Source organism: Kogia breviceps, chromosome 10 (genome assembly GCF_026419965.1).
Source record: "Kogia breviceps isolate mKogBre1 chromosome 10, mKogBre1 haplotype 1, whole genome shotgun sequence".
NCBI lineage: Eukaryota > Metazoa > Chordata > Mammalia > Artiodactyla > Physeteridae > Kogia > Kogia breviceps.
Genome location: NC_081319.1, coordinates 42,055,277 through 42,299,069, shown reverse-complemented (window position 1 = coordinate 42,299,069; position 243,793 = coordinate 42,055,277). Strand labels below are relative to the sequence as shown.

At 43.6% G+C, this 243,793-nt stretch overlaps 4 protein-coding genes, 1 non-coding gene and 2 pseudogenes across 10 annotated transcripts; 2 read left to right on the top strand and 5 right to left on the bottom strand.

The window, feature by feature from the left end:
- Positions 1-1,555: 1,555 nt before the first annotated feature.
- On the bottom strand, positions 1,556-1,628 carry TRNAR-ACG (transfer RNA arginine (anticodon ACG)). The gene has a single exon. It is a non-coding gene; the product is annotated as a tRNA-Arg (tRNA).
- Positions 1,629-1,820: 192 nt separating this feature from the next.
- Positions 1,821-62,367, top strand: SACM1L (SAC1 like phosphatidylinositide phosphatase). Of its 2 annotated transcripts, XM_067044514.1 has the most exons (20): positions 1,821-2,062; positions 20,009-20,106; positions 22,648-22,722; positions 24,491-24,618; positions 31,400-31,549; positions 34,693-34,752; positions 35,660-35,693; positions 40,010-40,111; positions 42,242-42,327; positions 43,103-43,189; positions 43,684-43,752; positions 47,365-47,444; positions 49,901-49,999; positions 52,933-53,071; positions 54,920-54,989; positions 55,119-55,191; positions 56,161-56,254; positions 56,374-56,466; positions 57,112-57,169; positions 60,518-62,367. In XM_067044514.1, exons 1-20 carry the CDS (start codon positions 2,031-2,033, stop codon positions 60,652-60,654), a joined length of 1,764 nt encoding a protein of 587 aa, XP_066900615.1. In that variant the 5' UTR covers positions 1,821-2,030; the 3' UTR covers positions 60,655-62,367. The 2 variants fall into 2 exon arrangements, with proteins under 2 accessions (XP_066900615.1, XP_058932657.1); XM_059076674.2 differs by lacking the exon at positions 24,491-24,618 and having other exon boundaries at positions 1,902-2,062; positions 60,518-62,366.
- Positions 62,368-74,578: 12,211 nt separating this feature from the next.
- SLC6A20 (solute carrier family 6 member 20) lies at positions 74,579-122,552 on the bottom strand. 4 transcript variants are annotated; one of them, XM_059076670.2, is made up of 12 exons: positions 122,366-122,453; positions 122,203-122,313; positions 105,144-105,284; positions 103,296-103,387; positions 99,158-99,385; positions 94,719-94,829; positions 93,514-93,755; positions 92,091-92,253; positions 82,946-83,150; positions 81,289-81,448; positions 79,939-80,104; positions 78,081-78,303 (listed from the first exon to the last, which is right to left on the bottom strand). In XM_059076670.2, exons 1-12 carry the CDS (start codon positions 122,451-122,453, stop codon positions 78,154-78,156), a joined length of 1,857 nt encoding a protein of 618 aa, XP_058932653.1. In that variant the 3' UTR covers positions 78,081-78,153. The 4 variants fall into 4 exon arrangements, with proteins under 4 accessions (XP_058932652.1, XP_066900614.1, XP_058932653.1 ...); XM_059076669.2 differs by having other exon boundaries at positions 74,579-78,303; positions 122,203-122,387; XM_067044513.1 differs by having other exon boundaries at positions 74,623-78,303; positions 82,946-83,141; positions 122,203-122,437.
- Positions 108,992-114,698, bottom strand: LOC136794897 (protein ripply3 pseudogene; annotated as a pseudogene).
- Positions 122,553-161,667: 39,115 nt separating the features above from the next.
- LZTFL1 (leucine zipper transcription factor like 1) lies at positions 161,668-179,976 on the bottom strand. The gene is made up of 10 exons (XM_059076675.2): positions 179,798-179,976; positions 173,888-174,012; positions 171,072-171,266; positions 169,497-169,557; positions 168,329-168,400; positions 166,984-167,049; positions 166,819-166,896; positions 164,384-164,560; positions 163,500-163,603; positions 161,668-162,402 (listed from the first exon to the last, which is right to left on the bottom strand). The coding sequence occupies exons 1-10, from the start codon at positions 179,798-179,800 to the stop codon at positions 162,384-162,386; spliced, it is 900 nt and encodes a 299-aa protein (XP_058932658.1). The 5' UTR covers positions 179,801-179,976; the 3' UTR covers positions 161,668-162,383.
- A 6,024-nt stretch (positions 179,977-186,000) lies between these two features.
- LOC131763918 (telomeric repeat-binding factor 1 pseudogene) lies at positions 186,001-187,037 on the bottom strand (annotated as a pseudogene).
- Positions 187,038-216,617: 29,580 nt separating this feature from the next.
- CCR9 (C-C motif chemokine receptor 9) lies at positions 216,618-233,082 on the top strand. 2 transcript variants are annotated; one of them, XM_059076687.2, is made up of 3 exons: positions 216,618-216,852; positions 223,088-223,132; positions 230,670-233,082. In XM_059076687.2, the coding sequence occupies exons 2-3, from the start codon at positions 223,112-223,114 to the stop codon at positions 231,756-231,758; spliced, it is 1,110 nt and encodes a 369-aa protein (XP_058932670.2). In that variant the 5' UTR covers positions 216,618-216,852; positions 223,088-223,111; the 3' UTR covers positions 231,759-233,082. The 2 variants fall into 2 exon arrangements, with proteins under 2 accessions (XP_058932670.2, XP_066900611.1); XM_067044510.1 differs by lacking the exons at positions 216,618-216,852; positions 223,088-223,132 and adding an exon at positions 224,620-224,700 and having other exon boundaries at positions 230,670-232,799.
- The last annotated feature ends 10,711 nt before the right edge of the window (positions 233,083-243,793 follow it).

The window sequence follows — 243,793 nt, the reverse complement described above, 5'->3', positions numbered from 1 at the left end:
ACGGGAGAGGCCACAACAGTGAGGGGCCCGCGTACCGCAAAAAAAAAAAAAAAAAAAAAAAAAAAAAAAAAAATTAATATCCTTAATATATTTAAAAGTTTAACATCTATAAGAAGAAAATGAGTACATATATCAAGAGAAAATATATACATCAAGTAGTATAAGTGAAAGGAAGTTCCGTTTTTCTGTTAAGAAAAGTGCAAGAAAATCATAATGAAATTTATAATACTCAGTGTTAGCATGCAAGGAAACTGATGCTATTGATGGAAATGTGTATTTGTTTAAATTTTTTGGCAGGCAACTTGAAAATATGTACCAAAGTCTTAAAAAGTCATGAAATGGACCTTAAAAATGTCTCTCTGATCATTCAACATCTAAAAATTTATAAGAATCAGAAATAATTCAACATAGCATTATTTTAAAAAAAATGTTAAACTGACAACAACCCAGATTCCCAACAAAGAGGGTAATGTTTAAAATACCTAGTTTTTTGATGGGTTATCTTCAAAGAATATTTAATGACCATAAATCTCAGACAAAAAGCTAAGGGGACAAAATGAGAACACAAAGACATTTGTGACAAAACCCCAAATTTGGGAAAAATACGTGTGTAGGTTTATATTAAAAAGTGTGGAAGAAAAATAAAGTCCATAAGGAAAAAAAATTATGACGTTTATAGTAATGACGGTGGGGGGGCGGGGATTATGACGTTAATAATAATTATCTCGGGATGGGAATTTGCGATTTTTTGATTCCCAGTACTTTTAGGTATTTTACAAGTTTCCTGTAATTTGTGCAGGAGGAAAAACCGTTATATTGGAGAGATTAATTGATCGATTGGATGATTAGTTATGGACAGTGTCGGATGTTTCAGCCACTCTTCAGGTTTGACTCTCCTTTCCGCCACAGACCTTTCAGTCCTTCTCAGTTCTTCCACCCAGGCGCCAATAAAATGAGGGGTAATATATAATACTAGATTACCTGGGGTCTTCGTACTGCAAAAACACCCATGTGCTAAGGTTTCCCGATTTATTGGGGACCAGGAGCTCTCAAGGGACAGGGATGCAGACTCCGATCACTTTGCGGACCCCCTATAACACGCGCAGCCGCACTGCAGCGTTCGCGTCTCCGGGTCAGGTTAGAGCCAGAGCTCACCAGATCCTGGTAAAACTGGGACTGTGCCGCTTTTTACGTCACCGTAGGGGTTCCGCTCCACGGGGAAAAGGGCCAGAACTGCTACCTTAAATGCGCTTTTGTGTCATCCGCTAGCTAACCTCGGGCCACAGCACGCCCCCCTACTGCAAACTACCACCATTCTAGGTGTATTTTCCCACATGTACTCCATTTACAGAGTCTCCTCATGTGCATCATTAATTAGGACGCTTTGCAGTTTACAAACCACCTCACACAACTCCGGCTTCCAAACACAGCTTAAAAGATGACATTTCGGGCACATTAGCGTTAAAATTGAAGATATTTAACCTTTACACCAGAGTCCTTTCTAAGGACATCCTTTACCATCAAACTCAAAAAATTGTGGCTAAAATGTACGCTTCGAGCCAGCCAGGAGTCGAACCTAGAATCTTCTGATCCGTAGTCAGACGCGTTATCCATTGCGCCACTGGCCCCGTACTAGTGAATTTTGCACTGTAGCATAGATCACGCCTTACGCATCTACAACAGGCTCCCCGACACTAGCGTTGCGCTTCCGCCCCTGCGCAGGGCGTCGCGGTGCTAGTCCACAGCTTCCAAGGCTCCGCCTTTCCTCAACCATGCGCTCCGCCAATCCTCAGCGGTGACGTCACGGCGCTCTTTGGCGCACTCCCATCCGCCGCGTCGGACTGCACCTTTAGCGTTCTCTAGAGCGCGCGCTAAGTTTGTCCACGGCCGTCTCCCGTTCGGGAGCAGCCCGGCCGGGTAGGAGGTGGGGCGAGGCGAGGCGTTGCGGCCGCCGTGCCAGGGTGACCGGTAGCGCCGTATTCGAGGTGGCGGGGCGGGCGGAAAGAGCAGGGAGGAGGCTGTGGTGCAGGATGGCGGCAACAACCTACGAGCGGCTGAAGCTGTGAGTTCCGCGGGCCGGAAGCCGTTGCCCGAAGGGGTCTGTGGGGCGGCGGGTGGGGCGGCAGGTGTGGGCCGCCGGCAGCTGGGAGGCTTCCTGAGTCCCGGGGCGGCGGGCCGGGTGTGGGAACCCCGCGCGCTCCCCGACTTATTCGGGGCGGCCGCGCCCAAGTCGCCACAGGCCCGGGAGCGGCAGTCCCGCCTGCTTTTCGCCGCTCAACTCGGCCTCAGAGCCCACGGCGGGGGACCGAAGCTGCACACCGTCTTCTGGCGAGCCGAGCTTGGCGTTTGGATGCAGCCTTTTGGGGCACACTCCTCCCCACTTTATTTTATTTTTTATTGTTTGGAGAGGTGGCGGCTAAATTTATCCTTATTGTTTAGGAGAGAAAACGAGAAGTTTTTTTCTTATTTCATGGACCCATAGCAGCATGTTAGAGGCCACACACAAATGGATAAACCTTTATCTGGGCATTGAAGCCTTACTGACCGGCCTTTAGGATGCAGGAAAAATTTAAAGTACAGTCAATACTCTTAAGATCCTAAAAGGTTTATTTGCCTTTAAATATTATACCGCCCAAGCATAAAGCAGATTAAGTCCACGTGGACAGCCAGGGGCTACTGTCGAGAATTTTGGCACTGCAAATTGACTTTTCGGTAAAGCCAAGCTCTTGAGGCTCTGAGAAATAGGCTCTGGTTGTTAGAGTTGTAAATTAGGTATTTGTAGGGTTTGGGCTTCGTCCTGGGTTTAAAACAAAAGCAAAAACATGTATTTCCCTTAGCATTACTGTCACCCCCTATGCTTTTCTTGTCTGTGAATAACTTTGTTCTACTTACTTTGTGTTTAATGCTTTACCTCTAGACTGAAAATCCAGTGACCACATCTCAGAAAGTCTTTGGCAGCAGAAGCAGATGTGGTTTTTGAGAAAGCTTATCTATTCCTCAATAAGTTAAAATATCTTGGGACTTAGGCACAGGTATCGCATTTCCTATACAAGGATATGAGGACATCAAGATGTGGTTTGGGCACTTCCTATGCTCCCCAAAACCTCAAGCTAACTTAACTTTCTGGAAGTTTCATTTAAAAGTTAGGGCTGCAGAATTGGAAGTAAGGACATCTCGACATCAGATGTTTTGCATAAAAGAAGATTACTTTTTCCTCAGTCAACCCCCCCTTGCCACTTCTCTTCACTGTAATTGCCTTGAAAAACCCCAGCTGCACACTTCCCTCCACATTTTCTTTGCTAGGTTTCCTTATTCTCTCCCAGTTCCCCTTCACCAGGTGATCACCTTGTTGGTAAATGAGTCTAGGAAAGTGTTTTTGACTGAGGTACTGGTGAGGCCAGTGTCACGTGTGCTGTGTTGGCTAATTAGGTTATTGTTGTCTACCTGATAGTCACTAAAGGGTTTTAATGTGATCCTACACCAGGTCTCAGTTGTGTTTGAGAAATATGGAGCCTTGGCTTGATTGCAGCTCAGCGTTAGGTTACGAAATGCAATCGAATTTTCCTGTGGCAAAGATTGAATGGGATGGAGAACTTGAGAGTTATGATTATAACTGCCAAGGAGGCAATAAATGCACCAGTCCAGACCTTAAAAAAAAAAAGAGCTCTATATCCATAAAAGAGAAAGGAAATTTGGCACTGAAGTGGTGACACTGATGCTTTTGTATTGACTTTTGTGAGAAGTGGAAACTATAAATTTGTTTGGGGGAAAAAGTAAATCTGGGGTTATATGAAAGTCATTCTCTAATTTTTCAGTGCTTAACTTTTTTTCCCTAAAAAAAAAAAAATAGTTCTAAGTGCTCCTGTAAATGAAGATACAACTTTTTTACAACTTTGTTTTTCTTTGCCAAGGAGTTTGTGAGTTGGAGTCTCTGCTGTTATTTCTTTTGTTTGGCCCTTGCTGCTCTGCGGCGTGGTTTTAAAATGTGGCCTCCTGGGCTTCCCTGGTGGCGCAGTGGTTGAGAATCCGCCTGCCGATGCAGGAGACACGGGTTCGTGCCCCGGTCCAGGAAGATCCCACATGCCGCGGAGCAACTAAGCCCGTGAGCCATGGCCGCCAGGCCTGTGCGTCCGGAGCCTGTGCTCCGCAACGGGAGAGGCCACAACAGTGAGAGGCCCGCATACCGCAAAAAAAAAAAAAAAAAAAAAAAAAAAAAAAGGATTAAAATGTGGCCTCTGACCTAAGGTGTATTCTTTTTTAGATGCATTGGAGGTGGAAGTGGTTTCTGACCCATGTAATAATTAGTAGGACATAATGGCCATTTTTAAAAGTGCCCAGACATGTTTTAAGGAGGATCCATACAAGAGATAGTTTGATTATTTTATTATGAAAGTATTGTTACTGGGTTTATTTAAATATCGGAGTGCTTGGGATTTTAAAAATTTGTTCTGTGTTATGCCATACATTTTTTCCAGTCCACCTCTGTCCTGTGGTGTTCACCTTCCTAATGCCCTAAGTTTCATCCTCTACTCTCCTGCTTACAATCTCGTTTCATTTTATTGACTTACAGGAATAAGCCCACATTTCTTAGCCACCTGTATTCTAGCCTCTTCACAGTCTATCCTCTAACCTTATTTCCCATAACTGCCCAGTGCCTTTTTTTTTTTTTTTTTTTTCCTTTTTTTCCCTTTCACCAGACTTGGCCACCCTCTTTTTGCTTCAAGCTTGGGCTTATTTTGATCTTTCTATCCAGAATGTTTTCTTCCCCTCTCCCCTCTACATGCTGATCACATCTATGGTAGAGCTGAGACAACTCAGGCTTTTTAAGTCAGAACAGACTTAGATTTATTTAGACTTAGATTCACCTGCTATTTGCTTTGTGTCCTGACCACGTTACTTAATCTCTCTGAATCGGGTTTTCATCTATAAAATGGGAACGTTTCTACTTCACAGTATTACAAGGACTGAAAGAGCGTAGATGAAACCATCATACTTAACAGATACTCCTCGTCTCTGCGAAGCCTTTTTTCCAATGTCTTTTCCTTCACTGAGCTCCCATAACGGTCTACTATCACAGGAACTAGACACCAAACGTCTGTATGAGTTTTCACATTCTGTCTCTTATGATTCATTAGCAGTGTACTTACTGTCTGATGGACACGAGAACTGAAAGAATGATCGAGCCGTAGCACTGTTTGAACCACTCACTTTGCCGCCTAGAAATGATGAAGTCATTAATAAATACTTTGTTTCTCCAACTAGGTTATAAGTATGTAGAACATATCAGAAACACCTTAACATTGATTTCTTCGCTAGTCCTCAGTTCCTAACGTAAAGCCTGGTGCATTACAGGTCTTCAGTGGATCACCTAAGTAAATGAAAAGAACTTTCCAGTATAGAACACCTACCAGTACTTGAAAAAAACAAAATAAACCCCAAAACACAGTCTGGGGTAATTTGGAATGTATTGTTTTGAAGTAGCAGCAACTTAAGTCATTTTATGTATGATATTATCTTTCCAGTGCCTCTGTGAAGTCTAGGTTGATATATATCATCTGTCATTGTTGAAGACAGGGAGATAATTGCCCTTGGCCCCCACAGTTAGGTTACACAGCCAAACCATGGCAGAACTGGCCGTGGAACACAGCAGGCCCAGAGTCCAATGATCTTTTCATTATATTGCATTATTCAAATTACCTTTTTTCTTATCAGATTGCTCTCACCTTAGTCCTTGGACATGTCTGGTATAGAAATGAGTTACTTAACAACTGAAAATAATTGACATGTTCATTATGGATTTTTGATGTAGAAAACAATATTGATTTGTTCAGAATTTAAAATTTATACTATTTAAACATCTAGGCAGTTCTTAATATTCCTATTTTGCAACTCCTTTTTTCATTTAAAATCATTTGTGTAAGCCTTTGTAATGTCAAACACTGATAAGTTTGAAATTGCAAGACAATTAACAGAAATCCATGATTGGAAACCTTTAAAGCATTTTTTTTTTCCTTTTAAAGGTCAGGGGTAAAAAGTGTAAGGCAGGAAATGTTTCAGAAAGTGAATCAGGTTGCAGCTTCTATCTGAAGAAACATTGTTTCCTCAGTTAAGAAGTGGACTTTCTTTTTAAAAGATTGTTATAGCTGTGAGGTCAGCCAGGGGAGAGGTGATAGAATCCTGAGAACAGATGTAAACTAAGCAATTCTGTGATGAAGATATATGTAGTTTATACAGTACAGTGAACATTCAGATTACTCACACTCTCTCTTCTTGACTGCCTTCATCCAATCCCCACCTCTCCCTTCTACCCCCCACTCCCGCCCATCTTTGATAACCAGGAATCTTATCTCGTTTCTATGAGTTTGTTTTTGAAGTGTAATTGACCTACAATGCTATGTTAATTCTTGGTACACAACATAGTGACTTGGTATTTTTGTACATTTAAAAATGGTCACCATGATAAGTCTCGTTATGATATGTCATCGTACAAAGATATTACATAGTTATTGACTATATCTCCCACAGTGTACATTTCATACCCTTGACTCATTTACAGTGTTTTATAACTGGAAGTTTGAACCTTTTAATCTCCCTCACCTATTCCTTTCCTTCCCCTACCTACCTCCACTCTGGCAACCCTCTGTTCTCTGTAACTCTAACTCTGCTTCTGTTTTGTTTGTTCATTTGTTTTTTAGATTCCATGTATAGGTAAAATCATATACTGTCTTTCTCTTTCTGACTTATTTTACTTAACATAATACCCTGTCGGTCCATTGGTTGTTGCAAATGGCAAGATTTCATTTTGTTATGGCTGAGTGATATTCCATTGTGTGTGTGTATATATATTTATATATATATCACACATGTTTTTTATCCATTCATCTATTGATGGGCACTTGGGTTGCTTCCATATCTTGGCTTTTGTAAACAGTGTTGCATTGAACATAAGGGTGCGTATATCTTTTCTAATTAGTGTTTTGTTTTCTATAGATAATTACTCAGGAATGGAATTGCTGGATCATATGAGTTCTATTTTTAATTTTTTGAGGAAACTCCATACTCTTTTCCATAGTGGTTGCCCTAATTTGCCAACAGTGCAGTGTTCCCTTTTCTTGACATTGTTGCCAACACTTATTGAATTTGTTGTCTTTTTGATAATAGCCATTCTGACAGGTGAGAGCTGGTATCTCGTGGTTTTGATTTGCATTTCCTTCATGATTAGTGGTGTTGAGCATCTTTTCATGTGCCTATTGGCCATCTGAATATATTCTTTGGAAAAATGTCTGTTCAGGTCCTCTGCCCATGTTTTACTCAGGTTGTTCATTTTTTTTAAACTTTATGTTTTAAATTTATTTTTGGTTGCTTTGGGTCTTCGCTGCTGCGCACGGGCTTTCTCTAGTTGCAGCATGTGTACTTCTCATTGCAGTGGCTTCTTTTGTTGTGGAGCACAGGCTCCAGGCGAGCGGGCTGCAGTAGTTGTGGCACGAGGGCTCAGTAGTTGTGGCTCGCAGGCTCTAGAGCTCAGGCTCAGTAGTGTGGTGCACGGCTTAGTTGCTCTGCAGCATGTGGGACCAGGGCTCAAACCCGTGTCCCCTCCATTGGCAGGCAGATTCTTAACCACTGCACCACCAGGGAAGTCCCTGTTCATTTTTTTTTTTTTTTGATCTTGAGTTGTTTGAGTTCTTTAAGTATTTTGGATATTAACCCCTTATCAGATGTATCATTTGCAAATACCTTCTCCCAGTCAGTAGGCTGCCTTTTTGTTTTATTGATAGTTTCCTTCACCGTGCAAAAGCTTTTTAATTTGATGTAATTACATTTGTTTATTTTTGCTTTTGTTTCCCTTACCTGAGGAGACATATCCAAAAAAAATATTAATAAGACTGATGTCAGAAAGCATCCTGCCTCTGTCTTCTTCTAGAGGTTTTATGGTTTCAGGTCTTACGTTTAAGTCTTTAATCCATTTTGAATTTACTTTTGTGCATGGTGTGAGAGAGTAGTCCATTTTGATTCTTTTGCATCTAGCAGTCTCGTTTTCCAAGCATGCTGTCCTGGAGAATGTTCCATGTGCACTTGAAAGAAGTTCTTTCTTTTTGTTTATGTGTATATCTGTTATAGACTTTTGGTTTGTGGTTACAGTGAGGTTTATGTATAGCTGTCTGTCTGTCATTATTTTAAGCTGTTGATCTCTTAAGTCAAACACATTTTAACAACCCTGCATTTTTGCTCCTCTCCTCCTCCTTACCCCACATTTACTCTTTTGATATCATCTTTTATATCTTTTTGTTTCGTGTATCCCTTAACTACTTATTGTGGATGTAGGTGATTTTACTGGCTTATATCCACTGGCTGCAGAGCTCATGGTGTCCCAGAGCTCGCGTTGGCCTGCTGGTGGGCAGAGCCCGTGCCCAGGGGGCTGGGCTGGGTCCTGATATGGCAGGCTGTGGGGCTGCAGTGGTCCTGGGGCTGTTGTCTGCCCACTGGTGTGTGGGGTGGGGACCTAGGGCATCCCAGGGGTGGTGCCTACACATTAGTGGGTGAGGCTGGTCCTAGGGCTAGTGCCAGCCCACTGGTGGGCTGAGCTGGGTCCCAGGGTCTCTGGTGGCAGGGTCCTGGGGATCCTGGGGCTAGTACTGGGACCCTGGTGTCTAGGGGTGGTCCTGTGCCCTTTGGTGGACAGGGCTGGGTCTTGGGGCAGCTGTGGGCTCAGAGAGGTCTTAAGAGAGAGCATGTCTGCTGGTGGGTAGGTAGGGCTGTTTCTCTGCCTGGCTAGTTGCTTGGCCTTAGGTGTCCCGTTACTGATGCTGATGGAGCCAGTTTAGGCAGTGGGTGAGGCCAGGTCCTTGTGCTAGTAAGCTAGAAGGAGGACTCCAAAATGGCACTTGCCACCCCCAGTGTCCTCGTGGTAGAGTGAGCTTCTAAAGATGGCTGCCACCAACTGTGTCTCCAGGGTGAGCCAGTTGCCTCCTGCCTCTCCAGGATCAGCAGGTGAATCTGACCCAGGCTCCTTTCAGATTTTTGCTTCTGTCCTGAGTCCTGGAGCCTGTGAGATTTTGTGTGTGTCCTTTAAGAGTGGAGTCCCTTATTTCCCACAGCTCTCTGGCTCTTCTGAAAGTAGGTCCCACTGGCCTTCAAAGCCAGACGTTCTAGGGGCTAATCTTTCTGACGTAGGAACCCTGAGCTGGAGAGCCTGATGTGAGGCTGGACCTCTCGCCCCTTGGGGAGAGCCTCTGCAGTTGTAATTATCCTCCCATTTGTGGGTCGCCCCCGCTGTGGTATGGGTCTTAGTTACACTGGCTCTCCTCCCCTCCTACCCATTTTGTTGTGGTTCCTTTTTTATATCTTTAGTTGTAGAAGATCTCTACTGCTAGGCTTCCAGTTTTTCTCATCAGTAGTTGCTCTGTAAAGAGTTGTAATTTGGTGTGCCTGTGGGAAGAGGTGAACTCAAGGTCTTCCCACTCTGCCATCTTGGCCACACATCTCCATGGGCCTTTATTTTCAAAGCTTAATAGGCTTTGAAGTCCATGGTCTCTGGGATCAAGAAGAGAGAGTACAAGCTCATGCCTATTTTGATATATCTTCCAAAATATGTGTCATCTTAACAGAAACTAGGACTCTGGGTTGATATCAAATCCCTTGTCTTGAAAGAAACAAGGTAGTATTCCTGTTCTGTTAGTTAATAGTTGATACCTATTGGATTCTGGTAACCTCACCAGTTTATTTTAGTATACAGTATTACTTTGAACTTTAGAGATTTGATATCAACAGCATAGTTAATGACCAGATAATCTTCTTGGAGGGAATTTCTTTAACTTCTAAGATCTGTTTCGTAAATAAGTAATGTGAGAGAGTTTTACTGAAATGAGAAACATCACACCAGTTGAGGGCCATTCTTTTTGCAACAGGGAGAGGATTTTGCCTAGATATTTGTTCATCTGTCTTGGTTTCTTGGTTTCATCTGTCTTGGTTTCCACGTACTTATTACATTGAGAACTTAGCAGAGCCTGTTGACTGGTTAATTTTGGAAGAACTCCAGGCAGAACTTGGTGTTAGTGATACTTTGTAGACTTTCTATTTAGAGAACACCCTGCTTCCTCTTTCTCTTCTTGTGTTACAGTATAACTTCAAATCCAGTTAAAATTTGACCTCTCATGATATTTCCTCAGCTAAGAGAAAAGAAACAAGTTTTTTTCTTGTTTGTTTGTTTTTTTGTGGTAGGCGGGCCTCTCCCATTGTGGAGCACAGGCTCAGGATGTGCAAGCTCAGTGGCCATGGCTCACGGGCCCAGCCGCTCCGTGGCATGTGGGATCTTACCTGACCGGGGCACGAACGGGGCACGAACCCGTGTCCCCTGCATCAGCAGGTGGACTCTCAACCACTGCGCCACCAGGGAAGCCCCAAAGAAACAATTTTTAAAATTCCGTTTATTCTGTCACTGAGCCAAAGAAAACATTAGTTAAGGGCCATATAGAAAAAACAACTTAATGTATGTGTTTTCTGACTGTGTTCTATTTTCTAAGAAAATTGATTGAGCTTTTACTATCTTGTGTGAGAATACCAGTGGGAATGGATAAGCTTAGAGTCCTTGTCTGCAGAGGCTTGTAGCCTGTTTGGTGAAGATTTTTTTTTTAAATAAATAAATTTATTTATTTGTTTATTTATTAATGGCTGCATTGGGTCTTTGTTGTTGGGTCTTCATTGCTGCGTGCACGCTTTCTCTAGTTGAGGCGAGTGGGGTCTACTCTTTGTTGTGGTGCGCGGACTTCTCATTGTGGTGGCTTCTCTTGTTGCAGAGCTCGGGCTGTAGGTGCACGGGCTTCATTAGTTGTGGCACGCAGGCTCAGTAGTTGTGGCATATGGGCTTAGTTGCTCTGTGGCATGTGGAATCTTCCCAGACCAGGGGTCGAACCCATGTCCCCTGAATTGGCAGGCGGATTCTTAACCACTGCGCCACCAGGGAAGTCCCTGGTGAAGATTTAAAAACAAAAATAACAATAAAACCATAACCCCAGCAAAAATTATCCCCTGAATGTTTACTCAAGTGTTTCTGACTGTAAGTGCTAGAGAGTTAGTTAATTTCATGAGCTTTTGAAATGAAACCTCGGAGCATAAAACTTACAGAATAAAATGTATTACATAAAACATACTTTAGATCAGTATTAAGGCCAATTAAACAGTGGTGGGAAATGGAAGGAGGGAAAGGAGAAGAGGAAGGCAGCAAAGGCATATGTAGATAGCTGAGTTCGGATGACACTTGCTTTTATTAGTTGGATTAATTAGAGCGATTACTTGTAATTACTCTTCTTAGAAATGTTGATTAGCTGGCAGTCACTGTTCGTATCTCCAGTTCTTAAGCCATTTTCAATAACATTTAATCAGAGCAGCCTGGTGGCAGCACCAGCAGCTTAGATTCTAGCAACATCTCTCTGAGAGGTAAGATTCAGCAAAGGTCCCAGAGCCTTTAGGCTAGATAGAACTCTTTACCTTGATCCACAATTACTCTTTTTTTTTTTGGCCGTTCGAGGGCCTCTCTTTGTGGCCTCTCCCGTTGCAGAGCACAGGCTCCGGATGCGCAGGCTCAGCGGCCATGGCTCACCGGCCCAGCTGCTCTGCGGCATGTGGTATCTTCCCGGACCGGGGCACAAACCCGCATCCCCTGCATCGGCAGGCGGACTCTCAACCACTGCGCCACCAGGGAAGCCCAATACTTTCATTTTTAAAAAAATGTTTATTTATTTAGGTTGTGCTGGGTCTTAGTTGCGGCATGCAAACTCTTAGTTGTGGCATGTGAACTCTTAGTTGCAGCATGCGGGATCTAGTTCCCTGACAAGTGGTTGAACCTGTGCCCCCTGCATTGGGAGCGTGGAGTCTTACCCACTGGACCATCAGGAAAGTCCCAGTATTTTCATGTTTTTAAGGAGTTTCTTCTGGTATTTTGCTTCACACTTCTAAACAACATGCTTATACTGCTATTTCCTGATTTGTTTTTCAGTTTCAGTCATATGATGGCTTTTTACTTCAGAAGATGAGAATTTAGCTTTTATACCTCTCTTCCTTTCCTCTCCTCTCAGTGTGGTTATATTAAGATATTCAGTGTTCACATTATTATGGTTGTGTAAGTATGACTCGAAGTCAGTAATGTATTATAATTACATTTCCTTTTTATAAAAATGCTTTGTTTTTCCTTGAATTAAAAAGTTTGCTTGACTTTTCTTTTTCCTTTTTTTTTTTTTTTAATGTGTGTGTGTGTTACGCGGGCCTGTCACTGTTGTGACCTCTCCCGTTGCGGAGCACAGGCTCCGGACGCGCAGGCTCAGCGGCCATGGCTCACTGGCCTAGGCGCTCCGCGGCATGTGGGATCTTCCTGGACCGGGGCACGAACCTGTGTTCCCTGCATCGGCAGGCGGACTCTCAACCACTGCGCCACCAGGGAAGCCCTTGACTTTGCTTTAATGTACCTGTTGCTAATTAATCTGTAGTCTCTGGGACAGCAGTAAAACTCCTCTGCTGACAGTAACTGTCAATTCATCTTCTTCTGTGAGGCTAACCTCCAGGAGCCCTATCGCCTCTGCTTTAATCTGGGCTGGCTGTTCTTTAGGCCTGTTGCATTGTGTTGGAACCTCCCTTTACCATCATCAGGAGAATTTCTTTTACCTCTCTCCTGTTTTGGATTCTAAGTCTAACTCTTGATTTTTTTTTTTTAATTTATTTTTTTATTTTTTTAACATCTTTATTGGAGTATAATTGTTTTACAATAGTGTGTTAGTTTTTCCTTTACAACAAACTGAATCAGTTATACATATACACATGCTCCCACATCTCCTCCCTCTTGCATCACCCTCTCTCCCACCCTCCCTATCCCACCCCCCCAGGCGGTCACAAAGCACAGAGGTGATCTCCCTGTGCTATGCAGCAGCTTCCCACCAGCTATCTAATTTACATTTGATAGTCTAACTCTTGATTTACTCCATGTCTATGAAACAACTTTTCCTTCTTTCCAAGAAAGAGTGAAAGAGAAGTATCTTTTGAGATATTGCACATCTGAAAATGCTTTCATTCTATCCTCACATCTATTTGTTAGTGTGGTTAAGTGTAGAATTCTCAGAAATTATTATCCTTCAGAATTTTAAAGACCTTGCTGTTGAATAGTCCAATGTGTTGCTGTTGAGTAATCCAGTAGTGTGGCTGTTGAATATTTCAGCGCTTCTTTCTCTTAGTTTTTTTTTTTTTCTGGAAACTTTAGGATTGTATCTGTATGATGTTTTGAGTTTTACGCTTAATGTGCCTCTGTGTGTGTGTGTGTGTGTGTGTGTGTGTGTGTGTGTGTGTGTGTGTTTCATATATTTGGTGGGCCTTTTACATCTGGAAACTTGTCCTTTGGCTTGAGGTTTCTTCTTTGTTTTTGCACTATTTCTTTGATAAATTTTTTTCTTGTGTACTCTCCTGGAATTCCTGTTAAGTGGATGTTGAACATCCTGGATTGTGCCCCTCTCTTTCTTCCTGTCTTTTATCCCCCTCCTGTCTCTTTCCCTCTCCCCCTTTCTTCCTTCCTATGCTTTTCTGTTTTATAGCTCTTATCTTTTATTCTGTTCTCAAGGAGAGTTCTTCAGTTTTATTTTCCAGTCCTTCTACTGAATATTCAAATTATTATTTCTGCTGTCAGTCCAAAAACATGTTCTTGCTTGCTGAATCTCCTTCTCCTCCCCCTCCTCCTCCTTCTTTTTGGTATTCTTGCTTCATGAGTGCAGTGTCTTCTCTCTGAGGCTGCCAGTTATAAATGTGTTTTGAAGTTTTATTCTGTTCTCAGCATAGTTTGTTTACCCAAAGTTATTTTTCTCCTTGTTTTGTTCTGTGTCTTCTGTGATGGAAGCTTATCTCAAATATCTGGTGATCCTTGGTTGTCATTTCATGTTTAAGAATGAGGCACTAAAAAATTGATTGGAAGGGTTTGTTTGTGGGTCAGGATTCGTCAATTGGTGGCCTTCACTGTAGAGTGATTGTGCAGGAACTCATCTGTTTCTTTGGGGGAGGTGCCCTAAATGTCAGCATTTGCAGATCTTTTCTTTTGAGCCAGTAAGTTTCTTCAGAGACAGTATTCATGGCTCCTTGGGGGAGTGGGATGCTTGGCTGCTAGCATTCTGGGAACCTGGCAGAGGAAGAGGGTGGATGATTTTCCCAATCTGTAAGCAGACCTTCTCTGTGTCTCCAGACTTTACTTGACTCACTGTGGTCCTCAGCTGTGCCTGGTTTCTGGAGTTGAGGGCCTCTCTTGTTGAACTGCTCTAAGCATTAAATCATACGGTTAGGGAGGTACCTGGACTCTAGGTTTGGGTAGGGATCTGATTGTTCCTTACACAGACTTTGAACCACCTTATTCTTACCCCAACTCTGCAGTTAATCTCACTGCCCCACCTCATCCCCTACCCAAGTCCTTAGTTCTTGAGGTTTTTCAGCATTCTACAGCTGGAATCTGCTTACTTTGTTGGCTCTCACCCCATAGGCAGTTAGATTCTGTAGTAACTTAATTAGCCCATTTCCAAGCACTTTTCTTCTTCCAGACCTGCATTTGAATGACTAGTATCTGCCCTACAGCCTGCACCCACCTCTTGGTACTACTCAGATTCCATCTTCTGAAAGAATATCAAGGCTTTTTCTCTGGAGACTTTTCACTCTTGGAAATTCATTTCATTTTACTTCGATTAAAAAGCTAATTTGTTGATCTTCTCATTTCAAGTGTACCTAGCCAGACTGGAAGTGTTATATGTAGTATATTTCACCTTCATATAAAAGAAATTTCCATTTCTAACTTTGTAATTTTAAGGATTTTAAACACATAGTGAGGTTATTAACTTTGCGATTATTAGGAATGTAACAATTAGTAAAGGCCTATTTCTGTGGCTGTATATTTTTTGTATATGATGTAAAGTCTTCATTCAAGATGTATAATATGTTTTTTTTTTTTTTTTTTTTTTTTGTGGTACGCGGGCCTCTCACTGCTGTGGCCTCTCCCGTTGCGGAGCACAGGCTCCGGACGCGCAGGCTCAGCGGCCACGGCTCACGGGCCCAGCCGCTCCGCGGCATGTGGGATCCTCCCGGACCAGGGCACGAACCCGTGTCCCCTGCATCGGCAGGCGGACTCTCAACCACTGCGCCACCAGGGAAGCCCTATAATATGTATATTTTAAAAAAATAAGTTTATTTATTTGCAGCTGCATTGGGTCTTCATTGCAGCGTGTGGGCTTTGTCTATTTGTGGCGGGCAGGGGCTACTCTTCATTGTGGTGCGTGGGCTTCTCATTGCTGTGGCTTCTCGTTGTGGAGCACAGGCTCTAGGCGTACGGGCTCAGTAGTTGTGGCTCACGGGCTTAGTTGCTCCACGGCATGTGGGACCTTCCCAGACCAGGGCTCAAACCCGTGTCCCCTGCATTGGCAGGGGTATGCTTAACCACTGCACCACCAGGGAAGTCCCCAAGATGTATATATTTTTTCAGTGTTCCACACCCTTCCAGATCAGTTTTAAATTTAAATGTCAAGTTGAGAAAAAATTTTTAATTGCTTATATTAGGGATACTTTTTGTTGCATTTATATTAATATATTTATTTATAGATTTATATATATTTTTTACATAATTATACATATTAAAATTTTAAAAGGAGATTTTTCTGCTCTTATAAACATTTGATTTTATAATAAATATCACTGACTAAAAGGTAAACTTGTTTATGAAAACAAGTATGATTTTAAAAAATTCATTGAGTTCATTCACATAATTTATTTTTATGGTAGAAGTTTTGCAGGTGAGAAGCTTAAATACATTGGTTCTAGGGCCCCCATCATTTACCAAAATTCAAAGATGCTCAAGTTCCATATATAAATGGCATAGTATTTACATATAACCTATGTACATCCTCCTGTATACTTGAAATCATCTCTATATTATAATACCTAATACAATGTAAATACTATGTAAATAGTTGTAAATGCTATGTATATAGTTGTAAATACAATGTAAATGTTATGCAAATAGTTGCTGGTGTTCAGCAAATTCTAGCTTTGCTTTTTTGGAACTTTCTGGAATTATTTTTTCTTGAATATTTTCAATCCATTGTTGGTTGAATCCACCCTTGTGGAACCAATGGATAAGGAGGGCCTACTGTATATAGATAAAAGAATTCAAGGTATAAGAGGGTGGTGCTATTGAGGGAACACAGTATGCATTTCTCTACTGGCTGTTTATTTAGATGCAAGCTTTGTGTTTTTGTCCACTGTATTGAGAAAGTGGAGGAATTTGATTTCTGAGATTGTATGTTGATAATCATCTCTTATATTAAGAATAACATTAGTTATTAAAGAAGTTAACACCATTTGTGTGAAGTAAACTGTGCTAGCTCCCCCTCCCCCCCCCAAATACAGCTGTGAATTTAGAAGAGCTTAGGGCCCTGAGCAATATGAAGAAAATGGATATAATAAAACCCAGGGACTTCACTCGTGGTCAGAACTGTGTAGCATTCATCAGTCTTTGTCTCAAATGTAAAACTAAAGCGGCTGAGTAGGAGCAGTGGTGATGGCTTTGTCAAGAGACTGAGAAGAGCAGAAGAGAAATGAAACTAAAACTCAGTGGTCTGAGGTCATTTAGTAAAAAAAAAAATAATGCCACCGTTTCGTGGAGTCTCTTCTTAGTGCCAGGCATGTCACGCATATTCTCTCATTTACCCTCACCGATCACTTACCACTTTTTAATAGAGAGAAAGCTGAGCTGGGAACTTCATTCATTTATTTGTTAGGGACTCATGACAGTAAGCATGGAGTTGGAATTCAAACCAGGTTTGTAAGAGCTTAAAACCTGTAATTTTTTCACCATACTATTGTTACTAGAACTTGAAATCATCTTTTGGTAGAATGGCCCAGAAATCGATGTGTTCAAGATCCTAGTCAGTCAAGAAAACATTGTTACTTATACTTAGGTTAAGGCATAAGGAAAAAACCTTGGTTTAATAAAATATAAATTAAAGACATTCCATTAAAAATGGTTTTTAAGATGTTTTATCACTTAGAAACTCACACACCAGGTATCAAACTCAATTGAAGGAAACATCTCTTTGCTTTGTTCCAGGAAGATAAAGTGTTTTTGTGTTTTGGCCAGGGGTTAATGTGGAGATTATTTCATTCCAGGAGGGATTTGATCACTGTAGTAGTTTTCTATTGCTGCTGTACCAAATTACCATAAGCTTAGAAACTTTAAACAATACAAATGTATTATCTCTTGGTTACTGTCGGTTAGAAGTCCATTATGAGTCTCACTGGGCCAAAATCAGATGTTTCATAGTGGAGGGTCTGAGGAAGAATCCATCTCATTCAGAGTGTTGACCAAATTCATTTTCTTGTGGTTGTTGGACCGATGTCCCTGTTTTCTTGCTGGCTGTCAGCCTGAGGCCATTCTCCTGTCCCTGCACATGACCTCAACATCTCAGGAACTACCAACAACTTGTCACATCCTTCTCATGATTGAAATCCTCATTGTAGGAAAGCATTTTCCATTGTAGGAAAGCATCTCACATGACTCTTTCAGATCCTGAGCCTGTTTAAGACCTGGAAATGCAGTGGGACATCTGATACACAGGCATTTAAACAGCATTTAAAAGATTGGGGGTTGTTAAGAGTATGGAAGGATTCTAAAGAGTGAGGCTTATAAAATGCCCTCTGATTTAGAGACAGAATTTTTTCCAAAGGCTTTTATAAAGAAGTCTTGTTTTTCAGGTCTACTTTTTGTTTAAAATTTTTGTTTCTATTTGTTACTTATTTTTTTATTTATCACCTACCTCCTTGTCACTAATGTTTGTGTAATGCTTAGCACATGGTAGCTTTTCAATAAATTTATTGACTTACTCCTGGAGTGCAACTTACCCTTGCACAAAACATCTTCTGCAGATATGGACTGATGTGTTGGATTTTTTTTTTTTTTTAATGATTCGAGACTAGAGGTAACTATCCTATGACTAGATTGTCTGGAAGTTTTTTTTATACCCTTTAGTTTGTTTCAGGACCTCTCACTTTGCTTTCTTTTTATAGGTTTATTGAAGCATAGTTGACATACAATAAACTGCACATATTTAAAGCATGCACTTTGATACATTTTGATATATTTTACACCTTGAAACCATCACCAGTATCAAGTGAATACAGTCATTACCCCTAAAAGTTTCCTTGTGTCTGTAATCACTCCCATTTACCCTTCTCTGTGCAAGTTAAACATACAATTACCATATGACCCAGCCATTCCACTTCTAGGTAGTCATCCAAGAGAAATGATTCATATGTCTGCCTTAAGACTTGTACTAGAATGTTCATAGAAGCTTTATTCATAATATCCTAAACTGGAAACGGCACAAATGTCCATCAGCAAGTGAATGAATAAACAAATTGTGATATATCCATACAGTGGACTACTATTCAGGAATAAAAAGGAACATTTATTTAGTTTGAATTGAAGTCTGCCATATTTGAAGCAGATTTGTTTCCTTTGTTGCATTTCTTATTTTGTATTAAAATTGACTTTCATTTCCTTGGCATACCTGACTCCCACCCCATGGAGGAAATATTAAGAAGTTAGTTATAGATGAACCATAAAAGGATGTAAGTTATATTTGGATAATTAAGGGTTGATTATTCCTCAAAAACTTACAGTCAAAAATGGTCAGTACAGTTTGTTCTGCTACAGGACTTGTTTCTATAACACCAAATAGCTTATACATGGTCACTAAGTAAGAAATGATGTCAGTGATGGTGTGTGGGTTTATATAAGATTTTTCATTGGCAAGAGGAGTAGAATAGAGGGAGTAGAATTTAAAAGGAAAGGAAAAAGCCCTCAGATTGGCTGCTGCACAGACAGATGTTCTTTCAAGTGTGGTTTAAGAACAGCAGAGATTAGTCCCTGGAAAAGCAAACAAGCTAGTTCTCGCTGCAACTCTGGTCAGCTCCTGGAGGCTCTCCATACCTGTGGGTTCCATACCTGCAGGTTCCAAGTTGGTTGAATCCACGGTTGCAGAGGGCTGACTGTACTGCACCATTTAGTATGAGGGACTTGAGCATCCACAGATTTTGGTATCTGGAACCAATCCCAGGCAGATACCTGTATTTACTCCTGTGCCCACCTTAACAACAGCCTCAGTCTCCATTGTTTCAGTGCCTGCAAATCTTTATTTTCACTTTATTTAGTTATTGTTGATTGTTATTTCCTGAGGCAGTCCCCAGCCACGCTGAATTGCTTGCCTGGAGTTATCTATCCATGTTACCTCCTGAGGAGCCAACTGTTAATTTTTGTTGGACTCAGGTTACAAAGTTGCATAAATTCTGAGTACTCTGTCCCGGCCCTAATTTTACCCCCTTTATTTTTTACTTTGCAGGATGAGGGTTTTTTTTTCCAAGAACACATCAGTGGCATTCAAACAAAATACAAAAATGTTAAAGTAGTTTATTTTAAACAATTTCCTGGAAATGTGTTTCTTAGTGTTTTTAGCTAATACTTAAATCTTGGTTACTATGTGTCATGTGTTCTAAGTGCTTATCAGAGATTATCTATCTCCTCCTCACAACAATGCCGTTTAATGAGTCTGGTATTATCCTTATTTTATGGATAAGGGAACTGAGGAACAGAGGGGAGGAGTAACATGCCCAACTTCACACAGCACAGTCAGTCTGGTTCCGTAGGCTGTGCTCCTGACTACTGTGCTACATTTCATTGCCTTCTGCACCATGTTGAGTATAAATTAGATTTTAGTATGATTTTCTTATGTAAGTCAGAGTGGTAGTTTTACAGCAAATTAAAACCTTATCCGCATTAAATTAGGTGAAAAGAGTTGCAGTGAACACATAAGGACAGCATAATAGCTTTATCTATGCAGAAGCTGGGAAAATGATGTCAAATTTAAACACTGTTAAATTGTTATAATAGTTTTTTTTGGAAGTCTTCATTTCACTTCGTTATTTATGGTTTTAAATTTCTTCTTAGGCATATCACACCTGAAAAATTTTATGTGGAAGCTTGTGATGATGGAGCAGATGATGTACTTATCATCGACCGTGTGTCCACAGAAGTTACGCTCTCAGGTATTTCATGGCCAGATTTAGAAGTGTCTAGAAAGATTTTACACTTAAGTTGCAATAGTTAAATTAATGAGATCCATGTGAGTGTGTGGATTTCTGAGTGTCTTCTTAGAAAATTTTAATTCTTGCTACCTCATTTGATTTTTATGCATTAATTTTATACTTTTTCCTTTTCATGAAATGGAGAAATGATCTTGAAAATTTTAGGTAGCATTTTACTATTCATAAGGATTTAAAAGCTTTATTTGTTCCCTTATCAATACCGTAACAGGATTGGTTTTGTTGATGTGTTAGGTTCCTTTATAGCTATAAGATTTGAATTATTTGAGTGTGAGAAAGTTGTTTTAGCATTAAGTGTGTGGAATGTTAACAGCTGATTTGTTTTTGAAAATATTCATTGCTATGAGGATAATTTAATAAATGAAAAATAATATATATACATCACTGGGTAAAACTTGTGTTTTAGGCAGAATGATTTTCCTAAGCCTTATCTATCTATCTTATCTATCAATCCAGTTATAATTTAGCTTTGCTTCTCTGGGGTGTGAAAAGCAACTTGTTTTTCAGTTGTGTGGAGGGCAGTATTTGAGTAACCATAGAGTTGGCACTCGGTAAATGGTAAATATCCTTTGAATGGATTAAGTGAAACATGAAAATATTTTGCATAGGATACTAAGGTGTAAGAAAGGTAGGACTATAAATCTCCATTTCCTTGGTTGTCTGCTTTTTCTGGTAAGCTTTTCCTTTGACCAAATAAAGTAAGAGCTGTTTTAGTTTGATAATTTGGCATTTCCTGTGACTGTTGCTTGGTGACTGCTCTCTCAGAATAGCTGACTGATTTTAACTACCCTTAGTGTACTTCTGAAGTTTAGTCCCACTACTTCTTTATAACATATTGCTACAACCCAGTGTCTTTTTTATTTTTTGTTGCGGGGGGGCCTGGGGGTGGTGGGCCTTCCCACGAGGATCTTAGTTCCCCAACCAGGGATCCATACCGTGCCTCCGGCAGTGGAAGCTCGGAGTCCTAACCACTGGACCACCAGAGAATTCCCTACCACCTAGTGTCTTATAAAAGCTTTAGTATGGATGTATTTTCAATTATTTTTTTTCCTTTCAGTGACATTTTATTTGTAAGTAGAGAATGCAGACCCATTTGAGTGGACAAAGCTAAAGGTTTTGAATAGTTTGGATGTAAAAATGATAACCAAACAGTCACACATGAAGATACATGAAGAGATAACTTTGACCTGAAGCTAGTGATGATGAGGGGCTATTGATCACAGTTTCTCTGGCAGTTTCCTTTTACCGTTGGGAATACAAACCATTGCCACCGAAAGAGGAAGTTTTTTTCTTTCCTGAAAAACCAGCATAGTCTTAGGAATTATCATAGTGTTATTGCTATTACGCTTCAGTTAATGTAACTTACAGCTGTATCAGTAGTACATTTATGTTTATCAATGATCTCAATATATTCAGAATTTTCTCTGAGCTTTTAACTGCACTGGTATTTCCATTTTTCATGGTAATTAATTATGGCATAGCATTGCTAAGTAAATTGAATTATTGAGAGAAGTGATTTTTAGACCTTATTCAGAATTAGTTTATTCAGAAAAACAGGACTGCCTTTAATAAACAGGACTGGAGTTTACAGCAGTGTTTCAAAATGGGTCCCAGGCTGATAATTAAACTGTGACTGAAAGAAAAATTTTATAGCCACATAGGTTTGGAAAACTTTGAATTAAACAGTGGAACAGCTTTCGTTTACTGTAGGCCTTCTCAGAGCCTTTAATTTCCTGCTGTGCATTGTGACTCTGGGAGAAGGAGTAGAGTTAGTATGGATGTATCAAAATAAGTTTCTTTGACTGGGAGACCCTACCTCCCCCCTTTTGGGACATTATTCCCTAAACTAGAGTTGTCCAAAATATGTTTTGTGAAACACATTGGCTTCAAGTTTAACAGTTTTGAAGTGAACCTTGTAATGTAAGGTAGTCTTTATTAATAACGGCATTATTGATAAAATCGCAGCTCATGATATTGCCTCCCTGGATACCTGTATCAGTTTCTTTTAGACATGAATAGGAAGCTTTTCCTTCTCCCCTCTTGGATCTTGGCCTCCATGTCTCACATTCTTATTAGGGAATTAGGCGAGTCCTTTTTTTGCATTCCATTTGTTGCATGTTGAGATTTAAATCTTGTTTCAACTTCCATTTACTTTCTAATTAAAGAGGTAAAGATTTGGCTTCTGACAAGAGGTTGAATAAATTTGGTTGAAAATTGGCATTGGAAATAACCCTTAATTTACGTAGTGAGGTTGCTGAAGCATGTTACTTTTGGCACCATATTCTAGACAGGCGGAGACCTTTATATGTAACATGGACATCTTTATTTTATATTCTGCCAAAGTGGAGGTCTAACAATAATGAAGGAATATTGCTTTCTTAGAACAAAGCGTGCATATTGAAGTAACCATTGAAATGAAACTACATTTCTCTTTCAGTTGGTGAGCTTTTTCTAAGTGATTTTTCTTTACTTTCTTCTTTAAAGTCAAGAAAGATATTCCTCCTTCAGCTGTCACAAGACCAATATTTGGTATACTGGGCACAATTCATCTGGTGGCAGGTAAGAAAAATGAGCTAAGATGGACAAGGAGGTAATTAAATCGACTCTATTAGAGTATAAGATGAAGGCACACTTTATATCTTGCTTTAGGCAATAAATCTGTAGGTGTTTGTCATTAATTTCTAAACTCATATACCCCAAATAGCAAGTGGTTAAATTTGTAAGCCTGAGGTTCTATTTTAAAAAAAAAAAATAAATTTATTTATTTATTTTTGGCTGCTTTGGGTCATCGTTGCTATGTGCGTGCTTTCTCTAGTTGCGACGAGTGGGGGTTACTCTTCATTGTGGTGCACAGGCTTCTCATTGTGGTGGCTTCTCTTGTTGCAGAGCACAGGCTCTAGGCGCACAAGCTTCAGTAGCTGGAGCTCGTGGGCTCCAGCGCATGGGCTCAGTAGTTGTGGCACATGGGCCTAGTTGCTCCGCAGCATGTGGGATCTTCCCAGACCAGGGCTCGAACCCGTGTCCTCTGCATTGGCAGGCGGACTCTTCACCACTGTGCCACCAGGGAAGTCCTGGACCAGAGTATTCTAAACTTTCAACTCCATGGTTCTGAGTTATTAGGAAAGTGATGGGTTGTTGTTTTTTTTTTTTGTGGTACGCGGGCCTCTCACTGCTGTGGTCTCTCCCGCTGTGGAGCACAGGCTCCGGAAGCGCAGGCCCAGTGGCCATAGCCCACGGGCCCAGCCGCTCCACAGCACCTGGGATCTTCCTGGACTGGGGCACGAACCCGCAACCCCTGCATCGGCAGGCAGACTCCCAGCCACTGCGCCACCAGGAAAGCCCCTAAAGTGATGGTTTTTAATCTAAATTTTATTTCATTGAACTTTTGAAAAGTTCCTATTGTATCAGGCACTGTGCTGGATGTTATTTATAAAAGATGCAAGTCCCTTTTGTCCTGTAGCTTACAGTTGAGTGAGAGAGGTATTTAAATAGTAAATTACTACAGGACAGTGTGACAAGTTCTAGGAGAGAGATGTACATAGGAAAACTTTCAGAGAGGGCACTTGTGGTTAGAGCCTTGAACAGATGTGAAGAATTAATCTAGTGGTAAAGGCTTACCCTGGTTTATTTGTGGGAGGAGGAGGTGGCCAGGATCAGGGTTGGTGTATTAATGCATGGTGCTGGGATCACTTCTTGATTCCTGACCACTCATCTTTGGAATGTTGCAGTAACCAGTTAGTTATACTGCCCCAGCACATTTCTCTACCATTTAGAATGACATGAAGGACCTGGGAGGTGTAGATACCTGCAGTGGCCAGATATTATGACCAATGATGCTTTAAGCTACGTTGGGAAATGCATTAGAGGCCCATATGCTTTGGGGATGACAGGAGAGTGAGAGAGAAGCGTTTTCTGTCTGTACTTCCCATCTGCTGGGATCACTGCTCTGGTTACCAAAAGCTTTTACTTTTATCTTTCTAAGAAAAAAATCTGATCTTTCAATAAAAATTTGTCTAAATAATATGCTGGTCTTTCTATTCATAAATTATAAGATTGCTTTTCAAAAAGTATGGGTCCTTTACCTATTTAGCACAGCTCTCGCCTTTATTTATTTTTATTTATTTTAGCTGCGGCTCAAGGCTCGCAGGACCTTAGTTCCCTGACCCGAGATCAAACTTGCACCCTTGGCAGTGAAAGCACGGAGTCCTAACCACTGGACTGCCAGGGAATTCCTGCAACTCTCGCCTTTAAAGAAAAAGGACTGCTATTTCTGGCTTTACAGTTGCCTTATTTCTATTTATGTGTACTTGGCTTTGCTTTTTTGCAGGTAATTATCTAATTGTCATTACCAAAAAGAAAAAAATCGGTGAATTTTTCAATCATGTAATCTGGAAAGCAATAGATTTTGATGTCCTTTCTTATAAGAAGACAATGTTGCACTTAACTGATATTCAGGTAAGAACTGGAAGCACTTACTAATTGCAAAATCCAAAGAAGTCCCATGGGGTGGATGGGGAAGGGAGGTGGAACACAAAGAATGTTTGATGGATTTATTTTAAACCTAATTATTGAAACAATGCATAGAGCATGGTCACTCTAGCCCTAAAATGTATTTTTTTTAAAACTGTTCATATATTTTATTGTACTTGGTTTTTTTTTTTAACTGACTCAATTCTTAGATATGAAATTTCATACGAGAGAAGAGGACAGACTGAAAATGCACATGTAGTCAACACGTAGATTTAACTTCATATCCTTTTTTTTTTTTTTTTTTTTTTTGCGGTACGCGGGCCTCTCACTGCTGTGGCCTCTCCCGTTGCGGAGCACAGGCTCTGGACGCGCAGGCACAGCGGCCATGGCTCATGGGCCCAGCCGCTCTGCGGCATGTGGGATCCCCCCAGACCGGGGCACGAACCCGCGTCCCCTGCATCGGCAAGTGGACTCTCAACCACTGCGCCACCAGGGAAGCCCTAACTTCATATCCTTTTTGTGAAGAAATAAAATATTAAATATCTTTCCACCATTGTAAAGCAGTTATACTCCAATAAAGATGTTAAAAGAAATAAAAATAAAAGGGATGCTCCTATATATTACTAAAAAAAAAAAATTATCTTTGAAGTTCCACTCATCCCATTTCATTCCCTCTTTCCCTAGGGAGAAAGCTTTCTTCAGTTTTGCCACATGGGAATATAAGTATGTGTGCATGTGTACATGTTCAAACAGTCCTTATTTTGCACAGTTCCTCTGTGCATGGATTTCAGTTACCAGAGTTTAGTTAACACCAGTTCCCAACAACACAGTTTAAATTTCAGTTACCATGATATATTGACTAAAGAATTAGCTCACCAAAGATGAAAGTGCAATGAAACAAAAAATGACAACTCTAGAAGTGAAATTCAAATTGAACATGAATAGAGTAGAGAAGAAATAGCTGATTGTGGGAATAAGAGACTCTGGATACACAGCCAAAGGTCTCAGTGAAGGTGACGTTATCGACATTAATGGTCAAGTGATTGTGATGAAAAGGTTGAACGTGTCCCAGAGCAAGTGATGCCTGTAACAAACTTCACATTAAAGGAACTCACAGAAGTATTTCATGATATTAATAGTATGAAGGATTAAGTATTAGAAGCTAGTTTATGCTTAGATGTATGACATTTCATCAGGGTGTAGAAAAGATGGTATCATAAGTTACATGATGAGAAGAATGCAAGCACTGTTCAGGCTACTCTTTATAAATTTTGACCAGAAGTAAAATATTTTTAATTATCAGTGTTTCAAATTACAGTATACTAAATAACGTTTTACTATTTTTTCATTTCCCTATACATTTATAACTTACAATAGGAGAGATTTTAATGTGTTGATTAAAAAAATTTTAAGTCACGGAATGATCTTAACTTTCCTATCGATTATTAAGATAGTTTAAGGTTATTAAGATTAAGATAACATGGGCATTTTTATAGTCCCACCCTATTGTGCAAAGTGAAGACTGCCTGTTTTCATATTCAAACAATATCTTTTTGCTTCCAGCATTTTTTAAAACTTACATGAATGACATTAACCCTGTTCTAGTTTTTGAAAATTACTTTTTTTTTTTTTTTTTTTGGCGGTACACGGGCCTCTCACTGTTGTGGCCTCTTCCGTTGTGGAGCGCAGTCTCCGGACGTGCAGGCTCAGTGGCCATGGCTCACGGGCCCAGCCGCTCCGCGCATGTGGGATCTTCCCGGACCGGGGCATGAACCCGTGTCCCCTGCATCGGCAGGTGGACTCTCAACCACTGCACCACCAGGGACGCCCTGAAAATTACTTTTTTTAAGTCAACATTATGTTTAGAGATTTACATCTATTGAGTACTTGTTTTCTAAATGTACTTTATTTATAGTATTTGCTTTTTAAAAATTTTAAGTTTTATTTTTATTCCCAAGATTACAAAAAGTTTGTTTTTAAAAGAAAGCTAATTATTCTAAAACATGTATCTTACCTATGATAAACATTAAAAAAAATCAGTCCTAGCACTATTGTCTTATTGACTAAGTAAAGCTGTAGAATATGGTTTTTATACTTTAAACTTAAAATTTCTTTCTTACTGTATACATATCAATCAGTATATTAATAAGTTCATTCTCTATGAGACATGTTAATTTAAGGCAATAAAAATGGTTGTTTTCATTTAATAGCCTAGTAATATTTACTTGAACAGTTTCTTTTTTATTGCTATAGTTTGTTTTCAGGCTATGTAACTAATTTTAGCATTCCTCGCTGTATATGCTTTGCTTATTTATACCTTTTGTTTTTTAGAAAAATGTTGAGGCCAAATTAAAAATTTTGTATGTAGATTCGTAACATGAATTAACATGTTAATCATTTGCTTAAACATTAAACAGTAACAAACATTAAAAATTATTTTTTAAAACAAGGATAAAAACAAATGTCAATCTTGGTATTCATTGGGAAAGCCAGCTAAAATGATTATCAGAAAATAAATAGGGCTTCCCTGGTGGCACAGTGGTTGAGAGTCTGCCTGCCAATGCAGGGGACGCGGGTTCGTGTCCCGGTCCAGGAGGATCCCACGTTCCGCGGAGTGGCTGGGCCCGTGGGCCATGGCCGCAGGGCCTGCACATCCGGAGCCTGTGCTCCGCAGAGGGAGATGCCACAGCAGTGAGAGGCCCGCGTACCTCAAAAAAAAAAAAAGAAAAGAAATAGATATACTGCTTTTACTGGATCTTCCTTTATTGCTTATTGAAGTATATTTGACTTACAATATTATATTAGTTTCAGGTGTACAACATGGTAATTCAATATTTTTATGCATTATAAAAATATCACCATGAGAAGTCTACTTACCATCTGTCACCATACAAACTTACTAAAATATTAGTGATTGTATTCTGTATGCTGTATATTATATCCCCATGATTTACTTATTTTATAAATGGAAGTTTGTATCTCTTAATCTCCCTTACCTATTTCACTCATCCTTCCTATCCCTCCCTCCCCACTGACAACCACCGGTTTGTTCTCTGTCTATGGGTCTGTTTGTATCTTTTTTTTTCCTCTTTTTAAATTTTTTTAATTCGAGTAAAATTACTTTACAGTGTTGTATAGTTTCTGCTGTACAATGAAGTGAGTCAGCTATACCTATATCCCCTCCCTCTTGGACCTCACTCCCACTGCCTGCCCCTATCCCACCCATGTAGGTTGTCACAGAGCACTGAGCTGAGCTCCCTGTGCTATACAGCAGGTTCCCACTAGCTAGCTATTTTACACATGGTAGTGTATTTATGTCAAACCTAATCTTCCAGTTCATCCCACCCTCCTCTCCCCACTGCTGCCCGTGTCCACATGTCTGTTCTCTATGTTTACATCTCTAATCCTGCCCTACAAATAGGTTTATCTGTACCATTTTTCTAGATTCCACATATATGCGTTAATATATGGTATTTGTTTTTCTCTATGGCTTACTTCACTCTGTATGACAGACTCTAGGTCCATCCACATGTCTACAAATGACCCAATTTCATTCCTTTTTATGGCTGACTAATATTCCATTGTATATATGTACCACATCTTCTTTATCCATTCATCTATCATTGGACATTTAGGTTGTTTCCATGTCCTGGCTATTGTAAATAGTGCTGCAGTGAACATTGGGGTGCATGTATCCTTTTGAATTATGGTTTTCTTGTCAGTATCTTACAGTTTTCTAATGATGGGTCTTTTTACCACCTTGGTTATATTTATTCCTAGGTATTTTATTCTTTTTCATGCAGTTGTAAATGGGATTGTCTTCTCAGTTTCTCTTCCTGTTAGTTCATTGTTACTGTATAGAAATGCAACAGACTTCTGTATGTATTAATTTTATATTCTGCCATTTAATTTTTATTTTTAAAATTTATTTTTGGCTGCATTGGGTCTTCGTTGCTGCATGTGGGTTTTCTCTAGTTGCGGCGAGTGGGGGCTACTCTCTGTTGTGGTGCGCAGGCTTCTCATTGGAGTGGCTTCTCTTGTGTGTAACGTGGGCTTTAGGCACACGAGCTTCAGTAGTTGTGGCACGTGGGCTCAGTAGTTGTGGCTCGCGGGCTCTAGAGTGCAGGCTTTAGTTGTGGCATGTGGGCTTAGTTGCTCCGCAGCACGTGGGATCTTCTCGGACCAGGACTTGAACCCATGTCCCCTGTATTGGCAGGCAGATTCCTAACCACTGCACCAGCAGGGAAGTCCTATTCTACTACTTTTTTGGTGGCATCTTTACTTTGGGGTTTTCTAAATATAGTATGTCAATCTGCAAACAGTGACAGTTTTACTTCTTTTCAGTTTGGGTTCCTTTGATTTCTTTTTCTTGTCTAATTGCTGTAGCCAAGACATCTAATAATATGTTGAGTAAAAGTGGTAAGAATGGGCATCCTTGTTTTATTCCTGATCTTAGAGGAAATGCTTTTAGCTTTTCACTTTTGAGCTTGATATTGGCTGTAGGTTTGTCATATATGGTCTTTTTTTTTTTTTTTGCCCTGTCACGTGGTTGGTGGGATTTTAGTTCTTTGACCAGGGATTGAACCTGGGCCCTCAGCAGGGAGAGCACGGAGTCCTAACCACTTGACTGCCAGGGAATTCCTTGGTCTTTATTAATAATGTTAAGGTATGTTCCTTGTATACCCACTTTGTTGAGAGGTTTTATCATAAATGGATATTGGATTTTGTAAAAAGCTTTTTCTGCATCTATTGAGATGATCATAGGATTTTTACTCTTCAGTTTGTTAATGTGGTGTATCATATTGATTGATTGGTGGATATTAAACTGTCCTTCCGTTCTTGGGATCAGTACCACTTTATCATGGCGTGTGATCTTTTAAATGTACTGTTGAATTTGGTTTGCTAATGTTTTGCTGAGGATTTTTGCATTTGTGTTCATCAGTAATGTTGGCCTGTAATTTTTTGTGTGTGTGCGGTGTCTTTATCTGGTTTTGGTATCAGGGTAATGCTAGCCTCATGGAATGAGTTTGGAAGCATTCCTTCCTCCTCAATTACTTGGAATAGTTTGAGAAGGATAGGCATTAACTCTTCTGTAAATGTTTGGTAGATTCACCTGAGAAGCCATCTCATCCTGGACTTTGTTGGTAGTTTTTTGATTACTGATTCAATTTCGTTACTGGTAATAAAGCTGTTCATATTTTCTGTTTCTCCCTGATTCAGTCTTGGGAGGTTGTACATTTCTAGAAATTTATCCATTTCTTCTTGGTTGTCCATTTTATTGGTGTATAATTATTTGTAATAATCTCTTATGATCCTTTGTATTTCTGTGGTGTTGGTTGTAATTTGTCCTCTTTCATTTCTGATTTTAGTTAGGCCCTACCTCCTTTTTTCTTGATGAGTCTGGCTAAAGGTTTATCAATTTCTATTTATCTTTTCAGAAAAACAGGTCTTAGTTTCATTGTTCTTTTCTTTTGTTTGCCCTGGGGTGTCCCGGCACTGGTGCTGGCCTGCTGGTGGGCAGGTAAGCCCCTGCACTAATAGGCCAGAAGGACGACTCCAAAATGGCACTTGCTAGCACCAGTGTCCTCGTGGTAGAACAAACTCCCTGAGACAGCTGCTGCCAACATCTGCATCCCCAGTAGCAGTCCCAGTTGCCTTCTGCCTCTACAGGAGGCTCACAAAGATGACTAAGTGGGTCTGACTTAGGCTCCTTTCAAATGCCTCCATGCTAGGACTTGGAGCATGTAGAGATTTTGTATGGGTCCTTTAAGAGTGGAGTCTCTGTTTCCTACAGTTGTCCTGCTCTCCTGCACACAAACCCTGCTGGCCTTCTGGCCTTCAAAGCCAGACATTCTGGGGGCTTGTCTTCCTGGTGCAAGATTCTTGGCCTCAGTAGCTGACGTGGGGCTCAGACCCCTTGCTCACTGGGGAGAACCTCAGCAGTCGTGATTATTCTCCCCATTTGTGGGTCACCTACCTGAGTGTGGGTCTTGACTATACCAGGTCTCCACCCCTCCTACCCATATCATGGTTTCTTCTTTATATCTTTAGCTGTGAAAAATCTGTTCTACTAGTCTTCAGGTTTCTCTCATAGATAGTTGTTCTGTGAATAGTTGTAGTTTTGGTGCGCCTGTGGGAGGAGGTGAGCTCAGGGTCTTCCTATGCTACCATCTTGTCCACTTCTCTCTCTCCTGGACTTTTCTTTTCAGTCTTTGCTGTTTGTTTTTTTTTTTTTTTTTTGGTAAAGAATTCCATTTTACTTCCCAACTAGCCCAAACCAGTGAAGTTTCTTAGGAATGAGGATGGTATTGTTCTCTCGTTATTGACTATTACTGGGCCCCTCATGAATTTATGTTTTTCTTCTGTCAAATGAGGATAGTTAATGCTAAACTAGCAAGGGGTTGCTGTGAAGATAAAGGAGAATCTCTGTAAAGTGTCTGAGACACAGTAGGTCATAACCTAAGGTGGTGATGTTTCGTTAAAGTAACTCTTCTGCCCTTTAAAGTAAAAATTGTGAAGGATACCAATGGGAAAGGGGGTCTACCTAATCAGTTAATATAATACCCTATGGTGTTGAGCATTGTCCATGTATCAGGAACTGTCCCACGTCCTGGGGAAATGTTGAGCGTCCTCCTCGCCCAGTCTTTGTGCCAGTGGCATTTAACAGGGCTGAACTTGCAGGTTTTTATTTTCACTCTTTTGTCACGTTGATAGATTCCTTTTCAAGTACAAGATAGACTGATTATTTGCTCTCCTTTGTTTACAGTTACAAGATAACAAAACTTTCCTAGCAATGATAAACCATGTCTTGAGTGTGGATGGGTTTTACTTTTCAACGACATATGATTTGACCCATACTTTGCAGCGGCTGTCTAACACTAGTCCAGAATTCCAGGAAATGAGTCTCTTGGAAAGGGTAAGCTTAATCTTCAATTATTATTACTTTTTTTTTAAATTTTAAGGAGCTTCTCTCTATTTCATCCATAAAATATATATTGATTTTTCTCAGTCCTGGCTATATCAGGATCATGTATGGGGCTTTGAAAGTATACCATGTTTCAAATAGACCTCTCATTTCCAAATTCAGGACCCCAGAATCTGTGTATGTTGCACAGACAGGATTGAGAACCACAGGGTCCATTTTCAGAAATCTAGCTTAAACATGAACGTTGGGGGCTTCCCTGGTGGCTCAGTGGTTGAGAGTCCGCCTAACAACTTGTGAAGAACTTGAAAAACATGCTTTTTTTAGGGTGGAGTTTTTGGTTATTTTATTGATTTAAGTGTATCTTTAAAACTGGACCTCAGGTGATTTCAACATAAAATTTCTGCTGTTCAGGAACCTAGATAATTGCTGCCTTGATTTTTTGTTAGCAAAAGTAGATATGTTTAGGGGGCAGGCAGCATTTAAAAGGTTGCTGTCAAAACAAAAAAAAAAGTTGTCTGGGCTTCCCTGGTGGCGCAGTGGTTGAGAATCCGCCTGCCGATGCAGGGGACACAGGTTCGTGCCCTAGTCCGGGAAGATCCCACATGCCGCGGAGCGGCTAGGCCTGTGAGCCATGGCCTCTGAGCCTGTGCGTCGGGAGCCTGTGCTCCGCAACGGGAGAGGCCACAACAGTGAGAGGCCCGCGTACCACAAAAAAAAAAAAAAAGTTGTCAGTTATCTGTTAGGTTGGACCATACGAAATTGCCACTAATTGACCATATTTGACCAATAAAAATGATCATTTTATATAGCTCAACCTAAATTTTTTTTTCTGCATTGGGTCTTTGTTGCTGTGCGCGGGCTTTCTCTAGTTGCGGCGAGCAGGGGCTACTCTTCGTAGCAGTGCACAGGCTTCTCATTGCGGTGGCTTCTCCTGTTGCGGAGCATGGGCTCTAGGCGCGCAGGCTTCAGTAGTTGTGGTTCGTGGGGTCTAGAGCACAGGCTCAGTAGTCGTGGTGCACGGGCTTAGTTGCTCCGTGGCATGTGGGATCTTCCCGGACCAGGGATCAAACCTGTGTCCCCTGCATTGGCAGGTGGATTCTTAACCACTGCAGCACCAGGGAAGTCCTAAATCGATATTTTAGTTGACTGGCTTTTTTAAGACTTTATAGTCTAATTTTTTTTTTTTTTTTTTTTTGTGGTATGTGGGCCTCACTGTTGTGGCCTCTCCTGTTGTGGAGCACAGGCTCCGGACGCTCAGGCTCAGCGGCCATGGCTCACGGGCCCAGCCGCTCCGCGGCATGTGGGATCTTCCCAGACCGGGGCACGAACCCGTGTCCCCTGCATCGGCAGGCGGATTCTCAACCACTGCGCCACCAGGGAAGCCCTATAGTCTAATTTTGTAAGATTATATGTAGGCTTCAGTGTAAGTTTAGATGTAAGCTAAGCAATGAAGAAATTTGGCTTTTAACTGCAAAGAGACTCTTGCTTTTTTGCTGCAGTCTCCATTCGCTATGAAATGTCTCTCAGATGCCTGCTATGTACCAGGCACTGTACTAGCCATCGGCCACACAGGATGAAAAGACATGCCCCTGCCTCTCGGGAGCCTGCAGTCTACTGGGAAAGTGGATGTCCAGGCAATCACAGAACAAGGGACAATTGCTGTCACAGAGATAGGTACCCAAGTGTGGTGGGATCCTGAAGGAAGGCGGGACTCACTCCGTCTGGGGGAGTCAGGGACGACTGTACAGAGGAAGGTGATTTTTGAGCCGAGACTTAATGATGAATAGGCCTTATTGATCAGGCAGCAGTGGGAGAAGGAGGGTTCCAGTCAGAGGCAGTGGCAATTTCAGGCTAAACTGAAGAAGAAGCCATCTCATCTGTTGGGATGGGAGGGAATTTTTTGTCAGCTAATCAGAAGAGTCAAAGTCACCATAACTTTGGGAATCACAAAAGTGATAAGTGAACCATATGTACTATAAACACTTTATCTCAACTTAAAACATAAAATTTTACATTGGTCAATTTTTTGATGTAGGATCATAAGCTTTTCTTTGTTTTTGGTTCCTTGATTCCTAATTGTCTTTCCTGTATAAATTATATCCATAATGCTTTCCAGTTTGAGTCTCTTTAAAGATTTTGACACAGAGCAGTCTGTTTGCAGAATAGTATATATTTTTACTGTGTTTCTCCAATCTTTTATGGTTGCCATTTTTACTCCTAATTCAACAGTTTTGTTTTAGCAACTTGCCTTTTATCAAGTTCTGTTGTAAATCATTCAACTTTATAGAAAGAGCAGTTTATTTTTAAGTCATATTTCATTGATTTATAAAATAGTTAAATTATGTTATGAATAATAAGAAAAACTGGCACAAACTGTTTGGGAACACACAGTCTGAATCTCAGCAAGTGTACCATTCAACTGGTTACGCCTGAGTGCAAGAGCCACTCCTCGTGACTTTCTGCTGGGGACGGGGGACAGGGGAGTGTCCGTTGCTGTGTTTTATAAAGAGAATGAAGAGAATTGGTTAGTCTACTGAGTTGTTCAGTTCCTTCTGTATAGTTTGAAAGTCAGAGTGGCCAGAGATGAGAGCAGAGAGTTAAGTAGGGGTTGCCGGATTCCAGGACTGGTTAGGCTATGTGAAGATTTGGTTCTTTAGATGACAGTGAGCCAGTGAAGAATTTCCAGCAGACAGGAGACGTTTCATGTTAGACGACAACTGCTGGCAGCATGTGGAGGAAGGGTGTGAAGGGCCAGGCTAAGGCTTGAGGCTAGGGAGGCTGTTTTAGTAGTTGGGCTGCAGTCAGGTGTTAACCAGGGGTGGTGAGAATAGATATGTAGAAGAGGAAATGGATCTGGAAGGGGATTTAGGACTGGATGATTGATTAAATATAAGAGAAAGAGTCTGCGAGGACTGCCAGGTTTCTGTATGGGCCAGCAGCACTGGCTTGAGGCAATGAGACAGGGATACCCGGAGGAGGGGCAAGTTGGTGGGGAAGTGGGGTTCTTTTTGCAGCAAGTCAAAGAAACCTGCTCCTAGCCACCGGGTGGAGACATTGATTGTTGTACTTTTCTTTCTGTAGAAACTCAAATTGACAGGAGATACTGAATATTAATTTTAAAACTTCTCTCTTAGGCAGACCAGCGGTTTGTATGGAATGGTCATCTTCTAAGAGAACTTTCTGCTCAGCCAGAGGTAATGTACACTAAATAAAACCAGCTTATTTGTTACAGTTCAAGTTTTAATTGAATACATGTTATAAAATGGCTACCTAATTGCCAAGGATTTTGATAAAGAATTCTAATTTAACTCTGTTTATAACTTATGGACTTTGATCCGATCTATCCTCCCACATCATTGTAGGTTGAAGGAGCCTAATTATTTTACTCCGATCTTCTAGAGAAGCCTTAAATAAAGAAAAAAATACCTCAGTATAAATACGTTTCTTTCTATAAGTGAGAGAGAGAGAATGGGTTTTGGTAGATGAATATTGTTAGAAATCAGGCCAGAGCTAATTCCCCAGGCAGTGGAGAGCTCTGCATTTGTCTTCCTATGGGAACCTGACTCCCTTCAGTCACCCAGGATAGACATGCATACGTCTCACCTTCCTCTTTTCTTGGTTTATATAAATGAGATGTAAACAAGGAGGCCACCTAGGAAGCATAATGTATTGAATCTAGGTAAACAGATTTGCCTAATGGCGTTATCTCTTGGCATTTGCTTTGCTTTTTTGGGAAAAGTAGTTTAAACTGCAAACCATTAACTTGGGGATATCTTTTCCCTGGAGCAGTGAACTTGTTGCAGGCAAAGACTGAAAAGGAGGGAGATAAATATTCTGCAACTTCATGTAGTTTTATTAGTGTTCCAAAATCTGCAGATGTTCAAGCCCAGATGATTGTAGCACATACTTAAATTTTTTTAATTAAAAAGACAATGTTACATTAGAGAAATGTCTTTAAAATTAAGTTACCCATAAGCTTCCTACTTTGTTTTATTTGTATATTACCTCCCCATCTGTAAATATTTTTTATATAGTGCTTCTTTTTGTTTATTATTTTTGAAGTATATTTATTCCTAAATGTAACATACATCTTCATTTCAGGTCCATCGGTTTGCTCTTCCGGTATTATATGGCTGTATCCTTACATATTACTCTTTAGTTTTCTAGTAGCCTTTATTTAAATATTATGAGAAGTTAGATTTAAAGACAGTCTCAAATATTACATGAGGAGAGTATTTTAGAATTAGTAGAAATCTCTTTTGATAATAATATCAAACCATTAACATAAAATCTTAGAATATTGGTTGTAGATGACCATTGTTTTTTTAATAGAATGAACTCTTTAGACTGACTAATGCTCTCTGGGGCTGGTGTTTTAAAAGAAGAAATATGTCTACTGTGTTTTGGCTTTATTAGACTTTGTATTAATAAACAAGAATAGTTTTAGCCTATTGAAAATTTTCCTTAGCAATTAAAAAAGTTAGACTCAGGAACTAGGGTAACCAGCAAGTTGGAGAGGAGAATTACAATTAAAAATTATATTTGTCATTTGAAATAGCCACAGAAAAATGAAAATACATGGTGTACAAAGAATGATGCTTGGGGTGAGGTGTAGTACACATGCAAAATGAGTAATGGTTATCTAATTGTAAGTTCATTTTTAAAGCTTATCTTTATCATAGACATCATCATAAAAATAGGGAAGCAAAGTGAGCTGGCTGTTAAAGGGTAAGCACAGTGTGCTGATGAGCACCGATAGTCAGCACTCTGCCCTGCAGAAACTGGGGGGTCTTTCTATCACATACCTCCAAAGAAGCTTATTAACTAACACAACAGTCTGTGATTTATTTGTTCATTATGTTAGTGTGATTTCCTTAAATTATTATGCTTGTTATACTTAAAAACAAAAGTAATGCAGGAAATAATTTCCACAGTTGTGGGGGAATAAAAATCAGAAAATGTCAGGATAAAAGCTCTTGTCTATTCTGGTTTTTGTTTTTCCCTGGAGCTCTCTAAGTTCTCCGAAGGATAAAATAATAACAAGCGTACTATTTAGGTAGTGCTTTAAGAGTTTGGGCCAATTGTGTGTATGTGTTTTTTTAATTCCAAAATGAGATTGTGAATGGGCAAATAATAACATGAGATTACAGAGCACTTTTTCTAGGTGATTTTAGAAACAGTTTATCTATTTAGCTTTAAATCTGAAGCTTTACATTGGCTTTTGTATTTTTTTTTTTTTTTTGCGGTACGCGGGCCTCTCACTGTTGTGGCCTCTCCCGTTGTGGAGCACAGCCTCCGGACGCGCAGGCTCAGCAGCCATGGCTCACGGGCCCAGCCGCTCCGCGGCATGTGGGATCTTCCTGGACCAGGGCACAAACCCGTGTCCCTTGCATTGGCAGGCGGATTCTCAACCACTGCACCACCAGGGAAGCCCTTGGCTTTTGTTTAGTATAGCTTTTTGACTAGACCTGCCCTCAGATGTTTCGTGTACTTAGAGAGAGATCAGCAAGAAAACAGGGCCCAGGGCGGAAGCGTGACTGGAGCAGAGAATGGACAGGGAGTGGGAGATGTGTTCAGAGAGGCTGTTGGACCCACATTATGCAGGGCCTTAGAGGCTTTGTCTTTTACTTTAACTGTTAAGGGAAACTGTTGGGATTTGAGTAGAGGATTGCCATGGTAAGACAGGATCACTCTGACAGTGATGTAGAGAATATGCCAAAGGTGAGCAGGGGAGGATGCAAGGAATAGCTAGGAGCGGTTGTAGTAATATGGATGGGAGGTGATGTTGCCTGGGACCAGGGTGGTAGCTGATGGTGATGAAAAATTGTCAGGTTCTAGATATGTTTTGAAAGTGGAGCTAAAAGGATTTTCTGACAAATTGTACATGGGGAATGAAGGAGGGTTGAGTATGAGTCTTAAGATTTTTGGCCAGAATAAGTGGAAGGAAGCCATGCATTGTGGTGGGGAAGAGCCGAGGTGGAAGGCAGGCCAGAGTATCTGGACTTTTATTTGGACATGTTAAGCTTGAGATTTCTGTAAATATCCAAGTGGAGATTGTCAAGAAGACATAGATTAATGGAACTGGCGTTTAGGAGAGAAGTCCATGTCGGAGACATACATTTTTTTTTTTTTTGGAGACATAAATTTGAAAGTCCACAGGGTATAGATGGCATTTAAAGCCGTGAAGTGGGATGAGATCATCAAAGGAAGAAATGTATATAGAGAAGAAAAAGGTGTGTAGAAAGAAGACAACCTGAAGGGGGTTCTAGATAGTGAATAAATGCTAGAGCCATGGACTACAGGCCTCAGGACAAAGGACTTCTGAAGTGGGGGAACCAAAGTAAGTGAACTGAAAGGACGAGTCATATAGAGTTACTGTAAGATTTGAAGTTGGAAAAATGAACCAGCAAAGGCAAGTGAGGAAGAGAAGAACTAACCAAGTGAGAGTAGTGTCCCAGAAGCAAATGAAAATAAGGTTTCCAAGCAGAGGGTCTCATCAGCTTATATGCTGCTGGTTGTTTAAAAATGACCATTAGAGAGGGAGGTTATGTTCCTGTTTCCCCCACTCCTCCCCAAATGGGGGCCGTTACCAAATGCTGGGAAGAAAGATTTTGGAGAAGGTGGGAGCAGTCACATGCTGGAGCAATGTCCTTGAGTGTGTGAGGGGGTGGGGTCAAGTACACAGGTCGAAGGCCTGGCACAGACAGCTTATCCACCATCCAGCTCATCCGCCATAGTAGAAAGGAAGCAGCTATGGTGGACTTGGAGGCTAGTAGGTAGATAGATGTGGGGGGAGCATGTGGATGGCTTTTATTTTCACAGTGAATTTGGAAGCAGTGCCATGAGCTGTGAGTAGTAGCTGGAGGTTGAGGAGAAAGTGTGAAATGGGCATCCCAAGTGGGAGTGCATGGCCCTGAGAGTCATTAATTGATAAAAGATTAGAAGTAAATACATCGACATTTTAAAAGTTGTGTCATGATGGTGGGGTTCTGCATGGTTTTTCTTTTTCTTTTGTTCCTTCCATGCTTTTGGATGGATATTCATCTTGTAATCAGAAGAAAATGATTCATAAAACAGACATATTCCATGCTATACTCAGTTCTCTCAGAGGCAGACTCCATGTCTGATTCATCTTTGTGCCCTACTGCAAATAGATAATTTGGGGGAATGAATGAGTAAATACGGCTTTGGAGTCTTCTGTAGTACTGTGGTTTTAAAGGATTGTGAATTGGGAGCTCAAGATGACTTATTAAGTCTGATGATACCAGGTGATAGAGAGGGATGAATCATAAGGCATTCATATTGCTAGTATCATTTGGTACCACTATTGTGAAAATTATTTGGCATTTCCTTATGGATTTACCAGGTCTTCCCCTCTACATACCCAATAGGTTTATACCAGGAGTTTTTTCAAAAATGTTCACGGCACCACTGTTACAGCAAACTCTGAGCACCACGAGTTCCATCAGCAGAAGAATTAGGGCTGTTGTGATATGGTCCTTATAGATTGCACACAACACTGAAGAGGACCAAACTACTGCTTCATGCAGTGCAAGGATGACTCGTAGGTACTTACTGGGGCCATAAACAAGGACTTGAAGTTTATTAAGAGTGTTGTGCCATTTTTATAAAACTCAAAAGCAAGCTGTGTGTTTTCAAGTCATGGTTGCATATAATGAAACTAAGAAGGCAGGGGAATCGTCTCCACAGGGCTTCTGGGCAAGAAGGCAGTTGAATGGGATGAAGAAGGAACAGATATTAGATTCAGGGCTTTGATACTGTTTGCAAATTGGAGGTAGGTTTATAGATATTTATTTTATTATGCCCTTATGCTTTATAATGGATGAATCAAATTATATTAAGCAAAATGTTATGTATAGGAAATAACCATAGGGCAAACCCAAACCTATGAGGGAGAGATACATTCTGTTTCTGAATAATCTTTAATTTACAGTTTGATCTGTAAGTCTTTATATACTTAGCAACTGTTATTTGTAACTGTAATTACGCATATAATATAAACTTCAGTAGCTTAGTCTTTTTCCCCCCTTTTTTTCCATTTCTTATTGGAAGGTTAATCTATTTGAAATGTGTAAGTCTTTCATTCAAAGATTTTTTTGTGATGTGGTTAATATTTAATTCTTTACTTTCAGAAAGTGGTTGAGACTATCTGGGAAAGGAAATCATATTATTTAAATAGAAACACTGTAATGAAACACTTAAACACACTGACTGACGGTATGTCATTATAGGGTTACTGACTTGACAAAACTACACAATCAGTATAAAGGCTTATGAATGTTCATGAGGAACCAGAAATTTTGCATATTCTCTATCCTTTTTATTTTCTAAAGGCAGAGTCATTCTTACTAGGGTAGATAGATTCAAATTTCATCTGAAAATAATACATATGATTTCGCAATATGTTATATTTTTCTTAATGTAGTTAAGTTATTACTATGCACTCATGTTCTATTAATGGAAAATACTTTGATTGGATTCTCATCTCGAGGAGGAGTTGTTTCAGAGCTGGTGTCCGCTATTATGTAAGAGGTGAGATTAATTTTGTCAGCACGATTTGGTACTGGGTTATATCTATCTCTAATTAATGTTTGGCTCATGGTAACATGAATGTAACCTTTTGTATTTTATTTGTTTCATTATCATTTGATAGCCTCACTAAATATTTATCTCCTGCTTCATTATGATAATTAGGTAGGTCTTCTGTACTTTACTCCAGCTACTGTAGTTACATTGCAGATGTTAATGAGACACTGTAGGCTGCTTCTTACTGCTTTAAGAGGAATTGATCGTTTTATTTGCTGGATGTCTGAAAGCATAGCTGAACTCACTATAGTTTTCAATAACCTAAACTCATATCAGAAAGTATTTTCTTTTATTGCTCTTGGTTTCTTTGCATGTATAAAGCTAGACATTTGACCTTATGCCTTCAACTTTGAGGATTTACATTTGAGCATTTATTCTTTAGGCTTTGTGCTAGCAACACGCTAATTTGCTTAAACCAAGCTTTTAAAATCTGTATTAGAAGTTACTGTCATTATGAAAATGAGTCTCCCGAACTCTTTTTTTTTTTTTTTTTTTAAGCCAGGGTATATCAGAATAAAATCCTATGGACCCTTAGGTAAATCATAGAAGTTTTGGGCCAGGAAGTTGTAAAAGTCATTTGGTTAATCTCCTTTAGTATAGGTGATATAGCAGAGAAAGAAAGACATTTAGTGAGTGACCTGGCTAAGATCACATAACCAGGATTAGAGTTAGCAATGCCTTTGTATCTGGATTTTCTTGGATGGAGTCATATTTTTTAATTAAAAGTTTTGAATTGTTAATGCAGTCACATAGATCAGGTATCAAAGGTATAAAAAGATATGCAGTTAAAAAATAATTCTCATTTCTGACTTCATCTGCTGCATCTGACCTCCCGACCAGCTGATCTGTTGTTAGTTTTACCCTTCAGATAATTTTTATGCTATTCCTAGTATGTTCTCCTTCTTTTGCAGACAGTGGTTGTATACTGTGTACATTTTTCTTACACCTTGGGTTTTTTTAACTTAATATATATTGGAAATCGCTTCATAAAGATGTACGCTCACTCGCTCTCACACACACACACACACACACACACACACACACACATACACACACACACACACACAATCTCACTCTTATTCTCAATCTCACTTATTAAAATAACTACATATTATTCCTTAATGGGAATTCTGGACAGAACCAAGTATAGCCCATGCTTCTGACAAGTAATTTTAGAATGTACTGAGAAGGGAATTTATTGCTGATTTGACTCATAATTTTTTCCCCTTCTGTTAATATGTTAACAGAAACACTGATGTTATGTGTTAACACTTAAAAATGTTATATGTTTTAGAAGTATGTCAGATAGAAAGGATGTTAAGAAATATTTGAGATCATTAAAAATCTGTTGATTTTTTTTTTTCTTTCTTTCCTAATAATTTGAGTCAGGGACTCCGCTTGAAAGTTGGCCTTTGCTTATTAGCAAGCTTTTCTTAGTAAAGATAATGTAAACAAGATAGTAAGGTAATGCTTCAAACATTTGAAAGAACTAACCAAATCAAGGCTAAATATTTAAGAGCAGTGCTTTTCAAATTAGTTTTTTTGGGTGTTTTCATGGAGTTGTAGAAATTGTAGGATCATATACAGTTTTTGCTTTCATTTTGATAATTAAAATTATAAGCATCTGCTGGACCATTTGCATCGTTATAACAAAATACTGTTAACATAATGGCCCACATTTGCATTTAATGTTGTGTTTAATGGTTTTAACTTCCAAAATTGGGATCTATGGGTATACTGCCAGAGGTTTTTGAGAACTTGTTTTTTCTTTAAAATATGTCCAAAATTTGAGAAACACTGTTTTAGAGGAATTGTGTAAATATAAACAATTGATATATTCAATAGCAGCCAACATTATTTGTGTGTTAATAGGTCGTTAATACTCCCTTTAAGCCTGTTTAAGTGAGTGAGCTTTGTTAGCTTTCTGATGGTGGACTAGGCATTTGTTTGAAATTTAGTTTTATAGTACTTTTCCACTAATTTGAACTGACTTAATTCTCTTCAAGTTAGAGTGAATTAGTGAATTTCTGATGTTTTTCTTATGTAATAAATATAGTTAATTTTTTTCCAATTCAGGAATTGATTCTGAAGGCCATGCAGCTAACTTTGTAGAAACAGAACAGATTGTGCACTACAATGGGAGCAGAGCTTCATTTGTACAGGCAAGTTAATGTGTCTGTTAGGCAGGCAGCCAGTTGGTCTCTTCTACTTGGATTGTAATTTCCTGACATACTGTTGAAATTTCTCTCCTTTTTAAAGTAATATCATTGTCTACAATATGGAAAGAGTTCACCCAAAACAAGGATATTCCATTAACCTGGCACTCAGCTGCTGACATTTCCTGCCCTTGAATTAAATCGCTAAAGGAGAGGGTAGGGTAGGAGGTGCAAGGGTTATGGAAATGGAGCCACTGGTCTGCTTAACCCCTTAGATTTCTTCAGGGCAGTGATGACAGGACAAGTAGCTGGCTTATGCCTGACTTTACCTGCCTTGCCTTCATTGTGACATAATATCTGAGTTGTGGATCACTTACTGTTCCAGAGTATTAATGGCTAAAAATATTTTTAAGTTCATAAACATATTCTTTTGAGAATGAATAAAGCAATTTCTAGTTTTATTATAGTGCCAAATTATATACCAGGCGTAACTTGGTAATTTTTACTTGTAGATAAAAATTGATTTATTTTAGAATTTAGGAGAAACACAACTGTCTACTACACAAGTGCATGTATATAAAATCAGAAAAAGTCTTTCCAAATGCATGCCCCCAAATCCGAATTTTAGGAGCTGGTATGCATGGATTTCTTTCATAGTTAGTAGATTGCATTTTTATTTTTTCTTTTGCAGTCATTGATATTGTATATACCCCTGACAATAAGCTGAGAAAAACAAGTTTATGTGTGTGTTTCTTTTTACATATCTTTTCTTTTCTTTTAGACTCGAGGATCAATACCACTTTACTGGTCTCAAAGACCAAATCTCAAGTACAAACCACTGCCACTGATCAACAAAGTAGCAAATCATGTGTGTATCTTCCATGCTTTTTTCATTGGCTATAAATAGCTTAGTGGCATTATAGTTTGCATATAGAGCATGTGTTTATTTCTCATAAGTCAGACTTCAACATATTTGAGGCCTTTCTCCTTGGTTCTGGCACTTAATGAGCTTCTAAACCAAAGGGCTGTGTATACGGCATGTTAGAAATGTGGAAAAACAAACTGAATGACATGGTAAATTTTGATTTTAGAGATCTCAGTAAGATTTGCAGTCTTACACTGTTTAGAATATTTAGTGTATTCTATTTGACATGCTCAGAAATAAAATAGTAATATTGTAGGTCAGAGTACAATGGCTTATAATTACTACTCACTACATTTAGAATATCTAGAAGACATAGTCTTCTTAACGTCATTCTCTTGAATATAGAGATAGGACATTTAAGGAGATACTTTATAACATAAATATTCTTATAATGTAATCTGGTAAAGTATATAACTCTTTTTTTTCCCCCTCTCTAGATGGATGGTTTCCAAAGGCATTTTGATTCACAAATAATTATTTATGGAAAACAAGTCATAATCAATCTGGTATGTTTCTTACATTTTGGGGGGAATAAAACCTTAGCATCTTTCTTTTTTAAAAAAAAATTTATCATTTTAACATTTTTAAGTGTGCAACTCAGTGGCATTAAATATTTTACAGTGTTGTGCAACCGTCACCACTGACCATTTCCAGAACTTTTCATCATACCAGACAGAAACTCAGTATCCATTAAACAGTAACTTCCTATTATCCCTCTTACCTCAGCCCCTGGTAACTCTATTCTACTTTCTGTCTCTATAAATTTGTCTATTCTAGGTATCCCATATAAATTGTATTGTGTAATATTTGTTCCTTTGCCTCTTATTTCCCTTAGCAGAATGTTTTTGTTTTTGTGGCTCCAAGTTACTTTGTAGTGTCCTTTCATTTTAACTTGAAGGACTCTCTGTAGCATTTCTGGTAGGGCAGGTCTAGGAATAATGAACTCCCTCAGCTTTTGTTTATCCAAGAATGTCTTAATTTCTGTCTCATTTTTGAAGGACAGTTTTGCCAGGTATAGAATTCTTGGTTGACAGTTCTTTTCTTTCAGTACTTTAAATATATCATCCCATTGCCTTCTAGCCTCCAAGGTTTCTGAAGAGAAATTGGCATATAATACTATTCAGAATCCCTCGTATGTGATGAGTCCTTTTCTCTTGCTGCTTTCAAGATCCTCTCTTTGTCATTAAGTAGTTTGATTATAATGTGTTTGGTGTGTTTCCTTGGGTTCGTCATATCTGGGGATTGGGCACTTCTTGGATTTGAAGATGTATATCGTTCATCAAATTTGGGAAGGTTTTTTGCCATTTTCTCTTTAAATAATCTCTCTGCCCCTTTCTCTCTCGCTTCTCTTTCTGGGACTCCCAAATGAATATGTTGTCTGCTTGATGGTGTCCCAGAAGTCCCCCAGGCTCTGTTCAATTTTCCGATTCTTTTTTCTTTCTGCTGCTTCAACTTGATTATTTCTTTTGTCCTATACAAGTTTGCTGATTCTTCTTTCTTCCTGCTCAAATGTGCTGTTGAACTCCTCTAGTGAATTTTTTTTTTTTTTTTTTTTTTTTTTTTTTTGCGGTATGCGGGCCTCTCACTGTTGTGGCCTCTCCCGTTGCGGAGCACAGGCTCCGGACGCGCAGGCCTAGCGGCCATGGCTCACAGGCCTAGTTGCTCCGTGGCATGTGGAATCTTCCCGGACCAGGGCACGAACCCGTGTTTCCTGCATCAGCAGGCAGACTCTCAACCACTGCGCCACCAGGGAAGCCCCTCTAGTGAATTTTTAATTTCCACTTTGTACTTCTCAGCTCCAGACTTACTGTGTGGTTCCTTTGAATACTTTGTCTCTTTGTTGATATTCTCATTTTTTTCACATATGGTTTTCCTGATTTCCTTTAGTTCTTCGTCCATGCTTTCTTTTAGCTCTGAGCATATTTAAGACAGTTATTGTGAAAGTTTTTTTATATTTATTTTTAAATTTTAAAAAATTATTTATTTATTTATTTTTGGCTGCATCGGGACTTTGTTGCTGGGAGCCAGCTTTCTTTAGTTGCGGCGAGTGGGAGCTGCTCTTCGTTGTGGTGCATGGGCTTCTCATTGTAGTGGCTTTTCTTGTTGTGGAGCGTGGGCTCTAGGCACGCAGGCTCAGTAGTTGTGACTTGAGGGCTCTATAGCACAGGCTCAGTAGTTGTGGCACACGGGCTTAGTTGCTCTGAGGCATGTGGGATCTTCTTGGACCAGGGCTCTAACCCGTGTCCCCTACATTGGCAGGAGGATTCTTAACCACTGCGTCACCAGGGAAGTCCTATTTATTTATTTTTAAATTTGGCCACACCACACAGCTTTCAGGATCTTAGTTCCCCAATGAGGGATGGAACCCAGGCTGCGCCAAGTCCTAACCACTGGACCACCAGGGAATTCCCTGAAAGCTTTTTATAAATAAGGCTTCTGCAGGGATGGTTTCTATCAATTTATCCTTTTCCATAGAAAAAGCCTTGTCTTCCTGTGTTTTTTTGTATGCCTTATGATTTTGTTGTTGTTCTTGAAAACTGGGCATTGGATGTTTATAATGTAGTAACTCTGGAAGTCAGATTCTTCTTTCCCAGGGGTTCACTGCTGTTTTGTTTTGTTTTTGTTTTGATTATTGAATGCTGTAGTAATCTATTTGTTTTGAGACTTTTCCAAACTATTTTTGCAAAGACTGTTCCTTGTTGTGTATGCTCATTGAAGTCTCCGTTCTTTTAGCTTGTGTTCAGCTAATGTTTTGACAGAAATTTCCTTGAATACAAGGAACTGAAATAGACAAAGGAAAAAACAAAAAAGAGAACAACCCCATCTCCTAATCTCTGCAGACTTCTGTGTTAGAGCAGTCCTGCACTTATTTAGTTAGGCTTGCTCTGAATGTAGGGATTAGCCTGAGGTGAAGGCTTAAGGTCTTTTCAGGACTTTTGTGAGCATGCATCTTGCTTGGGTATGCATACAGCTGTCTGAAACCCTCCATATACGTGGCTGCTTTTGAGTATCCTAATTTCTCAAAGAGTGTCACCCCAGCTGCTTCTGCAAGCTTTAGATGGTCTATTTTATGTCTCCACCTGAAAATCTTGCCCTAGGTGTCTTGGTTTATAGTCCTCTTGTAGCTTATATGAGCAGTGTGCAAATAAGGTCTGGTCTGCTCCTCCGATTTGTGGAGGGGGGCTGAGAATTGTGTTGCCACTGCTTAAGCTAAGATCGTCATTGCACTGGGGAAAGGATGAGATAAGGGCAAGAAAAATGCTACAGAATTGTCCTACAATTTTGAGGATGGCTTTATCTTGATTGGACATTTGTCTGGTTGCTATAAACCTTTGCCTGTTTTCTAGAGCTCCTACAAAGTTGGTTTAGACAGCTTCTCTTTTTTTTTTTTTTTTTTTTTTTTTTTTGCGGTACGCGGGCCTCTCACTGTTGTGGCCTCTCCCGTTGTGGAGCACAGGCTCCGGACACTCAGGCTCAGCAGCCATGGTTCACGGGCCCAGCCTCTCCGCGGCATGTGGGATCCTCCCGGACCGGGGCACGAACCCGTGTCCCCTGCATTGGCAGGTGGACTCTCAACCACTGCACCACCAGGGAAGCCCCTAGATAGCTTCTCTTTTTACTGATGTTTTTGTGAGGGTATAAGAGCTTAAAGCTTCCTAGTCTGCCATTTTGCTGATATCACTCTGTCCTTTTAATTAAACTTAAAAGACAGCTATGGTGGGGCTTCCCTGGTGGCGCGGTGGTTAAGAATCTGCCTGCCAATGCAGGGGACACGGGTTTGAGCCCTGGTCCGGGAAGATACCATATGCCGCGGAGCAACTAAGCCCATGTGCCACAACTACTGAGCCTGTGCTCTAGAGCCCGCGAGCCACAACTACTGAGCCCACGTGCCACAGCTACTGAAGCCCGGGTGCCTAGAGCCTGTGCTCCACAGCAAGAGAAGCCACCGCAACGAGAAGCCCGCGCACCGTAATGAAGAGTAGCCCCTGCTCGCTGCAGCTAGAGAAAGCCTGCGTGCAGCAATGAAGACCCAACGCAGCCATAAATAAATAAACAAACAAACAAACAAATATTTTTTAAAAAAGAAAGCAGGCTGTGGTGTTTTTAATTTTTTACAGGTTAATCAGAAGGGCTCAGAGAAGCCACTTGAACAGGCGTTTGCAACAATGGTGTCTTCCTTGGCAAATGGAATGATCAGGTACCTCACTAGAAATCTGTTGTAGGTATTTTCAGAGTAGATGTGCAATGCAAATATACGTAAGTACATAGATCTCTCTAGATGTATTTCAGTTTGTTGTTTTCAAAGCATGATTTTGTTAGCTTGAAATTTTCTCTGGCATAATTCATGTTGCAGAATAACTTCTTAACAGTTGAATTTTAATTTTAATTTTGTAAAAGTTTAGTCCTTGATTAAAATCCTCTCCTTGAGGCTTTGCGTCGCTCTGCCCATTGGGTCTTGGATTTCAGTGAGTCATGATTGTTTGGTGTGGTCTGCCTGGTCCTGACCACCACATGAGCTGGAGCAATTTACTGTTGCGTGGCGGCCTTGTCTGGAGCAGCAGCTTGCCCCTCTTGTAAGGCAGTAGGCAACAGTTACAAATTCTGTGTAGCCTTGTCAAAAGAGGGGGGATCCTAAAACATAAACAGTTGCCCTGTGAAAATGTGCAGGGTAATGAGTCAGCCCATTTGGAGCTTATGCATCAGGAAACCAGGGTAGGAGGTGGGGGTATACTGTGTTAGGAAGTGGTCACAGGCATTGGGGGAAGACTTTAAAAGAAATGTTACTCGGTTATTTGGGGAGAATTTTTTTTAACCTGTGGAAAATTTTAAACATACACAAAAATAGAATGATATAATGAACCTTTGGGGAAGAATTTAAGCCTATTGTCCAACTCAAAAACTCTAGCAAATTTATCAGACCCTTACTGCATGCCCATTTCTGCCTTCTCATAGTGGAACCTGCGCAAACACACTTGGATGAGTCAGAGAAGTGATTCCTATCCAGGATGTGCCTCAAAATCCTCAGAGGAATTACTCAGAATATACCTAAGACTTGAAAAATCAGCATCACTGGGTTTAGAGTCCAACATGTCTATTCTGGAAAAAGTTTATCTGCTGCCTCCTTTTGTACACCCCTGGTTAAGCCCCTGTGTGCTTCAGAGGGTTTCTGTAGGTATACTCACCTCCAGAGTTGCCTCTAGTGTTTGTAGCAACAGCTAACTTTGAGAACTTGAGGCATAAGTCAGAGTCTAAAGTTATGCCCTTGGTGTTCCAGGGCACTTGGAGGATACATACTGCTAAGGAATAAACACCCTAAAGCTATTGTTACCAAAATATAATGATGTAAGATATTCTTAGAAGATACAAATGTAATTTTAGAAGGATACAAGCTTAAGAATCCAAGTGCATTTATGTGCTAGTGAGCCACTTAAATTCTTCAGGCAAGTCTAGGGCTATGGTCAGAGCACTCCAAAAATAACTATCACACCACCACTTCTAATGGAGCTGCCTTTGAAAATGCTTCCCCCCACTCCCAGTCTTCCCAAAGTCTGGCCTCACAGTTGGCTAACTTCTGTTTTTATACTGATTTCTAAGTACCCCATTCTCCCCTGAGATAACCATTGAGGTGATAGAAGCCCCTCTCTTGACCTGCTGGAAGCCCACCCTACATTGATGTCCCTTCAGCCATTGGAGCCAAGGCTCCATGAGAGCAGACACGTAATCTGAATTTTACTCTGTAGATGAGAGTGTAATGTTCTTCTAGTCCTCCTCCTTTATGACTTGACTTGATCCCTGAATAGGAAGTTGGGTAGAAGTGGAATGTGTGAGACTCTTCATGTACCCTGGTGCCCAGATTCTCTTCATTCTTTCTTCCTCTCTTGACTTTCAGGAGTTGGTTAATCATTTTTCCCCCTCTCAAGGGGCAACATTTTCCAGTTCATAGTAGGGCATCTTCACTGTTAGATGTGTTCTAACTTTGAAATTTATACCTCTTAAATATTAGATAACTGAAAACAGCCCATTACAGATGGATGGACAAGAAAATTCTCTCTACCACATGTATGTGTGATGTATGGATAGTGATAATGAATATATTGATAGGATGAACAGTAACTAACCAGAGTGGGGACCATCCTGCTTCTGTTCTTCTCACAGCCCCTAATACACAACAGACAGTCCAGTCCTCCTTGGATTGAATTGCATTTGACCATTTTGAACATCTTAATTGATCTGAAAATCAAAAAGAGACCCTATTCTTTGCACATGGGGGTAGAGAATAAATATACAGTAGATATTCAGTTGGACAAGACTACTTTATATTAACATGCCTGATTGCTGTACCTGAGCTCACTTCTGTAGTATTTCGCTGGGCTTCTTTACTCCTATCTGAGGGCCTCTAGAAAAACATGTGAAGATAGAAGAGAGTGTGTGTGTATTTTTTTCCTTCAGTAGATATGAGCATGAGAAGGTGGCTGTGTCTGTGCATGCCTGTATGCATGTGTATATGTATAGTGGTAAACCCAGAGTGAAGGAGGCTCTACTGTTCCCAGGCAATATGTATGTAGAGAGGAGGATCTGCTTATGAAGGTATTATTAACAGAAGGAAAATGAATAATCTTTAGTCACTTTCTGAGTATCTTTTCTTTTGGTTAGATATATTGCCTTTGACTTCCATAAAGAATGTAAAAATATGAGATGGGATCGACTAAGTATTTTATTGGATCAAGTAGCAGAAATGCAAGATGAATTAAGGTAAGCTATGTTATTTCCCTACAGAGGTTGAGGGATGAGGTAGGTGCATATGTTAATCATGTATATTATGCATTATCTAGCAGACTTACAGATATAGTTCACTAGGTTGATAGCACTTGTCTATACTCTCATTCATAGTTGTTTTTTCCCCTGAAAGATGAGACTTGGTGATTTTTAAATATTTAAAAATTCTTAAAAATGACCCAAGTCCAGGTATTTTCATGTTTTTATGTATTCTACACATTTACAGATTTTTATATAATTGAAGTTAGTTTGCTACTGTTGTATGTTCAGTTGTTTTCACTAAACGTTTTATCACATTTTGTCATTAGCCTACCAGGTCTTTGTAATGATAGCATTTAATGGCTTTTCTGTGTTCCATTTTGTCATAGTACAGTTTCAGTGAAATGCTTTTCTTTGCATTGGGCATCTGGTTTGTTTCCTTTTCTCTTCCTGCCATGAAAGATTGTGCTGCAGTGAATCATTCTGGGTATAAATATATTTTTACTTCCGTTAAACTGTTGCTTGAAATAAATTCTTGAGGGTAGAATAATGGATCAAAGGGTCTGAATATCTTCATGGTACTTCTCGTGTGTGTTTACAGTGTTACTTACTGTGTGGGTTCATATATTCACTGTACTCTATGCACATGTCAGTCTTTACCTATTTTAAAGCCAGAAGTAGGAATCTGGAAACCAGTCTCATTTTGTTCTGCCTGTGTAGTTCTAATGCACTGTGTAATTTCAGGTACACAGTAACATAGTAAAACTTCTGTAGACATTTGCTCAGCTTTTAAAAAAAAATTTTTTTATACATATTAAGTCATCAGCTATAGTTAGTTAAATCTTTTTTTTTTCTTCTATGAGGTTTTGTTTTGAGCATAGCTAGTGAAGGGGAGTTGACCTGTATCATTATTGGGGCAGAGAAACCTTGTCAGAAGGGTTACTTCCTCTGAAGTAACCACTGGGTTCATCTGTTACTTGTTGCCCCACAGAGTATAAGAAAGAAGGGAGGATTGACACCAGAATCTTTGTCCATTGCTCTCACTCTGTTCCACAGGGACAGTAGACGTTTCACCTGTGACTTTCAGATGACCTCTCTGCACATTTGTTTCCAGGGATTTGGGGGGAAGTAGAAAGAATCTGGGCTTTGGGGTCCTACACAATAAGTTTGAAATCTCAGTTTGCCTCCTCTTAGCCATGTGACCAAGGAGCAAATTAGTTATCTTCACATCTTGATTTCTCCATCTGTAAAGTGGAGATAATAATACTTATCTCTTAGACTTGTATAGTTTAAGAAATAATATTTATAAAACATGTAGTATTTAGTTTATAAGTGTTGGGGTGCCAACACCACATGCACTCTATATATACATACTCTAATCGAACTTCACCAGTCTGGCATGAACCTCACATAGAGTTTTACTCTAAACGCATTCTTTTAAGCCTTTTTTTTTTCTGCCACGCCTCAAGGCATGTGGGAACTTAGTTCCCTGACCAGGGATCAAACCCATGCCCCCTGTATTGGAAGCACGGAGTCTTAACCACTGGACTGCCAGGGAAGTCCCTTAAGCCCTTAATTTTAAGGTCATGATTTTTAGCCCTTGGTGAATCTATTGTGTTTCTCCCTCACTTTTTGATTTTGGGGAGTAATTGCAATAAAATTAATATTATCTAGTATTCATTGTAGTCTCTGTCCCATACACTCTGGCTAAGCACTTTATATGCATTTTACATTATCTCATTTAAACCTAAGAGCGACCTAATGGTGGTGCTGTCATCCCCATTTCGTGGGTGAAAAATATTTAGGCTCTGAGAGATTAGGTTAATTACTTAAAGTTACACAGCTAGTAACTTACCTAAGGAGCTAAGGGTAGCAAACCAGTTGTTTGCTGCCAAAGTCCATGCTCTTTACTGCCACACTGTGTCAGCATTGTCAACTTTTTGAGTTCATAGAATAATCTGAACAGATTGTTAAAAATGACAGAAACACAGGAACTGGTAACCATGGTTGGCTCCAGTGCAGACATCTGGGTGGTTCAGGGGAGAAAGGAAAATGGATTTTTCAAATAATACCCTATTATACCTTATAAATTTATGACTATTTGCATATATTACCCTTCTTTTTAAAATTAATTCATTTATTTATTTTATTTTTGGCTGTGTTGAGTCTTTGTTGCTGTACATGGGCTTTTCCAGTTGCAGCGAGCCGGGGCTACTCTTCGTTGCAGTGCATGGTCTCATCACAGTGGCTTCTCTTATTGTGGAGCACGAGCACTAGGCACGCGGGCTTCAGTAGTTGTGGCTCACGGGCTTAGTTGCTCCGCGGCATGTGGGATCTTCCCGGACCAAGGCACGAACCTGTGTCCCCTGCATTGGCATTCTTAACCACTGCACCACCAGGGAAGCCCTATTACCCACTTTAAGAAGGGATTTTAAAATGTTTTTAATGCACAGTATCCAGCCCTTGCTTCAGAGAGTCTTAGTTTATTTCAAGGCCAAGCATCTTCATTTTTAACAAACATCTCAGGGAATTCTGATATAGACAGCACAGGGGACTGTGCTTTAAGAAATCCTGACGTAGGGGGCATAGGTGCAATAATTATGTCAAAGGAAGACCTCTTCTGGCCTTAGGGAAACACGGTGATGTCCTCAGCCATCTTTACAATACTCCCAACTGTCCCTTTTCACATCTCTTGCGTGAAGTGACCTTGATGCTACAGTTGTTTTGAGATAGGGGTGGTCTTGCCTCTTCTGTTTAAACTTCCTTTTGGTCTTTGGTAATCAAATATACCTGAAATGTACATTTCCCATCTGACCTTTTAATTTACCAGTTTTAATAATGTCTCTGACATGGACCTGTGTTATAAGAGGTCTGTCCTTAGTAGGCTTGGCTGACTTTGGTATGAGAGTGTTTATACAAATATGTTTTAGTTATTTTCTAGTGGACTCTGACGGCAAGGTGGTGACTAACCAGGAAGGCGTGTTCCGCAGCAATTGCATGGATTGTCTGGACAGAACTAATGTGATCCAGAGTCTGTTAGCTCGTCGTTCGCTTCAGGCCCAGCTTCAGGTACAAATGCATTTTTTCTTTTATCAGATAAACAATATAGCAAAAAAGAAACTTCATCTTTAAAAACCATTAACAAGAAACATTCACATGCCCCCGTCCTAACCAAATTCTTTTTGGTTTTGTGTCTTGCCATCCATGGATGTACACTTTGTCCATAACCGTGGTCAGTGTATGTACACAGTTTTAAATTTTGCATTTTTGCTCTAGCATTATATGTGATCATAGTTTTTAAGAGGTGCATTGTTGTGCTATAATTTACTAAGCCATTTAGGTTGCTACATTTTTGGCTTATAAATAAGACTATAGAGAATATACCTATGTATATTATTATTAGCTTGAATTATTTCCTTTGGGTTAACTCCTACTGGGTTAAAGAGAATATATAATTTCCAAGAGGGTTATACCAATTACCCCTAAGACTAGCCAGCAGTGAAAAGTGAATCTTGCCAGCATTAAATATTTTTATTTGGAAAGGTTTTTTTTCTTCTTTAATAGTACAGAGTAGTACCTCAAAGTTGTTTTCGTTTGCACCTTTTATTGTTTGGCAAGGGGTATTAACTCCCAGGTATAAAGTTTCTGACACAGCTCTGCTTTACCAGCAAGACTGTGTTGTTGAGAAAGAATAGGTATGAATATTTTCTTCTCTTTATATTTGGAATTAAAAATATGTATATCCCAGATTTCCAGATCATATTGGCATTTGTTGTAGGGAGCAAACAAAATGCATCCCAAATGGTTTCCTGCCTAAATAATTTGTAAACATTCAACTTTGTTTATGACAATTTTATGGGACTTAGGGAAGAATTATGGAGGGAAAATACCTCCCCAGATCCTCAAGTAGGACATACCAAAGGAGTGGTTGCCATCTGAGCATTCTCTAGCTTGTATGGTACTGTGTCCTTGTCAGTCTGTTGGATTTATTGTACTTCAGAATATATTTTTCAATAGAAACAATATTAAGAATGGTTGTTTCCAAGGCTGATTAACAGAAATCTATTTAACTAGGTTCTGTAATCTGTATTTAACTAATTTACATGCTAAAAATAGTATTATAAAACTTAACCAACCTTCAGAGAGTCTTTAGGCAGGAACCTCTCTAGCCTCAGTGCCAGCTAATGTGGGGACTCCAGTTGTGCCTTTTCCCTTCCAGTGAAGGCAGGTCATTGAGTGTGGGCAGGCCCCATTCTGAGTGAGAGAGAGCGAGATGTCATTTGAGGTGAGCAGTGAAGATGGTGGTTCTAAGAGGGTTGTGGGTCCAAGACAAAGACCAAGGCAGGAGTTCCTAATCTGTGGTCAGTGAACTCCAGTGGGGAGACCATAGAGAGCTTCAGGATGCCCAGGAGTCCTCTGAGATTATATGCAAAGTGCTGTTTGTGGGGAGGTAGGTGGGTAGCATTCATCCCAATTCTCAAAGGGTCCCAGGGTTAGGGGATAAATTTGGAGGTCAGAAGTCTGGAGATGGTGAATTGTGAGGAGGTAGAGGGGTAAAGGCAGTGGAAGATTGGGGGTGGCAGGAAAGGAGGTAGTAATGGCTGGAATCCTGCAGCAGCCTTCACTCTCCCCGCTCCTTTCCCTTCTGCCCCTGTCTCTGAGTCTACAGTCTTGCCACTGTTCCTGCGGTGCTGGGGCTCAAGGGAGAGTGGAGGCTATGGGCAGAAGGAAGCCCAAAGAGAGGCTTTGCAGCCTGGCCTGAGTGGGAGAGTGCTGTGGTCCCCATGTACAGGGAAAGCATCTCCCACCTGCAACCAGGTGACAGATGATCTGGGGACTATGCTTTTTCTTCCTAAGTCATATGTGCTGAAATCTGTTTATGTTTACACATAAACATAGGTATGATTCTTATTCCAGAGACTAGGAGTTTTGCATGTGGGACAAAAGCTTGAAGAACAAGATGAATTTGAGAAGATTTACAAAAACGGTAGGTAATTTCTTTAACAGAGGCAAGGTTACTCAAAGTTTGAAATAAATAATTTGGATTTAGAGCATTGGTTGTCATTTTAATCATTATCAGCTGACTTTTACTTTTTTTTTTTTTTTTTTTTTATAGCCTGGGCTGACAATGCAAATGCTTGTGCCAAACAGTATGCGGGAACTGGTGCCTTGAAAACTGACTTTACCAGGCAAGCCATGCTTTAAAATCACATTCCAGACCAGTGGTTCACAGTTCTGGTGCATAGCAGATCACTCGGGCAACTTCTAAACAATAGCAACAGCAAACCACCAGTGCCTGGGCCTCATTTCTGACCAGTTGAGTCAGGACTGCAGGGAGATGAGGCCCAGGCACTGGTGGCTTCTTAGCATCCCTGGGTGATTCTGATGCACAGTGGGTGTTGAGAACCATGGCTCCTTAGCTTTTCTCAAAACTTACTGTGCACCAGACTCACCCCAGTCCCACTCAGCAGGTCTGGGGCAGGGCCTGAGATTCTGTACCCAGGTGATGCTGGTGCTGTTTTCAAGGACCACACTAGGTAGTGAGAGGTTAGAATGTTTTGAATTTGTTACACATGTGATTGGGTCTTTTTCTGCTATATGGATTCCCTGGGAGCAAGATAAGACTTCTAGTCTCTTTGCTGTTTCATGCCACTTAACCTGGGCTGTGTGTTTCTCTTCTTATTTCTTGTCTTTGCAAGTGGAACTGAGAGTTTTTCCTCTTTGTGCCTACTTTGGTAATATTTTAGAAATAGGATACACATTTCTTGGACCCGATATTGGTTTCTTTTGTGAGGTGTCTCCTTCATATATTCAGGGATTTTTTTTTTTTTTTTTTCTTGCGGTACGCGGGCCTCTCACTGTTGTGGCCTCTCCCATTGTGGAGCACAGGCTCCAGACGCGCAGGCTCAGTGGCCATGGCTCACGGGCCCAGCCGCTCCGCGGCATGTGGGATCTTCCCGGACCGGGGCACAAACCCTCATCCCCTGCATTGGCAGGCGGACCCTCAACCACTGTGCCACCAGGGAAGCCCTCAGGGATGTTTTAAAAAAAACTTTATAATTCACCTATCTCCATACCACATACTTATTGGCTGTAAAACAGTGTGAGAATTTAATATGCAAATCTGTAACTCAAAACTTAACCTCATATTTAACCAGAACTGGGAAGAGAACTCAGTTGGGACTTATAATGGATGGCTGGAACTCACTAATACGGTATTACAAGAACAACTTTTCTGATGGATTTAGACAAGTAAGTCTGTTATTTGATGCTAATTTTTGGTTATTAGGTGGCTATATCTTTGTACTGTTCCTCAGTAATTTAATCATATCTAATTTGGGAGTTACTAATTTCCTTTTTTTCTCTTCTAGGATTCCATAGACTTATTTCTTGGGAACTATTCAGTGGATGAATTAGAATCTCATAGTCCTTTAAGTGTTCCAAGGGATTTGAAATTCCTGGCTGTAAGAAACCTTTATGTTTTTCAGGTTGTTAAAAGCATTGTGTCTGAAGGTATAGATGGTGCCAGCTCCCCTTGAAATAAAACATTTTATATTGTTCTAAATGGAACATAAATATTTAAGTGTCTCCAAGGAGCAGATCAGGGAGAGGAGTAAAATAACTTTGGAATGTTTGTCTTCTTTCAAACTTGACTGTCTTTCGTAGATCCTTTTTAAGTGAGAACACAGACCAAAGGGAGTGTGAGGGTTTCTCATTTCCGGAGACTACTCCCCTGAGGTTCAGGGATTGCCAGAGGCAAACTTGTGACCTGGAAGTTGACTCCTCTGTTCACCAGACTTTTCAAGAGCCTCTCTGGGGTCTCATTCCAGTGGGCAGGGTGTCCTGGAGTGGAGGAGCCTAGTGTCTGGGTTCTCACCTGGGCGACCTCCCTCTGCTTAGCACTCCCTGGTTTGGAGCAAAGCCATGTTTTTTCAGATCTTTAACCTGTTCGAAGATTTGGGCAGTTAAAATAATGATGTTTTGCTGAAAGAAAGATACTTTGTATCTTGAAAGCCAATGCATGCTTTCAAGCAAAGCATGCATAACTGATTGTACAACCATTGATTAGCATCTTATGTGATGGTTTCTCTTTCCGTTTTCTTTTCCAGTTGCCTATTATCATGGTTGTCGCCTTTTCCATGTGCATTATCTGTTTGCTTATGGCTGGTAAGTCTGCCCTTGTTTCACATTCTTACATTCATTTCTTAGAATGTTGAACTTTCCTGTACAGCATCTTAAGTTTGCGCCTATTCGGTACTTGATGTTTCCCTATTGAATTGAATGAGTAAAGTGGGCAGATGGGAGGATTCATCCTTAGATGTGACAGAAGGAAAAATGTATACTCAGTAGCTTGATAAGTTTTTTTTTCCACTTGAGCTTTTTAAAATATTTTTTTCTTGCTATCAAAGTAATACATAGTAATTACAGAAAATACAGTTGGGCAAAAAAGAAGATAATGTTTTTTATCACCTTGCCTTTCAGAGATAAGCTAATTACTCTTAACATTTTGATATGTTAATCTTTATAAGTGTGTATTTTTTTTCAAAAGTGAGATGCAAATTTTTTTGTAATCTGTTTTTTCACTGAGCAATGTAAATATTTCCCCACGTTCTTTATTTTTAATGGCTGCACAGTATTCCATTAGTGGATGTATAATTTATTTAACCAACCACCTATGTTGGACAAACAAATGTTATTATAGATTAATACATTACTTCTTGAATTTTAATAGCAAAATTGCCTAAGAACCTGAGCTAATAAGGTCTTTATTGGTTTTCTTTTCTCTCTCAGTGTTTTTCTGTGTTACTAAGTTAATGGAGACATTTTCATCTTAAATGCATATTAAGTAGTGTTCAGTGCTCTGGGAGTTTGAGTCTGTAACATGTTGCATTGTGCCTGGGAGGTGCAGCCTTAGGCTCCTGCAGTCTCATCCTCTATCCTGAATTCGCTGGGCTGATATTCCTCTGCCTGGCTGACTTCTGCCATCCTCAGGCTCCCCTCTCATGAAGTGTCTCTTTGTTCTCCCACACAGACCTCATCTCCCCCTTTCTGATTTCCACAGCATTTTGTTTACCTCTCTTACAGCACTTTCTTCTTTTAACCTTTTAAGCACCTAGGGATTCTTCTTCAGATGCGCTGTACTCTTTGGGGTCCCGAATGCACCCAAGGTGTGTTTCTGTTTGTGTGGTAGTGATTTGCATACTCATTCGTCTTTCTCACTGAATCAGCAACTTTTTGAAGGCAGAGATAGTGTCTTACTTATTGTTTTACCTCCTGTGTCTGGGATACAGTTTTGCCCTCGGCAAAACTTTGCTGAATTAAGAACTCCTGTTCACCCCCCACACCCCACATTAATTCTGCCAGCTTCTTGAGGGGAGGCTCAGAACCTGTTCATCTCTGTAATCCCCTCAGTGTTCAACAGTGTAGGTCGTCATGACACAGGAAGGAGCTGTCTTCTTGTTACTCTAGGGCAGGGGTTAGCAGACATTTTCTGAAGAGTCAGATAGTAAATATTTTAGATTTTGTAAACTACATACAGTCTCTGTTTGCACAGTTTGTTTTTACAGTTCTTTTTTTTTTTTTTTGTGGTATGCGGGCCTCTCACCGCTGTGGCCTCTCCTGTTGCGGAGCACAGGCTCCGGACGCACAGGCTCAGCGGCCATGGCTCACGGGCCCAGCCCCTCCGCAGCATGTGGGATCTTCCCGGACCGGGGCACGAACCCGTGTCCCCTGCATTGGCAGGCGGACTCTCAACCACTGTGCCACCAGGGAAGCCCCCTACAGTTCTTTAAAAATGTAAAAACCATCACAGTGCAAAAACAAGCCGAGGACTCTCGAGTGCAGCATCACTGTGTGGCATGACTAGGGTGTCTGTGTCACATTTGGGGCAGGAAGGAAGAGGACAGGACCAGCTGGCATGTGCTGCTCACGGTTCAGTTCACATCCCAGATCCTTTGACTTCTTTCTTTAAAACATTTCCCATTGGATGCCATTTTCTGGGAGCCACTCCACTGCTGAATTAGTTTTGTTATTTTGGTCTTTTTATATACTCACATTTCCCTGTGGAACCTCTGGAAAGGCAGGGAAGTCAAGACCAAGACTCAGCCTGAACAAACGGACCATTCCTTTGGGGAGTGTCCCAGAGTGGGCTTGTGAGAAACTGCTTTTTTCTTTATCCAAAAAGAGTTTTAAAACCCAGAGCTTTCGGGCTTCCCTGGTGGCGCATTGGTTGAGAGTCCGCCTGCCGATGCAGGGGACACGGGTTCATGCCCCGGTCTGGGAAGATCCCACGTGCTGCGGAGCGGCTGGGCCTGTGAGCCATGGCCGCTGAGCCTGCGTGTCCAGAGCCTGTGCTCCACAACGGGAGAGGCCACAACAGAGAGAGGCCTGCATACCGCAGAAAAAAAAAACAAAAAACAAACAAACAAAAAAAACCCCAGAGCTGTCAAAATTAGCAATTGTGGAAATTTGAATGTTTTCAAGTGAAAAGATACTGGATGCTGTGGTTAGTAACATCTCATGTCAGTTAATTGTTGTAAAGTAATGATCTTTGTGGTGTTTAGATATGACCATGTGTGATTTCTAGTCCCTACTTTGGTATTTAAGAGAATAGCAAATAAATGCAAGCATGTTCTCTGATAGCTTATTAGGAAAGTGTCTACACTCTGAATTTCCTTTCTGGCGTGCTCTCTTACTGGCTGTTGGCCTCTGCATGTTTCCCTGTCAGCAGGTGAGGCCAGTACTATTGCAGGAGGGAAGCAACACTGGGTTCACCTATTCAAGGAGTAGAACAAAATAGATCTTTTCCCATTGGTCTGCTGCTTCCTTCATGTACTCTAGACTTTGAAAAAAAATGCATATCAGGAGAGTTGTGTGAAATATGTTGTTAAAATATGTTGTATTTATTGAGTTTTGTTTTATACACTTTAATACATAACTTTTCTGAAGCATGTATATTTGTAAAGTTATTTTCCATAACAGAAAAACCCGAATGAACTTTTTGGCCAACCCAGTATTTTTTGTGTAGGCATTTCGGTAGTACCTGATACCTGTCATAGATAGGACTATGAACTAAACTATTAGTAATAATTTCTTATAATATTAAAGTATATAATCTCAAACTAATAATTACTGTTTGCTTGATATAACCTGATATTAGTTTAGTCAAGTGGTTCTCAAAATGTGGTCTCTCGACCCGTAGCATCAGTATAATCTGGGAACTTGTTAGAAATGCAGATTCTTGGACACCACCCTAGGCCTGCTAAATGAGACAGACAGACACTCTGGGGTTGAGCCCAGCAGCTGATTCTTTATCAAGCCCTGAAGCGGATTCTGATGCCAGCCAGAGTTTGAGAACCACTGGTTTAAACCTTAATTGAGAGGTTCTTATATTTTTCCTTTGGATGTGTTAGTAAACTTTAATGTTGTCAAGATGTGCTAAATGGCTGAAAGCTGGATCTAGTATCAGTAAAATGACTTGTTATTTATCAGCTCTTTGTTTTTTAAAATCAACAGGTGACACCTGGACAGAAACACTGGCATATGTGCTCTTCTGGGGAGTTGCAAGCATTGGAACATTTTTTATTATTCTTTACAATGGCAAAGATTTTGTTGATGCTCCCAGATTGGTCCAGAAAGAAAAGATAGACTGAATTTGTGTCTGTGGAAAGCGGCTTGGCTTGGAAGATTCCATTATGCAGAACTGGAGTCTTTACTGACCCGCTTTCCACGTCAGCCCAAGGTCTTTTTAAATCCTTTATCCAAAAGCACATCTTGCGCTTTGTGTGGGGGTGATGACTTAGAATTGATCTGATGTTACTGCCTTGATGGTCTCTTTACTATTGGGATGGTTATATTTATAATTTGAAGCTATTCTATAATTAAAATGTAAGCTCAATTCAGTTCATGGAATGGAAGGAATCTATTCATTGTCAATTTAATCAGCTGTTGCAGAATAAGTAATATATTTTAAAGAAATCTAGCTTCTTTCCTTATTTAAAACAGTGAAATTATTTTTCTAGCTCAGTTTATTGTCACTGTAGAAGCAGTTGCTGTTAGCAAGCATACTTTTCCATACATCTTTGGACTTTTCCTTAGTTTAATAATAAGCTAACTACTCTGTTTATAAAATGTCTTACATATATCAAGTAGTTGGACGAAATAGTCTGTGACTACATGGTAGGAAAGAGGAGACCAGGGTCTGGTGTTCCTTTGGAGCTTCAGTTGGGCTGCCTTATGAGTTCAGTCAGCTTGAGCTGTGCAGTTTAAGTGTGATGAAAAAGGTTCAGGTGTATTTTACCTTTTTTAAAAAGTGTAAATGAAATCAAAGAATGTGAAGTCTCTCTCTTATGCTAGAGGTCCAAAGCCTCCTCCGTTTTCAGGATTGCCCCAGTGTGGAAAATACCCTTGGTTGGTCAGCTCCTTCCTTCTGGACCTTTCGGTTTCTTGGGGGTCTTTCATGGAGACATGCAGGCCTCTGAGCGGGTCTTGTGCTGAATCCGCTGTTGCACTTGGAGGCAGTAGCTGCTTTTCCACGCACGGTAGTGTCGATGCTTTTCCCTCTTCAAGGGTTTTTGTTAGCTGTCAGTAAGTCTAAAATTTAGTGCTTCCAGGTAGTTACAGCTCTCCAAATCAAGGACCAACTTAAACTTTAATTTATGTGCAGAAATAAATCTGAAAAATACGCTCTAGAAGCTGTGCATAGTTCTAATTATAATTCAGACTGTATATTCAAATTGTAATTATGAGGTTTAAAAATTAGAAAAGTATGTAAGGAAGTATAATTGCCACTATTTTAAAATAGTTCAGTTAAATATTGCTACAATATTTGTGTTGTGCTTGAAAACATGTACAGTTTTTTCAATGGTAATACCTTTTCCTGTCCTTAAATATCTGTAAAGAGCGCCTTGATTTTAACATTACCTTTTTTCCAACATTATCTTTTATAAACATTAATAAGAGTTGTTGCTTTTAGAAACTCTAAAGGAAATAATAGCTGGAAAACCCTCTGTAGCTTAAAGTCAGTCATTAAAACTCACAATAGGGTAAGTAATTAGAACTACCTACTCTTAACTTGTAAATAAGCATAATTCGTTCCAAAGAGGAAATATCGAAACTTAGTTCACATCTACTGTATTGTAGTACTCTGATGCTACTGGGTATTTCACATTAAGAACTTATTTCAATGACCACAACAAAGACCAAATCTGAACTGCTGATGTGGCTGTTTTGCAGTGAATGGGCTAATGTTGGTGTGTTAGATCTTAAGGTATCAATATTTCAGAACCCTGCAATGATTATATTTCTAAAGTCATGTACTGTCCATCCATAAGTGAAAATAAAATGTCATATTCTTTTCTAACTAATGTTGGTGTCATTCCTATACCTTGTCTTACAAAGGGATGTTCTTTTTTATAAAAATCATGCAAAGCAATGTGTGGTCATTATAAAAGAATTAGACCATATATGTAAGCAAGAAAATGAGTAGCTTCTGAAATTCTACTTTCCAGATATGGCCACTTGAAAAATTGTGTTTATCCTTATAATTATTTTTCAGTTACAGATATTCCAGGGGAATATTTAGTAAAGTATAGTGTTCATTAAAAGATGTCCCCTGTATTCCCACCTCCAAATTGTAATTTCTTTTTCAAAATGATAGAGGCTCTCAACCAAGAAGTGGGACAATATGCTTATTAGAAAACGTCCTCCCAGGCCACAGGAAGGTGTCAGGGAGCACGAGGGAAATGCTGATGTAGACGCCTCGGCGCCTAGGAGACCCTTGCATGTGTGTGTGGTGTGTGAAGGGGTGTTTTGGGGGGAAGTGGCTTAAACAAGGGTTTGGGGGTTTTTCCTCCAGCTTGCCTAAGAGTCCTGATGTCAGAAGTTTTCCTACTACAGATAAATTACGATAAATCTTTAAAATATTATGTTCTTTGGCACATGGACCTCTCCACCTTGGCAATTTGGTTCACCAAAGCCAGCAAGATGGAAGTCACAGTCTTTTTTAACCTAATATCAGAAGTGTCATCCCATCACTTGTGCCATATTCTATGCATTAGAAACAAGCGACTAGATCAGCTCACTCGGGGAGGGGATTACACAGGGCATGAATACCGGGAGGTGGGGCTCTCTGGAAGTCTGTTCCCACAGCCTGTAAGGAGAGAAAAATCCAAAGTCTTGATTCAGAGCTGGAGGGAATCGTGTGTTTCCTGTGCTGTGCCTTTGAGGTCTTTTGCCTGTTTCTGTTAGATTGCTTGTCCTTAAAGATTTCTGAAATTCTTAATATTCTGGAGAGTAATTCTTTGTTGCTTGTATGTACTACATGTATCTTCTAGTTTGTGGCTTGTCTTTTCATTTTCTTGTGGTTACTTTTGGTGAAAGAAGTGTATAATTTCAATGGTGTTGAATTTACCAAAAATTTCCTACCATCCCTTGTGCCTGGGTAAGACAACATTGCTCAACTCCAAGGGACTTCTTTTCACATAATTTTGCTTTTTCACTTCAGGTCTTTTCTCCATTCTATAAAGTAAGGAAATGATCTGTGTCAATCCAGGTAGATCAGATTATGCTGTGGTAACAAATGATCCCCAAATCTCAGTGGCTTTAAAAAAAAAATGAAGACTTACTTCTCACTCATTCTGTGTATCCTTGAAGGGTCTGCTGCAGCTCTGCTACATGACATCTGCATCCTGGGACCCAGAGTGACGGAACAGCTTCACACAGGAACATTACCAGTTGTCCTGGCAGGAAGAAAAGGGAGAAGTTTCTGCTTGAAGGTGACAATCTCTTCTCTTCACATTTCATTGGTCAAAGCAAGTCACATGGCCATACTTGAAGTGATGGTGGGAGGAGAGTGTAGCCCCTGGGGAGGGAATGTGTGCTGTCATCCGACACAGGCTCCAGTTTTCTTTTCCCACTGGGTTAACGGGAAGAGTCAGCAGAGAGCCTTCCCAACTCCCTCCGTCCTGCTGTGCGGTGCTGCCACTGTCACACATCAGGCTCCCCTCCACTTGCAGGGTTTCTGCTTTCTGTTCTGTCTCGTTGGCCTGGGTGTTTTCACTACTGAGAACTCTTCCTCACGCAGCCGTGTCCTACAGGATGGCCTCTGAGCTCTGAGCCCCCAGCTTCTCAGTCTGTTTGGCAAAGCATTTTCCTGAGTGTGTTTGGAATAACATGAGTCCTCTGTGCTCAGAGCTGTTTTTTGACAGTAGTGATCTCTGGTGAGAACCGTTTGGAAACATTGGGTTAAACATAGTCAAAGACTTGTCTCAATTCTCGGACTTGTCAGAGGTTTGACTCCCCTAGAGGGTGTGTGCAACACAGCAGCACCCAGACTTTTTGGTCTGTGGAATTTTTTATTTACAGAGCATCTCAATAGGACCATTCTGTGAAATTGATTTGAATAAGGCTTGCATGAGGGCGAGCACTCTGGCCTTGGAGTTAAGGAAAACATGGGCTCTAATTTATATTTGCACCTTACTTTTGTGTTGAACTTGGTCTCTTAACTATAAATTCTTGGATTCTCATCCATATGGCAGATCCTTAAGCTAACACATGCACATGGAAACACCCCCCTGCTGAGAAACTCAGGTAAATCTACAGGTGGGAGCTCTTCCTCGATGTCCATCTCTCATCCTCTGTTGGACATCATGCAGAGGCTCCATAAATGGGATTCACTGCGGGGGTGGAGGGGGAGAGACAATTAAAAGCAGTTGTGACATGTTTAATTATTACCACGAATGCCCTGGTCCTGCGTGAACTGGTCAGATGGCCTGTTGGTTCTTAGCACTTCCAGTTACAGATTATTCTGAGCATGACTTTGTCTCTGCTTTTTGTTTGTTTTAGCCAAAGGCCCAGATGTTCATCTTTCTTTTTTTTTTAAAAAAACTTTATTGGAGTATAATTGCTTTACAGTGGTGTGTTAGTTTCTGCTTTACAACAAAGTGAATCATGTACATATGTTCCCATATCTCTTCCCTCTTGCGTCTCCCTCCCTCCCACCCTCCCTATCCCACCCCTCTAGGTGCTCACAAACCACCTCGCTGATCTCCCTGTGCCATGCGGCTGCTTCCCACTAGCTATCCGCCCTATGTTTGGTAGTGTATATATGTCCATGACACTCTCTCACTTTGTCACAGCTTACCCTTTCCCCTCCTCATATCCTCAAGTCCATGCTCTAGTAGCTCTGTGTCTTTATTCCTGTCCTACCCCTAGGCTCTTCATGATATTTTTTTCCTTAGATTCCATATATATGTGTTAGCATACGGTATTTGTTTTTCTCCTTCTGATTTACTTCACTCTGTATGACAGACTCCAGGTCCATCCACCTCAGTACAAATAACTCAATTTCGTTTCTTTTTATGGCTGAGTAATATTCCATTGTGTGTATGTGCCACACCTTCTTTATCCATTCATCTGTTGATGGACACTTAGGTTGCTTCCATGTTCTGGCTATTGTAAACAGACCTGCAATGAACATTTTGGTACATGACTCTTCTTGAATTATGGTTTTCTCAGGGTATATGCCCAGAAGTGGGATTGCTGGGTCGTATGGTAGTTCCATTTTTAGTTTTTTAAGGAACCTCCATACTGTTCTCCATACTGGCTGTATCAATTTACATTCCCACCAACAATGCAAGAGTGTTCCCTTTTCTCCACACCCTCTCCACCATTTACTGTTTGTAGATTTTTTGATGGTGGCCATTCTGAGCAGTGTGAGATGATATCTCATTGTAGTTTGATTTGCATTTCTCTAATGATTAATGATGTTGAGCATTCTTTCATGTGTTTGTTGGTAATCTGTATATCTTCTTTGGAGAAATGTCTATTTACTTCTGCCCATTTTTGGATTGGGTTGTTTGTTTTTTTTGTTACTGAGCTGCATGAGCTGCTTGTAAATTTTGGAGATTAATCCTTCGTCAGTTGCTTCATTTGCAACTATTTTCTCCCATTCTGAGGGTTGTCCTTTGGTCTTGTTTATGGTTTCCTTTGATGTGCAAAAGCTTTTAAGTTTCATTAGGCCCTATTTGTTTATTTTTGTTTTTATTTCCATTTCTCTAGGAGGTGGGTCAAAAAGGATCTTGCTATGATTTATGTCATGGAGTATTCTGCCTATGTTTTCCTCTAAGAGTTTTATAGTGTCTGGCCTTACATTTAGGTCTATAATCCATTTTGAATTTATTTTTGTGTATGCTGTTAGGGAGTGTTCTAGTTTCATACTTTTACATGTACCTGTCCAGTTTTCCCAGCACCACTTATTGAAGAGGCTGTCTTTTCTCCACTGTATATTCTTGCCTCCTTTATCAAAGATAAGGTGACCATATGTGCGTGGGTTTATCTCTGGGCTTTCTATCCTGTTCCATTGATCTATATTTCTGTTTTTGTGCCAGTACCATACTGTCTTGATTACTGTAGCTTTGTAGTATAGTCTGAAGTCAGGGAGCCTGATTCCTCCAGCTCCATTTTTCGTTCTCAAGATTGCTTTGGTTATTCGGGGTCTTTTGTGTTTCCATACAAATTGTGAAATTTTTTGTTCTAGTTCTGTAAAAAAATGCCAGTGGTAGTTTGATAGGGATTGCATTGAATCTGTAGATTGCTTTGGGTAGTAGAGTCATTTTCACAATGTTGATTCTTCCAATCCAAAAACATGGTATATCTCTCCATCTATTTGTATCATCTTTAATTTCTTTCATCAGTGTCATATAATTTTCTGCATACACGTCTTTTGTCTCCCCAGCTAGGTTTATTCCTAGGTATTTTATTCTTTTTGTTGCAATGGTAAACGGGAGTGTTTCCTTAATTTCTCTTTCAGAGTTTTCATCATTAGTGTATAGGAATGCAAGAGATTTCTGTGCATTAGTATTGTATCCTGCAGCTTTACCAAATTCATTGATTAGCTCTAGTAGTTTTCTGGTAGCATCCTTAGGATTCTCTATGTATAGTATCATGTCATCTGCAAACAGTGACAGCTTTACTTCTTTTCTGATTTGGATTCCTTTTATTTCCTTTTCTTCTCTGATTGGTGTGACTAGAACTTCCAAAACTATGTTGAATAAGAGTGGTGAGAGTGGGCAACCTTGTTTTGTTCCTGATCTTAGTGGAAATGGTTTCAGTTTTTCACCACTGAGGATGTTGTTGGCTGTGGGTTTGTCATATATGGCCTTTATTATGTTGAGGAAAGTTCCCTCTATGCCTACTTTCTGCAGGGTTTTTATCATAAATGGGTGTTGAATTTTGTCTAAAGCTTTCTCTGCATCTGTTGAGATGATCATATGGTTTTTCTTCTTCAGTTTGTTGATATGGTGTATCACGTTGATTGATTTGCGTATATTGAAGAATCCTTGCATTCCTGAGATAAACCCCACTTGATCATGGTGTATGATCCTTTTAATGTGCTGTTGGATTCTGTTTGCTAGTATCTTGTTGAGGATTTTTGCATCTGTGTTCATCAGTGATATTGGCCTGTAGTTTTCTTTCTTTGTGACGTCTTTGTCTGGTTTTGGTATCAGGGTGATGGTGGCATCGTAGAATGAGTTTGGGAGTGTTCCTCCCTCTGCTATATTTTGGAAGAGTTTGAGAAGGATTGGTGTTAGCTCTTCTCTGAATGTTTGATAGAATTTGCCTGTGAAGCCATCTGGTCCTGGGCTTTTGTTTGTTGGAAGATTTTAAATCACAGTTTCAATTTCAGTGCTTGTGATTGGTCTATTCATATTTTCTATTTCTTCCTGGTTCAGTCTCGGCAGGTTTTGCATTTCTAAGAATTTGTCCATTTCTTCCAGGTTGTCCATTTTATTGGCATAGAGTTGCTTGTAGTAATCTCTCATGATCTTTTGTATTTCTGCAGTGTCAGTTGTTACTTCTTTTTCATTTCTAATTCTATTGATTTGAGTCTTCTCTCTTTTTTCCTTGATGAGTCTGGCTAATGGTTTATCAATTTTGTTTGTCTTCTCAAAGAACCAGGTTTTTAGTTTTATTATCTTTGCTATTGTTTCCTTCATTTCTTTTTCATTTATTTCTGATCTGATCTTTATGATTTCTTTCCTTCTGCTAAATTTGGGGTTTTTTAATTCTTCTTTCTCTAATTGCTTTAGGTGCAATCTTAGGTTGTTTATTTGAAATGTTTCCTGTTTCTTAAGGTAGGATTGTATTGCTATAAACTTCCCTCTTAGAACTGCTTTTGCTATATCCCATAACTTTTGGGTGGTCGTGTCTCCATTGTCATTTGTTTCTAGGTATTTTTTGATTTCCTCTTTGATTTCTTCAGTGATAACTTCATTATTAAGTAGTGTATTGTTTAGCCTCCATGTGTTTGTATTTTCTACAGATGTTTTCCTGTGATTGATATCCATTCTCATAGCATTGTTATCAGAAAAGATACTTGATACGATTTCAATTTTCTTAAAGTTACCAAGGCTAGATTTGTGACCCAAGATATGATCTATCCTGGAGAATGTTCCATGAGCACTTGAGAAAAATGTGTATTCTGTTGTTTTTGGATGGAATGTCCTATAAATATCAATTAAGTCCATCTTGTTTAATGTATCATTTAAAGCTTGTGTTTTCTTATTTATTTTCATTTTGGATGATCTGTCCATTGTTGAAAGTGGGGTGTTAAAGTCCCCTACTATGATTGTGTTACTGTCGATTTCCCCTTTTATAGCTGTTAGTATTTGCCTTATGTATTGAGGTGCTCCTATGTTGGGTGCATAAATATTTACAATTGTTATATCTTCTTCTTGGATCCATCTCTTGATCATTATGTAGTGTCCTTCTTTGTCTCTTGTAATAGTCTATTGTAAAGTTTGTTTTGTCTGATATGAGAATTGCTACTCCAGCTTTCTTCTGATCTCCATTTGCATGGAATATCTTTTTCCATCCCCTCACTTTCAGTCTGTATGTGTTCCTAGGTCTGAAGTGGGTCTCTTGTAGACAGCATATGTATGGGTCTTGTTTTTGTATGCATTCAGCCACTCTGTGTCTTTTGGTGGGAGCATTTAATTCATTTACATTTAAGGTAGTTATGGATATGTATGTTCCTATTACCATTTTCTTAATTGCTTTGGGTTTGTTATTGTAGGTCTTTTCCTTCTCTTGTGTTTCCTGTCTAGAGAAGTTCCTTTAGCGTTTGTTGTAAAGCTGGTTTGGTAGTGCTGAACTCTCTCAGCTTTTGCTTGTCTGTAAAGGTTTTAATTTCTCCATCAAATGTGAATGAGATCCTTGCTGGATAGAGTAATCTTGGTTATAGGTTTTTCTCCTTCATCACTTTAAATATGTCCTGCCACTCCCTTCTGGCTTGCAGAGTTTCTGCTGAAAGATCAGCTGTTAAGCTTATAGAGATTCCATTGTGTATTATTTGTTCCCTTGCTGCTTTTTTTTTTTTTTTTTTGGCGGTACGCGGGCCTCTCACCGCTGTGGCCTCTCCCGTTGCGGAGCAGGTTCCGGTCGCGCAGGCTCAGCGGCCACGGCTCACGGACCCAGCCGCTCTGCGGCATGTGGGATCTTCCCGGACCAAGGCACGAACCCGTGTCCCCTGCATCGGCAGGCGGACTCTCAACCACTGCGCCACCAGGGAAGCCCTCCCTTGCTGCTTTTAATATGTTTTCTTTGTATTTGATTTTTGATAGGTTGATAAATATGTGTCTTGGCGTGTTTCTCCTTGGATTTATCGTGTATGGGACTCTCTGTGCTTCCTGGACTTGATTAACTATTTCCTTTCCCATATTAGGGAAGTTTTGAACTATAATCTCTTCAAATATTTTCTCAGTGCCTTTCTTTTTCTCTTCTTCTTTTGGAACTGCTATAGTTTGAATGTTGGTGTGTTTAATGTTGTCCCAGAGGTCTCTGAGACTGTCCTCAGTTCTTTTCATTCTTTATTCTGCTCTGCAGTAGTTATTTCTACTACTTTATCTTCCAGGTTACTTCTCCGTTCTTCTGCCTCAGTTATTCTGCTATTGATCCCTTCTAGAGTATTTTTAATTTTATTTATTGTGTTGTTCATTGTTGCTTGTTTCCTCTCTAGTTCTTCTAGGTCCTTGTTAAATGTTTCTGGTATTTTTTCTATTTCCAAGATTTTGAATCATCTTTACTATCATTCTGAATTCTTTTTCAGGTAGACTGCCTATTTCCTCTTCATTTGTTAGGTCTGGTGGGTTTTTACCTTGCTCCTTCATCTGCTGTGTGTTTTTCTGTCTTTTCATTTTGCTTATCTTACTGTGTTTGGGGTCTCCTTTTTGCAGGCTGCAGGTTTGTAGTTCCCGTTGTTTTTGGTGTCTGTCCCCAGTGGCTAAGGTTGGTTCAGTGGGTTGTGTAGGTTTCGTTATGGAGGGGACTAGTGCCTGTGTTCTGCTGGATGAGGCTGGATCTTGTCTTTCTGGTGGGCAGGTCCACATCTGGTGGTGTGTTTTGGGGTGTCTGTAGCCTTATGATTTTAGGCAGCCTTTCTGCTAATGTATGAGGCTGTGTTCCTGTCTTGCTAGTTGTTTGGCATAGGGTGTCCAGCACTGTAGCTTGCTCGTCGTTGAGTGAAGCTGCGTCTTGGCATTGAGATCTCTGGGAGATTTTCGCCATTTGCTATTACGTGGAGCTGGGAGGTCTCTTGTGGACCAGGGTCCTGAAGTTGGCTCTCCCACCTCAGAGGCACAGCACTGACTCCTGGCTGGCTGGAGCAGCAAGAGCCTTTCATCCACACGGCTCAGAATAAAAGGGAGAAAAAGTAGAAAGAAAGAAAGAAAGAGGATAAAATACAGTAGGATAAAATAAAATGAAGTTCTTAAAGTAAAATATAATTATTAAGAAAAAATTTTTAAAGTAAAAAAAACCAAAAAGAACTGGACCATCACAGCCCTAGGACAAATGTGAAAGCAAAGCTATACAGACAAAATCTCACACAGAAGCATACACATACACACTCACAAAAAGAGGAAAAGGGGAAAAAATAATATATCTTGCTCTCATAGTCCACCTCCTCAATTGGGGATGATTTGTTGTCTATTCAGGCATTCCACAGATGCAGGATATATCAAGTTGATTGTGGAGATTTAATCCTCTGCTCCTGAGGCTGCTGGCAGAAATTTCCGTTTCTCTTCTTTGTTTGCACAGCTCCCGGGCTTCAGCTTTGTATTTGGCCCCGCCTCTGCGTGTAGGTCGCCTGAGGGCGTCTGTTCTTCTACTCAGACAGGACGGGGTTAAAGGAGCCGGGGTTAAAGGGGCCGCTGATTCAGGGGCTCTGGCTCACTGCTGTGGTGGGGAGGGAGGGGCACGGAGTGCTGGGCGAGCCTACAGCAGCAGAGGCCAGCATGACGTTGCCCCAGCCTGAGGCGCGCCTTGCGTTCTCCCTGGGAAGTTGTCCCTGGATCACGGGACGCTGGCAGTGGCGGGCTGCACAGGGTCCCGGGAGGGGAGGTGTGGAGAGTGACCTGTACTCGCACACAGGCTTCTTGGTGGCTGCAGCAGCGGCTTTAGCATCTCATGCCTGTCTCTGGGGTCCGCGCTAATAACCGCGGCTCAAGCCTGTCTCTGGAGCTCCTTTAAGCAGCGCGCTTAATCCCCTCTCCTTGTGCACCAGGAAACAAAGAGGGAAGAAAAAAATCTCTTGCCTCTTCGCTAGCTCCAGACTTTTTCTCGGACTTCGTCCTCCCTAGCCATGGTGCACTAACCCCTTCAGCCTGTGTTCATGCCGCCAGTCCTCCCCCTCCCGTCCCGGCGGGTGAGCAGACAAGCCTCTTGGGCTGGTGAGTGCCAGTCGGCACCCATCCTGTGTGCGGGAATCTCTCTGCCCTCCGCACCCTGTTACTGCGCTCTCCTCCGTGGCTCTGAAGCTTCCCCCCTGTGCCACCTGCAGTCTCCGCCCGTGAAGAGGGCTTCTAGTGTGTGGAAACCTTTCCTCCTTCATAGCTCCCTCCCACTGTGCAGGTTCCGTCCCTATTCTTTTGTCTCTTTATTCTTTTTCCTTTTGCCCTGCTCAGGTACTTGGGGAGTTTCTTGCCTTTTGGGAGGTCTGAGGTCTTCTGTCAGCAATCAGTGGGTGTTCTACACAAGCAGTTCCACGTGTAGATGTATTTCTGATGTATCTGTGGGGAGGAAGGTGATCTCCGTGTCTCTTCCGCCGTCCTCTCTCGAACCGCCTCATCTTTCTTCATTCACCATTTTCAGTGATGCATGCCTGTTGCGTGTTTATTTTTCTAGCTGTAGGAAGCTAAAGTATCATTAAAATATCATGTTACATTTTATGTCCTAAATTGAGGTCCTATTAGACTTCGGTTTGAACATAGACTTTGAGGTTAGGAGAAGTAGAAAGTACAGGTTGTAAGTCATGTTTAGGAGAATTTAAGATGTCCTTCTCCTGACCTTTTGGGAGCACACATTCTCCTGGGTTCTGTCTAGCCTTACTCACAACTCCATTGCCTACTGATGTCTCCTCTCTGCTTTATCCCTGTTCTAGTTATCTATTTCTGGAAAGTAATCTCACAGTGTTGCAAGTTAGGAATGAAGCCTGGCACACCTGGGTGATCTGTTCCAGATGGCACTGACAGAGGTCACTCAGTGATACTCAGCTGACAGAGGGGCTGGTCTCTGGTCCAAGCTGGTTTGCTGCTGCACAGGGGTGGCTGGAAGGTGGAGCAGCTGGTTTTGTGAGCTGGAGCACCTCTATGTGGCTTTGCAGCACGGCAGCCTCAAGGTCGTAGGACTTCATACCTGGTTGGCTCACGGCGGCCGGAATGAGTGTTCCAGCACGCCAGGTGGAAGCTTGCATGGCCTTTTATGATCTAGCCTCTAATGTCCAATGGTGTCCCTTCTGCCATATTCTATTGGTCGAAGCACTCACAAGCCCACTCAGATTCAGGGGCCAGGGATACAGACCCCCTCTCTCAGTGAGAAAGATGGAAAAGAACCTGTGGCCCTGTCTGAACACATGTTGGATTTTTTTGTAGGCTTTGGTCCTAAACCCTCTTCTCCATGTACACACTTACCCCAGGTGATGTCATTTAGACCCATGGTTTTAAAATAGCATCTTTAAGTTGTGACCCCCAAATATATACCTCTAGATCGGACCTTTCCCAAAGGTCCAGATTCTAATGTTCTGCTGTCTACCAGATATTCCCACCTGATTCACAGGCATCTCAAACTCAGTACGGTCAAGCAGAGCTCTTCCCCCCCACCCCCCGAGCTCTTGATTTATACTCTGCAGATTGGTTCCATGCCGAGTTTTCTCCATCTCAGGAAATGCCACCAGCATCCACCCAGTAAGTCAAACATTTCATCCCTCTCCTCTCAACTATGCATCCAGTCCATAAAGCAAGTCTTGGCAACTCTCCCCTGCCAAAATATAACTCAGACCCACCTATTCCTCTCCATATTCATTCCAAGTCCATGCCACCATTATCTTTTCCATGGACTTACTAAAGTAGCTCCTGGAATAATTTTCCAAGGTCCCCAGCTACAGCCCTCTCCAGTCCGTTCTGCACAGCTACAAGTGATCTTTCAAGTGTAAACTAGATGACGCAGTGCCCCACGTTAAACCCTCAGGTGAGATTCTGTTGCTCTTTGAAGAAAACTGAAGCTCTTTGCTGTGGCCTACAAGGCTTATATGACCTGGTCTCTGCCCACTTCTCCAAGCTCCCATGGCTCCCCTCCCCAGTCCAACCACAGGCCTCCCTTCTGCTCTTTCTCCCGAGGGTCTTTGCACTGCCATTGCCTCTGCCTGGACAGACCTTCCAGCAATTCCAATAACTAATTCATTCTTCTTCAAAATTCAGTCCACATAATCTCCTCCTCGGACCACCTGATTGAAGCACTGTCTCTCTCACACCATCACTTGGCCCATTTATTTCCTTCTTAGAAAAGATCACAGTCTGTAATTATATCATTTGTTATCTATCATTGTCTCTTTTCCCCTCCAGAATCTAAGAGCCATGAAGTCCAGGGACCAGAACTTTCCCCAGAGCCTACACAGGGACTGGATTGTAATATACTCCATAACGGCTGATCCTATGCAGGTGGGCAATATGAAAGGACACATGATTCACATGTAAGAGACTGGTCAGAAAATTCTGGTTGAGAATTTCATATTTGTAGACGTACTTTTTGCCTTACAAAAGGATTGTTTAAATCGCTTGTTTTTTTTTCTTCCTCTGACTGAATGTTGAGTAGAAAATGGTTGGGTGAATTAATTCTCTTCCCCAGCTTTTCTATCTATAAAGTGGAACAGCCATAAATTAATTTTTCTATGTAAAATAACTTATACAGAAATATAACACAATAGTTTACATGCTCTTTCCACCCCAGGACAGTTCTGAGGTCACACCCAAACCTATTGTGTGGGTTCTCATGGCCTCAGCCAACAAGGGATCCTGAGGTGGGCAGACTGCCCAGGGCACCTCTCAAAAGGGTTGGAAAGATTCTGCAGCAATTCGGAAGAGCTCACATTCTGTTTAAATCCAGCAAATTAGAATTTTTTCCCCTAATTTCTCTTTTGGATGCTACCCTTCCTGTTACCATGTGATCCTCTTCTCATGTGATGGCCTTCATTGGTGCGGTTTCACTGCATGTGAGGAAGCAAACATAGAGAAGGCAGTAGAAAAGAGACCAGATGCATTCTCCTTTATTTTCCTTTTTTTTTTTTCAAAATTAGCTAGTATCTTTACATAAGGAGGGAAAATCTTGTGTTGAGAGGTCTCAAAACAAAAGTACATCTCATAAGTGACCAAAAAGACCTAGAGATATATTTATTTAGGGTTTTATTTATGACAATTGCTAAAAAAACCAAATACTTCCCTACCTGATTCTTTAGAACTAAGTGAAGAGTAGGTGTGTTTTTAGTATAATCAGAAAGCTTTCTGGAGTCTGTGTCTGGCTCTAATGTCATTGTACTGCTAAGGGCCCAGGGATGGAACGTGCCTTTTTCTCTCCAGCTTATTGGAAGAGTGTGGACAAATGTTAAGATGACTGCTTTTGTGCAGTCCCTAGAAAATAGTCAAAGAATTCAAAGAAGTTTTTGAAACAGGACTTAGTGGTTCAAGAGGATTACTATGAAATGTTCTGCTCTTCATGCAGTTCTCAGAAAGCAGAATAAAACAACCCAAGCTGGAGACATTTTCATCTGGAGCACATTAGTCTATAATAATGGGACTTCATCTATTTGACTTCTGTGAGCAAAAATTATTCTGGAGAAGTAACTTTTCCATACAATTAGAAATGCTCAAAAGTGCTTTCACACTTTTAAAGGTCACTTTTGATGTAAGTGTGCCTAAATGTATGACACATTTTCCTTCTCTCTTAAATAGGGCCCTGGTTCTCAGATTTGGCAGGTTCCAGGGCATGGCCTGGACACCAGGAGTTTTAAATGCTCCTGGGTGGTTTGAATGGACACTGAGGTGGAGCGACTGTGAATAAAGAACTGCTCTAGAACAACATTTGTGTCTACGCTCCTGAGGATACCTAGCATTCAGGGCTGAAATACCCAGGTGATGACCAACCCCCGAGGGGCGGCCCCTGTTGTAAGACAGTGACCAGGGCTGGAGGCTCGGAGACTGACCAGTAAGGATTCAGGAACAGACTTTGTGCTGTGTATTTGCTGTCGAGTGTGCTCACTCTCCAAGCCTTGATAGGTGAGGTTTTGTGACACTGAAGAACCTTCTGATGAGAAATCGGAAGACTGACTAGTTGTGGTAAGTAAATGCTGGTTCATGCATTTTAAAGCCAAGTGATTTTTTTTTTCTTTTCCATTATGGTTTATCACAGAATACTGTATATAGTTCCCTGTGCCAGAGGAGGACCTTGTTGTTTACCCATTCTATATATAATAGTTGGCATCTGCTGATCCCAGCCTCCCAATCCATCCTTCCTCCACCCCCACTCCTTGGCAACCACACGTCTGTTCTCTGTGAGTCTGTTTCTGTTTCATAGATAAGTTCATTTGTATCATATTTTAGATTCCACATGTAAGTGAGATCATATGGTATTTGTCTCTCTCTGACGTACTTCACTTAGTATGATAATCTCTAGGTCCATCCATGTTGCCGCAAATGGCATGATTTTGGTTTTTTGTGGCTCAGTAATATTCCATTGTATTTATGTAGCACATCTTTATCCATTCATCTGTTGATGGACATTTAGATTGTTTCCATGTTTTGGCTATATTGTAAATAGTGCTGCTATAAACATAGGGGTGCCTGTATCTTTCTGAATTATAGTTTTGTCTGAATACATGCCCAGGAGTGGGATTGTTGGATCATATGGCAACTCTATCTTTAGTTTTTTGAGGAACGTCCATACTGTTTTCCATAATAGCTGCACCAGTTTACATTCCCACCAACAGTGTAGGATGGTTCCACTTTCTCCACACCTTCTCCAGCATTTGTTATTTGTAGACTTTTTAATGATGGTCATTCTAACTGGTGTGTGACATTTTGATTTGCAGTTTTGATTTGCATTTCTCTAATAATGATGTGGAGCATCTTTTCATGTGCACATTGGCCATCTGTATGTTGTCTTTGCAGAAATGTCTGTTTAGGTCTTCTGCCCATTTTTGGATTGGGTTGTTTATTTTTTGTTGACTTGTATGAGCTGTTTGTATATTTTGGAAATTAAGCCCTTGTTGGTAACATCATTTGCAAGTATTTTCTTCCAGTCCATAGGTTGTCTTTTTGTTGTGTTTATGGTTTCTTTTGCTGTGTAACAGCTTAAGTTTGTTTAGGTCCCATTTGTTTATTTTTGCTTTTTTCTCTGTTGTCTCTGGAGAGTGACCTAAGAAAACATTGGTATGATTTATGTCAGAGCATGTTCTCTTCTAGGAGTCTTATGGTGTCATGTCTTATATTTAAGTCTTTAAGCCATTTTGAGTTTATTTTTGTATATGGGGTGAGGGTGTGTTCTAACTTCATTGACTTACATGCGGCTGGGCTGGGCTGGGCTGTCCAGCTTACCTACCACCACCAAGTGGTCTTTTTATGGGCATGAGGTGAAGCTGGAAGTTCAAGACTGCCTAAGACCTTTCTAATGCCTATTTCTTGTTATGGGGAAGTTTATGGCATGAAAACGAAGTTTTTAAAGAAAAGCCGTTCCTTGCTGATGTCCCAGGTGAATGTTTAAGTGTCCTTAAAGATGTCTGTACAAATCTACTCAAAGAAACTTTGTGTGCTTCACTGAGAACATGGAATTCAGGAATGTTAGAGCAGTAAGGGACCTCCTCACTTCTGGGATAACCTTGACCTACTTACTGCAGTTAAAAGACAGGAGACGTTCACAAGGTGGACTAATGCTGTATCATAAAGATGGTGTCTTCACTTACTGGGTGTTCTGTTTGAGAGCCGTCTTTCTATATATTTTAGAAAACTTATGTATAGATAAATAACTTAAAACTAGTTATGGGCATGGTCTTTCCTATAAAAAGTTGGTCATCATGTCCAAATATAACCTTAGGTCTATGGGAAAGTTTGCTTCACTTTCATCCTCATAGAGGCTCTGGCAGCTCTTCAGTGCCATGAGACACCAGGGCCGAAGGTGGTTTGGGGTTGTTTGTAGAGAGGACTGGTCTTGGACCCACTGAGAGGCCTCAGATTAGGGAAAAGTGACTCCTTTTGTGAGCTCCAAACAAAGGCCTTCTTTCTTTATGGCCAGTCAATCCTATTAGCTAAGGAGAACACCGTGATTGCAGGTTCACTGTGACTGAAAAAAGAACTAATTAATTTTGCATTGATGACATTCAGATTAGTCATCTTAGTTTAAAAAACTCCTTTTCAAAATTCTCTAAAAATGAATGCCCGCTAGTATTTTGGGATCTCTTCAGGAAAAAAAAAAAATTCCTTAAATTTTATCCCATAAAAACTAGTCAAATTTCAGTTCCCGGTGTGCCCTACTTCTAGGACTTTGCTAGAGTCAAGCAGTTGTCTTCAAGACTGGCTGTGAGAATTCTGCCTTTGTGGTGACAGGGAGGAAGCACCGTGTGTGACTCTGGGGGTGGCTCGGTGAGCGGGCTGTGTGTCCTGCTGAGGGAGTCGTCTTTCTTTTCACCTTCCTAATCCTCTCTAGAGTCGAGAAGACGATGGGCTGAGTGCTTCCGGAGTCAATATTTCCAAAAGCAGCCGAGGCGCCTCCATCTGTACGTAAGTGGCTGTAAGATAGCGGCTGACGGCAGTCTCGGGGAAGCCCAGCTCTCAGGCCACGGAGGCTGTGTCTCCCCGCTTGAGGTGGCGCACGATGAAAGTCCCCAGGGCCCCCAGTGGGATGCACATGGTAGAGGAGGCCACAAGCAGCCCAATGATGGCCAGTGCATACGGGGGGTAGTCCTTGGTCACAAGCTGGCCCTGAAGAAGGAACCTGAGTGTCAGAAGAAAGAACCTCCCATGCGGAGCCTTCTGGGGGCACCACCCCTCTGGGCCTCAGGCCCTCCAGGTGGAGGAAGAGAGCATCTGCGGCCGGGCATCCTTACACCCTGGGCCGCCCCAGCTCTGCGTGCAGGTCACTAGTGGCTCTGCTGGGCAGACTAACTCCCCCTGTGCATCCTGTTTGTTTGGAGTTACCTGGAAAGAGCAGCCATGAGACTAATCCAAGGCTTAAGTTCAAGGCAGCAGCAGGGGACCTAAATGTAGGGGCTACCCTTGCCCAGTGCTGTCCAGTACAGCAGCCACTAGGCACAGGTGGCCATTGAGCACTGGGAATGTGGCTGGTGATGCACAAGAAGTGAACTTTAAATTATTTTAATTTTAATGAGTTAAATTTCAATAGCCACATGTGGTTACTAGCTTCTGTGTCCAGCAGCACAGCTCTCATCTCAGGAGAAGTGTTAATGGACCTCAGGACCTAGTTGGAAGAATGATGGATGTTTCCCTAAATGCAAAACTGATGAGAAACCAGTTGAGGCCCAAAAGCCAATAAATGCTGCGCTACCTTTCCACAAAGGAACCAGACGACAGCTAAGTCCAGGGAGCAGGTACTTGCTGTCAACCAAAGCATATACGGTTTGTAAACATAATGCCACAGTGAGTGTGGCCGTGGGAACCAGCCCACAGACTTGACTGTTGCTCGTCTGTTACTCTGTGTAGATTACAGGAATTGGGAGGAAACATAAATGATTTTAGCAGTTTGACAGCATAATCCTGTGTCTGCTGAATCTTATACGTATTTGGTGCTTGTATTTGCTCTTTTTTTTTTTTTAAAGGAATTCACTGTTAATTGCATTTTCCAAAAGTATCAGGCTGCATGGACTGGAGGAAACACCCTGCTCCTCCACTGCGGGGTGGGAAGCCCTGCTCGGCACCACTGCCAGAACCAGACAAGGGGGCGCCTTCCCAGCCAGGGTGCAGCTTGGAGTGTGTGGACTGGAGCATGGGCCCTGTGCACCCTGTCTGCACACTCCACACACACCATATGCTAAGGGGCAGCATCTTCTACCCACAGGGAAAGAAATGCAAATTGGTCTGTTGTATTACTTTCCTTAAAAAGTAAATCTTGTTTTATGAGAGTGCCTGTGCAAGGATAGCCAAGGCTGACCCTCAGGCCCGGTGCAGTGATACGGCTGTCCAGGTTGTTAAAGCACTGATGTGCTGCCCTCTGCTGGGTGAGCAGATGCAGCCCCGCCACCTGAGTGCCCCCCTCAGTCCCCCGTGCTGTCCTAGTAACTCCAGTATAAACACCAGTCCCTGCCTCACCCCGCTCCTCAGGGGCCATGCCCTGCAGCCTTGCTTGGCCTTTCCTGAGTGGCCTCAGTGGACAGAGGCCACCAGGAAGTTGTAGACGCAATCTCACTCTTTTCACTGCAGCCCATGTTGAAAAACTCAGCCCTGGACAGCAGAGCTGGGCTCTGAGTTTGTTTTACATACCCGGGTGATGTTTCCATGTTGTGACAAATAACCTATCCCCACCCTGGAGAGAGTGCCTTGGTTTCGGAAAACTAGAGGCCCGTGATCGCTCACGAGCCTGGGGCCCGAGGTGGCAGATACCTGGGAGGCATCCCAGGCTTGGTACTGCAGGGTCCCCGTGATGATGTAGTCACTCAGGTAGAAGATGAAGAGGCTGATGATGAGCAGCGGGCTCACACCGCCCCACATGGCCTTCCAGTACCAGTTCAGAGCGTGCCCAGTCATAGCCTTCAGGTCGCTTTCGAATCTGTTTGGAGGTGGGGAGAGAAAGCTTGGATTATCCATGCTGTTGGCGCCAGGCAGTCCAGGCCACACCTCCCCACCTGCTCAGGAAGATTCTGTGCTGGGCGCCACTGATGGCTGAACACTACCACACTGGCCGTCTCCGATTCTTTCTGGGGGTCCTGGGGGCAGGGAGGGGAGAAGGGCTGAGGCCACCACAGAGGGGGCAAAGCAACCCCCCATAGGTGAGTGGACATCAGAGGCCATCCTCCTGGTGCCGGCCTTCAGCTGGAGGCTGCTGCTGTGCACCAGAGGGCAGCGACAGTGGGAACAGAGGGCCTGGCGGGACACCTGTGAAGCCAGTCCTCAACACCAGGGGACCTCGAGGGCAGCCCCACTGCACCCCTCCCACCCTGTCAGCAACTCTCCTTCCCCCTAGAAACACCCCCAGCGGGGAATCGCTTTTGTCCCCTGAAACCAGAGCAGGCTTTCTGGGGCGGAGGGAGGGAGAACCAAACCTGAAGGAATCAGAAGCACTTTGGCCCTGACCCGTTGGAGCTGGCATGGAGCAGTGCTTCCCAAGTGTAGCTGCCTGCAGCCCACCATTGTGATTTCCATCATCTGTGGGCTTTTTTAAATTGACCCTTTTACCTGAATTTAGCAATAGCATGACAATATCTGTTTTGGACCATGGATTGGATAGGCTAATCATATATTTTTCTGGGACACACACACAAATGAGTATGGAAAGTATCTCAGCACTTTGGGAAATGCTGACCCAGCCACCTCCCCGTTTCCCAGGAAAGGGGACTGAGGTCCAGGGCTGTGATGTGACTTGCCTGAGGGCACCCAGGAAGTGGCCGACCCAGGCCCAGCATCCAGATTGGTGTCTTACCTCCAGTCCAGGGCCTTAGAAACTGCTCCCCACGGTGGAAGAGGCAGCCATGGGGGGGGGGGGGGAGGGGGCCGGGTGAGACTGTCACAGTGAGAACCACAGCCCCTGCCTCTCCTGGACCCTGCGGCGTGTCTGTCACCACCTCCCCACCTGCTGCCACTGACCTAGCAGGACCCTGCACTGTAGACCACGAAGACCCACGTGCATAATGTGAACACCTGCGATTCTCTAAACTACATGTGGCAGAAAGTGTTGTGAGGCATGGCCTTCACGGGCGGGTTTCCTGGGCAGTTGTCAGGGGCAGGGCCTCCTACCTCCTCAGTCCGTACAGATAGCACACGGCCAGCGTCTCTACCAGGACAATGAGCAGCAGGGACAGCGTGGCAGCGTAGTCGTTGAAGATGTCGAACCAGTAGTTGCCGGCCTCCATGGTGAACACCAAGCCGATGGCACAGCTCACGAGGCACACCAGACCTAGAAACACAGGACCAGCTGCTCACCTGCCTGAGACCCGGGCCTGTGCACCCAGCTTTCTGTGGGGCCCAAGAGCCATGGACCCTGAGGAGGCGCTGGCCATTCGGTTCATCCGCGTGGGCTGGGCAGCCGTCATGGATTGGCCTCTCTGCAGGTGTGCGCCACGTGTGTGTGTTGGGCAGCATGGGACAGAGGTGTTGCGAGGAGTGTCAGCAGGACTTCTTGCTTTTAATTCATGGAGCTGTCCAGTAGCGGGGAATCAAACTCGGTGGAAAAGAAACTTGTAGGTGTTGCTGTCTAGGGGGATCTCACCCAGGCTATAGGTCTGGTGACTGTTTATCCCAGCAACTCAGCCACTGAGCTCATGGGAAGTGAATCAGGGGAGGAGATTTGAGCTGCAGGGCACCCCTCACAGGACCCCCTAGAGAGGATTCACATCTGACCAGAAGAGAGGAGTAGGGAGGGGAAGAGAAGAAACGAATGCTTACCCAGCTGCCACTATGCCCCAGGCACTTGCCATGCAGTGGAGCCTTTAGCCTCTGGGGCAGGTTATCAGGAGCCCCCTTCTACAGAGGGGAAGCCAAGGCTCAGAGATGTCGGCTAACTTTCCGAACATCCCACAGCACAGAAAGAGAGTGAGTTGGAATTCAGACACAGGCCCTTCTGTCTCCAGAACCGAAGCTCTGGCCCCAGTTGGGCACCCCACAAAGTATTAGACTCTAAAGCTCCCACCAGCCCTTTCCATGGCCACACCCTACACCACCAGCCAGTGAGCCCCACCGCTGTCCTGAGGCGGACACAAGGAGAACAGGCTCTGTGCCGGAGGGGAGGCTCACATAATGCTGGCTCCTGAGCACAGGGAGGCTAAGCGCTAGAGGGCTCTGGTGGGAGCTGGGTTTGATGTGGGCTGGGATGAGGGGTTCCGGATGTGGGGGTGAGGAGTCACGGTTCTCCGGACACTGCCGGGTTGCACTGGAGCAGATGGGTGGTGGAGTGAAGCGGAGAGGCAGGCTTGGGTAAACAGGTTCTTTTCCCTCACAAGGCAAAGGTCTGCCAACTGCAGAATGGGTAGATGAATTGTGGTGTATGGTCTTAGGCTGGATTCTTACACGGACGGGACAGAGGAGGGGGGTGGGGGCGTACTGACGGGGCAGGAGCAGGGAAGGGCTCTCTGGTGCGAGAAATGTACGTGTTGCCCTCGTTATGTGTCAGTCAACACACATGAAGACAAAAGCAGGTTCTCTGCTAGCCTGGAGAGCTTTGAGGGCCATGTTGGGGAGTTTGGCCTTTGCCAAGGTTGGGGTGACCACTTCACTTCACTTCCCTGTGATGTGGAGAACCAGATGCATGGGGGAGAATCACGTGTACCAGGTCCCAGACTGCCCGAGAGGAGAGCCATGGCAGAACCCCTGTGAGGCTGCTGCAGCCCACGGCCCCCGAGGAGACTCCCCCTCTGCTCACCTCCCCGAGCCCCACCACCTTCGCTGGCCTGCTCACCTGAGATGGCCTCCTTGGGCAGGTAGCTGGAGATGACCTTGCTGTCGGTCAGAGGGGTGAGGATGGCGGCCGTGTTCCCCAGCATGCTTCCAATGCCCAGCATCAACAGCATGAAGAAGTAGAGCACCGACCACAGCTGGGACACCTCCATGTTTTTAATGGCCTCTGTGTAGACGATGAAGGCCAGGCCAGTGCCCTGGACGGCCTGCCCACAGGATGAAGACACCAGTTACACACCCGGGGGACTTAGGACTCCTTCTCCAGGTGCTAAGCTACTTGGGGAACCTGAGAATCAGCCACGAGAAGCCATATTCTGAGGTTGGGTGTTCCATCTGCACGCCAGCCCACTCAGGTTGAGCTGTCAGGAGCCCTTATTTGCAGAGTGTGAGGAGACATCTCAGTCTACTTGGAACACTGAGTTCCTCTCTCCTGCACCAACTCACATCATTATGGATAAAATATAGTAAAATAATGGTTGGATAATTTCTGCTTCCTGTATCATGACTGACTAGGTGGTTCTGGGAGCTGAGATGGTGGAACCACAGCTATAGGAGCCAGAATGGTGGGGAGCTTGCCTGGACGGCAGGCAACCAAACAGACAAGACTGCTCTGTGGCCAGATGCCTGGGGCGGTAACGCTGTTGTAGGGATACTGAACTGTGGAAATAGAGCCTCAACTCCTGGTTGAAAGGGCTCATGGCGGGGAGAGCACCCCCTGGCTGCCAGTAGCAGAAGCAAACCGTGGGGAAAGCTTCCATTGCAGGTCTGAATTGGGTTACCTGTAAGACCACCAGAGATGAATCAAGCAGTGAGCTTGCAACCCGAGATTTATAAACTGACCAGAAAACATGCCACTAGGAGTGAAGAGTGAGCAGGAATAAGAACTAAGATTTCAGCACCCTTCCCCTGGAATGGCAGATGTTGGATTGTCAAGATTCAAAATATAGGTCAGCTCAACAGCCTACCAATGGGGACAGTGGTATTCATCCGCCCTGGGTGCAGACCATAAGGGAGTGATCACTTCCAGAGAATTTAAAAACAAAAACAGAACCTACTGAAGGTGGCCTGCTTTTTATTACCATGAGCCGACAGTGCTAAACAATGTCACTGATAATACATGCCCCCAGAAGAGAGCTGGGATGCAATAAAGGTGAACAAATTAAATAGCAAGCATGCAGGTCATTACAGACACTGTTGTATAAAATAACAATAGCATCCAATTTATCAGTTTAAAAAGAATTGGGAACTTCCCTGGTGGCTCAGTGGTTAAGAATCCACCTGCCAATTCAGGGGACACGGGTTCGAACCCTGGTCCAGGAAGATCCCACAAGCCACACAGCAACTATGCCCGTGAGCCACAACTACTGAACCCGCGCGCCTAGAGCCCGTGTTCTGCAACAATAAAAGCCACCACAATGAAAAGCCCGGCCCTCACACCACAGAGAAGAGTAGCCACCCCACTCACCGCAACCCCACGCACAGCATCGAAGACCCAACGCAGCCAAAAAAAAAAAAAAAAATCTGTTAACCTTTAAAAAAAATAAATTAAAAATTGGACATAAAAGGTATTTAAAACAGGAGGGGTGAGTGAAAGTGTCTGAAAGTCCTTGTACTGTTTGGGAGGGAACTCAAGGTATAGTTTAACTGTAGACTTTGTTAAAGATTCATGGAAAAATTCAAGTGGAAAAAAGTCTAAATAAATCAATAACCACACAATTCTTGGGCACTGAGCCAAACTCAAAACTAAGTGAGGAAAATTCCCAGGTGCCAAAAACAAAGGATATTTGAACTGAGAGCGGGAACACAAGCAGGCCTCAGAAATCATGTGAACAGGATCCAGGCCTCAAAGGCAGGGGCTGAGGTCTGGGGAGCTGCTGACACCCTGGTAGGGAGGGTCGAGCCACAGGTCACTGTAAGCAGGGAGGAAGGAGTAACAATGTTGCCTCATCCATGAAATGACCTGGAATGGCTCCACCTACGAAATCAAAGGGCCAAAAAAACTCCAAGTTACCTTACTGGCAAGCAGAGCTATGGGCCTTTACTGTTCCCTCTTCTTGAAAGGCATTCTCTAGAGACACTTTCTAGAAGCAGTCTCTAGAAGTATTTACATTAAATATAAGAATTAGACAAACATGCCCACTCTCATTTGCACTTCCACTGTGCTAGAAAAAAATTCCTAGGATCCGCAGGTGCCATAAGAGTTACATAGAAAAGTAAAGCAAATATAGACAAATACGAGAATAAGAGAATTCATCAAGGTTGCTAGATAGAAAACCAACACAAAAACCGTTAGCTTTCTTTTGCAATGAAAACCAGCAATGGTAGAAATTGGGAAATGAATGACACTATTTACAATAGGAACAAAACAATAAGGTTCACAGACATAAAGGTAATCAAATATCTGCCAGGATTTCGTGGAGAAAATTAGTTGCAGAATATAAAAGGAGACTTCAGTGAATGATGAGAAAAAGCCTGTTCCTAAATCAAAGACACAGTTGAAAAGATATTGATTGTTCCCAAGTTATATTACAGAGTCAGTGCAATTCTAATAAATGTTAAAGGGATTTCCCACCCACCAGTGGAACTTGTCAAATTGACCTGAAAATTAATGTGAAAAATAAAGGTCCTAGGGACTTCCCTGGTGGCACAGTGGATAAGACTCCACACTCCCAATGCACGGGGCCTGGGTTCTATCCCTCGTCAGGGAACTAGATCCCACATGCGTGCCACAACCAAGGAGCACGTGAGCCTTAACTAAGGAGCCCATGTGCCGCAATTAAGAGCTGGTGCAGCCAAATAAATATTTTAAAAAAGAAGTCCTAGAATAATGTTGCTAAAATGGCCACACTATGCAAAGCAATCTACAGATTTAATGAGGTCCTTATCAAATAATGCATGGCATTTTTCACAGACCAGAACAAATAATCCTTTATTTGGAACCAGAAAAGACCCAGAATTGCCAAAGCAATCCTGAGGAAAAAGAACACAGCAGGAGACATAACTCTCCCAGACTTCAGAAAATACTACTAGGCTGCAGTAAAGAAAACAGTGTCATGGGCACAAAAACAGACATATGGATCAATGGAACAGAATAGAGAGGCCAGAAATAAACCTACACACCTACAGTCAAGCTTCAACAAAGAAAGCAAGAATATACAATGGCGAAAAGACAGTCTTTTCAGCAAGTAGTGTTGGAAGCTGAACAGCCGCAAATAAAGTTAGAACACACCCTCACACTATACACAAAAATAAGCTCAAAAGGGATTAAAGTCCTAAATACAAGTCTTAAAACCCCAGAAGAGAACATAGGCACAACATTCTGTGACATAAATCATACCATTTTCTTAGGGCAGACTCAAGGCAACAGAAATAAAAGCAAACCTACCAATGGACCCAATCAAACATAAAGCTTTTGCACATCGAGGGAAACCATGAACAAAAACATCTACGGACGAGGTGAAAATATTTCAAAATGATGCAACCTACAAGGGCTAAATTTCAAAGATACACAAACAGCACGTACGACTCAACAATAAAACAACCCAGTCAAAAAAATGGAAAAAAGACCTAAAACATTTCTCCAATATATATATATATGGCCAAAAGGCACAAGGAAAAAGTTTAACATATATAATTATGATACAAATACAAATCAAAACTACAATGTTATCACCTCACAGCAGTAGGAAAGACAATCAGCCTGGTCAAAAAACCCTACAAAGTCTACATAGGATAAATACGAGACAGTGTCTGGAGAACAAGGAACCCCTGTTAGTGGGAAGGTAAATTGGTAACAGCACAATGGACAGCAGTAGGGAAGGTCCTTAAATATTGAAAAATAGAGCTCCCATAAGGTCCAGCAATGACACTCCTGGGCAGATATCTGTAGAAAACCATCCTTCGAATACACACATGGACTCCAGCAGTCGCTGAGGTAAGATTTACAATAGCCGACACATCGAAACTACCGAAATGTCCATCGAGTTGAATGAATGGATAAAGAAAACGCCATACGTGTACACAGTGGACTATTACTCAGCCAGAAAACAGAACAAAATCATGCCATTTGCAGCAACATGGATGGATCAGGAGATGATCTAACTAAGTCCAGGAAGTCAGAGTAAGACAAATAAATGATATCACTTACAGGTGGAATCTAAAAAAGGATACAGATGAACTAATTGACAAAACAAAAACAGACTCACAGCCTTAGATAAGTAATTTAGAGTTACCAAAGGGGGAAGTTGCGGGGTGGGGGGGGAGAAATTAGGAGGTTGGGATTAACACATACACACTAATATATATATATATATAATTATAAAATAGATAATCATTGAGCACCTACTGGAGAGCACAGGGCCCTCTACTCAACACTCAGTAATAACATATGTGGGAAAAGAATCCAAAAGAGAATAGGTTCTTGTATATGTATAACTGAATCAAGCTGCTGTAAAACTCAAACACAGCATTGTAAATCAACCATACTCTAATAGCAAATAAAAAATAAATTGAAAAAAGAGGAAAAAAATGCAGACTATATTGCCCTGAGGCCTTGGTGACCAGGACTGGTGTCACATTCTTGGAGCCTGAGCAGGCTTGGGATCCAGGGCTCGGCTGTCATGGGGCTGAGAGAGCTGGGGAGGATGTGCCAGCAAACGAGCCCCACCCTTGTATCTGTGGTGCCTAGTCCCCTCTGCATGGGACCACAGTCTCTGGATCCAGACGGGTCCTCCTACTGCTGAAGCAAGCCTAGTGCACCCAAAGGATGGTGGACCCGCTGGGAGGGAAGAGCTGTGAAAAGACACCGGATCTCCACGGCTCCTGCTGGTGGGGTTCCCACCTCCAGCCTCCTTCCTTAGAGACGCCCCACCTACGAACCACGGCACCATCAGCATAGCACTACTGTAGGGGTTGGGAATCAGTCTGCAGGGTGAGGGGGGTGGCAAGTATCCAGACACAGGCCCTTGGGGTTTTCTTCGGGCATTTTCCACGTAACTTACAACCCAGGAACACGGCTTTCTCTAAGCCTGTGGGTTGCCCGAGTTACCAGAGTGGGGCATGAAGAAATGCTGCCGCCTTGTGGCCGCTTCTCATAACAACATCCTTAAAACGCTGCCCATGGTCACTTAATATTCACAAGACCTGTTAGGCACTAAATGATCCCTGCTCTCCAGAAATGTCCTGTTGTAGGTAACGGAAAAAGAACTCAAAACAGGGCCGACTTTCAAGAAAACAATGTCAAGAGATTAACTTTACTCACCCTGTTGTGTTTTTTTGTTTTTAAAGCACGTGAAAAGATGTTCAACGTCACCAACGAGTAGAAAAATGGAAATCAAAATGACAACGAGTTGTCCCCTGGCACCAATCATCAAAAATTCTCCAAAGAATAAATGCAGCAGAGGACATGGAGAAAGGGGAACCCAACAATGCTGTTGGGAGGAAGGTAAATTGGTAATAGCCACAATGAAGAGCAGTAGGGAAAGCCCTTAAAAATTGAAAAATAGAGCTCCCATAATCTCCAGTAACCCCACTCCTGGGCAAGTATCCGGAGAAAACCATCCTTCAAATACACACATGCACCCCAGTGGTCACTGCAGTAAGATTTACGATAGCCGAGGCATCAAAACTACCGAAAATCCACCGAGATGAATGAATGGATAAACAAGATGCGCTACATATACACAGTGGACTATGTCTCAGCCAGAAAACACAATGAAATCATGCCATTTGCACCAACATGGATGGATCAGGAGATGATCTCACTAGGTCCAGTAACTCAGACACAGTAAGACAAATATCATATGATATCACTTACACGTGGAATCTAAAAACATACAAATGAAATAATTGACAAAACAAAAACAGACAGCCTTAGAAATTTAGAGTTGCCAAAGGGGGAAGTTGCAGAGGGGGGAGAGAGAAATTAGGAGGTTGGGATTAACACATACACACTAATATATATATATATATATATATATATATATATATATATATATATATATATATATATATATGTATAAAAACAGATAACCAGTGAGGACCTACTGGAGAGCACAGGGACCTCTACTCAACACTCAGTAATAACCTATGTGGGAAAAGAATCTGAAAGAGAACAGGTACATGTATAACTAAATCAAGCTGCTGTAAAACTCAAACACAGCATTGTAAATCAACCATACTCCAACAGAAAGTAAAAATTAAATTTAAAGAAAAAAGAGGGAAAAAAATGCCTGCTATATTGCCCTGAGGCCTCGGTGATCCAGGCTGGTGTCATATCCCTGGAGCCTGAGCAGGCCTGGGTCCCAAGGCTGGAGTGCACTGGGGCTGAGGGAGCTGGGTGGGAGGATGTGCCGGAAAACGAGCCCCCCCTTGGACCTGTAGTGCCTGGTCCCCTCTGCATGGGACTACAATCTCCAGATCCAGGCAGGTCCTCCCACAGCTGAAGCAAGCCTAGTGCACCCAAAGGACGGTGGACCCTCTGGGCAGGAAGAGCTTTGTAAAGTCACCTGGTGTTCACGGGTTCGGTGGTGGGGTTCCCACCTCTATCCTCGTTCCTTAGAGGCGCGCCCCGTACGTACCACAGCACCATCTGCGTAGCATTTTTGCAGGGGTTGGGGATGGATGAAGTAACGAGACGTAAGCCCTCGGGGTTTTCTTCGGGCATTTTCCATGTAATTTACAACCCAGGAATACGACTTTCTCTAAGCCTCTGGTTGTCGGAGTTACCAGAGTCGGGCATGAAGAAATGCTGCCGCCTTGTGGCCGTTTCTCATAACATCTTTAAAAGGGGGGCTTATGGGCACTTAATATTCGCAAGGCCTGAGGGGCAGTAAATGACCCCTGGTCTAAAGAAATGTCCTGTTGTAGGTAGCGGAAAAAGAATTCTAAACAGGGCCAACTTTCAAGAAGCCAATTTCAAGAGTTTAGCTTTACTCACACTGTTAAAAAAAAAAAAACCCACAGGGATAGATATTCAACATCGCTGATTATTAGAGAAATGCAAATCAAAACTTGGACAAGGTATTATCTCGCACCAGTCAGAATGGCCATCAGCAAACATCCACAAAGCATAAATGCAGAATAGGGTGTGGAGAAAAGGGAAGCTGCCTACACGCTGCTGGTGGGAATGGAAATTTGTGACAGCCACTATGGCGAACAATCTGCAGCTTCTTTAAAAAACTAAAAATAGAGCTACCATACGATCCTGCAATCCCAGTCATGGGCGTAATCCCAGAGAACACCATCATTCGGAAAGACACATGTTCCCCAACCTTTATTGCCACACTGTTTACAATAGCCAAGACATGGAAGCAACCAAAATGTCCATCGACAGAGGAATGGATAGAAAAGATGTGGTGAATATATACGATGGAATATTACTCAGCCATAAAAAATGAAATAATGCCATTTGCAGCAACAAGGATGGACCTAGAGATGATCATACTAAATGAAGTAAGTCAGACGGATAATGACAAATATGACATCATTTACAGGTGGACTCTGAAAATTGATACAAATGTACCAATTTACAAAACAGAAAGAGACTCTCAGATTTAGAAAAGAAACTTACAGTTACCAAATGGGAAAAGTGGGGTGGAGGAGGTATAACTTGGGAGGTTGGGATTAACATATACGCACTAATATATATAAAAGAGATACCAACAAAGACCTACTCTACAGCACAGGGAATTCTACTCAACACCCTTTAATAGCCTATAGGGGAAAAGAATCTGAAAAAGAATAGATCTATGTCTATGTATAACTGAATCCGGTTGCTGGGTGTCTAAAACAAACACAAGAATGTAAATCTACTATACTCCAATATAAAATAAAATTAAATTCAACAAAGTTTGACAAACTAAAATATGACAGAAATGAACTTATCTATGAAAGAACAAAAGACTCACATACATAGAGAATAGACTTGTGGTTGCCAAGGGGGATGGGGGGAGGGTTTGATTGGGGGTTTCGTACCTGCAGATGGAAACTATACATATAGAATGGATAAACCAGAAGGTAGTATTCTACAGCACAGGGAATTATATTCAATATCCTGTAATATCCCATAATGGAAAAGAATATGAAAAAGAATATATATGTATAACTGACTCACTTTGATGTATATAAGAAAGTAACACAATACTTCAATTGTTCAAAAAAAAAAAGTGGCCAGCATAGCAAATATAATTCTGTAAATTATAAATAAATGTGATTTTAGTAGCAAAAGTTTTTTGGAAAAACCCAAATGTCTATCAGTAAGGGAATCCATAGGGAATTCCCTGGTTGTCCAGTGGTTAGGACTCTGGGCTTCCACTGCTGCTGGCCTGGGTCCAGTAAATTGTAGGATATTTGAATGATGGAATAAAATGTAGCTCTTACAATGAATGAATGGGAGTCCATATGTATCACCATAGACCAGTCTCAAAAATGAAATGTTGAATGAGAAAGATATCTCCCAGGACCTCTCATTTCTAGTTAAAAACTGAAACAAAACAACAATATTACTCATAAATATATACGGGTAATAAAGACGTCAAAATGAAGGTTCTGGCCTCTGGGGAGCAGTGAAAGCTTTGGGGACAGGAACAAAGGGGATTTTACCTTTATCCCTGAAATGTTTTCTTTTACATAAAAAAAATCTGAGCCCCAAATGACAAAATATTACAATTTTTCATTCTGAGAGATGGGCAGATGTGTGTTTGTTATATTATTCTTTATACTTTCCTCTATTTTTAAATTTTAAAAATAAAATTTAAAGGAAGAAAGGACACGGAACCCAAAGGAACTGTGTAGAGACTGGGATTCGCGTGCAGCACTCGGGGAGACTAGTGGGCAGAGTTCTCGTCCTCTAAGAGGCATAAGGAAGAGATATATATATTTTGTTGTTGTTTTGGTTTGGTTTGTTTGTTTGCTTTCACACCACGCACAGCATGTGGGATCTTAGTTCCCCGACCAGGGATCAAACCCGTGCCCCCTGCAGTGAAAGCGTGGTGTCTCAACCACTGGACTGCCAGGGAAGTCCCGAGTTTTCCCTGATTTTCACAGGATGTGCACACCCCTCAAGTTGCACTTTCTCTAGAGCAGCTCCCAAAGGGCCCTGTGAAGCGTGCGGGGAGAAGCAAGCCGAGACCTTGCCAGCACCTTACCGTTTCCAGCTCCGATTCCAAGCTGCAGTTTTTCATCTGTGGGAACACCTCGCTGTACTTGCTGGGGTAGGCAGACGCCAGGTAACTTTTCACCTCCTCCAGGTTGCTGACTGTCAAAAAGCCATCTTCAAGGTCGAAAGAATTGGTCAGCAGCAGAATCACCCTGCAGAACAGAGCAGCTGATTGACCTTCGCTGATTACAAAGGCCCCTGTCACCAAACCCTCTGTCTCTTCTGATTAGGTGAGGTCGCTCCAACAAAGGGAATCTGTTGATTGGTGAGCTTTTAAAGGGCAGTGTGATTGTGAACGGCTTTGAAGAAGCCTCAGATAGGAACAGTGATGATCAAAGGAACCAACCCCACGCAGCTGGGCTATTTTAACCTCTGGACCAACATTGTCTGACAGAACTTCATGTGATGATTGGAATGTTCTCCATCAGTGCTGTCCAATACGGTACCAAGTAGCTACATGTGGCAACTGAGTACTCGAATGAGGCTAGTGCAACTGAGGAACTGATTTTAAAGAATTTGCATTGAAATGGAAACCAATTTAAATCAAAATTTAAATCAATTTAAAATTTTAGTTAATTTTTTTTAACTTATTTTATTTTGGGCTGCGTTGGGTCTTCATTGCCCCACGCGGGCTTTCTCTAGTTGCGGCGAGCGGGGGCTACTCTTCATTGCAGTGCAGGGGCTTCTCACTGCCGTGGCTTCTCTTGTTGCGCAGCACGGGCTCTAGGCGCACAGGCTTCAGCAGTTGTGGCACGTGGGCTCAGTAGTTGTGGCTCGCGGGCTCTAGATTGCAGGCTCAGTAGTTGTGGTGCACGGGCTTAGTTGCTCGGTGGCATTTGGGATCTTCCCGGACCAGGGCTCGAACCCGTGTCCCCTGCATTGGCAGGCGGATTCTCAACCACTGCGCCACCAGGGAAGTCCCCCAAATTTTAGTTAATTTAAAATCAATTTACATTTAAATGTTTACACTAGCCCCTGGTGGCTAGCGACTACAGTATTGGACAGCATACCTTCTTGATGATGTTTCTTATATTTTGGGTAAGGGGCAGCAGAAAGTAGATCCTGCAATCTCCATGGCTCAGCTGGAGAGCTCTTGGTTACCTCTGAGGTGGGGAGATGGGGTAGAAGAAACTAAGGTTTATCTGTTGAATGCCCTACTGGTGCTAAGTGGTTTGAATACACAAAACTGCCCTCATCCCTTCAGGCAGACGCCGACTTGCCTTATGCTCATCAGCTGCTGGTGGTTCTGATTTGAACCTTGGATTGAGGACAGCAAAGCCTGTGCCCTTTGCCCCACACCCCTTGACTTCTGGTGTCTGCCTCCTCCCAGGGACCCTTTCAGCTCGGGCCTTTGGAGGCTCACTGCCCACCCCCGCTTGAGGCCTGGGGCCCAACAGATGGCCCAGGCTTACTTGTTCAAGCAGCTTTCGTAGTTGAAGGTGGCCTTGAAGCCATAGATAGAGAAGGTGACGACGCTGGCAAAGATGGAGGTGGAGCTGTTGATGGCGGACACGATGACGGCGTGCTTCTGGCAGTTGTTGGAGGGCTCGTTGTAGCTGGCGAAGGCAATGAGGCTGCCAAACCCCAAGCCGAGCGAGAAGAAGATCTGGGTGGCTGCGTTGATCCAGGCCTTGGGGTTGGCCAGCTGCTCCATCTGGAAAGCCAGCAGGGACAGGGCTGGAGAACCCCGGGTGGGAATCCCAGACTCTCAGATCAGCAGGGGGCAGGAGGCCCAGACAGGGGAAGGAATTGCCCGTGGCACACAGCCAGCCAGAGGCAGGCCTGGGGCCCGAACCCAGCTCTCCTGGCCCCATGCGTGCCCAGCCCAGTCCTCAGCAGATAAAACGCATCCTCACGTCCTACCCTCCACTGCCTCTTAGCCGCAGGAGGTGTGCAATTGAAAAGTGTAGGGTAAAATAGCTTTTAAAGGTATTGAGCCCCTGATCCATGACCCAGGCACTGCACGGGTCTGGGCCTCCAGAAATGGTGGTGCTGGTGTCTATGTCTGGGTTGTACCTCAGCACTAATGTTAGGGGGCATTTGGAATGTGATGGGGGCACTAATAGGGGGGTGCTGCCAAAGTCATTTTGTTTCCAGGGACCAGATTTGCTAAATGAATAACTTGTCTTGCCCCAAAGGCAATGGTGGCCTCCCTTGATTAGCATCAGCTGTGGGGTGACTGGGGAGCGGGGTGCCTGGGACTGGATCATGGAGAGCCCTGCGGGGTACGGATGCACCCCTGTCGGGAGTGGGGTGCATGGAGGTGCAAGCTGACTGGCATGGCGCTCCTGGTAAACAACTTGGTCCGCAGGCTGGAGGGAGGGTTTGGGGTGAGACTGGGGTGAAGGCCAGACGTGGGGCTGGGGCAGCAGTCGTTTGGGGGCAGTGAGGACAAAGAGGAGGGTGGACGGAAGATGTAATGTCCCAGAATTAGCAGGGCATAGGGACTGCCTGTTTGAGGACGGAATCCACGCCCCTCCACTGCCTGGCGGGCTCACACCCACCTTCCCCGGGTCCACTACTGTTACCCTCACCCTTGGTCTTCCCCCTTCCACCCATCCTGGAAGGTGGCAGGATGAATGGGGGTGCCCTCGGGCCCCTCCCCTCCAGCCCATACCTTGGGAGTGAACATGTATGCCAGGCCATTGGTGGCTCCGTGGAGCGTGAGGCCCCTGACCAGGTAGATGATGAGCACGCAGTAGGGCAGCAACGCAGTGAAGTACACCACCTGCGGGCACCAGAGGGCAGGGTCAGCCTCCTGGAGATGCAGTGACTACAGGGCCCTTTTGCCCAGGGCAGACCCGCCATCCCCACGAAACACCATGGCACTGTCTTGGCTGTTCGGGCTACTGATAGCTGGAAAGGTTTCGAGATTCTTGGTCAGGCACAGGTTCCGAGTTTGGGAAACTGGGTGGTGGGATGTGGATGCCCACGTGTGTGACCACCAGGAAATCTCTTATTTAGTGGAGAAGAAGGAACAGGTCCTAGAGACCTCTGTCCTCCACTCTCCCTTCAACCTGAGCTTCTTCCAAGGGTTTGAGGCAGCCCACAAAAATACATCACACATTAACATTTAAAAACTGCTAGATAAAGATACCTGTGTAAAAAGAAAATGTGGGCAATCCAGTAAGACAAGCCCGAAGAAAAAAAGGCAGCCCACAGAAGAGGTGTGTGAGGTGCTACCCAGTTTCTGAGCCAGATTGATCTCTGAGCTTCCTCGTGGCCCAAGCAAAGCAGGAAGCACAATCACAAGATTTATATTGTCTCTGAAAGGAAAAAAAAAAGTCCAAGAGCTTGGAGGAAGGTCAGGTATCCCCAGGACTGGAGCCTGAGAGAAGCTTAGCCATGGGTGCTATAAAGGAAAAGTCTTGACACTGGTGTTCCTATAATAAATAAAATAGAAATTCAGTGATTTTTTATGAAAGGCCTCACTTCCAGAGGCTTTAAAATTGCACATCAATGGAATTTTTTGTGAACCAAAACCTTTCCCTACTGACGTATGTCATGGGTTCAATGATGTTTTAGCTTTGGTTTTCATGGTGGATTTAGAAGTAGCCTCTTGTATTCTGGGTAATTTTAACTTTTACAAAGCCTTACAATAGGGACCTTCAAGTGCATGGATGTCCATCCAGGACTGGAATTTTTTTTCTGTATATCAACTTGTATGTGCACAAGAGCCCCATATATAAAGCAATGAAATACTTTGCAAGCTTGTTTTGTTTGTTTGTTTTTGGTGAGAGCAGTTCCCTTAATGTTTACATCCTCCTATGAGAAATACAGCTGGTGACCCAAGTCCAGATGAGCCTGAGTTGCACCTGGCCCTCCATTCCCACTGAGGTGTGGCACCCATCTTCCCATGAATTTCCAAGGTCACCAGAGTGGTGCTCTGTCCCCTCTGACCCTGGGAATGGCAGGCAGAAGTGGGGTGTGTCTTCTGTGACTGCTTCTTAACCAAAAACACAGAACTTGAGATGAGTAATAAATCCACCTGAGATTACAAGAAGATAAACCAGGTCTGAGGTGGAAGTGGATAGGTGGAAAGAGAGGGCATCTGGCCAGTGAGCTGAAGGAAATCAAGAGACAACAGGGGAGGGGTGACCAATGTCCGTAACCACTGGACACTTAGAGGGCACTTAGAGCAAGCCCTTGGAATCTGCCCCCTTTCCCTCAGGTGAACAAGTTTCCCGGAAGGCTCTCTGGAGTCGAGACCAGGCTGGCTCACTTCTCCCCCTTCAGGGAAGCTGGCAGGATTGCTGGACACATGATCCAGCCTGAACTATTGGGAAAAACCATTTCTAAATAATCTGAAAAAAAAAAATCTTGGAGGGGTAAAAAGCAGATTCCAACAGAGAAGGCCAGGATATGGCACACAGTCTGTAACAAAATTAATTCCCATAAATAGAGCTGTTGGAGCTCATACAACTCAACAACAAGAAGAAAACACAACCCAATCCAAAAATGGGCAGAAGACCTAAATAGACATTTCTCCAAAGAAGACATACAGATGGCCAACAGGCACATGAAAAGATGCTCAACATCGCTAATCATTAGAGAAATGCAAATCAAAACTGCAATGAGGTACCACCTCACACTGGTCAGAATGGCTATCATTAAAAAGTCTACAAGGGCTTCCCTGGTGGCGCAGTGGTTGAGAATCCGCCTGCCGATGCAGGAGACACGGGTTCGTGCCCTGGTCCGGGAAGATCCCACATGCCGCGGAGCAACTAAGCCCGTGAGCCATGGCCGCTGAGCCTGCGCGTCCGGAGCCTGTGCTCCGCAACGGGAGAGGCCACAACAGTGAGAGGCCCGCATACCGCACAAAAAAAAAAAAAAAAAAAAAAAAAAGTCTACAAATAACAAATGCTGGAGAGGGTATGGAGAAAAGGGAACCCTCCTACACTGTTGGTGGGAATGTAAGTTGGTGCAGCCACTATGGAAAACTAGTGTGGAAGTTCCTCAGAAAACTAAAAATAGAGTTGCCATGTGATCCAGCAATCCCACTCCTGGGCATATATCCAGTCAAAATTATAATTCAAAAAGCTACATGCACCCCTATGTTCACAGCAGCACTGTTTGCAATACCCAGGACATGGAAACAACCTAAATGTCTATCGACAGATGAATGGGTAAAGAAGATGTGGTACATATGTAAACAATGGACTATTACTCAGCCATAAAAAGAATGAAATAATGCCATCTGCAGCCACATGGATGGACCTAGAGATGATCATACTAAGTGAAGTATGTCAGAAAGAGAAGGACAAATACCATATGATATCACTTACATGTGGAATCCAAAATATGACACAAATGAACTTATCTACAAAACAGAGACTCACATAGAGAACAGGGGAGGGTTGGATTGGGAGTTTGGGATTAGCAGTTGCAAACTATTATATATAGGATCAATAAACAACAAGGTCCTATTGTATAGTACAGGGAATTATATTAAATATCCTGTAATAAACCATAATGGAAAAGATATGAAAAAGAATATATATAAATGAATCACTTTGCTATAACCCAGAAACTAACACAACATTGTAAATCAGCTATACTTCAATTTAAAAAAATAACTAAAGAGAGCTGTTGGGACACTTCTATCATGGAGAGAGGTGTGGTTTAAGCAGAGGAAATAGACACTACGAATGAGTAAGTTTTCATGGCGTGACATGTCCTCATCTAACAAGTTTCTAAATGATCTGGAAAAGGGATGGCCTCATTAAATCTCCAAGTTTGCAGATATTGCCCTCAGATCTTTTGGATCATGGTCATGATAATCTGGCATAGACCAACCAAAGAACTTTTTTTTATGAGCATAAACTATCGGGCAAGCTTCAAGACGGGACAGAGTGAGTTGCCGCAGACTCTAAGCTTTCCCCAGGAAGATTCACTAGTCCCTCAGCTCGGCGGTGAGATGGGGTGTTGTTAGGGCTAAGATGCCGGCCACCATGAGGTCTCGGAAACCAAAAGAAGATGTCCTACTAGGCATGGTACTGGGGCATCACAGGACACCTAAAATACCGTGGGTAGTTCTGGTCTTGATGCCTCAAGAAACACATGGTGGGGCTGGAGAAGGCAACTCAGATGGCCAAGAGGATGAGGACAGGTGGACTCTTGGGACCTTCAGAAGGGAAAAGCTGGGGGATTAAGTCATGAAAAGTGTCGGCAGACAGGAGATGGCTCACCAAACCGAGATGATGGGGAGTTTCTGGGGCAAAGCTGGGTCTACCTGGCTCCGCCCAGTCCCTTGGGCAGGACTTTACCTCTCCAAGCCTCAGGCCAGTGGGACAGCGAAATCTACCATGAAGGACTGAAGATTGAAACAATGTGCACGCACACTTGGGGTTCAGAGCGCCTGCTGCACTTGAGAGAGACGGAAGATGAGGGAAACCCTCTAGGAAAACTTTCTACATGCAACAGATTAAAGGGGTGTCTCAGCCCCAGCAGGAGTATAAACCTGGGGACACACCAAAGAGAAAAAGTTTCTATAACAGGCCCGACAGCTCTGGAGGGTCACTGAAAGCAGCTTAGACCAAAGCTGAGTTCTGAAACTCGGCTGCACGCCAGAATCACCCGGAGAGCTTTTAAAATCCCAGCGCTCAGGGGGCACCTCACAATGATCATTCTGGAACCTCTGACGGTAGGACTGAGACAGCAGGGTTTTAAAAGCTCTCTAGGTGGTCCCGCTGTGCAGCTAGGGTTGAGAGCCGAGGGTGTCTTGGGGACATCTGCCAAAGGGAAAAGTTTTCAAAGCAAGGAAAACTCTGTTTAGTTGCTTGGCACCCCTTGGGTGGTACGGGTTTGGGGCTGGGACAGAAATGCTCATCGTTTTAGGAAATGGAAAGGTCCTCATTTCGAGATTTAGGGTTGTGACTTCAAGCACCGCTGGCCATCTCTGGAGTCACTAGCAAGTGAATCATGCCAGCATCCCTGTCCTCCCCTCCCCCGGCCCCCCAACGCAGCTTCCGCCCTTCGACTGCAGAGGCAGCCTCTCGCCACTGTCCGGGGCTGAGCCCCCACCCCCCACACACGTCCCCCGTGCCGCCATCCCACCTTGCCGGTGGACTCCGTGCCCCGCAGTATACACAAGTACACCAGGAGCCAGGCCAGGATGAGGCACAGCGCAGGCTCCCACCGCACCGCCCCGCTCTCCTGGATGGACGGCGAGATGTTGAGGGTTTTCCGGTACCAGAAGTACTGCGTCGAGGAAGCCTTCTCACACTCCTCATCGTAGCCCGTACGGTTGCCATTCAGTGGGCACACGGACCACGGCAGGGGATCCTTTGGGATCAAGACAAACGTTATACACAGAGGTGAGGGCTGAGGCCAAAGGTCGGGGTGGGGAGGATGGGAGGTGGCCCTGAGAGGAGGCTCTTGGAGGAGGACGCTGGTCCCCAAAGGGCAGGCGGCTGAAGCCCCTGAAGGCAGACAGGGAATCGAGGGGTTTGTCACGGGCACGGATGGGGCTTGGGCAGAGGAGTCAGGCAGGGAGGGGCTCCACACTCCCAATCTGCCGAACTCTACGGTGGGTCTGAGAGACCAAATCAAAGGGACGATGCCCAGACCATCTTTGACAAACGAACCCTGCAGCCACTGGCCCAGGAACCCAAACCACACTTCCTGCAGTAATCAGCCCAGCGTGGACACGACTCGGTCACCGGCTGCAGCTTTCCAAATTTGTGTTCCCTCCAACTCAGGACCAAGTGGAAAAAGCCGAATACGCTCCCCTAACCAATCACACGGCTACAGTTTCCATGCCAGCACGCTCCAATCAGGGTACACCTGCAGCCTTCCATTTTCCACTAGCACGATTTCCCGCTCCTCTGCCTGTCCTGCCTGGAGCTTCTGCCAAATACGAGTGAAGGTGCTGACCTCCTGCTAACGAGCTCTGGATAGACAGCCTCTGCTTGCTCTCATTTGGGTGGTCTGTTTATTTCCACAAGCCCCTAGCGAGTCCTAGCATGAATAAGACTTGGGTCCTGCCCTCACTAACTGGTGGTGGAGACAGGCGTTCCCTACAACGGGCACTGGGTTTGGAAGTCAGAGGGGGGACGCACTTCAGCCCCACCAGAGCCGCCTTCTGCATCTAAGACAGAGACAACCCAGCACTGATGACTTCCTTTGAACCTGAGTCAAGCTACGCCTGTAGCAGTTCCACTCCTGGACTTTGTAGATAGAGCCAGTAAGAGCCTCTTCTGCTTCCGCTAGTTTGAACAGGGCTCTCTGTCACTTAGAAACAAAAGAGCCTAAATGGTGCATGTACAATGAACACGACCCAAGGCCAAGGGCTAAAGAGAAGCTCTGAGCCGAGTGGGGGCGGGTGGTAGATTCTGGCTTGGAGGGGGAAGGGGGTTAGGGAGTCCCACCTCTGCTCTGCCGAGACCAGCCCCTCGTTGATCGGATTTCATTAGACAAAAACCCTCCACTGACAGAAGCAAGTCTAACCCCATTGGGCTCAATCCCTATATTTCACAGGAAACAGAAATGAGCCCCAACGGCATCACTACCTGATGGGCCAGGGCCACTTTGCCCGTGAGTTAGCTGGAGCCCAGGTCTGTCATCTGGAAAGTGCTTGGGGCCCATGCTGGCAGGACCCCTGGCAGCAACAGGGGGCCCCTCACCCGCTAGAATGTAAGAGCTGGTTTCTAGCTTCGACCTAAAATATTTCCAAAGGCGACCACCAGCAATTCCTCCTCTCGAGAGGTGGCATCCACTGCCTCTCCCTGTGAACCTGGGTTGACCTGTGTCTTGCTTTGATCAACAGAATGCAGTGAAGTGTAGCTGTGTGACTTCCTGGCCCTGGCATCCCAAGGCCTTGCAACTGTTACTTTCACCCTCTTGGAAACCAGCTGCCCTGTACAGACACTCGGGCTTGACGGCTGAGCGAGGAGGACTCGTGGAAGGAATGGCCACGTGGAGTGAACTGAGGTGTCTGGCGACAGCCAGCACCAAGCCCCTGTCAGGTTGGGAGGGTCCCTGTGGACCTGAAGCCCAGACCACAGTCCCTTGGGTTTGCCTGGCCCGTATGGGACTGACTGGGTCCATTCACTGGACCGTTGCTGTTGCCAGCCCAGCCCAGCCTGACTGCCAACCTTGGCTACACATACATGACTTAATCACTTGCGAGGAGGGGAGGCTTTAAAAACGCGGATGCCCGGCTGCAACGCCAGTGACTCGGATTTCATTGGTCTGGGGTAGGGCCCGGGCCTCAGAATTTTAAAAGCTGCCCCAGGTGATTCCAGGAAGCAGCCAACATGGAGAAGCTTTAAAGTACAGAAGGACTTAAACTGACCAATTCTCAGCACCCAGACTCTCCCCCCTCTGAATCAGTGGGTCAGGCAGGGATCCCTGCATCTGTATTTGTAATGGCCCAGTGCTCCCGCAGGGAAAACCTGGAAACCCCAGCCTGGTGGAAGTGGACAAGAGCACAGACCCTGTGGCTAGGCTGCCTCATCCAGCCTCCCAGCTACTCAACTCCCCTCTGCCTCTGGTACGTGCTGTGTCAGCACGATGGAGTGCGGTGATGATCGCACAAGGGAATAGTTTTGAAGTGCTTGTGACTCCACCTGGTCCACAGCAAGTGTGAGTGTCTGTTGCTGCAGGTACTATCATTATGATGTGACCATGAAGGAGGCTCCAGGGCAGAGGGGATAAGGGACAGGCCCATGGATCTCTGAAGGCTGGAATGAACAATCAAGTGATTTTCAGGAATCACTGATTTTCACACTTCTGAGGGTTAGGAAAAAGTACTCCCTTACTTGAGACACTTTATTTTTGCCTTTAGAAAATGGTCAGATTATCCTGATTTGTTACAAGACACGTTGCTTCCACCTTTGGAAAACCATCTTAAGTATGCAGACATATAGTGCCTGAGACATGTATGGCAACCCCTCAACTGGAATGGCATTGTGCAGTGCACAACCTGCCCAACCATACATGACAGCCCAGCACAGAGGAGGGAAATGGTTACCAGGCTGGAGAGTAGAGGAGCTGCCCTCCACCCAGAAGGCAGAGGACAGGCAAGTTTATGGCTAGTCTTCACGGAACTCTAGGTTGAGCCAGGGAAAGGATGAGGGGCTACAGCTATGCTCAGGGCAGAGTCCTTCCTGTCAGGGACATGCACAGGGCATTTTCCAGTGTGATGACCTGGGTGGGGTGGACTGGGAAGCCAGAGTTGGGTGTGGATATGGCACCTTCTGAGCGTAGATGCTGACTCCTGATTACTGAGGTCATTAACCCAAGCATTCCTTGGGGCCCCAAAGATTCAAGGCTGTGCCCAAGTGCTCCAGATACTGGCCTCACAAATTGGGGTCAGTTCATAGTCCATGACCGTCCCCATCTAGCTTTTGGACCTTGGAGATAGGGTCTGTCCCATGAAGGCTTGGCTCAGTGGCAAAGGATAAGGCATCCACCCCATGAGCTCCTGTCTCCTCCCTCTCTTTTCCTATCTGGGGGGAGGCCGAGATGGGAGGCGGCAGGAGTGGGGTCCCTGACAGTGAAAGGCAGACTCCGAGGAAAAGAAGTGAACCTGGGCAGTGGACGGGAAGTTCCCATTTTGGATATGAAGACCACCTCTCGGTGTGGAAGTAGGGTCCTCTCTTCTCTACATGTTCCATTTCCTTCCACATTTTCTACAATGAGCATCAGCTATGGTTATAATCAGAGTTTAATCTTGGGAATAGCTGCTATTGTGTTACAGGGGTGACAATGGTCCTTCTAGGAGAACTTTTGTAGAGAAAAGGAGGGGCCCAGCCTGGAGTCAGAAACCTAGAAGGACAAGTGATGAGAGGCAGGAAGGGGGAAGAAGAGGGAGGCTGGTACCGTTATGCTCAGTGGGTGGAGCCCTTCCCCATCAGTTCTCTCCACAGGTTCTCCCCTGGGCCCCCTCTGCAGTGGTTCTTAATATTTTTTGGGGGGTCACATCCTTCAGAGAGAACCCGATGAAAGCCATGGGCCTGCTCCCCCAAAACGTACACATACATCACACACAACAGCAGGGGTCCATGGATCCCTGGCTCAGAAGTCCTCCGCTTGGTTGGGGGCGCCCAGCCTCCCCCAGCCCTTCGCACCACTTCCGGACAGCTCCTGACTCCCTTGAGGCTGCCGCCCCCACGCTCCACCCATGTGCCGGCAGTGGGCACTCTGCTGCCCTCCCCCTTTCCCGCTCTGACCCCTGCTCGGGTGCGCTCACCTGGAAGGAGTGGAAGAGGTACCAGAAGGCCCAGGCGTTGATGACATTGTAGTACATGGAGAGGAAGAAGGACACCACCACACTGGCCACGCCTGCAGGGACAGGACGCAGAGGGTGCTGAGGACTGCGCCTACCCCTCCTGCCTGGACGGGGCAGCAGGGGTCCCGCCCAGAGCCCCCAGGACATACCTGCAGTGCCCGCCCTGGGACGGCAAAACCAGGTTTGTGACCTGGCACCTGCGAGCGCTTTCTAAGGGTTAGTCTCTTCCACTACCTCTGTCCCCATCTTCTGGGACACGAGGCCTGTGAGGTTCTTTTGATGTGCTTAGGTCCTCACAACGATGTTGTGAAAGGCGATGTTATGCCTACTTCGCAGAGAGGGAAACTGAGACACAGCACTTGCCCACGACCACACAGCTATTAAGTGGTACAACTAGGATTCGCACCTAGTGTGAGAAGCACTTGGTCACTGATGCCAGACACAACAGTTGCTCTCTCCTTGGCTCACGTGAAGCTGGGTCACTTGAGCCAAACCCTGCCCAGCAGTGGCGGGGAACACGGTGTGAGGAGGTGTGTCGGGAGTGGAGGGGATGGGGGCTACCCCTGACCCGGTCAGGCCTGCAGGGAACCAGTGGGGATGTTCGGGGGACCCGGAGCACAGAGAGGGCTGCTCCACAGCCAGCGGTGTCCTGGAGCTGGCCCTCACCAGCCCCGAGAGCCGCGGTGCACGTCTCTACCCAACCGCATGCTCCGGGACATCTCCTTAGAAGTTGACGGTGGCCGTGGTGGCGGTAGTTACACCACCAGTATCAGGAAATGCTACAACCAGGCCTTCCCCTCCCCCACGCCACCTCACTGAGCTCGTTGTTAAACATTCACCAGCATCCCCGATTGGCACCAACATCTGGTATCTTTCCTATTCAGCAAATACTGCCTCAGAGGAGCCCTCTGTGATTGATGACTCCGGCCGATTGTAAAACCACACACCTCTGTGTTAACTATTAACAGCCATTAAAGATGAGGAGGCAGTTTGACATGGAGGTGATTTGTGAGGCCACCGGGCACATTTCTTCTGCATCTGAGACTAAGTCATGTCCAAGTTCACACCCTCCTTGCTCCCGAAACTTTCCTGTCCCCCTTTCTGCCTGGGGGGTGGGAGAGGTGAGCAGAACAGACCACGGCCACTGCTGGTCAAAGTTCAGCAGAGAAGCCCCGGCCCATGAGGGCCGCACAGGTCGGGCAAAGATCTCCTGCGGGCACCCCGGACACCGGCTCAAAGTAACTCAGGGGGGGCAGGATGGAAAGCAGTGCCCCTCTTGCCATCCCCTGCGCCTCGGCCTCCATGCACTGGAGATGTTAATGGCACCCGCACCCTCCCTGGTGTGATGAAGATTAGAAGAGCTCACACACATACACAGGCAGGCCAGCACCTGGCACAGAGCGGGAGCTCACTCACAGCGGGAGCCGTTAGACGGGTTCCCAGAATGGTTGCTGGACGGGACACCGAGTTACAGCTCCTTTCTCGGGCAGCTGTTTCCCTGTTACAAAGGAGCAAACTGAGCCCCAGAGAAGAGAAGCGACGCGGCCTCCGTTCCCCAGGGGGCGCGCATCCTCCCTCTCTCACCGTCCCGTGGGTGAGGAATCCGGCCCCTCTCCGCGCACATTCTATGGCAGCCCTCCCGGGCCTGCTGCCCGCCCGACTCAAGGGCTCTCTCTGGGGCCTCGTGCTTGCCCCTTGCTCCAGCTGCTTTGCCACGGGACTCCCCCCCCCACCCCCTGTCACCTTCTCCTGCCCGAAACACAGTCTGGGGGTCCACAGGTGGGAGAGGACTGGAGAGCACCCACTTACCAACGCCACTGAGGTAGGGGCTGATGGTCCTCCAGGCGCCGATGCTGCCCTGGCGCATGCGCTGCCCCACTGCCAGTTCCAGGTACAGGAGCGGCATGCCCTCCACGGTGAGCATGATGATGTAGGGCACCAGGAAACTGCCTGTGGGTGTCCAGAGCCGAAACCAGGCCATCACCCAGGGCTTTACTCTGGAAGCCGCCTAACCTCTGTGCAAATGGCCTTCCATCCACCCTCCCGTCGTTCCACTAGTCTATTCATCCTTCTACCTTTCCATCCGTGCTCCATTCCTTCTTGTATTCTATCTTTCCCTCGGAATCCATCTTCCTCTTTCTACTCACCCTCCATCCTTCCACCCATCCACTCTTCTGTCTTTCCGTCCATCCAGCTGTCCTTCTATCCTTTTGTCTTTCTATTCATCATTCCATCCATGGATGACATGCAGCCACATCAGTTGTTAAGATCGTTAAATACGCCCATCCTGGGTGGTAAATTGCCACCATGCCAAGACCCCTGAGCACCTTCCTCAAGGCCTCAGCTGCCCCAGCCCCTCTGCCAGAAACCCCCATTCCATTTCTATTGTAGCGACTAATAGTTGATCAGAGTCTGGACCACTGAGTGGTTAAATGTTTTGAACATCACCCCTGAATCCAGTCAGCCAGCCACCCACCTCCACACACTTCCTTTGGGCTTTTGACATGGCCCAGACGGTGCCCCACGGGAGGTATTACACCAAACAGCTGTTTTACTAAACGCTTCCTCTGGGCCGGGCCCTGAGCTGAGTGTAGGATGGATGGGAGAGTAGCAGCCCTGCTCCCTGCCCGCGAGGGATCTCCTGGGCGGAGGAATTTCAGCTGCTTCATGATTGTCTGCAGCCACAGAATACTCCACTGGGCCTTTGTCTTCAGAGATGAGGCAAGGGCTTGCTATGTACGTGTGGAGACAAGGAGGTCCCCGATAGACCGAGCCCAGGCCACCAGCTCCCTTTACAGAGCACCTCTCTTGGATGTATATTCATTTTATACAGTGGCCTTCAGCCTAAGTTTTCATTTTAATAAAGGGTATTATGACTAGTTCAAATTTTAAACCCACTGGTTCCCAAGGAGCCGTCTGCAGACAACGGCCCTCGGTGACAGTGAGGAGCCAGGACGTGTGGACGGAGCTACACAAGTTCCCCCCACTGCCAGACACACGGACAGAGGATGGCAGCCTGCTGGTCCCGCCCCCTCCTCCGCAGCCCCTCGGACACCCCTCCCCCAGCCCCTAGCTCCTTGGCAGTGGACCTGAAAAAACGTTCACTGGGAAAGGAGGGCAGGATTTCTGATTAAAAGAAAACCCTGACTCTACAGCTGCAGGGATTAAAGGCTGGTTACAGAAGGAACTGGCTCTGGAAGTATTAAGGTAAACAATACAATAGGTATGTTCACAGGAACGTCTAATATTTACAAAAATGCCTCCATTGTACGTATGTGCTGTCCTATAACCCACTTTTCTCTCCCGAAAGGATCTCACAGTCATTCTCTTGACCACACCATGTACCTTCCCATCACCCCTTAAGAAGCTGCACAACATTCCACTGGGAGAATGAGCCTAGAATTTCTTCCATCACATCAGTCCTCGGGCACTTAGGCTGTTGCCAGTTTTCTGCCGTCCTAAACAAAGCCTGGTCCACGTGTTTCATTATTTCCTCGGGACGGAAATCCCAGGACAATGGCTGGCACCAAGGCCAAGCAGAGCCCCCGCAAGGCCCTCTCATGACGGAGAGAAAGGTGCCAGCGTGTGCTCGGGAGAGCGGGCCCCACATCACCAGACCTCCGCGCACCCCGCTTAGTCCTCCCTGCTCACATCAAGGCTACAACGCATCCTGCCGCCTCATTTCTGGAGCCTGCTTTGAAGACTCTGCCAGACCCTGCTCCCTTCCTGCCCAGCAGGAAGGTGTTGCAGCATCTTACCCGGTTCCTCTCAACAGCAAGGAGTCCACGAGGCTGTCGGGCTCCCACCCACCATATACCCATCAATATAGGTTGCGTTGGCACAACCTGCCTGGAGCAGCATTTGAACCCTCAGTGGTTATAAGAAACGATTATTTTCACCCAAGATGTTAAACAGTAGCCACAGGAGGCCTGGCGAGGTCCACGGAAGGTTCTTCTCTTTCACAGAGCCTGCGTGATGGTCCACTGCCTGTGGAAGGTTGGACATTCAAGGCCTGGTGCCCAGATGGGTTCCTTAGCGCTGCCCTTCAGTAATTTCTATTACCCCTCTCACTGCCCAACCATCCAAACACACACACATTCCCAGTGGATCTGCTCTATGATCACTTTCTCAACATTGAACATCCATATGCAGAAACAATGAACCTCAACCCATATATCACATTTTATACCAAAAAAAAAAAGCCCTCAAAATGGATCATAGACCTACATGTACAACTTAAAACTGTAAGACTTCTAGAAGAAAACACAGGAGAAAATCCTTCTGACCTTAGGTTGGGCAAAGATTTCTTAGATACAACATCAGAAACACTATTTGTGAAAGAAAATATTGATAAAATATCAGACTTCATTTTAAAACTGTGCTTTATGAAAGACATTGTTAAGAGGACAGACAAGCTACAAGCTGGAAGAAAGTATTTGCAAAACACATTTGACAAAGATATCCATGTATCTTTATATCTAGAATATATAAAAACTCAAAAATGGAAAAGAACTCGTTCAAAAATGTACAAATATATGAACAGACATTTCACTGAAGAAACTATATGAATGGTAAAATAGCACATGAAAAGACGATCAGCACTGGTGTTCACGAGGAGACTGAATATTCAACCCACAATGAGATGACACTACACACCTATTAGAATGGCTAAAATAGGAAATGCTGACAACACCAAATGCTGATGAGGATTTGGAGGAACTCCCATACATCACTAGTGGGAATGTAAGATGGTTCAGCCACTCTGGAAAGCAGTATGACAGTTTCTTATAAAGTTAAGCACACATTTACTGTATGACCAGCAATCCCACTCCTGGGTATTTACTCTAGAGAAATGAAAACTTATGTTCACACGAAAACCTGTACATGAACATCTACAGTGTCTGTATTCACAGTTGTCACCAACTAGAAACAACCTCATTGTCCTTCAGTGAGTGAATGGATAAATAAACCTGGTACATCCATACACTGGAATGTTACTCAGCCGATAAAAAGAAACAAACTACTGATTCATGCAGCCACATGGGAGAATCTCAAAAGCATTATGCTAAGTGAAAGATGCCAGATTCAAAAGGCAACGTACTGTGTGATTCCATTTATATGACATTCTGGAACAGGCAAAACTATAGGGAAAAAGATCTGTGCCTGCTGGGGGCTGGGAGTAAGGAGGGGCTGATTACAAGGGGACATGATTGTGGGGATAACAACTGCCTGCATTTGTCAAAATTCATATAACTGTATGCCAATAAACATGAATTTTTCTGCATGCAAATATACCTCAATAAAATAATTTTGTTTTGTCATCAGTTTGAGAACAAGTCCATTAACCAACCCTCTTCCAACTGGACTGTTCCCCATGCTCCTTTTACGGGAAAATTCTGACCCTGGCTCTGTGATGAGGAGACCCTGGCAAGCTAACAGAGGCCTGAAAAAGGGTGCATCTGCTCCCATGCATCTCAATGGGGCAATAGTGTGGGAGACTAAATCCAGCCACACACTCTTTGCAGCTGCTCCCGGGAAGAGGTGGAGTCTATTTCCACCCATGGATCTGGCCTGGCCCTGGGACTTGCTTCGTTCGCCCAGTAGAATGTGGGGAAGAGGGCACCATGGTGGTTCCAGAGCCCAGACCTCAAGATACCTTACAGCTCCACCTTCGTCCTCTTGGAGCATGGCCCTGAGACCACCACGTATATAAGCTGGTCTAGGCTACCTGGGGATGAAGGGCCACACGGAGGAGAGCCGAGGGGCCCAGCCAACTCAGCACCAACTGCCAACATGTGAGGGCACTTCCAGCCCAGCCCTCCCACCAGCAAATGTAGCCGCGTGAGCCAGGCCTGATTAAACCAGTAGAGAAGTGCCCGGCCACTCACAGAAGTGTGAGAAATAAACTGTTTTAGCCATGACTTTCTTTTCTACCTCTTCATTCTTCAGTATGTCTTTCCTAAAAACAAAGACATTCTGTTACATAATCCCAGGGCACTGAGCAAAAACATCAGGAAATTAACACTGATACAGAATTCTTTACCTGCCAGTTTTACAAATTTACTGGAATTTTATCAATTATTCCACTAATGTCCTTTTCCTGGTCTCAGATACAGCTCACGATCGCACATGGCATCTGCCACGTCTAGTTAGCTTCTTTTAATCTAGGACAGTGCCTCAATCTTTGTCTTTCATGACCTTGACACACTGGAGACACTAGCCAGTTATTCTGTGGAATGCCCCTCATTTTCAGTTTTGGCAGGAACACTAAAGTGACCTGGTTCTTTGTCCAGAGGGACATAATGTAGATTTGCCCCATGCTTGGAAATGTTAACTTACTCACTAGGTTAACGTGGGGTCCACCAGGTTTCTCTGCTGAAAGTTACTATTTCCCCCTTTGAAATTACTATGTATCTTGCAGGGAGATATTTTGAGACCAGGTAACTATCCTATTTCTCATCAGACCTTTGCCCACTACTTTTAGCATCCATGGGTAGAATCCTGCCTGAAACAATTATTTACTGTATTGGTTGCCAAATGGTGGTTTTCTTATTCTATCATTCCTTCTAAGTCCTTCAGCTTTAGAGTGGTCTGTCATGCAGAAACAGGTAACAGAGGCACCTACCCAGCCCTGTGTGGATGGCCTGTTACCGAGTCCAAGCTTGTACAGCTCGCCACACATAGACCAATAAAACCGAGATGAATTGCTAAGGCAAGGAATAGCGACTTTATTCAGAAAGCCAGCAGACCAAAAAGATGGTGGACTTGTGTCCCAAAGAACCATTTTGGCTGACTGAGAATTCAGACTTCTTTTATACTAAACAGGGAGGGAGTAAAGCCAAGTATTCCCTGGTTCCGGTCAGCCTCTGGAGGGAATGTGTTAATTTCTTCCTACCTGCAGTCATTCACAGGTGGACCTGGTCAGGATGTTTCCTGTGAGCTAAACAAAGGTGTTTTAGCTTTACGTTCCTTACCCAAGAGGCACGGTTCCCAGAGATGGGCCACTATGTGTAACTTAAGCTTACAGGCAACATCCCTTTAGTGATTAACTTGTAGTAGAATACAAAGGTTCTTCCATATTACAATTCCCCACTGTCAATGTCCATTCCACGGTTTTGTGAGGAAAGTGACGAAGACTGCTCTGGGACAATGAATATTCCTTAGAATCTTAGAATCTTTCCTTTTTTATCTACAAGTATTTGAATGTGATGAAACCCCTTAGCACTTTGTTGTCTAATTTGTAAGTGAACTTGAGTTTTGGTTCCAGTTCCCTATACATATACTAAATTCCTGTGCTATTTATTTGGACAAAATTAAATAGGTTGATGCTTCTCCAGCTACGATGAAATTACCATTTACTTCAGCTGGATAGGCAGACCTGTTGGAGGCAAACCTCATGAACAGAGGTGAGTATAGTGCCCAGAGTTTTAACAGTTGGCAACTGCTAGGTCTTTTAGAGCATTTATAGATTCTCTCGCCTGAGCGGACACCTGAAATGGCCTACCACACATTTCAAAGGGACTTATTTTAAGCCTGCTTCTGGGAGCCACTGAGTCACACAGCAGGGCAACTGGTAAGGCCTTATCCCAAGTCAAATTAGTATTCACTTTCTCAGTTTTTCCTGTTGATTGTGGTCTCCAGGATGAATGTAGTTCCAATGCCTTAATCCAAATCAGGGGATAATTTCCTCAAGGAGGGCTTTAACCAATTAAAGAGTACCGAGTTTAAAAACTAAGAACCTTACACTGCCACACACGAAAACAAATGGTCCACAAAACATTCTCCTTTCCTTCTGAAGGTTTTATGATGCATTGTTATCATTAACCAGTCTTTTACCATTTATTAAACATAAATGGTCAATTGAGACAGGCAGTTCTGAGACCATCCTTCCACCACTGATTAAGACTGGGGTGGCAGGTATTGGGGAATAATATTCACTTAGTCTTCTGAGCTTTCTGGGCAGACTTGGTGACCTTGCCAGCTCCAGCCGACTTTTTGTCCACTGCTTTGATGACGCCCAAAGCAACTGTCTCTCGTGTCACAAACAGCAAAATGGCGCAGAGGAGGAGAGTCAGAGAAGCTCTCAACACACATGGGCTTTCCAGGAACCATATCAATGACGGCAGCATCCCCAGATTAAGGACTGGGGGGCATCTTCCAGCCTGTCCCCCAGAACGATCAATCTGCTTCAGCCCAGCAAACTTGCAAGCAATGTGAGCTCTGTGACACCTCGGTACAGGTGCACGTGCAGCACTGATTTGGCTTTGATGGTTCAAGATAATCCCCTTGAGCTGTGAAGCCAGCTGCTTCCAACGGTGGGTCATTTTTGCTGTCATCAGCCACACTGCCACAACAAACACCTTTGACAGACGTGCTCTTGACACACTGAGGCCCACACTGTCCCCGGGAAGGGCTTTACTCAAAGCTTCCTTTGTGCATTTCAACAGACTTGACTTCCTGCCGCTCAAGGCATTTGAGTCCAGTCCTCAGTGGTGCAGGTTCCTGTGTTGGGTCCCCATCTGGGGAGGTCCAATAGCTGCCTTTGGGTTATTTTTAGCACAAATCATGCAATTCTGAGTGACTTGCTGGATGGTCTTTTGTAGGTTAGACCCCATTATATGTTTTTGGTTTTTTTTTTTTTTTTTTTCTAACGGCTGTGCTGAGTGGCTTGCAGGAACTTAGTTCCTCGACCAGGGACTGAACCCATGCCCTTGGCAGTGAAAGCACCAAGTCCTAACCACTGGACCACATGGGAACTCCCCTGACTTTTGAATCCATTGTAAAGTGGCATCTCTCCCTAATAGACACTATTATGAATGTGCTGCAGCACAGTGTCCAAGGTGCCTCAGGGATCAAAACAATTCCTTGTGCACTACATTTCCAGCCACGTGAAGTGTGGTTCAGGTGAAACCCCACTCTTTGGCCCTCACCTTGTCCTTTTCTGAATACACTGGCTGATATTTTGACAAGTCTATCAATGGAAGAAGCGATTCCCTTGCCTCAGAGGAGATTGTCCCAGCGACCCTTTTTTTTTTTTTTTTGGTCTCTCAAAATATTTATTTCAAGTAGAAACTGGTAAGACAACAACATGTAAAATAGTTAAGTAAAAAATCTTGACAGGGCTTCCCTGGTGGCGCAGTGGTTGAGAATCCGCCTGCCGATGCAGGGGACACGGGTTCGTGCCCTGGTCCGGGAAGATCCCACATGCCGCGGAGCAACTAAGCCCGTGAGCCATGGCCGCTAGGCCTGCACGTCCGGAGCCTGTGCTCCGCAACGGGAGAGGCCACAGCAGTGAGAGGCCCGCATACCGCAAAAAAAAAAAAAAAAAAAAAAAAAAAAAAAAAAAAAAAAAAAAAAAAATCTTGACAAATACACTCATTTGGTCATCAAAATATAAAAAGCTGGGCTTCCCTGGTGGCGCAATGGTTGAGAGTCCGCCTGCCGATGCAGGGGACACGGGTTCGTGCCCCGGTCCGGGAAGATCCCACATGCCGTGGAGCGGCTGGGCCCGTGAGCCATGGCCGCTGAGCCTGCGCGTCCGGAGCCTGTGCTCCACAACGGGAGAGGCCACAACAGTGAGAGGCCCGTGAACCGCGGAAAAAAAAAAAAAAAAAAGCTGAAAATAATATTACATTAGGTACTTTGATTGAAACCATTGTTACTCTAATCAAGTAATAAGCCCAAAGCGGTCCCCAACTAAGAGTTAAAGCTCGTCTCTATTCATACACACAGCCCTTAGACAAGCATCATGTGTTTTTATCCGGAATGGTTCCCCCCCCCAAATCCTTATCTTTTTATTTTTGTTACTTATATGGAAATTATTCAGTGTGTTTGTGTGTTTTTTATAAATTTTTATTTTTCAGAATGTCACTAAACAACCACATCAACCTCAGACAATATCTGAATCATTGTTTTTTGTTTGTTTGTTTGTTTGCGGTACGCGGGCCTCTCACTGTTGTGGCCTCTCCCGCCGCGGAGCACAGGCTCCGGACGCGCAGGCTCAGCGGCCATGGCTCACGGGCCCAGCCGCTCCGCGGCATGTGGGATCCTCCCGGACCGGGGCACGAACCTGCGTCCGCTGCATCGGCAGACGGACTCCCAACCACTGCGCCACCAGGGAAGCCCTGAATCATTTTTACAAAAGTGAAAATAGCCAAATAAAGGCTCTCAGGTTAAGTGAGAGGCATGGGTGGGTTATTAATCGATATGGAATAATTTGTTGTTTGATCAGCAGTGACATTGCTCAACGTTCTTTGAAAGTTGGCCCTGCCTGAGAGCAACCCATGTGGATGCAAACCTCTTGGTCCTAGAATCCTTTCTCAAAGGTATAAATGAGGCACAAAGAATCACTAGGAGAAGGATTAGTAAAAGCTGAGTCCTTGCCACGAGTGGGGTGCTGGCCAGAGAAAGTCAAGTCCTCGTACACCCAGTTGAAATGCAAAGTGTCCTGGCGCGTCTGTCCCCAAGGGTTGTCCCATGGGGCACGTGTGAGGTTGGTCGGGTGCAGGAGAGACAGACTTCTTTGGATGAGGGGTATCCCGCATCCTCCTCCCGAGAGTCAGCGGGTGGGGCGAACCCTTACCCCTGAGGCCACTGCAGCCTCCGGGTGGCCATCCTGGGTTTGTCAGCCAGTCTCTGCCCTTTCCTCCTGGGCCGTCGTGCGCCTCCTGACACTGAAGGTGGGAGGGCTGGGCTCCTTCCTCCTGCTCATCTGAACTGGACTCATTGTTATAGAAGTCAATGGTGGCTTGCACAGGGAAACTGGCCAGCACCTTCTCCCCGGAACTCTGCAGATACTCTTGATGCTTAGAAATCGGTAAATAAAGTCTTACAGGAGGGCTTCCCTGGTGGCGCAGTGGTTGAGAATCCGCCTGCCAATGCAGGAGACATGGGTTCAAGCCCTGGTCTGGGAAGATCCCACATGCCACAGAGCGGCTGGGCCCGTGAGCCAGAACTACTGAGCCTGCGCGTCTGGAGCCTGCGCTCCGCAACGGGAGAGGCCACAATAATGAGAGGCCCATGCACCGCGATGAAGAGTGGCCCCCGCTTATCACAACGAGAGAAAGCCCTCGCACAGAAACAAAGACCTAACACAGCCCTAAATAAATTAAAAAAAAAAAAAAATAAAGTCTTACAGGATGCTGAAACCCAAAGGCCCCCTTCGATCCAGAGGTTTGTTGGGCATACCCAGCCTCAAGCTGGCTTCCAGTTCTGGTGGGGTCAGCAGCCTGGGTGTCAGGATCCAAGGTCTCCATGGTGTTTGGCTCTCAGGCGTGGTAGTGGTGGTCCCGGGGGACCATCCCCAGGGCAGTGACAGATGCGTCCCTGCGCCTCCCGGGCTCCGGCCGCTGCCTCGGGTCTCATGGTGCCCTCGCAGCCCGCGCCCCTCCAGCGGCACCCGCGACCGGCCGTGCCTTTAACCACTCGGGGGAGGGCGCTCACCTCCCAGCATCCCTTTTTAATGGGATTCGTGTTGGTCGTGTGTTTTTGGCCCTGCCTGGGGTGCCATTAGCACACACTTCTGGTCTTACCTTTTCATTGACCTGGGGAGGGTGGGGAGCATGGGGGAAGAGCTGCCTCCCTTCCTGGGGTTTTCATGAGCACCATCTTCAGGCTTAAAGTGTGTTCTGGTGGGGCTCTGATGTCAAGCTGTTCTGGTGAAAAACTTCAGGGTGAGGTCTATCAGAAAGTTAATCAGCTCATTCCCCGCTGTCAATTTCACCCAGGGTTCCTGTAGGGAATTGGGCACCTCAAGTCCAAGGGAGCCCCTGGCCTCTTCATTCACCAGTGTTCCTCTCTTTCTATCCTATGAGAGGCTCTGGTCTCTGTTTTTCTTCTTACGTTTTAGCCTAGGGCAATCTGTTTTCCAAAGTTCCTCCTCCTTACAGCAGGTGCATTGTTCCCACCCCAACTGCGACCTACCTCTCTCCCAATTACTCACCTTCGGGAGTTCAATGCCACTGCCAAAAAAGTGGCATTTCATTTTGCATCTTCTTCCTTCTGTTGTTGTTCCCTGCTAAACACTTTATTTTTTCTTAATTTATTTTATTTTATTTATTTTTGGCTGTGTTGGGTCTTTGTTGCTGTGTGCAGGCTTTCTCTAGTTGTGGTGAGCGGGGACTACTCTTCATTGTGGTGCACAGGCTTCTCATTGTGGTGGCTTCTCTTGTTGCGGAGCATGGGCTCTAGGTGTGCAGGCTTCAGTAGTCGTGGCTTCCGGGCTCAGTAGTTGTGGCTCGCGGGCTGTAGAGCACAGGCTCAGCAGTTGTGGTGCACGGGCTTAGTTGCTCTGCGGCACGTGGGATCTTCCCAGACCAGGGCTCGAACCGTGTCCCCTGCGTTGGCAGGCGGAGTCTTAACCACTGCGCCACCAGGGAAGCCCTGTTGAACACTTTAAAAAGCAACATCTACCAATTGAGAAGGATTCATTTCAGATGAACCATCTTATTTTTTCAACTTTCTCCTGATATAAGGCACTTTGCCCCCCACCCCCCACAAAAAGGTAAAATTTACGATTCTAATATTTTCAGAGGGCACACGATCCCCATTAGTATAATGTCTGTAGGCCTGATAAATCTTCTCCAAGAATTCAGAGGGGTCTTCATTTGCTTTTTTGCTGAATTTTGTTCAACCTCTTTTGCTTTGGCTCCCCCTTTTCAAAGCCCTGCCAAGATGCACTGATAAGTAATGCTCTAATAAGGGCAGTCCTCCCTCATTGGGTTCCACTTTGGTTCAGCTGTTGGTACTGCCAAGTGGGTTCAGGTGTAGGAGAGCTCCCTATAAAGGAGCGGTGCAATCTTTTCAAATAAACAAGTCTAGAAACTCAGCTGGCTGGCTGTTGGCATTTAGACCCCCTAGGAGATAACGGGGTTAGGGAAACCGCCCTGCCCCGGGAGCGGCTCCTCACCCCAACTGGGTGCCCTGTCGGGTCTTAGATGGCAATACTATACCAGGCCCCTGTGCCCCAGGAACTAACACAGGATTTTCTAGTTGATGCCTAGAAGGAGGGGCAGTCCCGAGCTCAGCTGGAGGAGTGAAGGTCTGAAGCAACCTATCCTCACTCTCATTCCTTTCTTTTCCTTATTTTCCCTGATGTAATAGCACAAATACTTGCACGTAAAGAATGTCATCATTCTTCCCCACTTCTTCACAGAAAAGCCACCACCAAACCATAAATAGCCATTGATCATCTCTAACAATTAAAAGGATGCCTTTTTGACTTGGCATCAACCAACCGGGCTGAATTCTGGGCTGGGGCTTTTGGTGATTTTAGGAACCAAGTGGAACCTTTCTCTTCTCCCTGGGAATGTCCTACAGACAGGTCTTTTTTTTTCCCCCCTTTTCTATTCCTTTCCTCCATCTGACATCAGTAAGAGCTTGTTCTTTTGTTTTTTTCTGTTTGTTTGTTTTTGTTTTTTTGCGGTACGCGGGCCTCTCACTGTTGTGGCCTCTCCCTTTGCGGAGCACAGGCTCCGGACGCGCAGGCTCAGAGACCATGGCTCATGGGCCCAGCCGCTCCGCGGCATGTGGGATCTTCCCAGACCGGGGCACGAACCCGTGTCCCCTGCATCGGCAGGCAGACTCTCAACCACTGCGCCACCAGAGAAGTCCCCCCCCCCCCGCCCAAGAGTTTTAAATATCACAAAATTGATTTGGCTGTAAATGGAGGAAGAGTACCAAACAAAGTCAAACAAAAAACCCAAAGAACAAACAGAAAATCTAAATAAACCCTCAAGTTTGGTCTTGGGGTTTTACATATACCAATGACACAGGAGACCACAAACGACGTAATTAACACAGCGAGGGTAGCAGTATACGGTGCGCAGCATCTCAAGATAACTCTGCCTAAACCATTTGAGGAGTTTCTAACAGGTACTGTGGCCACACAATGTTACAATAAAATATCATCATCTTCTACTCATGGGTCATGGCTGTAATCAGATCAATTATCCAAAACACACCTCAGAGGACTTTCTTTAGGGATAGTTGAAACATTCTCCATTTTTAAAGACAGAAATTCAAGACAAAACACAAATGGCACATATACTAACGCTAGCATCCAAAGAAGCAAACGAACCGGGTAAAAGTCCAACAACTCTTTCCTCTCTCCAACAGGGTACCCCAATTACAAAACAAACTGGCTTATTTTGGAGAAAAAGCCCCAAATGGAGAGGAAATAAAGTTTCCGGCTGTACACGCCGGAGTGACTTACCCTCCGGTATGGAACCCGTCGGCTCCCAAATATCAATTCCTTGTTCCAATTGCCTAGCACTGGGGCAGCCGGCGCCACTTTGGGGAATTTTGAAGGCCTGATTCTCGGGACAAGTGGTCCCGGCAGCTGCTAGGGCCTTACCGGAGAATTCCCCAACCCAAAACTTGTTACCGAGTCCAAGCTTGTACTGCACGACAGGCCAGTAAGTCTAGAGATGAGCTGCCGGGGGAAGGAATAGCGACTTTACTCGGAAAAACCAGAAAACTGAGAAGATGGCGGACTCGTCTCTCAGAGAACCATCTTGCCTAAGTGAGCGTTCAGGCTCTTTTATACTAAAGGGGAGGAGTAAAGCCGAGCATTTCCTGGTTCCGGTCAGCCTCCAGAGGGGGATGCAGCCATTCACAGGTGAGCCTCGTCAGGATGTTTGCTGTGAGCTAAACAAAGGTATTTTAGCTTAATGCTCCTTACCTGGGAGACCGGGTTCCCAGAGATGGGTCATTATGTGTAATTTAAGCTTACAGGCAACATTCCTTTACTGATTAACTTGTGATAGAATATAAAGGTTCTTCCTTATTACAGGCCCAGCCTAACCCCAACCTAACCCTCATCACATCTCTACCTCAGTCCCCTGTGTCCACCCTACATGTGCCTGGATTGAATTTGGAAATCCCAGGATGAACAGCTGACATGGAACTCCCGGGGACATTTTCTGACGGCTGGGACCCAGCCTCTTGAGCTTACTTTACAAATTGTGTTCGATACTTTACAACCTCTGAAACTCAGGTTTCTGTCCCATCCAGGAGCACTGTAGAAACTCCAAGGGCCAGAGACTGAGTGCAACACACACATGCACACAGTACCCAAGGGAGCAGCCGTCGTGCTACCCACCAGTCCATCTGTGGACTGGCCTGGCGTGCCTCAATCCCGGGCTGGGTGCCGCCCCGCAGGGCTGTGGCTCCAGGCATGCCGGGGCTGGCACACACCAGCTCTCCAGAGCTGCACATCTCCTCCCAACCCCACATTCGCAGACATGCCACTGGTTCGTCTGAACTTGGCCACAGTGGGGGTATTTACACCATGGTCATCAGCATATGCTATAAATTAGGTCCTGCTCCTCCCTCCAAAAGCCAGTTGTTCTACATTATTGGCGCCCCACCGCCTGGCTCCCAGCAGCTGGTGGTCTGGGGTGGGGGATTCCTCTAAAGTGTGGTCCATGGCCCAGCAGCATCCATCGGCAACACTTAGGAGCTTGTCGGAAATGCAGAATCCTGTCCTCCCCCACAGTTCTACAAATCAGAATCTCTAGGGGCGGGGCCAGCAGTCTGTAGTTTATCGAGAAGCTTCGGTGGGCAAAGTCTGAGATGCAATGATCTAAGCACCAGGGAGGAGCAGACAGGGCTTTGAGGAAAAGTGTCATTGTCCCCCTGCCTAGTCAGGTGTCTTCTGACTGCCCCGCTTGATGGGTTAAATATCATATAGAGAAAATTTAGGGGAAAAAAAAATCCACATTTCTATGAGCCACATCAATGTTCTCACTCTTCCATGTTTCTTCCATGATTTGAGCACATTTGTATAAAAGTCAACAGCAGGTGCACTCATTTTCCACACGTTGGTATACAGCACATTTGCATCCCAATTTCTTCCCGAACAACCACAGCCTTTGACTTGGTCTCCAAGGCCTGCTGACTATCAAGCACAGATTTCGTGCAGTTCCTTCAGCTGCCTTTCCTTTGTTCCAGCGTCGGGGTGCTGGCACCTGGAATGTAATCTTGAGAATTAACATTCCTTGTGCCGCCTGGCCCACAGAGCAGAAAGGAAGCCTCATGGGAAGGAGCACGGACCCCTAATCCTTTTTATTCTGGGAAGTATTTTGGCGCAGCCTGGCTCTGCGGTTTATAAACAAGCTCTTTGCTGACTGGCGGCCGGGGGGCGGGGTGGTGGAAGCCAGGGCTCTGTGTAGAGGGAAGTTAGACCCCCCTCTGGAGCCTTTCATGATGCGGTTGGTTACGCGTCAGGTACAGAACGGGAGTGTAAACAGAAATCACTTACTGTAGGTGACACCGTTGGGCAGTGAAAGGCTTGGGGAAACCACCAGCACCCCTGCCTCACGACCTCTGTGGCTTTTCATAACACACGTGGCTTCTTCATGCAACAAATATCCATTGGGTGCCTCCTCTGACCCCACCACTTCACAGAGACGGGGCTAGTGGGCGACAGAAACTCTAGAACAAAGTGCAGGACTTCTGTCCAGGTGCTGGAAGTGCCCCGGGCTAACAGTGGCATCCCAGGCGGAGGAATAGCTTGGGCGAAGTGTGGAGGTAGAGTGGGCATTCACTAATGGGCAGTTGTTCCGAATAGTTGGCGGGGAGGGGGGCTGCTGGAAGATGAGTGACAGGAAATGAGGTGGAAAGTCGGGGCAGGTGTTAGGTGGTCAAGTCCTTACCAAGCCAGGATAAGCTGTTTGGTCTTTGTTCTGTAGACACTTATGACTGAGAGGATGCCACCCACCTAATCTACATCTGGCCACCCTGGACCCATCCACCCACAAATCCATCCTCTCCCCAGTGTCCATTTGCTGGTCAACCATCATCCATCCGTCTACCTTTCCACCTATCAGCTTAAGTATACTCTGTACCAGGCACAAGATTTCTTCTTTCTTTTCCTGGGTCTTGAAGCTTTTGCCGTTTCCCTAGCAATTTATATATACAGTTGACCCTTGAACAACACTGGGTTTGAACTGCACGGGTCCACTTAAATGCTGACTTTTTTCAGTGGGCTGAACCGCAGATATGGAGGAACCGTGGATACGGAGGGCCAACTGTTAATCATATGCGGATTTTCAGGGATTTTCAACAGCGTGCAGGATGGACGCCCTTCACCTCCATGTTGTTCGAGCGTCAGTTATATTCCACCTCAGAACTACCCCCACCTTACCAGTGTCCACCTGCAGACTACTCAGGTAATGCTGTTGTTAGAAACAAGGAATTAAATAGTCACGTGACAGCAAGGCTCACCTGGCCTCATGTTTGGGAAACGTGTAGCAGGATAAAGGTATCATGGGTAGGTGTGCTGAATGCCGAATGATGTGGAAATCTCATCCTGACAAATAATTCTTACGAAAGTCAGTTATGAAGCTGTTGGAGCATATGGGAATACACGCACTTCACATACTTATGAGATATATATATATATATATATATGCCTTTCAAATTAAAAAAGGAGTCAGAGGATTAAGAATGCACTATTTTTTAAATAAAACTGTACATGAATCTTCTGTCAAGTTTTTTTTTGTTTTTGAGCTGGGAGGGGTGGGTGAGAGTGAGGGAGTAGTGTTTTACGTCGGTCTTCTTGAACAGGTTAAACCTGGTAAACACTTTGGTCTAACATCTTTCACTGTCCTCTCCGGTGAAAAAACCCACTCATGCTGAGTATAGAACACACCACAACACACACACACACACACACACACACACACACACACACACACACACACACACACACAGCCAAAGATAACTATTGTTTTATTCTCTTTGGTATGTTTTTGTTCATTCTCTTTTCTCTGCATACTTTAAAACATAACTGAGATCATCCATTTTATACAGCTTTGAATCTGACTTCCCTCCCTCCATTTAATGTATGACATGAAAAAATACGCAAATACATTTTTTGAAAAACCATCTTACTGGCTTCCAAGAGCACCACCACGTGCATGTTCCATAATTTATAGAACCAATCCCCTTTAGCTGAGGGCTTAGGAGGTTTCCCATGCCTGGCTCTTATTAAAAGATGGAGGTTATCCTTCTACTGCCTACCTTCTGTCGCAACTATTTTCTTTATGTAGAATGCTAGAAATGGAATAACTCAGAAAAACATTTTTTAATGCTGAGACTTCAATCTCTATTGCCACCTTGCCTTCCAAAAAGGCACTTGACCCTCACTGAGGTCCTCTGGCACGTCACAGAAGGCGTCTCCAGCTCCCTGGAAGGTATGCGAATGCTGTGTGGGTGCGCTGCTGTCTACTGAGCGCACTGTGATACTTCACAGGAAAAATTTGTAAAAAACCGAAACAAACGAACAACACTGCAATAGAGTGAACAGCCTTCCTGCCTACTGTGGTCCCAAACCCAAATCAATCTTGTGATAAAAAATTTAAAGAAATAGCTCAAAATCCTTTTATCCTGAGTTTCAAATCATGCTGCCAGCAATGTTTCTGATCTGAAAGTTGTATAACGAGTTTCCGCTGAACAAGACAATTTCCTGCTCACCGTCAGACCCCTGCCACCTCTTCTCCCGAGGGAGGAAAATAGTGTCCCCCCACCCCCACCGACCCCGTGCCGCCTACTGCTCGCAGAGCCGTAGCCTGACCAACAAGGGTGACAAGGGCGTGCTGGAGGGCTTGGCCGCCCTGGGGATGGGGTCGGGGCTGCAGAGGGCTCGGGAAGGCGCTCTGGATAAGAGCTCCAGCTGTGTGGACTGAGATGTCCTAGGTCCGATTCCCGCCTCTGTGACTCTGGGCAAATCACTTCGTTCTCTGAGCCTCAGTTTACTGGCACGCAATATGGGGCCAACCCCAGCGCGCACCCCCAGGCCACTCGGCACAGAAGGCGACCCCGCGGGGTCTTGCGGGGACGGCGCAGCCCGGCCGCCGGCACTCACCTCCGCCGTACATCTGGCACAGGTAGGGGAAGCGCCACACGTTGCCCAGGCCCACGGCGTACGAGATGCAGGCGAACACGAACTGCAGCGGGGTGGCCCACAGCGGCCGCGCTTCGTCCATGGCCCCGGAGCTCGGCGCACGGCGCGCTGGGTGCGCGACCACCAGGAGCGCCGTCCCGCCCGGCTCGGACTCGGGATGGCCCCGCGCCTCTGCCGCGGCCGCTCGCCCGCTTTTTAATTGCTAATCTCATTAACGGCGCTCGCGTCGGAGGGGCGAGGCTGGTAAATGGATGACGGCGAGCCCCACCCCGCCGCCGGGCCGCCGCGGCCGGGAAGGCACCCGAGATTGCGCCGTACAGGATGGCGCCCGGGCCCCTGCAGCTCGACGTGGGGTCTGGTGCGTCGGCTGTGGAGCTCCTGGGAGTGGTCAGGTTCCCTCGAGCACCTACCCAGCATTTACAGAGAGCCTACTGTGTGCCAGGCTTTGTCTGGGGACAGGGCTGTGAACAACACAAACATCCCCAGCCCTCCCAGGGCTGACATTTTGGTAAAGGGAATTGCTTAAATGAACTGGATGAAATAGCCCATTTTCAACTATTTTTGACCTACAGAAAGGATAATTCCATATGGTTTACCCTAGTCCATATTTAAGACAGAGAGAGGCAAGGAAGGCAACTAAGGCAAAGGGGTTAGCAGTTCTGGGGGCGGCGGGGGGGGGGTAGGCTGGGGTGGTCAAGGAGGGCTTCCCAGAGGAGGGGACTTACATTTGCCCAGAGACCAGAAGGAAGCGAGGGACTCCCCCCACCTCTCCAGCGGAAGAGGGGTGATCCAGGCAGCCATCTCCTTCCATCCACAGACAGGCTGTGTGTGTCTACTGTGTGCAGGGCTGGGAGTCTGGCTCTGTAGTGCAGGATGGGGCCAGGAATCAGGTTTCGAGCAACCACTGTGGGAGATTCTACTCCTGGGGCCAGAGCTTCTGGTTCACTAGGCTCGAGCAGGGGGCTAAGAAACCTCATGTTTCTACCAGTCTCTCAGGTGATTTGGTTTAAGGAGGTCGCTAGAAACGACTAAGTCAGGTGCTTTGGGAGTGAAGCAGGATCTGGCTTTGAATCTCAGTTCTGCCACCAACTTGGCTATGTGACCTTGAACAAGTCATTTAACCTCTTTGAGCCTCTGTTTCCTTATCTATAATGGGAACAAATATTTTCCCCTTCCATGAGCTCATGTGCGAATTAATTGAGAATTTAGCTTACTACCAGGCACATACTAAGTACTCAACAAAGAAGCCATTATTACAGGCTGAATGAATGAATGACACACTAAATAATGACATACTTTGAACAATGCACCTGGTACAGAGTAAGAGCTAAGAAAATACTTGATAAATATGTAAAATTAAAGAGATGAAAAGCAGAGTTGCCAGTGGAAATCTTAGTTGATGCCAAAATGAAATCACCACTGTGGCTCAACCCCTGGTTGGACTTTCCCCGGAGTTCCTGCCTGGCTAGCGGCACAAGAGAAAGCGGGGTGTGCTGAGGAAGATAGGGGCTCCTCAGACATACCACCTGTCCTTGACCTTCCTACCTCCAACAAGCAAAGGAGAAAAAGTGCTCAATGCAGCAGGGGAGACGATTTTGATTTTTAGACTTCGAATTCTAGAGAGTGTTTTTTTAACCCCTCGCCTCCTCCCCAGAGGAACCCACTATCCTGGTTTCTATCCCAGAGGTCAGTTTCAGCTGCTCCGACCTCTACAAAACTGAACTCATGCAGTATGTGCTCTTTGCTGCCTGGCTTCCTCGGTGGGATTTACTCACATTCTGGCGTGCAGTGTATGATGTCCTTTATCCCTGCCCCCTAGGGTTCTGAGGTGTGAACATACTCGAGTTCATGGCTGAGGGACGTTTGTGTTGTCTCCAGCTTGGGACTGTGAGGAATAAAGCGTTACTGAACATCCTAGTATGTGTCCTTAGGTGCATGAATCCACCCATTGCTGGGAACTCCGGGCCATCAGGGAGGCATATGTGCACCTTTAGTAGACGTTGCCAAACTGTTTCCAGAGAGGTAGTACCAGGTTACACTCCCCTGAGAGTTTCAGTTGCTGTGAATCCTCACCAACACTTGTCATTCTGTTTTCAAAGTTCCACCTGGTCTTGTGGGTGTGTAGTGATAGTTTGCTGTGGCTATTAATCTTAATTTCCCTAGTGCTAATAAGGCTGCATACCTTTCCACAGGCTGACTGGGTCATTTGCATATCCTCTTTCATGGAGTGCCTGTTCAAGTCTTTTGCCAGCTTTTAAATGGCTTGTCTGTATAGTTCTTTATATATTCTGGATATGGGTCCTTTGTCAGTTTTATGTATTACAGATTTCTTCTCTCAGTCTGTGAGTTGCCTTTTTATTTTATCAGTGGTGTCTTGATGAACAGACGTTCTTAATTTTAATAAAGTCCCAATTTACCAATCTTTCACTTTAGTGTTCTCCTTTAGTTGTTTTTTTGTTTTTTATGTCATTTTAAGAGATCCCTCCCTTACCAGCTCCAAGGTCATGATGATATTCCTGATAAGTAAAACTTGTGGCAAAAAAAGTCTCAGAGACCCACAGAGAGGGCTGCCTTTTAATGCTGTCAAATAGTAAAGAAGGCATGTTGCTGCCTCTAGCCATCTGCCTGGCATGTTCTTGTTCTCATAAATGACTTTTTCCTAGACAGTACTTGGCTATGTGGCTGCATTTCAGACACTGGGCACCTTGGAGAGATGCCCAGCCTGTTACCTGGAAGAGGAGGTGGCTTGGTGTTTGTTGGTTTGACATAAGCAAGGCCCCTCTTCGATTCCCTCCCCCAGGGATCAGGCCAGCACCACTGTCCAGTCACACTGGCAGACTCCCTGGGAGCCTGTTCATGCTGTGAGGCCCTGGGTGTGGCTGTGGGTATAGCACAACGAGTCATCCCTATAACAGGACTAAGTAACACCTCAGGCCTCCTGGTAACGTCCCCACACTTTCCTGAACCCCATCCGACAAGGCTCTAACCTGACAAGACCCATTGTGCTGCTGTGGCTGCTAGGAGAGGACAGAACAGGCCTGGGAAGGGTGGGTGTGCTTGCCCAGGGAGCCAGCAAAGCAGGGGGGTGGACGTTAGTGGTGGTGGGCTGGCAGGTGGCTAACAACTGGCTCTCTGCGGCAAGAGCTCTGATATGTAGGTTTACCAATTTCTATGGTGTAAATATTCCCACCACAGCCGATTCCAAGCTACCAACATGTTGTCACTGAGCGTGAAGTTAGGAGAGAAGTGCAGTAGCTCACCATTAAACAGAATGTCCACCACACATATGCAATGATACAGATAACTTCAAGAACAGAGCTAATAGTATAGAAAATAATTAGGAATTGGTGGGCTTTGAATATTGACTACCTCTGTTTTAAATCATTTGTTAGTTCATATAACTTAATTTTTAATAATGGCTGTGATTATGGGCTTCCCTGGTGGCACAGTGGTTAAGAATCCGCCTGCCAATGCAGGGGATGAGGGTTCGGGCCCTGGTCTGGGAAGATCCCACATGCCGCGGAGCAACTAAACCCGTGCGCCACAACTACTGAGCCTGCGCTCTAGAGCCCACAAGCCACAACTACTGAGCCCTCGTGATGCAACTACTGGAGCCCATGAGCCTAGAGCCCGTGCTCCGCAACAAGAGAAGCCACCGCAGTAAGATGCCCGTGTACCCCAACGAAGAGTAGCCCCTCGCTCGCCGCAACTAGAGAAAGCCCACGTGCAGCAACGAAAACACAATGCAGCCAAAAATAAAATAAATAAAAATTTTTTTTAAATATGAAAAAAAAAAGAATTCTTAAAAAAAAAAAAAAAAGGCTGTGTTTAGCAATCAACTCACAAAATTCCTGAAAATGTACCAGGTGGCACTCGCCAGCCTGTAGGTGCTGGCCCAGCACTCTATGGGGACCCGGGGCTGGGGAAGCAACTTCTGTGTGGCAGGGACAAGGAGAGCGAGTTCAGCTCTCAGTGGTCAGGGTCCCAAGGGCAGCAGGGCTTTCGGCTTAGCTAAGCCCCACCCCGAGTGCTTCCCGGGGGCCTCCACTGGCAGTGTGGAAGAAATCTTCCCCTGGCCCGGCCTGTCTAGTCTCACTGTGCCATGTCATGCAGGACACACTCCCTGAAGGATAGGCCAGCCTGCCCGAGTTATCAAATTTCGGCAAGAGGGTGGAGAAAGTGGGGATGGCCCCGACTCAGCTGTGTGGGTGTGGGTCACGGCCCCGCACCAGCATTCCAGATTCTCACCCAGCAGCTATCTCCACACAGCTTTCGGTAACATGCTCACCCTAGTGATCCTGCTGTTACTTAATCCCCTTTCAGTGGCTCCCAGTTCCCCACAAGATAAAAGTCCAAACTCCTCAGCCTGGTCTGGAAGGCTCTAGGAATTTTTAAAAATTGGGGCCTGAGGAATTTGACCCTTGCTTACCTAGGTTCCAGGAGAAGCTAGACTTTTTACCTCCTCGAAAATGCTGTGCATTTTGATATTTCTGGGCAGTTCCCTCAGCCAGGAACACCTTCTCCTTTCTTCACCCAGGAAAAGCCTGTCCTTTCTTCTCGACCCAGATGGAATACTACCCTATTTAAGAAGCCCCAGCACTTCTATTCCCAGCCAGAATAGATCACTCCCTCTCCCCTGCCCTCAAGCCTGGGTGTACATCTGGCTTCTAACACTTTCAGTGCTGCCTTGTCAGGAAAAGTGTAAGATACAAGCCGCCTCTGGGCTGTGGCTGGTATCATGTCTAAGTCATCCTTTTTTTCCCTAGTGCCAGGCGCACGGTTGAGTCTCACTGAAGTTAGCTGATAAAAGAGAAGGCTGCTGCATAATCTGAGCACTTCAGTATCAATTCCATAGCATCCAAGACCCCGAGATGTCTGTGTTGCAGAAGGTTTCTTCAGACATTTCAAGTCTTTATTGCCCACCTACTGCTGTGTGCCAGGAGCCAGCTTGGGGACTCGAGGTAAAACCTCTGCACATGGCCCTCCCTTCCCTGCTCTCCAAGGCACCTGCTAACTCTCCCATGGGGAACACAGAGACACACACAGTGCAAATAGGCATGTGGAAGCCACCAGGAGGAGGTTCTGCAGAAGAAACACTGAAGCTGCTGGGGGGACTGGTCCAGCTCAGGTGTTGAAGAGGAGGGCCCTCCCAAGGGGCTGGGGGAGCCCCTGCTCTGGGGCTGAGTGTGTGCACACACGTATGTGCATGTATTTGTGTGTGCCTGCATGTGTGCATATACGGGTGCATACATGCGTGTGTGTGTGTGTGTGTGTGTGTGTGTGTGTGTGTGTCGCTGAGGAGACAGTGAAACTGAGCAGGACCCTCTGAGGCCTTCCTGGGTACAGAAGTTCCCCCGTGTCCCCATTTATTGTTTGTAGGAAAAGGCTTTAGTCTCCTAGGCCTTCCCTGAGTTCCAAAGAGCAGACTCAAGCAGTTACTAATTAGGGAAGTGAGGGCATGCAGAAACAAAGACAAAGCAAATGGTTCCATAGGAAAACCAATTAGTTCAGTGATAAAACAGAGTCTTAGTTTCCCCTCAGGAGACAAACATAACAGTCTGCCGCATATCTTTGAGTTTTTATGTAGAAACTAAGACACCTGCCCAGGTGGAGGACTACATGCTGACTCCAAGACCCCAGACTGGGACCAGAGGGAGGGTTGATAATTAAGATTCTTTTTTTTTTTTTTTTTTGCGGTATGCGGGCCTCTCACTGTTGTGGCCTCTCCCATTGCGGAGCACAGGCTCCGGACGCGCAGGCCTAGCGGCCATGGCTCACGGGCTTAGTTGCTCCGTGGCATGTGGGATCTTCCCGGACCAGGGCACGAACCCGTGTCTCCTGCATCGGCAGGCGGATTCTCAACCACTGCGCCACCAGGGAAGCCCGATAATTAAGATTCTTGAAACCCCAACCTGTTACCTCAACACCAACCAATCAGAAGAAAGTCTTGCACCCTGCAGCCCTCACTCCAAACACTGCCTTTAGAAACCCTTCCCTGAAGGCCATCGGAGAGTTAGGGTCTTTTGAGCTTGGTGCTCTCCTTGCTTGGTGCTCTGCCAATAAATGCTGTACTTTCCTTCACCACAACCTGGTGTCAGTAGATTGGGTTTGTCGTGCAGCAGCTGAGCAGACTCAAGTTCAGTTCAGTTAAAGTTTTGGCAACCATGAAAAGACAGCTGTCCCAAGTGGGCATCTTGCCCATGGCACACTGTCCCCTGGCTGGTGGTGACACTCAGATTCTGCCCAGCAGCTGCCTGAGCACCTTCATCCCAGGGGCAAACCCTAGAACTTGCTGCTGACCAGGCGTTGTTGACCCATGGTGCTTTTGGTTCTGTGGTGAAGGAAACAAGGCTCTGGTCCTGGTCTTTTAGACACCTCTGGGAAGTGCCAGAACCTTGTGTGTGACAACATCAGGATATTCTTCCCTACTGGGTTGCCTTGATTGGAATTTCCCTTTTTGGGGAGGGAAAGGCATAGGACTTGATCATCTGGTTTTGAGTGGAGTGCTGCTTTAACTGGAGTTTCCATTCTGGGTTGAGGAGTTCCTTGGCCTTCAGGCACCACCTGAGTGGTAATTGGGAAACTCGCTGTCAGACCAAGGCTTGCCTGCGCTCCCATCTGGAATGGCAAGTAGGAAACTTTCCATTCTTGTGCTAGGGAACTGCAACCTTGAGAGGCCATCAGATACTGATCTGCCTGTTTCTAGTAATACCAGCCGTGTGAAAGAATAATGGGAAACCATAATTCTATTCCACCTTGTAGTCCCATATGTGGTGCTCCAAGGACAATGGTGCTTCAAGGACAAAGGACAACCCTGCCTGAAAAAGTGCCAGCGTCACACCTGCTACCGGACTCTTAATTGCCCTCCCCACCATGTTGCGATGGTTATGAAATTCCTGAGCCCACCTGGGTGATGCCCACCTGGGTAATGGGACCTGTCCCAAATAAGGAAAGGCATCTGCCCTGTCCTACTCCAACCCTATAGAAGGAAGGTATATGTGCCTCAACCAATCAGCAAACGAAAATTTCACCTTGGAACATTCTTTTGTTTTCTGGCTATAAAAACTGATCAATAGCACGTGTTCGGTTTTGACTCTCCCAGACTACTAGGAAGTCTGCCCGCTGTTCTGGCAGCAACCCTTCCCTCTAATAAATTCTATCTTCTTTACATTCTGCCTTATGTCTGGAAATTCTAACATGCGTTCAGACCACGACACCCTAGGGTGTATTTTGAAAAACTGGGAGATTTTCAGCTATGCTCCCATGAAGGAAAAAATGATATTTTATTGTAATACTGCTTGGCCTCAGTACTCCCTGGGATCTAGAGAACAATGGCCCCTCGATGGTGCTTTAGATTATAACACCATCTTTCAATTAGAACTGTTTTGTAAAAGGGAAGGAAAATGGGATGAAATTGCTTATGTATAGGCTTTTATGATATTCTATCAATGTAATCCTTTTGGAATTGGTTTGGCTTTTATCTTGGGTGTGTGCATGAGTGTCTTGGTACATTATGTCCAAATCCTGTTTTCTCTCCCTGGTTTTGACCCTCATTAAGGGGTCCTGGTTTTGGGGGAAACCCAACCTGTAGGAGAGGAAGAAAGTGAAAGGATTAATCATTCTCAGAGACACTCCTGGTATTGACCCTTGTTAGAGGGCTCTGGTTTTGACCATTAGAGGGTCCTGGTAACTTGAATGTGGTCTAGACAGTCCCAGAAACTGATAGTTTAAATTTGGTCTTGAGTCTGATTCAGAGCAGGTAAGTTCATCTGGAAGTGTGAAGGTGAGTGAACAATACGTATTATTGTCTATTACTGTGGTTTGTTTAGACTGAACTGGCTACTTGAGAACTGAAGGAAACTACCATGAAAATGGCCAAAATGGGCTCTTTTGACATTCCAAAACTGGTTTTTGCATGTGCAGTTAGAAGAAGCTGGTTTTCTACGAGGAACTTAGTTTTTTCTCTGGGTGCCTTTGAGATGTAAATGTTCTACCAGGGCTCTTAGGAACTCATCTTATCTGACCCTCTCCTATTCCTAAGACTGAAAAGAAAGGGGGGTGGGGAAAGAGGCCTTTTAATTCAAGCAGGAAAACTATGAGATATCTGTGTCCACATGGATGTATGTATGTCTGTGTATATTATAGATATGATGTCTTTACCTTCAGGCGGTATTATCAAAATTAATTTGTAAATTAGCTCTATTTAACTGGTTTAAAGGAAATTTAAGTGCTTATATAAATTCTTGGAAATACAAAGGAAACTGATCAGAATGAATTTCAGGTTCACATGATCTGGGAAATATTCAAAATTGAATTAATATCTGGTATTAAAGTTAGTGTAGTCTTGTTGGTTTAATTGGTGAGGATGTCTTTGACATCATCAATATTGAGTATGGTAGTTTTATTGTACCTAGTCTAAATGTATCATTAATTACAATAAATATAAATGGATTAAATGGACCAGGTGAAAGAGACTATAAGATCAGAATAAAAAAATTCACATATACATTTACATGCCATTTACAAGAGAAAAATCAAACAAGATCACAGAAAGATTTACAGTAAAATGATGAAAAGGATATAGCAGGATAATGTTATCCAAAAGAAAGCTAAGAGGAGCTGTATTACATCAGACAAAATAGACTTTAAACCAAAGAGTATTAGTGATAGAAAGAACATCTATCACTAGAAAGATGTAACATTTTGAAAGTTGAATACAATTAGTAAAATAGCTTCAAAAACAAGGAAGCAACAAGTGATAGACTACGGGAGAAACTGACGTATCTGCTATCATGACGGAGATTTCTGCACTCCTCTCTCCATTGTTGGTAAAGCAGAAAATAAGAAGTAAAGAACAAGGAATGGAAAATGATATAGATTATTAGAATAAGAGCCAAATGGAACTTTTAGAAATGAAAAATGCAATAACTGAAATTAGAAACCCAATGAATGGGTTTAAAAGTAGATTAGACACAGTTGAGGAGAGATTTGATGAACTCAAAGGTATGTCATAAGAAATTTTCTGGAACATTGCACAGAGAGATAAATAGGTAAAAAATATGAAAAGAAGTTAAGATATACAGACAAGCTATGCAGGGCAATAAAGTAGTATACGCTTACCTAGAATTCTAGAATAAAAAGAGAAAGAAACTGAGGCAGAGCCATACTTAAAGTACTAGGAGCTCAGCATTTTCCACTATGGATTCATGCAGTCCAGTCAATCTTATGCAGGATTAAAAAAGAAATCTTATCTATCTATCTATCTATCTATCTATCTATCTATCTGTTTATCTCAAGATGCATCATGATGAGGCTCCAGAACATCATGGTGAGCACTTAATCCATGACAAAGGTCTCACTGCAGAGGATTGTTTAATTTTGGGGATTTTGAAAAAAATAGAAACGTAGAACTTAGGTCCTGGACAAGTAGAACAGCATATAATTTAGAAGAGTGATAAGAATTCAAATGTTCTACAGAGGTGAATAACTTTAGACTCCGTGATGGTATGCAAAGTGAACATTTCAGGGAGCTGATCCCAAATGCTTTTTATAGCTCTCCAGGACCTAATCAGTGTTCATATATTGTATTTGGTTGTTATGAATAGAGTTGCTTTTAGGACAGTTTTCTACCTTTTAAATGTCATGATATTGACTTTCTGAAGTGACCAGGCTAATTGTTTAAACTGCAGAATGTCCTACATTCAGGATTTGCCTGATTGTTTCATTGGGGGCCATTTAACACTGTTTTTTCCTCCTTATAACTTGCAGAGAACATGTTCAATTTAGTCTTTATATGGCAGGTGTGATATATACTATAGCACTGTAAATGCACTTAGACAATTAATTGTATTTGTTACTGATAGACTTTGGGAAAAAAATGAGTATGTAAACTGAGTTTGCGATTTACGTTCACAAAATGAGAGACAGTACTGACCTTCTCCACTAAATTTAGACTATCTGGAACATCTAAGTGAGGCAGAATGCTCCTAGGATGGCAAAGAGTCACTGGATAGAACTGAAGTCCAGTGACTGCACAGAGCTGGGACTGGGGTGGCAGCTGCAGGCTGTGGCTCTGTTTCTAGGGCTGCTTCTGCTGTGAGATATGAAAAAACGAATGGGACACAGATGACTTTAATGGCAGCTTTAAAAATGCGATAAAAGAAAATGAGAAGTCTAAGGCTTGAAAGCAAAGAAGACTTAACCTGAAATGATAGGGAAATCATAGCATAAATGTTTGAATTTGTATACTTTACTATTACTTACTGGTAAAAACTCAGGGCTTTGTGAGACTCAGAGTAAGGTTAAAGAAAATAATAAATTTAATATGCTGTGTCCTTTTGTCCACATGCCCGCTTCCAAAGGACAGCTGTTTCAAGAAAGCAACCTAAAAGGCTTTTCTGTAAACGGATCCTTCTGTTGTCTGAAGGAACTCATTTGGGTAAAGAGCACCGAGTAGGCACTGTTTAGAAAGACCCAAATGGAACAAACAGGCATTTTTCAGGTCAGAGGGAACAGATACAGAAACAAGCTTATTTGGAAAACATTGTGGCTTCTCACCATGACCACTCAGCTGATCAGCTGCGTTAGTAAGATCCAGCCTCATGCTATGAAAACGCCGGCCTGAGAGCAGCGATGAACCATTCCATACTTTGTGCTGGTGTTGGCTAAATTTATTTCTTCACCTCAAATATTTTTGCTGGGAACAAGCAATCAAGACCGACTAGAAGGCATAATCTGGTGGAGAAAAACAGAGCCCTGTGAAAATATTTTCAAGGGTCAGAGTATGCCTGGGGCCACGCTCTCTCAATTAGTGACCCCCAAAGGAGTTTCACTGTGTCCTGCTGTGCTGTTTTGTGCCTGTTCTCTCATTTCATAACAGGAGAAGCCCTATGAATCTCACTCTGCCAGAAATCACACATGCTTCGTTTCACAGGCTCAATAGCTCAAATTACACTGGATTTCTTTTACCTGTCGATATGCAAAATGTGGTCTCTGGCCCAGAATGGGCACCACTGGGGAGCCTGTGAGAAATGCAGACTCTCGGGCCCCTCTCCAGGCCTCCTGAGTCAGAACCTACGGTTTAGCAAGACTCCCGGGGGACGTGTAGGAAGGTTGAAGTTTCAGGAGCACGCTGGTTCTTCAACCTGGTTTCACAGCAGGATCCTCTGTGCAGCTTTAAAGCACAGATGCTGGATGCCAAGTGAGTGTTCGTTTACAAGTCGCGTGGCATTTTCCACCTTTCAAATTTCTTCTCTAAAATACACTGAGTCAACAGAAAAAAGATCTTAAAGATAATTTTGTTGTATATGCAAACAAAAATTTCTCCTCCTGAACTTGAGGAGCTCGAAATCTCTTCCCTGCTTACCAAGATGCCACATTGCCTGGATATAGCTCAAGGCCCTGGGGAGGGATTTTGCTACATGGATTCCCTGCTGTATCACAGGGAGTGACATGCTTCCCAAATTTCTGACTTTCTGGTTTCCATTTCCCAACGTACAACCTACCCAGAATTACATTTTATCACGGTCTGTCACGTTTTGTTTTCATTTATTCAGTACTTTAAAATTCCGACTATATAGGATACCTATAGGAAAGTACATTCACCTGTGTGTAATGTAGCAAATAATTATAATGTTAGTGCCCATGTAGCCACCACATAAATGAAGAAATAATGTCTAGTGCTCAAGAGCACTTTCCACCCCTCCTCTCTACAGTTCTCCAACGCCGCACCCGCCCAGAGATTACCACTATCCCATCTGTTTCTTAGCTTTTCTTTTTTTTCCAGTACTCGGGCCTCTCACTGTTGTGGCCTCTCCCGTTGCGGAGCGCAGGCTCCGGACGCGCAGGCTCAGTGGCCATGGCTCACGGGCCCATCCGCTCCGCAGCATGTGGGATCTTCCCCGACCGGGGCACGAACCTGCATCCCCTGCATCGGCAGGTGGACTCTCAACCACTGCGCCACCAGGGAAGCCCTCTTAGCTTTTCTTTATGATTTTACTACCTGTCCACATACCCTAAAAAATGTAGCTTGGTTTTGCCTGGTTTTGAACTTTATGGAAATGGAATCATAATGTCTTTTTGTGTTTTACTTCTGTTGTTTAACATCCTGTCTGTGGGACACATCCATGTTGTATGTAGCTGTCACTTGTGTATTTTCATTGTTGTAGACAGTCAATTTTATGATTGTAGCACATGGGAATTTTCAGTAGAACATACTTTGTGTGATTCAGTCTTTTTTTTTGACTGCGTTGGGTCTTCGTTGCTGCACGCAGGCTTTCTCTAGTTGCGGCGAGTGGGGGCTACTCCTCATTGCGGTGCGCAGGCTTCTCATCGCAGTGCCTTCTCCTGTTGCGGAGCACGGGGTCTAGGCACACGGGCTTCAGTAGTTGTGACTCACGGGCTTAGTTGCTCCACGGCATGTGGGATCTTCCCGGACCAGGGATCGAACCCATGTCCCCTGCATTGGCAGGCGGATTCTTAACCACTGCGTCACCAGGGAAGTCCTGATTCAGTCTCTTGAACTTTGTTGAGAGTTGCCTCACAACATTTAGTGTGGCCAATCTTTACAAATATTCTCTATGTGGGTAAAGAGAGATTGGATGCAGCAGTTTGAGGGCAGTGCTTTATTTGTCTGTTAGGCCAAATCTGCTTTGGTATGGTTCCTATCTTCATATTCTCACTGATTTTGTTTTTTGTCTGCTTGCTCTGTCAATCACTGAGGGAAGGATGTTAGTATCTTCCACTATGACTGTGGATTTGCCTAATTCTCCTTTTAATTGCATCCATTTTTACTTTATAGATTTTGAAGGGGTTAGGCAATCAAACTTTAAATTGTTATATCTTCCTGGAGAAATACAACTTTTATCTTATAGAGTGACTGTTTATCTCTAGCAGTGTTAGATTCTCTTTTTTTTTTTTTTTTTTTTTTTGCGGTATGCGGGCCTCTCACTGTTGTGGCCTCTCCCGTTGCGGAGCACAGGCTCCGGACGCGCAGGCCCAGCGGCCATGGCTCACGGGCTCAGCCGCTCCGCAGCATGTGGGATCTTCCCGGACCAGGGCACGAACCCACGTCTCCTGCATCGGCAGGCGGACTCTCAACCACTGCGCCACCAGGGAAGCCCTAGATTCTCTTTTTATTTGAATAATTTACCTGCAGATTGTTGTGTATTTTTTTTTTTTTTTTTTGGTATGCGGGCCTCGCACTGTTGTGGCCTCTCCCGTTGCGGAGCACAGGCTCCGGACGCGCAGGCTCAGCGGCCGTGGCTCACGGGCCCAGCCGCTCCACGGCGTGTGGGATCCTCCCGGACCGGGGCACGAACCCGTGTCCCCTGCATCGGCAGGCGGACTCTCAACCACTGCGCCACCAGGGAAGCCCTGTTGTGTATTTTTTATGTTCACAAGCCTGCCATCTATAGATGACTTTTTTTTCCCTTGGACTCATGCTTTGGTTTGAAGCTCCAGCACAATGTTGAATAGAAGTGGGGAGAGCAGGGGACTTTACTGTGTTCCTAAGATCAAAGGGTGAGCATTCCACACATCACTACTCAGTATGGATGCTGAATTTTATCAAATATAAATCAAAACAGGTCACTCCTCTGCTCAAACCCACAGGTGGCCTCCCCATCTTACTCAGCACAAAAGACAAAGTCCCTGCAGTGACCTACAAAGCTCTGTAAGGCCTGACCCCCTCACTGTTTCTATGCCCTCCTCTCCTACTACTTTGCCTTGTTCAAACTACCCCAGGCAAAGCACCAGATTGGTCCTGCCTTGGGGCCTTTGCACTGGCTGTTTTCTCTGCCTGAATGTTATTCTCCCAGATACCACATGGCCAATTTCCTTACTTCCTCAGATTTTTGCTCAGAAGTCTCCTTCTCGTGAGGCCTTAGTGATAACCTTAGCTAAAATGGCAACTGCCACCCGCAGGTTTTATACCTTCTTTCCTGCTTCATTCTATCTCCTTGGCCCTTATCACTATTTAGCATATAATGTGAGTTTCTCATTTATCAGGTCTGATTCATTAGTTTATTTAGAGGTAATTATTGATTGTCCCTACGTGCAGGGCCCTGTTCTAGGTACTGGGGATGCAGCAGTAAACAAGACAACACAGACCCCAGGGATACATTCTAGTAGGAAGGAATACAAGAAAACACACTGCTGCTTCTCCATCTCAAGAAAAAAAATCCCTTTGCTTGACCCCACTTTCCCTTCTGGCTTCTGTTTGTTTCTACTCTATCTTATAGCAAAACTCATCAAGACATGTCTATACCTACTTTGTCTCAGTCTCTCTCCTCCCATTGCTTCTTACAGTTAACTTTCTTGTCAAGGTCACCAATGACCCCAGACGTGGCTAAATCGAGCGGTCCATTCTCAGGACTCCTTCCCTTGCCCGCTCAGCTGTTCCTGACCCAGTTGCTCACTCCTTTCTCCTGGGGCATCTTTCCTAGCTTGCTTCCAGGACAGCACTGTCTCCTGGATTCCCTGCTCAGTCTCCTCTGCTGATTCTTCCTCTTTCCGTGATCTGTGATATTAGGCTTCTCACCTACACTCATCTCTGTATCTGTTTTTTATTGTGGTTTAAAAGCCACTTATTCATTTATAACTCCCAACGTTGTATCTTATAGGCCATGGCCCACGGGCCCAGCCGCTCCGCGGCATGTGGGATCCTCCAGGACCGGGGCACAAACCCGTGTCCCCTGCATCGGCAGGCGGACTCTCAACCACTGCGCCACCAGGGAAGCCCCTGGAGTCATTCTTGATTCCTCTCTAATCCTCACTTCCAATGTGAGCTGCTGTCCTTTTTGTTTACCTTCAAACTATACATCTGGAATCAAACTCTCCTATACTGCTAGTAGGAGTATAAGCTGTCAAACTGGAAAACTCTGGGGCAGTACCTGAATATTTGTACATGCTGCTATCAGGCAATGGCACTCCTAGATGTATGTATCTCCACCAAAAGATCCACCCCAGATGTTACGGCAGCACTCTCAGTATTCTCTGTACTGGCCCAGAACTGGAACAGCTCCCGGTGTCCAGCAACAGTAGAATGGATATGTAAATTATGGACTATTCACTGAGGGAACACTATACAGCAATGAGGATGAACAAACAATCGCGACATACAATAACATAGATGAATCTCACAAACAGAATTGAAAGAAGCTGGACACAATATATACTGTATGATTCCATGTATATAAAGTTGAAAACCAGCCAAGATGAATCTCAAGTGTTAGAACTCAGGAAAATGGTTATCTTTGTGGGGAGATGGTGCCCAAAGGGGGAGCACAGGAAACCTCTGGGGGGCAGACAGAAGTACTTCAAAAAAATTTTTTTTGGCTGCATTGGGTCTTCACTGCTACACACAGGCTTTCTCTAGTTGCGGCGAGCGGGGGCTACTCTTTGTTGTGGTGCGCGGGCTTCTCATTGCAGTGGCTTCTCTTGTTGCAGAGCACAGGCTCTAGCAGCGCAGTCTTCAGTAGCTGCAGCATGGGGGCTCAGTAGTTGTGGTATGTGGGCTCACTAGTTGTGGCTCACGGGCTCTAGAGCACAGGCTCATTAGTTGTGGTGCATGGGCTGAGTTGCTCCACGGCATGTGGGATCTTCCCAGACCAGGGATCAAACCCGTGTCCCCTGCATTGACAGGCAGATTCTTAACCACTGTGCCACCAGGGAAGTCCTGGGGGGCAGATAATAAGCAATTCTTCATCCTGGTCCTAAACAAAGTGTTTACTTTGTGAAAATTCTTTGCACTGTGCCCTTATGATTTGTGCACTTTTTTTTGAATTTATTTTTTATACAGCAGGTTCTTATTAGTTATCCATTTTATACATATTAGTGTATACACGTCAGTCCCAATCTCCCAATTCATCCCACCATCCGCTCCTCCGCTTTCCCACCTTGGTGTCCATACGTTTATTCTCTACATCTGTGTCTCTATTTCTGCCCTGCAAACTGGTCCATCTGTACCATTTTTCTAGGTTCCACATATATGCGTTAATATATGATATTTGTTTTCCTCTTTCTGACTTACTTCACTCTGTATGACAGTCTCTAGATCCATCCACATCTCAGCAGATGACCCAATTTCGTTTCTTTTTATGGCTGAGTAATATTCCATTGTATATATGGACCACATCTTCTTTATCCATTTGTCTGTCGATGGGCATTTAGGTTGCTTCCATGACCTGACTATCGTAAATAGTACTGCAATGGACATTGGGGTGCATGTGACTTTTTCAATTATGGTTTTCTCTGGGTATATGCCCAGTAGTGGGATTGTTGGGTCATATGGTAATTCTATTTTTAGTTTTTTGAGGAACCTCCATACCATTCTCCATAGTGGCTGTATCAATTGACATTCCCACCAACAGTGCAAGAGGGTTCCCTTTTCTCCACACCCTCTCCAGCATCTGTTGTTTGTAGATTTTCTGATGATGCCCATTCTAACTGGTGTGAGGTGATACCTCACTGTAGTTTTGATTTGCATTTCTCTAAAAATTAGTGATGTTGAGCAGCTTTTCATGTGCTTCTTGGCAATATGTATATCTTCTTTGGAGAAATGTCTATTTAGGTCTTCTGCTCATTTTTTGATTGGGTTCCTTTTTTTTTCAATATTGAGCTGCATGAGCTGTTTATATATTTTGGAGATTAATCATTTGTCCGATGATTCATTTGCAAATATTTTCTCCCATTTTCAGGGTTGTCTTTTCGTCTTGTTTGTAGTTTCCTTTTCTTTGCAAAAGCTTTTAAGTTTCATTAGGTCCCATTTGTTTATTTTTGTTTTTATTTCCATTACTCTAGGAGGTGGATCAAAAAAGATCTTGCTGTGATTTATGTCAAAGAGTGTTCCTCCTATGTTTTCCTCTAAGAGTTTTATAGTGTCTGGTCTTACATTTAGGTCTCTAATCCATTTTGAGTTTATTTTTGTGTGTGGTGTTAGGGAGTGTTCTAGTTTCATGCTTTTACATGTAGCTGCCAGTTTTCCTGGCACCACTTATCGAAGAGACTATCTTTTCTCCATTGTATATCCATGCCTCCTTTGTCATAGATTAGTTGACCATAGGTGCGTGGGTTTATCTCTGGGCTTTCTATCCTGTTCCACTGATCTATATTTCTGTTTTTGTGACAGTACCATATTGTCTTGATTAGTGTAGCTTTGTAGTATAGTCTGAAGTCAGGGAGTCTGACTCCTCCAGCTCTGTTTTTTTCCCTCAAGACTGCTTTGGCTATTTGGGGTCTTTTGTGTCTCCACAAAAATTTTAAGATTTTTTTGTTCTCGTTCTGTAAAAAATGCCCCTAGTAATTCGATAGGGATTGCATTGAATCTGTAGATTGCTTTGGGTAGTATAGTCATTTTCACAATGTTGATTCTTCCAATCCAAGAACATGGTATATCTTTCCATTTGTTGGTATCATTTTTAATTTCTTTCATCAGTGTCTTTTTAAAAAATTTTTATTTATTTATTTTTGGCTGTGTTGAGTCTTCATTGCTGCACAAGGACTTTCTCTAGTTGCTGAGAGCGGGGGCTACTCTTTCTTGCGGTGCGTGGGCTTCTCATTGTGGTGGCTTCTTTTTTTGCGGAGCACGGGCTCTAGGCAAGTGGGCTTCAGTAGTTGTAGCTCACGGGCTCTAGAGTACCGGCTCAGTAGTTGTGGTGCACCAGCTTAGTTGCTCCGCAGCATGTGGGATCTTCCTAGACCAGGGCTTGAACCCGTGTACCATGCATTGGCAGGCAGATTCTTAACCACTGTGCCACCAGGGAAGCTGTCATCAGTGTCTGATAGTTTTCTACATACAGGTCTTTTGTCTCCTTTGGTAGGTTTATTCCTAGGTATTTTATTCTTTTTGTTGCAATGGTAAATGGAGTGTTTCCTTAATTTGTCTTTCAGATTTTTCATCATTAGTGTATAGGAATGCAAGAGATTTCTGTGCATTAATTTTGTATCCTGCAACTTTACCAAATTCATTGATTAGCTCTAGTAGTTTTCTGGTGGCATCTTTAGGATTCTCTGTGTATAGCATCATGTCATCTGCAAACAGTGACAGTTTTACTTCCTCTTTTTCTATTTGGATTCCCTTATGTCTATTTCTTCTCTGACTGCCGTGGCCAGGACTTCCAAAACTATGTTGAATAACAGTGGCGGGAGTGGACATCCTTGTCTTGTTCCTGATCTTAGAGGAAATGCTTTCAGTTTTTCACCACTGAGAATGTTTGCTGTGGGTCTGTCATATACAGCCCTTATTATGTTGAGGTAGGTTCCCTCTATGCCCACTTTCTGGAGAGTTTTTACCCTAAATGGGTGTTGAATTTTGTCAAAAGCTTTTTCTGCATCTATTGAGATGATCATATGGTTTTTATTCCTCAATTTGTTAATATATGTATCACATTGATTGATCTGCGTATACTGAAGAATCCTTGCACCTTGGGATAAATCCCACTTGATCATGGTGTATGATCCTTTTAATGTGTTGTTGGATTCTGCTTGCTAGTATTTTGTTGAGGAGTTTTGCATCCATATTCATCAGTGGTTTTGGTCTGTAATTTTCTTTTTTGTGGTACTTTTGTATGGTTTTGGTCTCAGGGTGATGGCGGCCTCATAGAATGAGTTTGGGAGTGTTCCTTCTTCTGTAATTTTTGGTAAGAGTTTGAGGAGGACGGCTGTTAGCTCTTCTCTAAATGTTTGACAGAATTCACCTGTGAAGCCATCTGGTCCTGGACTTTTGTTTGCTAGAAAATTGTTAATCACAGTTTCAATTTCATTACTTGTGATTGGTCTGTTCATATTTTCTATTTCTTCCTGGTTCAGTCATGGAAGGTTATACCTTTCTAAGAATTTGTCCATTTCTTCCAGGCTGTCCATTTTTTTGGCATAGAGTTGTTGTAGTAGTCTCTTAGGATGCTTTGTATTTCTGCGATGTCTGTTGTAAGGTCTCCTTTTTCATTTCTAATTTTATTGATTTGAGTCCTGTCCCTAATTTTCTTGATGAGTCTGGCTAATGGTGTATCAATTTTGTTTACCTTCTCAGAGAACCAGCTTTTACTTTTATTGATCTTTGCTATTGTTTTCTTTGTTTCTATTTCATTTATTTCTGCCCTGATCTTTATGATTTCTTTTCTTCTAATAGCTTTGGGTTTTGTTTGTTCTTCTTTCTCTAGTTCCTTTAGGTGTAAGGTTATATTGTTTATTTGAGATTTTTCTTGTTTCTTGAGGTAGACTTTTATTGCTATAAACTACCCTCTTAGGACTGCTTTTGCTGCATCCCACAGGTTTTGGATCATTGTGTTTCCACTGTAATTTGTCTCTAGGTATTTTTTGATTTCCTCTTATTTTTTAAGTGATCTCTTTGTTATTTAGTAACATATTGTTTAGCCTCCATGTGTTTCTGGTTTTTTTTCCTGTAACTGATTTCTAATCTCATAGAGTTGTGGTCAGAAAAGATGCTTGATATGATTTCAATTTCCTTAAATTTACTAAGGCTTAATTTGTGACCCAACATGTGATCTATCCTGGAGAATGTTCCATGTGCACTTGAGAAGAAAGTGTAATCTGCTGTTTTCAGATGGAATGTCCTATAAATATCAATTAAATCTATCTGGTGTATTGTGTCATTTAAAGCTTGTGTTTCCTTATTAATTTTCTGTCTGGATGGTGTGTCAATTGGTGTAAGTGAGCTGTTAAAGTCCCCCATTATTTTTGTGTTACTGTTGATTTCCTCTTTTATGGCTGTTAGCAGTGCCTTATGTATTGAGGTGGTTCTATGTTGGGTGCATATATATTTATAATTGTTATATCTTCTTCTTGGATTGATCCCTTGATCATTATGTACTGTCCTTCCTTGTCTCTTGTAACATTCTTTATTTGAAAGTCTAGTTTATCTGATATGAGTATAGCTATTCCAGCTTTCTTGTGATTTCCATTTGCATGGAATATCTTTTTCCCTCCCCTCACTTTCCATCTGTATGTGTCCCTAGGTCTGAAGTGGGTCTCTTGTAGACAGCATACATATGGGTCTTGTTTTTGTATCCATTCAGAGAGCCTGTGTCTTTGGTTGGAGCATTTAATCCATTCACGTTTCAGGTAATTATTGATATGTATGTTTCTGTTACCACTTTCTTCATTGTTATGGGTTTGTTTTTGTAGGTCCTTTTCTTCTCTGTGTTTCCCACTTAGAAAAAGTTCCTTTAGCATTTGCGGTAGAGCTGGTTTGGTGGTGCTGAATTCTCTTAGCTTTTGCTTGTCTGTAAAGCTTTTGATTTCTCCATGGAATCTGAATGAGATCCCTGCTGGGTAGAGTAATCTTCGTTGTACGTGCTTCTCTTTCATCACTTTAAATATATGGTGCCACTCCCTTCTGGTTTGTAGAGTTTCTGCTGAGAAATCAGCTGTTAACCTTATGGGAGTTCCCTTGTATGTTATTTGTTGTTTTTCCCTTGCTGCTTTCAATAATTTTTCTTTGTCTTTAATTTTTGTCAATTTGATTACTATGTGTCTCAGCATGTTTCTCCTTGGGTTTATCCTGTATGGGACTCTGCGTTTCCTGGACTTGGGTGGCTATTTCCTTTCCCATGTTAGGGAAGTGTTCGACTATAATCTCTTCCAATATTTTCTCGGGTCCTTTCTCTCTCTCTTCTCCTTCTGGGACACCTATAAAGTGAATGTTGTTGCATTTAATGTTGTCCCAGAGGTCTCTTAGGCTGTCTTCATTTCTTTCCATTCTTTTTTCTTTATTCTGTTCCACAGCAGTGAATTCCACCATTTCTGTCTTCCAGGTCACTTATCCATTCTTCTGCCTCAATTATTCTGCTATTGATTCCTTCTGATGTATTTTTCATTTCAGTTATTGAGTTGTTCATCTCTTTTTGTTTGTTCTTTAATTCTTCTAGGTGTTTGTTCTTTAATTATTTTATGTCTTTGTTAAACATTTCTTGCATCTTTTTGATCTTTGCCTCCATTCTTTTTCCTAACTCCTGGATCATCTTCACTATCATTATTCTGAATTCTTTTACTGGAAGTTTGCCTATCTCCACTTCATTTAGTTGTTTTTCTGGGGTTTTATCTTGTTCCTTCATCTGGTACATAGCTCTCTGCCTTTTCATCTTGTCTATCTTTCTATGAACGTGGTTTTTGTTCCACCTGCTGCTGGATTGTAGTTATTCTTGCTTCTGCTGTCTGCCCTCTGGAGGCTGGAGGCTTGTGCAAGTTTCTGATGGGAGGGACTGTTGGTGGTTAGAGCTGGCTATTGCTCTGGTGGGTAGAGCTCAGTAAAAGTTTAATCCACTTGTCTGCTGATGGGTGGGGATGGGTTCCCTCCCTGTTGGTTGCTTGACCTGAGGCGACCCAACACTGGAGCCTACCCAGTCTCTTTGGTGGGGCTAATGGTGGACTCTGGGAGGGCTCACGCCAATGAGTATTTCCCAGAACTTCTTCTGCCAGTGTCCTTGTCCTCACAGTGAGCCACAGCCAACCCCCGCCTCTGCAGGAGACCCTCCAACACTAGCAGGTAGGTCTGGTTCAGTCTCCTATGGGAACTGCTCCTTCCCTTGGGCCCTGACGTGCACACTACTTTGTGTGTGCCCTCCAAGACTGGAGTCTCTGTTTCCCCCAGTCCTGTCAAAGTCCTGCAATCAAATCCCACTAGCTTTCAAAATCTGATTCTCTAGGAATTCCTCCTCCTGTTGCTGGACCCCCAGGTTGGGAAGCGTGATGGGGGGCTCAGAACCTCCACTCCAGTGGGTGGACTTCTGTGGTATAAGTGTTCTCCAGTTTGTGAGTCACCCACCAGCAGTTATGGTATTTTATTTTATTGTGATTGCGCCCCTCCTACCGTCTCATTGTAGCTTCTCCTTTGTCTTTCAATGTGGGGTACCATTTTTGGTGAGTTCCAGTGTCTTCCTGTCAATGACTGTTCAGCGGTTAGTTGTGATTCCGGTGCTCTTGCAAGATGGAGTCTGTGCACTTTTATGTAAGTCTTACTTCAATTTATTTTTTAAAAAATTAAATTAAATTAATTAATTAATTAATTTATTTATTTTTGGCTGCCTTGGGTCTTTGTTGCTATGAGTGGGCTTTCTCTGGTTGCAGCGAGCGGGGGCTACACTTCATTGTGGTGTGCAGGCTTCTCACTGCAGTGGCTTCTCTTGCTGCAGAGCACAGGCTCTAGGCATGCAGGCTTCAGTAGTTGTGGCTTGTGGGCTCAGTACTTGTGGCTAGAGGGCTGTAGAGTGCAGGCTCAGTAGTTATGGCACATGGGCTTAGTTGCTCCGCGGCACGTGGGATCTTCCCGGACCAGGGCTTGAACAATGTCCCCTGCGTTGGCAGGTGGAGTCTTTTTCTTTTTTTCTCCCTCAGAGCCTCCAGAAAGAACCAACTCTACCAACAGCTTGGTTTTCTACTTCAGGCCTCCAGGAAGGTGCAAGAATGAATTTCTGTTGCTTTAAGCCACCAAGTTTGTGGTAATTTATTAAAACAGCCCTAGGAAACTAGTATACATACTATATAACTTATTTATTACTATTTATTGTTTATTTTCTGTATTCTCTCACTGTTAGCTCCATAAGGGAACAAATTATTATTTTGTTCATGGTGTATTTCAAATACCAGTGATTGGCACATAGTAGACACTGAAGCTTGAAAAATAATTCAGTTTATTTATGAAGTGCAGTAAATACTGGTTAAGGTATTCTAAGATTTAGTTAGGTAGATAAACAAATTGTGATATAGCCATATATCACAGTCTATATCGTAGCATCACATATCTGTATGTATCTGTATCCATACATATCCCATATCGTAGTATAGTATCCGTACGTATCCCATATCGTAGTATAGTATCCATACGTATCACACATCGTAGTCCAGCATATGAACTATGACTCAACAATAACAGAAATGAACTACTGATACACACACCGATATGGATGGATCTTAAACACATTTTGCTGAGTGAAAGAAGCCAGGCATAAAAGAGGACACACTGTGTGATATCATCATATGAAATTCTAGAAAAGGCAAATCTAACCTATCAAGAGAGAAAGCAGAACAGTGGCTTCCCAGGGCCCAGGATAAAGAAGACTGACTGTAGAGGAATAGGAAGGAACGTTTGAGGTGATGAAAATGTTTATATCTTGATTGTGGGACTGCATCATGGGTGTCTGCATCTGCCAAAACTCATTAAACTGTACCTTAAAATGGGTGTACGTTATTGTAGATTTTACCTCAAAAAGGTGATTAAAAATAAGGTGCTTTATTTGTTTAGAATAATGTAATAATTATCTAAGGGAAATACCCACCGTGGACCCTGGAGCAGGTCTAAAGGTGTTACGTTAGAGTCCAAAAACATGTGGCAAGAATGTATAGTGGTAGGAATGTAAATTGGCACAGCCACTGTGGAAAACAATATAGAGGTTACTCAAAAAGCTAAAAATAGGGACTTGCCTGGTGGCGCAGTGGTTGAGAATCCACATGTAGGTGACACGGGTTTGATCCCTGGTCCGGGAAGAGCCCACACACCACGGAGCAACTACGCCCGTGTGCCAGAACTACTGACCCTGTGCTCTAGAGCCCACAAGCCACAACTACTGAAGCCTGCACGCCTAGAGCCTGTGCTCTGCAACAAGAGAAGCCACTGCAATGAGAAGCCCACACACTGCAACAAAGAGTAGCCCCTGCTCACTGCAACTAGAGAGAGCCCGCACGCAGCAACGAACATCCAAAGCAGCCAAAAACTAAATAAAATAAAATAAATAAATAAAAAATAAATAAAAATCTTAAAAAACCCCACAAAAGCTAAAAACAGAACTACCATATGATCCAGTAATTTCACTCCTGGGTATATATCTGGAAAAAACGAAACACTAATTCAAAAAGATACGTGCAGCCCAATGTTCACAGCAGCACTATTTACAATAGCTAAGACATGGAAGCAACCCAAGTTCCCATCACAGACAAATGGAGGAAACCATAAACAAAATGAAAAGACAACCCACAGAATGGGAGAATATATCTGCAAATGATGTGACTGACAAGGAATTAATCTCCAAAATTTACAAACAGCTCATGTGGCTCAATATTAAAAAAACAAACAACCCAATCAAAAAATGGGCAGAAGACCTAAACAGACATTTCTCCAAAGAAGATGTACAGATGGCCAAGAGGCACATGAAAAGATGCTCGACATCACTAATTATTAGAGAAATGCAAATCAAAACTACAATGAGCTATTACCTCATACCAGTCAGAATGGCCATCAACAAAAAGTCTACAAACAATAAATGCTGGAGAGGGTGTGGAGAAAAGGGAACCCTCCTACACCGTTGATGGGAATGTAAACTGGTACAGCCACTATGGAGAACAGTATGGAGGTTCCTTAAAAAAACTAAAAAAACCAAAAAGCTACCATATGATCTGGCAATCCCACTCCTGGGCATATATCTAGAGAAAACCATGGTTTGAAAGGATACATGCACACCAATGTTCATTGCAGCACTGTTTACGATAGCCAAGACATGGAAGCAACCTAAATGTCCATCGACAGATGAATGGATAAAAAAGATGTGGTACATATATACAATGGAATACTATTCAGGCATAAAAAAGAATGAAATAATGCCATTTGCAGCAACATGGATGGACCTGGAGATTATCATACTAAGTGAAGTAAGTCAGACAGAGAAAGACAAATATCATATGATACCACTTATATGCAGAATCTAAAAGAAATGATACAAATGACTTATTTATAAAACAGAAACAGAATCACAGACTTAGAGAACGAACTTATGGTTACCAAGGTGGGGGAAGGATGGTGGGGAGGGATAGATTGGGAGGTTGTGATTGACATATACACACTGCTATATTTAAAATAGATAACCAGCGACTTCCCTGGTGATCCAGTGGGTAAGAGTCCGCGCTCCCAATGCAGGGGGCCTGGGTTTGATTCGTGGTCGCGGAACTAGATCCCTCATGCACGCCACAACTAAGAGTTCACATGCCGCAACTAAGAGTCCACATGCTGCAACCAAGTCTGCATGCCACAACTAAGAAGTCCACATGCTGCAACTAAAGATCCTGTGTGCTGCAACTAAGACCCGGCACAGCCAAAATAAATAAATAAATAAATATTTTTAAAAAGTAAAATAGGGCTTCCCTGGTGGCGCAGTGGTTGAAAGTCTGCCTGCCGATGCAGGGGACACGGGTTCGTGCCCCGGTCCGAGAAGATCCCACGTGCCGCGCAGCGGCTGGGCCCGCGAGCCATGACCGCTGAGGCTGTGCGTCCGGAGCCTGTGCTCCGCAACAGGAGAGGCCACAACAGTGAGAGGGCTGCGTACCGCAAAAAAAAAAAAAAAAAAAAAAAAAAAAGTAAAATAGATAACCAACAAGGACCTACTGTATAGCACAGGGAACTCTGCTCAATATTCTGTAATAACCTAAATGGGAAAAAGATTTGAAAAAGAAGAGATACATATATGTACATATAACTGAATCACTTTGCTGTATACCTGAAACTAACACAACATTGTTAATCAACTATACTACAATATATAATAAAAATTAAAGAAAACCAGACAAATGGATAAAGAAGATGCGGTGTGTATGTGTGTGTGTGTGTATATATATGTATATATATACACACACACACACACACACACACACACAAATGAAGTATTAGCCATAAGAAAGAATGAAATCCTGCCATTTGCAGCAACATGGATGGACCCAGAGACTATTATGCTTGCTAAAATAAGACAAAGAAAGACAAATGCTGTATGATATCACTTATATGTGGAATCTAAAAAATAATACAAATGAATGTGTATGCAAAACAGTAACAGACTCACAGATAAAGAAAACAAACTTGTGGTTACCAAAGGGAAGAGGGAAGGGGGAGGAACAAATTAGGGGTATGGGATTAACAGATACAAACTACTATGTATAAAATAGATAAGCAACAAGGATATACTGTATAGCACAGGGAATTATAGCCATTATCTTGTAATAACTTATAACTGAGTATAACCTGCAAAAATACTGAATCACTATGCTGTATACCTGAAACCAACATAATACTGTACATCAACTATACTTCAATTAAAAAAAAATGTAGAGTAGAAGGAAGCAGAAAATATAAAATTGAAGTGACAGAAGGCAGGTGGTTCCGACTACTGGGAGCCTGACCAAGGAGGCACTTGCAGAATGGCACTGTTAACAGAATCCACATTTAGGCCACACAGCAAGTTGCTCACCTTCTGCGTGAAGCCCTGGGACACAGATCGGTGGCCTTAGTAATGTAAGAAAACCTTTCACGGTTAATAGGGCAGCTGTCCTGGGGGTAGTGTTCGTTGTTCATTACCCGCCCCCTGCCATCTAACTCACTCATGTTCCTCACTGTATGTCTGCTCTTTCTTTTAAGATGGGCTTGTTTCTGATGATAGATAATTGACTCTACATACAAAGCGGAGTAAACACTGGTTAAAGTATTCAAAGGTTTAGTTGAATGTTAATCAGCTATTGATTCAGAAAGACTATTGGTGGCTTTCAAGTAACAGCTGCTTTACAAGGAAGGAAAATTCCAGACTGATCTCTAAAATAAATATTGATGCAAAAACCGTAAATAATATATCAACTAATGAATCAGCAAGGTGTAAAAGGACAGTACAACATGACCATTGCAGGTCAGACCCTTTGGGAAGCAGACTGAGGTATGCTGGTGAGCTGGACATCTATTAGGGAGTGCCCTTGGGAAGGGAAGGAAGCAGGACTGGCAGGCCCAGTGGAAAGGCTCTCGATCCTGAGGGGCGTTCTGAGGATGAGGCACACTTCAGCACAGTCCCATGCTGGGGATTTATACTTCTCCATCAACAGTTGGATGCAGTCACCCTGAAGGGGAGTGTAAACCTGGGCGAAGCAGTTCTCTTTAGCTGGGCAATCCGCAAAGGGCTGACTGCCTTGGACGTTTCCAGTAGCTGGGGCCATAGTCCTTTGTTCCAAACACACAGCAGCAGCCAAGGTGAGGCGGTGCCTGGACTGAGTTGCATGGTAGAGATACAATAAGCCACTTTTACATTCAGGCGGTTTATTACTTACTTACACAATGGAAGAGAGGAAGGCAAAAAGGGCCAGCTCTCTGGGCCCTTCATGCACATACCAGAAAGGGCAGCACCAAAACAAAAACAGCAGGGTAGCTACAACAGAAGCTGTGGGATGCCACGTTGCTGAGGAGCCAAGTGTAGACTGCAGCTAAGCAGGTCTACCCCGAATTTATGAGAGCTTCATCGGAGTCCTCCTCCCAGGGTATTTAGGTGGGGGAAGGGGAGATGGCCTTGGAACAGCTCCTCGTCAGCCTCCCACCCTTGTGCTACTGGGAAAATCACAAGGTGTTCTGCCAAGACTCAAATTAGCTGCATTTCAACCCTTGCCCGCATGGTCTATGTGCCCACACCACCCACCATGATGACCAAGTGGAGTATGCTTCAGGAATCTAATATTAGTTAACATTAGAAAATTAAGTGTTGTAATTCATGACATTAACAGGAAAAAAAGAGAAGAATTAAATCATCATCCCAACAAAAGCAGTAAAGGCACTTGGCCAAATTCAACACCCACTTATAATTCTTATGAAAGCTCTTATCAAACTAGGAATAGAAAAGAGCTTCCTTATTCTGCTACAGAATATTGTGAATATTATCCTTATTGGTAAAATACTTTAAGTTTCCCCCAGAAATTGGCAACAAGGCAAGGATACCCCCTATTACCACTTCTATTCAACATACTAGAAGTCCTAGCCAGTGCAATAAAGTAAGAGAAATAAATAAAAGGCATACTATCTCACTTATCCAGAATTCATTACGTGGAAACCACATCTATTTGAAACAAAGCTGATAACCTGGGAAGGTTAACTTTCTGCTATAAAGCAATCTAAAAAGGTCTTGGAGCAGCCAAGGTGTGACAAAGTCTATGCACTTCACTCACAGGGGAGTCCCTTAAGCTCTCACTCTGAGGATATGTAACTCTAATCAGCTTCTCTATTTATTTTCCAAACCCATACCACATTAGAAATGGCAACAGAGAAGCAAGAATAACTATAATCTTGCAGCCTGTGGAATGAAAACCACATTTACAGAAAGATAGACAAAATGAAAAGGCAGAAGACTATTTCCCAGATGAAGGAACAAGATAAAACCCCAGAAAAACAACTAAATGAAGTGGAGATAGGCAACCTTCCAGAAAAAGAATTCAGAATAATGATAGTGAAGATGATGCAGGACCTCAGAAAACGAATGGAGGCAAAGATCAAGAAGATGCAAGAAATGTTTAACAAAGACCTAGAAGAATTAACGAACAAACACCTAGAAGAATTAAAGAACAAACAAACAGATGAACAACACAATAACTGAAATGAAAAATACATCAGAAGGAATCATTAGCAGAATAATTGAGGCAGAGAACGGATAAGTGACCTGGAAGACAGAATGCTAGAATCCACTGCCATGGAACAGAATAAAGAAAAAAGAATGAAAAGAAATGAAGACAGCCTAAGAGACCTCTGGGACAACATTGAATGCAATAACACTCACATTATAGGGGTCCCAGAAGGAGAAGAGAGAGAAAAAGGACCTGAGAAAATATTTGAGGAGATTACAGTTGAAAACTTCCCTAACATGGGAAAGGAAATAGCCACCCAAGTCCAGGAAGCACAGAAAACCCAAGGAGAAACATGCTGAGACAAATAGTAATCTAACTGAAAAAAATTAAAGACAAAGAAAAATTATTAAAAGCAACAAGGGAAAAACGACCTTGGCAAGGACACTTGAAGCCACTCCTAATACATTGCTGCAATGGCTCCTTGGAGCTCAAAGATGATGGTGTACCAAAAATGAGTTGGAGATTCCATAACTTCCTTGGCAGAGTACTGAGGAGGGATCAGAAGGCTCAGAGGGACAGCATGCTAGAATGGATATAGGACAGGAAAGCCCACCCATAGGCAGAGGGTAATTCCCTTCACCGAAACAATAAGGAATGCAACATTAGCACTGTTGAGAACTTAGTGGCTGCTGTCTTATTGGCCGGAGCTGAGAGTAGGAGATGGTGGTACATCTAGGGTCAATGGATAGGATTCCACAATAAGAGTCTAATGGCAGCACTTAACCATTTGAGAGAAAAATGAATGCAGTAGCCTAATGGGCTGCAAGGCCAGAATAGCAACCAGGGGGCTGAGGATCAGTAGCTAATAGATTATGATGTTGCTAGAGATGAGATGGATGGGCAGTCAATGAAGTTATTTTTTTGCATTATAAAGCCAAACAAACAGCTGATGAGTAAAAAATTGATGTCAGTCACCATAATGGAAAATCATGATCTCTCCTACAGTTCCCATACCTGAGTCAGTTCTCAGTTCCAGAGCTCATCAATTGGAGGTGAGGTGGGTCCTCTGAGGAGGAACCGTACAGTGCTATGGCAATCATATATAAGAAATATGCCCCCCAATCTTTCCCAAAGAGCCCTGTGGCTATTTATCAGAGTAACCATACACTGGGAAAGTGGAATATACACATCTTTCGAGCGCAGCTGAACACAGGGCCTGAGCTGACATACTTAGGGGATCCAAAACACCATGACAGCCCCTGTTAAAATGGGGCTATACAGGAGCCAGACAGAAACAAAGGTCTAGCTCAAATCCATCTCAAAGTGGATTCAATGAGTCTGTGGATCCATCCTGTGGTTACTTCCCTGGTTCCTGAGTAGATAACTGGGTTGAGTGTACTTAACTGATAGACCCTCACATTTGTTTCCTGACCTGAGTAGAACCATGACAGTAGAAAAGGCTTATTTTATGCTCAAAATGCCCCTCCTACCCTATCACCCCTCCTGGCCAAAATCAGAGGCAACACCATGTCCCAGGTGTAATGACAGTGATCCCCATGATATCCCACTGAATAGTTCTTGCAAACAACAACAAACCCCCAGACAAACAAAACCCACCAAAACAAAATGAAACACAAATGAAATGGATAATGGAAGATGACAGAGGACTAATGCAAAGCAAAAAGTAGCTTCAAAGAGCAGATGCTGTGCTGGAAGTGGTACCTCTACTAGAACAAATCAGCATATGGGAATATAGCTCTGACCACTTGTTGGGTCATTCAGAAGGCTTCCAGTTTTGGGTACACAGGATCAGAGAGGGCTCTGTAGCCCTCTGTGCTTCAGACTATAGCACAGAATGTGCCCTTCCCCTTGGGCTACATGTCCTAAAAGTTCCACAGTGCAAGAGGCAGCTGAGGTGAAGGGGCTGACAAGCCCCCAATATGACAGCTGTGGTGCAGAAACTTCTAGGTTTCTGGAGCAAGGCAGCAAAGAACTATTCACTTTGAAAAACAGGTCCTGGCATGCTACTAGGCCCTTGTAGAGACTGAGTCATCCATCATGAGCTAAATCTTGTCAGAACCACTAAATCATATGGTCAAGAGGGACATCATCAAACCATAATATAATAAAAATGCTATGCTCAGGATTGGGCCAAGGTCCAGAGGGCACAAGCAAACTGCACAGATGGTCTAGATTCCCATGTCATTACACTAATACCTCTCCTTTAGCTCACACCTATGGCAAGAGAGAAGAAAAAAAAAAAAGCCCAGGTTTGGTAAAGGAATGGGTCAGCTCAGTGGCTGGGGATAAGTCCCAAATGGCTTGCCACTGATGTATAATTCCACTCAGTGGTTGAAAGACAGTTTGGGTGGAAATTCCCCCAGTGAGCAGAACTTCAAGCTGTACACTTAATCAACCTGGTGTGGAGGGAGAAGAGGTCAGACATAAGAATATATATGGACATTTTTAAAAAATTTTATTTATTTATTTTTGGCTGCATTGGGTTTTTGTTGCTGCGCACGGTCTTTCTCTAGTTGCGGTGAGTGGGGTTACTCTTCGTTGCGGTGCACGGGCTTCACATTGCGGTGGCTTCTCTTGTTGTGGAGCACGGGCTCTAGGCGCATGGGCTTCAGAAGTTGTGGCACATGGGCTCAGTAGTTATGGCTCGCAGGATCTAGAGCACAGGCTTAGTAGTTGTGGTGCATGGGCTTAGTTGCTCCATGGCATGTGGGATCTTCCCGGACCAGGGCTCGAACCCTTGTGCCCTGTATTAGCAGATGGATTCCTAACAACTGTGCCACCAGGGAAGTCCCTATATATGGACTTTTGAAAGTGGTGAATGGTTTAACTGGAGGCCAGGATCCCAGAAGGATCAAGTTTGGAAGACTGAAAATGAGGAGGTCTGGGAAAGAGGCATGTGGATAGACTCATGGTAAAAAGCACAGAGAGTGTGGGGATGGATTTTGTTTTTTTTTAAAGATTTAATTTTTTAGAACAGTTTTTAGGTTCGTAGCAAAGTTGAGTGGAAGGTACAGAGTTCCCATATACTCCCTGTCCCCACACATGAATAGCCTCCTTCACCAGATAATAACATCCCCTACCAGAGTTGAACATTTGTTACAACTGATGAACCTACATTGACACATCATCACCCAAAGTCCACAGTTTATCTTAGGGCTCACTCTGGGTGTTGTACATTCTATGGGTTTGAACCAATGTATAATGACATGTATCCATCATTATAGTATCATGCAGAGTACTTTCACTGTCCCCCCATCCTTTGTGTTCCACCTATTTATCCCTCCCTATACCCCCAACCCCTGGAAACCACTGATATTTTTACTGTCTCTATAGTTTTGTCTTTTCCAAAATGTCATATAGGTGGAATCATATAGTATCTTTTCAGATTGGCTTCTTTCACTTAGAATGCATTTCATGGCCTAATAGCTCCTTTATTAACAGTGTCTGGATGTACTATAGTTTGTGCATTCACCTATTGAAGGACATGTTGGTTGTTTCCAAATTTTGGCAAATATGAACAAAGCTGCTATAAATATCCATGTGTAGGTTTTTGTGTAGACATACGTTTTCAACTCCTTTGGGTAAATATTAAGGAGCACAATTATTGGATCATACAGTAAGAGTTTGTTTAGTTTTGTAAGGAACCGCCGCACTGTCTTCCAAAGTGGCTGTACCATTTTGCATTCCTGCCAGCAGTGGATGAGAGTTCCTGTTGCTCCACATTTTTGCCAGCATTTGGTGTTGTCAGTGTTCTGAATTTTGGCCATTCTAATAGATATGTAGTGGTTTCTCACTGTTGTTTTACTTTTCATTTCCCTGATGACACATGATGTAGAGCATCTTTTCATACGCTTGTCAGCTGTATATCTTTTTGGTGAGGTGTTTGTTAAGATCTTTGGCCCATTTTAAAGTCACGTTGTTTTCTTATTGGTGAGTTTTAAGTCTTCTTTGTACATTTTGGATAACAGTCCTTTATCAGATGTGTCTTCTAAAAATATTTTCTCCAGTTTGTGGCTTATCATCTCATTCTGCAAAAGACAATGTCTTTTGCAGAGCAGAGGTTTTTAATTTTAATGAAGTCCAGATTCTCAATTCTTTCTTTCATGGATTGGTGCTGCATCTAAAAAGTCATCACCATACCCAAGGCCATCTAGGTTTCCTCCTATGTTATCTTCTAGGAGTTTTATAGTTTTGCACTTTATATTAGGTCTGTGATCCATTTTGAATTAATTTCTGTAAAAGGTGTTAGGTCTGTGTCAAGATTCATTTTGTTGCATGTGGATGGCCAATTGTTCTAGCATCCTTTGTTGAAAAAACTACCTTCACTCCATTGTACAATCTTTGCTCCTCTGTCAAAGATCAGTTAACAATATTCATGTGGGTCTATTTCTGGACTCTCTATTCTGCTCCATTGATCTATTTGTCTGTTCTTTCACCAATACCACACCATCTTGATTACTATAGCTTTATAGTAAGTTTTAATGTCAGTCCTCCAACTTTTTTGTTCTTCAATATTGTGTTGGCTGTTCTGAGTCTTTTGCCTCTCCATATAAACTTTAGAATCATTTTTGTAGACAAAATGATCTACTAAATCATATCTACAAAATAACTTGCTAGGATTTTGATTGGGATTGCATTAAATCTATAGATCAAGTTGGGAGTAAATGGCATCTTGACAATACTGAGTCTTCCTATCCGTGACTATGAAATATCTCTCCATTTATTTAGTTCTTCATTGATTTCTTTCATCAGAGTTTTGTAGTTTTCCTCATATAGCTCTTTCACATCTTTTGTTAGATTTAAACCTAAGTATTTCATTTTGGGGTAAAGTATATGGTATTGTGTTTTGAATTTCAAATTCTACTTGTTCATTATGTGTATACAAAGAATAAGATTGATTTTTGTATATTAACTGTGTATTTTGCAACCCTGTTATAATCATTTACTAGTTCCAGGAGGTTTTTGTTGTTGTTATTAATGATTCTTTCCATATTTTCTAGATAGTCATGTCATCTGTGTACAAATACAGTTTTATTTCTTCCTTCCCAATCTGAATACCTTTTATTTCCTTTTCTTGTCTTGTTGCATTAGCTAGAACTTCCAATACAATGTTGAAAAGGAATAGTGAGAAGAGACACCCTTTCCTTGTATCTGATCTTAGTAGGAAAGCTTCAAGTTTCTCAATATTAAGTATGAGGGATGGCTCTTTTTATCTCTTGTCAATACCTATCAGAGAACATCCATTGTAGATGCTGAACTACTATGTGAACAGAATGACTTGTCCACAGATGTCAGCCAGCCTCTGTCCTCAGCTGCTTCAGTGTTTGGATAATGAACCCATAAATGAAGTAGTCATATTGGTAGGGTTGGAGGCTCTGTATGGGTCCCCTCTCAACAATGCTCATTTAGTTACTGCTACTTCTGAATGTCCAAACTATTAGCAGTAGAAATTTGTGCTGAATCCTTTATATAGTGTTATCACTCTAAGAGAACAATCAGCCAATTTGATACAAGTTGATTATGTTGGACCTCTTCCACTCTGGGACGGGCAGTGATTCATCTTTATTGGAACTTATATGTATTTCAAACACGGGTTTGCCTTACCTGTCAACCATGCCTCTGACAATACCACTACTGAGGACTCACATGGGATCCTGCATAACGTCATCTCAAACCAAGGACCCACAGAAAGGTACTAAAGTCAAAGAAGTATGACAATGGGCACATGGACACAAGGTCTACTGGTCCTATCATATACTACATCACTTGGAAATTGCCAGATTATTAAATGTTGGAATTACTTGATAGCAGATGATGCCCTATGGGGCTGAGGTGTAGTCCTTCATGATATGGCATATATATTGAACCAACAACCAGATCACATAATTCTGGGAACCAAGAGGTGCAAACAGAGTGGGTCCTCTCACCATCATTTTGTTACTCAGGGATTTTGTGCTTCATGATTCCACAGCTTTAGGCACTGGAGATTAATGTTTCTAGACACAGTAAGGGTTCTACTTGACCCAAAGTTATGACTGCTGCCTGCTCATCTGGGGGCCCTTCAAGTCCGTGGACTAGAAGGCAAAGAAAGGAGTTACCATACTGGCAAAGGATAACTGACCCTAATTATCATGAGGAGCTTGGGTTGCTGCTACACAGTGAGGCAGGAAGAAGTTTTTCTGGACTCAGGATTCATAGGTGTGCTTCTTGGTGATAATTGGGGATAACAATAAATGGGAAATTTCACAAATAACAGCACGACAAGAGCAAAATAATCATGGGCTCAGACCCCTAAAAGAGGAAGGTCTGGCTCACTAAGCAAGCAATTCTGACAAGAAATGTTGGCTGAGGGCGAGGGGGAATCTAGTACAGGTAGTGGAAGAATGGGGAGATGTTTGCCAGTGTCTCGGGGGTCCCCAGCAGGACTGAGCCCCAGTTGTATTAGTGGTGACTCTCTCAATTTGTCTCAAGTCTTTAGTCTCCCACAGGACTTCCTGGAATCACTTCCCAAATAAACTACCTACACCCAAATACCTATCCCAAAGTCTGCATTTGGGAGAAACCCAGTAAGACCCTTTTCAACAGTGTTATCATGAGGTCTTTGACAGACACCTTGCTGAAATCGTCATATACCATATCTCTCTCTCCTAAAAGAGAAATGAGTTTAGTCTGCTATGATTTCTTGCTAGGGAAACCCATGCTGGCTCCTGTTGATTATAAGTTTCTTTTCTAAGTACTCATGAAAATCCATTTAATAAGTTATGATTTGATAGTAGGCATATTGTTACTTTGTAAAAATTATAAATAATTTTCAATGTCTAATTTGGCTTTGTTTAAACACTGGTGGATTTTTATCTGTAAAATACTGAAACGTTTTTTTCTATGTGGTGTTGAAAATCATTTTCTTTAAATATTGCCTAAATACTATTATTTCGTCTAAATACTAGATATTTTGCTGAGATGGTTTTTATTTCTGAAAGACTTGCTTACATGAGAGAAATCATGTCTTGAATTTATAATGCCAAAGCTTTATGTGTTAAGTATTTACACGTAAGCAAAGGGAAATCATTAAAGCCAATTTTTGGGGGGCAATCCAATAAATCTAAAAGCACCAAGCATTTAAAGATGTAAAAATCTCTTCAGAAATCGGTTGCATTTCTTTATATTAACAATGAATTATCAGAAAGGAAATGTTAGAAAACAGTACCTTTTAAAATTGCATCAAAAAAAAATACCTAGGAATAAACCTGACCAAGGAGGTTAAAGACTTATGAAAACATTATAAAACATTAATAAAGGAAATTAAAGAAGAGTCAAAGAAATGGAAAGATATCCCATGCTCTTGGACTGGAAGAATTAATATTGTTAAAATGGCAATACTACCCAAAGCAATCTACAGATTTAATGTGATCCCTAACAAATTATCCATGACATTTTTCACAGAACTAGAACAAATGATCCAAAAATTTATGTGGAACCATAAAAGACCCAAAACTGCCAAAGCAATCCTGAGGAAGAAAAACGAAAAAAGCAGGGGGCATGACTCTCCCGGACTTCAGACAATACTACAAAGCTACAGTAATCAAAGCAGTGTGGTACTGGTACAAAAACACGTATAGATCAAAGGAACAGAAAAGAGAGCCCAGAAATAAACCTACACCTATGGTCAATTAATCTTTGACAAAGGAGGCAAGAATATAAAATGGGAAAAATCCCTTCAGCAAGTGGTGTTAGGAAAGTTGGACAGCTGCATGTAAATCAATGTACTTAGAACATACCCTCACACCATGCACAAAAATAAACTCAAAATGGCTTAATGACTTAAACAAAAGACATGACACCATAAAACTCCTAGAAGAGAGCATCGGCAAAACATTCTCTGACATAAATTGTACCAACGTTTTCTTAGGTCAGTCTCCCAAGGCAATAGAAATAAAAACAAAAATAAGCAAATGGGACCTAATCAAACTTACAAGCTTTGCATAGCAAAGGAAACCATAAAAGCAAACAAAAAGACAACCTATCGAATGGGAGAAAATATTTGCAAATGATGTGACCGACAAGGGTTTAATCTCCAAAATACATAAACCGTTCATACAACTCAACAAAAGAACAAAAAAACACAACCCAATCCAAAAATGGGCAGAACACCTAAATAGACATTTCTCTAAAGAAGACATACAGATGGTCAGTAGGCATATGAAAAGATGCTCAACATCACTATTTCTTAGAGAAATGCAAATCAAAATTACAGTGAGGTACCACATCACACCAGTCAGAATGGCCATCATTAAAAAGTCTAAAAATAACAAATGCTGGAGAGGGTGAGGGGAAAAGGGAACCCTCCTACACTGTTAGTGGGAATGTAAGTTGGTGCAGCCACTATGGAAAATGGTGTGCAGGTTCCTCAGAAAACTAAAAATAGAATTACCATATGATCCAGCAATCCCACTCCTGGGCATATACCCAGACAAAACTATAATTCAAAAAGATACATGCATCCCTATGTTCATAGCAGCACTATTCACAATAGCCAAGACATGGAAACAACCTAAATGTCCATCAACAGAAGAAAAGATAAAGAATATGTGGTACATATATACAATGGAATACTACTCAGCCATAGAAAAGAACGAAATAATGCCATATGCAGTAACATGGATGCAAATAGAGATTATCATACTAAGTGAAGTAAGTCAAACAGAGAAAGACAAACACCATATGATATCGCTTATATGTGGAATCTAAAATATGGCACAAATGAATCTACCTATAAAACAGGAACAGACTTGCAGACATAGAGAGCAGACTTGTGACTGCCAAGGGGGAGTGGGGGAGGGAAAGGGATGGACTAAAGTTTGAGGTGAGTAGATGCAAACTATTACATTTAGAATGGATAAATGACAAGGTCCTACTGTATAGCACAGGGAACTATACCCAGTCTCCTGAGATAAACCATAATGGAAAAGAATATAAAAAAGAATGTGTATGCGTGTGGCTGAGCCACTTTGCTCTACAGCAGAAATTAGCACAACATTGTAAATCAACTATACTTCAATAAAAAAAAAAGATGTAAATATCTCTATTAACCCTTTTCAACTCATCAGAATGGAAATAACAAATAGCAAAGGTTTTATAAAATAGGATAACAAACTCAATGTAGAGCAATATTTTCCATATGAGTTATATAAGACATAAACAAATGATCATTAAACATTAATATGACTCAAATGTAATACATGAGAAAAAATGAACACTTAAATATTGAACAGAAGAAATTAATAACAAAAACCCTTTATATTTTATTTTTGTCAATAAAGGGTCTGAGTCATAATTTAGCAGGAGCCTTGAATATTTAAGCTAAACTAAAGCTGCATTATAACAGCCACAGTGCACAGTCTATACAGCTTAGCACACTGAAAGTTCAATCAGGGCTTGAGGCAACTTTCTTACAAACCCAAAATACAGCAACTAAAAAGGCTTTCTTTCTTGGTTAAATGAGATAAATCTTAAGACTAGGAAAACATGCAATAAATAAAAATTTAACACTGCATTTTGCTAGGCACATGAGTTAACACACACACACACACACACACACACACACACACACACACAGAGTGACAAAACCAGGCACAGAAAGTATTTATATGTGGAAGAATCATCATGTTAATCTATGTCAAAGAATATAATGTTTGTTTATATTAATGCAGGGCCTAGTTAGGTTTTAAGGTTTCATAAATACCTTTGAATTACTGAACTGCATATATAGAATATTTCAAAGTTGCTACCAAAAAAAAAAAAGAAAACCAAGTTGAAATTCTACCTAGCAACATAGGTTTCTCAACATAACTTCCTTCCCTATGGACATAAAACTATACACAAGCCATTTAAAGAGGTCTGTTTCTGAATTACATAGCATATTCTGGTCCATAAATAATGGAATAGTTTTCAGAGAATCAATTTTTGCCTAAAGAAATATGGGGTGAGACTGGAACCCTCAGTGAAAGCTCTAAAAGGACACAGAACCCAATGAGTGACCTGAAGAGTGAGGGACGGGTGAGGAACAACTATGCAGTAAGTGCTGGCTTGTTAGTGGATCTTTTCCCCTCCCTTCTCTCATTCATTCACCTTTTTAAAGACTGCCTTCTGTGTTCTTTTGGGGGGAAATTATCTTACCCATCATCATTTGTTCCTTCAGTACTTTAATATAAAACCTACAAGAAAAACAACAAATTCAAGGCTAGTATTAAGAGCTTGAATAAAGATATCAAGAAGCCTTATCCTTGGATCGTAAGCTCTTCTTGCTGAATAAAATTTTCATTTGTGGAAATGGGATGACCTTTCTTAGCAGATGGCATTCATTTAGGGTGCGACACTCTGCTTTTGGAAGTGGGAATAACTGCTTTCTAAATAATGTGTTAAAAGTAAGCACTTTCATTCTGAGGCATTATTGCTTTATGGACTTTATTTTGTTTATCCTTAGAGTATATTGTTGCATTACACAAGTGCAGATATGATACCTAACTTCTAATGATTTATCCAAAATCATACAAGAAAAAGCAGGACCAATGGAAATGTAATCAAAACCTCTTGAAAATGCAGTTACTGTAGATGCACACAAATAAACTATAATCAAAAGTTGAATCTGAGGTCTGGTAACTGATTTTATGTTAAATAGAGGTCTTTTAAAAAGTGTTCTCAGGGCTTCCCTGGTGATGCAGTGGTTAAGAATCCTCCTGCCAATGCAGGAGGATTCTTAACCACTGCGGGATCGAACACGGGTTCGATCCCTGGTCCGGGAAGATCCCACAGGCCATGGAGCAACTAAGCCTGTGCACCACAACTACTGAGCCTGCACTCTAGAGCCCGTGAGCCACAACTACTGAAGCCCGCACGCCTAGAGCCCGTGCTCCATAACAAGAGAAGCCACCGCAATGAGAAGCCCATGCACCGCAACAAAGACCCAACACAGCCAAAAATAAATAAATTTATAAAAAAAAAAAAGTGTTCTCATTTAACATATTAAAAGAATATTCTGGAAACTGAAGTATAAAGATTACATTTATTTTGAATCCAGATACTTTCTCAACTGTATAAGTACAGGATGGCTCTGCCTTCACCATTAGTAATACGGACTCATAAGTTATGCTGCAAAAAATGTCTGACCCTCCTCAGCATTTAGCTAGAGAGACTGAAGGAGTTAACCGAATCCTCATGTTCACTGTTAATTTTCATTATAATTGGCAAAAATGATGCCTATAATAGATGGTATTTACTTTTTTCAATAAATTCATATTTTTTGATGATCACATAGAGAAAACAAATTAGATTTCATGTTAAAAAATAAGGTTTATTTGTAATAACTATCTTTAATAATTCTATATTTTTACTCTGGGGAATGCACAAGTATAGACAATGCTAGCTTTAACATTTATTGAAAAGGCGTGCTCTTTACACTAATGCAAAAGGATAAGCCTCTTCTTTACTATAAAGAATTCTCACTGCATTTGAACTAAGATTCTGGAGCACTCAGCAGAGAGGAGTTTGGGATGACAGGCCAGAATCAGTCAGTAGGTTTTCTCTCTTCTCAATTAGGTAACTGAAATAGGAACTCTAGCTCTAAATATTAGAAGCAAAGTCTAAATATTAGAAAAATAAAGAGAGGGAATACAACAAACTGCTTCAAATACATGCCTGAGGTGAGAAACAGCTTGTACTTTCATGCTGTGGCAGCTTCCAGGCGAAATCTTCTTCAGCTTTTAATCTTCAGGTTCATACCTGGAAAGAGATACATATTAAATTAACAGCATAATGTCATGATACTTTTTGTTGTTGTTGTTGTTGTTACCAAGTAAGTTTACTTGAAACATCTCCAGTGACTAAACCAGTAATGTATTTTTCACGTCAAATCACTGCTACGGTAGAAGTCAGATACATTCAAGGCATGACGAGGGTGACTCACAGGATTCCTGCCACAGGTGGAGAATGGACCAGATAACTGCTGAGATACCTTCAGGTTCCAAGTTTCTACATGTGGCATCTAGATGTGATAGCTTAGTAGATTAGGGATTCGGCGGTAATTATCTAATCAATGGCCTGATGGGAACAAACAGCTGATATGGCTTTGTGAGTACAGGGTTAACAGACCCCCTTCTCTAAGCAAAAATATGATCTGGGATTCACTTTCTAGCTCTGGTACCCTGGAACCCTGATAAAGGTAAAATGTTAGCTGAGTTTCCAGGCAGAACCACTGATGACAGAAATGACCTCGATTAGAAGACTCCATCTGGACCAGGAGAACTGTGAACAACTATACATCCATGGCAAAAACCACGGCTTCGGCTTCCCTGGGTACAGTTGAGTCCCTCCCTCCCAGACATGTCCCTGCCTGGGCATCATGTGGCTGGACCAAAGACACTGGCCCTCTGTGGGGCATGGAAATTCTAAGCCGCGCTGGCTCTGGCACCCACACATGGACCTCATTTTCTAGCACCTAAATTGTCATGTGAGAGCACAGTATGATCAGGTTGTGGGCTGCAGCAAGGACACCATTGAGGAGAAATGCCCAATGCTGCCCTGTGTGCTTGCTGTGGTTTCTGTCCAATATCCTGCTAAGAGAATCCATGGCCACGGTAGCCTAGTATAGCCCTGTGTGAGGCTAAAGGTTCTGCTGAACCTGGAAAGAAACCCTGGTGGGTGTTACAGATGAGGCCTGGCCAAAGCCCCTCTGCCTTCCTCAGACACAGGCTTCTGGACTGAATGACAGAGCAACTCCCCACTGGCCTGACCTCTCCAGACATAAGGTTAGACTTAATAAAGGACAGACATCAACCCAGCAGGGAGACAATCCGAGAGACAGGATCAGTATGGCTTACTTCGCCAATCTTTTCCTCAGGTCTTTGATTTGGTCATTCTTCTTGGTGAGAATCTCTTTCATGTTTCGATAAGCTGCTGTTTGTTGGAATTTTTTCTCTAATTCCTGCATAGTGGAAAAATGTCAGCCCATTAATAAGAAATAGTTAAGGAAAGAAATAACGTATCTGATGAAAATATATATTTTTGCCCTAATTTTACTAATATTCTGCTTATTTTATTTTCTAATTTTTTAAAAAATACACTTATATAAAATTAAGACTATGCAAACTTTAAAAATACATTCTTTCAAACGGGAAGCTAATAAAACAGTAACATTTCCCAAGTACAATATTAGCAAATAACTCAAACATACTATACCATAGACATGGGAAGTCTATTTGAAAAAGTAAATTCATTTTCAGGTAAAATAAGCATGTTCTTTTTTCCAAATCCCAAAATATTGCCAGTATTTGAAGAGGAGGATTTAAAATTTAATTTCATTTTAGCTCCCATGAGTCTAACCCCTAAAGCAAAAAAACCAGTTCGCCACATATCTCATATAAATTAAGAAAAAGGTACAGAACCCTTTGGAAAAAAGCCACCCATCCCTCTGCCAGACTGTAAGAGGGATGATCAGGAAGAGCAAAATGGGTGTTCAGGGTGCCAGGTGTACGCCACCCTCAGTGGAGTACTCATCATAGAACAGGAAGGAGTGTAGGTTTTTATTATCACAGATATTTTGGTGCCAAAGATGGAAGAATCTCAGTGTCCCCAAATGATAAATCTTTAGAACACAAATTGCCTAATACCTTGACAAAAAATGAAGTGAATCTGTAGTTGTCCAACGTCTCCCTTAGTTACACTGCATTCATCACTTAATCGGATATAAACAGACAAATCTGACCTTTTCAGCCATGCTCAGCTGCTCCTGCACCCTGAGTAGGTCATGCTTGGCCGTCGCTAGATTCTCCTCCAGGCACTTCTGGTTTTCTGTCTGGTCATTAAGTGCCTTCTGAAACTCACTCTTTAAAGCAGCAACTGTGTTTTCCAAGTCACTCAAGTCTTGGGCCTTTATAAAATCCTATGAAAAATACATACACTCGCATGATTTCATGCTGACATCCTAAATAGTAACTGCTTTAGATTCAGCATCACAGATGATGGAAACAGATGATGCTGTGTGTTGCGTGTGCATGTCAGCATCCCCCGCCAGCCTTCTCTGCCACTGCAGCCGAGTAAGGGTCACCAGCACACCCAGTTCACCCTCAGCACCCAGTGTACTGTGTCCTGAGCACAGCAGACACTCAGTGGTCACTGATTTCCAGGTATGTAAAATATGATTTATGAACTGCTGGAATTCCAAAAGAGGCACAAGAGAGGTGGGATCCTAAATTTGACAAGATTGTGTTTCCCAGAGTTGGGGTGGCAAATAGGCTTTATTTTTGAAAAGTCAAGGTAAAAAAAATCCTGGTGAAGAATTTTTAATGATACAGATGGAAAAATAATAAAATTAATACAATTTATACAAAAAATGTAACAGACATGTTTTACAATATTATGAGTCTAATTAATGCTTACTGATTATATGGCTTACTAAACTTACAAGATTTTAAGTTTTTCACATTAATTCGATATGCACATATTTGTACACTTAGTGTAATATAAGCAGCTGGATCTTCTCTCTACCTGGATCATGTTTTTAACTAGATAAAATTTATAAAAGATAAAAGTTATATTAATGACAGGAAAATGGTCTATAATTGCTAACTATGAAGACGAAGCACTACTACCAACAAAAGAAGAATTCCTTACTTATTTTTGAAATCTGGTTTTTAAAAAGATTTTATTTCACTGCATCTAGTGAAGGCCTGTACACATTTTGCTTTTGCCAAATCTTAAAAGTAAAGTTGGAGCAAAGCCTTCAATGGCTTTTAAAACAAATTCATCATCTGAAAATGTTGGCAACTGGTTTACTTTTGAGAAAATATAAAGCTGTTCTGGAGTATTTAGCTGTTTTACCAATTTATGGTCCCTGGTATATAATGATTGAAAATCACATCTATTTCCTTTTGTTTTAGCCATATAAGAAGCATCCTTTTATTTAAAAAATACCTACAGATAAAATAATGTAATGTCTGAGACTGGCTTCAAAAAAACATGGGGGGGGGGGGGGACTTCCCAGGTGGCGCAGTGGTTAAGAATCTGCCTGCCAATGCAGGGGACATGGGTTTGAGCCCTGGTCTGGGAAGATCCCACATGCCGCGGAGCAACTAAGCTCATGCACCACAACTACTGAGCCCGTAAGCCACAACTACTAAGCCTGCATGCCACAGCTACTGAAGCCTGCGCACCTAGAGCCCATGCTCCGCAACGAGAAGCCACCACAATGAGAAGCCCGCGCTCGCTGCAACTAGAGAAAGCCTGTGCACGGCAATGAAGACCCAATGCAGCCAAAAAATAAATTAATTTTTTAAAAAAACAAAAAACATGGGGGAAGGGAGAAGAAAGTAGAGGTAAATATGAAACCAGACTGGCCATGTCTTGATGACTGACTGGTAAAGCAGAGTGATGAGTACCTGGGGTGCATTACACTATTCTCTCTACTTTTTCTATGGAAAATTTCAAACACATACAAAAGTATAACCAAAGTCTAATGAAGTAAGTTTGGGGATTGTTTAGTAGACATTTACAATGGCACTACAACCACTAGAAAAGCCAGTGCTGCAACGAAAATTCACTCAAATGGTCCTGCTGACAGGATCCTATTACAGCATCTAATCTCAATGGAAAGGTCAAAGGAGGCAGAACTGAGCACATGATGACTTCCAGGGCGGAGTGATACTCAGTCATTCCACTCAGACAAGCTTGGAAAACTTCGACACTGGATTTCACTGTATTACAGAAGCACAGCTAGATATAGGTGGATTAGAAGATGCATGACCAGTAAATTCATTGTTTTGTCACACTCACCAAAGGGAAACTTAAGTAATAATAAGTTCTGTATAATAATAACTAAAAACTCTTCCTTTCTTCCCTTTGTAATTGGAAGGGCAAAGTGAAAGGGAGAAGAACTTTTAAAAAATAAATTTAAGCATATCTCATATGCCAATGGGCTCTGGGACATGTGAAGCACATGAGCTGTGTATCTGCCCCCACTGCCCTCAACAGGCTCTCACCTGGCCTTTCCTGGACAAGTTTGTCTCAATGCAGAACTACAGTGGTGGCCTCCCTCTCAGGGAGTGGCTGGCTGTGGGGCATAATATCGATAGTAGCTAAGACTTAATATAAGTTTATAACTTGATCAACTAGAAAATGTGAAAATGCTAAAACTGATTTCACCTTTTGAGTTCCTTGATCAAGCTGTAAATCTTGCAGTGCTCTTTCTAGTTTCGACTTCTCATCCAATGCATTTGTTGCCTATAATCAAGATTAAACAAAATACATTCAGTATTTAGTCTGTAAGTAACTCTTTCAAAAATTTTGTTAAAAGTATTTCTCGGTTACCTGTGTTTCAAGGGTCTTCAGCCTTAACTTTAATTTCTCATTCTCTTCTTGAAGTCTTAAAATTTCCTTTGTGAGTAAATTCAAGTTTTATTATGTTAGCCAAAGTATTTTTAATCCTTGAAATTATTTGTTTCACTTAAAAATTTTATTTTTATATTAAATTTAAATTACATAAAAGCTCAAAAGTCTGCATGCCCTGGTTACTGGTAATATTCCAGTTTTACCCAGCCCACCAGCCTCAACACGTATGAGTCATCTCTGGCTCTAAGACTTCTAGTTCCTTCTTTCGCAGTCTCTCAGGCTTTTTTCAGCCCTCCACCCTCAGCCTTTTTGCAAAGTCCCCCTCCCCTGCCATCTCTCACCTAGTTGATCCTGCAACTCTTGGGTTTGTTCTCAGCCTACACTGTACACCACTTGCCGTTTATCCTCAAGACACAATCTTCATTATTCTATACCCTGTGCCCAGCCCCTAAGTGGTTCCAACTGAGCTGAGGTCCAAGGGCCTTGCTCATCAGCAGCTCCGTCACAAGCATCACGTGTCAGTGCAGTCTCACTCCTTACTAAACCCCAGCACACGCAGCATCGCCCAGCTGGAGAGCCTGCACTCTGCTCCAAGGCATGCCAGCCTCCTCTCTGCCTCTGACTGCTGCCCACTCTGTTCCTCTGCTGGCCATACCATTTCTCTTCCCTCTGACAATTCAATCTGTCTACACCCTTCAGCCCAGCTCAGGCACCACCTTACCCAAGAGCCTGTCCTCAACTACCCTTATCCACATGGAACTGTCTTCTCTGCCACCCTGTGGCACCTTTGGCACCAGGTTAGTGGCAACTGTGGCACCCAGGTTAGCAGTCTGCTGTCTCTGTTTCTAGAATATTAATTATCCCTTCCCAATGAGACTACAAGGGTTTTGAGGGCAAAAGGCAAGGTATTACTTTTTTAATGTAACAATATCTAGCATAATGTTGAGAACACAAGAGTCATGAAAAATAGTTGTATATCGGTAATTAATCTTTATAAACCTTTTAATTAAAAAATCCCTTCATTGTTATCACTGCTCATAAACTTCAAATGTCCATCAGTAAACACTTTCCAAAATTCTATGCTCTTCACTTCATTATGAAAAGATGCAATCAAGAGCTGCTTCAGACTCTCTGGGAATTAAGTGTGCCCTCTTCTGGCCCATCAGGTACCATTAAGTACAACTACTGCGATGGGCTAATTACCCTCAGGGGACCAAAGCCTGAATCAACACCTTCCACCCTGTCTCTCTACCCTAGAGCTGGACAGGCAGTGAGCATACATCCTTAGAGAGTTTGTCATTTCTCAAAATGATGGCAACAATACCTTGTTTAGGAGTTCTGCTGTTCCACCTTCATTAAGTGGAGCAAGTTTTGGTTTTATGTTATCTCTGATGGGCTGAAACAAAACAAAGAAACCAAATTGAAATCACCACTGAATAAAACACGTGTAATCACTGAACCCTTGTACTTTCTAAGTGGAAGACACTGTGTAAATATATTCACTGAGATGTCAGCTAGATTTTCATTGGTTTGGATCTCTGCTACGTCCTAGTGCTTAGGACAGTGCCTGGCCCACAGTGCCCAGCGCAAATTAGAGATAAAAACGAAACCCATCCTCCTTGTATCTTTAAAAAAACAAAAAAACAAAAAACAGGTGGAAGAGAAAGGAGGGAGGGAAGGTACTCAAAGCCAGAGCTGATAAAGATCCTAGTACCTAGGGACTGGGATTTTAAACTGTGGGAGCTAAAACAGAGATTTCTGCATGAACCCCAGAAAAATTGTAGTAATGATGAGGATTTAGGTAAACTACATTACAGATGAGTAACTTGACACAAACATTCTGGCAGTTTAGCAATATGTATTAAAACAAAACAATTCATGCCCTCTGACCTAGAAATTTCTTAGCTAGAAATTTGTTCCAAAGGAATAATTAGAAAATTGTTTTGTACGTGTATGTTCATGGATTGATCTTGGCAGTGTTTTCCCTGTAACACCACAGAGGATTTATGGTGCATCTACACAATGGAATGCTAAGTGGTCACTGCAGGTAATGAGAATGATTAAAGAGACAAGCAGGTAACTACTAGTACTGTCTCCACTTGACAGATGAGGAGAACAAGGCTCAGCCATCTCAGGTAACCTGCTCAAGGTCGCACAGCTGAGGAGTGACAGTGCCAGGATGCATGCCCCCAAAGCCTGTGCTCCGCATCATCTGAGTGAAGAGCTTGCATGGCTGGGAGGCGGGTGGACTGCAGGGATGTTGTGTGCATGTGCATGCGTGTGTGAGGTAGTAGACAAAAACAAGTTTCTGATAGTTACTTCCAAAACTTATCTTCTTTCACCTAAAAATCTGAGAGGCAAGCTTGGAATTCTGCTCTCGAGTTGAATGCTTTTCCTTGAGAGTTCTCACTTTAATCTCTGAACGCTCTGAGCAACTTGAGGATTTTAAACACTGGCTATTAAGGTATGGACTTATAAGGACCAAAAATTACCTTTTGATTTGAAGATGTAATTTCTGCTTTTTCAAATTCTGCAACTTGTTCCAATAATTCTCTTGAAGGCAAAAAAAATATGAAAAAATATTTGTTTAGAATAGATTTGTATCATACACTCCAGAAGAATAAAAGCAGGACTTCCCTGGTGGTCCAGCAGTTAAGACTCCGTGTTCCCAATGCAGGGGGCCCAGGTTCGATCCCTGGTCAGGGAACTAGATCCTGCGCGCTGCAACTAAAAAAAGATCCCGCATGCCACAACAAAGATCCCGCGTGCCACAACTAAGACCTGGCGCAGCTAAATAAATAAATAAATAAAATTTAAAAAGAAAAAAAAGAAGAAGAATAAAAGCACTGGTACCAATCTATCACATGCCAGAAACAACAGAGCAAGATGAAGAAAACTTCACCAGATCAAAAATATTTAGTTGCTAATGGTCGAGAACCTAAGTTCCATGCAGTCAAATTTGAATCTCCATAGCATCTACTATTTTGTACCTACTGAGTGTACAATATAATCGCTAGAACTAAATTGCAATGTTAATACAACTATGTCTGAAATTTGTAGTCAACACTGTATTTCTGAGGTACTAAAGGGAAACTGCTCTATAATATACATTGTTAGCTAGTAGAGGTTCAAGGAAAACTGATTTTTAATAGAGTAGCCTCGGAAAAATAAAATTAGTTCACATCTACTGAAAAAGAGTATGGTAAATTCTCAAGGAAGACAGATGGTTTGGGGGTGATCCACCCAAACATTTCCTTTTATTTGCAAAGTTACCTGGGGGCTGACTATACAAAAGCTTACAGAGTGATTGGCAGTAACTACTCTCCTAAGCTTCTTAATAGGTCAGTTTCTCAAAGTTTTCTCACCAGTTATCTACTGACAGTTGGTGAAGCTAAATGGTTTCCTTCCCTACCCGAGGCCACGGCCAGTGTTGTTAAGCATTGTCTGCAAGCTACGCTGCACCTGTGCTTAGCAAACGGCCCCTGGGCTCGATATCAGTCTTTCCGGACCTCTGGCATGACTTTTCTTAGACTGAGTTTCAATTTCACTGATTCTACCATATTTTTAAAAAATTAATGAGCTTTTTGATATAGTTCAGATAATAAAACTTTTTTTTTTTAGTTTCCCTATTTTAAAGATCAGTATATAATTTTAATGCAATTATTTAGAAGTAAACTTCCAATACTACTAAGTGTGATTTGATGGTATTTGAATGAACTTTTCAACTGTTTCATAATCTTTTTTTCTTAGTTGACCTATCTCTGAAGACTTATTATAATTCTGATCAGGCTAATCAGAGATATCATATGGAATAATTAATTATAGCCTTAAGAGCAATCTCATAAATCTCAGAGGCCTTTATAACACCTAGGAATAGTGGAAACAGGGCATTTTGAAGAGGATGCTGAGCGGCACCTAAGAGATCACTTAGTAACTGGATGCTCTGCTGTTACCGTACCCAAAGTTTCTCACACACCAGGCCCAAGCAAAGCAGCAAAGATATTCACTAACTTTTAAGTTCATGCTTGGGCCTCTATTGTCATAATTGTAGATACAAATTTTAGTACCTGTTTTCAAGTTCAGAGATGTCTGTCTGTAGCCTGAGGTACCACTTCTCAGCCTGTGAGAAAAGCTGCCGCAGAAGTAGCACATTGGTGTAGGCCGTGTTGATGAGCTCAGACTCCACCTCGCTGTGGACCACGGCCTGTAACCCATTCAGGACTTCAGAGACTTCATCTATGGTGAAGGTCTCCTCCACCAGCCTGAAAAACAACCACAATCCAAAACCTCTGGATAAACAACAACAACTATTTACAAAGTAAAACAAAACTAAGAAACCCACATCAAGTCACCTGAGTCAGTGGCCCTCAACCTTTTGTGGAAGACAACTGTTCCATGGATCAGGGGGTGGGGGTGGGGGTATGGTTTCAGGATGATTCAAGCTCATTACATTTATTGTGTACTTTATTTCTATGATTATTACATTGCAATGTATAACGAAATAATTATACAACTCACCATAATGTGGAATCAGTGGGAGCCCTGAGCTTGTTTGCCCTTGCCACTCACTGATAAGGTTTTGATATGAGTCTGCAAGCAATTGATTTCTTATGTTCTCTGTGCAGTCAAATCTCTCTGCTAATGATCATCTGTATTTGCAGCTGCTCCCCAGCACTAGCATCACCGCCTCAGCTCCACCTCAGATCATCAGGCATTAGATTCTCATAAGCACAGCCTAGATCCCTCGCATGCACAGTTCACAGTAGGGTTCGTGCTCCTATGAGAATCTAACGCCGCCACTCATCTGACAGGAGGCAGAGCTCAGGCAGAAATGCGAGTGAAGGGGAGCGGCTGTAAATACAGATGAAGCTTTGCTCGCCCGCCCGCCTGCCCACTGCTCACCTCCTGCTGTCCGGCCCGGTTCCTAACAGGACACGGACCGGCACCAGTCCATGGCCCAGGGGTTGGGGACCCCTGATCTAAGGGATTAAAGGGTTTAGTGAAAGTCTCTCTGGAAATTATATTATTAATAAAACAGTTTGAAAATAATTTAAGCTCAATTAATTTTTGATGTCTATTTAAATGATTAAACTGTGGTTCGCTCTTCAAATATGCACATCCTTTAATACAAGTACGTGCTCAGAAACATTCCCCAAACTATCTACTTTTTTCTTTAGCTTCTCAGTGAAAAACTTTTTAACTTTAATCTCCCCTAAAATTAATTTTATCACATTTAATTATTTCATAAGTCACTTGAGAGGTGTAATTTCTTCCTTTATATCATTTGTCTAGCATTTTGATGACTGAATTCACATGTTAGTAAATGCCTATGAGAAAATCAATGGTAATTATATATTGCTTCTCTTAGCATTCTTGAGACCCAAAAGAAAAAAAACCCTAACTTAATTAAAGCTCCATTAAAAACAAACATCATCATCAAAAGGATTAAAGATTGACTCTTCCACAGAGAACGTTTGTGTTGGAAGGGAACTCTGGAGCCATTTTCTTCAATTCCCTCACTTCACAGATGGAACACAGGCTCAGAAGGTGGCGGTGACTTGCCCATGGTCCCAACTCCACAATCATTTCCAACAATCTCAGGAACATTTCCAACAGCTGAATTCTTGAGAAAGCTTCCACACATGCCTCCTACGACCAATGACAGTTTTGTAGTAATACAGTCTCCTCCGCTCCCTGCCTCCAGCCTCAAAGTCTTTTATCCCTCAGATGCTCAGCAGATGAAGAGCTACAGCCCTGACCTCAGGCCATCGTCTCCATCATTCCAAAAGGACATAACGAAGGGAGTTACACCAAACTTTTATTTGATTTACCATTCTTTAACGTTTCATTTACCCAGCAGAATTTAACCACTCTAAAAAAACCAAAACTTTATTTTTGATGCAAGTCCTTATTAAATATATTGACAATCTTTCTATATTCTTTAATAGAACAAAGCAAATATGCTTAAAAATGTTTGGTTTTTTTTTTTGAGCAACCCAAATTCATTATTATGAACAGCAATTAAGGTACTCCAATGCATAAAGTAAATAATGGGTACCTTCTCTGGCTGTCTCACCGACTCACCAATCAGATTGCTGCTTACCTCTGCTGTGGGTTAGGAAGCCAGATTATCAGATTAGAATAATGGATCAAACAGGTAACAGCCTACAGCTGATGGTCTCTGCTACTGAGTGAAGTTAATGACTTTATCACAGTTACAGATCACTTGGAGACCTTTTTCATTTATGTCTTGACATTTAAGTGCGCCAAAATCTGATCCCCAAGTAATGTGATGTCTGTTTATTATTGAGTCCTTTTGGTTGGCTTCCCTATTATCCTCTATTATTAAATTTTCTATGGACTTCTATTATCTTCCACTATTGGTCCAACTAAACTAATTATCATCTCTTGCTACAAATCAACTAATAATTTTGGTACTAGTCAGCAAGCTTTTCATGGTTTCCAGCTGTTTTCTCTTCTTCTAATTCTTCAATATACTGCATAGGTGTTTTCTTGCTAACTGCCATGTCTTATGGCTCTAATCTTCTAATTACTAACTCAAATAATTAAGGTTCTGGAATCTTTAATACAGCAAGCCAATCATTAACCCACAAGCACTTCACAATTTCCTGACTGTCCTTCTGAAACTTTGCAATCCCTCAATTATCATTATATGCATGTTTAGTAATAGACTTCTCCCGCCACAATCTGACTTCTTGAGTTTCACATATCCATAAGGCTTAGTGTAGCTGCTCTCAATGAATAACTGATCATGATATCCTGGCAATGGTTTGTAAGCCCTCTCTGCTACAGCACCCCCATACTGGCCACCAGAAGGGATCCATGTTCCTTCCCACGGGGTCTCCTTAGAATTCTCTGATACCTGCTCTCCTTGAGGTCTTGGAAGCAGGAATCTACAGTTTTGAGTCTCAAGCCTCTTTTTGAACGAGCAAAACGCATGTAATTAATAACTTCATTTTGATGGTGCTCATTTAGACCCAACTCTGCCTGAAAAAAAGAATTTAATTGTTAGTCTTGAAGATATAATAAAGGAACCAACAATGAAAACATACAGATTATCCTGTGGTGGAGACTGGTAGATGTCCACTAAATTCTGTTCTTCCCATCTTCCCAGACACATGGCTGCCCAACGAGAAAACACTCCCCAGCCCTCCGTGAAGTCAGGTGTGGCCACATGACTACTCAGCAATGGATGTGAGGAGAATAATAAGAGCTATTTCTAAAGCCTGGGACTGAAAACATGGGACACACTTTTGCCACACCCTATTTCTCTGAAACCTGGGGGTGGTGACTCCGCTGAACCATGCCGACAGCCCAATGCCCTGGGGGCTGGGGGAGCAGCAAGCTGAAAGGGACTGGTATCCCTGGAATGACTTTGTGGGGCAGTACTGACCTTGTACCTAACTGTGATGAGCAGTGAGAGGGCTGTTAAGCATGAGAGAAATAAACTTCTGTGTTCTTTTTTTAAAAAAATCTTTACTGAATCTGTTACAATATTAGTTCTTTTTTTAAAAAATAAATTTACTTATTTTTGGCTGTGTTGGGTCTTTGTTGCTGTGCTTAGGCTTTCTCTAGCTGCGGCGAGCGGGGGCTACTCTTCATTGCGGTGCACGGGCTTCTCATTGTGGTGGCTTCTCTAGTTGTGGAGCACGGGCTCTAGGCACGTGGGCTTCAGTAGTTGTGGCATGCAGGCTCAGTAGTTGTGGCTCATGGGCTTAGGTGGTCTGTGGCATGTGGGATCTTCCCTGACCAGGGCTCGAACCTGTGTCTCTTGCACTGGCAGGCAGATTCTTAACCACTGCGCCACCAGGGAAGCCCAAACTTCTGTATTCTTTAAGGTACTGTTTTTTTTTTTTCTTTTTTAAAAAATCTTTATTACAGCAACTTAACCTTATCCCATCTCATACAGCTTTAAAAAATATATTTGGTTTTGAAATAGCCACTAATTGGTCTTGATTTTAAACTGGATGAGAGCTTGACAACTATAAGCTAGAAATTAATGAAGCTTTTTCATTTTATAGCTAGACTGAAAATTAAAGAAGGAAATTATAAAAGTGAACATCTAATGCAGGGGACTGAATAAGTCAGGATTATCTTTATTTTAAGAATAACCTGTCGACGGGAGACAAAGGTCTAACTCTCATTCTAAGTACAGTGTTGGGCTGCATTGTGGAAGCCAGCACCAAGGTCACTGGGCATGACCTCCTTCACCCCCCAAGCCCCAGACCATGGCTTTGCTGCATCTACATACATCCTTACCTCCTCTCAGCAGTTTCCATTCCTTCAGAACAGACGTCTACAAGGGCCATGACCTTGTCCCTCTGGTTCCCTGAGTATCCCTGGGACGACTCATAGTGCCTGGCATACAACAGACATGTGCCTGACAAGTGAACTGAAATAATTCCTCCTTTTGAAGGCCATCATGGCCTTAATCTGTTCTCTTTCAAGCTCTTGGGGGACTTTATCTAACCAATTACTCCCCATCTCAACTCTCTATAGGTTTCTTCTTCCCCTCGGACCATAGAGAAGACTGTGTACATAAATCTCACTCATGCTAAAAAAATACAAAACCAGAAATTTCCTCCAGCTACTGCTGCATTTCTCTACTTCCCTTCTACTCTTGCTGTCTCCATTCTATATGCTGTTCAAACTGCCTTTGCAAAGCTCACCAGCAACTTCTTAATAACAAATCCAACTACCGTGGCTGATGCTTTTCTGTCCACTGACCTGCTCCATTCTTCGGCTGCTAACCCCACCTCCCTTCTTGATCTCGTCTGTAGGCTCCTCTTGGGCTTGCCTCTTAAGTAGCTGTACTTCCCAGGGCCCTGCCTGGGGACCCTTACTCTTGTCATTCTATATCCTCTCCTTGGTGACACGATCTATCTCAAGGTGTCAACTGTTACCTATATTCACCTGACTCTCAAATATAACAGGCTGGCCTACAGACATGTACCCCCAACCGCATGATGAACGGCTCTAACAAATCTTTTTCTCCCCCACGTTGTTTTTAATATTTTTACAATTCAAGATGTTAAAGTTCAATAATTTAAGAATTACCCAAGATATTACGATGTTCTCTAATGGTCATTTATCTAATATTTCAGAACAACCAGCTGAGGTATTTTGACCAATGTAAACCAACACATTTGAGATATGTACTTACCTTAAATTTCAGGACTTTACCTTATTTGATTAAAATGGTAACTAAGATCTTGCCTTAGAGCTAGACAAAGTGAATGGAAAGAAGTTTCTTAGGTTTTGGTTTATACTGATTATTAGCCAACTCCCCGAACTAATGTCGAACATTAGAAATAATAATAGTAATGATGATAACAGCTAAGTCATTCAGAGTTTACAATGTGCCAGGCATGACCTCATTTAATCCTCAATACAACCCTATGATAAAGGTAGCATAAACCTGCTTTACAGGGACTTCCCTGGTGGTCCGGTAGGTAGGACCCCGTGCTCCCAATGCAGGGGGCCTGGGTTCGATCCATGGTCGGTGAACTAGATCCTGCACGCCACAACTAAGACCCAGAGCAGCCAAAATAAATAAATAATTAATCAATTAATTTTTTTTAAAAAACCCCTACTTTACAGATAGTAAACTGAGATACAGAGAAGAAAGATTTTCTATGCTACTGAAATAGGTAAGTGGGAGAGCAGGGATCTGAACCAGGCAGTCTAACTCCACAGCTCCCACTCAACTTGGCTGTTTCAAATCCTTTTTGGAAAATGTCAGAGTTTAAATAAATAAAAGAACACAAACATGTTATAGTTGCATATGCACCTGAGTTGTGACTCACAACAAGACAGATCTCCACCAGGCATTTGAAAAAAGAACTGAATACCTACATTAGAAAAGATGTTATCTCTTATAGTCACATTTAAGTATGGGCAACAGGGAGATCACCTCTGTGCTTTGTGACCACCTAGAGGGGTGGGATAGGGAGGGTGGGAGAGAGGGTGATGCAAGAGGGAAGAGATATGGGAACATATGTATATGTATAACTGATTCACTTTGTTGTAAAGGAAAAACTAACACACTATTGTAAAACAGTTATACTCCAATAAAGATGTTTAAAAAAAAAATTAAGTATGGGCAAGAATATCCTACAACAGGAAATAACTTAAAACAATGTCACATCTTGCTAAAAAAAAATCCCATAAACAAATTTTCAATTATTCTTCCTTGTTTGTAGTATTAAATTCATAAGGCCTCCATACTCCCCAAACTCTTTCTCTAACCCCATTTCCCAGTATTCTACCGTAAGGACACTCTACTTCAGTCAGACTAGTCTGCTCGTCAGAAGCATGATTTAACATTTCCTGCTTATACTTTCACTCTCATTGCCCCAAAAATCCTTGACTAAAAGTACCTCCCCATTCTTATTCAAGAATCTGAGCCCAACCCAGTGGTGTGCTGGTAAATGCTTAACAACAGGCTTTTGGGTGGGGGGTATGAAACTGATTTGAGGCCCTTGCTGATTTCTGTGATATAAAAACTCCCAGCATGGCTGATTTCAAGCTACCAAGGTAATGCCACTGAATGCAGAGATGAGAAGAAATGCACACGATTGGCTCTCACCAGCCAGTACAAGCATGCTCCAGAAAATCACCAAATTCCTACCCATTCTTCAAGACCAAACCTGTTTTACCTACTCTGTGAAGCCTCCCAATATGCCCTCAGTGACTCTAGTTATGCCTTCCTCCAAAAATTAGCACATATCACCTCTGCTACTCATTTGGCATCACCACGGACTAATTACTACCTTGTACTATTAGTAGTCTTTTTTTCCAGGTGTTGCTCCTTCAAGCAGACTGTAAGCTCCTGAGGGCATGAATCATTTCTTATACCACACAGCTCCTCATATAGTGCCTTGTGCAGAGTGAGTGGCCAATTCAAATCTGTTAATTATTTTCTCTTCTGTCAAGAAAATCCCTGACTGTCCCAAGACCAAGAAGAAAAAATTACAAAAAATTACAAAGAAGAAAAAATTACAAAAATTTACAAAAAATTACAAAAACTGAGGATGAACTTTAGGACAAAAGACAGAAAAATTCCTCTAAAATGGATGGAGTGAAGAAAGGGAGCAGAAATAAGCAGCTGAGTTCAGTAGGAGAAATAGCATTAGCCTGGGAAATAGCACTCATAAACCTTTGCTTCCCCATATGCACATATGTACACTATATGTACACGAATCACATCATTAGAGAGAAAAGGGAATGGGCTGATGTATGGTGTAAGTAGAGAAAGCACTGGATTAAAAACCAAATTTAAGCCTAGCTCTGCAACTTTCTGTTAGCAAATCACTTAACCTCATTGATACCAGTTTTGCCAGCTGTTAAATCAGAGAAGATATGATGATCAGCTGTAAAATATGTAGAGATAGTGGAAGGTATCCAAATAGGGAAATCAGAATGTTTGAATTTTGTTGCAGAAAGATTCTATTAAAAAAAAAAAAAAGCTAAAACACAGAGCAAGAATCCTACCAGAGCACTGCCGAGCTAGTGTCCTGAAATTGTGCCATAAAGTGAGGAGAGAGTGGTGAAGGTACCAGAAATGGTTCCCTACTCCGACCATACCCCAAAGTCCATATACAGCTTTACCATGAGAAGTATAAGGATGAAAATGTAATGATAAAAATGAACACAATCTAATAAAACCTATTATATACTGAATGCTTAATATTTTAACAGGTACTGGGCTATTTGTTCTACATGCATTATCTCATTTATCATTTTAACAACCCAAGTATACTTATTATCTGCAATTTACTAATGAAGAAACTGAGCCTGACTCCAAAACCTCAGTCGTTAAGCAAATTGATAGAAAGGAATTACAGAAGATAGAATGGGAGCAAATGTTAACCTTCTTGTGACATCACCATCATTTTTTCAACTTGTTCCTGATATTTTAGGGAAATCAAGAGAATGAGAGGGACAAGCTCAAGCAGGGTAGGGAACGGTCTGTTTTGTTCACAGCTGTATCCTCAGATGCAAGAGAGTGCTTGGGACATAGCATGCTAAATAGGAATTCTGGTTGCTGAGGTATTTTAGCAGCCCATTTCAGTGGTGCCCCCAACCCTGGAGTCATCTTTTTTTCTGAACACTTCAGTACTGTGCCTTCTTCTAAGAACGGTTACTATTTAAGTTGACATTCTATACACGCTGGAGTGATTAATGGGGTATGTTCTAGCATACAGGAAAAACGTGCGTTCTTTTGAACAGGTCAAAACACAAGAAATGTCACTCAAGTTTTCCCAGCTATAAAATAGAGGCTGGGCCTCTTACAGTCACTCTCACATCAGGAAGTTGTATTCAATCACGTTCTGCCTCCTCGGCTCGTTAACATAATTAATGCTGCCAAAGGGTGTGTGTGTATGTGTGTGTATCTGTGTCTGCGAGCGCATAAACTTGGAGTTTTTGGAATCGAATGAGAATTCCTCTTTGAGCCTTCTGCTGGCAGCCGGTTCCCTCCAGCTCTCTTCGTCAGCCACCTGTGAAGAGTGACTTGGCCCGGGCACCTCAGGCAGGGGCGAGGAATGAAGCGACGCGGCGGAGCGCGCCTGCTAGGAGAGGGCTCCACCTAGGATTATGCCGGAAGGGCTTCGGCCGAGGCTAACACAGCCTCTCGCACCCGGCGCAGCCTCCCCTCCTAAGGGAGGCCCAGGGCCGGACTCACACTCGCTGCAGGCCAGGGCAGCACTCCGGGGCCCCGGCTCTGCATCTCTCCTCGGCGCGGGCCGGCGTTACCCGGCCGGCTACTCACCATGACGGCGTACAGGAGTCAGCGGTCTGGAAAAGCGGGAGAGGCCGGGCGTAGCTTCGCCAGGCCCGGCGTCTCCACGAGAACTTGGACCGCAGAGGACTCGGAGGGAGGGCGGGTTGTTTAGAAGCCTCCGGTTGCTAAAGGCAACCGACGCACGTGACCCTGGAATTATACACTTTTATTGGTCCGCAAGATCACGCGACAGGAAGTGCCTTGTGACCGGCCGACAACCGCATGCGCATTTGCTCCCAGAGCCGGGAAGCCCCTCCTTTTCGTGCCACGCCAACTTTTGGGGAGGCCGCCGTTGCCAATGGTAACGGAAGTGGAGGAGCTGCCTGACTCCCTACCGCTCCCGGGAGCCGCGGGGCATCTGGGTCTGCTTTGCTGCTCAGGGCTTGTCCTGCACTTCCTGTGACCTGGCGGCCCCGAGGGCCGTGGCCTCGACCGTTGACTCCCGACCTTTTAACGGTCTCGTGGGACGTCCCAGACTTATTTCTGTTCTCTCCCAAGTGTTCCTACTTGGCCGAGCTAGGCCAACAGTACCAGCGCTGCCAGGTTCCTGGATAGAGCTTTGAACGACTCACTCCCCACCGCTCCCATTTTTTCCCTCTTATATTCTTGGCGCACCTTTTTCCTTAAAAAAAAAAAAAAAAAAAAAAAAAAAAAATTGCAAACGGAATTGGTGAAGTTGCAGTGAATTTCAAACTATTATGCCTAGATCATCAGGGGAGCATGCTGTACAAATGCTTTCCTGGCCTAACCCCCAGAAATCCTGAATCACTCCGGTCTTTGGAATCTGCAGCTTTTACCGACCCTCCAGGATTGATCATGGATCACTCTTTAAGAAACACTGTCCTTGGGAGTTCCCTGGTGGCTCAGTGGTTAAGAATCTGCCTGCCAATGCAGGGGACATGGATTCAATCCCTGGTCCTGGAAGATCCCACATGCCACGGAGCAACTAAGCCCGTGTGCCACAACTACCAAGCCTGCGCTATACAGCCCGAAAGCCACAACTACTGAGCCCATAGACCACAACTAGTGAAGCCTGCGCGCCTGGAGCCCATGCTCCACAGCAAGAGAAGCCACCGCAATGAGGAGCCCGCGCACCACAACGAAGAGTAGCCCCCGGGCTCGCCACAACTAGAGAAAGCCTGTGCACAGCAACGAAGACCCAATGCAGCCCCAAATAAATTTATATAAAAAAAGAAACACTGCCCTAGAAGAAGCAGAGATGTAGGAAGAGATGCATTATTGCAAATACTGGCGGGGGGATGGGGGGGTGGAGGGGGGTAGGGGGGGTGGAGGGGGGATGGAGGTGTTGGGCTGGGTGGGTGAAAGCCAATAAATATGCGCCTAGGCCATTCGGTGGGCATTTCAGAGGCTCAGAAGACAGAAACACGAGCAGATACAATCACTGGGGAGGCTAAAAAGTGAGCCCCTCATCATAGACATTGAAATGAGAAGGAGCACAGAGCCGGGAGCTTTCTGAGAATCTGGGAGGCTCAAAACTGAGGAGAGGATATTTGGCATTATCCCTGCTCAGGAAAAGATAAGCGAATTTAGATAATGCTTATGGGGCTTATGTTGATTTTGGCTACTACACAATGCAATTTAAAATGGATCACAATTGAAAAAAAAAAAGGATTGCAATTGGAACCTAAACACCTAGACAAGATTTTAGAGACCTGGTTCCACTTGGTTAATTTATGGATGAAGAGACTGAGAGCCAAGGTCACATGTCCAAGACTTCAGAGGGCTAGGTGGGGGCATCTGAAGCTTGAGTCAGTGATGAAACTAATACAAATATGTTTTTAAGAGCAAAACCAGAAAGCAGGTGTGAACTATTCTGGTACAGTGCATGTTAACTCATATTCTGATTTCAAGAATTTCATTTTTCTTTTCATTTATCACCACATTCATTTTATTTAATATAAATTATGTACAAAGCTTAGTAATTGTCCCAAGAACTGAGCTCAATACTTTTTTAACTTGACACTTTAACTGCTAGAATAAAGTGGCAGCAGATAAATTCTGTAGAATAAAGCTAACTTATGAAGGGATGATGTCTTTAGAAAAAGAGGTGTGGCAATGAAAACATTTACTAGTTAAATGGTCAATACAGTAAAATGGAATTAGTTTAAATGGATAATTTTCAATTCAGACAAAGTAAGAGCTACAAGGAAATAATACTTTCAGATGAGGAAAGGCAGCTCAGAAAAGTAAACTGTCTTGGCCAGAGAAGCAGCAGAACCAGGTCTGCAATCCAAATCTCATGACTTACTGGCAAGAGTTTCTTGACCATTTAGTTCCAACCAAATACCGGTGACAGGTCTTTCTCTTCCCCTCTATAAGTAAGGCCTCTCACCCCTCTGTTTAGGGGAACTTATGAGTGTGCCATTACTTGAAAAGCAGGGGTTGAAAGAGCAGTTTTCCAATTTGGATGGGGCTTCGCAAAATCTTGGGGCACAGTCAAGAGTCCTTTGCTTGGATGATCCAGGAATGATATGCAGGCAGTTGTCCATGGAAGGATCTCAATCCTCAGGGGCATGAAGAGCTGACAAGGCTCTCCTGTGTGTAACGGAGCACTCCCAGGCATGGAAGGATGGCCTGGTGGCAGTGGCTTGGGTATGCCCCACTTCACTGGCCTCCCAGTAGTATCTGGGCAGAATCTCTGTCTCCCTTCATGGTCTAAAGGGCAGGTTCTCAGCCTCCCATTATGACTCCCTCCAAGCTCAGTTAAATTTCTGCTTTACCATGCCATCCCTTACATTTCTGTTCAATGAGTGCTGGTCTAATTTGATAATAATAGTTGCCATTATTTAGTGCCTACAATAGGCTAGACATATTCCATTTCAATAGTTAATCCTCAAAATCTTTGGTTTTTTTCTTACTGCAGTAGGTATTCATTGAATTCACATACCGAAAGGTCACTTTACTAGGTGCTGTGGACGCAAGGTAAAGAAGGAATTTCATAAACACTTTTATGACATTTAAGTGAACAAAGTTGTTCACCAGTCCTAAGGAAACTTAAGTGTATTTTCCTGCTGGCAAACTCCTGTGCTTACTAAGTGTTATTAATGCAGGGGAACCAAAGCAGTGGGTGGATAATGCAAGTATTTCATTGGCGAATATGTTTGGGGCTTGGTGATTCTTTGTTATGCAAAGCCACATCAGCTGGTTATTTTAACTTAAAATTCTATTTTAATCTAAAATCTTCTGTACCAAGGATGTTATAATATCACTGTTAGCCCATCTACCCAGCTGAGTTGAATGTTGTTACATAAGCTGTCTAAATAGTGTCAGCAAATATGAACATGTATTTCGGTCTTAAAGTGATGAATTTGGCTCAGGAAAAGACTGAGCCCATGCTTTGGGTTGTTTACTAGCTTGAGTTGATTACCAAAACAAACAGTTCAAGCTGTGAGGAAGAACATCTATCTCCACCTTTCTTTAGCAGTGAGCTTCTCAGCCTCATTCTATTTTTTTTTTTAAATCACTGTGACAATTTAAAAAATGTGTTTGTGTGCGTGCATACATGTATATGTCCATTTGGAAGGACTGGATGGGAGGCATACAAACAAGGCCATTATATACCTTTTAGCATAGTTCAATACCAATAAAATGAAGATCAACTCTGTCTTTTTAGATTACTACAAAATGAGACTTTTCTGAGTTTATAAATTACTAGTCTTAACACTGGGACCACCAATTTCAGGGTGTTTATTACCTAGACTAGGCAAAAGGAGGAACGGGAAGGTGATCGTGGTCTTCTTAGCAGTATTGACAGATTGCTCCTTTCGCCACTATTTACAGAGCCCCTTTGTGTGCAAGGTTCTCTGGCCAAGATAGAATCTGAGGGATGAAGTGGAGGGATTTAGGGAGCCCCAGATTCCCCTACCCTGTAAATCTTGGGTAAGGTTGGGGGACTAAGGTGAGGCTTTACTTAAGTAAAAAAAGAGGAAATAATAAAGAAAATGATTAAGTAAAAACTAATACAGGTAGTACACACAAAAAGGCAAAAATCTTGAAGATTACATGGGAAAGGAATGTTTGACGTTTGAGAAGCACTGAACTGAGAGTAGGCAGGAAACGGTTAGGGGAAAATCATTTCGGGGGAGTGGATTATCTTGAAGAAGGAGCAGAGCCTTCAGCGTATGGCTTGTACATGTGATACTACCAGGGTCCTCTGCAACTCCCCGCACCCTGCCCAATTACAACTGAGAAAGTAGCCAAGACGTTAGAGAAGGGAAGAACACAGGATTCAAAGAGTCTTTACAGGAGCTATGGCATTTGATTGGGTCTCTGGTGGGCAAGAGGCTATTTTCAGTTATTCTGTTTGCTCCTTCAGTCAGTTGGTTTCAAGATGCACAGTGACCCGCAGAGTATTAGAGGGTGCTAACAAATTAGATTAGTGAAATCAATATCACATGCTTTAAAGGAGGTCAGGCAAGGAAGTGGTTCACCATAAAATACTACAACTCCCTTTAAGACCGTGTGGATGACGATAATTTCTTAGCCCAAATGATAGATTAGTTTCACTGATAAATCTCCAAACTTAAAACACCCCACAGGAAACAAACATCAAAAACATCAAAAACTGAAGACCACCTAAAAAAAAAGTTAGGAGTTGGTCATGAGGAATACCTCCTTGTGAAGTACAAGAAAAATTTATTGTAAATATGGTGATATGCACCAAATCCTTATTCCACACCCTCCTGTGCATGTATACATTTGAGTTAGACCCACAAGCTCAACCTTTGTGTTCAGCGACTGTTCACGGAAAACCCCATACACGACAGACATTGTGGGGCAGGGAATAATGTGCAAGATGGGATTTGTCCCTTTCAAACATGGCCTTATAATCAAGTCAAGGGAAAATGCAAGCTTGCAAAACGATCTCAGAGCAGACAATAAGTGGAATGGGAGTTCAGAGAAGAGAAAGGTTACCTCTCCTGAAGGTAGAAAGTAGTTCAGGAGGGTCTTTCAGAAGGCAGTGGAATTTGGGCTAGGCTTTAAAAGGTGTGTGGAAGAGTTGTGGGTCGGCATGATAATTGAGGGGAGAGAAGGCTGTCCTGCGCAAAGAACCAGAATTTTCATCAGGTGAGGCAGAAGAGCTGTCCAGAGACGTACTTTTAAATTTGTTATTATTTCAAGGGTCAAACTACAAAAAGAGATACACAACGATGGAGTATCTATTCCAGTATCTTATTCAGGAACGTGGGCCTTCCTAGATCTGTGATCTTTGCTAAATGTTTACCTGGACTACTGTCAATGGAAAGATGTTCACCAAACTGCACCCCATCTTAGAAAATGGAAAACAGACTTAAATTTGCTCAGGAAGTTTTGCCTACAAAGATGGGGCTATGCAGTTCCTTTGGAAAGTCTGAACGTCCTAGTGCAAACTGTGTTCATGGATGGAAGTTTTCTCGACGGGATAGGTAAATAGAAGGGAAGAGGAAATGTCATTCTTGGTTGGTCTATACTTGTTTGTCTTTCCCACTACTACATTTCAAGTTCTTTGCAGGATGGAATCTTTATTACATGATCAACTTGAGCCCCCCAGCAAGGGCTCGGCTATAATATCTCTGAGCAATGCTTGCAGAATTGAAATGAAATTAAACAGGAACATCTCAACAAACATTCGTGAGTTCCTGCTGGGTTCCAGGCACTGTATGTTTGGCGGGGGACGTGGTTGGCCCTGGGCATGCTACCTCTTAGAAAACGTGTCGTGTATTATCAAACATCCAGCTATCCCTATTTCCTATATTAAATGTAATCGTGAGTTTGGTTTATATAATTTTTTTTTTTTTTTTTTTTTTTTTTTTTTTTTTTTTTTTTTAGGGTTCAAAAAGTTTATTTTTTTATCAGAGTGAAAAGATTCGTAAAGAGTACAATGATGGTATATAATCTTGCTCTTACAGCACAAATCCTCATATTAGATGACTGTGCTACAGAAAAATACTCTAATGCTTTAAACAAAATTCTAAGCTACATTACTGACCACCAAGTTTCAAGCAAAATGCAGTAATCAAAATGTTTAACTGCCGTCTTATCCGGCTCTGCAAACACACTCAGTCTTCATCCTGGTTTACCAGCTTCAGCTTCTTCATAGTCCTCCACCTGTCTTTCAACATGACGCTGGTTCGGTTGTTGAATTTGTAATGTGATAATATCATAGACCAATTTCCCTCTCCGTAAGTCCTCACGCCACACCTCAGATTGTTGTCTTCTTCCCAAATCCACGGCTGTTTTTTTCTATATTGATGTTTTTCACGAGTTAGAGGCCGACTGTTTAAAACATGTATTCTCTTGCTTTCAGTGGCTCGCCTACTGTTCTCTTCTTTCTTTCTTTCACTTTGAAGAGTTTCTACTCTTTCCTCTTTCTTATTAACATCTTGTTGTTGGTTTCCATGTTTCAACTTAGATAAGAAGAGATTTTTGTGAGACCTTTCTCCTATATCCAAATTAGCTTCAGTTTCCAATTCAATATCATTACTATTAGGTTTATCTTGAGAAGCTGTTGTTCTTGCTCTTTTACTTTCCACTACTTTTGCTGCTGCCTTCATTAGAAAGGATGATGATTTTTCATTTAGCACATAATTCACATAACTCTTAATTTTCTCCATCATGTGGTTGTAGCTGAAGTGTTGAAAAAGGGAATGGAATGTATCTTTCTGAGAGATTATCATAAGCAATTTCCTTTTTAAAGGCTGAATTTTAATTAAATTCTGTATTTCTTCATGAAGCTTGTCATGTTCCTTTTCATTTGACGCCCAAATCATCAAGGCTGATTCCAAGGGTGTAATTCGTTCATCACTTTCAAACTGTGCATCAAGGGTTTTTCCAGCTGCAATTCTTGTCAAAAATTGACATATGTATATAGTTCTCAGTTGATAAGCTGTTAGACTGGACAATCCATGAATAATAGCCTCGGCGCTGTCACGGGTGCGGTGGAAGTCGTCCGAGCGGCCGTCACGGAAGGCCCGGCAAAGAGACAGGCAGAGGAAATCGAGCATCCAGCCGGCAGCTACCGCCTCGGCCTCAGCCACCAGGCCCGCGTCCTCCTCCTCCTCAGGGGACCCCAAATGCACCTGGCACTCGAGCAGCTCCTGGCACTCAAACTGCTCCGATCTTCTCCCGCCGTTTCCGCCATCCGCTCCTCCGGGAAACCCGCATCCTCCCCATCCGCAAGCCCTCGCGGGCTCGGAGCCGCCGAGGGGGTGTTCTCCGCCATATTACATCTCTAGCACGTCTTCCTATATAACTTTTATAATCATGAGTCTTTGAGAATGAATTATTTAGTTCTTGTGATTTAACATTTAAATTTTTATATAAACTACAAATTGAATTCTAGTTGATCAGTTGACTTAATGTTACATTTTGAAGATATCCCATAAAACTAGTACTAATTTACATTTTGTGCTTTTCTTTTCATATCATGGACTCACACCATTTTATTATATATTATATTTTATTATATATCATATTGTATATCATATACACATTATATAATATCTGCAGTATTTTATTTCAGATCTCACATATTTTACAGACCTTAGGCTCTGTGTCTTAAATGCCTATTGGGTGCTGGGAGAGCAAAGAGGATTGAAACAAGGTCCCTGCTCTCCAGACTCCTAACTGTGTAGCAGGAGAGATAGACCCATTAGAAGGTCACGTTCATATAATGTGGTAACCTTTCGGGAAACGAGATAAGGGGCACTTAGTTCAATGTAGGACTTCAAGGAAACCACTGAGGAAGACCCCTGAATTGAATCTTGAGGGATTGGCAAGAGTTAGCCTGGGAAAGCAAGGCAGAAAGGGTAGGAGGGAACACAACAAAACCTGAACCAGTCCAGCGTGTGAATTCCTAACGAAGCTTAAATAATAGGTTAGCCTCTACTTTTAGGAATTAATGCTGCCAAAAATGTCATTGCTTTGCTAAAAATATTGGTGAATAAGTCATGAGTAGAAAAACAAACTACCTTCACAGGGAAAAACAATAACCCAACACACTAAAAACCAAAGGGATATAAAGATAAGTTATATCTCTACATATGTTATTGTCTAAAAGGGAGCAGAGGGGGACATCTCAGGTACTAGTGCTATGGTAATATTCTGTTTCATGATCTAGGTGCAAGTTATGTATTTTTAGTTTGTGAAAATTAATGAGCTATACCCTTACATATATAACCTCAATAAAGAGTTTGAAAATTTAAATGCCTTTACATGTATGTATGTATCTGTGTACAGATACTTCAATTAAAAGGTTTTTAAAATGCTAAAAAAAAAAGTAGGTTATATATGTGGTTAACTGCTATGATTGAGGCTAAGATACCTAACAAAGGCACAGGTGATAACCTAAGGGGAGGATGTCTTTCCAGGACTGGAGTGTATTTATCTGACTTGCACTCGGTCAGCCTGCAAAGACTCCCCAGCACCATCAGGTACAGTGGAAGAGAAGTGTCGTAGGGGCAGCTTTATTAAATCATCCATGAACAAACCGGTGGAGACTAACTCGGAACATCTAACACTCACGGAATCAACAGCTTCACTGAACAAAATTGGACATCAATGGTCCCTAATTGTTCTTATCTGATATAATTTGGTCTTATTTTAAAACAGTGAGACCTGAGCATAAGTCAGAAGACAACGCAAACTTTAAGGACAGCAACAGTTTCGCATTTTAAGAGATTTAAAGCGTGAAAGTTGGCTTTTTTCCTAGGATCTCTGCTTGTATCCGCATAAGAAGGTTCTGTCTGTGTGTTGAGAGACAGTCCATATGCCCAATGTATTCCTCAGTGAGAATTTACAATATTGTGAAGATTTGTATCTTTATTATTATTATTATTTTTTATCTTTTTTTTTGCGATACGCGGGCCTCTCACTGTTGTGGCCTCTCCCGTTGCGGAGCACAGGCTCCGGACGCGCAGGCTCAGCGGCCATGGCTCACGGGCCCAGCCGCTCCGCGGCATGTGGCATCTTCCCAGACCGGAGCATGAACCCGTATCCCCTGCATCGGCAGGCGGATTCTCAACCATTGTGCCACCAGGGAAGCCCAAGATTTGTATCTTTAAAATGGATATGTATTTTTAAACTCTCTATGATGTGAGTCATTATAGCTGTCATTTTTTGCACACCGGACTGTGTTTCAGTAACGAATGCTTCATGTTTAAAATGCGATATTTAGTTTAATCCTCAAAGCAACCCCAGAAGATAGATACTTCCTTCTTTCCACCACTGCGACCCTCAACACACAAACCCTTGTAAGGACCGGTAGGCTGTGCCTCCTTCACAGTCACCCACTGACCCTTCCCTCAACAGCTCTTGTCCCTAGTTGCCCACGGCCACCTGTCTTCCATCGACCATCTTCCACCAACCTCCAGATCATTCATGCATTCAAGCACCCTCGAGGCCTATCACATCTGGCTCCAGCCTATCCTGCCATCCCAGAGGATGACCCGGCGAGCGCCCCTTTGTCCTGGCTCTGCCTGATGCTCTCTGGCAACCTTGAGCCCTATTTCACTGTAGCACCTACTCTGTTCCCCACATCCTATCATAGCCTGAAGCTGCTCCATTGCCGTGCTGACAACTCAGAAGTGACGGTCTCTGGTCATCACCAGCTCTCTGAGTTGCTCCAACACCTGCACTTTCCTTAAACCTTGCCTCTCACCTGAATGAGCTAACTGTGATCTTGTGAACCTTCTATTTTCTTCTGCTCTAGCATCCCTTCTCCTTGACTCACTTCTCCTGGTCCCACTTCTAGACCTCCAGGTCATCACTCCACCAGGAGAAGTTTCTATTTCTCACCAGTTAACTGTGTTACAACACCAACTTGACCAACCTTCAATCCTCCCAGACATCCATTTTCTTGTTATTGTTCTTGCTCCAAAACCAGAGAATTCACATAAATAACTGTATTTACTTCATAAAATCTTTTGACCTTTTTTTTTTTTTTTTTTTTTCATTTTCCTCTGGCCTTTACAGCTGCTTAGACATTCTGGCTCAGCTCCTGTTCGACGTCACCCAAGTGGCTGTCCCCTAAAGCTTCCTAGTCCTTAAGCGTCATCCCTCTCCCTTCTCTTCAATCCCCACAGATGATCCCCTTCTGCTTTTCCAGAAGGGTAAGCTCCCCTGATGTCCCTGCATTTCTGCTCACATTTTCTTCATCAGTAAGTGAGGAAATAGTAAAGATTATTAACACTTGGTATTGCCTAGGGCATAAGGAAAACACATTCTTTACAACTTTGGTAGGAGGATAAAGGACATAGTGGGTCTTTTTTGGGAGGACAAGCTGGAAATTAGTATCAAAACTGAAAATGCACATGCCCTTTGACCCAGTGATTTGTCTTCGCTTCTAAGAATTTATTCAAGAAAAAACAAGAGTGCAAAGATGTATGTACAGAGATGTTTACTGTGGTTTTGATGTGGTAAAACTCCTGAGACTGTTTAAACGTTCCTCTTTTGGGGGAGTCACTAAATAAATTGTGCTGCAATGAAGTGGAGTTTTCTGCAGCTGTCAAAAAGCCCAGGAAGAATCCATGTGCGCCGACATGGGAAGATATCTATAATATATAATAAAATGACAAAATCAAGTTGGAGAATAGTCATAGTAAGATCCCACTTACTTAGTTGTAAATGCACATACAGACAAATTCAGACAGGTGAAGCACTAAACTCCTTATACCCAAATCCAGGCAGGGGTAATAGAATGGTGACAGGTGTGGGAGATGGTTGATCCCTATGTTATACGTGCCTGTAATTTTAATTTCATTATTCAGCAGTCATTACTTTTACAATTTAGTGACATAAAGATAAAAGAAAATCCGATACGAAAACACGTTTTTGTTACATTTGTCATTGTTTTATGCGCTCACCACAATCAAGGCACCTTCCTTCTGAGGGTCAAGCCTCACTTCTTTTCTCCTTAAACAAGAAATGAGACAGAAATTTCAGGTCACCGAGAGACCTGGAAGGAGACCACCCAAAGGTGGTCACTCCAAACGCTACTGCCGACATTTAGATATTTTCACTTTGGTCTCAGCCCTCTGCTGTTAACTTTCTTTCTCTTTTTTTTTTTTTCTACAGAGGACTGAGCAGATATTTTATAGCAGAATTAAACAAGAAGCTGGCATGTGTCTTTGGACACAAAGGTGCACTGTACAGGAATATTAAAACCATTAGGCTCATTTTCTTTACTGCGTTACACGGAATACCTTTTATGGGAAAGGTGCATATCAATTTTGGTGTGCCTTACACCAAAATTATCAATGATTATCAATCATGATTTATTACTGCCACCATTCTTTCTGGAAACAGAGGACAAAATTATTAAGTGCATGTTATTTATCTCAGGGGCTACACAGATAATCTAAGTTCTCACCTTATCTTATACAACACCCACATAACTTCTCTTTTCCCCACTGATTCTCAGGAGAAACTCTTGTCTAAGGCTCAGTATGATCCAGTTCTCATGGTCCCATCACCTCCTTCTACCTCTGCTGGGACTCAACTCCATCCCACATATGTATATATGCATAAATATATACATATATTTAGCTCCTATATCTGCATTCTCTTTCTCTCTCTTTGATCCTTCCTCAGTTTAAAATTATGCTCGTCTCCTCCAGATTAAAAATGAAACAAAACAATAACAGACGTTAACCCCAAACCAATGCGTCCTTTGTCCAAACTTTTCCTATAATCGGCTCCCCTAACTTGTTCCTTCTCTTTATTGCTAAACTCTTTGAGGAGATTACTCCCTGATGACTGTTCACATTTCATAGCTCAGTCACCCCACAGTCTGGCTTTTTTTCCTCTTCCCTACTGAAACAGATTTCTCAAAAGCCATCAAATGATCTCCTAGTTGCCAAATCTAATACGTCGTCTGAGTCAGTTTGGCAGCATTTCACAGTGTGAAATTTCATCGCTTCCTTCTTTACACTTCCCTTGGCTTTTTCTGCTCCAGTCTCTCCTCTCTGTTTCTTCTTACTCTCCACCGTTGGCTCCTCTTCTGTTCCCCTCTGAAAAGTGGTGTTCCTTGGGTCTCTCCTCAACTGCTTTGTCTTAACACTGCACTCTCCTCATCTGTGCAATTGAATTCACTCCTAGGGTTTCATCTCTCACGTATGAGGATGACCATCAAAGCTGCACCTTCAAGCCATGTTTCTCACCTGCATACCCAATTTATATTTCTGGAAGCTTACAACTTATATTTCTAGGTTTTCTCCAACTGAGTGTCCCAAAAGCTATGTAAAATCAACACATCTAAAGAGAACTCATAACCCACCAGTCTGTCTGGGTCCTGTTCCATCACCAATCGTTTTACCACCATCCACCAGTGAGATGATTCAGAGTCCCCCATGAGTTCTCCTTTCTCTCCTGCTGCATATCCTGGGATTACATCTCCTGAAATAACTTGCAAAATCACCACCCTCCTCTTCATTCTCACAGCTACTCCCCTAGTCCCATTCCTCTTAACTGCAATAAAAACACACACACAAAAATGTCAACAAAACCAAAACAAAATTCTGATTTGTCTAAAGCACTTATTAATTTACAGAGCCTTCTCCTACTGGAATTTAGACCAAGCTTCAGGGAAAAGTTGTGGAAGGTTGGGTGAGTGGGGTACAAACTGATGGATATTGTCTTCCTTCCCCATGAAATGAGAGCTCAAAATAAAAATTTAATTGCGACTTGGAAAATCAAAGTGATGATTCTTGCACACCTGACTCTGTGGACTGAGAGGTATATCAATTACACCAACCTAGAAGTTAATCATATTGACAAAATTGCCCAATGGGCTAAAACTCATATTTAAATATTTAAAGTAAAAAATTTAAAAACCTGCTAGAGATTTTATTGGCAAATAGGCTGAAAGACCATTTGGTTTTAGTTTTTAGTTCTGATGTGTAAAAAATAGTTTTGTGATTTTTCAAATCAGTTAATCATAATGATAATTTTATCAAAGATGTGCCAGTTTGAATACCTCCTAATTTTGCATTTTTCTTGTGAAATGGATTAAATGAATGGGCCATCATTTTTTTTTAAAGCTTTTCCAGGGATTTCACACTTTTACACACTCAATTTTCAGGAAAAAAAAATACTGGCTAATTTATATCCCTCTCCAAGAACAGTGAATAAGCACATAAATAGTAGATTTAAAAGAAATGCTACCATCTTTGGCTCTTTTAACAACTATCAGGGTGTGTTGTCAAGAAGAAACAATGCTTCACAGAAGAATTATTTTAGGTTTCTCTTCTTTACACTGAAATATTCTTGAGAGGCTTGTATTTCTAAGTACTTTAGCCAAAATAGGAATCAGCCCTTCAACATTACCTCCAAGGTCAAAGGAAGATTGGGAGACTCTAGGGTATAGGACTGCTGGGGTATAAACATGGTGACAGAGAAGCATTCAAAGTGACAGGTAAACTAAATAATATACTTGCTTACTTTTTTACTTAGTGTTATTGAGATAATTTATTATTACCCCTAATAACTTTTGTTATCCTTTGTTAAAGTTAAAATCAGATGCCATATTTTACAACCTGTATTTATATGATATAAATACTATAAAAACAAAAACTAAAAAAAGCAACCTCAATTTAAAAAAATAGAAATCTTGAAAGAATGAGAAGCTGTAGACATGTAAGATTTGACAGTGCCTTGTTTAGATCTAAAGGAAAAGAATAGTCAACTTTGTTAAATCTGGACTCATATTTTATCTCGCCAAAAAGCTGAGTCTGTGTTTACTAAAAGAGCAAAGAGTTTTCCTGTAATGTCATCATTAAAAAAAATAATTCTAAGAATTGCTGATTTGAAGCTTGACAAGCTTCAAATGTTTGCAAATATTTGTTATGGGATGTTTATAGTAGAAATCTGTATTTGTTCATTTACAGTTATAAAACATGGGTTTCAGAGAAGAGCTGATTTCGTTTACCAACCTTGTTCTCACTGACTGGGAACTCACAGGCTTCCAGGAAGCTCTCCAAGAGATGACACAGTTGGAGGTGTTGCCCCTTGTAAAAATTATTTTACAGGTAAAAAAAAATACGACTCTAACAGTTGGACTTAAAACAAAATGCAGGATCTCTCTTCTTGAGAAAGCGCAAGTTTATAATACAACATGTGGGGCAGAAATGGGAACTAATCTCTTCCTGTATGTAAAAAAATTGCTTTGCAGATATAACTTTTCATCTTACAATTAACCTAAAGTTCTGGTCTAAATGTTCTAATCCATTCACACCTATCAGAAGAATGTCTGACCCTCTCCAGGCCTCTAATTTAGGTTGGTACTTTCATCTTTAACCAACAAGAAACATCAGTGCACTAGTTCTCACTTTCAAATGGCGAAAAGTAATAGGTGATTGAACATGGATCTTTCAGAGAGAGAACATCGCGGGGAATACTTATTAAATAGCATAAAGAACTGAAATAAAATTCACTTCCTTTTTGAAAAATAAGGGTTTGGGAAACTTGAAATGGAACGGCATAGTAATTATATATTAATCATAGAATATGGCTCTGCTAGTCTCTAAGGATCACAGCATGATGAACAGCCACTGTTATTTTAGAGGGAGAAAATGAAGATTTAATGTAGATTTAAAAATTTGCAGCTGCAAGTAATAATTTCTTCAAGAAATGATGCCAAGAGAATGAAAGAGGAGTATGTCCATGAGTGTATGTCCGTGTGTGGTATGTGTGTATGTATGTGCATATATCTGTGTGGTATATGGATGTGTATGTATATATATGTATGGGTGTATATGCATGTGCCTGAATGTATTGGTGTGTGTGTGTGTGTGTGTGTGTGTGTGTGTGTATTAGTGCGGAGGAACAGAAATGAATAGGAAAGGACTTTGGAGCCCGAAGATAATTCCGATAGTGGATGGGCATTTATCACGAGCCTATCTTAATGCTTTTTGTAGGTAATAAATAGCATCAGCAAACAAAAACCATCTATTTTCTCATAACAGAGTTCTGGAGTTCTCTTTGGCAGGTAAAGATGATCTTTGCCTGAAGTCAATCTTTTATTATTTTAGATTTTCTCAAAACACTTAGGCCAGGCGCCTATGTTTTCAGTAAAGGCCACTATGTGACTTTCAGACCATGTGGAACACAAGAATCGTCTTGAAAATGGATCATAAAGGCCTGACAGGGCTCCAGGGGAGCTTTACAGTGTAGAAAAGATTGGTTCTCATCTGGTCTCATTACCACTGGCACAATGAGGAAACTCAGCTAAAGTGTTTATAATAAACATGGAATACTTAAGTGACATCTTTCCCACCTTAATTTTAAAAACCACTATTTTTCTGCTACTAGGAGAGATTTTCAGCTTAAGTCTCTGAACTGACACCTGGTCTGGTCCACTGTCACCATTTCCATACTTAACTCTCGTTTGGGCATAATTTCTTCTGAGTCTTTTATTTGGGGTTATTTTTAGAGAGAAGAAAAAAAAATGTAACTCTGTTTAGCACAGGGTCCAAGTACACTGGCCTTGTAGGAAGGAGTTTAGGCCAGAGACATAGGCACCGTTTCTGGGAAACTAGAGCGGGCCTGGCAATAGCATTTATTCCAAACCTGCTTAATCTCAGTACAGATACTCTTTGTGGGTAGTAGAGTTATTCTGAGAGAATGCAAAGAAGGAAAAGAAAAAAAACACCCTTCAGAGATCAAAACTTCAGAGGGCAAAAGTTCAAGGGAGGATTTATTTTTAATGTTAAAAGGGAAGATGCTCTGTGAGTAAACTCGAGAACATTGATGAAAATGCAATAGCTCAGAAAGCCCAGAAGTGCTGTTTGGTTTGCTGAGTGTTTGTTTTCTTCTGAGCCAGAAGCCTATCAAATACATCTACCTTATTCCTAAAAGGTTTTTCTAACTGGCTGCTAGTCTCACATAAAACCATTTACCCCAGCTTCAACGTTTGTGCGGGGTGGGTGTGCGGCGATCTTTAACCAAAATAGTCCTATTGGTAAGTTGACCCTGCCTATAAGTGAACTGTATTTGCAAAGGGGTGTGTGTGTGTGTGTGTGTGTGTGTGTGTGTGTGTGTGTGTGTTCCAATGCCTGCTTATTTGCAGATATAAGAAGCAAAATCACAGATGAAGAAGACCTCATGAGAAATACCTACTGGTGTTTCATTACAAGCTAAAGCATACAACTGATTTGAGGTCCATCACTTTCATAGGCTTCACCAATTACATCTCTCAGTGTAACTAAGTGGAAGAATTTATTCACCCTTTACCTATAAAAGCAATTTATTTTTAGAAACTGAAAGCTGTGAGGGACATGCATACCGTTTATTACAACCTGTCTTGGGGACAACTGAGATCCGAAACAGCCACAGGGCTTGCCTAAGGCACCAAGGCACTGTCACAGCATTTGATTCCCTACCTGGTGCTTAGTACCACTATCATTGTTATGGAGTTCTTTTTCCTGAGAAAATAAAAATTATATACGGCCAGCTACGGACTCTTGGTAATCAAGTTTATTTATTTGTTCATCAAATGGATAGTGAGACCTGATATACACGTCAGGCACTATCTTAGGCTCTGGGGTCACATTGATGAAGAAAACAGATATGGTCTCTCCTCTCGTGAGGGAAAGTGAGTCTTAAAGCTGTGCAAAGTGGTTCTAAAATTTTGCTCTTCCAAGAACAGATGGCCAAAAGGCACATGAAAAGATGTTCAGAATCGCTAATCATTAGAGAAATGCAAGTCAACACTAAATGACTACAATGAGGTACCACCTCACACGAGTCAGAATGGCCATCATTAAAAAGTCTACAAATAACAAATGCTGGAGAGGGTGTGGAGAAAAGGGAACCCTCCTACACTGTTGGTGCAGCCACTGTCAAAAACAGTATGGAGGTTCCTCAGAAAACTAAAAATAGAATTACCATATGATCCAGCAATCTCACTCCTGGGCATATATCCAGACAAAACTATACTTCAAAAAGATATATGAGGGCTTCCCTGGTGGCGCAGTGGTTAAGAATCCTCCTGCCAATGCAGGGGACATGGGTTCGAGCCCTGGCCCGGGAAGATCCCACATGCAGCAGAGCAACTAAGCCCATGTGCCACAACTACTGAGCCTGCACTCTAGAGCCCCAAAGCCACAACTACTGAGGCCACGTGCCACAGCTACTGAAGCCTGCATGCCTAGAGCCCGTGTTCTGCAACAAGAGAAGCCATGGCAATGAAAAGCCCGCACACCGCAATGAAGAGTAGCCCCCACTCACCACAACTAGAGAAAGCCCACACGCAGCAACGAAGACCCAACATAGCCAAAAAATAAAAACAAACAAATAAATTAATTAATTTAAAAAAAAGATATATGCACCCCTATGTTCACAGCAGTACTATTTACAATAGCCAAGACATGGAAACAACCTAAATGTCCAATGACAAATGAATGGATAAAGAAGATGTGGTACATATATACAATGGAATATTACTCAGCCATAAAAAAGAATGAAATAATGCCATTTGCAGCAATATGAATGCAACTAGAGATTATCATACTAAGTGAAGTAAGTCAGAAAGAGAAGGACAAACACCGTATGATATCACTTACACATGGAATCTAAAATATGACACAAATAAACCTATCTGTAAAACAGAAACAGAACCATGACATAGAGAACAGACTGGTGGTTGCCAAGTGGGTAGGGGCTGGGGAGGGCTGGAGTGGGAGGTTGGTGCTAGCAGATGGAAGCTTTTATATATGGAAGAGATAAACAACAAGGGCCTACTGTACAGCACAGAGCACTATAGTCAATGTCCTATGATAAACCACAATGAAAAAAATATTAAAAAGAACGTATATATATATATATATATATATATACGCATAACTGAACCACTTTGCTATACATCAGAAATTAATACAACACTGTAAATCAACTATACTTCAATTTAAAAATTGATTAAAAAATAAAAAATTTTGCTCTTCCTTTGGAGAAAGTTGCAGATTAATGGTAGCCTCTGCATCCCCCGTTTGACACATTATGGACATGTGGAGTAGCCTGGAAGCGTGCCTCAGTCTCTGCTGAGGGTGGGCGAAATGGGGTCATGTACCAGGCAAGGGGCTGGGATGCTCTGGCTTCTCCCCAGATGCATCTGCTCCCCAGGGAAAAGACCAGGAGTGAGACAGGGCAAAGTCAACCAAAGCGCACACCTGCAGAGCCATGGAGGACGAGAAGGGGAGGGGACTCTGCACATACACCCTCCTCAACAGTTATTTTAACAACAACAACAACAACCATAGTCTCCTCCTTGTTTCTTCCGCAAACTATGGTGGGGAAACCATGACTTACTGAGGGATGGCTTCTGATCCTCTTGTTTCTACAAGCTGTTAGGTGAGGAAGAAAGAGAGCCTCAATCAGCTTTTGCTGCAGGTAAGACAAATTTTTTTTAAACTTTTGTGGCTTTGGAAGCCTCTTAAAGTGGCGGTCAGTCAACTAGATCTTGACCTTGAATATGAGTTTATCTGTGCTGCATTCGTAATAATACACACCTAACTTGCTGACAATCGGTGAACATGACCATCCTTCAGGTGCACATCTGGAATCCTCCCACATCTTGAAGATGAGGAGAGAACACAAATGTGAATAATAATGATAACAGTAATTTATTCGATTGTCTTCCATGGTTCTCTTAGAGAGTAGCACTTCCTCTTTCCAGAACATGAGAAGGTTATATTTGGAAGCACTCTTGTTTTGAAACATTGTTTTAAATTAAACTCAGTTTTGGCTGCACTGGTTTCTTTTCTTTTTTTTTTTTTTTTTTTGTGGTACGGGGGCCTCTCACTGTTGTGGCCTCTCCCATTGCGGAGCGCAGGCTCCGGACGCGCAGGCTCAGCGGCCATGGCTCACGGGCCCAGCCGCTCCGCGGCACGTGGGATCTTCCCGGACCGGGGCACGACCCCGCGTCCCCTGCATCGGCAGGCGGACTCTCAACCACTGCACCACCAGGGAAGCCCCCTGCACTGGTTTCTGATGAGAATAGTATTATCATGGAAGCCAAGAATAATTCAACAAAAACATACCCATTGAATATATGAAAATTCATGAGTCTATAATGATACTTTAAAAAGAGAAAGCCAAAAGAAACTCATGTGAGGCAGTTAGTTACCAGCCCCTTATTTGGAAACTATGTAATTAAGGGGAAAATACATTTAATGTTTTTCCAGTAGGAACTATACTGCAGGGTAAACAAATAGCTCCAGTTGATGAGATAAAGCTCTATTTTACAGAAGAATGCCAGAGAGGTGTAGAAGGATGAGAAACTTAGAAAATCATAATCTGGCAACACTTAATGAGAATGTAGATTCAAGCAAGGACTATCAACTTGTGTAGAAAATATCAGGTGAAGAGTCGATGGGGCCTGGGAAAGTCACATGGAACCAAAGTAATATCACAACAATACAGTTCTGGTCATCAGGAGAAAAACACAGTTGTACAATGGATGGATCAGACTGCCACCATCCTAATCTAATGGTTGATCTTAACATCAGAAATGGTGGGACAACCAAATATTACATGTCTTCTGGTGTCACGCATTCTAAATCACAGCATCACCTGGGATGCAGTCTAGCCAAAGATATTTACCTGGCGTCTAATCAGCCTGTAGATGTAACTTCCAGGAAATGTAGGGGAAAAGAGGAACAAGCTAAATGACACCACAGGCTAGTGGTGGTGCAGGGAACCTCTATAGGCCCAGTGGCTGCAGCAAGAAGGTTCCATGAAGAAAGAGACAAAAGAAACTAGAGGCTGGATTAAAAGACAGTGAGGGGACATAATAAACCCTCACTGTTCTGGTGCAATGCATGGTCTGGGATTGGTTTCTGGCTTGGACAAATAAACTATAAAGGACATTTGGGGGAACATTTGGGGAATTTGACTATATACAGGCTATTAGATAATGTTAAAGAATGATTATTAATTTTAGGTGTGATAATGTTATTTTTTTGCTACATAGGAAAGTGTTCTTATTTTTTTAGTGATGCATTTTGAGGTACTTAGGGGGTAATGTCATGATGTCTCTAATTTATTCTTTGCAGATGATGTATAGTGGGACACCACATGTGAAACAGATTGTGACATTCAGGTCCCCTATGAAATGGCTGAACACACACACATAGACCTTTAACGAACCACACTCGTCAGAGACTACAGTTGCTGTCAAATAATGAGTAAACATTTTGTACAGCATTTTCTAAAGACTAAAGTCTTTAAACTGAGTAAAGTCAAAAAGAGTAGCACAAAATATTTAGTCTAACATAGTGAGGAAAGCATTATCATTAGATGAGCAAAAACAAATTCAAGATGTGATACCTCACCTAATTTTAGTATTGCCGCCAGAACCTAATTTCCAATGATCACAATGAACGATTTTTATAACTTTTCTTCACTTAGTGCTACTTAAAATATTCATCTATTAGCAAAAATCAATCAGACACAAGGGAACGGTTAGATAAATTATGGTATATCCATATCTGAAATATTGTGAAGTGACTGACAGTTAAGATTTGGATTTAATTTAACTTTTGAATTGATATTTAACAACATGAAAACATATTGATGATCTATATTATATGGACAGTCCCAATTTTATGTATGTGTAAGTGATTAAGCCTCCAGATAATTGCTGAGAGAGGGATAAAGAGGAACCATTTAATGTATTTCTAGCAACACTGGATTGTTAAAATAATAGAAAAAAATACATTTAGAGGAGGCAGCAAAAAATTATCGAGTTCACCAGGCATGGATTACATTATTGTCTGTTCTAAAACAGAGAGTAAGTTCTCTCACCACATTGGGCAGACGTGGTAAATGTTCCAACATGATTAGAAAAGAATCGAATTTTACTCATCTCCAAAGCTGAAAGTTGAAGAGCTGAAGCCCTTTTGCCCTTCTCAGAATTACTAAATGTATGTGTACCTCCCCTCACCGCCAAATCCTCCCCCACTGGGGACTAGAAAAAGCAATGCTGCTCTGACAGACATGAGATACGCATACACATAACATGATGGCAGAGCTGTTTAAATCTATGGTTATCCATTAAATGTTCACTGAATATTCATTCCCTCACTCTCCAGAAGAGCGGTCAGGCCTGCGGTGCTACCAGGAGACCAGGACTGACTGGTAATAAGTCAATTAGAAACGCAATCCTTCCTCAGTGGCGGCCCTTTCTCAGTTGTGAGAAGAAAAAGAAACTTCACCAAGTGTCACATTCATTTAAAATTTCCAAGAGGCTTGCCTCTTTCACGAGACAGGTAAATAAATTCTAGCTGAGTTAAAAACCTCTTTCCTCCCCTGATGATTGAAGTATGATGCTCAGTGGTGATTCAAAAGATTGAAGTAGAGCTACAGGCACAGAAAAGGAAGGTCTCCGGGCTTCACTGTGCAGGAAGGAAGCCAGAGCAACAGGACCGCAGAATCCCACTTACACACGTGCATACACATTCACACGCAAACACATGTGTACACACACACGCCTGTCCGTGCAAAGAAAAGGCTCTGGATGAACACACACCAAGCTTTTAATGACAAATACGTATAAGGAGCTAGGAAAGGAATGGAAAGGAAATTTAACTTTTCTTACTCTAGATGTTTCTGAATTTTCTCTTTACAGCAACAGATATTCATTTACTTCTCAAGCAGTTTTTAAAATGAAAGAAAGATGAACTCGTACGCTCCTGGTAGAAATGTAAAAATGGTACAGTTCACTTACAAACAATTTGGCAGTTCCCCAAAGAGTTAAACACAGAGTTACCATATGACCCAGCCATTCCGCTTCGAGCTGTTTACACAAGAGAAAAAGAAATAACTGCAGGCATAGAGACATGAATGTTTATGGATGCATTATTTGTAAAAGCCAAACAGTGGAAGCAACCAAAATGCCCGCTAACCGGTGACTGGATAACAGACTGTGCTATGGCCATATAATGGAATACTATTCAACAGGAATAAACAACTATTGATATACACGAGAGCTTGGACAAATCTCAAAATAACGACGGTGAGTGAAAGCAGCCAGACAAAATGAGTACACACTATATATTTCAATTTATACAAAATTCTAGAAATGCAGGAAACTTTTGGGGGTGACGGATATGTTCACCCCCTTCGCGTGGTGGCAGGCTCGCTGCTGTATCAAAATTTATCCAGTTTATGTCTTAAATAGGTGCAATTTATTGTGTGCCAATTACATATCTCTCTGAATCTGTAAAAAAAAAGGTAATGCATGTTTAATATAGAAAATTTGGAAATTACATAAGAATGAAAGAGAAAAATAAAAGCACTACTACCGGGACTTCCCTGGTGGCGCAGTGGTTGAGAACCCGCCTGCCAATGCAGGGGACACGGATTCGATCCCTGGTCCCGGAAGATCCCACATGCCCCAGAGCAACTAAGCCCGTGCACCACAACTACTGAGCGTGCGTGCCACAACTACTGAAGCCTGCGCGCCTAGAGCCTGTGCTCTGTAACAAAGAGAAGCCACTGCAATGAGAAGCCCGCGCACTGCACCGAAGAGCGGCCCCTGCTTGCCATAACTAGAGAAAAGCCCGTGCGCAGCAACGAAGACCCAACACAGCCAAAAAATAAATAAATAAATTTGTAAAAAAAAAAAAGCATTAGTACTTCTTTAGAATACTCAAGTCAGCCAAAGATAAACGTTGGTCCCAATGGAATGGATTCCACGTTCTGCCCCTGATAGCTCTGGTCATCAGAAGGATTCAGGGGAGTAATTTTCTTTTTGAGTGGATTTTCCCTAGCTTTCCACTGAATTTCAGGATGGAGTAAGTGAAATTTGGTTGAAAACACTAGCTTCATAGAGTTGTGGTAACAAAACCGTAAATCATTCTGGGTTCCTTAAGCAGCTCTGCAAACCTTAGAAGACTAGACGGCTCTTAACAGAGCTGTTTGATTTAATAGTTTTGGAGTGGATTTTTAGCCACGTTCTGGTTCCAGATTCTCAGCATTTAGCAGAAATGTTTAGTGACGTAAATACACACACACACACACACACACACACACACACAGGTTTTGTTCATTTAGATTACAAAGAGAAGATGAATATGTAAATATATATTCACTTAAGAATATCTGCAAATACATCTTTCTTTAAAGGATAACCTCCCATTTTATAGCTAAGGAAACTGAGATTGACTGACTTGCTCAAACCCCTACTTAGTAAGTTGTGAGAGGGATGAACCCAGCTCTCTTTAAATCCAAAGTAAGTAAATAATTTGTATAATATAAAGTTATAGTAACAGTCGAAATTTTCCCCTCACACCACACTTTACACTTTGAGTAGAACGAGAGCAGAGGATAGTCTTATTTCCAGGTTTGGGAGATGTGGGGAGAAGCCCTGTGTCCCAATAGTCACCTGAACAGAGAAGGGTTGTCAGGGCCAAAGAGCCAATGTACCTACAGGACCTTGTAAACTGTGCTGTGGTGTGGCGCTGCATCGGTAGGGAGTGAAGATCCCAAGTAAGCTTTGACTTTGGTGCCCTGAAAAGTCCATCTCAATGAAATAAAGAGGAATTCAGGTAAGTGTGATTCAGAAAGATGAGGTCACCCCCAAAGTCTGGAAGAATCCAAGATAACATTTACATCATTTTCTAACCTCTTCTCTAAAACCATTTCCTCCAGGTTTATAATTTGGCTTCTCCTTTGGCTCTGCCCATGGACAGAGACAGAGTGGTTACGCCAACAAAGGAGGATGAGTCCCCTGGACGTTTGGGTTTATATTTTCCTCCAAATCTCCGTGTCTTTCCATTATGCAACACTTCCTCGTTCAGTGGGGTATAGATTAGAAGGTTGTACTGAAGATATTCCTGAGATGGCTTTTGCCAGACCAGCGGCCTTCTAGGCCTCTCACCATCTCCCCGGGCCGTGCTCTCAAGCTCAGGCCGGTGGGAGGGACAGGGCAGCATGTTACAAGGATGCTCATGAGGCCACATGGGGAGCCGTGTGGTTTGGGGTCAGGAAACCAGGTGCCTGGCTGTCAGGCTACACCCACAGGCCCAGGCATCACCACCGAGTCAGGTGTCTCTTGGTTTTGGCATCTCTGAAATTATGAGTTGACATGGCACGGAAGCCTGGAGACAAAGTTATCAGCTAATCAGAAAGGCCTGCTTGGATGTGGTTTAGATATCCTGAAAGTTAGCACAGTGTGGCATAGGGTGGAAATTGCTATGCCCAGGATGAGCGATGGTGTGTGTGTGTGTGTGTGTGTGTGTGTGTGTGTGTGTGTGGTTGAATACAGAGAACCTATCTTTGTTTTTAACTGTCAGATGAACAATGAGAGATTTTGACAAATGGGATGATTTTAGAATAACTTTCCAAAGAGAAATAATCATATATTTGTACAAAGTCTACTTAACATTTAAGATGAATTAGATTTTGTTAATGCTACTCGATGGAAAAACTTGTTAGAATCCTAAAATGTTTAATGTTAATTATGCAATTTATCCCTGAATACACTCTCATAGTAAAACAGTCAATGACTGCAGACAAAGCTAAATTCCTCCTTAACCACTTCCAACCAACCCCGACTTCTTCCCAGAGGTAAGCGGTGTGGCCATTTGGGTATGAATCTTTCCGAAGTCTTTTCTTCGCAGTTACAAACATGTATATGTTCCCAGACAAACAGCTAATGTCATTGTGATGTTTTGTTTTGTTTCTATCAGAAAAACCATTATAAATCTACAATTTGCTTTGTTCATTCAGAAACATATTCTGGAGACTTTTTCATGTTAGTACTTAAAGATCCATCTCCTTTTTAACCTCTACATAGTATTCAATAGAATGGATATGCCATCCTTTAGGAAATCCTTGTCTTATTGATGGGCATATAGGTGGTTTTCCATTTTCACCAACACAAGTAACCTTTGCTATAATACCTCCTTCCAGGCATGCATGAATATTCTATAAAGGAATTGTTGCAACTATTATACATTAACAGATCCTGCCACCATCCCCTCCCGGTATGGCTGAACCAATTCACACACTCTCGGGAGTGTGTATCTAGTTCCCCACCCTAATGCTCACTATTAAACTCAAAGATTTGCCCATGTAAAGGATGAAAATATTGTTGTTGTTTAACGTGCATCTCCCTGATGACCATTTAGAGAGCATCTTTTCAGGTGTTTTTCTTCCCTCATCTGGAAGCTGCTTCTTCATACTTTTGCACATTTTAAAAAGTTTGGGTTGCCTTCTTTTGACTTTGTAGGAGCAGAACTTCTTTTCCAAGAGAAATTGCAACAGCAAGTAGTAAAAGACAGTTTTCTTGATTGCAAAAAGCTATAAAAGCACCTGTTTGTGTAGAAATGGAGGAAAAAAAGCCTGCGGGGTGTGTGTATATGCATGTTGTTTTCCATAGTGTGACTTTTACACCCACACACGTTTAGTAAACGGAGTGAAGCCCCCAAAGAGTGCAACGGCAAAGATGAAAGACAGAAAAGTGAGGTAGCTCTGCCAGATGCTTAATAACAAGAAGGGCAATTTCCAGCCAACAGCTGCAGTCCAGCTTTCACAGTCTGCAGGAGCTTCGTTTGCAACCCCGGGACCAACTCTTTCCCGTAGAAATCTTTCCTATGGTGGGAGCTTGGGATTTGGGCTCCTGCTCATCTGCTGCCCACCTAAGGAAGTGATGTCAGTCTGTGGCCCTCGTCTGGGGTTATCTGAGGGGCTCATCGACGGTGGTAGTGACAGAGACAGAGGAGCAACAAGGTGGTAGCAAGGAGTTGGCAGACCTGGGCTCACGACTCACTCTCAACCGCAGGGGAACTTATCTCCACAGGGCATCTTCCTGGGTGAAAGCTGAAACCTGTGGGCTTGAGAGAACAGGGCACTTACGGGGCACAGAGGGGCCGAGGAGGAAGGCGGCAGGGGATCCAGCCTCTCTGTGGTTGGTTCTGATGTGTCTGTGGAGGAGGTCATGGAACAAATAAGGATAAACTCCAAAGATGGGGTGTGGTGTGGGGCAAAGAGCTGGATCTGTGTGATGTAATCCCTTGAACCCTCTGTTTTTTAAATACTGTTTTAAAAGATTTGATAGGAAAGGCTCCAGCCATTTTTAGAAAACAGGCTTGGAGCAGGCTGTGTTTCCATCCTTTGTGAAAGTGGCTAATAAGTCAAGGCTGTCACTGAGGAGTTTTGAATTGCCTTTCTTTTCTTCTTATAGCATCTTGCTCATAATAATCCTCTGTGTCTCCTACCCAAAGCTCCCTGTAACGGATATTTTACCAAGTCCCCTTTTCTCTGGAAGACCTCCCTACACCCACTTACTTTACTCCTTCCCCAGATTCAAAGACAAACAAACCCTTCCAGCCTCTGAGCTTTCCTCAAGCCATTCATGCCTCCTAAATACCATGCCTTCTCTCCTACAATCTCCTCCCCACAGGCTTCCATGTAACCTACTGAAGTACTGCCCACAGCTCAAAGCTCAAATTGTAACACAACCTTCTAAAGACATTTAGCTTCTCTGCCCGCATCAGCAGAGATGTCTTCCTCTGCTTCCCTTTATCTCCCTTATTCCTCCATTACTCATGCATGCGCCCCCCCGTCCACAAACACATATACTTCCCTCATGACATTTTCCTTTTCTGTCTTATATTAATTACTTGGAATTTGCTTTATCTTATGCCGCAGACAGTGACGTCATCTGTTCATGGATTCTACAAGTACTTGTAAGGGCTTCCCACGTGCTAGAGATTTTTCTACCCTTGTCTTTCCAGCTCCCTCTTTCTTGCTGTTCTCTCCTGTCTTCATTCTTCATGCATACTCCTTTCTGCTTCCTCCTCTCTCCCACATCCTTATTTTAGGAGGCAATTTTCTCTAAGGAACCAAAACTACTTCGTGAAAATAACGGCTACTGAAAAAACCCTCAGGCTTTCAGTAGCCATTTGGGGGGTGGAGGGAGGTGAAGGAATGAGCATTTTGATGCTGTGTTTATGCTACGTTGCTCTCCTGTGTGCCTGCTGTTAGGTCCTTTATTTAATGTATGTTTATCCAATAGGTCTGTCTGCAGGATATGGACGTTTTGCCTTGGGGATTGTATAGTTTATAACTCCAGCTTAGGGGAAGCTCCTTCCCGTGCCTTGGAATAGCTCTTCCTTTTCATACTTCAGCATAAACGTCACCTCCTTAGAGGAGCCTTTCCTGTTCGCCCATTGGAAGTAGCCCTATCCTCTCCCTTTCCCATGACCCAGCCACCCTCTATCACATCACCTTGTGTGGGAGATTAATTTCATTGAAGTTCCTAACTAATGGTCTTCCTCCTTCCGTATCCTTTGAGATGGAGTTTACGGTTCTTCCCATCAAGAGGTGGATATCTCCCCACCCCCCGAATCTAGGCTGACCTTGTGCCTTGCTTTAACCAACAGATGTGACAGAAGTGATGGTGTGCCAGCTCTGAGCCCAGACCTTGAGAGGCCTTGTGTACTTCCTCTCACGTGCATTCTCTGTCTCCCGCCACCCCTCGGAAACTTATCATCAGCACATACACAAACCCAGGTGACCCAGGTGGAGGATAGGAGACCACACAGATGAGAGCTATGGCCATCCTAGACAGCCAGCCCTCATCAACTTGTTAGCTGACCACAGCTGCATGAGCAGGCCCAGCTAAAGTTAGCTGATGTTGCCCGAGATAAGAACTGGCCAGCTGAGCCCAGCTTAAATTGCAACTTACAGAATCATGAATTAAGTAACAATCATTATCTTAAGCCACTAAATTATGCAGTGGCTCCTTATGCAGCAATAGCTAACTGATACACCTTGCTTATCTCCTTTAGAGCCCTTCTTAGGAAATTCAGTTAGCTGCTCAAAGACTCTCCTTCCAGGCTTCCCTGGTGGCGCAGTGGTTGAGAGTCCGCCTGCCGATGCAGGGGACACGGGTTCGTGCCCCAGTCCGGGAAGATCCCACATGCTGCAGAGTGGCTGGGCCCGTGAGCCACGGCCACTGAGCCTGCGCGTCCGGAGCCTGTGCTCCGCAATGGGAGAGGCCACAACAGTGAGAGGCCCACGTAAAAAAAAAAAAAAAAAAAAAAGACTCTCCTTCCTTATATTTAAAAAGGATACACTCTATCTTATATACTTATTAAGGGATTACATAAGGTGATGTTTGTAAAGCTCTTGGCACGAACTGGGGGCTCAGGACATTTATTTATTTCCTCTTTCTCTGGAGAAGAGTGGTGATCTCAGTCAAGAAGATGCCTGAGCCATTCTCCCTCAGCAACAGAAAGGAAAACCCCAAGAAAGCCCTCAGAGGCTTCGTAACCATTAAGAAGAGAAGTCATTAGGAAGGGGACCCAGGGTGAAATAGCAAAGCAAACCTGTTAACTCAGTTGAATTTGAATGATGTTCCTGCATTGTTATTTACCAGATTTCTCTGTAGCGTTTAGAAATGAAGTCTTTTTATCAAAAAAGGACCAGTATTTTTGCTTTGGCACCTCCCGAATGCCAATCTCTCAGATAGCAACACTGATAGCAACCGTAAGGAACAGGTATTAATGTCCTGTTCTACAAAAGAGGAAACTGAGGCTTTGAGACAAACGCCACCCTGTAAGTAAGTGTGGAACTGGACAGACCTCAGACATGGCCGTAACATCAGGACGACCCCCTTCAATAGAAAGTACTGCTCACTGAGCACGTGCTAAGTGCCAGGCCCTTCCTGGCTCCTTTCTTATAGTAGCTCTTTTAACCCTCATAGCAGCCGGGGCGGGGGAGGGGGGGAAGGGGGGACTGTCACCATGTTTTAGAGATAAGGGAAGTCTCTTGCCCCGGGTCACAGAGTCATGGCCGGCCATCTCAACCCTGTTCTGCTGAGAGAACTTTCACTTTCTTCCTTGACCATTCCCAGGGATGGAGCAAAGTTCAATAAATTAGTTGATAGTTGCCTTAAAACAGAAAGAGAGGGACTTCCCTGGTGGCGCAGTGGTGAAGAATCTGCCTGCCAATGTAGGGGACACGGGTTTGAGCCCTGGTCTGGGAAGATCCCACATGCTGCGGAGCAACTAAGCACGTGCGCCACAACTACTGAGCCTGCACTCTAGAGCCCGTGAGGTACGACTATGAGCTGGCATGCCACAACTACTGAAGCCCGCGCGTCTAGAGCCCGTGCAACAAGAGAAGCCACTGCAATGAGAAGCCCGCGCACGCAATGAAGAGTAGCCCACTCTTGCCGCAACTAGAGAAAGCCCGTGTGCAGCAACGAAGACCCAATGCAGCCAAAAATAAATAAATAAATAATTCTTTTTAAAAATTAAAAAAAAAAAAACACCAGAAAGAGAAATGAGCTAAATCTTTTTTTTTTTTTTTTTTTTTTTTTTTTTTTGCGGTATGCGGGCCTCTCACTGTTGTGGCCTCTCCCGTTGCGGAGCACAGGCTCCGGACGCACAGGCTCAGCGGCCATGGCTCACGGGCTTAGTTGCTCCGCGGCATGTGGGATCTTCCCGGACCAGGGCACGAACCCGTGTCTCCTGCATCGGCAGGCGGATTCTCAACCACTGCGCCACCAGGGAAGCCCTGAGCTAAATCTTTGAGATTTAGCTACAACAGAAAGGAAGGGCGGGTCATCGAGTGGAAGTGGAATTATCCCCCAGCCTCTCGGCACAGACCCCTGCATGCAAGATGGTGGAGGTAGAAGCCAAGACAGCAGCTCTCTCCCTCTTGTGTAATCTCGAATATAGGGGAAAAGGTCTCATCAACAGAAGAGGGAGGGAAAAGAATGGGGGTCCCAGCTCCTATCGCCTGAGAGGTGTCGAATAAAATACTTGACACTACTAAAAAACAAATTCCAAGTTTAAAAGATAGCAAGCAGATGTCTTTCCTACAGAATGTCTCAGAACCTTAGATGTGCTGCTTTGCCTGTTTTGCAAAGAATTTTTTACCTTTTGCTGAATACTCACCCACATCTCTGGGCCGCAAGACTCAAGTTTGGGAAAGCTGCTCTACATTGTTTTGGGGGCATATTTTTTTTTTCCCAAATGTGGCTAATATTGAAAAGTGGGCTATTATTTCTCAGATGGAAACCTGTGAGCAACCTGAAGCCTGTGATGGGGTCTTAATTCATGTTTCTCCACGTCCAGCACATAGAAATTCAGTAAGCACCTGTGTGTTCAGCATGTGTGTGACTTTACAGAGGAAACATCAGAATGGAGGCCTCAGGTTAACTGCCCCCCATGAAGAAGCGCTTCCCTGGGCCTCCATGAGAGACACCTGACCTTTGATGAGGTTGTTTTGATGTGGCCATTTTGAAACTTTGACGCAGCTAGTTTAATGCTATGGAAATTTTCTGACTTTTTAAAAACACCAGCTTCGAGCTTTTGAAAAAATGACCAAGTCTCAGTGCAGTTGCGGGGTCAGGGACAGGGTGAGAGTCAACATCAAAAAGAAAACTGGGGGCAGGATGAGGCTGGGGAATAGGGGTCTATATTTTATTTACACTTCTTATAGGAAAAGAAGAATTCAAAGTTTAATGGACTGATTTTTAGGGTCACAAAAAGCCTCCAAATTTAAAAAGGCTTTTAGTAATCAAGATAGTGTGGTATTGGTGAAAAAAGAGACAAATAGATCAATGGAACAGAATAGAGCTCAGAAATAGACCCCCACGAATAGTCAACTGATCTTTGACAAAGGAGCAAAGGAAATACAATGGAGCAAAGATAGTCTTTTTTTTTTTTTTTTTTTTTTTTTTTTGTGGTATGCGGGCCTCTCACTGTTCTGGCCTCTCCCGTTGCAGAGCACAGGCTCCGGATGCGCAGGCTCAGAGGCCATGGCTCACGGGCCCAGCCGCTCTGCGGCATGTGGGATCCTCCCGGACCGGGGCACGAACCCGTGTCCCCTGCATCGGCAGGCGGACTCTCAACCACTGCGCCACCAGGGAAGCCCAAAGATCGTCTTTTTAACAAATGGTGCCAGAACAATAGGACATCCACGTGCAAAAAAATGAATCTAGACATAGACCTTACACCCTTCACAAAAATTAACTCAAAATGGATCTTAGATCTAAATGTAAAATGCAAAGCTCCTGGAAGACAACACTAGAAAATCTAGATGACCTTGGGTAGGTGATGACTTTTTAGATATAGCAACAAAGGCACAAGCCATGAAAGAAAGAACTGAAAAGCTAGACTTCCAATTAAAAACTGCTCTGCAAAAGACAATGTCAAGAGAATGAGAAGACAAGCCACAGACTGGGAGAACATATTTGCAGAAGCCACACCTGGTAAAGGACTGTTATCCAAAATATACAAAGAACCTCTAAAACTCACCAGTTTAAAAACAAACAAACAAAAAACCTGATTAAAAAATGGGCCAAGGGCCTTATCAGACACCTCACCCAAAAGATATAGAGATGGCAAATAATCATAGGAACAGATGTTCTTTATCATATGTCATCAGGGAAATGCAAATTTAAAAAACCATAAGATACCACCACATACCTATGAGAATGGCCAAAATCTGGAACACTGACAAAACACCAAAGGCTGGCAAGGATGTGGAACAGGAGAAACACTCACGCATTCCTGGTGGGAATGCAAAATGGTACAGCCAGTTTGGAAGACAGTTTGGAAGGTTCTCACAAAACCACACATACTCTTTTTACCATACAAACCAGCAATCCAGCTCCTTGGTGTTTACCCAAAGGAGTTCAAAACTTATGTCCACACAAAAACCTAGACATGGATGTTTATAATTGCCGAAACTTGAAAGCAACCAAGATGGCCTTCAGTAGGTGAATGACAAGGAATATTACTCAGTGCTAAAGAAAGAAGTTATCAAGCCATGAAAAGACGTGAAGGAAACTTAAATGAATATTACAAAGTGAAAGAAGCCAATCTGAAAAGGGTACACATTGTACGAGTCCAACTATATGACATTCTGGCAAGGCAAAATTATGGAGACAGTAAAAAGATCACTGGTTGCCAGAGGTTAGGGGGAGGGATGGATGCATAGGTGGAACACAGAGGATTTTCTGGGCAGCAGAACTATTCTGTGTGATACTGTAATGGTGGATACATGCCATTACACATTTGTCGAAACCCAGAGAATGTACAACACCAAGAGTGAACCCTCGTGTAAACTACAGACATTGGGTGATAATGATACGTTGACATAGGTTCATCAGTTGTAATAAATATACCATTCTGGTGCAGGATATACGTGGTGAAGCAACAGGGGGATATGTGGGAATTCTCTGTACCTTCCACTCAATTTTGCCGTGAACCTAAAACTGCTCTAAAAAAGAATGTCAATTTGTTTTTTTAAAAAGGCCACCGGGAATCTTGCTGCATAATTGTCATCATCACTGCAAACGTTTCCTGACGGTTCCTCCATCTGGGCTGTTGGGAAGGAGGGAGGGACATAAGTGCCCTGAATTTGCCCTGATGCCTCCCTAGAGGCGGAACTGGGAGGATGGACAGTGGCCCAGCTAAGGGGAAGCTGGAATCCGGGGAGCTGATTCTGGCCGGCGGGAGTTCACGCTGAGACAGCCTGCAGAGAAACCATGAGGTTTTGCTATTTTTCCCTGAAGTTTCCCACACAGCAGCCAGTGACCTCTTAGGAATGGAAATCGGATTGTGTCATTGCCTACAGAGATCCCTTCGGTGGCTTCCATCACACCTGGCATCAGATCAACACTACAGACCCAGGCCCCAAGTCCCCGTACCACTGGACCCCTCCTATTTCTCCGGCCGCCTCACATCTCTCTGTCTCCCAGCAAATTGGTCTTCTCACCCTTGGACACACCAAGCTCCTCCTGCCACCTGTTCCCTCTGCTGGGAATGGTTACCCCAATCTTCACCTTAGGGGAACTTATAATCCGGGTCCTAAGTGTCACCTCTTCAGCGAGCCCTTCCTAACCACCCGGTGTGAGCAGCCCTCAGTCACTCCACCAACTATCTGCTTTAATTCTGTCATTCAACTTGATATTTTTTGGCTTGTTTACTGCTCCATCCCTAGCTTTTAGATCAGTGCTGGCACAGAGCAGGAACTTGGCAAACAGATGTTGAATGAAGGACTCACATGAGATCTTCCAGTCAGATAAAGCATGCCAGGGCAGAAGGGCTGGTTTTTTTATCATCAATACATGGTGCAAATAAAATCAGAAATCCTGCAACTGGTCTCATGATTCACATGCTGTGAGCACAAAACCTCAGGAGGTGTGGATGATGTTTATTTCCTTTATAAATAGCGCATGTTCTACAAGAGCTTGGCAGCCACACAGTGAACTCCTGACCTCCTCTCTGGCCTCCAGATACCTTCACTTCAGTACATGAACCGTAGCACATCCAATGCTAAATGTACCACTATCTTATAAAACCAACACCTCCCCTCGCCTGCCCTCTCTATTAAAGGCACCCAAGTCTTTCCAGGGCCTCTGAACGATCTTGCTTCCCCCTCCTGCAACATCCCATCATTTGCCAGCTCCTGTGGGTCACATGGCCATGTCTCTCCCATTCCTTTCATCCTTACTGCTGTGCATGCTGTGGACCACTCTTTCCCCCAGCTCTCTGCCTCTGACAACTGTCTCCCGAGTTGCTTCCCAACCTTCAGTGGCTATTCATGGGACCTGATATTAGCAAAAACGACTACTTTTTCCTCCTTCTTGTCCTTTAATGGTTTTAATTGCTAACCAGAACACACGAAGAATTTAAAGAATCCACAGGTGTCCTGGAAAAGTCTGCACTGACTTTAAGCCTCCTGGGGAGGGACAGGCTCCCCTTCAAGCCCCTCTGCCCTCGGGGAGAGGACAGTGGTCCCGCCCTGTATTGTAGAGGCAGAGATTATTAGCTGCTGCAATGTGGGTCAGTCTAGACCTATACTGTGCACTATGGTGGCCACTAGCTGTATGTACTATTTACATCTAAATTCAAACCAACTGCAATTAAATAAAATTTAGAAAAATCAGCTTCTCAGTCACACCAACCACAGCTTAAGTGCTCATTAGCTACATGTGGCTGGCAGCTGGGCAATGAACAGTGCAGATGCAGGACATTTCCACCACCTTGTAGAAAGGTCTAACGGATGGCATTGCTCTAGATTCCCAGGACTTAGATGAGGTTTGTCTTTTTCATTAATGTAGTCAAAAGATGACGAATAAGCTCCTGGAATGTGCTGCTGAGCTGCAACTACGCCAAGACCTCATGGTCCCGTCCTCACGGAGTTAGTGGGGAAAGTCCTTAGGAATTTAACTCCTCGGAAGTTTGCCCCTGGAACTCCTTGTACCTGCACTGGTCAGACCCCCACTGCCAAATGACTGTTAACCCCTTCAAGACACTCTGGACTTCCCAAGGTAAGATAAGGCCTTAATCAACGAAGAGTGGAAATCTAGCATCGTCTGTTTCCAAAGACCCCACCATGCTTTTTGGATCTGACTTTCTTAATATGTACCGAAGGTTCAGGAAGAAGAACAAGATTACAAATCGAGACTTAGATATGGAGAACCTGGAAAGTAGGGGACTGAAGCAAAACTCATTTATTCTCTGCCAGAGATCGTGTCAGACACTTGGAATGTGAGGACGAACACGGGAGAACCCAAACATGGCTCTCCCAAGGGCCCCTGCGACAAAGCCAACTTGGGCCTTTCCTCTGAGGTAGATAGACATCAAGACTACCTCAGCGGTACAGCTACCACTCCACAATTAGTCCCTCAATGACCCTGAACTCCAGGCTCAGTCCTGGGCCCTGGGACCCAGAGGGCCTGCACCCACCACCCTGCCCTTTAGAACTCATCTAGGTGAGAATGCAAAAAGAGAAATCCCCACTGCAAAAGGGAACTGGCAACCTCCCATAATCACCCAGCTCTGAATGCTACTTGCAGAGAGAGAAACACAGCAAAGAAAACAAACAAAAAGAAACAAAGCAAAAGAATGGGGCATTCCCTCCAAGGAATGAACCCAAACTGAATGACAGCAAAAAGAATCCCATTTGTCCTAGGCTCCTTAGAGAAATCAGAAATTCTCTCTACTATCTCCTTGCATCTTCCAGCCTCATGCCTCCTTTGCAGCCCAGGGGAGGGGACCTGGGAGTTCTAAAGCAGCTCATCCAGAACTCCTGGACCAAGTTCCAGAACACCTGGACCATGGGGACAGGGGAGGGGCCACACAGAAGAGGGCATCTTCCCACAATAGCATATTTACCCCTTCTCTTCTTCCCTGACCACCTCCCCCAATTCCCTTCTTCCCACCAGACTCACCAGCTGTCTCGTGGGCAAGCACTGTCTACTTGGGATGCCCGTAACCCGGTGAAGAATCAGCTTGAGTCAAGAGGAGGTAGAAAGTACAGCATCTTCCTCACTCAGGGCTCTTGCACTTGTAGTGTGTGTGTGTGTCAGCCTCCTGGAAGCTTTCCCAGGTCCCAATCAAACATAAGGGAGAAACAGCTTCACTACTCTCTCTGCCAAGACACCCAGAAATCAGTTAAGGGAGCATTTTCATCCGTCTATTGCCCCTTCCTTCTCTGTCATTATTTGCCAATTCAGAGGGAGAAGTGAGAGGCGAGAGCAATCTGGCTGATTCTCAGTCATGTGCCGTTTTAGACACTATGTTCAATGAATGTGGACGAAGTAAGGGAATTCACAGCTCCCTCAAGGCTGCTGAATCAACCACTGCTTTCATTCTTACTGCTCACTGCTCTCTGCACCTTTCATATGGGCTATTCGTTGGCCTTTCCATTTAGATAATAAGCTAATAAATCAAGCTGCATCTTGTGCATCGCTTTGTTCTGTAGGAATTGACAGTGATTGACGGGCCATGTGCCTAGGAGAGCACCGCCAAGGCCACAGGATGATAAGTATACTGAAAAGATGAAACGAGTCTCCACTGCAGTGTAGTTGTGATTTTTCCCCAGAACAAATCTAAAAAGGAGCTCTTTGCCATAAAGACAACAAGGAATCAACTTGGGTCTTTTTTCTGTTATGGGTATCAGAGGTTGTAGACTGCAGCTTCTCTTCCACAAGTATTCCCTAAAGGCCCCTCAAATGCCAGGCACAGCACCCGGCCCTGGGACCCAGAGCGGGTGCAACGGTGTCATGATCGAAGGCCCCACCAAAGCCGTGGCTGGTGAAGACTTCCTCTGTGACTCTGTTAAAAATATAACATGTATTTGTTTAGGTGTTTTCAAAATTTCGCCTAAACACCCATGATTAATAAGATGAAATGCATCCTTGCTGTTAATTCTATCTGATGGATAGTGGTCATGTCAAAATAAAATCTTACTGTATGTGACCCCAATTTTAAGGTGTTTCTGGTTCTCCAACACTCCCTGTATTCCCATATATGTGTCACGTACATGACCTTCTAATAAAGGAGCGCCATTCGATGGAACTTTCAGAGGTGATGGGCCTGCTCTGCATCTGTGCCGTCCACTGCGGTAGCCACGGGTACACATGGCTGTCGAGCACTTGAAATGTGGCTAGTGTGACTAAGGAACCAGTCACATTTTAAACAATTTAAATTTAAATAGGCACATGTGACTAACAGCTACGGCCTTAGACAGCACAGCTGTAGGGGGTTAGGTATATCTAAGGCCAAAAGGGTTACATTGGGATGCACAGTGCTGAGGGGGGATAACCCCACACAGGCCTGTTCAGACAACGCTACCCAAAGAGATCTTATAAAGGTACACACTTTAGCCTGTCAGAAAAGGCCGACCTCTCTGGATGGGACTCTCCCATGGCCCCATTCCCTGAAAGTAGCCATGCTGTCTAGGAAAAGAAACCGTTCTCAGATGATCAATCTGTATGTGCGTCTTCAGAGAAGACGGTTTTTCCTTAACCCAGCATTTCTCTGCTTTTCATTTCTGGTTGCAGATCACCGACTCTGCTGAGTGCTAGAAGCTGCAGCTGGTGACTCCCCTCTCTCCACCCTCCTGGCCACCCCACCAGTGACAGCACAGGCAGGGGTGGCCTGGCTTCCTTTCTGGTGTTTTCGTCGGGTAGCTGCCAGCTCAGAGATCACAGAAGGCTTGCCCCTCGTCCCAGGCAGACGGCAGGCCAGAGCTGGCGGGGCGGTCTCCTCCAGGAGCCTCACACGCTGCCCTCCACCGTGAGTATCGCCCTTCCTCCTCCTCCCCATCCCAGTGTCACCCGTGTCCTCCGTTGTGTGCTGCTGCGATGGCTTCTAAAACCCACTCGTTTGCTCAGTGGCCTTGACAACCAGGCACTTGGCTAGAAGCTGCCAGGGAGGCAGAGGTGAATCCTGTGGTGCCCTGGCCAGGCTTCCAGGACAGCCCCCCACCCACATGTGTCAAGCTTAGGTTCAAGGCAGTCTGTTCTGTGATTTGTTCCTTAAAGGAGGGAGAAGCAGGAGGGGGCACAGATGGCAAGAAGGAGGCCAGGGGCTGGGAAAGTGAAGCCCCGGTGAGGTCCCTGGGTCTGAGAGACTGTCCCAGGGAAAGCATGCTTTCGGCAGCATTCTCTGTAGCAGTGAAAAACTGGAAACTAATGAACTCTGCAGCGAGAGGCGACTGGTTAAATGAACTGTAGAGAATCGGAGAGTGGAACACTTGGCAGCCACCCAATCTGGTGATACGGCCTCAAACTGAATTGGCGTATAAACTGGTCCATGAAAGACTGTTCCCTAGAGAGCAAGACAGAACACGGCTTGTGCAGTCTGATTTCCTTTCGGAGTGAGTGTGTGTGTGTGCGTGCTTGTGTGTGAGATTGCGTTACAGAGAAAATGTCTAAAAGGCTGCATCTAAGAAAATGAACAGTGGCTATCCTAGGAGAGAGGTGTTTGAGGGGTTTTTATTTTCTTCATTATATATGTTTGCTTTGGGGGGATTTTTTTTTTTTTTTTTTGGTTGTTGTTCATTGTGAATATACTCCTTTATAATCAGAAAAAAGCAAAACCACTCTATTTTAAATGACTCATCAGTGACTACTGTTTTGTCCTGTCAACACACTCACCCTCTTTAGTTCTTAGTTGGCTCTTACTACTTGGATGCACTGCGGGGGAGCGGCTGCTGAGTTCGGGGCTGGGATGTGGGGCAGCCACCAGCGGGTGAGGCCCGCTCCTCCCTCCCCTCGCCCAACCAACCAAAGTTCACCTGCCATTTCAGCACCCGGAGTTTGACAGCCTCTTTTTTTCCAATATCTGTCTGTCTGTTCAGAAGACCCCTCACATGCAACCCACTCACAGCCCCGAGCCCAGCACAGTGCCTGAGGGGTGGGGGCATCTGACCCAGGCTGGGGCAGCAGGTAGCCTGACAGACAGCTCAGAGTCCCTGCTTTTGTGCAGGGTGAAAAAGGCAGAGCTTCCAAAAAAAACCAAAAAAGCGAGAGGTGATTCAACCTCAGTGCACAAAGTCGGACAAAGATCAAAAGTCAGGACCTGACTTCCTGACTCACTTTAGTATCAGTATCCAATTCACTGGGGCTACTACGAGCAACTCCATGCTGATTTTCATGTTGGTTACTTTTAAGGACAGCAGAGAATACAAAAATAATGGTTAGATATTTGTGGATTCCAGGCTTTTTTTTTTTTTTTTTTTTTTTTTTTTTTGCGGTACGCGGGCCTCTCACTGTTGTGGCCTCTCCCATTGCAGAGCACAGGCTCCGGACGTGCAGGCCCAGCGGCCATGGCTCACGGGCCCAGCCGATCCGTGGCATGTGGGATCTTCCCGGACCAGGGCACGAACCCATGTCCCCTGCATCGGCAGGCAGACTCTCAACCACTGTGCCACCAGGGAAGCCCCAGGCTAACTTTTTAATAGGCACTTTCCACTCTCGGAGACTTAACAACTCCCTACCTCTAAGGACCCTGCACATACCATCTGCTTTCTGGCGTTCATGCCTTTGTGGATATGTTTTGTGTTTCCCTGCCCTGGAGTCATGTTCTCTCCCCTCAATGCATGTCCCCACGCTCTGCAGCCTGCAAGGGCCAGCAAAAATGTCACCTCCTCAATGAAGCCCTCCTGGATTTTCCCAGTGCCGGAGACCCAGCTTCCTTCTCCCAATTCCCAAATCGTCTCATAGCATTTCCCATTATTGGTATTTGCAGCCCTGATGTATTCACTGTACTTGAATGTGAGCTTCTTGAGGACATGCATCATGTCTTGTACAGTGTTTAAGCCAAGCAAGTGTATCTGGTGTCAAGTAAGCTGTGGGATGACGACTTCTCCCTCACTGTTGCAGAGTTCTCTGCATTCCGCTAAGAGCCTTAATGCACAGCATTGCACTTGACCCTCGAAACAAGCCCTTGGAGTAGGCTGGGCTATCACGTGCATTTTACAGAGGAGGAAACCAAGGCTGGGGGAGGGCAGGTCGCTCCTTGCTGAGGTCCCACAGGCAGCAAAGGATGGACCAAGGAGCAGATGGGGGCCAGTGTGCTGCCCCCACCGCACTCCACTGGGCTTCGAAACACAAGCAGGCTTTTCAGACTAGGCAGCTGCACTGGCCTGGATGAGGTCACACCGAGCAGCAAGGCGAGAGCTTTAGGGCGGTGCTGAGTCCAGCGCTCGTGTTCTCCCAACAGACGGCTGAGAGGTTCCTTGCTTTCAGTGTGTTTTGTCACATGTGGGGTTTTCCCCCTCTGTTTTTCTCTCCTTCTCAGGGGAGAGAAGAAAATGAAAGCAAGCTCTGAGACTTTACAGTTTGTGGAATAAAATAGACCAAAAGTATTCTGACAAAGGGAAGAGAGGAATAGATGAAAAGGCTCTCAGCGGTTTCTTTAGGTGGTGGGTCCACGGAGGAATAGATTTCGTTTTTATTTTTACTCTTGGGCTCTGTCCAAATCTTCTATGAGCCAGAAACACATTTATAATGGAAGGAAGAAAAACCTTTATAAAGAGCTAGTGTAGGATCCCAAAGTTGCAAAAAGTAGCCTAAGCAAGTTACTTGCTAGATTTGCTCTTCCAGTGCTGCTTTCCAAGCCAGCTGGAGGAGGCTACGAGTTCCTCCTTTGGACAAGTTTTGCAAACAGGTGTACAGAATGGACTAGCACTAGGGCTTCTTTTTTTGTTTTTGTTTTTTAACCTGACAAGTTATTTTTATGATAGCCCTTAAAATAGAATGTCATGCACAAAGTAAAATATTTAAATAGTTTACAAAACCTAAAGGAAAAAATGAAAGTCTCACTTTCCACTGGTCATCCTTGTTCAAGCTCCTTCCAGAGAACGTTTCAGTACTGATCAGCTGTGAAGTGTATAACCTTTTACATATTTCTAAAAAGATCATGCATCATAAGCTTCTACACCTTGCATTTTTACCTATAATAATCTTGCTGACCTCTTTGTATCAGTGTGGGGTCTATTTTATTCTATGTATTGACTACATGTGGTTTACTGAATGGATGTATAAGAATATTAACTATTGCTAGATACGTAGGTTGTTTCTAGTTTTTTGGTTCTACAAAAAAAAAAAAAAAATGCTGTAACATATATGCCTGTACATGTATCTTTATGTTCTTTGTGCGACTACTAGGAGGCCATGTTTTCAGCAGATGAACTGCTGAGTCAGAGCTGTTGTGCTTTGTATGTTTTGAAAGATACGGCTTAACCCTCCAAAATGGTCACAAAGATTTACACTCCCCACTGCCGAGTGGAGGCTTTTCCCCCAAACTCTTACCAACATCATTACCATCAATCCTTATTTTCAACCTATAACTATAACCAAAGCCATTCTTTCATGTGGCTTCCTCCTTTGGGCATTTGTTTTCTCAGATACTATCTGGTTAATATTCAGTCTCTTCATGCAAGTTAAAAGGAAATGACATAAGCCACAGGTACTAGAAATATATGTAGTGTTTTCTACCGAATGTCTCAAAAACCATCTCCCTATTACCCAAGCTGTATTAAAATTAAATTAGCTGAGTTGAGATCTTTCAAACTTGACTGGGCAATTTTTTACAAAGATTTTATTTTTTTAGAGCATGATTCAGAAAAAAAAAAAACCCAGAGAGAACAATAAAGCCAACGGGGCAATATGTAATTTGGGGGGAGATCCTTTGAGATGAAGTAAATTCCTCATCAAACATTCACGCACTAATTTCAACATCCATTGGTGATTTTCCAATTACGTTATTCATTCTGTACTTATTAGTTGGCACCATAAGAGGATATTACTTTTCTCATGTATTTACTCATTTATTTTCATCAGTATGGATTCATGGATCCTCATTTAATTGAATGTGCTATAAAGATGCTATCATTATTTAATCCGATGCTTAAATTGCCTCAGATTTGGCTAGTGGAACCCCATCAAGTTGGCGCCTATGTCCTTTGACAAGTCCTCACGGTCTTTGAACACTTGCCTTCTGTGGCAAAAATCAGTCCCAGATTCATCTTATAGTTTCCCTTCCCTAACTCTGGAATCAGACATTTCTCCAAGGAATCCTGGTTTCTTGGCAGGGAGACAGGTACTTAGAAACCAAGATCTGGGCACTAGGTCATTCTACTGTGTGTCGTGGCTTTTAGGTCCTCTCAGCAGACAGAGCCAGGAAATATGCTCAAATACATAGCACCTGTCCACACAAATTTATCTATCTACCTATTTATCTATCTATCTATCACCTATCTCTCTATCATCATCATCATCATCTGTCTAATCTCATCTAACCCTAAAATACATGAGTTCCTACTGAGCCCTCAATTCCCACAGAACAGCACAAGGTACTGTGGAGAAGCTACTGGCAGGAAGGTTGCAGGAGGAAGTTCTGGCCGCCTTTCTTCTTGCCCGCTAATGGCCAGATATGACTCTAAGGAGGGACAGAAACAAAGTTTTCATCAGATCTTGCTGTTCTTCCTTTCTCTACTTTAACCCCTTTATTGAGGTCCAGCTACAAACACTGCAAATATATGAAGTGCAGAACCTAAGCTCTGACATGTGCATATAACTGTGAAACCGTCACGCAATCAATATAGTGAACATACTTGTCACCCCAGAGGCTTCCTGGTGTGCTCTTCTCCCCCTCCTTCCTTGCCCTGTCCTCCCCTTCCCTCTCTCACCATGAAATTACTGATCTACTTTCTGTCACTGCTGATTAGTTCACATCTTCTAGAATTTTTTGTAAGTAGAATCACACAGTATGTGCTTTTTGGGGGCCTGGCTTCTTTACTTAGCATAATTATTTACCCATGTTGCTGCGTGTATCAGTAGCTGTTCCAATTCCATTGTATGGCTATTCCACAGTGACTTATCCATTAGCTATGCTTGAAGGACATTTGAGCTATTTCCAGTAGTTGGCTATTACAAATAAAGCTGCCATGAACATTCATATATCAGTCTTTGTGTGGATATAAGCTTGCATTTTTCTTAGGTAAATACTTAGGAGTGGGATGGTTAGATCACAGCGTGTATGTTTAATGGGTTTCCAGAGTGGCTGTCCCACATGTTATGCTTTTAAAACAACTGCACTTTTAGAAAAGCAGGGACAGTTACAACGTTGTGTTAGGAAAAAAAAGCCCAACAGGTTAGGGTTGGATTTATGAAGGAGAATGTTTCCTTCCAGAAGCTTGGGGTGGGCTGAACATGTTTCTTGGAAATATGGGCACAGACCCCTTCCTTGAAGGGAGCCAAGCTGTCGTTCCCTTGGTCACCGAGGGGTGGGTTTTACAGAGATTCACAACATAGGAAAACAACCGCTGAGATTTACCTCAGTTAGCTCGGAGGCCCTTTGCATCAGACAAATACCTTTTCTTTGGTAAACAAACCTAGGACTTCCTTTTCCTGCTGGAGTTGGGGTACAGAGTAAATAGGCCCTGAATTTGTAAACAGAGCACACAGGTAGGCGCTGGGGCACGGGGCCCCTCCTGGCGAGGGACTGATACTGACAGATGCCACCTCACTCCTGTGTTCTTGCCACCCGGTTACCCAGAGGCCCCTCCCCTGCAGAGCCAGCCCAGCACATCCTTAAGTCACTGCTGTCCTGCCATCTTCTGGAGTCCCTTGGTGGATAAAATGGGGGTAGGTGGCACCTGATAGAGAAGTTGAGTCAAGAGAAAAAGGGCTAAGTTTAAAAGGACGTGCTGGGAAGATGTCAAAGCCACAAAGGGCTCTCAAAGGAGAGGTTTCTTTCATTTCTAGGTTAACAACCAAGATGATACTAAAATCTAGACTTGAAATCTATTTGACTTGACATCAGTATAACATGGACTCTAACGTTTGCTTGGGATTTTTTTTTTCCATGAGAACAAACAGATTTAATGCTTAATCTCCATCTTTAGGTACTTGTTACTGTTCAGTTAAGAGCCAGTCTTTAATGCTTAATCTCCATCTTTAGGTACTTGTTACTGTTCAGTTAAGAGCCAGTCCTCTTTTTGATTTTTGCCCTCTCTTTCTAGAAGCAAGCTTGCATCTGACCCACCATGGTCCCCGCAGAAGTCACAGTGAGTACAGCACACCCCTCGGGTTCCTCAAACTGCACTCTATTTGGGGGCCTCTTTTCAGGAAGTAGGAAGGAATCCATTGTGGCGGAAGGATTTCTCTGTGGTTTCCCAGGGTAAGAGCTCTGCTGAGCAGTGCCCAGGCCAGGTGGTCGATGCCCAGCACAGGCGGCTCTGCAAACGTGAAGCGCTAGAAGAGCTTTGGGGTATGTGAGAGGACAGAGGAAAATGCTATTTTAGATTTTACTACTAGGTGAGGGTTGTATGATCTTTAGGATGTCTTTGTCCCATGTGTCTGTTCTGAAACTCAGACAAAAGACGGCAAGAGAGAATCCATTTAGTTTGTTTTTAAAAGACCCACGGTGGGCATATTAGTTTTGTTTCTTACATAACATTATGTAGCCTTTACAAGAAACACATAATGATATATATTTCTCTGAAAGAGGAAAAGAGGCCAACAAAAATGATGAATGAGTAAAGTCATCAGAGAATTGTTTGTGATTTTATAGTCAAATGTTAACTAATTGTAGAATCAAAACAAATTCCTGTGCTTTTTGTTATATTCACAAATGCTCACAAAAATATCTAAAGCTTTTAATTTTGATTTTCTCAAAGTAAGAATCTGGGTTTTACATGGAGGTATTGAAATCAAACCTTCTTAGTGGAGCTGACAAACTGTCCCTCACAGTGCACTGCAGGTTCCCACCATCTGTGGAGATTGGTGGCTGCCACCCCTGATGTCAAGAAAGTTATTTATCATATGCTAATGATATTTAGTATTGCATACGTCATTGCATATCCCGTAACAACAACAACAAGACAATTATTTTGGACCTGGAGAAGTAACGAGGTAAGTCTCTATTTTTCTAACCAGAATTAGACCCTTAGTTTCTCCTGAGTTAGAATTTGCTCTTCATCCCTGATGCTGGAAACGGGGCTGACACTGTCAGGCATTCGGTTTTATCCTCTGGAATCTTGGAAGATATCCAGACTCTGCAAGGCAGCTCCAGAGAGGAAGAAAAATGCACCCCAGTAATGACCTTTTGTGGTCAAGAGGTGTCCAGCACCACCTACGTGGGGACAAGATGGGACCTCTGTGGCTATGACCCTGGGAAATAGCCATGACGTCCCTGTGGCCACTTTTCTGAGCGCCGGCCATGTACCAGTAGTAACCAGCCAGGGTGCCACTTTCCTGCAGCCTCACGGTAAAGGCAGAGCCATGCTTACAGATGAGGAAACGAGCTGGGAGAAGGAACGGAAGGTTCCAGGTCTCGTGGCTAAAAGGAGGAGGAGCCCTGGAGGGTGCTCTCAGAGTCACGGCTTCACTGGGTTCCCCACTGTGGGCAAATTTCAACACGCCGAGGTCCAAGCCTCACTGTGTGGAAGTCTCACTTCCTCAAGGGCGGGGACAGAGCACCTTAGGGCAGTGCCTGCTCCTAACGCCTCCACGTCCCTCCCTGCCTGTCTCCCTCCCCTCCGATTCCCCGTCTGCTATCTCCAGACGCCCACCTTGGTACTAAGGAGCAATGAGGGACACAGCTTTTGCCCTCTACCCTGGCCCCTCTCCAGAGGTGAGAATGAGGGGCCTGGAGCTGGGGGAAGGTTTCCAAGGACAACGTGAGTCGGTGAGGGAGGCCTCGGGAAGCTCTGGAGACCTTTTTCCTGCTCCAGGAGCAGCACGACGTTCATTGCCTGGGCTGCTGCTTCTGGGCCAAGGTTCTCCTGAGGGGAGGAGGACACACCTGCCCGGGCTCGGGGGCCGGGGCCTGTGGGGCAGAGCCTCGCTGGGGGCACCAGCGGGCAGTGCAGGCCCCTTGCCCGGCCGTGCACTGAGGTTTGCCCCCAGCATCAGGCAGCTCCCGGCTGCTCCGGGTAGAGGAAGCCACAGGACATCCTCTGGTGCCCAGAGTCTTTCCGGGCTGGGGAGTGGGGAGGTAGGGCACCTGACGGCCACTCTGCTCGGGCTCCGCGAGGCCCAGTTCAGGTGCTGGGACCAGATGCCGTGGCTCACGTCTGGTGTGGCCACTTTGACAACATCAGCACGTGGAGAGCTGGGCTTTGGGTCAGCAGGGATTAAGGGTGCCCCAGCTTGGGACTGAGGGGCTGGGGGGTGGCTCTGGCCTTGACCCTCCCCCAGTGACTGAGGGTTTGGGGCAGAACCTTCCGTTCCTTGGGTCTGTCTCCTCCTCTCTAAGATGGTCTCTAACATCTGAACATCATTCTAAAACCTGTTGAGCTTCCAAAAACATTTTCCAGAGCAGAAACAAAAGCCTACGTGAGGAGAAGGCAGCCCATTGCTGAGTTCCGGGCTGGCCACTGGGCAGGCTGTGACACATTCTCACGTCTACTTAGATCTATGACTATAATGCGCTTCTTTTCTTGATCAAAATGCTAAAAATCATCCACAATAAATGATATAAATCCCCCAATTAAGTAGCCCCCTGGGAGTAACAGAGCCATCCCACGATGCCGCCCTGTCTGGGGCACCTCTGAGCTGTGGAGCTGCTGTCAGGGCCCTGCATGCAGATGGACCTCCTCCCCACCCCCCCACCCCCATCCCAGCCTCGAGCTTGACAGGTGAGGCCTGGCGCAGGAGCCATCGACCTTTCTAACGTTTTGCTCCAATTCTATTTCCATCACCGAGGCGAATGGTGTCCTTTGGAAGTGGTTTCCTTGCCTGGCATGTACTCTGTGCTCAGTAAATATCTGTCGAATGAGTGAGCAAATCACATTATTTATCAGCAAGGAACGAGAAACAAAGAGCTGTTTCTCAAGCCTAGGATGAGCATGCCATTTTCTTAGTCAGGCGGGGAATGAGATGGTGGCATTTTCACACAAACACCATCCTGGCCAGGTCTGGGCCTTGTCCACCCCAGCGAATCACCACTCCTCACACTGGAAGAAGATTCTAGATCTGGCTCAGACCTCTGCTCATGGGGGTCCACAGGCTCCGAATAGTGGTCTAGTTGGTAAAGACGCCATGTTTTTAAGAGTGTCTGAGAACAACACAGTTTGCTAAGAAATGCAAGAGAAACTTTAGGTGAGAAGATTTCTAGACATTCTAATTTGATGTGGAAGAGAATAGTCAGCCCCTACAGAGAGCAGGGCCTGGACACTTCGCAGCAATGACGACACCCTGTCTCACTCCGTCTCCACTGCCTGCCTCGTGTTCCATAACAGGCTTGAGGCACCTTACTGGGTGCGTACAACAGGATAGAAAAGAAAGGACACACACTGAAACAGGGTCAGAGGAAATTGACAGACTAGGGAGAAAAGACCAAGAGAAGGAGTTAGAACTTGGGTTTTCAGCCTAAAGCTGTGCTGTCTGGTGAGGTAGCCACGAGCCATGTGGGGCCCATGAGCACATGAGATGGGGCCACTCCAACTAAGATGCCCCGTGAGCGTAAAATGCACTCCATTCAAATATAGTCTCCGCAACAAAAGGATGTAAAATATTTTGGTAACTTTTACATTGCTTACATAACGAAAAAATATTTTAGACATACTAGGTTCCAATAAAATACATTATTAAGGTGAATTCCACCTGTGTTTTTTTTACTTCTTTCACTTGGCTACTAGGAAATGCAAAATTAACCCAGAGTTGCCTTATACTCCTATTGGACAAGCGCTGGTTCAGGGTCTTATTTGGTTACTATAATTGGGCTACCAGTTTGACTGAGTTTCCCAATTAAAAAGGGAATCCTGATTAAGTCACAAAATTTATACGGTGCATGGGCGAAAAAAGAAAAAAACCCTCACCTGTTCTTCAGGAGATACGAGAGCCTTTCTTCACTTCTCTTTTATATTTACATGCCAAATAAATATCTAGGCTAGGTCTTGGTGAGTAGGACACAGAGCTATATGGACAGGCCCTTGGAGGTCCCCTCTCGGTGGAGAGGGTGGGCTCCACGGGGAGCTCCTTCGATGCCACCTCGATGCAGACCCCGGGATAAACTCATGGCAGCTTGTGGGAAGTCATTCTACACAGTGCTCAGGCCAGGAGCCTCCAGCAGGTGCTCCTGGATGCACGCAAAACCGTGTGGATTTCAGATCCTTACACTGATCTTCTCTCAAGATGTTCTGACCCAGACTTTGAAAACAGCCTTTGTGGGTAGCTTCTCCAGCAAGAGCAGTGTCTCTAGGACTCAGAGAGCAGGGAGGGAGGGAGGGAGGAAGGAAGGAATGGCTTGGCAACCTCAGAATTCCTCCCGGAAGCCAGGTGCCCCTCATCTGGAAGAGGGGCCCACCCCTACCTGGAAGGTCAAGGATTAAATGCATGCATGTCCTGTACTCCGCACCGGGTCTGATGTGCACTAGGTGCTCTGACAGTAGGGAATCAAATAAATTGGTAAATAATCGCCGTTTACATCTGCTGGGAGATTTTCAAAGGATCCTCGGGTATTTACGTATCAGGCATGGACAAAGCTATGAGCACAAGTCTCGATGCAGGTGGACAGTTTGTCCAGGCTCCCCCTAGCCTGGGACGTGAATTCTTCCTTTGTCATCCTCAAAAAGATGGCCAACGCTTTGAACTTGTAAGGATGATATAGGCTTACCTTGTAGTCTTGATAAAATTCACACAAACCCAGGTTTTTTGTGTGTGAATTCAGTCACGCTTAAAATATGTCTGGGGAGTCCCTAACTAAATATAATTCTATGCTGAAGCACTGGGTCCTCCAACCCTCACCCAACAAGAAAACGTGCTCCTTGTGCTTCAAGCAGGACACAGTGTCCCCACTCTAGGACACAGTCTTGGGGAGTGGTGGTCACGGGCTTGTTTACCAGGCCGTGGAGAAGACTGGGTCTCCCGGGACACCGGGACTGCTGGGGGTCCCCTCTGTGAGACCCTCTGTGCCACACCTGTGAATGGGGATGCTGTTTGCCTCCCTAACACACAGCCTTGGGTGCAGGCTCATGTGAGAGTCTATTAAAGATATTTAACGCCCCCAAAATGTAAAAAAAAAAAAAAAAAAAACACCCTCTACAAAGCAGTTTGATGCTTTACTCACTGTGTGGATTCACAGTTGACACCTGCTCATCTGCATGGTTTTACTGACTTTCCTCCAAAAGGTCACCCTCCTAACTTCTTAAATCTCCAGTGATACTTTTGTGGGTCTCTGTGCTCTGCGTGTTCTTCCTTCCACCTGAAAGTTCTTTTTTTCCTCTCAAAGTCTACTCAAACCCCACCTCTTAGGGGATGCCCTTCCCAGTGGGGCCATTGACGGTGCCTGGCCCCCATGTCCCGCTTTGGCAGAAGGGTCCTGGCATCTTCACTGAAATATGAGTCATCCGTAAGATCTGTCCTCCCAATGATCTGGGCTTGTAGACAACAGCCAAAGCTGGGAGGGAAATCTTTAAATGTATGCTGAGAATGGGTGAACCAGGCCTGGGGACAAAGCACATTCAAAATGGAGAGTTTTCCTCAGCTCTTCCCAGAAGCAGGCTGTTCCCAGCTGCTGGCTCCTGAAGGGCCAGCTACTGGATCTGGCCCCCAGGGGTCTGTCTGCACTAGGACTTTCTCTTGGTCGCACACTAGAGGTGGATCAGGACCAGATTCCAGATTTTCCTAATTGTCGTCCAGGTTACCTTGGGCATCCTCCTGGCACTTCCTGCCAGTCGGGGCCCAAACGGAATGGACCCATCACCTCAGCTCTCGGCAGGAGCTTCAGAATTCAGGAGGCCACAGCCTCCTGGCATCTACTGCACCTTATCAGTCCAATCAGTGTGTCCTGATATCTTAATAAGCACTCAGTAAACACACACACACACACACACACACACACACACACACACACACACACGCGACAGGTTCCATGCTCATGTAAGATTAGGAAACATTATTAAACAAAATTCAACAGATTCTGAAGGACTTCTCAGAGCCTTTACTATGCTATCATGCAGTTAAAATAAAACAAGCTCTGCAGGACTTCTCAGAGCCTTTAATATGCTCACGATTATTGTGAATTTCAAAGAAGGTGATATAGTAAGCAGAGATTCTCAACTATTTTAACTACTAGTGTTCCACCCAAAACATGGTTTGGGAAACGGTGGTTGAAACTATTAAAAATAGATGGAGATTATAATGTGTGTAGAAGGGGAGCTCCCAGCTAAAAGAAGACTGGTAGAAGGTGTTTTATTATTTCAACATGAATAGTTTAATACACAAACTAAATATTTTTACTTAAGTGTTTACTGGCATTAAATATTTAATATTTAAAACAAAATGAAAACCTAGTGGGGATCTGAGGTTACTTCTAGTCCACATGCTTCTAGATGGACTGAACGACTGCTGCATTTCTGGAGCAGAAATGAAGGGAGAGATGGGATTTGGCAAGGCATGTGCCTTGGGGCAAGGGAACGAGAGCTAGTGGCCCCTGGCAGGATTGGGGGCCCTAATGGGGGCCCTAGGAGGCGGGCGCTGGTGGGAAGTGAGAGCATGTGAGAATTTGTAAGTGGAGGCCTTGGAACATGTCAGATGTGGGACTGAGTTTCCCCTCCACCAGGCAACCCTCTCCTCCATTCCCTCCATCCCAGGCCTGACTCAAGGGTTCCATCTCCAGCCTTTATTTCCTCTTCCCACAGCAGGGGTTCTAGGAAGGCTTCTGAGCCAGGAACCCACGGAAGCTGTAATGAGGGGTGTGTGTGTGAGCACACATGTATGCACATTGTGAGGGTGTGTGCGCACGTGTCTGAACGTGTGCATATATGTGTGTGGGTATGTACATGTGAGTGTGTATGTGTGCACGTGTGTTTGTAAATGTGTGTGTGTGTGCTTGTGAGGGCTGCTTTCATGGGTGTGTTGCGCACACCCAAGCTGCACACTTCATGCTTAGAAGTGTCACTTGCTTGATTTAATGCTCCACTATCTTGAAATTCTTAACAAATTTTGAACAACGGACCCTGAAATCACGTAGTCTGTCCTGGTTCTTGTGTATGTGTGTGTATGTGTGAGTGTATGAATATATGTGTGTGTGTTCGTGTGTGTGCACATGTGTAAGTGGGTGCATGTGTGACTCTTTGGTACTTCTCAAACAGAGGATCCACAGCTTTCAGAAGACTCAGGGGAACCTGGACCCAGAAAAGCTTAAAAGCCGCTGAGGACCTTTTTGGGAGGGTAGAGTACAGAGAAGGGACAATCAGAGCCATTCACTTAGTTTGATAAAGGTCCGCCCACCAGTGGTCCCTGACCCTCTTTCCCATGCCGTCAGATCATCTGTCATGCAGCCTGTGACTGTTCCTTTGCTTGAGTGTCTCCTCCCAGAGTAGATAAGTTCCATGAGAGCAGGAACCATGTCTGACTCTTTAGCATGTACCCAGTACCTACCGTGTCGTAGGTGCTCAGTAAACATTTGATGAATAAATAAATCATTTACAATCCAAGCAGATGCTCTCAGAATTCCTACTTCCTACACATACATTTCTTTTGTCTTATCACAGACTTTGGGAGTGGGAGGTTCAAGGGCTCCATGCCTCTGCCATCATCAGATAGAACCTCCAAAAGCACGCCCTTGACCCACTGCCGTCCTGTGTCTCCTTGCAGAGCCTGATCCCGAATATGGCAGATGACTACAGCTATGACACCACGTCTTCCATGGAAGATTACGGGAACTTCAACATCACTGACTTATTCTGTAAGAAAAACCACGTCAGGGAGTTCGCAAGCTACTTCCTTCCACCCTTCTACTGGCTCGTGTTCATCGTGGGGGCCTTGGGCAACAGCCTGGTCATCCTTGTCTACTGGTACTGCACGAGGGTGAAGACCATGACCGACATGTTCCTTTTGAATTTGGCAATCGCTGACCTTCTCTTTCTTGTCACCCTTCCCTTCTGGGCCATTGCCGCCGCTGACCAGTGGAAATTCCAGACCTTCATGTGCAGAGTGGTCAACAGCATGTACAAGATGAACTTCTACAGTTGTGTGCTGCTGATCACGTGCATCAGCGTGGACAGGTACATCGCCATTGCTCAGGCCATGAGAGCGCAGATGTGGAGGCAGAAGAGGCTTCTGTACAGCAAAATGGTCTGCTTTACCGTCTGGGTGATGGCGGCCGCACTCTGCGTCCCGGAACTCCTGTACAGCCGAGTCAAGAAGGAGTACGGGATTGCTATCTGCACCATGGTTTACCCCAGTGACGAGAGTACCAAACTGAAGTCAGCTGTCTTGACTCTGAAAGTCATCCTGGGATTCTTCCTCCCTTTTGTGGTCATGGCTTGCTGCTATACCATCGTCATTCACACCCTGACGCAAGCCAAGAAGTCATCCAAGCACAAGGCCCTGAAGGTGACCATCACTGTGCTCACTGTCTTTGTCCTATCTCAGTTCCCCCATAACTGTGTTCTGCTGGTGCAGACCATCGATGCCTACAGCACGTTCATCTCCAGCTGTGCTGTCTCCACCAACATCGACATCAGCTTCCAGGTCACTCAGACCATCGCCTTTCTCCACAGTTGCCTCAACCCTGTTCTCTACGTTTTCGTGGGTGAGAGGTTCCGCCGGGATCTCGTCAAGACCCTAAAGAACTTGGGTTGCATCAGCCAGGCTCAGTGGGTTTCATTTACAAGGAAAGAAGGAAGCCTGAAGCTGTCATCTATGTTGCTGGAGACAACCTCCGGAGCTCTCTCCCTCTGAGGGGGCTTCTCCCTGAGGTGGATGGTCCTTTTGGAAGTAACAAGAAATAGAGCTACGGCTTCCCTTACTGGTAGGGCCAGAGGGAAAGCAGAGAAGGAAAAGGAAGTGAAAAAAAGGAAATAAAAAACTCAGAAAGGGATGAATTTGAACAACGTTCGTTATACTTTTCGTCAGGATTTGCCAAGCCAGAGTCTTCAAAATTGACTGGCCGTCCCAGGGGGCTGCTGATTGGCTCCTGGCTGCAGTACCTGCAGTTTTCAAAGGAGGACTAACGAGCAGCATTGCAAGCCTCCCTGGCTTTGCCACTTGCCTTAGTGTTGATGCAGCCGACCTCCGGAGGAGGCTTTGATTTCTCAGTGCACAGTGAATTGCTGTGCCTTCAGTTCTGATGCCACCCCTTCCAAAAGAAGACACAGAAGCACTGGCCACTGCCAAAGCCCACAAATGCACAAGGCTCCAGGAGAACTCCCATCTTTGGAGAACTTCTACCCTGGTTTGGGGGGCTGATACCCATGCCAGGTCTTAGAGATTCCTGCTCTAGAATCTTTTCAAACAACCTCAGATCTAGTGCCCTTCTGGTCTCCTTGATCTGTTTTGGGCCAGTGAGGGTCCTTGTTCCTGTTCTGAAGCTATCTGCAGCACTGGTCAGCGAGGCCCTGGGTAACTGGCCGTACCAGCACGTCATCCGGATTCTGTTGGTTTCCAACCCATTTCTGCCAGAGGTTCTGTGATTTCACACCTGGCTGCCACGCTGATCCGGGCAAGGATTCAGCTTGTCCAGTGGTGTCACGAAGTGGTCCTCTCAGCCCGTGCAGGGAGACTAAGGACCTCAGTTGGTGGGAACCCGGCTCCATTATGGGCTCACTGTGTAGAGTGGCTTGTGTGATGGTCCACTCTGTCTGCTCCCTATAAAATGGGTTGGTCCTATTTGCGCTTTTGTTTCTGAGGCCGCTGCGAGGTTATCTGCTTCCATGCTTCTCTTCTTCAGACTACATAATGCTAACATGTTAAAGAAAAGCTTTCACCTTAGAGATTAGGCTGAAAAAAAGTGAACAGAATTCACCTTTGCCCTGTGTCTTTCTTTTAACTATTCGGCAAATTTATCACATTTAAAATTTTCATTTATTAGAAAAGTGCTTTTTAAATGACTGTTTAAAAACATCCGTTACTTTTCACTTTCTTCACCCTGTCTCTATATTTTAAATGTCTACAATTAGAGATCAAATGGCCGTATTAGAGTGTGAAGAATAAGAGGCTAGGAGAGGGAAATAACATTTCCAAAAATACCATAAAATCATCTTGGCTGACCAATTTTTAATTTCTCCTCTGTTCAAACTTATCTTCCAAGTTTTTCCAGGTTAGTCAAATGGAATTTCCAAGAAGGACAATTACAGCAGCACCATAAACCACACCAGCTTTGCCACTTGCTCCCGAGGAAGCATCTCATTTTCCCAGCAGGCTGTGAATTGCTGTGGTTTCGGTTCCAAGGCCATGTCTTCCAAAGGGGACACAAAAGCTCTAGACTCTGCCACGGTGTCCATCTTCTCCCCACCCACTTCTAAATTACATGTTAGTGAGAAATAAAGTGAGCAGAAAGTGGGCAGCAACAAGGGGGAGCAAAGGGTAATACAAAGGCTGCGCCAACCCACACCGAGTGTGGGCAGTTGGTGGCAAATAAGCATCGGTCTGGGACCAGCACATCAGCATGGGTCCCGGCACAACAAGAACTGCCTACAGTCAAAGGGAAGGATGACTTCCCCAACGCAGTCTCTGGATGGAGCTGTCTATATGGCCACCTTTTCCAGGAGGAGACCCAGATAACCTTTGAGGAACCTAGAAGAATAAGCAATAGGCATGGGCCAAACCGAAATAACACTGTTCAGTTAAGTGGAAGAACTCAACTGAGTTTGGCTCTTCCATCCCATGCCGTTTTTTGTTTTTGTTTTTTTTTATACAGCAGGTTCTTCTTAGTTATCTATTTTATACATATTAGTGTATTACATGTCAATCCTAATCTCCCAATTCATCACACCACCTCCCACTGTGCTTTCCCCGCTTGGTGTCCATACATTTGTCCTCTACACCTGTGTCTCTATTTCTGCCTTGCAAACGGATATATGCGTTAATATACGATATTTGCTTTTCTCTTTCTGACTTACTTCACTCTGTATGACAGTCTCTAGGTCCACCCACGTCTCTACAAATGATCCAATTTTGTTCCTTTTTATGGCTGAGTAATATTCCATTGTATATACGTACCACACCTTCTTTATCCATTCATCTGTCGATGGGCATTTAGGTTGCTTCCATGACCTGGATATTGTACATAGTGTTGCGGTGAACATTCGGGTGCATGTGTCTTTTTGAATTATGGTTCTCTCTGGGTATATGCCCAGTAGCGGGATTGCTGAGCCATATGGTAATTCTATTTTTTGTTTTTTAAGGAACCTCCATACTGTTCTCCATAGTGGCTGTATCAATTTACTTTCCCACCAACAGTGCAAGAGGGTTCCCTTTTCTCCACACCCTCTCCAGCACTTATTGTTTGTAGATTTTCTGATGACGCCCCTTCTAACCGGTGTAACTGGTGTGGGGTGATACCTCATTGTAGTTTTGATTTGCATTTCTCTAATAATTACTGATGTTGAGCAGCTTTTCATATGCCTCTTGGCCATCTGTATGTCTTCTTTGGAGAAATGTCTATTTAGGTCTTCTGCCCATTTTTTTTTTTTTTTTTTTTTTTGTGGTATGCGGGCCTGTCACTGCTGTGGCCTCTCCCGTTGCGGAGCACAGGCTCCGGACGTGCAGGCCTAGCGGCCATGGCTCATGGGCTTAGTTGCTCCGCGGCATGTGGGATCTTCCCGGACCAGGGCACGAACCCGTGACCCCTGCATCGGCAGGCGGATTCTCAACCACTGCGCCACCAGGGAAGCCCTGCCCATTTTTTGATTGGGTTGTTTGTTTTTTTTTAATATTGAGCTGCATGAGCTGTTTATATATTTTGGATCCCATGCCATTTTGATACCGTGGTTCTGGTGCTATATGTCCTGGGGGTCCCAATGGAGCTGAGGATTGGGGGAGGGATGGGAGGGAGGAGGGGTGAGCCATGATTACGCTTGTTCAATCTACTGCAGCCTAGAGTTACTTAAGGGACACCATGATGGAGACTTAGTAGGAGTTCAGAGGTAGATAAGGCTTTGCTCAGTGACATTTCATTGAGGAAAAAAAAAAATGCCAGGGACTCTACTTTTTTCCCCTCTGATTTTTAAGAAAGGAGATGTGGGAACACCACAAGAACTACGAACCCTGCATTGCACCCTAACGCACAATGACCACGCCTAGTTCCAAAGACTTCTTTTAGGACCCCACTGTCACTATTGGACTGTTCCAGCCCTAACACAGCTTCAGTGCAGGATTAAAGACATGCTGCAGCTATATTATATTTTAAGGATTTTAAGTATCCTTTGTTGGCAAATTGTCTTAGTTTTTAAATGACTGCATAAGTAGGACCATTGTATATTCAAATTAAACTAGGTTTTAGTAGCAGATTTATCCCAAGATAAAAACGTTGGAAGAATCAACAAGGGGAAACCCACAAGGAAGTTGTGATCTACTCAACATTTCTGTAAAATACGCTGTGTGCGTACTTTTCTGAAATAATGATAAAAGAGGATTATAATATAATTATACTTTACTGGAACTCTATAATCAGAAAAATCAAGAAACTGAATGAAATGTGATGTGTGCTTATTATAAAAAAGAAATTGCCTTTTCTACTGAAAAACAATTTTTAAAAACGAATCTTAAATCGACACATCACAACATGCACATTCAAGTGGGGATTGCCATTCTGAAGTAGTCAGCTTGCATGACCAGAGATTTGGTCTTTGGCCTGTCTTGCAGGCCTACAGAATCCTCATTTGTTCATTCAGCAAACATTTGTGTGCACACCGCGAGCCAGTCCCTTTCTATTCACTGAGGTTATAATGGGAATATGACAGTCCTTTCTGTCAAGATGCTTACCTGCTAGCAATATGGGAAAGCCAAGTCTCAGGTGAGACCCCCCCCCCGCACCTCAGCTGAGAATCATGAGGCTGGTGTCACTGTATGGCTTATCAACTGGTTTGTAGACAGTTTCCAGGACAAGCAGTGTCTTTGGGTGAGTGAGCCCTTGGACCACAACTTTGTGTGTGTGTTCCTCATCTGGTCTATGTGCCAAACATACCCCATACACAGTGCCTTGGATATAGCAGATACACTGTGCTGAGTGAATAAATTTGTTAAAATTGGTCATTTCTGAAATGTGTACTTCACATATCAGAAATCAGCTGCCGGAAAACTCCCCCCCCCCCCAAATTAGCAACATTGTGCAACGGGACATTACAGCTGTTGGGTAGTAGTGCTGTCCCGTTACCCGCAGCAGCTTGAGAGGGGGTGGTGGTCAAGGAGGACTGGCTAGAGTGGTACTGGACACCACTGCCCTCCCACGGTCCGCTGAGTGGCTCAGACCACCGCCGCCAACCCCTGGGAGAGGCGTGTGGTTATGATTTCCTCTGTCTGTCTATAGCGGCTGCTACAAATAGTCCTGTGCAAGGAAGCAACCGGCTCCGGCAAGCTCCTTCCACTTTGACCTGTCAGCCTCACAGAAGGCCATCACCATGGTAGCGTGGAGGTTATGCGGAGTGCCTGTATGACGGGCTTAAACACACAGCAAAGCTGCCATGAAGCCTGAAACCTTCAGACACCTCCAACTGTCTTTCTGCTTTAATAAATGAAAAGCTGGCACATGTGTTTTGTGGTTGTAACCTTTCAGCAGGTGTGCTTGGTTTTCCAATTCTGAGTTGGCCTCATTGGTTGGAGCTGCCCGCGGGTTCCAGGTCAAAGCGCCGGCAGGGGCATCACCCCATCCCACCCCTGGATCCGTGTCCATCAGTGGATTTGTCCTCCCTGCACTGTAGCTGCTCCTCCTCCACTCTGGTCAGCCTGTCTCAAAGTGAGGTCTGGTCAAGGGGCTCTAAGTGACTCTGAGAAAAGGGAAATAATCAGGGCCTCCAGCACCCACACCTCACACATTTTAGATGCTCCAAACAAGTCTCTCTCTTCATTTGGCAAATGTTTACTGATTGTTTACTATGTGTGATTAACAAATATTGTGGCTTTAGAATTACCATCACAACCAAGACATGGGGCTTCTGCAACACACCTCCTTCTGCCTCATTCCATGTGGCCCTCCTGTTAACAACTGCGGTCTAAGCCCAGCATCCTCTCAGGACATGGAGTGTTTCTCTAGTCAATTCTGTATTATTACTACAGACAACCCAAACAGCTAATGTCCCTTTCAATGTTTGTTTTATAAAATCCTAGGAAAGACACGCAAATGTGTTCCTCCAAAACGAGACCCTTTATGAGTTCCTCTCCGCTCTTGTACACAGGATAAGTAAAAAGTCTCTGTGGTTAACGGAGAGGCACCAACCGGATGTCCTTTCGTGAAATAACTTGGAGGGAACCTGGTCGGCACATAATGTCCAGCTGCCAGTTCCTTCAGGTCCGCCTCCGCTGCACAGTGCAGCCCTGGCCAGAGCCATGTGACCCAAGGTCCACTCCCCTGCGTCCAGCACCTGGAAGGGGGGGTGTAGAGGGTGTCAGCCTGTCGGGGGTGCTCTGATGGGCAGCATCCGCTCCAGAGCTTCCAGCCAGGCCGGCAACGCCTGTTGGGTTTGCTTCTCGGTTTGACTCCTCCCTCAATCCTGTTTCCCCCAACTTCCCTTCTTAGTTGTTGATCCCTAATAGACATCCTGCCCGCCACATTCCAGCTCAGCATCTGCTTCTAGAGAAGGCAGCCTGCAACAGTCTTTTCACCAGGGGCTGCCGATTACAAGAGCGCATTTGAGGCCCGCCGGGTAAAGAACACGGGGTGTCCAGAGCTACAGAGAATTCTGTGAGCATCCGTCACAGAACTCATCTCAGGAGGCTGGGAGCACGAGCCTGCCTGATCTTAATTCAACCCTCAGCAGACCTTCGTGCACGCCAGTGGCCTGCCAGGCCCCGCGGGTACAGGATAGACACAGTCTCCCCTCGGGACCTTTCAGCCATCATCTCCTGCTTGCTTGCTCTGTACCAGGTAGACATGGTAACTCACCCCGTTTTACAGACGAAGGGGCTGAGCTTCAGAGAGCAGGAACTCGCTGAGCATCACGCCATTAGTAATTGGCAAGGCTAGCACATGACCCTGGGCGTGTCTGGCACTCAAGCCTTGGCTTTTGCCCGTGATGCTGTCCCGCCTTGCCTGACATGGTCAGACCTATCAGCCATTGCTTTGGAGGGTCGACCGACAATTTGCCAAGTACCAGGTTGAGTAGCAGGGGATGCAAAGATGGATGGGCACAGCCTTGGCCGGCACTGCTTCATATACCACCGCGCACAAACTCTAAATGATGACATGTGACAGCTGAGGCCGTGCTGAGCCCTCCTTCAAAAGTGGGCCACGCAGCAGGACCAGAACAGGACAATGTCATCATCCTCACAGACTCAAGAAGGTTCCTCCCTGCTCCCCCTCCCGTGCTCCTCCCCAAACACATGCAGTTGTGGAGCCTCAGATTCTTTGTGAAGGAGCCACAGATTCCGCTGCAGGCCTGCAGACGTGCAGGTCCAAGGAGACTGCACCCAAATCTGGCCACACTTCTGGACACCTCCCTGTCCTCCTCACCCCACTCTGTGCCCACCTGTCTTTACTAGCTCCTTTCTCACAAACTGACTAGCCCATCCGCCAGCTGAATGCCACCAAGTGTGTCAATGCCACATGGAACAGAAGAATCACCCTGCCAAGCCCTACTCAAACTCCTGACCCATAACATCATGAGATATAATAAAATGGTTAGTACTGTTTTAAGCCACTGAGTTTGAGGTAATTCGTTATGTAGAAGTTGGTAAACAGAATGCTGAGAAGCCAACAATTTCCGGTGTTAAGTCTTTCAGAGCCAACACAATAACGTGACCGTCCCGAGTGAACACCACCCCCCCGCCCCGGAGCATACGGCAAAGACCCAGCGTTAAAGAAGAGGCTGGATGAGGTATCAGACAGTTCACCCTGCAGTTCTCTAGGTGACTCTGGCTGGATCCCCACCAGTCAAGTTTCCTACCTGGCCTCCTTAGGTCTTTGGTCAAGCACCACCTTCTCCCCCAGGCCTTCCCTGCCCACCCTCAGTCCTCCCCCGCCCCCAATTCTTAACACCACCTGATACACAACAATTGTAAACTTCACAGGGTAGGGATTGTTTTTCTGTTCTGTTCATTGCTATTTCCCTAGCACCTACAATAGGCTTCACACATGACACACAATAAACATGTGTCAAATGAATCACTAGCCCCTCCAATTTCAAATATTTGGTTTCATGAAGCACCCATCCTCGTGAAGCCCTGTATCTTGGGAAAATACAGCAATTGACAAAAATATGTTAACAATCTCATTCAACAAAAACTTAGGGAACATTTTCTACGTGTCAGGCACTGGGCTTAGGTGATGCTGAGCAAAAGCAGACACAGGCCCAGCACTCATGAAGCTCACAGTCCACAGGTGACAGACCCTAATCAGACTGTCACAAAGAGATGGTTTTAAGGTGCTAGAAAGTGCGTTACAGGAGGCTCTGACCTACTCTGGGGATGGGAGACAGGGAAGGTTTCCATGAGAAAGTGACATTGAGCTGAGAGTTGAAGGATGAGCAGGAATTACCTACAGGAAGAAGGGGAGGGAAGGTATACCGGGAGGAGGGAGTGGTATGTGCAAAGGCCCTGTAGCACCCATGCTTATGCCAGGCTAAGTATTTAGGAAAGTATCCCTGCCATTGAGTTGGTTCAGGTTATCTCCACTCATGTTCTTTTCTTTTTAAACTCTTTAATTATGGAAATTAAAAAACTTATATACGAGGAAAAAAAAAAACAATTGTTGGGCTTCCCTGGTGGCGCAGTGGTTGAGAATCCGCCTGCCGATGCAGGGGATACGGGTTTGTACCCCGGTCTGGGAAGATCCCACATGCCGCGGAGCGGTTGGGCCCGTAAGCCATGGCCACTGAGCCTGCGCTCCACAATGGGAGAGGCCACAGCAGTGAGAGGCCCGCATACCGGGGGGGGGGGGGGGAAACTTACATAAATGTAGAGAGAATAGCATAATGAACCCCCACATACCCCTCACCCAGCTTCAACAGTGATCAACATTCTCTCCATTCTTACCCCGCCTATACCACCCACTCTCTTTTCTTCTTTCTTTCCTTTTCTCTTCACCCTTTGTTTCATTTGCCCCCCTTCCTTCCTTTGCTCCTCCTTCCCCTCTTTCTTCCTTCACTCCTACCTTTCTCCCTTAGCTCCTTCCTTTATCTTTGCTAGAGTATTTTAAAGCAAATCCAAGACATCACATAAGTTCCCTCAAAAATCATGCTCTTATCCTTTCAAAGCTCCAGCTATAAACAAATGAATGAATGAATAGTGGATGGAAACTTCCTATCTGGCTGGGCCACTCCTTACCAAAGGGACCAAGGGAGGTACAGAGACAGCTGGGAATGAATGAGCAGACTCTAAAAGGTCTCACACTGTGGGCGACACCTTCTCAGTGGGACTAACTATCTAGGGAACTCAGAATACCCTGGGAGACTAACAAAGGCAGAGTGAGCCCCAGTACTTTCTCTCGTTCAGCTTTTGGAACCAGAAAGCCTCCAAGGGCCAGAAGAGATCTGACTCACTGAGACAGTGTGGGACCACCGGCTCTAATCCTCACTGGTGTCGCTGAGGCAGGAAAGTGATCATCACAGTTAAGGAGCTGAAAGAAGACTTTGGCTTCTATCACTGTTGATTGGAGGTTATGAGCGCGAGGGAGGTCAGACTGGAGAGAAAGGTAGGGGTTTCCTCAGACCCAGATGATGAATTTAGATTTTATTCCACTGTCAGGGATAAGATATTTAAGTGGGAGTGTGACTTGATCTAACTCATGTTTTAAAGATCTCTAAAGCCCCTGGGTGAAGAAAGGTTGGCAGGGGTTCTGGGAGTGGGAAGGAAAGGGTAGAAGCAGAGAGACCAATTAGAAGGCTGCTGCAGTTGTTCAGGAAAGAGGCGACGGTGGCTGGGCTTGGGTGATGGTGGCAGAGGTGGTGGAGGGAGGTGATGGCTTTGAGACGCATTCGGGGAGTAGAAACAACAGGCGCGGGTGAGGGTTGACAGAAAGGAAGGAATCAAGGCTGACTCAGGTTTTGAGCTTGAACTTCTGGGCGGTCGGTGGTGCCACCACTGGGGAGGGGAGGATTCGTGGAGAAGAAGCTTGGGGGTGGAAATCAAGAGTTCCATCTAATCAAGAGTTCCATCCAAGTGGAGATGTCACCTAGCTCTCCACGCAAGATTGGAGTTCAGAGAAAAGATGCAAATCTGGAGGTCACCCACATGAAGATGACAGTCATGCCCATGGGAAGTGCCACGATCAAGACAGAGTGGAAAGGATGGGGGCTGAGGGTAGGGCAGGAGGCAGCTCTAGGAACCCACTATTAGAGGCTGGATAGAGGAGGAGCCTGCGTGGGGGACCAAGCAGCGACCACACAGGTAAGAGAAATGGGAGAGGAGTGCTACCGTGGGAGGCAAGGAAGGGGGGATCAAGGAGGGGTCAACTATGTTGAGATGCTTAAAAGTTGGAGGATGAGGACCGGGAGCACTTCCGGACTTGGCTCCGTGGCAGCTGGCTGTGGTCTTAATGTTGAGTGGCTTCTGAGGTCTAACCAAGGCAGATGAGGGTTGCGTGAGAAGCAAATGGGAAGTGAGGATATGGAAAGGGGATGTATAGACAACATTCATGTCAGATCTGCTGTGATGAAGCATAAGGGGTCATCCAATAAAACAATCTTTTTGATACGGTGTTCTCTTTCTGCCCCACTCACAACTGAATGAAAGGAGTGATTTTAGAACGTGCCTGTACTCTGTGCAGCTACGTCCCAGTTACTGTTGCCACAAAGCTCAGCAGCATAAAACAATAACCATTCACTGTGCTCCCCATTTTGAGGGTCAGGAATCTGGAAGGGGGCTGGCTGGGCGTGTCTAGCTTGAGGCCTCTGGCTGCCGTCAGGTGCTGGCTGGGGTTGTGGTCACCTGAAAGCTGCACTGGGAGGGTCAGGCCACTGGGCCAGAAGCTGAGCTGCCTGCCAAGCCAACACATGGTCCCTCAGCACAGGGGTCTCACACGGCAGCTGGCTTCTCCTGAGCAAGGGTCCAAGAGGACCAGGGGGAAGTTGTATGTCTTTTTCTGACCTGGCACGAAAAGTCAGTCACATAGCATTACTTTGGCTGTTCTCCCCAGTCAGAGCAGTGCCAGGCCAGCCCAGGTTCAAGGGGGGAGTGGCCCCAGACCCACCTCTTACGGAGGAATGTCTTAATAACTTTGGGTTGTGTTTCACAACCACCAGAAGCTGCTATTCTAGAAATTAACTTGTCTTCAGTGATCCCAACCGCTCAGTCCCTCAACTACCTAGCTGACTGATACCCAGAGAGGAGAGGAAAAGGGGTTGGACAAGGTGTATGCAGAGAGCTTTCCTGATAACAACAGCTATCACATTTCTGAGTGGCTCTTTATGGGAAACACTCCATAAGGCCCTTTTTGTTCTTATGTGGTTTCCACAGCATCCTTATGAAGTAGCTACTGTTATGTCTCCCATTTAACAGATGGAGAAAGTGGGGCACAGAGTACCCCCATCACCGCAAGCCATAGCTAGCAGGTAGTGGTACCAGGAATCCATTCATGCCTTCTTGATACTAGAATCCGACCTCCTAGATACTGCTATACTTTCTCCCCAACTGGAGTTCAAGTACTTTTGTTCCAGTGGTCAGCTCCCACCGTGGAGCCTTGGAATAGCTCTCTTCTCATGTGGGTCGAGTCAGGATGGTGTGGTGGCCCCAGAGGGGCCAGCCCTGAGGTCGGGGGAGCAAAAGGCCTGATCACATTGTGGCTTGCTCACAGGCCCTCCCTTTCTGGCTTCATGCGGTCGTGCTTACAGGAGCAGTGGCCCTCTGGTGAATGTAGGAAGGTATTAACGACTCTGCTATGACTTGGAGCTTGGAGGAATTGGGCATTTGGTTGTTAACTGGGAAACTGAGATAACCATAAACTGAGGTGAATTTGTTCTTTTGATAAATTAGTTTTCGAATTTTAAAAGTTAAACTGGCATGCGGTAAAAATAATTCTATGGTACAAAAAGTTATAAGAGAAAAGTAAAAGCCACCATCTCCAAAGCCCCATTTCCACAGGCAGTCATTCTTCAACCCACCCACCTTGAACATGCTCTTTCCTGTGTTTTGCTGTCACAGACAATGTGTCCATGAAGAGTCTTGTGTGTATCTTTGTGCACAGGGATGAGTGGATCTGGAGAAGGCCTGTGTTTTCCTGAAGGAGAGTGAGAATTGGGGTGGAAGGGGAAGTGCAAGAAGGGAAGATCGACTGACTCTGCGGTAGAATGATAGCAAAAATGGCCCGAATTCTCCACCCCTTGTCCCCAAAGCCTTTACAACGTGACCCTGCAGTTCCTCCCATCAAGGAGTCCCTTTCCCTATACCTTGAATCTGGGCTGGCCTGTGACTTGCTTTGGCTAACAGAATGTGGTTGAAGTGAGGCTGTGCACTTGAGACTAGGTCTCCCAAGGCTTGTGTACTCCTTGCTCTCTTGGAAACCTGCCCAGCAGGCATCTGGGCAAGCCTGGGCCATCTGCTGGGAATGGGAGACTGTGACGAGCAGAGCACAGTCGTCTGGCCAAGGCCATGCTAGCCCAGCCAGCCCCAGGGGACCAACCACAGACATGGGTCAGTTGGGAGTGAGTCCAGCCAAGGTCAGTGAGCAGCCAGCCAGCCCTCAGATGTGAGAGAGCACAGCTGAGATGAGCGGAACTGCCTAGATGACACACAATCGACGGAGGGCAGACACATCAGTGAGCCCGGCAAGAGTGAGTCCAGAAGACCTTCTCGTCGACCTACAGATGTGTGTGCGAAATAAATGCTTAGTGGTTTAAGCCACTGGT

Bases quoted from the DNA above. Each gene is read 5' to 3' on its own strand.
- CCR9 (XM_067044510.1), top strand. From the start codon at position 224,656: ATGAGGGACACAGCTTTTGCCCTCTACCCTGGCCCCTCTCCAGAG. The intron at 224,701-230,669 runs GTGAGAATGAGG...GTCTCCTTGCAG, and splicing joins ACCCTGGCCCCTCTCCAGAG to AGCCTGATCCCGAATATGGC.
- SLC6A20 (XM_059076670.2), bottom strand. From the start codon at position 122,453: ATGAGATTAGCAATTAAAAAGCGGGCGAGCGGCCGCGGCAGAGGCGCG. The intron at 99,386-103,295 runs GTGAGCGCACCC...TTGATCCCAAAG, and splicing joins ACCTCTTCCACTCCTTCCAG to GATCCCCTGCCGTGGTCCGT. The intron at 94,830-99,157 runs GTGGGATGGCGG...TGGTGCCCGCAG, and splicing joins GCACGGAGTCCACCGGCAAG to GTGGTGTACTTCACTGCGTT.
- LZTFL1 (XM_059076675.2), bottom strand. The intron at 168,401-169,496 runs GTAATTTTTGGT...GTTTTGTTTCAG, and splicing joins TTACATCTTCAAATCAAAAG to CCCATCAGAGATAACATAAA. The intron at 166,897-166,983 runs GTAACCGAGAAA...TCTTGATTATAG, and splicing joins TGAAGACCCTTGAAACACAG to GCAACAAATGCATTGGATGA.
- SACM1L (XM_067044514.1), top strand. From the start codon at position 2,031: ATGGCGGCAACAACCTACGAGCGGCTGAAGCT. The intron at 2,063-20,008 runs GTGAGTTCCGCG...ATTTCTTCTTAG, and splicing joins ACCTACGAGCGGCTGAAGCT to GCATATCACACCTGAAAAAT. The intron at 57,170-60,517 runs GTAAGTCTGCCC...TAAAATCAACAG, and splicing joins TATCTGTTTGCTTATGGCTG to GTGACACCTGGACAGAAACA.